General features: G+C 42.2%; 2 protein-coding genes across 3 annotated transcripts; both read right to left on the bottom strand.

Annotated features, from left to right (window-relative positions):
- Window positions 1-22,555: 22,555 nt before the first annotated feature.
- On the bottom strand, window positions 22,556-230,210 carry ATRN (attractin). Its single transcript, XM_089526395.1, has 29 exons — window positions 229,607-230,210; window positions 177,457-177,540; window positions 174,707-174,820; window positions 166,560-166,688; window positions 164,465-164,670; window positions 163,275-163,443; window positions 160,566-160,656; window positions 151,807-152,050; window positions 150,786-150,969; window positions 147,946-148,100; window positions 140,407-140,491; window positions 136,730-136,947; window positions 131,768-131,889; window positions 129,674-129,812; window positions 125,641-125,822; window positions 122,039-122,255; window positions 120,104-120,289; window positions 118,577-118,822; window positions 116,662-116,799; window positions 115,578-115,671; window positions 112,324-112,376; window positions 109,808-109,902; window positions 108,964-109,042; window positions 106,736-106,893; window positions 81,094-81,155; window positions 76,572-76,650; window positions 43,478-43,585; window positions 31,059-31,173; window positions 22,556-27,719 (listed from the first exon to the last, which is right to left on the bottom strand). The coding sequence occupies exons 1-29, from the start codon at window positions 229,873-229,875 to the stop codon at window positions 27,595-27,597; spliced, it is 4,146 nt and encodes a 1,381-aa protein (XP_089382521.1). The 5' UTR covers window positions 229,876-230,210; the 3' UTR covers window positions 22,556-27,594.
- Window positions 154,463-159,801, bottom strand: LOC149313275 (uncharacterized). 2 transcript variants are annotated; one of them, XM_089526396.1, is made up of 2 exons: window positions 158,655-159,801; window positions 154,463-158,000 (listed from the first exon to the last, which is right to left on the bottom strand). In XM_089526396.1, exon 2 carries the CDS (start codon window positions 157,955-157,957, stop codon window positions 156,902-156,904), a length of 1,056 nt encoding a protein of 351 aa, XP_089382522.1. In that variant the 5' UTR covers window positions 157,958-158,000; window positions 158,655-159,801; the 3' UTR covers window positions 154,463-156,901. The 2 variants fall into 2 exon arrangements, with proteins under 2 accessions (XP_089382522.1, XP_089382523.1); XM_089526397.1 differs by having other exon boundaries at window positions 158,688-159,801.
- Window positions 230,211-254,338: the final 24,128 nt, after the last annotated feature.

Raw genomic sequence — 254,338 nt, 5'->3', positions numbered from 1 at the left:
TGCAGCTCTTCTCAAAATGGTTACAGGAAGTGATACAACATCACTTCTTGTTGCCATCTTGACCGCCCTCTGATGTTTGGCCACATGCAGCATGGCTTTCATCTGTGAAATTCTGGAAGGTCTTGAGCTGGATTGGCTCTCATTCCAACACTGAGACATGCCTCCATTCCAAAGTTCTCTAGGGCTCTAATGCAAATATGGAGCCCTGTAGCAGCAGGTCTTTCCTCCTACTCTTCAATGATTAGATGTTACATGAGCACCAGGCATCCTGAGATACATCAGTACATACTCTAGGAACAACTAGAAAAAGCTGATGGGACTGCACAAAGATAAAGTTATAGGGCATTTGTTCCAATGGAACATTCAACGCCACACTATCATGCTATAAATAGGAAAAATTTGCTCAGATTGGTTAGTAGCAGGGCCTAATTCCCAATGACATCCTGTTGGTGACTTGAAATGGCCTAAGTTAGACTTATGTTATCACAACCTACATCTTTAGTCACTGTGCAGGTTGGCTTCTCTATTAAACCCTCAGAAACCCACCTGTGCTCAGCTACAGCCCCCCAAGTCTGGCCATTTCCTCATTGATGGCGAATGGGAGGATCAGCAGACATGCATCCAACTATTCCCCTCTACCTGGATCCAAAACAATGGTATCATCTTCAGCAATAGCAATTTCATTTACAGTTGGACCTCCTTATTCGTGGGGGATCCATTCCAGACACACACATCCCCGTGGAAATGAAAATCCACACATGCTCAAGTCTTATTCATTTTAATGGTGCCATAGCACATGCACACCTGCTAGCACAATTGTGTGGATGCGCTGCCATTAACAAAAACGGGCTTGTTAAAGCCGTGGATAGCAAGTCTGCTAAGTCCACAGTTGGCAAGTCCGCTGATAAGGAAGGCAGACTGTACATTTCTATAACACTTAATTGTCAACTAAGTGGTCCACTCTCTAAGTGGTTTACAATCTGTAGGCCAATTGCTGGGTACTCATTTTACTGACCTACAAAAGGGTGGAAGGCTGAGTCAACCTGGAGCCCTCTGGGATCGAACTTACAATGTTATGGCCGTTGTACTGGCATTTAACCATTGCACCACAAGGGCTCCCAGGGAACTCCAGACAACATACAGCCATCCTTGTGGATGCTCACTGCTGTGTGTCCAGCTCTAGCATCCCACAATCTGAGCTGCATATATGCATGACATTGCAGGGAATCTTCGAGAGATGAATCCTACCAACCTTGGGAATCCTTGAAAAGCAATGTTGGGGGTTACTGCTCTTTGGACATAAATAATAAAATAATAAATGGTTTATTTATATACCGCCCTTCCAAAGATCAGGGCGGTTCACAAGAGATAAAAATTACATAAAAGTTTCAAATATACAATGTTAAAATACAATCAACGCAAATAAAAAACAATAACAAATAACAAATGCCCCTAGGTTAGGTACCCATTGTCTGTGCGGTCATATGGCGGGGGGGGCTTATAAGGGCTAGTCGGGGAATGCGATGCCAAACAGGTGGGTCTTCAACTCCCGCTTGAATTGGGCCAGGGAGGTGACTGAGCGGAGCTCTAAGGGCAGCGTGTTCCAAAGGGCCGGGGCGGCGATGGAGAAAGACCTCCTAGAAGTGGAGGATAGCCTCGCCCCGGGAACCCTAAGGAGTTGCTGCCCAGATGTTCTGAGGGTGCGAGGCGGAATGTATGGGGAGAGGCGGTCCTTCAGGTAGCCTGGGCCCAAGCCATTTAGGACTTTATAGGTCATTACCAGCACCTTGTATTGCGCCCGGAAGCAAATGGGCAGCCAATGGAGGTTTTTTAGAACCGGTGTTATATGGCTGGCCCTGGACGTGCCAGTGACCAGCCTTGCAGCCATGTTCTGGACCAGTTGAAGCTTCCGGGTTAGGTACAAGGGCTGTCCCATGTAGAGTCCATTGCAGAAATCCAATCTCGAGGTTACCAGGGCATGTACCACAGTTTCAAGGTCCCTCTGGGTCAGGTATGGGCGCAGCTGGCGAAGCAGCCGAAGCTGATGACAGGTGCTCTTGACCGTCGCATTCACCTGAGCAGTCAGGTGAAGGGACGAGTCAAGAAGCACCCCCAGACTGCGCACAGAGTCCTTCACAGGGAGCGTGACCCCGTTCAGGACAGGTGGAACCACCGCCATTCCTGGACCAGGGGAACCTATCACGAGTACCTCCGTTTTCTCTGGATTCAGCTTTAGTCGGTTTTCCCTCATCCAGCCCATTACTGACTCCAAACAGGCCACGAGAGGAGAGACGCCATCCTCGGTCACTGCATCAGTCGGAGACATAGAGAAAATAATCTGGGTGTCATCAGCATACTGATAACCCCGCGCCCCATGTCTCCGGATGATCTCTCCCAGCGGTTTCATGTAAATGTTAAATAGCATGGGAGACAGAATGGCCCCTTGAGGGACCCCAGTTTTAAGGGGCCTCTCATCGGAGCACACGTCTCCCAGCTGCACCATCTGGGACCTCCCAGAGAGGTAGGACCGGAACCACTGGAGCGCAGTGCCCCCGATCCCCACCTCTGCCAGGCGTCCCAGAAGGATACCATGGTCTATGGTATCGAAAGCCGCTGAGATGTCCAAGAGCACCAACAGGGACACGCTTCCCCTGTCGATGCCCAGACGGAGATCATCGACCAAGGCGACCATGGCCGTCTCAACCCCATGACCTGCCCGAAAGCCAGTTTGAAATGGGTCCAGATAATCCGTTTCATCCAAGACCCCCTGAAGCTGGATTGCAACCGCCCTCTCGATCACCTTCCCTAAAAATGGCAGCAGTGAAACAGGCCGATAATTATTATACACCAGGGGGTCGAGGGAGGGCTTTTTTAACAAAGGTTTTACCACAGCCAATTTGAGGACAGATGGAAATTGCCCTTCCCTCAAAGATGTATTAATTATCCGGTGCAACAATGAGGTTACAACCGGTCCCCCCTGGGCTGCTAACCACGAGGGACAGGGATCGAGAGAGCAGGTTGTCTTCCGAACGCTTCCGAGGATCTTGTCCACATCCTCGGTATTAACCGACTCGAACTGATCCAGCTTAACTAAGTCCACGGAGGCCCTGGACGCCTCTACGTTAGGTTCTGCCTGAATGTCGGCGTTAAGACCTTCGCTTATACGAGAAGTTTTATCCACGAAGAAGTCATTAAATAAGTCACAGCAGGCCTTAGAAGGTTCCAGGATCTGGTTCGGGGCAGGAGGGAGCTGAGTTAGCTCCCTGACTACCCTGAACAACTCTGCTGGACGCGACTCCGCGGACGCGATACGAGCACCATAGAACGAATTCTTTGCTGCTCGTATCGCCTCTCCGTAGTCCTCTAACCGTTGGGCTAGGAGAGTCTTGTCGTGTGAGCGAAGGTGTTTCCGCCAACGGTGCTCTAGCCGTCGCAGCTCCCGCTTCCTTGCCCGGAGATCTTCCGTATACCAGGGCTTGCGTTTGGAAGCGGGTCTGAGAGGGCGCTTGGGAGCGATACTGTGTATAGCCCTCGAGAGACCGGTATTCCAGATACCAGTCAGGGCATCAACAGAATCGCCGTCGCTTCCAACCATGTACCCCTCTAGGGCTTCCTGGAACCGGGCAGGTTCCATTAGCCTTCGAGGGTGGACCATCCTAGTAGGTCCACCACCCCCGGGAGGGATCTGGGTAGAGACCTTGATTATCACCTCAACCAGGAAATGATCCGTCCATGGCAAGGGGGAAATATCAAATATTTCCACCCACGGATTTTCCACATCAGAACAGAAGACTAAATCGAGGGTATTACCCGCGCAATGCGTGGGACCCTGGATTAGCTGGGACAGGCCCATGGCAGCCATGGTGTCCATGAATTCACGAGCCGCACCGGGTGGAACATAGCTGGCCGTGAGTGAGATGTTGAAGTCACCCAGGACAAGTAGCCTGGGCGTCTCCAACATCAGCTCAGCGACCAGCTGTGTCAGCTCGTTAAGGGAGTCCGTTAGCGCACGGGGTGGCCGATACACCAACAGAATCCCTAGACTGTCCCTAGCTTTGAGGGTCAGGTAAATACACTCAATATAGGATGTCTGTCTAATGTGGTTCCTAGTGAGGGACACGGTGTTCCTATGTATCAAGGCCACACACCCCCCCCGCCCACCTAACCTGGGCTGGTCCTTCACCGAGAACCCGGCAGGCAGGGCCTGAGCCCACACTGCATCCCCTTCAGGCCCCAACCAGGTCTCGGTAATGCAAGCCAGATCACAACTACGGTCCTCCAACAGGTCGTGGAGGATGTGGGTCTTGTTGTTGATTGATCTGGCGTTGCACAGGAGCAACGACAGGGTTTGTGGCACGGTTGCTCTGTTTGCATATGGAGTCATTTACAGCCCCAGAAGTCAACTGTAGGCTTAAATCCTATTGTTAGTCCCAGTTTGAGCAGAGTCATTGAATCAATCTGATGTTCATTTTGTGACTACCCATTCAACAACTGATTCCCTAGTTGGGGATTACCAACAGGATTCCAGCCATGGTTGACTCGAGGGATTCTTCAGGTTGGGGAAACTAGTTAATTTTGGTGGATTTGCCTTAAGTTGCAGAGCTGGGATGGTGAAGGAATGCTTTTCATATCAGAAGAGAACACGCTTGCTGACTTGGAGCTGGCGTTTTTAATCAATCTATTTCAATGTGTCAGGTGTTTGAGTGATGTGTCAGACATTTCCCCACCTGAGAGTCATAGGAAACCAAAGATGGCATCTTGGTCTTTTTAACCACTTGATCAGAAAAGTAGTGTGCCAGTGCAAATAGGAACTGAAGCGGGGGGGGGGGGGGGGATCAAGAAGGCATTAATACTATTGAGATCCTCATAGATGGATTCTATTTTCCCGTTCTGTTGTTGGAATTCATCTTGCAACTAGAATTTTCAAACGCTATGTTTTTTGGGGAAGGAAATCATTTTCTTTATTGGATGGTATTATCAGTGGCATCAGGAAGTGTCTTTCGAATGAAAAAGTGAGGGAGGAAAAGAAAGATGTGCCTGTATGTTTTAAATCAATCATAGGGCTGCTTCCAAAATGAGCAAATTTATTTGCATGTCATAGATTGGATTTGCAAGTTATTCTTCGGGAATCCAATGGGAACCAAGCTACATCTTATCTAATGACATTCCCTCCCTAGTTTCCATTATAAACACACATACCCAAACAAACACAAAATAAATCTTTGAAATAATGAAACAGACCTACTGGGGTTTGCCAGAGAGACAAAGTTACTGGAGCCCAGCTTCTTTAACCTTTTCTTGTCCTTGAGCATCTCGGACAGATTTGCTAACCTGTTCCCAAATTTGCCTTTCTCATCAAACCTCAAACAAAGTTAAATCAGACTAACAGAGTCCTGTAGACCTTTAGAGAAGGAGATGAACCATGATCCAACTAATCCATTTTACCTTCTGTGTTATAATTTATAAATGCTAAAGAATGGAATCCTGTTGGTGACATGCACACATGTAACTTAGGGTTGTGCACACATGTTTTGTCATGGGATGGTGGCACAAGGGGTTATTCTCGCTCCTAGTGCAACGTCCAACCTCCTCTTCTCCCAAGGCAGTTTTCAAACCCTAGTGGCACTGTGAATTCAAAGGCTTTCATGGCCGGCATCCATAGTTTTTGTGGTTTTTTGGGCTATGTGGCCATGTTCTAGACGAGTTTATTCCTGACATTTTGCCTGCATCTGTGGCTGACATTGTCAGAGAATGCTGCCATGGAAGTGAGTGGGGTATATATATATATACTATGAACAATACACAGATTAACATGTAAATCACTCCTTCCAGGCTAGAGTCACACTGTGTGTGTGTGTGTGTGCCATTCTTCTCCATGGCAGTGACCATTTGAAAGGAACCGTTTTGGGACGCAGGTACTAATGCAGGATCTTGAGTTAAAGAATTTAAAGTTGGCCCTCTGTATCCATGGATTCTTTATCCACAGAGTCAACCACCTATGGACCTTATCACACAGGGAAATCAGGCAAAATCGGGGGTTTAAACAGCGATTATCCAGCACAAAACACGATATCTCAAGCATGATTTGCACACAATGTTGCTATTAAACAGGCAATAAGCAGGCAATAAGCAGCAACACATCATTTTCGGGGAAATCCCAGAAATGATTTGTTGTTGTGTATTACCCATTTAATAGCGATGTGTGTGAAAAATCTTAGTTGCGATATAGCATTTTGCACTGTTTAAACCCCCAATTTTCTCTCTGTGTTAAGGTCCTATGGCTTGAAAATATTCAAAAACATATATGAATTCAAAAAAGCAAACCTTGATTTTGCCATTTTATGCAAAAGGTACCATTTTACTATGCCATTGCATATAATGGGCCTTGAGCATCTCTGGATTTTGGTATCTACAACAGAGTCTGGAACCAAACCCCAGCGGATACCAAGGGCCCACAGTAAAAAATTTAACATTAAAAAAAGATGTGAATGATTTAGGAGTACCAAAGGAATCAAGCCCCAAGCCCCTTTTTTATGACGGTGATAGGGAGACATTTTAAAGTCTCATGAAGTAAGGGAAAATACATTGCTATTTCCTTCTTTACTGGCAGTGCTTTGCCTTTGGTTGCTTCCAAGTAATGGCATCTCAGTCTTGGGGCACGATGAAACCGTAACTGGTTTTTTATTTCAAGTGCTTTCATGGAACAGAGTTCACTTGATCAGATAATATAACAACAGCAGCAGCACTAAATTGTTACCTGTTGTCGTTGTTGGTTTTCCTGAGGTCTCAAAGCATTGGAAATCTCTGTATATCCATCTGTTCTTCATCTGCCCCTTTGTACAGCAAAGTCAATGAGTGGGGAAGAAAGGATGGACATTTTTATTCCCTTTCTCCTTTGGGGGTTGCTCTTTTTTTCCACCGGCTCCACCTCAGCCATCTTCTTTGCTAACAAAAAAAGAAAGAGAAAAGAATTGCAGGCAGTCGCTGGAGGTTGCTTCTGACATTTGCTGGTTCGCCTCCCGCCGTTCTGTTCTCAGCAGGTCCTTTCTTCCTGTTTATTTCATGTGCCGCTTTGTCAGGATGCGCTTTCGATGGCACTTCCAGCAGGAAAGCAGCAGCATGCCAGCACATTGCAAGCACCATGATCAAAGACACCTTTGCAAGAGCTGGGCTGGCATGGCCATGCCCTGGACCCCAGGTGGGTCCAAGCAGAGAGGGACCATGCGTTTGTGGGGAGATTCAAATCCAGGGCAGCTAGGATGGATGGATGGATGGATGGATGGATGGATGGATGGATGGAGCCTTTCTGTCCTTGGGGTTATCTGGGGGGATGGAAGGGAAGGGCTGAGAAACTGTCCTGGCTCAAGGCAATGGTATCCTGGGATTTGTCGTTTGCTGTGGTGCCAGAGTACTCTGACAGAGAAGACAAAATATCTCACAAAACTACAGATCCCAGAATTCCGTAGCATTGAGCCATGGCAGTTAAAAATGTCAAACTGCATTATTTCTGCAGTGCGGATGCAGTCTGTGAAATCCCAAGAAATAGCCCACAGAATTGCATCTCAACAATAGTGCAGCCCTACTGCAAATCTCTGCTGGCCATTAATGCATATGGAGCTCATCCTCTCTTGTTCTCAGCTCCGCCGGCTCCTTGTAGGTCTTGCAATTATTCTCATGAATGACTGCTGCTCTTTTATTTATAAAGCCCTTGGAGCTTTGCAAAGTGCACTTCTGCCTTCAGTATATTTCATCCTCATCCTGAGGCATAAGTGACTTCGCGTCAAATCCATCACACCATCCTGAATTTGTCTTGTCTGATTTTGGGAATTAAAACAGAGCAGAGCCTGGTTAGTCCTTAGGAAGAAGACCACGAGGAAACCATAGCAGGGATCTTCAAGCTCCGGAAAAACAACCCTGCCTGAAACCTGGGAGAACAATTGCTGAAACTCAGAGTAAACAATATTGGGCGAGCATTACAGACTGAACGTTAATTCGATTTATATTTTGCAAAATGCAAGCCCCTAAAGCCTGATGATTATGGAAATAAGTGTGTCTATTTAGAGCATAAAACAGGATGTTTGTGTGTCAGACAAGAAAATATGAAGAAATACCCATTTTCCAGCTGGTTCTGGGCATGGAGCCATCTAACTTAAAACAAAGAGATAAAGAGGAAAATGCCTGGCACAGAAATATTAAACAATGTAAATTTAAATATTAGTTCTGCAAGTGGCCTCCTTTAAATTTCACTTCCGTTTGGAAGGGAATGATTAATATTCATAGGGACTAGTTAGATCTCTCTTTGACTGGACAGAGAAAAGTTGGTGAGAGCACAAAATCCAGGTCTCAAGGCACAGGAATCAAACTGGTACACAGCCTCCAGTGCGGACATGGTTGTTTCCAGCAGCAAACCTATCAATCTGATGGTGCTTCATTGGCTGGGAAATATCCATTTCCCTAGAAATCTTTTATCCATTCCATCTGTTTCACTAGGCCTGTGATTCCCAAACTCTGGTCCTCCGAGTATTTTGGACTTCACCTCCCAGAAGCCTCAGCCATCTTGACCAATACTCTGGGATTCTGGGAGTCGAAGTCCAAAACAAATGGAATGCCAGAATTTGGAATCACTGCACTTTATAGTTTGATTCCAAATTTAGTCAGCTTCCTATATTCTTAACCCTGTTCTACCAAAGTCTCATAGCAACTCACAGAAGTGGTGAGCATTGTGCCAACACTGACACCAACGCCAACACAACATATATCTAGGACTTGGTTTTGCAAAACTTCCTAATTTCTGGGGGATGCATCTTTGCAGCGGACAGTTGAAGATATTGGCACAATCCTATTATCTGTGTCTAAACTGTCCATGCGCTCGGGATTTGGGTGAGGGCCCCTCCATGTTTACACAAAGAGTATGGACTCTGGTCCCATCCAGGAGAGAGGATATTCTCATCTCTGCAATAAGAAAACACAACACAACAACCTTGTCAATGGGGAGGGAGATGCTCAACGATTGTACATTCAGGGGTTTATAAGGGGGTTGGTTATACTTTTGGGATCTAATCTGTACTTTCTGTATGTATCAGTATTCCAAAAACAAAAATGTACCTGAAATAAAGCAAATGTGCATTTTTTCCTGACTATCTTGCCTTTGTTTGCGCTGATCGTGCAACTGCTTCTACAAAATGAAGAATATGAGAAGAATACTCATATTGGATTGAGCCCAAATAAGGGTTGTTGTTGCTGCTGTTTTGTGTGACTTCAAAATGTTTCCAACTTGGGGCAGCCATAAGGCAAACCCTTCATGGGATTTTCTTTTTCTTTTCTATTCTGTTCTTTGATAACCTTATTCTCAATAAAATCCAAATACAAGCAGTCAACATCCATGCAAAGACACTCTCTCATGCGCACATCCAAGAAATAATGCTATAGAAGGCAAGAGCAGACAGCAAATTAATTAGGGTAACACCACTTTAACTATCAGGGTTCAGTGCTGTGGAATTGTAGTGTTTTGTGGCACCAGAGCTCTCTGACAGAGAAGGGCTTAATGTTTCACAAAACTATAATTCCCAGAATTCGATAGCACTGAGCCATGGCAGTCAAAGTGGTGTCAAACTGGATTGTGCAGGTGGAGCCTTGGTCTACATCCTCAGATGGGTGGAGTGAACTGGCGCCTAGGAAGGCCCTTTATAATCAGACTGTATGAATAGCCATATGATGATGAGGTGACAAGTTTGGTTTGAACTATGGCTGTTGAGTGACAAAGCCAGGAGGAAAGATGTTGCCTAAGGCCAGGATGGGTGGAAGACCACATGAATGGTGGAGAGAGCTTTGAAACACGGAGAGCCAGCATGGCATAGTGGTTTGGGCATTGGACTACAACTCCGGGGATCGGGGTTCAATTCTCTGCTCAGGCATAAAAACCCACTGAATTTGGGGCAAACTGGGTGATTGTGTCCCACCCCATTGGGTTACCTTGGGCAAGTCACACTCTCTCAGCCTCAGAGGATGGCAATGGCAAACCCTCTCTGAAGAAATTTGCCAAGAAAACCCCATGATAGCAATACCAAAAGCAAGTACACTTATCAGTGCACTTAAGCACTCCTTAAGCGGTTTACAATGAGCAATCTAATTGCTGCCAACAAGCTGGGTACTTATTTTAGCAACCTATGGAAGGATGCCAGGTGGAGTCGACCCTGGAGCCCTGCCTGGGATCGAACTCACAACCTTGTGGCTCTGAATGTCTGCAGTACCAGTGTTTAAGCACTGCGCCACCAGGGTTCCTCTTAGGGTTGTCATAAATCACATATGACTTGGAGGCACACAACAACAACGATTATGAAGTTGTCTGGGAACCAGAAAAGGAGATGGTGATGAACTGGCTAAGAACATCCTTGGGAGGCCAGGGTGTTAAGCACTTTATATGTGTAGTGTACCAAGAAACCGTTCTCTCCATTCAACCCGCCGTTGATGGATTGGAGTTTGTGGATATATTCCAGCTCAGCTGTTTCTCGTTCCGATTATCTGTCATTCTGTCATTGGAAAAGATGATCATGCTCAGTCAAGCAGGAGGCAGTAGACCAGACTTCAGGTGGATTGCTTCAATCGAGGACGTCACAGCTGCTCCGAATTTGCAAGATCTGAGTAGGCTTGTTGAAGACTGGGACTCTTGGAGGCTCCTCGTTTAAGGAGCCCCTATAAGTAGAAGCTGACTTGATGACAATTAACAACAACATAAATGGCAAAGTAAAGGTGGCCAAGAGAACATGCTGTTAAAACAGGAGTGGGAAAAGGCCAGGCGACATGTGTGTCCAAGGCTGTTTTTGATCCCTCAGAGCCTCTACCATCTCTTCCAAATGGGCAGAAGTTCACCTTATTATTATTATTATTATTATTATTATTATTATTATTATTATCTCATTTCTCCAAACAATCGAAGCAGCTTACGTTAAAATAAACCAATAAAATACAACAATATAACAACATTATAACCCTACCCCTCCCTTCAATAATAATAAAAATACAATTCAATTATCAATTATTAAAAACAACCATTAATAATTAAATAATTAATTGTTAAATAATGAACAATTGTTAACAATAACCAGAGCAGAGGCAAGTAGGGCGATTGTCTACAGTCAGTCCCAGATTGCTAACGTATTGATCTTAATAAACAAAGACCTGCCGGAAGAGATGTTTTCTTGACGGCCTTTTTGAAGCAATGCTGGGCCATGTTTGGTGGGAAAGAGGAGGCTTTAAAAAACCAGAAAGTGAACTGGAAATTGACTTAAAAGAAAGCCTCTCCAAGGACAGAGGTCAGAGCATCCACATTTCTATGAATGTTTAAAAGAGAGCCAGTGTAGTTTAGTGGTTTGATTGCTAGCCTATGACTTTGGAGACCAGGGTTCGAATCCCTACTCAGCCAAGAAAACCCACTGGGTGACCTTGGGCAAATCACTCTCTCTCTCAGCCTTAAGAGGAAGGCAAAGGCAAACACGCTCTGAATAAATCTTACCAAGAAACCCCCGTGAAATGTCCGTCATCCTAAGTCGACATTGACTGGAAGGAACACGATAATAACATCATCAATGAACCTGTCAGAGGAATTTCTTGGCAAGATTTGTTCAGAGGTTTGCCTTTGCCTCCCTTTGAGGCTGAGAGAATGTGACATGCCCAAGGTCACCCAGTGGGTTTCTGTGGCCAAGCGGGGATTCGAACCCTCATCTTGTTGTTCAGTGATCAAACCACTAGATCACACTGGCAGCACTGATGGATAATTACACACTATGCAAGAATGCACGACTGCATGTATAACAGTCACAATGGTGCAACTCTGCTTACACAAGAGCAAATAGCATATGAATGTTATGCCATGGCTAAAAAATGTACAATCGCATGTACAGAGGAACCTATGTGTCTGTCAAAATCCCAACAAGATGCCAGCTTTTACTCTTTGGATTTATTTTTTTAAACCATTACACTTAGTTTAGAAATCAGTTTTTAGAAGAACAGCAGGCTTAATGGAAGGAGACCAAGAAGGCACAAAAGAGAATGTGATGCCAAAGTGCTGGCCCTTTGCTGCGTCCTAGATATAGCAGGAGCAGCATTGGCAGATGGGAGAGGGCAGCCCCATCTCCACTGGACACTTGGAGGTCAATTATTACAGGCAGTCTTACATGGGAGCGGAAACCGCAAGCGATCTTGTGGGTGTGAACAGCACACATGTGTGTTGCTTTTTTGGCTGGTGATTTATGAGCAAGAGCTGAAGGACTCTCTCCGTGGCCCCACTCTTGACCCACTTTCTCTTCTGAACAGCATGGCACCAATTTGTAACATCTTGAGTAGCAGCCAACAAATGGCACTGAGGCTCCTGCGTCTCTTGCCCACTCAATGTCTCTGCAAGGGCTTGACCCAGAAAGCCACAGAGCTTCCAACAGGAATTGCTGGGGACATCCATATCCATGGGATGGTGAATCTGCCCCAGGTTTTGACAATTTTAAATGAACTATCCAAAGCGTTGAACTTATGGGGAGGATAAGATTTGGTATCTTGAACACCTCCTTTAAAGTCTGGATTATAACTTGAGTGTTGAGTCTGGTGGAAAGGTGGAGGGAAGAAGAAGGAGAGGAGAATTTCTCCCTAAACAGACAGACTTTATTAGTGAGGTCATGGGTATGGATTTACAGGACCTAAGCAGAGCAGTGGAGGACAGGGGGTCTTGGAGATGTCTCATCCACAGGGCCACCATGAGTTAGGGTTGACTCGAAGGCAGTTAGCAACAACAACAAGTTGATTCATGTCTCTGTGTGAATTCTGGGCACAAGGTGCTTCCAAGCTTGTTTTTAAAATCTGGGGGAGTCCTCCAGAGGCCAGCAATGTAGGAGTCAGGGGACAGGCTTTCTCCACCCGTGGTCTTCTGTGTCAAGGCCTGGATCCTGTTCACACAGTGGCCTGTCAGTGCCCACAAGATGTTGCCTCTGAAAATCTCTGTAGAGGAGACAAAGTCAGTCTCCTACAACAGCTATTGGCCATCAGCCTTGGCATGTAGCAAAGCCAAGAGGATGGATGCATAGCTCAGCACACAGTGCCCAAAGGTCCTGGGAATCGGTCCCAAGCACCTATCGGTGAAAAGGTTCTCAAAGAGAAGAGCATGGGGAAACATGTACCTGTTGCAAGTGGTCTGCCATGGAAGAAAGCCCCTTGGTAGATTCATGGTGATCTACAGGGATGTTGGGAAGATAGCTCAGTGGTGATTTCATGCCTTACCTGGAGGAGGCCTTCTTGGATGAAGAAGTAGATGAGGAGTACCAGGATGATGATCCCCAATTGGAACCAGATGACATTAGCAGCCCTGTTATGACAGAAGCAGAGTCTGGTCCTTCCCAGGTGGCACCTGCAGATTTGGAGGAGGATACACAGACCAGTCTGCAGTCTGTCATCGGTCCATAGCTCCAACTCAAAGACCAGAGACACACCAGAAACACTCTCCTCCACTAGAGGTAAACTGGGCCAATGAATGAGGCCAGCTGGGATAATTTACTGCTGGCGACAAATAGCCCCACCAAAGCTATCCTGATGCTGCAAACAACAGATCCAACACTTACTGGTAATCATTTTTACATCCTTTCCTTCACAGAGTTAGCCCTCTGTATCCACGGATTCTCCATCCATGGATTTAACCATCCATAGCTTGAATTTTTTAAAAAAAAATTCCAAAAAATAAACCTTGATTTTGTTATTTTATGAAAAGGACACCACTTTACTATCCCATTGTATCTAATGGGACTTGAGTATCCACCGATTTTGGTGTCCTGGACCCAAAGACCAGCAGATATCAAGGGCCCACTGTATCTCTTTATCTCTGGCTTGAATTTGGACGAATCTGCCTGGCCATTTCCTTCTCTGGTTTGGACTCAGCCAAGGACTGTTTGCTTCATTTGAATCTGGACTGTCTGGATTCTGCTTCTGCTTCTATAGACACTGCTCTCACCTTGGGACTGGACTGGCTTTTCCCTGGTCAGTCTCTGTGGGTGGGAGCTGTATGTTTCCTGGTGTTTGTCTCCCTTACAAACAGGGCAGGCAGAACCTTTGCTTTGCATGCAGATGCTACAAGCTTTCGTCTTCAGCATCACTGGTTCTTGCTCTTGTAAACATCTAAGCAAATCCTACCCTCAAGGCTGTTGTTGCAAAAAGAAAAATTCCAAGAGGATTCAGGAGGGGTGGGAAGAACGTATTTCTTCCAAAGTAAGAACTGTCTTTACTAACACTTGTGTTGCCTGCCAGCTTTCTAGTTGTAAAGAAGAGCCAGGTAAGAGGCCCAGAAATTAAGGGTGCTTCATTATTCTGCCTCCAGTACATTTATCATCCACAACTTGCTCCAAATGCTTCGCACTGCAAAAAGAAGTGGCTGGAAGAGATCACTTCCTCAGCCAAGATAATGAGAGACGGCCTGAACCATCGCATTCCTAGGCAGACCCAAGATATGACTGAGACTGGTCCAAGGAGAGCTGGGAAAGGATCCTTTGGGGGACTAAACGAAAATTGAAAGAAGTAGAAACTGGGAAGCATCCAAGGAAATCGGCAGAAGAAACTGGAGCTGCAGCTCAAGGTGCTCAAAAGATGGTTGTTTTATTAGTTATTTTTTAAAAAGTGTTTCAGCTTGTTCATACAGTGGGCCCTTGGTATCCGTTGGGGTTTGGTTCCAGGACCCCGCGTGGAGACCAAAATCCATGGATGTGCAAATCCCATTAAATACAGTGGCATAGTAAAATAGTGTCCCTTATGGGAAATGGCAAAATCAAAGTTCACTTTTGGAATTTATATTATTTTTGAATATTTGCAAGCCATGGATGGTTGAATCCATGGATGAACAGCCCTTGAGATGTTTAGAATCAAACTTAAGAATCAAAGCCCTAAGATGTTTAGAATCAAAGCTCAAAAATTTCTGGGCCAGGAACTCTGAAACCATAGAACCATAGAATCACAGAATTGGAAGAGACCATAAAGGCCATCCAGTCCAACCCCATTCTACATAAGCAAAGTATGCAGATGGCCACCCAGCCTCTGTTTAAAAACCTCCAAAGAAGGAGAGTCCACAGCCTTCTGAGGCAGCAGCGTCTTCTGCTGTCAAACAGCTTTGACCATCAGGACGTTCTTCCTAATGTTTAGGTGGAATCTCTTTTCCTTTGAATGTGTCTTCCTGCATGGCAGGGGATTGGACAGGGTGGCCCTAGTGGTCTCTCAGAATCATCCAGTCGGAAGAGAACACAAGAACCACTCAGTTCAACTCCTTGCCATGCAGGGCAACAATCTCAATGATTCTATGATTTACTCAGACAAAGTTTGCCATTGCAAACTTTGCCAAAGACTTGCCCAAAACCATCCAGTGGGTTTCCATGGCCAAGTGAAGATCCAAACTCTTGGTCTTTTGGAATCCTGAGCGTAGCACTCAGACATTAGTCTGGCTCCTCATTGTCTGTTCCCTCTGAATAGACACATTTGCTGCCTCTGGAGGCTCAAGCCCTTGGAAAGGATGGGTTTGTTCTGCATCCGAATCCCTCGCCTTCCCCCAGTGTCAGGCCTGGGGCCTGGAGATTAAGCCGCTCTATCCATCTATCGTCAGCCGGCACAGACAGGGCAGGGGGCGAAATGTCTTCCCAAATCCATCACAGCAAAGCCTAACCTGGGGCTTTGTGACTGGGCTCCACGTTGTGTATGACAAGCGGCGGCAGCGCCTTCAAACAAGTGGCCACGTCTCCTGTTTATGGTTATTAAAATGTTGTCCTTGCCACCTTCACACCAAGACAGATGACGCTCGCCCCGAGGCAGAGGGAAAAAAAGCACAGAATTAGCTGTGGCATAAAGACAGTTCAAAGCAATTCTTGGCACCGAATGAAGGAAATCCAGTACAGCTCATTAAAACAAGAGCAAATTCAGGGAGGGGAAAGGAGAGAACTCACGTGGAAAGATTGCTTCCTCCAGTTATTTCTTTCTGGGGTGGGTGGTGTGTTTGAAACCTGTCAGGGCTTCAGTGCCAGCTGAAATCTCATCCTGGCTTAACAAGGCCAGGCCTGACAGAGAAAGAAGACCTCATTACAGCCAATAATTGTGACGGCTTCATTTCGGGAGGCCACAACAGGGCTACCTCCTGCTCCTTTGGAGGGAGAAACGCCTCCGGCAAGAAGGCTCACTTACAACTGGAGAAGTATTCATATACCCTCCAAGGAGTCATTAGTCTGGCCTGGGGGCAGAGGAGACTACACACCAGAGTTGTGAAGAGTTACTTCTGTGAGCAGGAGAGAAGAGGAAAGCATTGAGCACTGTAGGACTTTTCTCCCCATTCTAAAAAGAGTGGTCGCCTTGCCTAAGATTTCATTCACTACCTGGAAGAGCTTTAAGGTAGTGGCATCACTAGACCCATAGAATCATAGAGTTGGAAGAGAGCCCAAGGGCCACCCAGTCCAACTCCCTGCCATGCAGGAACTCTCAATCAAAGCAACGCGGACTGATGGCCATCCAGCCTCTGTTTACAGATCTCCAAAGAAGGAGACTCCACCAATCTCCAACGAAGTGTGTTCCACTGTCAAACAGCTCTTACCATCAGGATGCTCTTTTAATGTTTAGGTGGCATCTCTTTTCCTGCAGTTTGACTCCATTGCTCTGTGTCTCATTCTCTGGAGCAGCAAAAAACAAGCTTGCTCCATCCTCAATATGGCGTCCCTTCATATATCTAAATAGTGCTGTCATATCATCTCTTAACCATCTCTTCTCCAGACTAAACGTACCCAGCTCCCTAAGTCTCCCTTCATAAGGCATGGTTTTTGACCCTTCACCATATTGGTGGCCCTCCTCAGGACACATTCATTTCTCAACATCCTTTTTGAATTGAGGTGCCCAGAACTAGTCTCTCCTCATAAGGCATGGTTTCCAGACTCTGGAACAAATGCTGTCACCCCCCATTGACCTCCCACCTATTATTGTCTTTTTAAGTGTTCAGAAAGAGACCCGGGGACCATACCTTCCTTGCAGCCCCATCCACATCACTGGTAAGAAAGAGACGGTGCTGGCTTAACTAGCTATGCTAGCTCTAAACTGACTTTATTGTTGGTGTTAAACCGCCTTCGAATTGATCCCAACTCATGGTGACCCTGTGGATAAGACATCTCCAAGACTCCTGCTTAGGTCCTGTAAATTCATGCCCATGACCTCCTTAAAAGAGTCAATCCATCTAGCATGCAGCCTTCCTCTCTTTCTGCTTCCCTCCACCTTTCCTAACATTACTGTTTTTCCCCAATGATTCATGCCTTCTCATGATGTGGTCAAAGTAAGACAGACTCAGATTAGTCATCTTGACTTCCAGGGAGGTTTCCAGCTGGATCTGTTCTAGGACCCATTTGTTTGTCTTTTTTTGGCCATCCATGATATCCTCAGAACTCTTCTCCAGCAACACATCTTCAATGCATTGATTTTCTTTTTATCTGCTTTCTTCACTATCCAGCTCTCGCATCTGTACATGGTGATGGAAAATGCCATGGCTTGGATGATCCTCACTTTAGTGCTCAGTTGTATGTACATTTCAACTTTAAGATCTTGTCTAGTTCTTTCATGGCTGCCCTTCCCGTTCCTATCCTTCTTATTTCTTGACTGCAGTCTCCATTCTGTCCGATGTTTGAACCCATACCCCACCATAAAGAATCCTTAGTAGTGTTTTGTGTACTAATGTTACTCATAAATTGTAATTCCCGTGTATCACTGAATGCAATAGCAATAGTTGTGATATAAACAACTAGCAAAATTAAAAATTATACCTTTAAATTACAATATCATACACACAGCCTAAATGTATTTACATGTACATCATTTCATGTGGTTTCCACCTACACCAATGCCAGCCCTAGTGTTGCCACTGGAGGAGAGGAGGGAGCAGAAATCTGTCTTTCTTGGTGTTGTTGATTTGTGTGTTCAAGTCATTTCCAACTTAAGGATAAATATCTCACCAAACTACAAATCCCAAAATTCCACAGCATTGAGCCATGACATTTAAAGTGGTGTCAAACTGCATTAATTCTGCAGTGCAGATTAGACCATTGGCATTGATTTCAGAAGAGATTTTCGATGTTGCCCCCAAGGCAGGGTACTGGCAAAAAGGAAAGGATACCAAATTCTGAAAGTATTACATTTAGAATTAATTTAGATTCTTCATATAGCAAATCTATCACAGGATTTTCTGGGGCTGAGAGTGCGGTAACTTGGCCAAGGTCACCCAGTAGGTTTCAATGGCCAGACAGGGATTTGAACCCTGGTCTCCAGAGTCGTAGGCCAACACTTGGAGGGCATGGCAACTGGGCAGAGACATGAGACAGGATATGAGAAAAGCAGACAGACAGGTGGGAGTAGGGTCCCAAGAGGCTGTTGCAGGTAATGATGGAAATCTACCATGCAGGTGATCCACAATGCCCTGAAGAGAATGGAGGAATAAAGATAGCTTGGGCTAAAGCAATGTTTGAGACAATGGGCCATTATCTCTATTCCCCAACCGCTCATCATTTTCCTCTCTCCTCATTAAGAGGATAACTGGAATACTCATAAGTATCTAAAAGGGGGGGGGGGGGGGAGAGAGAAGGTCTCTTTTACTGCCAAAGCAATGGAGTGTGACCCCTCAAGAAAGAGCAGCCCAAGTTGGACGAGAAATAAATCCAGACTTCAGCTCTCCAAGTCAAAGGCAGCCATTTGTTAATAGGAGCCCAGATCAGTTCCACCAAAGGAGTTAATGCATGCCTGAATGCCATAAGGGGGAAAGATTAATGGCGAGAGACTAATCTCTCTGCCGCATTTGGTAAATTATCCACTGAAATCAGGCGAGGAACTCGAGACAGAGTCAAAAGACGGAGTTAAAAGGGCAATCGTTCTATAGCTCCCCAGCCCCCCCCCCCCCAAATAATAAGACTATGCTCAGCTCCCAACCTGGTTTCTACCTGTCTCCTCTTTCATTTTCCATCAGTAAGAGCCAGTTAGTTAGTCCGATGGTGGCAGATAGCTGAGGCTACATCCACGAAACAGCATGGAACAGTGGTTCGAGCATTGGACTAAGACTGAAGACCAGGGTTCGATTCCTGGCCTGGCCATGAAAACCCACTGAGTGACCTGGGGCAAGTCTGCCTCTCTCAGAGGAAGGGAATGGCAAATCCCTTCTGAAGAAACCTGCCAAGGAAACCCCATGATAACCCCACACCGTAAACTGGAAATGACTTGAAGGCACACAACAACAACAACAACCACAATGGCTGCAGCTGCTCAGCAGGAATAATGCAGTTTGACACCACTTTTAACTGCCATGGCTCAATGCTGGGAATGCTGGGATTTAGAGTTTTGCGAAATATTTACAGTTGCCTTCCTTCTTGGAAGCTCTGGAGTCCCACCAAACTGCAAACCCCAGGATTCCATAGCATTGAGCCATGGCAGTTAAAGTGGTGTCAAGTGCCAAGCAAGTGGTGTTCCTCTCATCTTGGGGCCACAAAGAGCCAATATGATGGCCACAGGTCCTCCTTGGAAATGAGACAGTCCTCCATTTCAGTGTTGCTGGACCTTCACCCCCATGATGGCTTGATGGGACATGCGGCTCACCAACACCAGTGAGGAGGAGCATGCGAGTGAAGGCTTTGTCTGCTGTGGCACCATGGTTATGGGATGACTGGGGAGAGCCAAATGAACCATGTGGGCCACATGTGGCCCTCAAGGATGTTCTGAGGTTTCGACAGGGCCCCCCAGGGATTAAGAGAAAAATGGGGGTTGCAAAAACTGTTTTGCTTCCCATGCCTCAAAATGCCCTCTGGGGTCATGATGGCATTTTTGCCACATTTTTTGTTTGGAATATTAGACTATGGTCTTATCCGCACTGCAGAATTAACACAGTTTGGCACTGCTTTGATTGTCATGGCGCCATCCTATGGAAGCCTGGGATTCGCAGTTTGCTGTGGCACCAGAACTCTTTGACAGAGAAGGCTCGGTATCACACAAAGCTACTAATCCCAGAATTCCATAGTATTGAGCCATGGTAGTTGAAGCTGTGTGAAACTGCATTAATTCTGCAGTGTGGATGCACCCAACACTCGCACGCTTTCAATCCCAGCCCTGTGTTTTAAATGCCAAACATGAACACAAAGGGGACCATCCCGTTTTAAACCAGATCCTTCTACTTTTTATTCCAGAAGGAGAGGGAGGGGGAGGTTCTTTGTTATTTATGTACTTTTATTTATATACAGAGAGTTCACATTGGTTGTTTTAAATGCATGTCTTCATCGCTTTGTTCTGGCTTTTTAAATTAGCGGTTATTATTTTTTATTTCATTTTCTTTTTTACAATACAAAAAAATACCAAAAACCAGCAGCCCTAAAATGTGTATTTTTATACCACCCCCAGCAATGAAATACTTTACAATACTTACTCGTTATTTACATATGAATGCAATAAAAGCTAAATTATACATATGAACAAAACTAAGCTCAGGTCCAAAATACAGAAGAATGCTTTAAAAAAAGAGAGAGAACAGTGAGGTGAAGAAATCTCCCCCAAAAAAAGATTTCAAAGGAGAAAATTAATGCAAGAGTTCTGGAGAAAAAAGAATGCTTTGTGCACAAATTTCAGAATAATTTGGGTCCCTCCTCCCTTCCCTCCCAATTTAATGGACCCACATTATTTAACACACCAGGACACATTTCACTTAAGCTTCCCCCAACCTGGTTTGAGTAGCGGAGCCGATTTCCAATGCGAAGGAACCAAAATCAAGTGTCAAAGCATTCCCAATCTGGAAGACGCCAAAAAAGCCAGGGAGGAACTGCTCATTCTATGAATGCAAATTTCTTTTTAGGTAAGTTTTCCAGGGAACAAAAAAGGAAGGAAGGAAGGAAGGAAGGAAGGAAGGAAGGAAGGAAGGAAGGAGAGGGAAGGCAAAGAAACCAAGAAAAAGAAAACCATTTCTTCCTCTTAAATTTATTTCCAAATGACAAGGCAACCAGTGCTACCCGAATCCATACAACCGCCTTTCCCAACCCAATGGCACCCTTATTCCATCCTCTGCCATAGCTACTGGCCAATACATTTGAAGCTTGACCAAGGAAGAGTAAGATGAGAACCAACACAATTTTAGCCTCCTGTTTCCAGATGGCAGGGCTGCTATGCTGACTATTGAGAGAAAGAGTTAGAGAATTGGGCTGTACTCAAAGGAGACAATCCACAAAGAAAATGAATGGCAGCCACTGAAAGCATGGAATGAGAAGTTTTGTAATGATGATCAACTCAAATCCAGCTTCTTTCAACAGGATTGGGAAGTGGGGAAAGAGCAGGCTCAGAAGCAGTAGTAGATATGGCCATGTCCACCACCAGGGTTGGTGGCTTCCAATGGACCTTGTGCACTGAGTCCCTATGTTGGGAGAAAGGCGGGATATAAGAAAATTAAAATAATATAATAATAATAATTCAGGTCCCCCATCTCTTAATATTGCTGTGGGGATGGAGATATTGAGGAATGCTGTTGCCTCTGCACCTGGTTTTTGAGGAGACTACTCCCAGCACTAGACAGACCCTGTTTGATCCAGCAGGCAAATCTTTTGCCCACTGTGATGACCCATGAAGCTTCCCATGAAAAGGAGGTGTTTCAATAAACATTCAGCGTTGGCCTGTTGTTTAAGACCTCAATTACAGAATTATGGTTTTCTTTGGATATACACAGACATGCTTCTGGACTCTCGTCACTGCTGCCTTGACATATAAAAGATATTCCTCCCTGTCTTTGAGAAACAGGACTCAAGATACTCCGTTTCCACAGGGTCGCCTATTGGTTCCAACCCACCCACAGATCTGGGCAGGCAGTTCCACAACCAGGAACATCATGTTGCAGCATGAACACCCGGTTGCCATTCCAACCAAGGGACCAGAAAGCTGCTGCCGTCGCTAAGGCAGGATCACAGCAGGGTTCGGATTACAGTTTCACCCAACGGCTCTGTTTATGTTTATTTACAAGAATGAGGCAAGAGTCGAGAAAGCTGTTTTCTGTGAGGACTGGGGAGGAGGAATGCCAAAAGCACTTGGACCTCTTTCTTACTTTCAACAGCAGCCTCATGACGGCGGTGGCGAGGCAAACTCCCTTTTGAAAATATGTACATGGGAAACTACCTTACACTGAGTCAGACCCTCAATATTTGTACTAGCTGCAATGATTCCTCTAGGTTATGGGCATACCTTTAGCCCTTCCGTTTGGGACTATGGGATTCCTCAACGGTCTCCCATCCAAGTACTAACCAGACCTGACCCTGCATAGTTTCATAAATTCTATGAGCTTGGGCGCATTCAGGGTAATATAAAGCACTTTCAAATGCTTTGTAACATGCCACACACAATCTCAGAAAAATTTGCAATGACCCTGTAAGGCAGGGGTAGGCAACCTTTTTGAGCCGGGGGCCGGGCTGCTGTCCCTCAGACAACTGGGGGGCCGAAGCCAAAAAATAAATAATTAAATAATTTTTTTTAAAAAAAAAATTAAATAAATAAACCGGGATAAATGTACGATAAAATTTTCAAATGGAGGGTACTTTTTAAATAAAAAATGGAGGACACGCGAAAAAAATTGCTGATTTTTTTAAAAATGTTAAGATAAATGCATGTTTCTGAGGCTTCTATAGACAATTGCCCCACCATGCCCCTCGCGTGAGACGCCAAAGGCCCCGGCGGCAATCGGCGGCAGGACCGGGCTGGGGCCGGTCCCAAGGCCTTGCCGGGCCGCATCCGGCCCGCGGGCCGCAGGTTGCCTACCCCTGCTGTAAGGTAAGTCAGAACAATTCCCAAATTATAGAGGGGGGTTGGTCCTGAGGGAATGGTTTTTGATGCGGACTTGCCTAAAACCACATATTGATGAGTTCCTAGTAACAGCGAAATTAGATTCCTGATCTGCTAGCCCAGGCCCTTTGCCACAACACTAGCAGCCAAGGTCTTTCCTGAGCATGGCTTTTGTCGAAGCCCGACAGCAATTTTAAAAGTATACTAGAAACCAACTGAATATATTCTCACACATCAACAGTCTCTGTGGGGGAATTTTTTTTAATACAGTGTGCATGGTAACTAGAAGGAAACAGGTACCTGTCAAAAGGTGTTTTCACAGCCTGTCATTCTTTTGAACATTTGCAATTCGCCACCGTTGGGTACATTATTCATAGAGAAGATTCAGGAAGAAGGGGGGAAATCTGAGACATCAGCCAGAGAGCATAGACACTCAGGCCTTCACAACATAATACATTTTTGCCTTAAGGATCTGAGGGGCACGCTGGAGGCATCACCAGAGATACACCTCCCCTGGTTTAAAAATTTAAAAAAGCACTGGCTAGTAATTGTAGTAATCCAGAGCAAACTCATCCAAACAAATGTGTAACTGAAGGGAGAAATTTGGGGGAACTAAAACAATTGGACCCTTGTTATACGCTGGGGTTTGGTTCCAAGATCCCCCGTGAATAACAAAATCCATGGATGCTCAGGTGCCATTAAATATAATGACATAGCAAAATGGTGTCCCTTATAAAAAATGGAAAATCAAGGTTTGATATTTGAAATTTATACTTTTTTGAGCATTTTCAAACCATGGATGCTTGTATAAAAAATCTGTCTACAAAAAGGGCTGACTGTATCCACTCATCTCCAACTTAGTGGGATCCAAAACCTTACACACATACCCCAAAATTCAGATTCCCAAATCTCTCCTCTGTAAATGTAGCATCCCATCCTTCATGGGGAAAGAGTTGCTGCAAAACAAACAGGCTGGTGCATTTCATCCAACACAAAGATCTTTGGAGGGACATGTCTATTTCAATGTTTTCTCCTTCTCCCCCCAACACACAGGCAAATGTCACTGACTAAGGTGGCTTACTTGTGCAAGAGAGAGATCTCCGACACGCAGACACTATGAAGTCAAGCATGCAGTTCCTGTGGGGTGGGCCCTCCGTCTCCGCATCACAGCCTATCAGGTGTTTAAAGAGGTTGACAGCTTAAAAGCTCTGCAGCATCCACGCTCGGCATTTGCACAAGTTGTTAAAGACAATGCTCTGGCGCGTCTTAAAAATGCGCCCAAAAATACATTATATTCCCTTCCCCTCCCTCTGCTTTATAGATACAATAAACCTCCTGACATTCTGCACGCTGTTAAGACTTACGTACAAAGGTACTGTTATCTTTTTTCTTCTTTTATTGGCATATAATTCTGTTAAAGATAAGGGATAAGGTTTTTTTAAAAAACCTTTTTACTTCTCTGAGAAACTTATCAAAATACCATCCATTGATTATGTCAGCATGCTGGCTCAGCAGCATCCATTTGTTGGTTTGGCCAAGCTTCGGTCCCAACTGCCAGGGCTGACAAAGTGACCTTTGAAGATGGGGATGAAATTATTTGGCTGGGAGGTACGAGGAGAGCCTCCTCTTTCATCAACTGGGAGGCAGTTTCTGGGCTCGGGAGAGTAAACAGACACTCGAGGCCCTCTGAACTGAAGCCCTTCCAGAAACACACATCCCTTTCATGGTTTCAGCTTTTTATGGGTTCAATGGGTTTAATTTTGTCTTTTTGATTCTGTCTAAGGTGAGAGGGAAGCGGGTGGGGGGGGGGAGAGACATCTTAAACCCTTTCCCAGTCCCCCATCTTCCTCTGTCCCCAAAGGAAAATGGTATTGGTGGAGATGGAAGGGTTTCAGAGAAGAGTTACCAGATGGGGACCCCACACTCCCTCCCCCAATCTGGGCTCCTGGACCAGCTGCCAGCCCAGAAAAGGGCGCAGTGGACAGCTGGTGGCTGGCCTCATTCCCTACTTTGGCAGCACCCTTGCCTGAACCAGTCCTTCTAGCACAAGGATTGGGATTTTGAGCACCAGGGTTAGCACTGAATACCAGGGAAAAGGTGGCCAACTCTTTACAGACTAACTGAATTAAATCAGTGCCTTCCATAAGACAAATACCCTGCCCACCATGTCTCCCCTCAGCTTTCCGAGGACAATTTGATTTATGTGCAGCTTCAAAGAAACAAATCAGGGTGTTGAGGGTGGAAAAAATCCAATGAGATGCTACTTTAATTCATACATTTGCTCCAGTTCTGTGGGGTTCAACAGGTAGAAGGTTCATTCACAATTCTAATCAGGAAATCCAAAATGAGAGACCTTTGGTCACTCACAATTCATTTGTAATGAGATGAAACCGACGTGGTAATTCCAGTGGCACAACACCTTCCCTCCCCCCCAAACACACCCCAAGGACTTTAACTCCTTGGTTTTCCCCATTCTTCCCTTCCCACATGAAAGACAAATATTATACATTACTGCATTCAAAAATTAAAACTGGATGGAGAAGGCTTGGCTTCAAGAAGTATACATGATACTCAATAATTTCAAGACACCCCCCCCCAAAAGAAAACCCTGCATCTCTGTGGCAAGTTGTCCCTACCCATCAGATGAGGAGCACTTACTCCAAGCACTTGTGCATATTCTGTCAATGCTCCAGCACATAGGGGAAAAACTCCCAGGGCATGGAGTTGGTGGAAGAGAATGTAATGCCAACATGGCACTTGGGATGGCAAAGGCATACAATACTCAGTGCAATGGGCAGTTTTGTTCTCTAAGACTACTGCTGCCCTGATCTGCAGAGGACTACTCATGATCTCCTGTAGTTTGTGTAGCATCGGATCCTAGTTAGTGGGGTGGAAGCAAGACCACCATGAGAGGGGGATGCCTTTGCAGGAAACTGTAGTGCTTGCTATTGATCAGATCAAGCAAGTGCAACTGCAGGATGATTCTGACTTGAACTAACCAGCAAGCGAGACCTGGGTGGTGGAATGGGGTGGCATATACTGCCAGACAGTCATCAGCCATTCATTTGTGAAGTGTGGCATTTCCTGCCCCCTTTTGGAAACTGTCTTGCTTTCTTCCAAGCACAGATATGGACGTTTTGCAGAGGGAACTTAACAGGTGTTAAGAGGACGTGAAACCTGACTTAACAGCAACTTCAAACACGTATCAGTTCTGCAACCCTTGCTCTCTTTGGAGCAACAATAAATGCCAAGCTGACATTTCTTGCTATCCTCGAGGTTCCTGTTGCTGCCTGCTAATAAAAGCCAGTCTTTTTTGCTCATCTCAGTATACCATGCACAGTGCTGCAGTTTCTAGGATTTACCAAAGAAAATGGTGGTGGTCCTAGGTTCCCATTGGCATCCAAGGCTGGATCACCAAAGGGTCACCAAAGGCTAAAGAGGAAGGCTGCTTTGTAGCTCAGGAGCAGTTAATATTCTATTCAGGACACAAGCAAAAAGTAAAGCACCACATCTGCATCTGTTAGTCTCTTTTGGAGGAAATTAACACCCTGACATTGCAGAGAACTGATCTACAAGATCCTAATGAATGGAATTATTGATTGGCATTTGAAAACAAACTAACCAGTCAACAAGACTCTGAGCCACTACCAGGAGTACATCACCCTGTATAATGCAGAAAGTATCCTTCTCCCAGTGGCTGGGACTCCTTAAGTGGAGGAGCAAAAGAAAATGGTAGTGGGGAGGGTGGGATTCCAAAATGGGAAGCATCAATGCAACAGTGGCCCTGAATGGAAGCAGACACACAGTGTCAACTGACAATAAGACAGCCCTGCTACCAGATTCCATGCCTCTCCTGATCTCAACTCTGCTCCATCAACCTAAAATAGGCCAGCATCTTTTACGTTCTTCTCTGGCTGATGGACATAGCAAAAATGAAGGCCATGCACTGCCCAAGGTAAAAAAGGAATGAAGTTATGTAAGGACCGAACTCTGCCATCAATCTCACTTCCTAGATATATTGAAAATCTTGGGATACCTGTGCCTATATGCCTTCCACAAAAAAAGGACAAGGATTTTTAGGTGAAGCCAGATATATGGTATCCAAATAATTCATCTCGGAAGGTAATGTAGTCAGATGCAATGATAACAGAGCTGAAATCATAACCCCAGCCCAATGCATGCTTCATGTTTGGAAGAGAGCTCTAAATAAGACAGAAATAAATACAATGTTTATAACGTCAGGTTCCTGTGGAAAATTGAGTTAGCTTCTCCTTCAGTCCTGGGGTTTAAATTGCTGAGGGCAGAACATTATATTTATGTGCTGCATCTTTTCTTATACAACTTGGGGGAGTGAGAAATCTCAAGTACCCCAAAGCATTTTCCGCGTCTAAAAGCCGAGAACTTTTCATCTTCTCAGGGCTTGTTCCTACTAATGCCAACCTTCAGTGGTAGAGACGGATGCTTGACAGACTTGCAATGAATGGCCTTTAACTGGAAAAAGGGAGAGCAATCTTAAAAAACAAATGGAGTCATATGGGACAATGGGAGTGACAAGTCTGCGATGCAGCAGATGTCAAAAAAGCCAACAAAGATGGTTCCACTGCCAAGAGGAAGGGCAAGATGCTCCCGGTGCTTCAAGGTCTCCTTTGCGGCATGAACCTTGCAAGGGTTTTTTGTTGTTGTTGTTTTGTTTTTTGTCCTCCTCTTACTCCTCCCAGGTAATCCCTTGTTTTAAAACCCTAAAGAGGCAGTTCTGATGTCCATGCATCAAATACAGGTCCCAGGCTGGGCTGGAGGTTGCTGTTTGCGATTTCGTACCGCTCCCGATTTCTCTTTGTAGGCAATAGGCATTTGTTGTGAAATGTCCACCAAAGCACTGGCTACCGCAAGACCTGGAGCAAGAGAAAAAGTAGGGGGTCACAAAAGGAAGAAAGGGCAAGAAATCACACCTGAATGACACTCTGCTCCCAAACATCCTGCAAAATCAGACTGGTTAGAAAGAGATTTGCCATGTCCCAGTTTACATACCTTGGTCTTTTTGCTTGCAACTCTCTTAGATGAACATGGTGTCTCCCAGCAACTGAAGCTGGACCAAACATTGTCACTGACTGAGGAGGGACAGAACATTTCTAGAAACACAGCACTGTCCCCATGTGCAGAACAGCTCTAGTGTTTGCTTCCAATAGGAAGAACTAAAGTTGAGTACCTTCAATATGGGGTAACCCCACCTATGGAAATGCAACCTTGACAAAAACTACCCATTTACTTTTTTCCAGAGACAAAGCTCAGTGCTGAGGAAGAACTGACCTTCCCCCCGACCTGTCCTTGATCAGGTGAAAATATGACACTAGAATGAGATGCTCAGCGTGGCCTTTATAGTTCTTGGGGACAGTATCCTTCAGCTGATAGGTTGACAGTCCTGGCCTGGCCTTATCCAAAAAATGACCACATTCCAGGGATGGGGAAGGTAAGACCCTAAAACTTATTCTGTGTCCCTTCAATCTCACCTACAATATTTAGGGGGCAGATTTACTGCTCCCACAGTACCAAAACTGTACACAGCTGTGGCAGTTTGCCTTCCTTCACAAATCCTATCCCTCCAGCCCTAAGCCTACTGAAAATGGTGCCTGGGAGTGATGTGGTGTAACTTCTGGTGCATCACAATGGTACAACATGTGTGTGGAGGGGAGGCACAAAATGCCCCCCCGGCACAGTTGCCCACCCCCACCCAGCTAATGATGTTGTTTGCAAGTAACATGTTCATCCCTAGAATTGTTGCAATTACTTCTTTCCCCTCAAGAAACATAACTACTGCAGAACACAGGAAAATATCTCCATAACCTGAAAGGTATTTTAACATCACCAATGATATGGGAAGAGACACTACATGTACAGTTGCTTATGGAGTACATTCGTCCCTCCACATTTGCAGCTTTGACTTTTGCGGATTTGATTATTCATGGATTTTATTAATATGTTCTCTCTAGGAATATCTAGGTCCTCCAGCACAACTCTGTGGTCAACTTTAACCAAAAGTCACATTGAAGGCACTAGGGATTCCTAGCAAGAACAATCCACTAGGCATCTGTAGCTCCTCCAGTACATTTCTATGGTCAATGTCTGGCAGATGTTTTTTTAAATACCGCTTTTCCATATTGTTCAAAGAGGTGAACAGGACAAGAGAATACAACAATACAACAATACAATATATACATAACGATAAAACTGTGTAGAAAAATTACAAATACAATTTAAAAATTATTAAACCAAATCAAGCCAACTGAGCTGATGATCCAAATAGAAAATACATATGGGGGAACCACATGATATCATAACACATGGGGGAAAGCTTGATGGAAAAAAAGGTCTTAAGTTTCTTTTTTAAAAGATCCAGGGAGGTGATGAAGCGGAGCTCATCGGGAAGGGTGTTCCAAATTTTGGGGGCCGAGATAGAGAAGGCCCTTTGCGAGGTCAACGCATATTTTGCAGTCGGAACCCTGAGCAGGTTCTTCCCGGCTGACCTGAGTGTGCAAGGAGGATTATATGGGGAGAGGCGGTCCTCCAAGTAACCTGGGCCCAAGCCATTTAGGGCTTTATAGGTAATTCCCAACACCTTGTATTGCGCCCGGAAGCGAATGGGCAGCCAATGGAGATCTTGTAAGATGGGTGTTATGTGGTCAGCCCTGGAACAGCCAGTGACCAATCTCGCAGCCATATTCTGCACTAATTGAAGCTTCTGGGTTTGGTACAAGGGTTGCCCCATGTAGAGCGCATTACAGAAATCCAATCGAAAGGTTACCAGAGCATGTACCACAGTTTTGAGGTCCCCCCGGCCCAGGTAGGGTCGCAGCTGCCGTATCAGCCGAAGCTGATAACAGGTACTTCTGACCGTCGCATCCACCTGAGATGTCAATTGGAGCGACAAGTCCAGAAGCACCCCCAAGCTGCGAATAGAGTCCTTCATGGGGAGCGTGATCCCATTTAGGACAGGTGGAAAAATTTCACTACCAGGGCCCGGGCAGCCTATCACTAGTACTTCTGTTTTCTCTGGATTCAGACTGAGTTTGTTTTCCCTCATCCAGCCCATTACCGACTCCAAGCAGGCATTTAGAGGAGAGATGCCATCCCTAGTCACTGCATCAGTCGGAGACACAGAGGAGCATATCTGGGTGTCATCAGCGTATTGATAACACTGCGCCCCGTGTTGACCACAGAGTTGCCCTGCAGGACCTAGAGATTCCTAAAGAGATGTTCTCTCAGGCAAAAACATAGTGGGTTTTCCATACTCATGGGGGTCTTGTGTCCCAAACCCCAGCAAATGAGGAGGGACAAGTGTAAGTGTGTAGAAGTACACATTCCAAAAGAAGCTCCTCTGTACCAAGAAGAAATGTCCGAGTTTATAGTATACATCAGCTGTATGACTCCAGCACAGGGGTGGGCAAACTGTGGCACCAAGTGCCTCCAAGTGCAGCTTTTTTCAGGTTTGAGATTTGTTCCTTACAAAATGTGCATATGGCATTTTGTAAAGAAAATAATATTTTCTGTGCAGAAAATAATATAGCAGGACAGAAATATGTTTTGTGCAAACAAAATAACTTTTCTGTCCAGAAAACAATGTAATTAGACAGAAATATATTGTTTGAAAAAATGCTGTTTCCTGTACAGAAATGCTGGGGAGATGGTACACACACAAGTGAGTATTTTGCACACAAGTCCCCAACCAGAGAATTTTCTGCTCATAAAGCAGCATTTTCTGTGCAGGAATATTATTTTTTGTCCAGAAAGTGCTGCTTTCTGCACAGAAAAATACTGCTCCTCCCCAGAGAAGAATTAGCATGCGAAATTTGGGTAGAATAAGTTTTGAACTGCACATAGTACAGTTTTTGAAGACTTTCTCAGGGTGGAAAGAAATTTGCTAACATTACTTGTTTCCTTTAGGAATGAAATTAGCAAAGAATTAGCCAAGGGATCCATAGAGGGGGTCAAGAGAAAAAAGGTAATGTGATCTCTTACGCACTTGAGGACTGTGAAAGGATAGTAATAGTACTTACATTTCTATACCACTGATTAGTGAACTAGCACTCCCTACGCAGCTTACAATGTGTAAGTCAATTGCCCCCAGTGTACTCATTTCACTGACCTACAAAAGGATGGAAGGCTGAGTCAACCTTGGAGCCCCTGGGATCGAACTCACAACATTGTGGCTGCAGAAAGGATAAGTGGTTGCTTACCTGATTGCCCCGGTGGAGGGATTCCTCCCAGGCCTCTTGGCAACCTCACAAATACTGACAGAACTGCTGCTTTGTTGCCAAAACATGGCTCCAACGCAATGGGTTTGGGGACCGTCTGCCGTAGACAAAAAGAAGAAATTCAAGTGAGAAGAGTTACATGGACAGCTACTATTTTAACTCAAAATAAGGAATCTCAAGGCCCCATGTTTTAAAGCACATCAAAGTTTCAGATTATGTCTGTCTTTCAGCTCACATCACAGTTCTTTGGTCCTCCACTATATGTCATTCTGGCTTTCTCGTAGAAATTTCTAACTCGTGTCAAGTAGGACTAACCCACCATTGAAAAGGTAAGAAAATAAAGCACTAGGTCTTCTCAACGATATTTCATTTTGATAGATCAGCAGCTCATTTTAATGGGCCATGTAATTAAATCGAAAAAGTATGATGGCTCTGTACTTCAACATCCATTAAAAGTAGCAGCATGCTTTCTGCAGAAAGTTGCCAAGAGCAACCCTTGTGACTTAAACTTGGAGCTTTGTGAAAGCAAACTAGGTATCCTTAGTGGCTGGTAGCTTTCTGCTTATTATTAAGGTTCAGCTTCAGCTTTTTATGCTCTCTCAAACGAAGCAAGGATTGCTTATTTCATTAGACATGACACCGTAATACGTTACTTTCAGTCCAGACAAATGATCAAACTAGTTAGGAGGAAAATGTTAGATCAAAGTGGGAAACGATACTGTTTTTGTGTGCCTTGAAGTCATTTTCGACTTATGATGACCTAAGGCAAGTCTACTACAGGTTTTCTTGGCAAGATTTGTTCAGAAGAGGTTTGCCTTTGCTATATCCTCTGAGGGGGAGAGACAGTGATTTGTCCAAGTTCACCCAGTGAATTTCCATGGCTGAATGGAGATTTGAACCCATAGTCATAGTCCAACGATCAAACCACTGCACCACGCTGGCTCTCAAAGGAAAGTTACCATTAAGTTAACTAATGTCTAACAAACAAAATGGTGACAAAGAGCAAAACTGAAATTAGTACTTTTTATACATCTCTAGTATTAAATGGGTAACAAAGGCGCTGATGGATTAGTCTTCAGTGAAGTTATTTTATTGTCTACTATAAGAAGGCTGGTATTTTACAACCACCTTTGTCCTGGAGCTGCCACTTCCCATAGAGTTGCTAAGGTTCAAAATAATTCTTTTCTTACAAAAAAAATCAGCGGAGAACAAACTTGCACCATATATTCTGCTGGAACTCAATTACTAGAACTAATGGACTCAGTGCCAGGCAACTCCAAGTAATACATTGCCCGTGGTGGCTTCCAGCTTGCCAGCAAAATGAAACCATGAGAGTGTGTGTGTGTGTGTGTTCTTTTAAGAGTTGATTCAATACAAGGTATATTCCACTTTAAGGAAACGGGGTGTTTGCAATTTAATGAACCCAATCATCCACTGGTGTTGAGTTTCCCCAACATACAAATTGCATTTCCAGCTGTTTGCAAAAATAACATATAGGAATGGCACAAAAGGGCCAAAGGACAAACAAAAAAGAAAGGAGTGGAGAGAAAGCAAGACAATCAAATAGCAACTTACAACAAATTTAAGTTTAATATGTTATTTCTCTTATATATATTTTACTGGCATTTCACCCATCAATTAAAAATATTGCTAGTCAAAGAAGCTTCTGGACTGACAGGAGCTAAACCTCTCCTGCAAAAAAGTGGACAGAAACTATTTCCAGTGGTCAACCCAGCTATATATGTTCATTGGTACTTAGGCTGTAAGCATTACTCTTCCATTCTTGTTCTTGGAGTAAGTTAGGAATGCACTTTGCTCTCTCCCATTGGAGATACCAAAGACGCATCTAAACTGTAACTCTGGTTGTCTTGCACATACTCCAGCTGCTGTGTGTTTTTAACCCAGGAGTGGGAATCGCATGTGCCTCTTGACACTGCTGAACTACAATTTCCAGCATTCTTCAGCATTGGCTAGACTGGCTAAGGTTGCTGGTAGTGGCAGTTCAACACTATCCAGAGAGCCACACACCTCTGTCTTAATACAAGAGCTGTTACTGTGCAGTTATGGCAGCCCCCACTCAAGTTGCCCACTCAAAGGGCCAACAGATTGAAGGATATAGCCAAGTTGGAAGAAGTTCAGAGAAGGCTAACAAGAATAAGAGGCGTGGAGAACAAAACTGACAAGGAAAAGCTGAGAGAGCTGGGCATGTTCAGCCTGGTGAAGAGAAGACTGAGGGAGTACATGATTGTCCTCCTTAAATATCTAAAGGGCTGTCACAGAGAGGAGGAGACAGGTTTGTTCCCTGCTGTCTCAGACCAAAAAACCAGGTCTAGTGATTTGAAGTTACAGGATAAAGGATTTCAGTTGTACACTAGCAGAATCTTCTTGATAGTAAGGCAGTAGACAGCTAGCTGTTCATCAATGGACCTCATCACCTGGAGAGGTGACGGCGTCTCTTTCTCTGGAAATCTTCTGGGGATTCTTTAGCTGGATTTTTTGCATTGTCAAGGGTGTTGGACTCTGAATATGGTGCCCTTTCCAACTCTATGAGTCTATCTCTCTTTCCTTTCCTTTCTCCCTAAGAACAGAGAGCTCAGCTCCAATGCTACCAAACAAGCTCTTCTGGAGCAATGCCCGGCCAGCTTTTCTGTTACGTCAGATGGTGTGTCTGGCACCTCTCTTCCTTTTTGGCTGCTATTTTACAGTTCAACATACGTGCCGAGATACTCAAGGCAAAACTCTGGTTCCCCCCTCCATGACTTCTGTTCACAAAAATTCACCACATGATAAAGCCTAAAGATTAATAAACACATTATTCATCCAAATAGAAAGAAACTGCAGGCTCCAGCAAGGACATCTATAATTAGTTTAAGAACTATAATCAGGACTACTTAGGTTTCATAAATCACTGTATTTAAAAGTCAAGTGGCAGGCAGGCCTACACTCTGTTTAGAAAGACCAAACAGAACACTGGGTCTGGTATCCCCAGAAATCCTCATCCGCACTCATCTTCCACAACCACCTTCAATAATTCCATCCTACAATCCTGGGGAAAGGTCCATTTGCATTTTGGTCTCATCAAAGGTCTCTGGAGAACAACAGTCTTCACTTGCTGTTGTTGCTAGTAACTGGTACTTAGTTGCAACATTGAAGAGCAGACCTTGGAGGCACATCAGGTTAAACAGCTTAGGTTAGACAGTAAAAGTCAAATTCATGGAGGTGATTTCTTGATGGTTGTTCACCATGAGAATGCAGTGATGCCTCTCAGAGGCACTGGCCATTCAGCCTGCTAGCTTCTTTTGCCATTCTCTCTCTGACCAGTGATGGGAGATAACAGCATTTGAAAGACAATGGGTGGGTCTGCACTGACCAGAATACTCTGGGCTGCCCCCAAAGTATTTTGGCTCTGAAGCTGCCCTGACTTCCCCAGTTGCTTGTGCAGTCTACAGCAATGGTGGGCGGCAGTCAATATAGCCTGCCTCTGTGCTGTCCGCCTCCACTGCAAGTCATTACCTCTGAAGCCATAAATGAGGTGACAAGAGTTGATCAAGTAGCAGCTGCATTGAGCTGCTTATCTATAAATTCCTAGCCCTGGCCTCCAGGAGTTGTCAGAGATGATCTGACCTACCTGTTGCAGTCAGACTGTGGTCTGAGATGTTTTGTAGATTGTGTGTGTTGTATGCCTTCAAGTCGTTTCCGACTTACGATGACCCTAAGGTGAACCTATCATGGGGATTTTTTTGGCAAGAGTTGTTCAAAGGAGGTTTACCATGGCCTTCCCTTGAGGCTGAGAATATGTGACTTTCCCAAGGTTACCCAGTGAGTTTCATGGCCAAGCAGGTAATTAAGCCCTGGTCTCCAGAGTCACAGTCCAACACTCGAACCACTACACCAGGCTGGGTCTCATCATGAGCTACTTAGTAAAATATTAGAATAAGTTATGGGATTCCTTCAGCAACATATTCCCAGTCTTTTCTATAAGATTTAACCAGGCTCTTTCTTAGTCTCATCACACTTCTGAACACAAAAAATTCTTTAACTGAAGGCATGGGCTGAAATCATAGTGGGAGGGACATCAAGAGATCAGGCCAGGAACTCTTTGGTTCCACCTGCCACACAAGGTATTTTTTTTCAACCAAGAAAGCAAGCATCCACTAACTCCATGGATTCCTCCCCCAGCCTAGCAAGAAATGATTCATTAAAGAAAAAAAACAGGTTTATTTCTTCCTGTTGTTCCTGCAACCAAGCAGCCTTTTAGAAGAAAGTGAAATTTTAGCGGAGCTAATCCGTTTTGCATACCTCTTCTGCCTGCCTAATCTCTAGCCATCCCCCTGCCAGGTGTTCAAAGGGCAACACGTCTGCTTCCTATGGATTCAAAAGCAAGGGGATGCTGAGAGAAGTCGCAAAGGGAAAGAGAGAGATGCCAAAAGCAGGTTGCTTGGTTTTGCACCCAGGTTCCTGTGTAGGAGAATCTAGGAGCAGACAGCTTAACCTCTGCCCATGGGCAATGCTTGTGCCTAGTGAACTGCCACCCACAGCTGTTGCAGATAGAATCAAAAACAATACTACAGAGGGAGGGGTATTTTGTTCTTGTTAAGGAGAGATCCATCATTTCCAATTCCCCCAGTCTGAAATGCCATATGTTTCAGTCAAGGTCAGCCCAGGAGTGTTTGAACTTGAGCTTGGGTTCATACTGTCTTGGAGTGAGATCTCACCCATCATCACTAATGCTGCCTGCCACTGAGAGATCCTGTCCCTCATCTCTGAATCCACAGGGCTGGAGCAAGAAAGCTTCAAACACAGCCTAGAGAGTGAAGTCGAAGGCTTTCATGGCCAGCGTCCATAGTTTTTGGTGATTTTTTTCAGGCTATGTGGGCATGTTCTATTAGAGTTTATTCCTGATGTTTCGCCAGCATCTGTGGCTGGCATCTTCAGAGAATGCTGGCATAGAAAAGAGTTGGGTGTATACACACACACACACACACACACACACACACACACACACACACACACTGTGTGACCCTGTGTCATAATCTGTGTATTGTTCTGTTGTTGATGGTCCAGGCCTCAGTGTGGGAGGATATGCAAAGAGGATTAGTGCCTAGAGATGTTACCATTTGGACGACAACTACCAGACCTATTTGCCTCAAAAAACCCAGCATGGTCAACAGTGGTTCTCATCACAAGCCCTCCCCACATTCACTTCTGGACTCCAGTACCCTGGAGAACTAGCTATCCCAGGAAAGCAAGGTGACCAGATGTCTGCCTTTACCAGAACATGTCCTCCATTTCAACCTTCTGTCCAGAAGGAATTTCAAAATGTCCCCCATTTTATGCATAAATAAGGCCCGTTACAAACGGGTCCGTATTAGGGTTAGAAAGGGGCGTCCCTTCCGGACGCCCCTAACCCTAATACGGACCGAGTCCGTACAAAATGGCGGCGCCTCTTCCACACGGGGGCCGCCATCTTTACGTAGCGGATGCGCTGCGTCCATACATCGCACAGCGCATATGACGCTGTGAGTGCGCCATTGGCGCCTCGCGGCGTCATATCCGCGCCGCAAAAAGAAGTGCCATTTTGGGGCTTCTTTTTGCTCCGCGAGGGAGCCACGTAGTTTGGCTGGTGCGGCTCCCTCGCGGAGCAACCGGCAGCGGCGCGAGACTGCCCATTCTGGGCGGTCTGTAACGCGCCCATGACACCCACTGAGTAACACTATGTTTTCTATTCCCCTTCCAATAAATTGGTCTACAGCCTGTCCCTGCTGCAAATAAGGGCAGAGGATGGATCCTTCTAAAGTTCTTTTTTCCTAGGAGCAGCAGCACAAAGGATTTGCCCCCAGAGCTGCAGGCATTTGTTTCTGGGAGGAGAAAGGGATAGCAAACATGTTAGAAATGGGCTGCTTGAGGACACAATGCAAATTTTGAAATATTTCCCCCTTAATTTCAACACAATGAAATAATAAAAAGAATATAGTCATCCCTCCAGATCCATGGATTTTTTATTCCACAGATTCAAACATCCACTTTCTAAAATGAAAACCTTGATTTTGCCATTTTATATAAGGGACACCATTTTACTACCCATTGCATTTAATGTGACTTGAATATTCACGGATTTTGGTATCCACGAGAGGTCTGGAACCAAATCCCAGCGGACACCAAGGGTCCACTGTAATTTAAATGTAGATTCAGTCAATAATTCGTTGTAATGTAGAAAAGTAGAATTTTAAGCCTTTGTCTTGCTCAAAGTTCTATAAGTATATTGGTACCCAACAAGACATTTTAGTGAAGATGAACTTCAGAAAAATATGGTTGAGTACATATAAACATGGTTGAGCCAGCATGGAGTAGTGGTTTGAGCATTAGACAATGACTCTGGAGATCAAGGTTCAATTCCCAGCTCGATCATGAAACCCAATTGGTGGCCTTAGGCAAGTCACACTTTCTCAGCCTCAAAGGAAGGCAATGACAAACCTCTGAGCAAATCTTCCCAAGTAAACCCTATGATAAGTTCGCCTTAGGGTTGCCAAGTCGGAAATTACTTGGAAGCACACAAGACCTGTAAATAAACCATTTACAGCTGTAAATAAACCAAAATTTATATGTATATTAGTGTTTTAGCCTTTGTTTTACAATGTCCAACATGTTCCTGAATGTCTTACATTTTGTGATGCCTTGTACTCCTTTCTGGTTATCTGGTCACCCTGCTTGAGAGGGACACCACTGTGGCAGTAAACGTAGGTGTTTGGAAAGAGGTACCGTAGACAAAAAATGCATCCAGAAAGAAGAAATATAGGAATAAGGATGGGGAGTGGGGAGAGGCTTGACTTCCATCCTTGGCTCTCATCTTATCATTAATAAAGGAAAGGTGAAAGAATCTAGGTGACCACAGGCGATGGGGGAGACTGTAAATGCTATACTACTTTCAACTCTATAACTCCATGACAAATGCTACTGGAAATGTATTTTTATTTCTTCTTTCTTTTCAAAGATTTCTACCTATGGGTGAGGGCGGGGGAGCCGAGAGAAGAAACCAACACACTACGCAGAGTACCTTAAACCCTCCACTAATCTCAGATCAAAACCTGTTCATTCAAAGCAGACAAAGATAAAAGCACTTTCAAACGCAGACCAACATTTCTTCTCAGAGCAAGTGGATGAAGGAAGCTGAGCTCTAAATCTGATTCCAAGTACTACTGCCGAAGAAGCGGCATTTCACAGGTAACTAATGACAAAACAAGCTGATAAGATTTAAAGTTCATTTGCTACATGTGCCCGTGTGAAGCAAAAGGCTGGCAGAGGCGTCCGCTGTGAACCAAAAATGGCTGCCCACGGGACGGCTGAAAAGCAAGGGAGCCAGGGCACCATCTTTGAAAGCTCAGAGTCCCCTGTTGGCTCAGCAATACGTCATCCCAACTGGGTAAACAGCTCACTCTCTCCTCCTCCTTACACACCACAGGAAATGTATTAATTGGGAATGTGGTTTTAAAATGAGTCCAGCTGCAAGACATCAGCCTAGGTTGGAATTAGTTTAATCTGGCCTGCCAGTTGGCCATGCTCAAAAGGAAGCAAAAAACCCTCACTGATATCAAACCATCTATTTTCTCCTGTTTGGTAGGCCACCAATAAGTCATGTCAAGCGGTGGTGAGTAGCGGGCACAATCTCTGCAAAGCAAACAGCTGGATCCAGTGGTTCTAGTGGATGTGAAGGGTAACAGAGATCAGCAGACAAGCTGGACAGTAGACAGACAAATCTGGGAAGCACAGATAAGACACTTTTCCTATGTCATCTGTTAATGAATAAGGCATAGCAGTCTGAAGGCTGAACTATGACTCTGGAGACCAGGGTTCAATTCCCAGCTTGGCCATGAAACCCACTGGGTGACCTAGGATGAGTCCCATGCTCTCACCCTCATGGGAAGGCAATGGCAAACCTCTTCTGAACAAATCATGTCCAGAAAACCCCTGGATAGGTTTGTCGTAGAGTTGCCATAAGTCTGGAACAACTTGAGAGTGCACAATAACCTGACTTTCAGAGTTCCATCCACTGGTCTGAGGGACAGCGTGGCAAAACATTAATATTGATGGACTGCAATAGCCAATTGTCATCAGATTAGAGCTAGCACAGTCTCCTCCTTACCAGTGACCCTGATGGGGCTGCAAGCAAGAAACTGGCCCCAGTTCTCTGTTTGAGAACTGGGGTGCCCAAGAGACAAGAAACACCATTGTGACAAAACTGGAGTGGGGGTGATGAGAAGGCTTATTTTGGCTGTTGTTACTCCTTGCAATTTCCAAGCTTACATAACAGCGGTGGTGCAATCAAGCTACCTAATTTTCACATGACAGTGCCTGTCTGTTCCTTTGATTGTCCTTTACACAAAGTTCTTTTCAAATGAAAAATAGGATGTGAGAAGCAACCTGTGGGGAGGGACCAGAGAAACAGGATATCCAAATTGTGTCCTCCTCTCACTATGTAGTGTGCAATAAACACATCAAATTAAACCACGTTGCCTCTTTGCACCTACTGTGTGATACTGCACTTTGGGTAGACTACTCTGGGTTATATGCTGAAGTAGGTGCCCTCCCCTGCTTCCTCCAGCTTATCAAATAAGCAAAAGGAAAGCAGTGGACAAGGGAGGCAGAGGCTTGGGAAGAGATGAGTTTGGTCCTTTTGTTTCCCTGAGATGAACGATGACTGGCACATCATCTCCTCACCCCCTGCAGTCAAAGTCACTTCAGTTTAAATCACTGATTCTGCCCAAAGGGGGGGATCCAACTTGAGAAGAGAATTTTAATAGCTTGTACATTCCTGAACTCCCTAACCCTGTTTCGTATTCAGAACAAGGGGCTGTCTGTTTCCATATTAATGACGAACATATGCCCAGTTTTCACAGCTTCCTGGTTCAGGAAGAAAAGGGCGCAGAGAAAAAAGTGGCAGCTTGTCAAATGATTCCCCAGAAGGAAGAAGAGAACGGAGGCAATGGCAGCAAGAGGGAATGCATAAAGCAAAGAGGGAGGGAAGGAGCACCACTGAAACATGCCTTGGTAAGGTGAATCTCTAGGTGAGAGTGGTAATGCCCCCAGAGAGCAAGCCATGTTTAACTGAGCAAGGCTCAAAGGATTGAGCACCCTGGCCCTAGAGGACAGGCTCTCTGTAAACCAGGGACATTGTATGGAAGAAATCAATTTGCATTTCAGGGAGTGGTGCAGTTCCAACCTCTTATCCCCTTGTCCAGAACTGGTGCTAGTCCTCTTGCCTCTCTCAGAGCCAAAGGAATGGCAACAGAGGAACAACAACAGAAAAGGATATAGAACAGGATTTGCCAAAGTTTGGTGCTTCAGATATTTTGGACTTCAGCTCCTAGCATTCCTGACTATTGATCAAGCTGGCTGGGCTTTCTGGACGCTAATGTCCAAAACATCGAGAGGATCAAAGTTTGGGACACACTGTAATAAGACCTAACTCACAAAAAATAGTAGAAAACACAACAGAGAGAGTTAGGATATAAAGATAAGATATAAATATAAAGTATAAAAATAAATATATAAATGTGCAGCAAGACATTAAAAGATATAATAAATCAATCAAATAATACTTTCCCCCATTTTTTTTTTAAAAAATACAAAGTCCAGTCATATAAACAGCAATAATTGTGAAGGTCCGTAAGTCAGAAATCAATAACTGAAGGAGAGTAGATGGCCAACGTTCTTGGCAAGATTTCATTCAAGCAGAGGCCAGACATGTTTCAACCTGTGGTTTTCCTCAGTGGCCAGTTAACTTCTTATATTTTTTAGTTCTTTCCACCAGAACAAGGCTAACACATTGGTGTAAATTCTCACAGAATATTATGCCTCTTCTCTTTGACTACTCACAGCCATGGAGACCACCAGCTCTCCTGGCCCTGAAAATTGCTTCTGTGTTGGTACTTTCCTCCCTCTTCTGCCCCATGCCATTTCTTGCAACCTGTTGGCAGCTGTTCATCCTCAGACAACTAGAAAAATGGTAAATGCCTTTCCCCAGCAGCCTGAATTGGTTGCAGTGGAGTTGTTGGGGGAGAGCTGTCTAAAGTCAGCACTCTGCAGCTAAGTGTGAGCACCCTTTCCCTGTAGATCGGAGAACTCTAGCAGGTGATGGAATGAAGGCAACTTACTGTCTCACTAAATGAGTGGTAACTGGGGCAAAATACATTCCCTCATATCTTTTAACCCCTTTCTTGCATTTGTATCTCTGTCTTCCAGCAGGAAGCCTAGAGCAATGCCTCTAAATCAACTGACAATCTGAGGCAACTTGCACTGACACCAACCTATGCAAAGTTACTTTTATGAGTACGTAAGGAACTACAATTTCTTTATTTGGTGAGGGCTTGGAGCTCAGTGGCAGAGCACATGATTTGTATACAGAAGAACCAGGTCCTGGGTAAGATTCTAGGGAAATCAAAAGGATGATTGCTTAGCACACATTATTTTCTTCTTTTGTTGGTGGTTCCTTGGCAAATACCCAGCTTACTCACCCAAAGCCCTCTCCAGAAACATAAAAGCACCATGGTTGTTGAGAACAGTCTGCCTATTGGTGTCAGCTATGGGCAAGGACATCCCTCTGTGTCTCCTTAAAAACCACAGAATTATAGAGCTGGAATGGACTGCAATGGCCATTGAAACCAACCCTGACAGGAAATCTACAGCTAAAGAACCTCTGAGATGAGGCCTAAAAACTTTCAGTGAAGGAGAGTCCATTTCTTTCTTATGGAGCCAGTTTCACTGTTCAACAGCTCTAATAGTTGGGAAATTCTTCCTAATGTTTAGGTGGAATCTCTTTTCCCATTATTTGAATACTCTAGTTCTTGTCCTAGTCTCTGGAGCAGCAGAAAACAAGTTTACTCCATCTTGCAGGGTCCATTTTACCTCCTGCCACTCCAGCACTGCATGAAAGCACAGCACAGGCTGATTTCTTCCAAGGATTTTGGAAGCAAAGCAGGGTAAGCCCTGGTTAGTACTTCGATGGGAGACCACCAATGAATAACAGGTGCTGGAGGCAGGGTTGCCATATCCCGCCTGGGGGTGGGACTTTCCTGGTTTGGGGTGTGGCCACACAGTCCCGCCCCAGTTTGGCCCCGCCCCCCGGGACCCCCCACCCCCCACCGACGCCAGGCAGGGAAAAGAGCCTCGCCTCAGCAAGGCTTGTTCCCTGCTTGGCCTCCTCCGCCGGCCAGGGAGGCGGCCTGGGAGGGCCAGGGGAAAGGGTCTCGCCTCGGCAAGGCCCTTTTCCCCTCCCTTGCCGCTTTCCCCGCCGGCCACAGAGGCTTCAAGGCAGGGACGAAGGGTCTCGCCTCGGGGAGACCCTTTTCTCCCTGCCTTGAAGCTTCCTCCTCCGGCCAGGGAGGCTTCAAGGCAGGGGAAAGAGCCTTTCTTCTTCTTTCTCCTCCTCCTCTTCTTCTGTCTCCTCTCCTCCTCCTCTTCTTCTCCACCTCATCCTTCCCCTCTTCCTCCCCTTTTTCTTCCTCTACTTCCTCTTCTTCCTCCTCCTCCTTTACCCCCCCTTCTCCTCCTCTTCTTCCTCCTTTTCTTCTTCTCCGCTTCCTCCTCCTCTGCTTCTTCCACTCTTCCTCCTCTTCTGGTTTTTGGCCAGAAAGGGAAGCACATTTCTGCCATCTGTCTAGGAATAATGCCAAATGTCCTCCATTTTTATCATGCCTAAGAAACATGCATTTATATGAATTTTTTTTTAAAAAACCACCAATTTTTTGCGTCTCCTCCATTTTAAAAAATGTGTCCTCCATTTGAATATTTTGTCCTACATTTGTCCCAGTTTGGAGGTCCTGACTTATGGCAACCCTAGCTGGAGGCTATATTTCAGAGGAAGGAACTGGCAAAACCACTTCTCAGTATTCCCTGCCAAAGAAAGCCCTATGAAATCCATGGGCTCACCAGAAGTTGACAAAGGACTTGAAGGCGCATGCACGCACACATCAAGGCAACACCTTTTTTGTCGTGAATCCAAGACTTGCCGAATGCTTCACCAATTAGTCTTCTCCCCTCCACACTTGAAAGACTTAGCAAAGACGGTTTTATTAGCAGCACCTACAGCTATTTCCAGCCAACTGTTCTGCTGTATTAAACTGTATCCTCCTTGATTACAAGGCATAAAAAATCTTTTTAAAAAGAACTGCAACTTTTATTTAAACCAACATAACCTGAAAGATGCAACCAAGCAGCCTGGAGAAAGAAAATTAGATCAAAAACAAGGCCCTGCTGGGTTTTTCAAATGTTTACGACTTCTTTGCAGCTAGGCATCTCCTACTATTTGGCTCCCTCCTCCCCACCCCATCCCTCGGTCATGTGAAGCAACGCAGCACCCATGAATATTAATTACAAAAATGGCCCCCCTACGGAAGACCCCTCACCTTAACGCTCCCTCCAATGAGATCTGGCGGTTCTTCGTCCGTTTCTAAGGCAACGTTGATGGAGGCAAAGGGACGACTGGCCATCTGCTGCATCTCCCGGAGTAGTTGCTGGTGAATAAATGCAGGGATGTTAATACAGTGCCCCGGACATATTCAAGGGTCATCGACATTCATGAGGTTTTTATACAAATAAGAGGAAAACATGAGTAGTAACCAGCCTCTGTGCCCACAAAGAAAACAGTTCAGGACCAATGAAGGCACCTGATCCTGTCTCATCCTGGACGCTAAGAAGGTTTGAGCCAGGTTAGGACCTGGATGGAAGGCCACCAAAGAATACCAGATGCTGTAGGCCGTATTTCAGAAGAAGACAATAGCAAGCCACCTCTGAGTATTCCTTGCCTAAGAAAACTCTACAAAATTCATGAGACAGCCACAAATTGATGGGCAACTTGAAGGCACATTCACATTCATTCATTTATTAATTTACACACACATACATCAACCAAAACCTTTGCAGCCACAACTCTCAAACTTGGAAGATTGAGAGATCTCTCTGGAGGGTCCACTACCCAACGGCAAATTTATTCAGTGTTTTTTTTAAGCAATTTATATACTGAATTCCTCAATAACAATAAAAACAAAAGGGCTGTCGGCATGTGAAACACCTTTTTTTCTAAGGCATGGCCATTTGGGGATTTATAAAAAATTGATGACTGCCTTCAGACTGCTCTGAGTGTGTAGGCCTGTCTATCCATTGAACTGTTTTGAAATGTTTGAGCTCAGTGGTTTTATCCTGTTAAATTTGGAAATTTTTGTAAACAAGAGTGCATGGGTGGATGAACGGCCGTGAACGCCTTTTTAAAAATGTAGTAACTACAACAAGGAAAGGAATTACAAGTAAGAACTGGACATCACAGCCCAATCAAGTTTATCATCACCACCATCTGAATATCAGAAAGGCTGCTGATGCTGTGCATAGCAGCAGTTTTAGGGCTTTTGGAAACAAACATGTTTTAAACTGCTTCTCTGAATGCCAATAAGGCTAAACATCTTCAAAATCTGCTGCTCAGATCCCCCCTCTTTACAGCTTCCAACAGCTCTGGGCATGGAGGGGGGAAAGCAGCCAGGCACACCTCCATCCTGCTGAGAGTAAGCTGCTGGTGAATTTAAATTCCTCCTCCTCCCCATCCCTTTGGCCATGTGTATGTCATGCCTTATTTTGGCTGTCCGCCTGAGGGAAGGGCCTGTTAAATTAACTACTTGTAAGCTGCTCTGGGAGCCCTTTTGACTGAGTATAGACAGAGACAGAGTATAAGAAAAACTGAGTATAAATGCTTCAGATCAATAAATCAAAGTGGATGTTCCAGGGGCCTGGGGCGATGATGGGAACGCTTCTACAATTCTGTTGGTCACATCCATTTGAGAGCGAGAACACGATTTTATAAAAGCATGATTTTTTATAAAACATGCACAAATGTCCCCTACCTTCCACCACCTACTCATCCCAGTGTGCCCCAACCCTAACCCCAGTAATCTCCAGAGGTCACTGTCTGCACACTGTTAGTTGCAAAGGATGAACAGTAAATTCAGAAGCAGAAAAAACAGCTTGGCTTGGCAGGGTCCCATCCGCTTCAGAACCCAGAGATCAGCAAAGAGCTGCATCTAGCCCCAGGCTACAGAGCTGCATCTAACCCCACAGGTTACAGCATCTTGTGACTACATCATTTTGCAGCAACTTTTGTTTAAACCCTCCATTGATGCTACTGTCCACATTTATTCTTCTTGTAAAGAAAGGCTAAGATATGGAGAGTTACCCTGGGTGTTTTGCGCTATGTATGATGCTCAGAGAGCTAGGCCTTAGGAAGAATGAACTTTGATCCAGTATGAGAGACCAAAGGCTGGGAAAGTGCTGATTTCTTGCTGTTGTGGTCTCCCTGATTAATGCTTTCTATTTACTGCTAAATGCAAATGTGGGATATATAGTATACAATGTACACTAAGACAGCAGCATCATTGCCATATCACAGACATCTTGTTCCTTAAGTGGGCAGAGCCTTGTTTTGAGGACCTTGGTTCTGGTAACCACAGTTAGTAAAATAAACCTTCATGCAACTATCTTAAGGTCTCTGTATATTTTCCACAACAACCACATTTAACCATATCTTGTGAAAGCTTCATAAGGCGGCCCCTTGCTTAGGGCATTCCAATAGTCAAACCAGAACCTTATACAGGTTGAGTATCCCTTATCTGAAATGCCTGGAACCAGAAATGTTTTGGATTTCAGATATATATTTTTTGGATGTTGGAATACCTGTACCTGTAAAATATGTACAATGAGAACCAGTGTGGTGTAGTGGTTTGAGTGGACTAAGACTCTGGAGAGCAGGGTTCAAATCCCCTGCTCAACCATGGAAACCCACTGGGTGACCTTGGGCAAGTCACACTCTCTCGGCCTTAGATGATGGCAATGGCAAACCCTCTCTGGGGAAAATTGATAGGTTTATCTTAAGTCCACCGTAAGTCGAAAATGAATTGAAGGCATACAACAGCAACAACAATGAAGTATCTTGAAGATGAGACCTCAGTCTAAACGCAACATTTGTTTATGTTCCATATATTGATTATATACTTAGCCTGAAGGTCATTCTATACATTATTTTAAATACTTTTTGTGCATGAAACAAAGATTGTGTACACTGAACCATCAGAAAGCAAAGGTGCCACTATTTTAGGCACCCATGAAAAAAGGTTTGGTTTTTAAGAGTATTTTGGATTTTGGAATTCCAGATAAGAGAAACTCAAGCTGTAGAAGCATAGATTTTTACTGTCAAATGTCATGATTTCAGATGCATCTACAACTGCATGATGAAGACAGCAATGTTAAAATACCTTTTGGTTAACGGTTGCAACCTATGCACGCCAGAAGCAGCACCAGATCCAATAACATCCCTAAACTCCACTTCTTCAGATAATTTCTATTTATCTAAATTGCCGTGATCAGCAACTTCCAAAGAATCACTTCCCAGAACATCAGACCAAAGAATCCAACCACAATGGTTCTCAGACTGTGGTCTTCAAGGGGTTTTGGATTTCAACTCTCAGAAGCCTGAGACAGTTTGGCTGATGGCTACGAATTCCAAGAGCTGAAGTACAAATCATCCAAAGGAGCAAAGATTAAAAATCATTCTCCCATCGGACAACTAACTGAGTTGAAGGCAAGATATACCCAGCTCCAACCAACATCTGCAAAAGGGCAGTATTTAAATTATAATATAGGTGGAAAGGGGAACTGATTGCCAACTCGCTCCTTTTTTGCCATTTTTCACCTAGCAGGACTTCGTTTATTAGTTTCATAGCCTGCTCTTCTCCTGGCATGCTACCCAGGGTGGCTTACAAAGGCTAAAAACCAGAGTAGCTAAAAACCTAATAATAAAAATGATAGAACACAATGAAAAAAAATCAGTACGTTTTTAAAAAGTATCATTTTAAAAGCCTAAAAATACAGTTAAAAATACAGCGCACAAAGTGTCATTAAAGTATCCTTGTATTAATCATTAAAAGCCTTTGGATTTAAATACCTGCCAGTGACAAGCGATCCAGGTGGGTTAGCCTAGCCTCCTGTGGAAGGGAGTTTCAGAGGATGTGAACAGTGATCAAAAAGGCACCATCCCTTATCCTTGTCAGAGAGGCCTGTGATAGTGGCAGGATCAAGAGTAAGCCTTCCCCAAGGAACTTAGGACTCTGCAGGTTCATACAGGATGATACGATATTTCCGACTATTTGGATTTAAGTTGTAATGGACTTTATAGATCGTAACATGTTTTTGTGTACTTTCAAGTCATTTCCGAATTATGGTGACCCTAAAGCGAACCTATCATGGGGTTTTCTTGGTAAATTTCTTCAAGAGGGAGTTTGTCATTGGCATCCTCTGAAGTGGAGAGTGTGTGACTTGCCCAAAAGACATCCAGCAGGTTTCATGGCTGAGCGGGGATTCGAACCCTGTTCTTCAGAGTTATAGCCTAACACTCAAACCCCCACACCATCCTGGCTACTTTGAAATGTCCAAGAAACAAACAGTAGTAGTAGTAGTTCTAGCAATAATAGTAGTAGTAGTACTCAGCCATGAAACCCACTGGGTGACCTTGGCCAAGTCACACTCTCTTAGCTGCAGGGAAAGGCAATGACAAACCTCCTCTGAATAAATCTTGCCAAGAAAACCTTATGATTGTCATAAGTCAGAAATACTTTAAGGCACACAACAACAACAAGAACAACAACGAGCATCAAGGCTGTCATTTGTACTCTGTGGAACTTATAGTATTACTGAGAGAAAGAGAGAGACCCACACTGCAGAAAGAGATGGGGAGGGTTTCATTGAGTCACCCCTGGACTCTTCAAAACAAAGAGACAGGCATTATCTCTAGGCAATCCTCAGATAAACTATACACCTCGGCCATAACTGCCCAAACAAGCGTCTGTTCTGAATTTAACAAGCATCCTGCATTTGTGCAACATAAACCAATATTAGAGCTCTTAGGTTTTACAAAAAATGATGGTGGTCGTAATTTTGGTGGTTAAGGAATGGCAAGGAGGAGACAGCAGTCCTGTTTCTGAAGGTGCTTTAGTGATCCGTTTCCTACCACAATGTCCATGTAAGAATGACTGCCCTACATTAAAAAAAACAACCCAAAAAGCAGATAAAACTGGAGAGGAGAGGAAAAGATGCAGGCAGGCAGTGCTATTGTTTGACTGCTTTTGCCCTTTGTTCATTTTGCCCTCCATTTCGGCATTCTTTCAACCTGTTCTCTTTGACTCTAGCCTATCCTTGCCTTTATGCTTTCCTTGTTTCTACTTCTTTTGTGGTTTTATTTTAATTTTATGATTTTTTTAAAATTAGCACATTTTGTAAATTTGTCAACTACTTCAAGAATAAAAACAGAATACAAAAATAAGATATAAATGCACCCCTCTTAAAAAAAGCTTCCATTTCACCGCAGTGATTGGAAGGTTAATGAATCTCCTCTCGCCCACCAGCTTCAAGTCTGATGCACCACACCGACAAGTTATAATAAAACAGCAGCAGGACAGAGCAAAACACACGGCATTCGCCATCTAAGGTCAGCAGCCTTCCCAAATCCATCAGAGTCAGGCACACCAAAAGTACTGAGAGCTATATGTTTTGAGATTAAGGGCAGCCATAAATAACCAAGGAGACTACCAAGCCTGCTTCAAGGTCCAGAAAAAGAACCCAAATGATTCAGGCGTATCTGCTGCCATCATCAGGAGACAAACTATGGGCCCCACATAAGAATGACCATATATACTCATGTATAAGTTGACCTCATGTAGAAGGAAGGGGCAGGCTTAGGGCCCAAAGTCATGGATTTTGATGACATGTGGATAAGTTGAGGGTAAATCCTAGAAGCAATGTCACTGTGGAGAGAGCAGAAGGAGTTGGTGCTTCTTTTAGGTTATCCTGGGATAGACTAAGCTCTCATTTTCTGCCACTCTACTCAGAGAAGGGGATGGGTCCTTTTTTGATAAGAGTTAAGGTATAGTACATACACTGACCCATAGATAAGTTGACCCAGGTTTTTTGGGATACTTTTTGACTAAAATTTCTAGACTTATACATGAGTACTTATACATCGAGTCTCCCTTATCTGAAATGCTTAGGACGAGAGGGGATTTGGATTTTTTGTTTTCAGATTTTGGAATATCTGCATATACATACAGTAGTAAGATATCTCGGAAATGGGACCCAAGTCTAAACGTGAAATTCATTTATGTTTCATCCTATATACATAGCCTGATAGTATTATGCACAATATTTTTTTTATTAATTTCATGCATGAACCAAAGTTGGTGTACCTTGAAAGCAAAGGTGTCACTATCTCAGCCACTCATGTGGACAGTTTTGGATTTCAGAATTCCAATGAAGGGATGTTCACACTGACGAGGCTGGTAGTGTTCAAAATATCCATCAACACCTACCCAAAACTATACATTTATGAGGTGGGCCTTTGGACCAAAAGAAGATGTCCAAAGTGCTTTGCAAAGCCTGACGCTATGGTATGACCCCAGTGTCTAATCTCCAAACTCAGATATATTTAAGCTTGAAAGAGACTGAGGATTTCCTAGTGAAACCTCTAAGAGTAGTGTTTGCATAGAATTTAGGGCCTAAGCAGATGGATAGGATACCACAAGCCAAGCCTGTGATATACTATCCATGGTTCCAACCCAAGTCAGTCCCTGTGTCAGCATGGCGATGGACAGGTGTTTATAACTCACATGCTACTGTACCACAGGCCTACTACCACTGCACACCTTTACCCACCATCACCATCATGACCTCCCTAAACATGCCTGCCGCAGCCTGTAATGGCACAAATGGGGTTCCTGGGTACACTCACATAGCCAGGTGCCCTCTTCTAACATTGGGGGCTGTGACGGGACTTCAGGGTGGATGTGACAGCAGTGGCAGTATGGGGTGTGCAGGGATGTTCACTATGGAATTTCCTGGCAACTCCGCAGCAAAGCACCAGTCTTTCTGGACCAGATTAAGGCCCCTTAGGGCCAGAATTAGTCATAGAATTATAGAATCGTAGAATCGTAGAGTTGGAAGAGACCCCAAGGGCCATCCAGTCCAACCCCCTGCCATGCAGGAAATCTAAATCAAAGTATCCCCGACAGATGGCCATCCAGCCTCTGTTTAAAGACCTCCAAGGAGGGGGACTCCACTACACTCTGAGAGAGTTTGTTCCACTGTCGGACAGCCCTTACTATCAGGAAGTTCCTCCTAATGTTGAGGTGGAATCTCTTTTCCTGCAGCTTGCATCCATTGTTCCAGGTCCTGTTCTCTGGAGCAGCAGAAAACAAGCTTGCTCTCTCCCCAATATGACATCCCTTCAAGTATTTAAACAGGGCTATCATATCACCGCTTAACCTTCTCTTCTCCATGCTAAACATTCCCAGCTTCCTAAGTTGCTCCTGATAGGGCATGGTTTCCAGACCGTCACCATTTTAGTCGCCCTCCTTTGGCCATGCTCCAGTTTCTAAACATCCTTTTTGAATTGGGGTGCCCAGAACTGGACACAGTATTCCAGGTGGGGCCTGACCAGAGCAGAACAGAGTGGGGCCTCCAGATCAGCGTCTGGACCAGCCAATGCTGACCCAGGGCTAATGGCCTGCATTGTCCAGCCAGGACAATGTGAGACCAGAAGGAACACATGCCTTTGGGCTCATCCATGCAGACCCTTAGCCTTTTTTGAAAAATATAAGATGATATTTTTTTCCCTTTATTATAAAAAAAAATTCCACTCCAAATTTGGCTTTTGAAGGAGGAGGGTCTTTATCTGGAAAAGAAAGTTTTGTTTTGGCTTCAGAATGACTAGGAAGTCTCTTGCCCTAGTAGAATTCATGGAAGGCAATATTCAAGGCAAAAACCAAATGGATATGCCTGTTATCTCCACATTTTTCCTTGGCCTCTTGCTCCCTTCTCCCATAACATCTTTCAAGTTGTAAATTGTATGTCAGATGTAAGTCATGAAGGTAATAATCACTGTCTTCATTTTTAACTTCTGCACTCAGCCAAGAGGGGGAAAAATATTACCAGTCCCACTGGTCCATTTACAAAGATTGTAGCAGCCTCATCTTAGATGCCATGATCTAATGACTAAAACCAGACTCAGCATAACAGCGGGAACTGTTGTCCCAGTTGCTAAACCACTTTTAATCTGAACAGAAGCCTCATTTCCACACACATCACAAATCTTGTGAACTTCTGGTCTCTTACTTTCTGTTGCAAGGGGCACCCAATTACTTCCATCAAATCACGCTCCATAGGCAAAGGATGGGTACTCTAGCTCTCCTATTTCAGAAACTACCTCCCTGCAAGCCAATCAGCTCAACAGTTCGCCTTCCCCTTTCTCCTTCTTTGCTAACAAACATTCTCATGCTGTCACTCTCTTTGGTCTTTGCTCCCTCCACCTATCACTCTCCTTCCTTCCAAAGCTATTACCCATATCTAAGAAAGCCACTTCCTTAACTCCACATCATTTCCTTACTTCCAACATATTTTTTTGACTGCCAGGTACCTTAAATCCTGCTTAAATGTCCCCCAGAATCCTCTCCAACTCCCTATATATAAAGCTTCCTTCTCTTTTTGATCACTACAGCCATGTCATTTAATCTCCTTATCCCAAATTCAATGACTTCTACATTCAACCCATCCCACTAAAAAGTCTTGTGTCATTTATATACTGAGATTGCCCTAATGTACCAGGTCTCCACCAATGCCTGCCTAATCCTTAGCACCCTTCCCAATATTTCCTCCATCTACAGTCATTTGGTCAACTTCTTGGTTCTACATGTCTAACGTGACAGCAGCTAGTCACCACTTCACTGGATTAATCTAGCTCCCATTTTGTATCAAAACCATATCTTCTCAAAGATTTTACAATAGAGTTTGTAACTTTTAATCTATATCTTGGGTTTTTCCATACAGCCAACATGTCCTGATTTAAGTCCAAAGTCTAGTACTTTGCCTCTAGGTTCAGGTTCTGTGTTTACATGCCAGTTACACATGTGCACTTAATTGTCATGTGTGGTTAAACATACAGAAACAACATGCCTAGTAAGTTTGGAGCTGCTCTAGATCTGCAGAACCTCAAGGAAACATATTCTGGCCCCTGTTATCAGTCAGGGGAACAAGGGTCTCTGACTGGCTAGACTCCCTGCTTTCCAGGAAAATCAACATGGTAAAGGGGACAGTAATTCAGTAATTCCAAAACACACTGCTGGACAGCAATAGCAGTAGTGATAGCATGCACATTACTATACCACTTAGTGAACTCAGCACTCTCTAAGCAGCTTACAATATGTTAGCCAATTGCCCCCAACAAGCTGGGTACTCATTTTACCAATCTATGAAAGGATGGAAGGCAGAGTCAACTTTGGAGCCCTCAGACTCACAACCTTGTGGCTGCAGTACTGTACCAGCATTTAACTACTGCACCACTAGGGTTCCCAGACAATTCTCCTGTGATTGCAGTCGCAATTACAACTCGAGACTTCTCTGTTCATAGAACTGGATGAAGCTTCTCATGGTAACAACCAGACACTAACATTAAGAATCCATGAACAATTCATACTAAGGCCGAACCAGGAAGGAAGGAAAGATCCAAACGGAAGGGGGAAAATGATAGTTTTCATCCAAAGCCAGATCTAGTCCCTATTACAAATTTAACTTTTTGGGCTATTACAGAATTTGGAAAAGTTCCTTTTTTGAGTACACATTCCAATATCCCTCAAATGGTACAGGCATGATGATTGGGGATTCTTGGGCTTGTAGTTCAAAAAGGTCACTTTTCTAAGCTCTGGTTTCCAGGCACCTTCCACAGGAACAAACCTATGTAACTGGAACTAGCCTAGGTCCCTGCCCTATCAGGCCTGGTAGAAATGACTTAAGGAAAGGAGGACCAGTCTCCAGGTAGTGGGTTCCTACTTAATTTTACAGATTAGTGCTGGTGAGAAAAAAAACCCTACACGGAAATGTTTTAAAAGCTTTTCTTCTATAGGCACAAAAAGAAAAGTATGGAAAACAAATACAGTGCAGGAAAGATGCAAGACGTGTTTATATGAATGAAACAACTATTTAAATCGCCTTCTATTAAGTTGTAAATGAACACTCTTGAGTGGCCAGACTGATACCACTGCATAGCAAAGACATGAAATAACATCAATGGAAAATTTAAGTTTAATAAGTGATATTTCAATTGCTTTCCCACTATCTAGTTTTTCTTGTTATTTGCTTCCGAGTTGTCTCTACTTACAGCAACCCTATGAAGAAGAGACTCCCTTAGAGGCCAAACTGGCATCAACACTTACATCATTTAGGTACCAAGTTAAAACTTGGTCTCATCAATGCAACCTAAATTAATTTATTCATTTTATTGGAAGGATTTATATCTTGCCTTTCTCTTACAATGGGATTCAAGGCAATTCATTTCTACTGACAACTCAAAGACTTTTACTGATAGTTTTACTGACAGCTTCCTTGACTGAATCAATGCACCTGTATTGCAGTCTCCTCTTTTTCTACTGCCTTCCACTTTACCAAGCACAGTTGGCTCGCCGAATCCACAGATTCTGCAACCACAGATACAACCATCCATGGCTTGAAAATATTCAAACATTCAATAAATTCCCAAAAGCAAACCTTGATTTTGCCATTTTACATAAGGTACATCATTTTAGTATCCCACTATAGATAATGGGACTTGAGCAACCATGGATTTTGGTATCTACGGGGGCTCCAGAAACCAAACCCCAGCAGATACCAAGGACCCACTGTATTAGCTTGGCAGCCTACTAACTAGCTTATATTTCCTTAACTTAATCAGACCATCTTAATCTGCATATAATACAGTATTGTACTGCATTACAGTCTCTTGTAAATCCCCCTTGAGGATGGTTCAAATGAAAGGCAGGCTCTTCTAACTCAGTGAAATAGGAAGGTGGGACCAGTCAACTGATGAAACAAGCAGGCCTACTAGAGTGGCTTTTGCCCAGCGGAATTGTTGATCTCTTTTCTACTGACAACCTGCCATTCAAAAAGTGGCATGGGAACCCAAACGCATGTGCCAGACCCCCTGCTTTAGATGATTTTAAAAGATGCTCAGCAGATTGCAAACTAAAGAAAGCGCAAAACAGATTGTTGGGTTGCTGCTGCAGTAATTGTGCCCTTCAGCTACCATAAACTGCTTTGTCTAATGGCTGTTTAAAAAAATAAAACCCAGAGCAAGCTGTTCAGATAAATATGCCCCAAATAAGAATCAAGCAGAACTCATTAACTTGGCAAAGACTTGAATATTCACACAATCATTGTGGCCACCCATGAGGTTATTTGGGTATATCTACATGAATCTTGCTCTTACAATGACTTTCAAGGCTTTCAAACTGTGAAGCAATATTAGTCAGGCCATTGTGGTGTTGTTGTTGTTGTTGTTTTTAAAAAATCTTGCGAGACTCATGCTGGCCCCTAACTAGAATGGACTGTGAGGAGGCCATTCATGGGTCCTGGACATTATGTGGGCATCTGCTGCAAAAGGGGTCAGCTCTGGTATGTCCCAAAGCTACAGATTGGGGAGACCCCTTTTTGCTGAAGCTCTGTTGTTCCCTAGTTCCTGGAGTGGTCACTGTTTTCCTAATGCTAATATATGTAAGGAAACAACAAGCACAGTGAAGATTTCTGGGGTATATGAGAGACTTTCACTTGCACACAGATTGCTGTGTTCAAGACTGTTGTGCATCAGCCACTTGCTGCCCCAATTAACATTCGATGTGGCTATGGCCGCCAGAAAGGCTGTGCACTTATATGCTACAAAATAATTCCAACTGTATATACTCATGTATAAGTCTAGAAATTTTAGCCAAAAAATTGACCCTAGAAACCTAGGTCGACTTATCCACAGAACAATGTAAATACTATCCTTTAACTCTTATTTAAAAGGGAACCATTCCCTGGTGAAAGGCAAGAATGCAATTTGTCCTGGAAGCACTGACCTCCCTCTATTCTCTTTTCTGTTCAGCCTTTAGTGTGAACCAAAACAGTTATGCCTGCCATAATTTTGTAGATTCTTTGGCATTGCTTTCCTTTCCTTCATCATTTAGATCTTTTCCTGCATGTTCCTAGGTTTTACCGTCAACTTATCCAAGTTTCATAGCAAAATCCCTAATTTTGCCCCCCAAACCTGCCCTCGACTTATACATGAGGTCAAGTATATACAATAATTATCACTTTATGAAAGTGCAACTTGTGGCCACATACAGCCACTGAAGCCCACCAGCAATCCCCAAAGCACCCTGAACCCACTCATAAAATCACATGCTAGACTCATCCAATATGTGCAAAACATTCAAAATTTCCCCTCCTCTCACCTACCTTCTCTTTCCTCCCGTCACCATTCTGACAGAGGGAAAATTATATACATAGCTTGGATTAGGTAAGGTCTGGTCCTCAGGGGTGGAGTGGAAAACTGTTCCCCTACCCCACTATGACGAAATCAGCATAAGTTGAGTTCAAAATCCAGCTTCCCACTACAATCAATGAGGATTTGTTTTGTTGGATACATTTCTTCCAATGACTCCTCTACTCAACAACAGCTTTAGGAAAATCACAACTAAACCATAACATACATGTAGAGTCTCAAACAAACAGATGAAACAGAAACAAAGAGTCTGAAATCAAAAGGAGGCATTAAAAATAAAAACTAAGTTTGGCAAATGAGAAGAAATGTTACTATCCAATATTGAGGGCATCTACCTAAAACCCTTTGGAAAAGAATAGCATAACAAAAGGTGCTGCTGCACAGAAGTGTCTTAAGTTCCCACTAAACTCATCCTTCTAGGAAGTGCAACATGTAACTGGGTCTTGGATGATGCTTCAGGCAGCATTATACAGGAAACTATGGTCTATGAGATACCTTGGCTCCAAGCTTTTCAATGTTTTAGAAGAAAGAAATAGCCCCCAGAATTTGAAAATAATAATAAGCCAATGGATTGATCTTATGTAATCTACGAAAACACCAGCATAGTGGTTTGAGTGTTGAACTGTGACTCTGGAGACCAGGGTTCAATTCCTAGCTCAACCATGAAACTCAGTGGGTGACCTTGGGCAAGTCACACACTCTCAGCCTCAAGGAAAGGCCATGGCAAACCTCCTCTGAACAACTCTTGCCAAGAAAACCCCATGACCTTAGGGTCACCATAAGTCAGAAACGACTAGAAGACACACAACACACACACACACACACACACACACACACAATCGACAAAATTTATCAGACCACAGTCTGACCGCAACATTTTGCATTAGCTTTAATTGTCAAACATTCCTCAAGAGCAGCTCCGTAACATATCATATGAACAGGAACATTGGACCAAATCAAAGGCCAACCTTGCTTGGCATTATATTGCCACAAAAGTCAACAAGATGATAATGGAAAGCTCATAAACAACAGTAACCTCCTCCTCATAGTCCCTAGCAACTGGAGGTAACATACAGTCTCCATTACTACTAGCCATTGATAGAGTTATCTTCCTTAAACTCTCGTGACCTCCTTTTGAAGTCATCTATGTTGGTGGCCATCACGACATCATGCAGTAGTAGAGTCCAGTTTAACTGCATCCTGTGTGTAAAACAATATGTTTTAGGAAAAGACGCCATGACTGACGGTATCAAATGCTGCTGAAAGTCCAAGAGACCTTTGTCTACCTTCCAGTGTGGCAATAATAATGCTTTGTCCAAATGAAAAGTTAATCCAAAGGGTTTGATAAACTTCTCTTTCAGACAATAAGGACCCCATACCAACACAGTAAGAGAGAGGAAGAAAAAACTAAAAGTAAAAATGAATTTGTTCCCTGTGGAATAAGGCAGGATATACACCAGAATTTGCTAATGTGAGACAGATTAAACAATATACAGTGGGTCCTTGGTTTGATTCCAGGACCTCCATGAATACCAAAATTTGTGGGTGCTTAAGTCCCATTAAATACAATGGGAGAGTAAAATGAGGTCTCCCTCATACAAAATGGCAAAATCAAAGATTTGCTTTTTGGCTTTTATATGTTTTTTGAATATTTTTCAAGCCATGGATGGCTGAATCATTGGATGTGGATACAGAAGGCTGACTGTACCAGGATTTGGTACTATCTCAATTTATTCATTTATTTTTAAAATTAGGTGATGTCAATTACACAAAGTTGCTTGGGAACAAGGATCTTTAATTTTTTTTTTTGCTTATGAAACTCTGGTGCCATAACATGCAATCTCTGTAACCGGACAGTGTGAAGACAAAAGTTATACACTGCACCGGGGGGGGGGGGGGGGGGCAGAGCAAACTGGTTAACTCAAAATCATCTTCTCTTCTATTAACTGCTGGCAATGGAGGTCTCTTGATTCCTTCGCTGCTTCCACTGAGTAGGCCTTTGACCTCTACTTATTGACCAGGCTCAGTGTGTAAGGTGAACAACATGGTCTGAGATGAACTTAAATCAAAACAAATTTTGATTTCACTAAAGGGGGGAGGACGGTAAAGTCATCCAAATACACAGATATTGCCCAGTTATTTTTAGAGAGAGTAGAAAGTTTAGTTTAAACAATTAAACACAACATCAAAAGAAAATAACAGGAGAAATAACCAGCTCTTTTCCTGATGAAACCACCGCATAGCAATAAAGCAATTTTCAGTCATCTTTGAGTTTCTGGAGCCTGGATCCACCGCAGCATTCTCCATCCTGGCTTCTTTTGCTTTCAAATTGTTTTTCTTCCTCTGAAAGCACTTCAACTCTAATTATTATCATTACTGCTAGCTTTACCTATGTATGCTACATACCTTCCAACTTCTTGATCAATCTGAAGTGCATTCTATGTGTTTCTATCAAAATCTGTTAAGCTTCCACCTACCTTCTCTACACTACTCCACCCAAGTGTGGGGTAGTGGTTTGAGCATTCGACTATGTCTCAGGGGACCCGGGTTTGAATCCCCACTTGGCCATGGAAACCCACTGGGTATCTCTGGGCAAGTTACATACTCTCAGCTCAAAGGAAAGCAAATGCAAACCCCTCTGAATAAATCTTGCCAGAAAACCCTATGATAGGGTCACAATATGATAGGCACAGAATACGAAGACATCATGTAAATTTCAGTTCCTTGGGCTGACCTTCTGCACTCCTCTTAACCTTTGAAACTTATGGTCAGAAGAGTGTCTAAAATAGTTAGGAAACTACTTATAAGTCATCCTCATGTATAAGTCGAGGGCAGGTTTTGGGGCCAAAATTATGGATTTTGCTATGACCTGTAGATAAGTCGAGGGTAAAACTTAGGGGCCTGAAACAAAAGATGTAAAAGATGAAGCAAAGGGGAACAATGCCAAAGGACTTACAAAATTCCAGTAGTCATAAATGTTTGCAGTCACCCTAAGGCTAGATGGATGAGAGAATAGAGGGAAGTCAGAGTTTCCAGGATAGAATATGGTCTTAGCTTTCACCAGAGGACAGTTCCTTTTTTTAATACGAGTTAAAGTACATTACTTACATTGACCTGTAGATAAATCAACTCAGGTTTTGGAGGTCAATTTTTTGACTAAAATTTCTAGACTTATACATGAGTATATACAATATTTTACAGCCACCAAATAAAACAGAAAATGACCGAAACAGTTTAAGTTCTCCACAGGTTGTGAGGCTATTATCAAAGTTGTTCATGCCCAGGTAAGGCAGGGTAGAAGTAAGGGTGCCACCACTATATAAAATGTAATGTCTAATCTCTTTCTCCCCATCCTGTCAACCCAAAGTTTAGCTTTGCACACCTGCATTATCACAATGAAGTGTTCCTGTTGAGGATTCCACCTAGAGCTTACAAATATTAGTTGAAAATTAACATATTACTCACTCTTTGTAGGAAGTTATGCATTACTTGAAACTCTAAAGTGGTCCAAAATAACATTTCTTTGCAATAATGAACCAATTCTGAAAAAATCCCAATGCTAGCATGGTTGTTAAAATGCTTACAAAAAAACTCTTGCCCACTGTAATAAGTAATGGTGTTGGTTCCAATGTGCTAATTCTGGTTCCAGACAGCCATGCCTTCTTCTATTCTCTCCAAAAGTCAGGGAACATTATGTGGCTCCTGGGAATGCTCAGCCCTTATTAAGCTGTTTGGGATGAGTCCAGTTTAGGGTACTTTTTGTACAACTGGAGATGCTGAGGTTCACAGATCCTACTTACATACCCTCCAATTGTACCAATTTGCCATTTGTCAGTCCTCCAGCATGATTCTATGGTCAACCTCTGGAAGATGTTGACCACAGAGTTGCACTGGAGGACCTGGAGATTCCTAGAGAGGTGTTCTCTTAGGTAAAAAGAACAGTGTTTTTTTATTTGCGGTTTTCCCACATTCACGGAGGTCCTTCAGCCTTAACCCCAGCGGATATGGAGGGGCTACTATAATTCTAATTTTACAAATGTTAGAGTCAACTGCATTTTCAAGCAGTTGACTCTAAGTGTGAAAAACATAAAGGCTGCTCCCAAAAGAAGGGGGAACAAATAGGGAACGTGATTTATACTCTGTATATAGGAAGTCTTTTTTTAAAAATCCCTCAAGGGGATCTGCTGGGAACTGTGTGCTTGCGGTAGATGGAGGTCACCCATTTCTACTTTCTAACGCCTCTTCTTTTCCCTCTCTTCTCTCTGCCCCCCTTTTTCTCTCCCACTGAGTCAGGTACTTGGGAAAGGTCAATTAATCTTGTCAGAGGCTGAACTGCTTGCTCATTGGGGGCCTTTGAAATTAGGCTGCAGGCGGCTGTAGGGCTACAAGTTGCCAAATCTACAGTATAAAATCAAAATTAAAGTCCAGCCAACTGCTAGGATGATTAGTTTTAAAAGTAACACAATGCTTAGGCAGATTTCAAAATGGAAATGGACCCATTAGCACAAGTACAAGAAATAGACCTACCCAGGAAATGTGCCCTTTTCGTGTTACCACCAATATCTGTTTTCCTCATAGATTCTTACTCTTGTTTAAGAAAGAATTTTAAAAGAAGATTGTTTCTGTACGTTTCAGCCTGGGATTTATTTTAAAATACTAATTCTTCCAGGAAGCAAAACCCGCAATACAAGTGTGGCTCTCAATTACTGCTACTAAACCTTGGGGTTTAAAAAGAATCAGTTGGACAATACATCATCTCTAATGAATGTGTGTGTGTGTGTGTGTGTATATATATATATATATATATATATATATATATATATATATATATGATGAAATATTATACCATCAAGAATAAATTGATTTTCATGTTTTATTTTTGCAACCCTAACAGTAGTGGCTGTCAAACCCCCCACCAAATTCTGGAGCAGGCAAAATTTGCGTTATTAATGTCACATCCTCTTGAAAACGGCACTAAACCTACCGCTGGAACTGAAAGGGATGAGATGCCGCTCAACCTCCAGGCACAAAACTGCACAACTGTGACAGAATTCTTTTGTAAATAATGACAGGAGCCTTCCATGGGGCATATGACAAGTAAAAGGCAAGAGTGATCCAACACAGACAGGACAGGGCAGTATCAATAAGCTCATACAAGGCTGGAAGATGGGGAATGTCAACATAGTTGAAAGGTTGAAGAAATGAGATTTTCCAAAAGAAGAAGAAGAAAAAAAGGAAACAGAAAACCTCACAAGTATAGCTCTTCTTCGGAGCTGCGAGAATGAATTCCAAGGTTTTAAAGTAAACTAACAGAAAAATAAAAGAACAGAGACAAACGCTGTAATTCAAACACCACACTGAAGAAGAGTTAAAGGTGCTGATGGCAACGAAGGAAAGGAATGAGGTTTGGGAAAGGGTTGGAGCCTTGGTACATAATCCTTATTTGAGCTTGTCCAGGTTTTAGGATCTTTAGGAGGGGGCTTTTTCTTGGTCCGAACTTTATCATAGAACAAGTGTCAGAGGCTTCTCAGTCCAGTGATGGTGAACCTTTTACAGACCGAGTGCCCAAACTGCAACCCAGACCCCACCAGAACCCACATCCCTCTGGCTTTCTAGTAAGAAACTCTGGCGAACTCTGTGCTAGGGCGACAGCATGTGTGCCCACAGAGAGGGCTCTGAGTGCCACCTCTGGCACACGTGCCATAGGTTCGCCATCACTGGTACTCCAAAGCTGTCGGACTCTTTCTTATGGAAGGCTAGACTGCCCTACACATACACACACACACACACACATTCCTTCAGCTGGCAGGGAAAGATCTTTTTATTAGGATGGCTTTTGGCTGGTTTTTGTGTGTGTGTGTGTATTGGTGTACTTATATTCTCACTGACGTATTTTAAATGGCTTAAATCTTTTTTACACATAGTGTTATTTTTGAATAAGATAGGTTAATTGCTTTTTAAACTTTATTATAATGATTGTTTTTAGCTGTATTATGTTTTAATCTATGCTGTGAGCAGTCTTGGGTCCCATGTTGGGAGGAAAGGTGGGACACAGATTAAACAAATAAAATTCTCAATGGGATCCAGCACTGGAGTTGCTAGCAGTCAACCTGTTTGTTCTGGGTTGAAGAAACAGGAGTGAAAAATGTTCACAAGGCTTTCAGCTTCATGTTCACACTTTGAACAGATTGACAAATCAGGCAGATGGTAGCTCGGAGTCTGCTACCTGAGGATACATGTCTAAGTGGACAAGCCTAGAGCAATTAGATAGGATTCTGGTTTCCTTATTTTATTATATATACATCCAGTAGTAGTCAGTAGCTGCCATGTTAGTGAGGCAATGCGTTCACTCCTAGTTTTATATAATTTCAAATGAGCTTTCCAATATGCTGGATCTATTTTGGGGATGAGGTTCAGCACCTTTGGTGGAGCCTGAATCAAAATCTGGTGTGGATTCACTAATCCACTTACCTGGGACCCACCAGCCACTATTGTTTATATCCCATCTCTCTTTTATGGAAGTTGGGTTGGCATGCAGAGGGTTCTTAAATCCACCTGGGCACTGGACAATTTGGTTTTGGCTTCACCAAAGGTGCTTCCCCAAGACTACATAACTGGACAATTCACAATGAATGAGCTGAGAAAATCTCACCTCTCTCTCGTCTCTATTTAAAAGATGTTATAATCAGGCAACACAAGCTGCATCCGCATTGCAGAAATAATGGAGTTTGACACCACTTTAACTGCCATGGTTCAATGCTAGGGGATTCTAGGATTTGTAGGTTTGTGCGATATTTAGTCTTCTCTGTCAGAGAGCTCTGATGCCACAACAAACTACAAATCCCAGCACTGAATCCTAGCAGTTAAAGCAGTGTTATACTGTATTATTTCTGCAGTGCTGTTGCAGTCATGGACACTTTACATACTGGAAAGGGAAATGCTGTGTCCTTTCAAAGAATAATTTGGGCAGCAGCACTCTTCTACCACAGAAAGTCATCATGTTAAGACAATGGATAAATAATTCTCTGGCAGCATTTTCATCATAGCTGAAAATTAAGTTTCCACTTCCCTGGGGCAGTGATTGCATTAATGTTAGCTAATTAGGTTTGTAACCAACTTTGCAAGCCACGTTTAGGTTGGATATTTTTTTAAAAGACGGGGGAGAAAGCAGGCAGAGGAATTACAACTCAAATGCTTCTCAACAGGCATTTTCACACTTCAAATTATAGCAAACATAGGAGGCAAAGCAACTGGGAATTGGTACCATGTGAAAAGACAAGACAAATGTATCTTAATCAGCCATGGATTAAACACATTATTTTATCAGAACCAGGCCCCAAACAAGGAAGATACAAAGGATGACCTTTAGTAAGTAGAATAAGCTGAGGGACGGGGAGAGCTAATGCTACAGCGAGGTCTGATGCAAATGTAAATTAGAAGCAGGAAAGACTATGATAACAAGGACAACCATCAGCTCAAAACCAGAGAAGTGTTCTGCATATTTATGAAAAGGTTATTATAATTCTCCAAATGGGCAAATTCCATCTCATCCATTCCCACTCATTTTCTTCAGTAAGGTACCATTCCTTGAAGGAGGAAACTTGAGAGTATATTAAATCAGCAGGAGAACAGTGTCCAGGTTGAAGGAAGCAGTAATGTCATTCTACTCTGCTTTGGTCACTTTATTCCTCACCTGGAAGCTGAACATGCGCCAAAAGTGTGATGCGGCAATGACAAAAGCCAATGCAGTTTGGGCTGCATCAATAGAAAAACAGAATGTACATCAAGGAAAGTAATAGTACAGTACCACTCTATTCTGCTTTGGTCAGACCTCGCCTGGAATACTGTGTCTTGTTCTGAGCACCACAGTTGAAGGAGGATGTGGACAAGCTGGAAAGTACCTAGAGGAGGATGACTAAGTTGATGAAAGGTCTAGAAACCAAGCCTTAGAAGAAAGAGCTTAGGGAGCTGGATATGTTTAAGCTTGGAGAAGACTAAGAAGTGACAGGAGGGTTATCTTTAAGTATCTGAAGGGATGTCATGTATTAGATGGAGCAAGCTTGTTTACTGCTGCACCAGAGACTAGAACAGTGGTCCCCAAACTGTGCCTTTCATGAGATTTGGACTTTATCCCCCAGATGCATGTTGACCAACAGTCTGGGATTCTGGGAGCTGAAGTCCAAAATCCCTTAAAGAGCACAGTTTGAGGACCACTGGACTAGAACATGAATCAAAGGATGCATATTACAAGAAAATAGATTTCACCTAAATATTAGAACTTCTTTATTGTAAGAGCTGTTTGATAGTGGAACTGCCTGCCTCAGAGGGTGGTGGATTCTTCTTCTTTGGCAGACTTTAAACAGAGGATGAGCATCTTTCAGGAGTGCTTTAGTTGTGTATTCGTACATGGCAGGGAGTTGAAGCTGATGGTCCTTGTGGCCCCTTCCAACTGTATGGTTTTTATGGGTGCATCTACACTGTAGAAATGATGTAGCATGACACCACTTTGTTATGGCTTCGTCCTACAGAATCCTGGGGTTTGAAGTCCAGTGAGGTACCAGCATTCTTTGGCAGAGCAGGCTAAAGACCTCTTAAAACTACAACCCCAGGATTCCACAGGATGGAGCTACAGCACTTAAAAGTAGTGTCATGTGGCATTATTTCTATACGGTTGGCTCTTGACATTTGCAGTTTTGACTTTTGCGGATTTAATTATTTGCGGGCTTTATTAATACTCTAGGTCCTCCAGCACAATTTTGTTTAAAGTTGACTATAGAGTTGTGCTGAAGAACCTAGTTCCAGGAGAAAACACTTCTCTAGGCATTTGTAGGTCCTCCAGCATGATTCTAGGATCAGCCTCTGGCAGATGTTGACCACAGAGTTGCACTGCAGGGCCTGGAGATGCCTAGAGAGGTCTTCTCTGAGGTAAAAAGAATAGTGTTGGTTTTTTATTTGCATTTTTTCCACATTCATGGAGATCCTTCACCCCTAATCCCAGTGAATGTAGAAGGACCACTGGAGTGTAGATGCACCCTATAATAGGTCTTATAGATTCCTCTAAGCCAGGGATGGCCAAAGAGCCACTGGTCTGAATGTGACCTATAAATCAATTTCCTCAGCTTCAGTTTCACCTTCATCTGTTGATTTAGAACAATAGAGGACAATAGTTCTGGCCCAGAAACTCAAAACTACTATGCCAGAAATCTAGTTCTATGCAAAGGACAAAGACACAGTGATGAATTACATTTGCTACCAAAAACAGAAATTCTATCTGTGGTTCTCCATGGCTACTGAAATTGAGTGTGGTGTGGTGTGTCCACCAGCAGATTTCTATGTCCTGCACTTTTATCTGCTGCAGATGCGAGCCGAGGAATTATCACCAGCACTGGGAATTTCACTAGGCATTTCATTGCAGGGAGGGAGGGTAGAGGAGAGAATTAGATGTAAGGCTCCCATTTTCAGCATCAGTCCCAAGCTTGCCATACTTAATACTATTATGGGGAAAGTCAGATTTGACACCAGGCTCCTAATGCTTCTTTGGTGGTGATCCAGGCAGGAGTAGACTCATAAATCTGAAGGGCCAGGGAGTCTGTGGGGATGCTCCCCACAGAGTAAAATACAAAGAGTGCTCTTGCTTGCTAATGCAAAAAGCAGAACATTATTATTTGTTAACAACAAAACATGCAAGCACCAAAACCAAAAATGAACTCTCTTACTTGGGATCTATTTAGACTAAGCAACAATGAACTCACTCTCTCTGGTTGTGTAAATAATTCTTTTCCCTCACACTAGTTTGCTGATATCTGCTAGCACTTTCCATAAGACTGAAATATTTAGTTTTTCTGTTGTCAGCTCTCCCTAACCCTTTACAACAGAAAATATGCAGGGGTACCTGTCTTGGCCATTTAGCAAATGCAAACAAAACTCCACCAAACAGTGATACCTTTATTAGCCAACTGAAATGCACAATATACTTGTTGCAAGCTTTCACAGCTCCACTGGCTTCTTCATCATGCAAGATGTTACAAACCAAACATGAACAAATTTGGAGATGTTACTAAGATGCCTGCATTTTCTTGTTTCTGTCCTTACTTAAGATTGTATGATGAGGAGGGCAAATTTTGCAGGCCGGCTCCTCCATTCTGGTCAAACACCTGTATTTTGGCAGAAACATTGTGGCATTTGCCTGTATCTCTTTAAAATGCTTTAAGAGATGATGGGAGTGAAGTGACTTCAGTGGAAGAAGAAAGGAAGGCCCCCAGATTTTTGAAAAATTAAAATTTCAAAATTTTTAATTTTTAAAAATGATTTTAAAAAGGAGTGTGGAGATATCAGAACGTTTTTCCTTCCTTGGTAATGCATGACAAGTAAGTGGTTGGGAGCAGAATAATTCTTTCACTGGCTTGGGTTAAAATCCAAGAGACAGAGAAAAAAATTCAAGACCCATGACATTTGCCTTGTACTGAAGGTGGTCATTACAAGCTGCTGAGTTTGAACCCAATAAATTATGGACTTGGGTGACGTCACTAAAAGAAACACATTCACCAGCAATTCCTGTGTCAAGAACGTTAATGACATTGATGGCCAAAACCGTTTCTTTTACCTCCATTTATAATTTACATTTTGTTTGGGGATTTACACAAAATCCAAAGTAGCTATGGCTGCTGTCTCCAGAGTGTAGGAGGAAAGTGTCCCTGGGTCTCCTGTAAAGTTGTGGCTTAGATGAAACAGATCCATACTGCCTCATAAGCTCCTAGGAAACATAATTCAGCAAAGTGGGAATCATGCCACAGTCCAGATGTTCCTGGACTGCAAATCTCAGCAGCCCTAGCCAACACAGTCAATGGTGTGGAATGCTGGGAACTGCATCTGGAAAGGCACATGACTCTCACCCTAGCAATACAGCTTCAAAACTAGTTTTGTATTTTATTTTAACTGTTCTTGTGGTTCAGAGAAAGGACAGCAAATCAGCATTTACTGCCTTTTATGTCTTCCAAATAGTATCTCCATATTCACCTAAAACATAGCCACTGAAGAATGGGCAGTGTCATAATTTCAGAGACAAAGACCATCCTTAATCTTTGTTGCTGCTGCTGTGTGCCTTCAAGTCACTTCTGACATGGCAACCCCAAGGCAAACCTGTCATGGGGTTTTCTGGAGCTGAGAGTGTGTGACTCGCTCGAGGTCACCTAGTGAGTTTCCATGGCCGAGCGGGGAATCAAATCCTGGTCCCCAGTGTCATACTCCAACTCTCAAACTACTGTACCACACTGGATGTCTCCTTTAACTTTTAATCCATGGGAACAAAATAAAAAAGAAGAAGAAAACAGTTTGGTAAAGATTCCCAGTTCAGTCTGTGTTTCTCACCCGTTTTTTTTTCCAAGCCATAAAAAAAATACAGTGATCCCTTGGGGCTTAGTGTTAGGACCTTCCAGGGATACCAAAACCCATGCACGTTCAAATGAAATACAATGGGATAGAGTAAACTGAGATCCCTTATATAAAATGGCAAAGATAGTTAAATACAATGAGATATTTTTAAACTATTTTCAAGCCACGGATGCTTGATTCCGTGGATAAAAAAAATTCGTGGAAATGGAGAGCTGACTGTGCTAACGTACTTACTGTGTCAAGTGGACCAAGTATCACTGGTATGAAACACTGGCACAGTATTTTAATAATAACTCCACCACAGCTTTCAGAGTATTGTGCTATTTTACCCAGACCATCAACTAGTTAAGACTGGCAGAAGATGTCTTCCACTCCCTACCTGACTCGCCCAAAGTGATTCATAGCCCTTGGTATCAGCATCAGAATGTAGTTAAGAACTTGATGACAGCAATCCCGAAGGGATATAAAGGGAAAAAGCAGCTTGAAAGGGGGCAAAAATACATATTAAGACTTGGCTGTAGACAGATGCACTCTTTATGATGCCATTGCGGTTTTATTTCAAGCATTATTCTCTACCACCTCCTTCATGCTTCCTATCACTTTCCAAAAGTCATGTAATAAAAGGAGCAATTTTATCTGTCTTTTGTATCATTCTGAGCCTCGAACAAGCATTCTTTCTTGTTTCCATTTCCTCTAGTAGGAAAATACAGTGCCTGAAAGCCATTTTGTTACGGTGCTCAGTGGAGAGAGAAAAAAGGGTACAAATTTACGAACCACTCACTCCCCTTTACTAGGTCCGAGTCACATGGGCTCCAACATAGCCTTGCCAGATCCTGCAAATGTTACTTCAGATAATATAACGGCAGGTTTAAACCCTGGCCAAAAGCTCAGCAATGTATCATGCTCTTGTTCCGATAAACATGCATGATTCCCATCCTGTAAATATCGAAAGAAGAAGGGTAAATATGTTTGATTCAGGTTAAGAGGTGGCAGGCTGGGTTAAGTAGGGGGATTTTTAAAAATCAGTGTCATCCTTTCCCACTGAAGAGCAGAGAAAATTGTGAAATAAGATTCACTTCTTATAAACCTGAAAGCAAGTGCAACTTCAACTATAAAGCTTCATATCCATATCACCATATTCTGCTAGTTGGTACATGAAGTTATTGATACTGGCACATTAATCACTATGAGAATGAATGACTACTTTGCACATATGTGTGTGTTGCTTGCTTTGAAGTCATTTCCGACTTGTGGCGATCCTAAGGCAAACCTATCGTGGGGTTTTCTCAGCAAGAGTTGTCCAGAGGAGGTTTGCCATTGCCTTCCCCTGAGGCTGAGAGTGTGCGACTTGCCCAAGGTCATCCAGTGGGTTTCATGGTTCAGCTGGTAGTAGAATCCTCGTCTCCAGAGTCATAGTCCAGCACTCAAGCACTACCCCATGCTGGCCCTATTTTGCACGTGCGCGCATACACACACACACACACACACACACACACACACACACACAGGATGTATATATATTTCTAAGAATGCATACAACACTGTATTCTAAATCACTGTTTCTCACGGCGCAGAGGCTGTATTCTGAAAACTTATTTAACCTTTTTGTCACCCAGACTCTCAACAACTTGAGTCCAAGCAAGCTCCAACCTGCCCTGCTCTGTCGCTCCAATACCCCAGCAAAATTCTCTCAGGTCTCAGCAGCCTCTGTCTCCAACCAAGAGCCTTTCGGGGAATGCCAAAAAACCCAGAAAAAGCAAGACACCTATGCAACATGTGGCACAACCAGGGACAACCTACAGACACTGACTCCTCGCCCTTTATCTAGCAACATCAAGCCAAACCATAATGTTAGATCAACAGTTTATTGAAGTTAAACAGGGCAATAGGAAGAGGAATAAATACACTGGAAAACATACACACAGAGAGAAATACACACATATCAACCAGATTCTGCTAGAATGTGTGTGCATGGCATGAGCTTTCAAGTCATTTCTAACGTATGCCGACTCTAAGGCAAATCTATCATAGGTTTTTTTTGGCAAGATTCGTTTAGAGGAGATTTGTCATGGCCTTCCCTAAGGCTGAGAGTATGTTGCCCAAAGTCACCCAGTGGGTTTCATGGCTATTCTATTCTGCTAGAATAGGGATCTGCAAAGTTAGGCTGGGGAAAAGCCCAGTTTTGGTGGGGAGGAAGGGTTGCATTAGTGTGTAAATCAAATTAAGTAGCGAAATGCAGTTCAGATGTTATGGCCACTAGCTTAAATAATAATTGTTCTTTTTAAAAGTGTTCATTTAAAGCAAGTCGTTTTGCTTGAACTTATGTTAACTGAAGGATTTGTTTCTGAGTGGCCTTTCTTGCACTATAAAATAAAGTGATTAAAAAAAGCAACTGACACTGGATTCTGGTCTAACCATGAACAACTGCCGATGAACTGTATGAAGAGAGATCGTGCAGCACCTTTGAGGCTAACTGAAAGAAAGAAGTTGGCAGTATGAGCTTTCCTAGACTTAGGTCTACTTCTTCAGATGCATTTGGGCCAAACACATCGGAGGAAGCAGACTTTAGTCTACGAAAGCTCATGCTGCTCACTTCTTTCTTCCAGTTAGTCTCAAAGATGCTACAAGATCTCTCTACATACTGATTCTACAGATTAATATGGCTATATCTTTGAATTCTGCCAATAAACTGTTAAAAGTTAAAATGTTTAAATTCAAACAGTCATTGATGTTCTATAAAAGGGCTGGGAAACAATAATAACAGCCTAACTGTTAAAAGAATGAATAATTTAGAAAAAACAGAATGTGTGTGTGTGTGTGTGTGTTTTAAAAAAGTCATTTGGTTTAAACCAAGTGTAAACCATTTTTTAAACCAACCAACCCTGGTGGAAAGTGAAATCTGTGGGTTGCAAGTGGCTCCTGGACCTGACCTTTGTTGGGATCAGGGTTTCCCCCATGGAAACCCAGAGTAACCTTGAGCAAGTCACAGGCTCTCAGCCTCAGGGGAAGGCAATGGCAAGCCTCTTCTGAACAAAGAAACCCCATGATAGTTCACCTTATGGCCACTGTAAGTCAGCCCTCACAAGTCCTTTCAAGCCTCCCCAACCCCTCCATTTTTTTTAATTCAGCAGTTTTTAGGCAACTTGTGCCTTAAAACTACAGGATGCACCCCAAATGTGTGACGACATGCAAAAATATGGCCCCACACACCCCACAAGTACTACACCCAATCACCTCCAATTTTTAAGCCAGTCTCTCTCAAAATGGTGACAAGAAATAATGTGACATTACTTCCTTTGGCCATTTTGAGAGGGATTGCAAAGGAAAATGGGAATATTTAGGCTTGCTGTGGGGGGGGGGTGTATGCAGGCTGCAGGGCTTGTCAAGGGGACTTTGGCCTCTGGTCCGTTCATGGCTGCCTTCCTCAGTGTTAAATGGCAACAAGAAGCCTCCAAGTTCATTCATCAATAGGTTTCGGAATGAGTTTTTCCGCTTGTTTTGTTCTTCCCACAGTTTAGTCCCAGAGCCTGCATAGACAAACCAAGGAGTGCCTCAAATCTGTCAAGTCCCTGCCTCACCAGCCTTTCACAGCCCTTCTTTTGATCCATTTCGTGGCAGGCGTTGAGTCGTTTTTCTGGCTTCTGGCTTAATACACTTCGCTGTTCCCAGAATTTTTAAGTTTCGACTCTGCATGTGCCTGTTGCTCTTATATGCATTTCCTTGGCAGCAGAGCATTTATCACACGCTGGTTTTTCTTAGGTGGGAAAGGAATTGGTCGATCTGTCTATCCCTTGAAATTAAAGAACAGGAACCACATATAACAAACCAAATTGAGCAAAAGCTCAGCTACCAGCTGATCCTCTCTACAACTTTCAAAAAACACATGCCCAGAGGATAACTTCACACCACTGACATTTTCCATTTAAGCCATCAGTAAATGCCTCGACTTGGCTCCGGGCAGCATGCGGTATTTCTCAGCCTATATCCAGCATAAACCCCAATTAACTTTTTTATGTTAAAGCTCCAGGAAGCCTTCCCTCCCATTTTTATACTCTTGTCAAAAAGATTGAGAATTTTCTTTTTATTAAAAAAAAATGGCCATTCATCCTCCAAATCCAGCTCCTGCTGTTGCTGCTGCAGCCCAAACACTCATCATGTTGCTTATAGCTTGTATTTATTTCTGTGGATTTTATAACCTGCCCTTTGCTGCCAGAGTTAGCTCAAGGCAAACCTCTGGACTCTAACCACCTGTTGTCTCTTCAACCGTAGGAAAAGCAAAGCAGAAGAGAGCAAGGACAGCTCAGAGGTTTTCCCTGGTTGCCTTTCTGTCCACAAAGAAACAAAAGAGTCACTGCACTGGCCTCTTAGCAGATGTCAACTTGCCCTAGCCTACCCTTACGATGGCATTATAATATAACCAATGTAAAACAATTATAGATAAACCTGGCATGACAATTTAAATTGACTAACAGCATATTAAACAGACAACCAAGTTAAAACAGTACAAAACACTAAAACAGTTAAGATCATGTACCTGCACATTTGAAAAAAAATAAATTAAGGCTAGCCTCGAAGGCTTTAATAAAAAAAAACCATGTTTTAACTTGATGAAAACAATGGCACCAAATGAGGTGCCACAGCTCTCTTGATATATATTGCTCCCACAAATGAGACATGAAGGAGAGTTGGAGGAAGGAAGTGTGATACAGGCTCCATCTGGATTGCATAAATAATCTGGTTTGGCACCACTTTAACTGGCATGGCTCCTTGCTATGGAATTCTGGGGACTGTACTTTGTTGCAGCAACAGACCTCTGCTAAGGCTAAACCAGATTTCACAAGAGATGTGAACATTAGGGTAAAGGAATATAGCAAAGGAAACTATGAAATGGCCTTTCTGTTTTTGCAAAGTCTTTGCCTGCGTGTTCCTTCCATCATCTCACAACGAGGGTATTGAATGGTCCCTCTTTCTCTTTGGCTCATCAACTGGAAACCCCAGTGAACTCTGGGGAAATCCACCTGCCCTGGTTATCCATTTTCTTTAAATACAGTCAGCCCTCCAGATCAATGGATTCTTTATCTGCAGATTCAAGCATCCCCTGCTATATATTCCAAAAAAGCAAACTTAAATTTTACCATTTTATATAAGGGACACCATTTTATATACCATTGCACAGAATGGGACTTTAGCACCCATGGAATTTGGTATCCTTGAGGGGACATGCAACCAAACCCCAGTGGATAGCAAGGGCCCACTGTAGTGCCTTTTCAGCAGAGGCACAAACCACTGATTTCCATGATCACCATCTCTCATAAGACAAAGGAAATGTGAGTTTGACCCACTGAGGCTGCATTTGCACTGCAGAAATAATCCAGTCTGACACCACATTCACTGCCATGGCTCAAAACTATGGAAATCTGAGAACTGTAGTTTTGTGAGGCATTGAGCCTTCTCTCTGAGAACTCTGAAGCCACAACACACTAGTTCCCACAATTTCTAACCACTGAACCATGGCAGTTAAAGTGGTGTCCAACTGGATTATTTCTGTAGTATGGATGCAGCCTGGGTCTGGTATTCTTTTAATATCACCCTTTTTGAGACAGGGCCATTTTGCCATCCTGCCTGGTCATATCTCCTAATCGGCAGTCCTGGAGCCCATCTAGAATGCATCTATACATGCCTGGTATGCCAGGGTTGCCAACTGTTCAGGGGCTGGTATTAATTTCCCTCTCCCAACCCTCCTTGCAAGCCTCCACAGCCAATTGTGCTCCCCAATATCTCTTAGGCCCCATACAGACAGGCCAAAATAAAACTGCTTCGGGTCACTTTGGAGGTACGCTGCTTAAATGATGCATATAAACACATGTTGGAGTACATGAAATTGTAGCCATGGCAATTCTACAGAATTCTAATTCTAAGCAATATGAATAGCTCAAGGAAAGGAATCATTCTGATTTAAATAGGCAATGTAAGCTGGCACAGTAACATTCAGACAATTTATTATACTACATTTTACCCAAATTGTTCAAATAATGGGAGGAGCCCTGCTGGGGTCCCAGAATTTTCAAATCTATGCCATACATAGTTGGAAGATAGGTATGGCGGCATGGGTGCTTTTTGAGTGAGACAAAGCAAATGCCACAAACACGCCAAGAGTATAACTTGCAGGAAGTAACATGTGAAAGAGACGCACATGAAGCATTTATGCACCCCAGTTCCAAACAACATAACACAGGAGTAAATCCCATTGTTCTATCAAACTTACTTTCCACTGTATGAGTGCAAGCTTAATTTAAAACCTATCATTTTCACATCGGCAATATGCGATGCATTGTATATGTTTAAAATAAGAGCCTAGCTCAGGCTCCCCCAGTATTTCCAGAAACAGTTCTTCAAAAATAATGTTCATGTGAGGTTTTTTTGATTGGAGAAAACTAACTGACCTCTTTTCACTCTATAAAAATAATTGCTTGACCAAATGCTTAAATACAGTCCTCACATTATTAGTAACCTCCATCTGTGGTATGACATTTGAAAACCGGTATTATTTTCTAGAGAGCTATTGTGGTGTGTAGTTTGAGCATTGGACTAAAGTTGATCTGGGTTCAAATTCTCACTTAGCCATGGAAACCTACTTGATGGTTTTGGGCAAGTCACAAAACTCTCAGCTTCAGAGAAAGGCAATGGCAAATCTCTTGACAATCTGGCAAAAAAGATATAGATAGATAGACAGGAAAGAAGGAAGGGAACAAAACAAAACAAAACCTATGACAGTGCAGCCGTAAGATGATGTTGACTTCAAAGCTGAAAAGTCACCAGCTCTCTACAGATGCCTGCTAAATCTATCTAAAGATATATCTAGTAACTCTAAGACCACTGTTTTGATCTGAGTTAAAGGTGCCAATCTGAGCACAGCTGCTTCCTTCATTGATTTCCAACATGGCAAGAAGAAAAAGAAGAAATATTGCAAATACTACAATTGATGCAAAGGTAGTAATGATGGTAGGGAAGGACCACATGAATGTAGAATGGATGATACGACACCTTGATTTCCTTACAAAGGAGCCAGCCAGCCCTGTCTCTCTCAACCACGAACATCATCACGACCTAAATTTTGAGCTAATTCATCTTGCATAGTCCTCTTTTGTCCCCAGTTTTAGACCCAAGGGATTCCTCAAATATATTAAAACACAAAAAAATCTGTGTTGCATATTTTTTGTGCTAGTTCAATGTATACATTGCACCATTACCTTACATGGGGGATCTGTTCCAGCCCCCTCTGTAAGGCAAATAGCACGTATGCTTGAGCCCCACTGAAAATAATGGGGCTCGTGCATGACATGGGTGTCTGAGGCGCAGGCACGTGCACCATTTCAACCCCATAGTGCGGCTTTTAGCATAAGCTGAAAGCCGCATAAAAAGTGCCCGTACATGATGCGGGTGCACTGTACTGTCAAGGACTTCCTGGCAAGGAAGAATAGATCAGAAGCAAAAATGGTATTTGTTACACAGTTGGCCACGGATTCAACCATCTAGAGACTGAAAATATTCAAAAAAATATAGTCAGTCCTTCGTATCCATGGATTTTTTTATCCACAGATTCAAGCATCCATGGTTTGAAAATATTGAAAAAATGTATAAATTCCAAACAGCAAATCTTGATTTTGCCATTTTATATAGGGAGCACCACTTTATATATAATTGTATTCAATGGGACTTGAGCACCCACAGATTTTGTTATCCACAGGGGGTCCTGGAACCAAACCCCAGTGTATACCAAGGGCCCACTGTATAAATTTCAAAAAGCAAACCTTGATTATGCCATTTTAGATAAAGGACACCATTTTACTACCCTACTGTATTTAATGGGACTTGAGCATCCATGGATTCTGGTATCCACAGCTGGTCCTGGAATCAAACCCCACTAGATACCAATGGCCTACTGTATTATGAAATGTGTGGATTTGGTGACAATCCCTCAACTAACCATTTAGTGACCTTTGGAGGTTTAATCGCAATGGAGAAGATGATCAATAGACCAAAACAGTTCCTTCATAGTTGCTTCAACAAACAGTTTCCCTCCAGGCAATGGGATCTAAAAGCAAAACGGCCAATTCCAAAGTAATTCAGAAATAATAATAATAATAATAATAATAATAATAATAATAATAATAAATCACAGAAAGTACCAAGAAATTCAATCTGTGCATTGAAACATCAAAATAGTGGGGTGCTAAAACTGTTAGGCTTATGTGTGGCATATGGGAATTTGTGGGTGTTCCCTAGGTATCCTAGACCATGAAACAGGCAAAACATTTAGAATCCTAGAGTTGGGAGAGACCACAAGGGGCAGCCAGTTCAACCCCCTTCTGCCATGCAGGAATACACAACCAAAGCACCCCCAAGAGATGGCCTTCCAACCTCCAAAGAGACTCCACCACATGCCAAGAGAGTGTGTCCCACCGTCGGACAGCTCTAACTGTTAGGAAGTTCCTCCTAATGTTGAAGCTGAATCTCTTTTCCTGTAGTTTGCATCCACTGCTCTGTGTCCTAGTCTCTGGAGCAGCAGAAAACAAGCCTGCTCCATCTTCAGTATGACACCCCTTCAAATATTTACACAGGGCTACCAAATCACCTCTTAACTGTCTCTTCCCCAGACTAAACATATCCCTACGTCTCTCCTCATAAGACATGATTTCCAGACCCTTCATCATTTTGGTCGCCCTCCTCTGGGCATGCTCCAGCTTCTCAACATCATTTTTAATTGTGACCAGAACTGGATGTAGTATTCCAGGTGAGGCCTGACCAAAGCAGAACTTGCTTATGTTTAGATCTTTTGTTTCAGGCAGTCACTGAAGAAGGCTTGCATTGGCTCTGAAGAAGTTCTCCGTTCCTACTATATTTAGTGTTTGTGGAATTATTCCAAGACTAAGGAAAACAGAGACCCTATGTACATAACAACTCAAATGTAGGAGGCCATTTTTCTCATATTGACTGGTGAGGTCTTTCTACAACACAAGTCAAAGCAGTGGGCCACAACTTTAAATTTCAGCACAAGAGATGCTTGCTGCTTCTGAAAAGGCCCATATGAAATGAAAGAAGATATTCCCATGGCCCTTCTTCACAAATTCTCAGGCTGGGAATGAGGGTGAGTAATGGCAGAACTTTGTTGTAACTTTTGGGGGTTCTTTTCCCAATTTCCACAGGGGTGTTGGTGAAAGTAGAAACAGTGCTGCTTCTTACTTCCTCCGAAGGCCCTGCAGGTGGGAAACCAAGGCCCACTCTTTCACCCCAACTGTCAGCACATGTGTGGAAACACAGTCAGGGAAGAGAAGGGCAAAATCTTGTTTCATTTCTAGCAGGTGTTGGCAGAAAGTAATCTGTTCCTTTTGCCATTTTATGCCTTTTGCAATATTTAAAGGAAAGGAGACAGGACAACCTGTCTCCCACTTTCTGTAAATCATGAAGACTTTACAAGATTGGCCATTGAAAGAAGACTGCAGAAGCCCTGAGTACTGTAGGTATAGCTTTCTGGAATGTCAGATTAAAAAAAAAAACACTCAATCATATTTTGATGTACTCCAAAGCACAAAAGCAATCCCATTGCTAATAGAAACCAGGTCATTTGTGTACTTGGCATCTTGTATGAGAACAGATGCAAGGAACTAACACAGGTTGTTTCAGCAAGAAGCAATTCTGTCATTTCGACCCACCTCCCTTCGTCGCGATGCCCAGCAGCTCTGCTTAATCTTCCAAACCACGGCAGCCACAAGGAGCAGTGACAAGAAACAGCTGAAAAGGAAGGAAGAGGAAGAGCAAATAAACTCCACAATCTATTTCCATTTCACTTGTGATGCTGGGAGCTGTAGCAGCTAAACCAACAACCATAACAACAATACAAAAAATGGCACGGTACTGCCTTGAACCTCTGTCAAGAGATACTAATGGCATGCAAAGTACTTGGCAATATTAACATTCATGACACTGTTTTGTAAGGTGGTGCACAGCAGGCATTTTGAAAGTTGGAGGGGGGAGCAAGTAAGATGTGCTGCTGTGAAGGGTGAACGACAAAGCTGGAGAGAGGCCACATCACCCGCCTTCACAGTCGAGAACATTGACATAATTCAATCAAGTTATCACTTGACGGTGCTGACAGAAGGCCCTGCTAATGCAGATCTCGCTGTGACCCAGCAAGGGAAATGGAACCAGGATGTGTAAAAATATGCAAAAGGGAGCCTACATAATCTATGTTTGCTCTGTTTCCTTTTTAATCACAGGTAACATTTTATTTATAAAACCAACTGAACTAGAAAATGAACCCTGCCCAGACTGATTTATTCACTCGCTCTGATTTGATAGGCCCACTCTCTCCCCAAGGCACCAAACAGGAAGGAGCCAAATGCTATCATTAATCCTCATCAAAAACCAAGCAAGAGAGGTCACTATGATCCCATTTTTCAGATGGGAACGCGAGGCTCAGAAAGTGACTTCCTAAAAGCCAACTAATTACCCCCGTGGCTGAGATGGGAGCTGAACCCAAGCTGAATCCCATGGGACTGTACTGCGCCTCTCATGTCACATTCATTCTTTGAGGACTCAATTATTTTTCTTTCATCTTTGAAAGAAAGAAAAAGGGTGGGGAGGTCTAAATAGCTTTCATATGGCACCAGTTGTATTCCATTTGTTCTGTAATTATTATTTAAGCCAATTAAACTGTAGTGCTTGCCAACTACAGCTGGCAAATAAATTTTGTCGTTGGTGCAATAACCTTCAAAAAGCAACCAGAGAGGTGACTATAACGTGTTCCATTTTTCCATCCAGGAAAAGAGGCAGAACATTAGGTGCCTAAATATTAAGTTACAATAATCAGGCTCACATGCCAAATTGCAGCCTGTCATCACATTTGCAGTAAACTACAATACCTGTAATCCCTGAGATAGCATACAAGAGGATTCTGGGAGCGACAGTCCAGAGAGTAACTCTCTCAAACTCTTCATATTTGACCAATGATTGGAGCAGTCACAGAAAAAGTTTTGGACTCTACTTCAGCCAAGCCCTGCTGAGTTTAAGGGGAACCCATTTCTACTTCATTTCACATAACCTATTCCATTGCCATCAGTTGTTTTTTTTTTTAACATGGAGAAGTATTTGTGGAATAACCTGTACCAAACTTCTCTCTTCAGCACCCTCAAGAACACTTTCTGCCTCTGCCAATGGCTTGCACATACTTTGGAGAACTGTCACAAGGAGGCAGCAGCTGTCCATGAGTTCACATGGCCGAGTTCGTTTTATGGCAGGAGTCTGGTCTGTCACTTCAAAGCAGCTGCAAGACTGTTGCAGCAGACCCTACCTACCGCTGTTACCCATTTCAAAGAGGCTGAATCTCAGTTATATGTCTTCGTTAAAGAGAACCATTCCAAACTGGGACACATGAGCACCAATCCTTGGGTAACACCACATTTTAGGGAGACCAACTATTAGAGTGCGGCTATGCCAGCAGAGATGTATGGTTAACTGTCTCAGTTCTTGACCCAGTTGTATAGGGTCAAGCACTTGCGATTAGTTCCAACCTGAGCGCTCTGAAATGCACCCTTATTCCACATGGTTTAAAAATATTGTAGTCTTTCAAGACTCTCTTAACTTGTCATTGAATTGAATTTTTTTTATCCTCTGCTACTACTTTTTGCTTTTCTCAAGATCAAGGGATCCAACTCAATAGTTTAGGCAAAGAGTGGTAAGCATACCCTGGGAAATAACATCACTGCATTCACTGGTCCATGGAATGCCCTCTCCTAATGAAAGCAGGGCAAGTAGGAGGAAACAAGAATGCAGAAGTGGAAGGATTCTTAATGAGCTTTCTATTTTATTTTTATTTATTTATGGAATTTATATCCTGCCTTTCTTCCAGAATGGGATTCAAGGTGGCTTATCATAACTTTAAAAAGGTAAAACTAAAACATTAATTACAAAAGTTAAAAATGATTAAATCATACTGTATATTAAACCATATTAAACCATGCTGTGTATACTCGTGTATAAGTCTGGAAATTTTAGTCCAAAAATTGACCCAAAAAACCAAGTCCATGGATGAATCCATGGATGAATGCAAGTGCTGTACTTTAACTCTCATTTTTTTAAAAAAGGAACCATTCTCTGGTGAAAGGCAAGAATGTAATCTGTCCTGGAAGCACCGAACCCCTCTACTCTCTCATCCATCCAGCCTTTAGTGTGAACACAAACAGTTATGACTGCTGGAATTTTATAAGTTCTTTGGCACTGCTTCCCTTTGGAACTTTTGTTACATGCCCTAAATTTTACCCTTGACTCATCCATATCAAAAACCTTAATTGTGTCTCCAAAACTTGCCCTTGACTTATACATGAGGTCGACTTATAGTCAAGTATATACAGTAAGTTAAAAACAACATAGTTTCAACTATGAACAGCAGAAGTCTTGTGACTGAGTTGAACCGCATCCTTGAGAAAGAAAAGAAATCTACACTGATGTTCCTAAATCCCTTCCAAAAATGTATAATGATTTCTTTTTAGGCTCTATTCCTAAGACAACATATGCAAATACTAGCAGCCTGGTGTCAATATTGGCACAGCGTGAGTACAGCAAAGCCTCGTTTTGGTCTTTTAGAGGATGGTGGACCTGGTTGTGTTTATTTCACTATCAGTACAAGAACACCTGCAACTTCTTTGGGTGTGAATTTTATTTGGCATTGGCTTGTAATACTTAATATTAATGAAAAAAGCAAAATATAGAAAAAACATCTTTCATGTTCAAATATTTATGTAAACACACATAAAAATGTAGGATACTGGCTGGAGGAATGGAACACATCGGCAACTTTTAACCTCTTTTAAGACTGCAGGAGCCTGCCTGCTCACTCTCTTTCAACTGCTTGTGATGGTAAGGGAAAAGGGAAACCTTCAGCTTAGAGAGGATTCTATAAAGCTGCCGGGCAAAACACTGGAAGTCTTAAAAATCTAAATGTGGCTAAAATAGCTGACAACCCATAACTTTTAAAGTGCTCAGATGTGAGTACCTCCTCTTCTTGGAGGCTAGCATTAATTGTTAGCACTCACGTTTCTCACCAGACAAGACAAACAAACTGTGTTTGCACAAAACAATAAGTCAGAATGGCCAAAGAGCAGCATTTCATCTTACAATAGGAATGGCTTGCAACATGCTGCGTGGTCACTCCTACTTGGCTTTTCCCACCAGCAAGTATGGTTCTAATAAGCACAGACTCAACAGGAAGAACCAGCTTAGTAAAGGTCTACTGATGCTAACACTTCTAATTTCTCACTCCCAAACAAGCCAGGGAATGGAAGCCAATTTCAGATCATGGTTTCAGATGCTAGCTTCTTTGGGCGAATGAGAAACCAGGAGCCTCAGTTCAGATGCATTGCTAAGATTATTCTTATAGCTGAGTTTCTAGCTACTGGAGCTGCTCCCACCAGGACATAGATCTGTCTGTCCATTCATCCATCTATCTGGTACTTTGCCTTTCTCCCACCTCTATCTATCTATCTATCTATCTATCTATCTATCTATCTATCTATCTATCTATCGCCCACCACAGTATCCAAAGTGGCTTACAATTATTTAAGACATGAGACTAAGACAGAAGACACTGGACAGTAAACACAGCATGCTCTCATGAATGATGAGTCTGGATTGTCTGGAATCTTGGTTTGTAGGTTTGCACAAACATAGCCACTGTATGCTGACAACTTGACAACTGCAGCAACTAAGGTAAGTGAAAGGGTACAAATACAATGTGAAGTCAAATACATCAAATGCAGTCTATGTGTAGGCCTAGGAACGTGTGCAACTGAGAAGAAACTGTCTGGCCCTAGGGAGACAAGCAACCATTGGTGAGATGAGGCAGAGAAAGTTGTGGTCAGCTAAATTTGATTTACAACAACCACCCAAACCTTTTGGGCCAAATCCAGTTGCTTGTCTCACCAAGAGCGGACCTGCTGAATCCACTGATAAATGTTAAGTGAACCTTTATGTAGATTCCAATGGTTCAACTGGTCTACTCTAGTTAAGACCACAAGCTGTGTTTAGGTTTTTACAGGTTTTTCAAAGGAGTAGTATGTATCATTTTTTAGAGAATGATTTAATACACTCGCTGCTTTTCAGTACACAACTTCTTACAAGTTTAATACTGCTAGGCACTACTATTCATAAAGAAACGAGTATAACAGTAGCTTAGAGTACCTGAAAAAGGTGACAAAGAACTGTACCAGGTCCATAAAGTTACTGTGCTGAGAAAATGCAATCTGTAAAGAGAAAAGACAAACAAAATCATTTACTGTTGCAATTCAGAAACTTGGGTTGGCAATTGGCTATACACTACTGTCACAACAAAATCCTGCCTCAACAGAGAATATTGACAGAGTACTCCTTAGAAAGCAGTGTTTTATGTACAGACTTAATACTTTGCCCCTTTACCATGTACCAAAAGAGGTTCATAACACACACAACCATTACACCATATTTAAACAAGAGAATAGCATTAAACATCCTTTGAGCCCTATGAATGCAAATCACTAGACCACTGCTTCTCTCACACACATGCATACACTCTGCAAAACTGAGCATTATTTTCTTGGTTTTGTTTTAGAGCTGATACTTAAAGACATTTCACTTTTGATATTGTACAGAAGAGAGTTAAGTTGGTCTGCTACCTGGAAAGTCACTGAAGTTCAATAGGAGAGCACCATGTTCAAAACGTAAACACATATCTAGAAGGAATGTAACATGACATCCCTCTGAATCCTCAAACAAAAACACAATGTGAGAGGAGACGTCTACTTGTTCTAACCCAGGAGCAGCCAGTGAGACAATTGCCTCTTTCCTGGAAGAAGGCCAAGATCAACTTGAAGGGGCTTTCCTTCTGCTTCCTCCTGCTTCCAATCATCTTTCCTTGCCCATGTCCTCAGATCATCCATAAATCATCTCTCCATCTGCTACCATGCCAACTGGTGGCAAGAGACCTAACACGGTCTCATCAGAACATACATCTGAACTTCACAAGCAGTAGAGTTAAAACTGTAGATTTTGCTACCATTTGCTGCCAACTTGGATGTCTTTAAAAAGGCACTGAGCAAATACACAAGGACGGAGGGAAGGAATGGTTACTAGTCAGGATGGCTAGACATTCACCTCCACTAGGAAGAGCGTATAGCATCAGTCATTTGGAGGAAAGAAGAATTGCTGTTCTACCCCTGCCCCACTTGCTGGGAACTTATTTGGCCGCTAAGTGAAAAACCACCATAACTAGATAGGCCTTTGGTCTCATCCAGCAACAAAGTTCTTATGTTTGCTTATGAAACAGCTCTCTTTTAATTGAGAACCATTCCTACTTCAAGCAGAGAGGCCTAAAATCTCTCCCCAGCTGTACAGTAGGCCCTCCACATTTGCCACTTTGATTTTTGCGGATTTGATTATTCATGGATTTGATTACAGTGGACCCTTGTTATACGCTGGGGTATGGTTCCAAGATCCACCGTGTATAACAAAATCCGTGTATGCTCAAGTCCCATTAAATATAATGGCATAGCAAAAATAAATAATGGAAAATCAAGGTTTGATATTTGAAATTTATACTTTTTTTGAACATTTTCAAACCATGTATGCTTGAATCCGCGTATAAAAAATCCGTGTATAAGAAGGGCCGACTGTAATGTGTTCTCTCTAGGACACATCTAGTTCCTCTAATATGACTCTATGGTCACTATCAGCCAGAAGTCGTCCTGAAGGACCTAGAGATGGCCTAGAGAGAGCACTTCTCTAGGCATTTGTAGATGCTCCAGGGCATTTCTACGGTCATTGTCTGGCAGATGTTGACCACAGAGTTGTGCTGGAGGATCTAGAAATTTCTAGGGAGGTGTTCTCTTGGGTTAAAAAATAGTGTTTTCATTATTTGTATTTTTTCCACTTTCACTGGGGTCCTGCAGTCCAAACCCCAGCAAATGTGGAGGCCCCACTGTATACTGCCAAGATCTTTGCTCTTTAATCAAAGTCCTCCCAGGTTGTCCCAGCCACCCTTCCAACACCCAGTGTGTTGTCCCAGATCCTGATGCCACGCTATCACAGCCTGGTTCTCACCAACTTTGCAAGCAGTCCTTAGCCAGGACTGCAGATTTCTCACAGCATCCCTCCGTTGCCACTGAACAGTGGCTCCTCTGTACCTTCCAGCACAGACATCAGAAGTTCCCTTACTCTTCGGTCATTCTTACTGGCCAAAGTGGCTGCATCCCCACAACTGTAGGATAGAAACTACTCTGAATTTTGTGCCCCTATAAAAGCCAACTAGCCAATCCTTGTTTTCGGTCTAAAGTCCTTCTACAGTCAGTCCCTGAGGACAGTAGCTGGCAACGTGATGGAGAGCTAGCCTGCTCATGATCCTTACATTTTATTTGAGAATGTGACAGGAAAGGCTGAAAGCAATTTAAGAGACGTATTGTGTGAATTTATTATTTCAAACTCTGAGATTACATTTTTCACAGTTCAGATCATGGAAAGTTCTTCTGCCGTAAATCAGGTTTATATCCATTTCTGTACTGCAAATGATGGATCTTTAATATCATACTTTATCATTCCAAAAAATAACATGCTGCACTTTTAACAAATTTCTTTTGTCTCCCTTCTGTTTCACAGCCTTCGCCAACTCCACTATCCATCCCAAATCCTAAACCCTATGCGTGGAAGATAGTCTCCCCCTCCCATTGAGAACTTGCTGTCACCACAGCAGTTGTTAAGAGACACAGTAACTTTTCAAGATGTTCCTTTGTATCTGTCATCTTTAAACAACAAAGCATAACCAACAAAAGGGTCAACTATGACTACTTATCCTTCCATTTCTTTTAAATCAAAGTTGGTATTCAATGCAATGCTCTCTCAGAATATCTTCGGTAAATGTGAAAGAACTTCTCTCCAAGGTTACTTCATCTCCTACAGATTCACTCATTGTATAAATTCTATTCATCTCAGATGGAAGTTAGATGCCACCTATTCTCAGCTTTAGATCAAACAGGGATCTTCTGATAAAAAAATATTCGCAAGAACTCACACTGGCCTGAACGTGGGTTCCTGGCAGTAGCGTCACACGTCAGAAGCAGATGCAAGTTGACATTTTACCAAGTAAGAGAGGAGAAAAGCTACACATTAAACAGTGAAGAGGAGTTCTGCACTCATTCCTTCTGCAACAGATTTGCTCAAGTATGCTCAATGTCGATTTACAGCTAACAGAAGTAGTAGCCTCTCCCACCTATGGCAAGGAAACTACATTTGCAAGTTGTTAGGCTAGTACGCACTGTATATTTCATTTCAGCAAATTAAGAGAGCCATCCAGTTATTCCGAATCTGGCACAGCAAAAAGAGCTTCCAGGATTTTCTGGTTCATATTTCAGAAGAAAAAAAAATGGAATGCCAAAACAAATTAGCACACCACACAAAAGTGCGCAGAGACTCACAAAGTTGAAAGCACACAGACTTTGCAGACAGATGAAACAAACAGAAAAATACCCTCTGCATGCCTTTACGAAATCCTTCTGTTTTCCTCCCTGCCACTTCCATCTCCTGAGTTTGAACATTCAGAAGTATGAAGTCAAACAGACCTCAGAGAGTAATATGAAGCTGTTGTGGCCACAATTCTAAGTGCTCGCCTTTCTATCGAAAAACACATTTTTAAGTATCTTCCAAGTCATGCCAAAAATCATCAAGATCATTCAGTCTGGCTTCTGACAGTGCTTTGTAGAGGGAAGAAAGTTGTAACATTACCCTTGACCTCAAGATGGTACAATAGCAGCTGGAGGCTTAGAACATATCCATTTTTGGAGAAAGAAACAAGACCTTCTTAGTTAAGGTTTTCAAACTGAAAAAGGCAAGTTTTCTACAATGGGTTACTAATCAAGTATTATTCTTTGTTCCTTTGGAGAAGGCAGACCAGTCCTTAAGGGGGAAAAACATATTTAACAACTACAGAAATTTGGGGAGGGGACATGCCCCAGAAAAACCCTCCACACTGTTCTTCTACATGGGACCAACTCTGAAGCTCAACTGGGATGGGGGAATTTCCAGTACAGTCCTTCCTGCCTCTGTTGAGAGCTTTCTAGCTTTATCATTTCTTGATTCTGGGCAAAAGGATAGCCCCTGCCATCTCCGAAATCACTGGCCTACATAGACCTGTACTAAGCCGCATATGGACAGGTCCCTTCAACACAGGTGAGGGCTCCCGCCATAAGATCAATAGTTATTTCCTGTAAGACCACTGAGACTGAGCTATCCCAGTCAACTGACCTTGGCTTCAGATTTGACAGACCAGAGTGTCCTATGGACTGCAAGGCTTAGAGACTTTCCAGAGAGGAGACATGCCTGCTGGTTGTGGGCAGGCAGTTGGCAAGCGCCAGACCCCCCTCCTGTGCCCCCATTGTATTCACCACAGAGCAACAGACCCTCCCTTCTTTCCAATACCTTCATCACTTGTCTTAGAATCCTAGAATTGGAAGTGACCACAAGGACCATCCACTCCAACCCCATTCTGCCATGCAGGAAGAGACAATCAAAGCCATTGCCAGAGATGGCCATCCAGCCTGTGTTTAAAAACCTCCAAAGAAGGAGACTCCACCATACTCTGAGGCAGTGCATTTCACTGTCGAACAGCTCTTACCATCAAGAAGTTCTTCCTAACATTGAGGTGGAATCTCTTATCCTGTAGTTTGTATTCATTAATCCATTTCCTAACCTCTGGTGCTGTAGGAAACAAACTTGCCCCATCTTCAGTATGATATCCTTCCAATTATTTAAACAGGGCTGTCATATCACCTCTTCACCTTCTCTTCTCCAGGTTGAACATACCAGCTCCCTAAGTTGCTCCTTACAGGGCATGGTTTCCAGCTCTCACCATTTTGTTGAAGACATACTTCAGCAAAGACTTGAAGGCATACTTCAATTACTTCAAGACTAAAAATTAGTGCTATCAGTGTAACACTCCTGGTTCCACATCCCACGATATGCACACCCCACAGAGATCTTGAAAAAGCATCACTCCACTTTGCACAGGGAAAGCCTCATTTCAATGTACCTTCATATACAGAACTATCTGCATGAAATGATTTTTGCAGGATAGGAACACACAATGGTAATCAGAGCATAGATCAACTACCTGAGAATATCTACATCCATATTTCTTTTTTAAAAAGTAAGTTGTAACTCTTACAATTACAAAGCCTTCACTGAAAGTAAGTTCAGTAAAACCAACATGGTGCAATGGTTTGAGTGTTGGACTACCTTCTGGAGACCTGGGTTCAAATCCCCATTGGAGTATAAAAACCCACTGAGTGTGACCTTGGGCAAATTAGTCTCACAAGATGGCAATGGCAAACCTCCTCTGAAGAAACTTGCCAAGGAAATCCTATGATAGGGTTGCCATAAGACAAAAAGGACTGGAAGGCACATAACAACAACAACAATGTGCATAATGCCTGGTGAAATTTGAGACACAGGAGGCAGCTATACATGGTGCATGTGAGAAGGAAACTGGGAGACTGAATAAGGTTTTCAGCGCTCAAAAGGCAATTCAATGCTACCCACATTCTTCTTGCTGGAAAGCCAAAATTAAGCAAGCAAACTAACAAAACTAGAGATTATTTATTTATTAATTCACATAATCTGTGCAGGTTTCCAAACAGATTGCACAAGTACCAAATTTTAAGATTCACTTTCTACAGTTTAGGAATGGGGAAAGGTGTGGGTGAGCTGGGCAAAAGACTTGGAATGAATAATGGCCGTGCACACATGCATTAAGATATGCCAGCCTTATTTGTCCAAGACTTGTCTCACCTCCCACAAAATCTGGAAGATTACTCAGTAGGGTGATAAACTGGAATTTTCCTATATCTCTTTATAAAGGCCTCTTTGACTGTGCTTTTCTCTGTGCAATGAAAGGAACTGGCCAAGAAAAAAGAGGGTGAACTGTTTGCCAGAGACAGAATCTTGGTCTCCTGAATCCCCTTCAGCTGTTTGCAGAGGAATCCTGAGAAAGGATCCATGTGCCCCTACTCTGTTGACCGTACTACAAGTCTGCTGTTCCTGGTGTACAAGTGGGTAGGCTCAGAAGAGGAATATTGCAGCCCCACTGCCCTTACCCCTTTGATTCCTCTTTTAGCCAAAACAGTACAGCATCTTTGAATAACTATTAGCAAAAACACCTCCTAACTTATGCAGTCAGACTGACTACAGAAGGTAAAGTTCACATGTATTGAAGCGGGGCGGGGGGGGGGGGGGGCAGCTTTCTCATATTCATATATGAGAGCAAGAGAGACTCATATTTTCCACAGCTGAATTTAAGGAGTTCAAGCAAGGAGACTTCCTGACAAACCTTTTAAAACAACAGCCCTCTTTTCGGATCTCATGGGTGTTTGTTCAACAAAGCTGGTTTGAATTATCTGCCACTTGGCAGCAGAGATGTTAGAATCAGGCTTGGATACTTGCCTGCGTGGTTTCTGTTACCAAACATTTTGCAAGAGTAATACGCTCATTTATTTCATTTAACATGTCTCCATGGGGGTGGGGGAAATATTTTTGCTAACACACCCTCAAAATCCAGTTCACAGTATTGAATCCCAATATATTTGCACAGGGATACAAATTCATGCGTATGAAAACTCTATTAAGGGTTCTGTTATGATCCTGGTTAAACACAAAAGTGTGGTAAATAACACTATTGCAACTGGGAATAAGCAAGGTTCCTTACAGAAGGAAGTCAACAGGACTAGGGGCCGCCACCAAAAAGCCCTGTTCTTCATGCCCTCACACAACTCTTTGGTGAGGGAACATGGATCAAGGCCTTTCCTGAAAGGGGTTAAAACCATAGAGAACCCTTGTCCAACTTGGAAATCTTGAATACCAAATCTCATAATTACTCCATCTGAAGGGAGCCAGGTTGAGAAATGGCCATGTGGCAATGACCAATTCCTGAGGCAGGCTGGAGGCAGCACCATGCATTAGGTCCACAAGTTAACTGGCAAGCAAACATCCACTTTTCAAACCACTGCATGCTATTTCCCTTTGTAGGTAAAGAGAACTGAAGCCCATGCCACATAAACAGGAACAGAGCTTGGAAATGTTACTCTTTAAAGTTCCCAAAGTTCCCCAGCCAGAATGATCAATGGCTCCTCCTTCTAGGAATTCCAGTTTGACTTGCCACTTCATTTCCATACACAAAATGACATGCTCACACATTAATGGCATGTATAGGTCTATCCCTGGCTTTCCACTCCACCAAATGCATCTGAGGAAGTACACTGAAGTCTACAAAAGCTCATGCTGCCAACTTCTTTCTTTCAGTTAGTCTCAAAGGTACTTCAAGATCTTTCTACATACTGATTCTACAGAATAACATGTCTATATCTTTGAATTCTACTTTTTTTACTTTATGATGTATGTGTATGTGTATGGATGGATGTGTGTATGTAATTGATTTATATCCTGCCTTTGGGATTTTTATTTCCATTAACTGAAACCCTGGTTGCAGGATAAATAAACCCAAAGCCCCAAACTCTTCAGACCATATCAAATCCAAGGTGGGCTTCCACTAAAAGTTGACTACCTAGCATTTTGCTTGCATCAAAAGCAGGGGTTTGACATTAACCTTCTTCAGGAAAGTCCAACAGCAACCCATAGTAGTGACCTTGTTTTGCTCTGGCAAGTGAGGAGAAATGACCATGGACAGCTCTGGAGTAGGGTCCAAATTAATTCCCCATTCATTTGGGATGCCACTGTACATAGTCAGGTAACACACAACCATCCTTGTCACCATCTTATGAGAAGACAGCCCATAGCTTTCATCACATTTTCAAAGGGGACCATGACCCAATATAGATTTAAGAACCACTGCCTTAGCCATCGATTGCTGCTTCATTCTAGTTTGTATCAGATAACAGGGGCATAAGATGCATTTTCTCCTAACTGCTATAAAAATATGAACAAAAACAGGAATAGCTCACTTCCCAGCTGTTTTATGGGCATGCTCCCAGGGGATGGTAGGCATTCTAGTCTCAGAATGTCTGGAGGGACACCAGATTGAGGAAGAGTGGTTTGCAAGATCACATCCATGGGGACTGGTTTGCTTTACCAGTTCTCTGAGTGGATTGCTCCTCTGAACATCCAGAGAATAGAGGGTGCTTTTCCCATGGGAAAAGACCATCGACTCCCCAATTATTCTCTCACCTGCTTCTTGTTTTTGTTCTATTGGCAAGTGTTTGTGACCAAGCTGTGCGCTTGACATCTGAATTCCTTTTCAGTATACTGCAGCCTTTTACTGATACTTATTTTAAGTATTCTGCTGTGAGCGCATTCCCTGATGTGTCAATTGTTTCCTGCACAAAAAAGACAGCTCTTTTCTTGAGTTGTCACCCAAGCACATATTACTGGATCAACTCTGACTGTTGCTTCAAATATCAAGGTTCAGATTTCTCTTCCCTGCCTCTCTTTTCCTTCCTTTTCTATATTGTTCAGTTTCACCTTGTGCACCACATCCAGCAATTTGCTGGCAATGACAATGCCTAAGAGAAGATTCCTGCCCAATTGCCATGATAGAATCACACCAAAGTGGTTGTTCTGAATCCAGGTTTGTTGCTTGGATAAACTCATCCATTTCTCATCAGTTGATGCTGTGCAGGAATACGCTCAGGAAGGTCTATCATTCAGTGGTAGAGCTTTGCATATATAGGCAAGCATCCTGTGAGTGACATACATAGGCATATACCAGAGTATATAATAATAATAATAATAATTTGTTTTATTTATATACCGCTATTTTCAAAATATTGAAAATACTTTTTTGGAACTTGTGGAAGTGTACCCTTGGGCTGTGCACAGCCCTCTGTCCAGTGCTACCTTTGCATCTGTTATTGTTGTTGTTGCTGCTGCTGTTGTTATTTTTGTTGTGTGCCTTCAAGTCATTTCTGACTTATGGTGATCCTAAAGTGACCTTATCATGGGGTTTTCTTGACAAGATTTGTTCAGAGGTTTGCCTTCCCCTGAGGCTGAGAGTGCAGCTTGCCCAAGTGGTTTTCATGGCCAAGCTGGGAATTGAATCCTGGTCTCCAGAGTTGTAGACCAAGGCTCAAACCATCTGCCATGAATTTAGGGGCAAGATGAGGAATGGTGATGAACCATGCAGTGAAGCAATTACTGTAGAGAATGGTTATTGCACAAGTGGTGTGATAACAAAATAGAGGTGGCAGACACAAGCCGAAACACTCAAGGCCATTCGGTTGGGGGGAAAACTGGATGAAAGAACAAGGTGGGGGTGATATGGGAAAGGAGAGAACCCAAGTTGTTTTGAGTATGCAATGAATGAATAACTGCCCAACCAATATTTTGAAAATATCTTTAGGCATTGGTAATGCTTGTTGTTTAATTCTGACAATGAAATGTCTCTAGTATGGACCTATAGTTACTGAATAAAGGTTTGCTGAGTTTTAACTACTGAAGTCTGAATTTGTGAATGCAGGGCCTGAACAGACAGGCCAAAATAAAGCTGCTTCGGGTCACTCTGGAGGTATGCTGTTTAAATGACACATGCATCTTAAGAGACCAGAAGCTGCGCCAAAGCTGCGCTCCAGTCGTTAGGACTGGAGCATGGCTTTGGCGCAGCTTCCAGCCTCTTAGGACGCATGCATCATTTAAACAGCATAACTCCTTAGTTAACTGCTAGACTTGACACCCCAAGGCTCTTTTTGTGACATAACATTAAAAACAACAACAACAGAGGCTGGATGGCCATCTGTCAAGTGTGCTTTGATTGTATATTCCTGCATGGCAGAATGGGGTTGGAGTAGATGACCCTTGAAGTCTCTTCCAGCACTATGATTCTATGAACAACAACATCATTTTTTTATAAAACCCTTTCCACCAAACGGCGCATCAAACATATATAATAAAAAATGAACAATAAAACACAAGATTGTAAACTGCAAAAACACAAAAATGATATCCTAATACACTAAGACAAACTCCTTATCAGTCACCCTCCTCCCAGTCCTTCCCATTGCCCCTCCATTGACCCCAAAGTGATTTTGCTTCCAGGTGAACTCCCCTTTAAAATAGCTTGCACTGTTTACCATGCCAAAAAAAAAAGGACACTTTTCCAAACCAACTTTATGTCTAGTTTTGGGATTTGGCATTTTTGGCAGTCCAAGTGGTTCGCAGACTCATCAAAGTTGCCAACTTCTGCAGTACTATACAGGTAGGATTTTCCCATATGATTGCCACCCAGCCAATAGACAAGCTCCATTTTATACAGACATATTGCATAAGCCTAATGGCAATCCTTTGGGATCCCTAATTTAAACGGCACAATGGATCATGAAGTATTTATAAAACTTGCCTCCCAAATGCTGAGTCTCAACTGCCATATGATTGAAAATTTACAATCCCCTGAGCTGTCTTCAGCGTTTCATCTGTTTTATTTCAAATTTATTATCATTCCTAGTAGCAAACTCAGGCAGTAAGCACTGCCATTTTCCCATCCCCTTTTAAAAAGAGAGAGATAGAGAGAGAAGCATGCCTTTGTAACAGGTCAATCTATATACTAATACAACAAAGGGGAATATATGCATCACTTCACATACTGCCTCAAATAGGAAAAGGCAAATGCCTTGATATGTCATCTAAACATTGTTGGCTGTCTTTCATCTGTTCATACAGGAGGAAAAATAAAGTTCTGATCGCTCTTTAGATGGCATCCTTACACTCAAGTTCACACCAAAATGCCTGCCAGGCTCCTGGAAGCAGAAAAATGTCACAGAATTCATTGGTTTCCCTATACTCCCATCCAGAAATCCTCTGCATTTAAGCAGAGGGGAGGGGAAAAGAGAATGAACTGAAGACCACAACAGAGAGGTAATGAGCCTTGGCACAGGGCCACAACTGTTAGAAAAATCACCAACCCACTTGCCCAGGCACACAGATGTTGATCATTTGTAATACATGGAAGCATTATAATACCTGGACACTCTAGAAAAAGATCCATCTATGCCCATTTCATTAAAGCATCCATATTCAGTTGGATGGAAACTCGGAGCACGCAGAACAGCCACTCTTGCCAGGCTTGCACACCAAGAACAAGTACATGGCTGTCTCCAGTATTCCCTCACCATCACCCCTTAAAAGCAAGCATGTTTTATTTGCAATTAAATGTCAAGCGCAGAAGTTCTTCTTGTCTGCGCAGGTCACTATATTTAAACAACACAGTCATAAAGCCAGGACACTCATTTGATTAGAAGAATGACAAGGTAATAAAGCTTCAGAAGAGATAAATCCGAATGCTTATGCTAATGTCTCCTCTCCTCCATCGTCATAATTACAGCACCCCACTCTGCTTCTGCCCAGGTGCACAGTATCCAAATGCTCATGCGAGAATAATCTCTCCTCCATTGTCACAGTATCAGCTTCTGCAAAGGTTCCCTGCAGCTTCTAGTACCAATTTCACAGAATGAGCCAACTGGAAGGCTCTCTTGAGAGTCGACCAGGCAACACTTCTATCCAAACACAGGATGCTTTATATCTGATACCACCCCAAATAAATGCCTGCACTGAATTTTCTGCCAGAACAGAAAATTCCCAAACCATCCTAATACATGTATTCATGTGAGGAAGTAGACTGAAGTCTACATAAGCTCATGCTGCCAATTTCTTTCTTTCAGTGAGTCTCAAAGGTGCTACAAGATCTCTCTATGTACTGATTCTACAGACTAACACGGCTATATCTTTGCATTCTTATTCTGCTCCTGAGAGAGACCAAGAAATTCTTCACAATATCTAAACTAAACAGATAGCTTTTATTTCTGACATTAATGCCACCACCATGTCTGTCTTAGTCTCAAGATTCAAGAGAAGCTGCTACTACCCTTCAAGTGAAGCTGCTGTGTGTATGTGCTTTCAAGCTGCCCGTTAACTTATGGCAACCCCATCAATTTCATACGGTTTTCTTAGGCATAGAATACTCTGAAGTGGTTTTTGCCAGACCCTTCCTCTGAAATACAGCCTACAGAACCATGTATTCATTGGAGGTCCCCCATAACCAGAGCTGACCCTGTTTAGCTTCCAAGAGCAGGCAGGATCTGATTTAGGCCCTGGGCGTAGCTGCTACCATTGTCCTAAATCCACTCCCTTTATTCTTGCTTCCATGGCCTCTCAGTCTTTCTTGGATTTCATCTCCCTATTTCTAATTTTTACAAATATGAGTTTCACTTCCTGTTAACACATCCCATCTTTCCACAATCTGTCTTCTACTGCTATGGAAGAGGAACAGGTGGGAATGAGGCTCTCCAAATCTCACTGGAATGCAAGTCCAGCACGCTTGCAGTTACAGTCGACCCTCTTATCCACAGATTTTTTATGCATGAATTCAAGCATCCATGGCTTGAAAATATTCCAAAAAAGTTTAAATTCCAAAAAAGCAAACCTTGATTTTGCCATTTGATATAAAGAACACCATTTTGCTATGCCATTATATTTAACGGGACTTGAGCATCCACGGATTTTGTTATTCACAGAGGATCCTGGAACCAAACCCCAGCAGATAACAAGGGCCCATAAGAAGAGTTCAACATGATTTAACAATAGGTTTATTCAAAACTAACAATATGCAAGTGTCAAATAAAACAAGCACGTCAGGTAAGCTGTAAATAAATAAAAACATTTTGAACCTTCTAGAGACCACTTGAAAGCTTCTTCCAAAATGCATCCAGGGATGACTTTTTATTTCAGCATCCTTCCTTCTTCTTGATTTCCATTTCTGTGGTCAAACTTAGAGATCTAGGTTGTTGTTGTTTTTAACATGTTGGAGGGTAACTGATGAGGCACGCTTATCTGAATCCCCCATTTCTCTTTATTTTGATGTTTACATATGTTCAGTAAGAAGGCAGCTGCTGTTTACCTTGCTTGTTGTAGTCAGGCGCACACAGCTACAGTTGAAGTGACTAGGGCCCCATACAGACAGGTCAAAATAAAGCTGCTTTGGGTCACTTTGGAGGTATGCTGTTTAAATGATGCATATGTCCTAAGAGTCCGGAAGCATACCTCCAAAGTGACCCAAAGCAGCTTTATTTTGGTCTGTCTGAATGGGTCGACAGATAGAATGCTTAGCCAGCTCAAGTTTTCTTGCTCTGTTCACTGTAAACATGCTGTTGCAACCCAAGATTGGATGTCTGTGACTCTCCAGCCTGCTTTTACCATTCTACCAATGCGAATGCTGCTAAAAAGAAGTTCCTGATACACAGAAGTAAAGTGGGAGGCTGGGTGGGTGTAAAAAACTTTTACACCCACTTCATTGTCAGAGGCTTTTAAAACTGAGGTATGCCTCTACATTCCAACATTCCAAACATGCAAATACAGAAAAATAAATGTGTTCCAGTTTGTAGATGGATTAGGTAAGATCTCATCAAAACGAAAGCTGAACAAAGTTGGATCCCATCTCTAAACCTGTGCAATGATGAGGTGTCAAATTTAGCTTTGATTCTGTTTAGAGGCGAGATTTATGGAGCTGGCAGAATGGATATTTTCTCTGCTGGCACTGAAACTCTGGAATTCCCAACTGAGATGCCTGCTGATCTGGGTCACTTTCCAGCTTTCAGAAATAAGTGAAGAAATTTATATTCCAACAGGCTCTTTGATTGATCTCCATTGTCTTTTTGATTGATGGTTCTTCACAGCTTGCTTGGATTGGGAGTTTGTTACTGGTCTATTGTTACATTATCTCACTATTGTAATATGTGGTTGCTGCTGCTGCTATGATTTTTATGCCCAACTCTGAAGCTTTTAATCATTTTATAGCATGATGCTTCCTATATCACTGAGAAAAGGGGTTGCATGCCATGCTAGATATTTTTTGGGAGCAGCAGCAGGTTTCTTAGAAGCTTTAGGCAAGCAAAGGCTAAATACAATTGTTAATCTCAACCAGAGCAGACCAACTGAAACAAAGGGACTAACATGACTTAACAAGTGCCATTCATTCAGTGGGTCTAATTTAACTGGGTTTAGTAAGGAGATTTAACCCAAATAGGTAAGCAGTCTCAGCCCAGGAACAGCATCCATCTCACTGGACTCAGACTTAGAAGCTAAAGTGTGGGTCATGGGAGAAAGAAGGCAATTACATCTGTCTCAGTGTGGCCCAAGTCAAGGCAATCCTAGTACAAGAGCATGGCTTCCCTCGTATCCTGGCTCAGGATCCTCTCTGGATCTGAAGAGAGGGAAACAAGGATGCTCAACATCACAGCAGCAAAATTACTGTGAAAGAAAAGCAAGAGCAGACCACTGTGCAATCAAGGCAACATCAGGCCAAGAAGCCATTTAGTCCTGCAAGTAAATATTTCAAACAGCTGCCAGCTGTTTCTTGAAACAAACATAATTATGTATATCCTGCTCATAGGCAGTGCTCTGAGGAAACTCCATCCAAACTGCTGACCAGCTACACCAATACTTAACTTACAGCCCATAGGGTGTTCTCAAGGTGGACTCTCTCATCAATCATATGTTCCTGGGAAGCCAATAAGTAGGGAATTAGGCTAACAGTCCTCCCCACATTGTTCCCCAGCAACTGCTACTCAAGAGGCACAGTGCTTATTTCCCTATATATCTCTAGAGTTCGAAAAATTTACTTTTTTGAAGTACCGTTCTTAAATGATGATGATAATAATAATAATAGCAGTAATAATAATAATAATAATAATAATAATAGATTTTATTTATCCAAAAAGGATCTAGGTGGGTTACAATAAAATACACCGATACAATACGTAACACATACATAACTTGCATTATCCCCTTATTCCTCTAATCTAAAACTAAATAACACTATAAAAATGACAACATTATAAAATACAATTAAAATTAATTAAAATAAACTTAACTAAGGTGAGACATTTTGGGACAGTCAAGGGCAATCCATATCAATATAGCAGGAAGGTCAGTCAAGGAAGGGCTGCTGGAAGAGATCCATCTTGACCATCTTTTAAAGGCGTCAAGGGTGGTGATATGTCAGATTTCCTCCAGCAGGCTATTCCATAATTTAGGAATGGCAGATAAGAAGGCCCTCTGGGTAACCGCAGCCAATCTGATCTTCTTTGGCTGCAGTAGATTCTTCCCAGATGTGGATTGTATGGAAGAAGGCATTCCTGCAAGTATGCTGGACCCAAGCCATGAAGGGCTTTAAAGATTATTACCAACACCTTGTACTGTGCCCAGAAACTAATTAAGAGATTTTAGAATAGGTGTTGTGTGGTCACTTCCAGATTTTCCGGCAACCAATCTGGCTGCCATGTTTTGAACCAACTGAAGTTTCCAAACTAGGCACAAGGGTAGCTCCATATAGAGCACATTGCAGAGGTCGAGCTGTGAGGTTACCAGTGCGTGAACCACCATTTCTAGGTCCCCTGGCTCCAGGAAGGGCCGCAGCTAGCGTATCAGCAGCCAAAGCTGATGACAAGCACTCCTGGACGTCGCATCCTCTGGGCTGACAACTGAAGGGACAGATCCAGGTCTTTTAGGGGAAGTGTGGCCCCATCCAGGGCCAGCTGACATATGTCCATACACGGACTAGGGGGCCCTATAGCGAGTACCTCCGTCTTATCTGGATTCAGATTTAGTTTGTTTTTGCTCATCCAGTCCATTACTGACTTAAGACATTCATTCAGAGAAGAGGTGACATCCTTAATCACTGCGGCAGTCCGAGACATAGAGGGTATATCTGGGTGTCACCAGTATACTGATAGCACCCCGCCCTATGCCTCTAAATGATCTCCTCCAGCAGCTTCGTGTAGATATTAAACAGCATTGGAGACAGAATGGCACCCTGAAGGACGCCAGATTTGAGCTCCCTCTTAGAGGGGCAACTGTCTCCAAGCATCACCATTTGGAATCTGCCCAAGAGATAGGAACAGAACCACTGCAATGCAGTACCCCCGATTCCACACTACTCCTATTGCTGCTCCATTACTGAGATCATCTACCTCCTCCAGTCTGCTATCAGAAGTATCCCCTTCCCTACTATTTCCATCTCTCTCCATCGGTCTCGCCTCTATTTACTAAAAGTTGGTGGCACCAGATAACAAACATTACCATCCTAAGCCCCCACCAACTATCTCAGTTCCCGTCTCCCATTCCTTTATCAATCTATTAAACTACAATAAAACCATAATATAATTAACACTAATTGCACTAAGTGACATTAACATTATACTGAAGAATGGGGACAGTTTTATAGCCACCACTCCCTGGCAGTTATTGTCTTTGTTGCGCTGCTGCTACCACCATGCTGCCTGATGATGATATGGTGAAGAGAGGACACTACTCTCCCTGTACGTTCCGCTGCCACTTCAGCTGCCATTGTGCTGCCCATTGGTCGTCTCTGCCCACATTCTCTCCGGTGCGCTGGAGAAGCTAGTAGTAAGAGTGCAGTTTTTAAAGGGCATCTCCGCCCACATTCCTTCCAGTGCACTGGAGGAGCAGGTAGTGAGGGCACCGTTATTAAAAGGTGTCTGCCTGCGTTCTCTCCGCTGCATTGGAGGAGCTGGTAGTGAGGGCGCAGAGTCCATGCTGTCTATGATTCATAGAATCATAGAGTTGGAAAAGACCACAAGAGCCATTTAGTTCAACCCCTGTCGTGCAGTAAGACACAATCAAAGTACTGTCTTACCCACAGGAAGTTCTTCCTAATGTTTAGGAGGAATCTCTTCTCCTATAGTTTGAATCCATTGCTCCGGATCCTAACAAGCGTCTTCCATCCTCAATATGACACCAAATATTTAAACAGGGCTATCATATCATCCCTTAACCTTCTCTTCTCCCAAGTTAACATACCCAGCTCCCTAAGTTGCTCCTTGTAGGGCTTGGTTTCCAGACCATTCACCATCTTGAGTTCTAATCCCAAAAAGTAACGTTTCCAGGCATACCTCAGTTATTAAAGCCTCTAACAAAGAAGCTTCTTTTTACTACGCCTTTTTGTACCTGTTCCTCCTTTTCCACTGTCTAGCTGGAAGTTATTTTAGCAGCACTGGCACTGGAGAGTGGTGCAGGAAGGCTACAGAAACACAGACTTGCAGTGTTGAGATCCAGAAGTGTGCCTGGAGTAAACAATTCACTAAAGCTTAAACTGGATGAGAATGGGATTCAACTCTAGCTAGTCCTCCTTTAGTTTTGTATGCTTCCCTATAGCAGGCAAGGGAAAAAGCAGCTACCTCCAGAATTCTTTCCTGAAGCCTTTAGTATGAACACGAACAGTTATACCTGCTGGAATTTTCTCTGGCACTGTTTTCCTTTGCATCCTTTGTTACATACCCCTAAGTTTAACTCTCAACTTATCCATGAGTCATATCTAAATCCATAATTTTGGCCCCAAAACCTGCTCTCGGCTTATACTTGAGGTCAACTAATAGTTGAGTATATACAGTACTTATGACTGTATCCCACATGCAGAAAAAAATCCAGTTTGAGATCACATTAATTGCTATGGCTCAGTGCTATGGAATTCTGGCACCTGTAGTTTGTGGAGGCACCAGAGCTCTCTGACAGGAAAGCTAAATGTCTCATAGTACTACATTCCCCAGAATTTCTTAGCATTGAGCCATGGCAGTAAAGTGGTTACAAACTGGCTTATTTTTGTAGTGTGGATGCCGCCTATGTCACGCTTAGCTGACCTGGTTGCTTTCTTGTGTGGATTGTTATTTCTGAATGAAAGATTTGCTCAAATATGTTGAACTGCTCTCTTTTTTTGTGACACAGCAACCTAACTCATCTGCTTTGTTAAAAGAGATATCTCTACATAGCATCTGCAGAATTCAAAGTTAAATTTATGGAGCTTCAGATGACTGCCTATACCAACAGTGATCAGACTGAGATCTGCTAAGTTTCAACAGTTCTGTGGAATCTTGGCCTGTCATATCAGGCCTGAGATTTGTCCAATCGTGGCTAATGACTACCAAGAAAAAACTGAAGATCAGAGCTCTTTCGCCACTTCTTGTGGTAGCCAACTGTAGTTGTTCATTGTGTATGACATCAGAAGCATTTTTTAAAATGAAAAAGTGTGCATTACTCCCCCTTCCCTCCAATTGTAACGCACAGATCAATTTTTAAAAATGCTCAAAACCAAAAATTCAGAGAAACAAAACAAAACAAATACCCAATTAACAGTCATTATTTACCAGATAAATGAAATCAGTCAGGGAAGTATGTATAAGTGCTTAAATTGATCAATTTTATAATTTTTTTGTGAATAGGCCAATTATTTGTTTCAATATTTCCTTCAATAAAGAGATACTTGTATTTTCCAATACAAAGATTCAAAAGACAGCTATATCCTTCCCTTTAAACCAAAGAAAGTAAACTGACACTGTTGTTCAATGACTTCTGATAAACTGAACTTGAGTTCTGCTTCCTGTGTACCACTGAACAATCCTTTTCCAGCAAACCACAATCCTGTCTGAAGTATAACACAAGTCTTTTAGGATATTGTACCATCAAAGTTCATGATGCCATATATTCTAGATTTAAGAAATGCTAATGTTTCTCCTGTTATGCCCAGTCCACACTACTGGTTTCTCAATATATTTATATGAAGGTGGGAAACACCTTGTCCTCTGGATCTTTTGAACTACAAGTCTCCCAGTTCCTCGTCTCTACCCATATTGCCAGGCACTGAGGCCAGTTGTAAGGTCAATGCATTTGAAGGACCAAAGTTTCCCTATCCCTGGTTAGCGAATGCTGCACTGTGCAGTGCAGGCCATCCATTTGTGGGAATCAGAGAGACCACAAAGAAGAAATGGGTATATCATGCAGACTTCTCAGCTCACCCTCTGAGCAAGTGTGGCTATTGTGTGCCCTCCAGATGTACTACTACATCCAGCATTCTTCACTATTGGCCATGGTGGCTAGGGCTACTAAGGGCTGCAGCTTTACAACAACTGAGTCCCAGTTTGGGGACAGGGGAGGCGGGATGGAAATCAAGTTTAAAAAAAAAAACATCAGGAGGGCTGCATGAATCCGACCCCCTGTAAAAAGAAACATTTGTGGTTTTGGGTCCCTCAAACATGTTTCTCAAGTGCTGGGAAACCCTGACAAGGAAAAACCATGCCTGATTAAAATCTTCTGTGGAAAATTTGCACATGGGTTTTGTCTTTCTTTCTTTCTTGTGGACAACAGTACATTCTGTACAGAAAATAATATTTATGGGGAGAAATATCATTTTCTAAGCAGGAAACAGCATTTCCTGTGCAGAAACATTATATTCTTCAAAGAGCATGCTGTTTTCTGTTCAAAAATACCATATGTAAATTTTGGACAGAATCTGTCCCAAACTGTGTGTAGCCTTTGAAGCGGCATAGTTTTCAAATACTTTTTTGCAGCAAGAAGACCATTGCTAGAATTCCTCATTGCTGTTTTCAAGAAGAACAGTAGTAAAGAATTACGGACCTACCTCAAATGAGTTTAACATTTTGGATAGGTTAACAGTGGCACTCCAAAGCTGATGGCTAGAAGCAGTGGGACTCACCTTGCACAATGTACTTTGTAAAGAATAAGCGAAACTACAAACACTACCATTCTACAGCACATGCTGGTGATGTACATTTAACACTGACAATCACTGGTTCTCACCAGGGCTGAGGCCTTTCCATTCAGTCAATAGTTGACACAGCTTTCAAATCAGCTCTATTTGCAGTTGGCTGTTTGTGTTTTAAAATTCCCAACTCACAAGGGAGTGGCGGAGGGGGAAGAATGACACAGTTTAACACTAGTCTATAAGACTGATGACAGATACAAGGCAGACCTGAGGTGCTCCCCATTAGTAACTTGTCAGACACAGCACTTCAGTTTGGGGACTGCAAGATGAGCCAGGATAAAGAAGAGGGGAGGAAGAGACTTTGAACTGAAATCCAGCTGTAAAATTCCACTACAAGTATCTACAAGTGAACAATTTTCTTTACTCGGTTAAGATAGATCTAAAACCGTTGGGTTTATCCCCTCTGAGAGCGCTACCCTGTAATCACTCTCACCATCATCCAACCTGACAGCAAGTCTCTGAAGGAGCTAAACATCACATATTTGAGAATATTACTTTGGTGGTGATCAACATCTACATCTGTTTCAGAGCTTACAGGGAATGCATTTGCCAGTTTTGTTTCTAGAAAAATTCATACCATACAGTGCATTCCAAACTGAAGAAATTAAAAGTGAACCTGTAAATATGACAGGACAGATTATAGGATCAATTAAATTTGAAAACTGGACATGAATTCTAACAACAATAATTTGCAGAACCACCAGACTGTAAACTGTACAAGAACTTACCTATCTTCCTGAGAGGAAGCTGACTAACTTCAGCAGACTTCATAACTTAACTGTCAGAAATCAGAGTTATATTTAAACAAAACCAACCCAGTCAATTCAGTTTTAAAGAAATAATAATCCAGATTTTTCCAACTGTGTGTTTTAGAAAGCTTTTTAGAAAAATTGTTTAAATGAAGGAAGCGGAGACACATCCTACACAAATATACTTCTGAATCCAACTGATGTGGTTTTGAAGAGGGGTGGAGCAACATTTTAAAGGGTGGGAGAGAGAAGAACGCAGCACTGGCAAAAGCACAACTATCAGTTACACAAAAGAGCATTTATACACAGGGAGCCTTCTAAGTAAGCTCAGAAAATGAGCAGAGACTCAGGAGCAGAAGGTGTACTTGACTGAAAAATTTCAAGATGAACAATAGTGAGGGCTTCATGTATTACCATACACAATAGATTCCTGCAAAAGACTACTTTTTCTAAGATATTAGAAGTTTAGATAAGACTCACAAGAAGACCAAGTTGAAGGCAGACCAGCAGTGCAAAGAAAATGCTGCAGCACATCAATTAGGCTGCTCAGACCAATTATCAGTCTGAGCCTGAAATAAAAGAAATGGGAAATAACTTGCCATCTGGAAGAGGAAAGCTTGCTTACCTGTCCTTGCCATTCTTTGAGTGGTCATGGGTGCATTACACTTCAGGGCGATGCATCTGAGCAGTCGCAACTGGAAATCTTCCAAACTGAGCAATTTGGCAGGAACTCTGCCCGGTTTCACTGCACATGCCTGAGTACTGTACTGATTCTTCTCAGTTCCACAGGACTGATGCACAACTCTTAAAACCAAGGACTGAGGGCTGCAGAGCATGTTGTGTGAACACACAGATGACAACCCAAAGGACCACAACTACAGGTAAACAAATTGTCTTCTTCATCATTCCCCTTCTATTACGCATAAGGGTGACTAAAAGCTAATTTAACAGTGGAGGATGGAGGAGTGGAAGAGAAGAAGATACCTTATGGAAGTACTGAGAATAAAACCATTCTGGAGAGTGAAGCATTGAATGAGGCTCAGAGACACAACTTGTAAGGCTTCACAAAGATTAAAGGCTGGGAGCACAGTGTCACAAAGAAGCATGACTCTGAGCACAGCTGCTGAAGCAAATACCATTCTGGTAGAATGAGGACAAACTAAATCTGGAACAAGCAACTTTGTGAGCTGGTATCTCAACTAAATAGTAAGGCCAATCCATTTGGAAAAGCACTGAAGTGTCATTGGAAAATCCAAAGTTGTATCTTGTTAACAAATGTTGTGTTGACTTGCAGAATTACTCCATTCAACTTTTTACCGAGTCTTCTGATGGCCAGAAGATTAAAATGGTCCCGAGATAGGAATTATATCTAGTGGTGTCAGGAAACCAGAAGCAGCTGAGCAGGCTGAAGGGAAGCCATATGCTCTCTTTTTGGAGGTCACAGTATCATCACTCAGAGCTCACAGAAGAGGATTATAAGTCAAATAGGGGGGTGCCTATGACCCTCAAATAGTGGCCTCTATCCTGAGTCATGTGGATGATCCCAAAGGAAAGGGTCCACCCATAACCCTGGCAAAATGTGGTGTAATACAGCTTTCATCCCTCTCCTCCCTTCCATTATAGCTGAATCCTGACCCACATGAACTGGAAGAAACACACTGAGAGATGGCTGAAGAAGAACCTCAATGCTGAGAGTCATAATCTCAGCCAAGGGATGTGTTGTGATACTGATGAATGACAGAAGAAGCCAAAGACTCTGGGACAATCTAACAGAAAACTAAAAAAAACCTCCCTCTAAGGATTTGTCTTGATTATTCCAAGAGTCAGCTAGGTAATAGACAGTTTAAAAGGCTCTGGCAACTTTTCTAAACAGAAATAAGAAAAGTAAGGAGGATTGGGGTTTGTTTGTTTTTTTTTTTTGGGGGGGGGGGGCAGGAGGACATTTTGTGTTGGAGCCAGAGTTGACTTCAAGCTCCAGAAAATATATTGATAGGTTGAGACAAATCAGGTTGAGACAGGGCAACAGCCAGAACATCCAGCCTCTTCCTCAGTCCTGACTTATCTTGATATTTTGTTCAACATTTATGCTGTCTTGATATAGAAATGGACAAGTCAGGAACTAGTGAGGGCTTCTCAATACCCTGCTGGTACCATAGTTAGAACGAATCTTCCATCGCAATTGGTTCCAAGATCTGAGCAATGGCAGGAATCTATTGTACTAGATGGACTGGACGATGTGGAAAGCCCTGGAGCTTTCCATGTGCACTGAATGGAAAAAGAAACCATCATGACCTGGTGCGGAGGCAGTTTTTTGAGGAAACAGATCTAAGCCTTTTCCAAATGGATTCAGCAGCCTGAAGATTTATCATTCAAATGCAGTCTTTTAAGAAGGAGGGGCGATTCTTCCTTGCCTGACTACTAAATGGCTGGCAAAAAACACAATTTAAACTCTCTCTCTCTCTCTTTCTGAGGTAGAGGAAATGTCTGTTGGAGGGCAAATGCATAGTGCTGCAGGCAGTGTGTTTGGGGAGCAGAGCTTTAATGTCCGTATGTCCCAGACAAAAACAAGAAAAAGAGAAAACCCTGTAGAATACTAAAGTACTTTTTTAAAAAAGAATTCTTAGGAGAACAAGCTACTGAAAAGAAGAACACATTCCCCGCTAGATGCTCAGGCAACAGTCAAAAAAGCACTAACAAGATGCATGCCCATATGTGAAATGCACAGAGATCATGAAATAGAACATCAGGGGTTGGTTTTGTTTTGTTTTGTTTAAGAAATAGCATGGGGACAGAATATAATCTGGGCTACAGACATGTATGTGGATACTAAAATTTTGAAATCCTATCTCCCATCAGGGATAGATAGATAAAAATGGGGAAAAAACCAAAAAAACCAAAATCATCAGTGCCAGAAACCAGTGGGAGAATATTTTGATTCGAACTTCAAGATGTTTGATTCTGTCTACTTGGACTTAAATAAAGGCATCACAACTGCTGTGAATGTTCACAATGCATACATTTTGCATACATTTAATCTTTAATCAAACTGTCACATACTATACATTGCACGATGAACCAGTTCCCTTAGACATTGCCCCCTCCTTATCTTCAGATATGAATATGTGCACCATCTGCCAAATGAGGTAACACTACTTCACGCACCTGATGAAGTGGGTTCTAGTCCATGAAAGCACCTGTATAATAAACTTCTTTATTATTTAAAGTGCCACAACACTGCTACTTTTAACAAAGAATTAGGGTAATCATGAGGCAAAAGAATTCCTGGATGCAAAACTTCTGTGTGTCACCTATTTTAGTCCTTTGTCAAACAAGAATCCCAGCTCATCAAATCCTACCCTTATGCTTTTCTAACCCTCCTAATTTCTAATGCAGCTTCATATACGGAAGAAAGAAATGTCTGGGAAGAACAGGCCTTCTAAGGTTGGTTAAACAGTTCCTCCAGTCTCAGTTGACTTTGCTCCACCACTCTCTTGGCCCCAAGGGATGAAGATACTGATTTGCCCTGTATTTCACCATACAGATCAGCCAAATTGATAAGGAAGAGGCAACAATATTAGGATAACTCAAATCATGCTATAAAAAAGATTTACAGGTCTTAGCAATGACCAGGCACTGCATCTACACTGGAAAAACAAAATGCATAAATAAATGATGGATGACAACTGGGATTGATAACAGTACATAGTAGAAGATCTAGGGGCCTCCAAAGACCACTAGCAAAACATGACATAACAGGACAATGTAGTGGCCAAAAAGCCAATACAATTCTAGGCTGCGTCAACAGAAATATGGTGTGGAATATGGTGCCCCAACTGATGAAAGTAATTGTGTTTCTTCCACTCTATTCTGCTTTGATCAGACATCACTTAGAATACTCTGTCCAGTTTTAGACACCACAATTCAAGATGGATATTGACAAGCTGGAATGTGTCCAGAGGAGGACCACCAACTTGCTAAAAGGTCTGGAAACAAAGCTTTATATGAATCAGCTGAAAGAATCTTGTATGCCTATTTTGGAAGAGAGAAGTCTGAGAAGTCATATGATAACCACCTTTAAATATCTAAAAGGTCACTATATAGAAAATGAAGCGAGCTTTTTTCTGCTTCTCCAGAAACTAGATGATGAAATGGATATAAATTACAAGAAGGGAGATTTTACTTAAACATTAGAAAGAATTTCCTGATGGTAAGATATAGACTACTTCACAAGGTAGAGGACTCTCCTTCTTTGGAGCTTTTAAGATGAGGTTGGGGGGTTATCTCTCAGGAGTGTTTTAGTTATGGATTCCTGCACAACAAGGTGTTGGATTAGATGTCCCTTGCAGTCATTTTGACTCTGTAGGTCTGTGAAGTAATTCTGTTCCTGCTTTGCCTCTTCCTAGCCTCAAAATAATAAGGCCACGGCCAGGAGAAAAACACATTTTTTTTAATAACATGGCTTGATTATGTCAATCCTGTATGTACCTTTCAATTTTCATCAATTTTCAGTTTTTTATATAGTATAGAGAGCTACAGAGATAGTACCACCAATGTGCATGGAGCTCTACAGACGACCCCACCCCAAAGAGAAGCAATCTAAAGTTTGACACAAATGAAGGAAAAAGAGATGGAAGGGGAAGGGCTCTTACGTCACAGTAGGGCTTTCATGGACAGATTTCCCCCCCCCCCTTTGATTTCATTTATATGCCACTTTTCTCCAAGAATGGGACTAAAGGTGGGTTCCAGAAATTAAAATCATTTTTAAAACAACCAAAAATGTAATATGTAAAAACAACACCCCCAACAAAAAGCCACCCTTTTTATACATTAAAACTCCTATTCAAACAAAAACATCTTTGCCTGTTGGCGAAAGAAAAACCTGTGGTTAAATCTGAGATCATTTGGGTGATGGGGGTAAGAGGGGGCCAGCCTAGTCTCCTGCAGAAGGGAGTTCCAGAGAGTGGGAGCAGCCACTGAGAAGGCTCTCTCTCATGTCCCCATCAAGCAAGTCTATGATGGTGGCGGGAGCGAGAGAAAGCCTTCCTCTGATGATCTTAGATCTTCTTGTTTTAAAAGATGGAGACATTCCACCCCATCACCCAAATGACCTCAAATTTAACCAAAAGTTGACAGATGTTCTACAGTCCCTTAAAATCTTCTAATCCTATGTGCCCATGAACTTCCATGCACTACAACATCCTCTATCAGATCCACAAAGTGAACTAAGGCTGAGGAACATGAGAATTCCCATTGATATTAGGCGGTCTCTTGTAACTATGATTAAGTCTACAGGGTACAACTTTTGCATCTGTGGAAGTATTCGATATTAGCTCTAAACAGTTACGGACAGAAGACGCAGCATGCTTGTGGGTAGAATGCCCAGAAAAACAATTGAAAATCTGTCATCTTAGATATCTCTACGCACTCGTTCATTCCATTTAGGCTCAGTCGTTCTGTAGCGCATTAAGATGTAAGAGTCTCTTACCTGTATTTTTATGGGCCAGGTAAAGTTGCTGACGTACACAAAGAAAGTGATGTTGGGATTGTTGCGGAAATCAAATTTCTCATTGGAGAAGCTGTCTTTGTACTCCTTGATCTGGCTCTTTGAAATTACCGGAATCTCCTCCCCTGCCTGGGTGCCAGCTGGGAGCATATTAAAGGGAGCGGGGAGGAAATTAGTATAGTTTAGGATAGACTTAAAGAGATGCAGGCTCAAACCATCACTCAGTCAGCACACTAACAGGATAACCTCGGCCACTCACATCCTTTCAAACTAACCTAGGCCAGGTTGTTGAGATGACAAAACTGAGGAAGAGAAAACCATTTATATCACTCAGTGCAACTTGGGGGAAAGTCAAGATGTAAATGTAATAAAACAAACCGTCTGCCTTTAGTGAAATCTTCAGTCATATTCCAAAGGGTACTCTCATTCCTTTAATTATACAGCAAGAACCCTTGGTAATAAAATTAAATGGTGCCATTTAAACAAGAGATGCTGAGTTCGGTTTCATTGCTGCTATCACTGAACAGAGAAGATACCGTTGTATAAAAAGTTAATGTTGCAGCAACCAACACATGCATTCATGATGTGGAAGTCAAATAAATGTTTTCTTTTTCAGATCCTCTTTGTACAATTGTATTTAAAGTGTGCTTCAATATACACTTTCACACAGCACAAAAAACTACTTAGCCATTTAGCCATCTTTAGTTTATGAATAGGAAGAGGAACTATAACTGGCTGCCTTTAACCTGTGAGCCTCCTCTTGCCACTGGACAGTCAGAGAAAATGAGGAATTCAAGAAATAAGTGAACTGGTGATTGGGAATCATGAGCTACTACTCAGATGGTGCACAACCCTATGTAAAAATGTAGATGGATGCAAATCTAGTATTAGAAATGGCAGCATCCTCCAAGACACTCCACAGATAACCTGGAAGTCGCTTTTATTCAAAGCTAAACTTTAACAGAAGACCCCAGAGGCGAATAGCTGGCTTAGAACCTTCAAAGAAGTTTGAGTCTATCTACATGGACCAGAATAAAGACATTGGTTTCCTACCCCAGCATGGCTTTTAACTTTGCAATGCAATGAAGTGAGAAAGGCTGCCTTTCTTCCTCCAGGCATTTACTGAGTGTCAGGATCTGAGCCCTCAGAGTTCCTGCCATGTTTGCTAATAGGTTAAGCTGTATCTGCTGTGCTTTGTGTTACTGGATAATGGAATGTCGAAGTCGGACTACAACTCTGTAGACCAGGGTCTGAATCCCTGCTTGGCCATGAAACCCACTGGGTGACATGCTCTCAGCCTCAGAGGAAGGCAATGGCAAACCTCCTCTGAACAAATCTTGCCAAAAATACCTCCATGATAGGTTCATGTTAGGGTCGCCAAGTTGGAAACAGCTTGAAGGCACACAACAACACTTTTGAGGTTACCAGTGATTGGGCGGCCTATAAATAAATCCTATTATTATTATTAATTATTATTATTATTACCAGATGGAAAGGAGTTTTTATTTTGCTGGAACTGAGTAAAGGCCTGATGTGAAGGGAAGGCAGGAGGCAGCAGGAGCTGTCAAGGTCCATTCTGTGGGAATGCCTGGTATGAAATGAAACAATGGGGAAGTCCTGGGAGAGTGATGTTTTGGTTGGGGAGCAAATGGGGTTTAAGTGTGTGGAAGAGTTTAAATTGCTTTTTGCTTTTAATATGCTGTGTAATTGAAAATGCCTTAGTTCTAACAATAGAACTAAGAACTGCCATTCTGGTTTCTGATTAAAGTTTTTTGTTTTCACACTGAAGCTTGGATTTCTGAACTAAAGACAGCCAGTATGTGACAATGAACTGCCATATGGCTACAGAAATGGGATGGCTATGTAAGAAAAATAGTCTACGCAAAGAGCTAGGGCACTGAGGGAGTGAAAATCAAGGTGGTAAAGATGTAAGGAAACAACAATATGATAAAGAGCAAAAACCTGAAGGTGGGAAAGAGGGAAGGGGGGATAGAGCAGGGATCAGAGGGAAGGATAAACTGAGGTCTAGGGACAAAAAGCTGAGGGAAAGAGCTGAGTGGCAGACATTAGGAAGTCAATGTCAGGTTGCAAGGAGGATGGCTGACTTTCAACTCAGTAGAACTGGCCAAATGTTTATCTGTAGGTCTTTGATCAGCTAAATCATCTAGTTCAGGCTCTAGATATCTGGGAGCAGAGAAGATTTTTCTCACCTGCAAAACTTGTTGACCAAGTGATATTGAGGTTGAAGTTTTTAGATGCATTGATAAACATGTCCAGGTCTCTGTTTTGCTAATTCCAGGACAAAAAAAACAAAGAAAGGAAAGAAGAAAAGGAACGTGGATGAGTAGTTTAAACACAAAGCAATCTCCATCAATACTAAATCAGCACTGCTTGACCAAGAACAACAGTATGGCAATATCTGCCCAGTCCTCTCTTTCTCTTTTGGCTTGATGGTTTGGGAACTGTTCAGCCACTGTGCAAAAGCTGAGCCCAAGGCTATGATGCCTACTGCACACCTGAGAGAGAATTTTCACCATTAAATATTGAGCAACTGTCGAACTACACTACCATCAGAAGTGCACAGGATCATGGACATAGCCATGGGAAAACAAAATATTCTGAAGATGCTTGCAGACATGCATTATTTATCCTTAAATAAGTCTGGCTGGTGATGAGTACATACAAATTATTGGTTTTTTAGTAATTAACAGTAAAATGCTCCTGTAAAAAGCTTTTTACTGTGTAAACCATAGCTTTCACAATGCAATATGGATTCTTCAAGTGAATTACCAATCATATGAAGCCACTTCAGACTTATTCCTCTCTAGATGCCATGGCATCATCAACACTTCTCAGCTTGAATTCCCCATCTGTAAAATCAGGATAGTTGCACCTATCTCACAGGGCAAAGGGAAAACAAGCTAGTGGGAGAAGGTGCATGCATGCAGCATACTAAGGGAAAGAAATTCATCACGACACATAATATACAAACTGCACTGGGCACCAAGGCATTTTAATAAATAACTTGAAGTGCAGTTGAGAGAATTTACTAACCTCTTCAGGCGTTGCTACGAAATTGATTGCTGTATAATAGCGATCATCTTCTTGCGAAAGACTGAAGGTGAATTGATAGTCAATAAGAAGAGTGTCTGTATGGGAGTATACAAAACAGAGTGAGGAACTATCTTGGTCCAAAGCCAGAGTTATTGGAAAGCTGGCTGCTTGCATTAGAGAAAATATGAGGGTGCAGCATCATTGTCCTCTACATGAATTAGGAAGTGATGAAGAAACACAAGCAGGTACAGGATAGCAGCTAGGAACTTGGGCCAGAAAGACCATTGTCAGTTTTGCCCCTGCCATAACCTGCTATCTTGACCTTATCATGAATAATGGGGGAGACAATTTTTACCTACAGCAAAGCTTATTCTGAAGATTTGTTGTTTGTAGTTCACAGCAGTGAGCCAGATCTCCAACTTTCAATTAAGACCCATACAATTACAGTGTGGAATAAAAAGCAGCCATAACTTTTATTGATTACAGTTGAAAAAGACTGGCTTAGCACTGGATATGGATCCATTAATCAGGCAACCCATCTGTTGGTCAATAAACCACCTCAGTACTGTGCTGGAGGGAACCTGGGCTGACAGAACCAGGATTCCAGAAGGGCCAAAGCCACTATGTGGTTCCCCTGACACTACATGGTTCTCCTAAAGGCATTACATGGTTCCTGTCACCAGGAACTGAAGCCAGACGCACAACCAAGTTGTGTGTGTTCCTTCAGTGCCTTGACCCAAGGTCTCTTAAAGAACCTCTTAGCACCATGGATGATGAAGCGGCAGGGCCATCGCCCTTTTATCTGATCCCATGCCCAACTCAGCAAAAGTTGAGACAGACCAGAGCTTAATGCAAATAGCAAAGTCAAGTGTTAGAATTCAAAGACATGGCCATGTTAGTCAGAAAAATCAGTATGCAAAGGCATCTTGTAGCACCTTTGAAACTAACTGAATGAAAGAAACTGGTAGAAAACTAAAAGGAAGAACCCTCCACTTCACCTCATGCATCTGAAGAAGTAGACCCAAGCCCATGCAAGCTCGTGATACCAGCTTCTTTCTTTCAGTTAGTCTCAAAGATGCTACAAGATCCCTTTGCAATGTCAAGTGTTATTCTACTAGGAGGAAGAGTGAGGAAGCCACTACCAGATGGAATATAGAAATTCTTCTGGGCAGACGGTTTTATGTCCCCTGGCAGACACGACAGAAGCCTTCAACAGTCATGCCAGCCTAGAAAACTCCAGACCTAGCAGCTAGCCAATCTGACCCCTGATTGACTGGTTCTTCCCTAGAGCATGCAAATTTGTAGAGGCTTCTGGGAAGGTACAATTTCCTGCCTCATCTGCTCTCATACCATTGCTCAGCTGGAAATGAAGTAAATCTGGGTTCCTTTGCTTTCTTTCTCTTTTGGGTACAATTTTAAAGCAGCCAGCACACCTGAGACAGTTTTCACCATTAACTATTCCCTCGCTTGCAGAGAGGCATGCAGGGCAGTGACTTGGTTTTTCCTTTTCACTCCAAGCCTCAAAGGTTTGATGTTTTTATGGCCAGCCTTCAGCAACATACACAAGTCTTCCAATTTCAGAAGGATCGTGCTTCTTGCTGGGTGGGGCAGAAAGTGCCACACCAAAGCGGATCATCAAAGTAACAGCTGTAAAACTGACTACTAAAACAAAAAACAGCTGCAGTGATATATTCCTCCAAATATTTTTCTCCCTTTTTTTATTTCCAATGTATTTCAGGATGAAAGACATTTTTAAAAGAGCTCTTTCTCAAGAGAACACTTTAAGAACAATGCAAAGTATTCTAATGCTTTCAAAAGGCTCCTCAAGCCTACTCTGCTTCTTGTTCAGCAAGCGACCTCCAGATTGTTGTTCAGGTGTTCTCTTAAGAGCTTTTCATCTCAAAACCCACTGGGAATAAAAAAAGGAAATATTTGGGGAATACACTGGTGTAGCAAAGAACATCCTAGTTCCTAGACCACAAAGGAAGAGAAAGAGAAATGATCAGCCACCATCTCAAAAGCTGAAATATAGCTCACCTAGGAACTCTTGCTCTGAAAGCATCTACCTGACTAAATCGACAGAGGAATAGATCCCTGCTCCAAAACAGCCCAATTCAAGGGTTAAACAAGCAGTAGTAATTACTTTTATAGCACCATTTATGTGCAAGGTATTTTACATTGTGATCTGAACATAAGAAAAAAAACCCAGATCAAGGAAAAGATGCAATAGAAATTGAGATGGGAGGAGAGGAGGAAGAGAAGAAAAAAGGAAAGATGGTCACGTAGGTAATTTTAAGGGAGACAATGAAGAGACCAAGAAAGATTTTAAAGAAGTAACTAGCCGACTACACAATACTGTTCCAGAATAGAATACCTGCTACTCCATAGCAGTAGCAGGGAGACAGAAATGACTGATTCTCCTGGGAGTTATATATTCCACAGTCTATCTATTGAAAGTTGTCTGATTTGCCAATAACAATTTTACACTGGAAAAAAGAAACACAGTTTGCACTCACAATAGCATGTCCCTTTGAGAGGATTGCCTTGGTACCGGTTTTCAACTTCACACCTAGAAGAAAAAGCCCATAACAATGCTGACCTTTAGATTTAATTCTCCCTCAAACCCAAAATTGTAAAGTATTTGTTTTCTTTCAAGTCACATTCAACATTAAATAGGAAGGCTGCATCTCATTTTAAAAAAAAGACTTGAGTATCCAATGAATTGCTTTTGAAATGAAGCAAAAATGAAGCATAAAAATGAAAATAAAAAACAGAAGACCAGAACACAGAAAAACAATAATAAAACTAAAATCTGGAACACATGGGTGAGAACCTTGGCACTAATTTAAACAACTGCCTTTAAAAAGACTAGCAGCTACCTAAGAATAAGCTACAATTACAATTTATGTCATATGAGATGCAGGAGCTAGAAACTTTCACTTCATTAGATGTTCTGTAACACATGGAAAGAACTTGAGTAATTTCAATATGTATTTGGATCAAATCCTCTTGCAGTGTTACACTGGTTGCATAGCATTTAGATACTTGCAGAAGGAGGTGTCAAGCACCTCTTTATACAAGCCATTTCTTCATTCACGCACAGTGCAATGGCATGCAGGTCTAGCTCGGTTCCTCTACCCTATGACCAGAATGCCTGCAGGAACGTCACTGGAATGAGCTCAGGAATGACTGGGAAGCTACCAACAATGCTGCTCTGCCCCATGCCCCTGCCACCTCAATCCATGTAAGTATGTTGGCAGGGCTTTACATACTCTAACAGTAACGAAGAGGATCTTGGCCATTGTTCCCAGACCTTCTAAACCAGCAGTTGCTTTGCACAACTGACAGACCAGCCTCCTGAGATACTCAGCTACCATTCAGCTTTGTTGGCAACATCTCAGGTGGGCTCATCAATCCCCTCCACTCAGATAATTTAAAACTGGTTCCTGCACTAAAAAGTTCTTGGTTTTTAAGAATATTTAATTCTGGAAAAGGTACAAATCATCGGGCAAATAATCATCTACATTTGGTTTGTTTCAAAGATATAGCCATGTTAGTCTGTAGAATCAGTACGTAGAGAGATCTTGTAGAACCTTTGAGATTAACTGAAAGAAATTGGCAGCATGAATTTTCATAGACTTCTGTCTACTGCCTCAGATGCATTTGGTGGAGCGGAAGCCAGGGACAGACATATACAGTGCACCCATGTCATAAGTGGGGGATCCGTTCCGGACTCCCCTGCATAAGCCAAATACCGCGTATGCTCAAGCCCCATTCAATTGAATGGGGCTTGTGCATGCGGCAGTGCGGTGGCGGCATGCATGCACGCCCCATTCATTCGAATGGGATGCGCCGCCCCTTGCGCAGCTCTACATGGGTTTAAGCATATGCTCAAACCTGCGTATGACACAGGCACACTGTATATGCCATTGGTATGTGAGGATGCCAATACAAATTACAAATCCTTTGTGTAAGGAAATGAAGTTGCAGGTCCAATTTTAACTATGGTCACTGTAAATCTATAGTGTTATATAAATAAAGAATAACAATAATAATGGCATAGGAAACTGGTCTTTGTGCATGGAGATGAAGTGTCAGATCCAGTTTTGCAATGGGACTTGTCTGTGGCGAGGGGAAGAGATGAATGTAGGGCACCCCCATGAGGATGGGGTCAGATAGTGTTGAAGTGCGTGTATTGTGTCAGGAAACCACTCTTTGTTCAATCCATTGCTGAGGAACTGTAGTTTGTGGATGAATTCCAGTTCTGCTGTTTCTCTTTCCAATCTACCTTTGTAGTTCTTTTGTTCAATGACCTCTGTTCTGACCATGGAATGCCCAGGGAAACTGAAATGTTCTGTTTTTGTGTATTTCCATTCCTAATATCTGATTTGTCTCCATTTATCCTCTGGCACAGGGACTGGCCTCTTTGCCCAATGTAAAGTGCTGAAGAGCATTGCTGACACAGTATAGCACAAACCACATTGGTATTTGGTTTGTTTGTTTGTTTGTTTGTTTGTTTGTTTATAGTATTGGGGTATTGTCTCTCAAGAGTCTAAATACCTTAGATACCATCTGATCTGGGAAGCTAAGCAGGGTCATCCCTGGTTAGTATTTAGATGAGAGACTACCAATGAATATCAGGTGCTGTTTTCAGAGGGAGGAACTTTCAAAACCACCTCTGAGGATTCCTTGCCCAAGAAAACCCTATGAAAATTCATGGGGTCACTGTAAGTTGACAGGTGACTTGAATATGTGATACACACACATTATGTTTCAACCCACCATAGCCCCCAAGGTGATGCACAATGAATTAAAACATCAAAAACATCAAATACATTCATTAATCTTCAAAATAGATCAAATCACCCCTTAATATTATTTTTAAGACCACAGACTAATAAAACTGTCAGAGCAGCCCCCTACTCCAAAGGCTGAGTGAAATGAGGCCATCTTGGCTCCCCACTGGAAACTCTAAACAGACAAAGCTAGCCTGGAAAAGGAGTTCCACTGTCAGGGTGCTGCTATAGAGGAAACCCTGTTGCATGTACCCACCAAGTTAGATTTGCAGTATAGTGGGAGAAGCAACAGAGCCTCTGCCTTTGAGCAGGCTATTAAAGCTTTGTGGGTCAAAACCAGCACCTTGACTTGAGCTCAGAGCCAAATGGAGGCCAGCACAAATCTTGTAAGTGCAATGTTCTATGATCTCTCAAATGCAAATCTGAGAACAGTCTAGACAATGCAATTTGCATTGGATGTAGGTTCAAAACTTTTCTCAGGGGCAGCCCCATTTTTAAAAAAAAAATAGAAAAATATCCATCACTGTACTAAGCACTCACCACTTTCAGATTCTGGGGTCAACATATTTGGAACAGCATAAAAACTCCTGGCACTTTTCCCATATACTTTCTATTTTTGATAATACAGTTCCTGCACATACACTTCAAATGTGAAAGCCGAATGTTTTTTATAGAATCTGTTTTCTGACATTGTTTCCCACTGGGATACCTGATATAACAGAGCACTTTGGCTAGTGAGTGGATTAAATATGGGCTAAAGAAATAAATGACCAAATAAAGAAAATGACATTGGGCTCCGGTCAAACTGAAACAGACTCACTTTGCAGAATGGCAAAGATTTCGGTGGTGTTAATCAGTCCCTAAACATTTGTGTCAACACACATACATGCACGCATCCACGTATATACACACCAGCACCATTTCATCTTTCATTTAAACCATGGTACCCCAACATGTCCCAGACCACCACTTACAATTGGCATTCCTCGCCTTTGATTCCTTTTGTGGTGCAGTAACACTTCCCTGAGTTTGTACTGCATACAGAAGCGTGGCCGTTACACTTGCAAGCTGGAAGAAGAAAGCCAGTTTCAGTAAAAGAGACACTGAAATCACTTTAACGAGCAATTAAACAGTTTAATCTGCATTGTGGGTGGCTTCTCCATTCAGTCTGTAAAATGTAGCATCGTTTATGACTTTACACAACATGCTGCTTTTTTCATGCCTTTATCAGACCAGACTTGTGGGATATGATTTAAAAAGTCCATTTGGAACAATTCCTCAGCCTCTACAAATGGGCAAACGACCAGAGGACAGGAGCTAAATTTAGAACAGTTTGGTACCTATCATCCTACCAAGCAGATTATAAGATTTTACCATTCATTTTAGGTACAGAGTGGCACAGGCTGTGCTAAAAGGCAAAGGTTGTGAAATGGAATATGCGGACACTCTTAAATGCTTGAATTTCAGATGATCACAGTAAATAGTAATTAATCTTGTGATCCTCCTTTGAATTATTATTTCGGATGGGTGCACAATGGTTTCCAAGCCATTCATTTTAAAACATCTGAAACTAACAGTGCTGATGCTACAGTTATTATATCCATGCTGCATCCCTGCTACAGATCTTCAGGAGCAGAGAAAACATATGGGACACATACCAAATTCAGCTCCCTGCCAATCTTGGCTCTCACTTTTGTATAATATCTAGGCACTGAGGTGAGGTAGAAATGTTTGAAAGTGTCTGGAAAATGTGGACTGAAATTCAGGAGTAGGGAGGCTATGACTTTCCCAAGTAGTAAAAGTCAGAATAAATTACACAAATGAGCATAAATACAGAAAAGAAATCATGTAAGTCTGCACAGGTGAAATAACCTACAAAAATGGCAGAAATCAGCTTTCATCAGCTTAGAATTGGAAAGACGTTTAGCATGGAACAAACAGTTCCTTTGATTACTGCTCTCTGTCTACCAATCGTGAGACTGGACAGGCAACAGGAAAATATTATGCAGCCAGTCTGGGCTGGTCAGGAAAGATGGAGAGGAGAAGGACACAACTTACGCTGACAGGTCCCTCCGTTGGTGGGGTCTCCATAGTAACCAGAGATGCAAGCCTCGCAGTTCTTGCCGGTTGTCAGGTTCTCACACCTCTCACAGATGCTCTCGTTAACACACTTACTGTGCCCGTTGCACTGGCAGGCTGGAGACAAAAACACAGATCTCACTTTGCCACCTACTTCATTATTTATCAGTACTTCATTTTTCCTGGAGCTGCCTTGAGCTCAGTTTCCCAGGACATAAAACAGCAAGTTCCTAAAAGACTGACTGGCAGCTGGATTGAAGCTTAGCCATCAGAGACTCTGATCCCTAGAAATCCAGCAAATTATGAACAAGAGCTTCTCAAGGGAGCTCTTGTGCTGAGGGTATAGCCATCCTACTCATTTTCTCCCAGGGCTGCTGATTTGGCAACTGTTTTTAATTCCCCTTTTTTCCCATTCCTCCTATTGGTCCCAAAGAATTAAGGATCACACACTGAATTCTAAAGAGATGAGAGGGAAAGGAAGGGTAATTCAAATCAACTTCCAAATGTCTATGCCCTGCCCACCACCACACACTTCTAATCCTCATGCTGATTTTCATGTTTCTGCACCTGTATTTGGCCTATAAAACCCTATGTGGCTTGGTTCCAGACTACCTGAATGATCCTAACCCCACCCCATCCGCAAATGAGCCTTCTTGGTCTTAAGATCTTCAGAGGATGGCCTTATCTCTGTTCCATCCCCCTCACAGGCAGGACTGGTGAAGATATAAAGGAAAACCTTATTGGTTCCTGCTCCAAGGATGTGGAACTCTCTCCCAAAGGAGTCTAACTAGGCTCCCTCTCTGCTCTCTCCTTGCTCAGAGACAAAGTCCTTTTTCACTCCAATAAGCTCTATGGAGTGTGTTGTAATGCATTTATGTTTTACTATGTTCTGAGTATGTTTTTAATTGTTTCATTGGTTTAAAGTTTAATGGACATTTTAAAAATCCATATATTGTTTTAATGACATTTTAACTTATAATAAAAGCTGCTTTGCCACAGGCAAGAAGAAGAAAGGGGAGGGCTACTAACTAACAACTTAAGTAATTAATTCGTTGCCTGCTTCCATTTGGCTAGAAGTAAGGAAGAGATGGGCTCTGCTGAGAGATCGGCTTCACTGGGTTGCTGCAACTGCTTAAGTCAAGTTTTCCCAACCTTTTTACCCTTGAGGAAACCTTGAAATAATGTTCAGGTCTCAGGGAAGCCCTCCATTAAAAAATTCATGTCCTCAGCTCAAAAAGGAAGTTTAATATTTTTTTAAAAGCCACACAATATATTTCAGAACCCTAGGGTTATAGAGAACCCTGGATGAGAAATCCAGGTGTAAGTATTCAAGCTGGCAGTTATAAGAAACATACAGCTAAGAACTGGTGTGTCAAGTCAGAAGCCAGAATCCTACTGGGATAGTGTGCCAACAGTTTGCCTTTTCCCAGGACAGCACAGTGGTGGCAAGGGAAGGTAGAACCTTCCTCTAACATCTTACTTTTTTATGGTTGTCATGTCTGTGGCCTTCTTCCTACTGTCACCATTGCCTAAGGGCAGTGTAATGCGCTAGATGGATTCTGACTTTGCTTCATTCCTGCTGCCTTTTTTCTCCCCACACCTCTTTCCCTTAGTGTTGTGTCTTTTAGAGTGAAAACAGGAGACCAAGGCCTGATCAATCCCATTACCATGTGCATAAAAGTCTTCAAGAAGACAGTCGTATTAGTCTGTTTCACCATAGGAGGAAAGTGGCAGGAGGGATCCAGCATTGCCACAAAAGCTAACTGATACGTTTTAGAAACATGCAGCTGTTGCCCTCATTCCCCAACTAGTCTTACTGAGTGAGGAAAGGAAAGGATTTTAGCTTTCAGATGGGTGGTAAGTGATCTCAAATGTGCATTCATAGCTAAGTTACCTGGGCAATGTATAAAGGACCAATTATATTTGTTCTCAGCCTGGCACATGCTGACATCAAGTACAGGTTCTTGGTATAACTTCACAGTTGGTAGTGTAGGTGGTGTTGGCTTTGGCATCTTTACTGGACCTTTGGAAGAGCCTTCGATGCATTTCCCTTTGCCTGTATTACTGGGATCTGTGCACCAGCCACAGCCAGGTTGATCCAGACAGTGAGCACAAGTGAGGTAGCCAGAGCAGTTTTCAGCTGTGGGGAGAACATGTGAAAGACGTGTCACAGATTAGAGAACAAGGCAACAGGAATTTAAAAATATCACACTCTAGGCTCAGTCACATGCAATGAACAAACCATAGCTTAGCTGTCCTGCAACTGGTGCATTTTTTCCTCTTCACTCCCATTCTGGCTCTTCCCCCCCCCCCTGCCCGCCCGCCCCAACTACTTGGTTTGAAAGCACCAGAGTTTGTCAAATCTGCTAACAGCTGTTAGAAATTGCCTCCAAACCAGAACTGGAAGATATAACCTGAAGTGAAGTTCTACTTCTTTTCTTAGAGTAAAGCCTCCCCAAATATTTCAGCAATTCAATAACACAGAATGATACATACAGCCTTTATCACAGTGGCCTTGACTACATGAGTCCACCTCCTACAAAATATCATAGGTCCTGGGATGATTTACAAGCATTTCATGAGAGGAAGCTCAGCCACCTTTTTAGCAGTGGCTTCTCAGTAGAAGGAATGTAAAAAAATATTTGCAAGTTTTCTCATTCTTAATGAAAAAGAGTATCTCAACACATCAAGACACCATGTTGAAAAAACAGTCAATGGCCATGAGATTTTTCATGCTTTTGGCCTTTTTGCAAAAAATTGGTTTACAAAAAAATCTTGTCTCTACAAACCACACTTGTTTTCTGCACCAAGTAGGTGTAACAGCCAAGATTTATGCACAAAAATAAATGTTTTCTACTAGAGTACTTGTGGAAAAAACTCAGAAGTATGACTAGTCATGGAAACTGAGGGAGGAAATCTTATTTCATCCATGAGAATAGACTAGCTGGAGGTTTATATGACAAAACATGAGAAAACAGACAGAAAATAAGAAGCCTCAAAAATCTAACTCAACATGGGGATTTCTGCATAACTTTCTGAACCCAAGCCACCAAAGGTTTTCCATCATCACCCTGTTATTTGAGGGTCAGCCTGGGATCAAACTAGGAAACCAGAAAAGTTATTCAGCATAAGGAACTCAGAGTAGCTCTTTGACTCCAGGCCACAGCTAGTTTCCCACCTTTTACCTGAGGGTTCAGCCTGGGAACTCCACTACCACAAGCCCAAACCAATTCATCATCTTTGGGGATGCTCTGTCCCACAGTGAGCTTTTACACAGAAGTGGATCTGCCTACCAATGACAAGAGCTGAGCAGGTAAGGTGCTGTGGTCAGAGGACAAGCCAGCTAAGGCCACAGCCTCCTTGGAGAACACCTTGCCCTATGACAATTGTTTTTCACCCCTTCCATCAAGAGATTGCTTACGTGGACAGTTGCTCACGGTGTGCCATTCCATGCATTGTCCATAAGGGAAGGAGGCCACATAAGCATTTGAGTCCACACATTGCTTCTTGTTGCTGCACCACATACATTCCGAGTTGCTGCTGGTACATTCGCTGCATGCCATTCTCAAGCCACAAGGAGTACGGCACTGCTTGGCACTGTGGTTGGCTGTGCATTTATAAACATAGGATTAGTACAAGTAGTTTTTATCACAGACAGCCTTTACAAACTTTATTTTCCTCCACCTTCAACGAAAAGTCAAAAAGGAAAATAACATGACCAAGTGTAAAGAAACCAACTTTCTCCTCCCATATCCAAGAGACTACAAATTTCTGATACAACTTCCGTGTCAGTTTCATTTATGGTTAACAGTCCTTCACCATCACCTACTCTACCTCAATCTACTTACTGTCATTACCTTTTCCCCTTCTTCGAGGTTTTATGCCTGAGGTCACTGTGAAAAGATCAAGCTTCCCAGTTCTTCATACTTTCTAAATTTCTCTATCCTCGAGGGATGGAGCTGAACTATATATTATGAGCTTCAAGGAGATTGTTTCAAAACTTTCCCAGTGTAACTTATCACTGTCATGGCCTTATGGTCTAGCAGCACTAACTAAATAGATTCAAGGCATGACACTTTAAACATCCACATACTATCTTTCTCAGCATTTCCACACAACCCTCATACACAATCCAGCTTCTATCTTGGCTCCCATTACAATCTACTGGGTATGCAACCTTGACCAAAGGTACTTAGATTAATTATTTAGATTTATTTGGGGAGAGTTTATAGCTCAGTATCAAGCAGAGATTTTGCAAGCAGACAGTCCAATGACCAACAGCCAATGTGGCATGGTGGTTTTGGTGTTGGACTACAACTCTGGAGACCACGGTTTGATTGTCAGCTCAGCCATGATACCCACTGGGTGACCTTGGGCAAGTCACATGCTCTCAGCCTCAGGGGAAGGCAGTGGCAAGAAAGCCCGGTGATTAGTTTGCCCTAGGGTTGCCATAAGTCAGAAACAACTTGAAGGCACACAACAACAACAGAAGTCCCATTTACAATTCCTTATATCACCCAGAAAGCTCAGAAAAATGCTGCCTGAAATCCTGCAGAGTCACTGATAATCGGTGCCAATAGAACTCAAGCCAGTGGACCAAAGTGTATAGTATTTTGCTGTGGCCCAGGGATTCCAGATGACTGGGAACTTTGCTTTCTTTCACTCACTCTCCTCCTGATATGTTATAGCTGCACAGACCCATTTCTTCATCATGGCCTTCTAGAATAACTCTAACCCTCACCTTGGAACACTATTCCATAGTGCAGTTGCACTGCTTCCCAATCCTTCCTTTTTCATTCATTACTCTCCAATGCAGGGATGCGCAAAGAGTGGTCTGCAGGACACGTAAGGTCCATGAACCCCATTTTTATGGCTTCTGAAACCTCTTTACTGACCCACTGAAGTCTCCCAAGTCTTAAAAAATATTCATGTTGATATTCAAGTGATTTTCTTTTTGCCCCAAACCAGTGAGGTCAACTAAAAGCTTGCCACAAGAGTAGCAGTTTACTTCTCTCACATCCCTGAAAATACCAAAATATTAGCCAAACATTGACCAAAACAGTGGACAGAATGGAACTTCTGGTGAGCTGAAACATGATGGAGTAGTCTTTTGAGGTGATGCAGGGGCAAAAATAGGCTCCCATCTACTCTGCAATTGCCCACCCTTGCTCTTATGTAACTAAGAGAGTGGCAGCTTAGCAAGGCAATTTTAGTATTAAAGAAGAGAGTCGGAGATGAGCCAAGCACCTGGCTCTAGACCTCCTGAGAAAGTTTCCCAGGCATATCCCTTCATCACCCATCCTCAAAATAAGAAATATAAATTACCTAGCAAGAACAACAATGAGAAATACTTTACCAGGCCTTTCACAGACACTGCCATTGACTAGGTTGATACAAGTTGCGGCCTTCAGCCCTCCTTTGATGGGTTCCGCTAAGTAACTGCAGAACCCAATGTCAGTCGGCTCCCCCGGCAACCACTGGAGCAAGGTGTTCGTAAAAGGAGACATGTCCTCCCAGCACCAGTACGATATGTTGATCTTCCGTAGTCCAACCCATGGGGTCAAGGCTTTGGACTAAAGGTGGAGAAAACAAATTTTCAACTGAAGATACAAATGCATAATTTCAGAAGGGGCACTGAACTATGGTGCAACCCCAGAGCATCTTGGTAAGCAAAAATGTCTTTTCAGTTAATATAGACATCTTATTTATCACCTAATGAGATGTCACATCTCACCATGGTGACAGCTCCGCACAGCTGGTCCAAAGAGCCGCAGAGAGCTTTCTAAATAGAGCTGGATACAGGGAGCACACAACTCCTTTGTTGCACCAGCTACCCTGACTGCCAGTCCATTTCCAGGCACAATTCAAAGTACTAGTGTTGACCTATAAAGTCCTACATGGCTCAGGTCCAGGTTATTTGAAGGACTATATTCTCCCATATGACTCTCCCCATGTTTTGAGATCTTCTGATAAGGCTCTTCTCTCTGCCCCACTACCCTCACAAGTACATCAGTTGGAAACATGGGAGAGGGCCTTCTCAGTTGCTGCTTCAAGGATCCTGAACTCCCTTTTCAGAGAGTTTAGACTGGCACCTTCCTTACTATATTTCCTCAGGCAGGTGAAGACCTTTCTGCTTCAACAGGCCTTTGAGAACTGATCGTACAAAGCCATCCCATGAAAACTATGTGCTGGACTTTCTATTTGTTATTTTTGTTGTGCTGGGTGTCTGTTTTTAAACAGTTTATGTTTTTAACTAGTTTAAATATTTTAAAATAGTTTAATCGCTTTTTAACATTTGTATTTTGTGATTTTTTAACTATGTTTGTGTTTTGTTTTGTTTTTAATCTCTTGTGTCCCGAACTATGGAAAAGACGGGACGATGATGATGATGATGATGATGATGATGATGATGATGACTGTCTTTGGAATGCTGAGAACAGAATCAGGGAAAGAGCAAGGCAGGTGACCAAAAACCTAGCAAAGAAGCTCATGGATCTCTGCATCTCCCTTAGTCATCTGTCATGCTACTACTATCTTCTTTTCTGGTTTACTCCATCCTTTATGCACAGGCTATTAGGGGCAAAGCTACATGGCTATAGGTTCTGTGTAGTGCAAGATTAAGTCTGGCCAAAACAGGGCTCTAATAACGATTTGTTTTAGCCAAAGTCACCAATGGACAGAGACATACCAACTAGCCCAGATGTAAGATAGCAGGTACAAAGAGAGCACAGGCTTCCTCAACCTGCAACTATTGCAAAGAACTATCACAGCCACAGTTCTGAGATGCTTAACAGTAACTTGCCCCTTATTGCTGGCTGTGGACTCACTCTAACAGACACAAGAAGAAAAAAAAGACATAGGCGGGATACAAACGGGCAGGGGAAGACGTCTTGGAGGTGTATTCTGCTGAATACGGAGCCTCCAGACCGCCCGCCCCGGGGGCGTAGCTCAGGAGATGGGGCTTCCACATGGGGGGCAGTGAAGACGCCTCACCTGGGGCCGTTTCTGACCCACAGTTTCCAAACCGCTGCCTCGGAGGACGCTGCAAAGAGAGAGGCAGCTTCCTTACGGGCGGCCAAAAATGGGGCTTTTTTTTTTCCTTTGCCGGCTGGCGGATGCGCAGCTGCGCAGCTGCAGCGCTAAGCAGCGGCGGCAGAAAGCCTATGGGCACATTTAAAGTGCCCAAGCCCCTTTAAAACTTTTTTCCCCGCTCTGCCCAAGAACAATGGTGGTCTCCTGCCAGCTGGTGATCAGCTGGTGTTGGCATCCTTGTCCACTTGCACTTTGCCAGTGTCACCAGCATCATAGATGCCTCCTCTCCTTTGGTCCCCGCACTCCTGCTGAATCTGCAATGCACAGCCACAGCTGTCTCCGCTGCCACCGCTGTCCCCCTGCCATCCCCCATCACCTCCCTTGTATATATGTAAATATTTACAGTTTTAGCGTTTTTTATTGTTAGGTGAAAATGGCACAGGAATGTGTGTAGGGGCTCACTTTAAAGTCCAAACTTTCCAAGCAGTGCATGCGTACATGTTGCTCTAGGGTTAGGGTTAGGGTTACGAGTCTTAAAATGCGCTGCAGCTGTGCTGCAGCTTCCACACCTGCATGGCAGCTGACGCTGCAATTAAAGCCTGACTGCAAACTGCGCATGTTCCAGGACCCCGACTCATTATGCGACGCAGCAGACACGGAGCTTTTAAATGGGCAACTTAAATTAGTGGCGTAGCAATTCTGGCGTACCGGTGCAGCAGCTTACAGACGGAGCTGCGCAGCTGCGCATCAAACGGAAAAGAAGCGGAGAAAAGCAGCACCTTTTTAATGCCGCTTCTTCCCGCTTGGGGCGTGCGGGGGGCGTGTTCATGGGGGCATTCAGGTAAGGCCCATCTGAAGGCTCTACCTTCATGACGTCATGAATACACCCCTTTTTGCCCGTCTGTATCCCGCCATAGTCTTTGCATGGGCACGGCAATCAAACCAGAAATTGCTTTTAGGTGACGTATTCAAAAACAAGGAATTACAAACTCACTCCAGGTAAATGCTTTTTCCAAAATCCTCTTGGAAAGAGTAGCTTGCGTGCCCATCGATATAAAGTCATCCCTGGGCACTCTTCCAGTATCTTCAATGGTATTACTATCTGAATTTCTCTCACCTTACATACCTACTCGTTCCCTCCGTTCTGGTAGTCAAGGTCTCCTGTGCCACCCTAGGATTTCCGCTGCCCTGTCCCAGATTCGTCCTTTCTCACTTGCTGCCCCTCACTCCTGGAACCTCCTTCCCCCATGAGTGCGACTCATCACTTCTCTAACCAATTTTAAAACTGAGTTAAAGACTACAGTCATCCCTCCATATTTGCGGCTTTGATATTTGCAGATCTGATTATTCACGGATTTCATTAATATGTTCTCTCTAGGAATCTCTAGGTCGTCCAGTGCAACTCTGTGGTCAATTTTAACTAAAAGTTGCACTGAAAGACCATTTGTAGCTACTCCAGTGCCATTCTATGGTCAGTGTATGTTGGACACTGACCACAGAGTTGCACTGGAGGACCTAGAGATTCCTAGAAAGGTTTCCTCTCAGGTAAAAACAGTGTTTTTGTTATTTGCAGTTTTTCCATATTCACGGGGGTCTTGTTCCCCTAACCCTAGCGAATATGGAGGGACAACTGTATATTGTTCAGGGAAGCATTTCCAGGTAGTGTATGACTGTTTTTGTTTGACATCTGATATTTGACCTGATGCCTGTTATTTGATGTTTTTAACCTGCTGTTTGCTTATTTTATTACCTTATATTACTATCTACTGTTATATGAATTTGTTATTTTTAGATTGTACGCCACTGGCAGGTTTTATTATTCTTATCGATTTTATCCATTCTATGTACAACGCTGTGCAAATTTACAGTACTTTATAAATAAAATGTAGTAGTAGTAGTAGTAGTAATAATAATAATATCACTCACCGAGGACTGGATCTTCTGGAGCTCTTTGAGAATGAATTCCACCTTCTTCTGACTAGTGAGTGATGCCAGAGCAGCATTGTGGTTCCTGCAGGTCAGCTTAGCATTGTCATAACTGTCTTTTGTATTTGTTATTTTCAAACATGAATTTCCAACCAAGTGCCATGTGGCCCCACAGATGTTTTCTGCAATAAATAAAAGAATCACCACCCTGAATACAATTAGCTTGCTAACAACAACAATAAAATGGAGTTAAATGTTTGACAGAGCTTTTGTTTTGGGGTTGTTGTTTTTTTGGGAAGTACAGTGGCCTTTCCATATTCGCAGCCTTGAGACTCAAGGTTTTGATTATTTACGAAGTCAAGGCCGCTAATGTGGGCATCCCTTCTCCCTTTCCCTCCTCAATCATTCCCTGAGCAGCCCAGGGAGAGATCGGGAGGCAAACGGTCTTTTGGGGGTGAAGTCACCTCCCGCCTTTTCTTCCGCAAGAAGGAAAGGATAAAGGAGCTTGAGCCCCTGCTCCTCTTCCCTCACCCATCCCTCTCTTTAACTGGCTTCTGAGTGAGCGGGGAGTTATGCACGGTTTTTCCATATTCACGGGGTCTTGATCCCCTAACCCCCACAAATATGGAGGGAGGACTGTATTCACTATTAGTGCATCCTAGGACTAACTGATAAGCACAGAGGTAAGCAACCTGTGGCCCTCCAAGAGTTATAGGACTGCAACTCCCAGCATCTCTTAGCATTGACTGTTCTGGCTAAGACAGATAGGAGCTGCAACCCAACAACATGTAAAGGGGTTCTGGATGACCAGCCCTGGCATAGACACACTCACCAGGCTATCTGTGCAAAGAACTGTGTCAAGCTGACCAGGCAAAGGGGTTTTAGAAAAAGTAGCTTGCTTTGGATATCAGGATTAACTAAACATAGGCAGCCAGGTTTTACAGATTTTGTGGACTAGTATTCTTAAAGATTTGTGTGGAGAACTGTACTACACAGAAACAGAGAAACCTAATCAAGAAACAAAACTGTGAAAAGATTGAAAATCTGCCTTGCATTAGCACCTGAGTTCCAGGAAAGGATAAGAACCCAACATTGGATTTGTCATGGGTGAATGGACTGTCACTGTCCTGTATCATTCAATGAGATTTAAAAAGAAGAGAATTCAGAAACAGCTGGTGCTTTCTTCTTCTGTTTCCCTGTATGTAGTTTTAAGAGGTGGCTGGCACAAGATAATCCTGTACATTGGAATGCGGTCCGCTGCTACAGGCAATGAGCTCTGTCCTTCTGCCTGCAAAATAGATAGTGAGACGCTTCCAGGAAGGATGGGATAATTATCTGTAAAATTCCTTGTGTGACGAAGAGAAATTGCCAGGCTCTGCAAGGTTCCATTGTGAGAACGAGGCAAGGAGAGCCTTCCTTTCTTTACTGAGGTTTCTATAATTTGCTCAAAAGCATCTCTGCACACATGCACAGACAGCAAGCCCAGAAGGACTGGCTCCTTGGCCAAAGTGCAAACACCCCACCTGATGTTTCTGGATTTGAAAAGCTCAGACCACAAGACAGTTTAGCTATACTTTTTGCACATTTGGGCATTCACAAATGCAAAATTCTCAAGGACAGATCATCTTTTTCTTGTCTTGCAGGTGAGGAGGGAGGAAATAGCAGTTTCTCATTCTCGCAAGCAAGAATGAGACTAGCAAGGATTCATTACTCTAGCATTCAAAATGTGTAAAAGCAAACTGGCGTTGGGAGGATTTTGTAAACTGCAGTGGAAATAACAGCTAGGATCACAAGTGAAAGCACTCTCAGTTTCTTCCCTCACTAGTCGCATGAAAACAGCATCACACAGTTGTGTCTCAAGTAGGCAGACTAGCATCCACCCTTGGTCACTGTAGCAAGAAACAGGGTCCAACCTGTCACAACTAAGGCTGAAGCTTGGTCTGTGTAGACGATGGAAAAGCTTGTGTTGCTGCAGTGAGGCCAAACTAGATAGATTATGCCACTTACTGTGGAAAGAAGGAGCACAAAGTCTTCAGGAACCTCACCTGTTAACATTGGCAAACCAGGAACATGAGGATTTGTGAAGGTCTTTACATGCTGTTTTTAAATAATGCAGAGTCTGGCCACACCAGCACATCACACTTTTCCTACACCACATGAAAACTGGAAACATGTCAACCAAGACCACCAGCTGTTAAGAAAGCTGAAGTCCTTCTTGAGACAGGCAGAGAAAGTTAGAAAGGAAGCAGACAGCACTAGATACTTTTCTTCTCCTGTCAGTCTCTCTCTCTTTTTTCACTAGTGCAGGGATGGCAATTTTCTAGGGCTGAGGGGCACAATGCTCCATGGAGATACTGGCACTGCTGCCGCCATCCAATTTATGTAGTGATTCACCACGACATAAATACCAGCAATTCTTCTGGGAAACAAAGGATGGAGAGGGGGAGTGTACCCAATTCGTCTCCACAGAACCAAACTCCCAAAAGATCTTTCAGAGCACAATTCTAAAGGGTGCATTCAGTGCACACTATTGTTGTCGTTGTGTGCCTCCAGGTCACTTCTGACTCATGGCAACCTTAAGGCAAAACCAATCAAGGGGTTTTCTTCACAAGATTTAAGATTTAAGTCTTTAAATAAAGTTTTAAATTCAAGATCAAAAATGTTATCAGGAAAATTCAAATAAACAAATCTAAATAAAAATTGTTTTGTAAAGGTAAACTACAATGGCAATATGTGAGGTCTGACTAGGTATACAGTGCGCCCGCACTATAGGCAGGCACCCCATACACGGCTTCCAGCTTACACAGAAGCCGTGTGATGGGAGCGTGAATGGTGTGTCCACCCCGGCACACACACACTCCCATGACGCAAGCACAAGCCCCATTCGATCGAATGGGACTCAAGCTTACGCATTTTTGGCTTGCGGGGGGGGGGGGGCGGGCAGAACGGATCCCTGGCATAAGCCAAGGGTCCACTGTATTTATTTTTCTCTGGTATTACCAGATGGTCTTGATCAAAATTGGTACTTTCCAATCCCTTATAGATTCAGTGAAGGAAGTAATAATATTAGGTCTTTGTCTTGTCTATGTATTAGTGAAATTGCTAGATGGAAGGTAATGAATGGTAAGCTCATACTGCAAGCAATTTGTTAAGTGTAAGGTGTGGGTCCTTTATGTTATGTTGCATACTGTATTGTGAATGTATGTATTTTAAACAAAATGTATGTTGTAACACTAATAAAAATTAAATAGAGGAAAAAAATTCAGAGGGGGTTTGGCATTGCCTTCCTCTGAGGCTGAGAGTGTGTGACTTGTCCAAGGTCACCTACTGGATTTCATGGCTGAGCGGGGATTCGAGCCCTGGTCTCCCAGTCCTAGTCCAACACTGAAACAACTACAACACATTGCCTCTCCCACACACCATACTCTACAAGAAAATGTTAATTTTGATGGTGGCCGTAGTAACTCAGGATGGACAGGCACCACTAATAGCCAGCTATATTGTCTCCTTTTCCTCCTCTTGGCAACTAAGGGCAATTAGCTGCTAAAAAAGAGATAAATCTATTTGTAGTAAACCAACAGAGCCAGTGGTTTGAGTGTTGGACTACAACTCTGGAGACCAAGTCTCAAATCCCCAGTTGGCCATGGAAACCTACTGGGTGACTTTGGCAAAGTCACATACTCTCAGCCTCAGAAAGTCACACAGCAGGTTTACTTTAAGTTGGAAACAACTTGAAGACACACAACAAGTAAACCGACAGATGCAAGAAGGGAGCCAGAGGCTCCTGATGTCTCATGCAGTTGCCTGCAATCTCCACTAGCTTCTGTTGCTTGTCTCTGGGGGAATTTTTTATGCAAAGCTGACATGACGAATTCAAAGCACAAGCTGAGTTTTGAAAGGTAATGTACACAGCCTGAATGAATACATCAGTCAATTCACTGGATCCAGGGGACAACCAGGCTTCTCTTTCATTGGGGATGGTAAGGTGAGGGGGATACACATAGGTGGATGTTATGCCCTAAGAAAGACATACCAGGCAAAGCAATGCATTCTTGATTCCGGCCTTCCCACTGACAGTTCTGATCCAGGCTGCAGCTCTTGCAACTCGTCTTTTTGTTACAGAAAAAGGCTGGATTATCCTTGGGGCAGTTTTCAAAAGTGGTAATAGGAGTCTGAAAGAGACAACAACGGGTGAGTCCTTTTCTGCATGACACACACAAAGAGAATCCACTATATTACAAAGGAGGCAACTGGTTAAATGCATTTTTTAAAAAAATGAACCACTGAATTAATGTATTGCCCAGCGTCATCCTAAAGACAGCACAAATATCCAGCCTCAAATACCTTCCTCATCTATCAATGCAGTACAATACTAATACAGAAACCTTGTTTTATCCACCCATCTTGCAGGTCTGAGTCATCTGCTCGATCCTAAATCATGGTTATTTACAATACATTATGAAGTAGACCTAGGCTCCTCAAACATACACGCACACAAGGTTTTGGCTCATCTCACATCGGAATTCCATTAAACTCAGATCAGTTTTCCCATTGAATTTTTAGGCGAGGTACCCAAGAGCACCAAGCCTCCTGGTGGTGCTGGGTAAACACTCACTGCCCTAATGTTTCAAAAGCCTTTCAAAGCTGGGGTGGGATGAAGAGAGAGGCATGTAAGGGAAGCCTAACACAACAGTATGCATTTCAAAGCCATTTGGAGGCTCCCTGCTTTCATATAGTGAAACAACATGCTCTACAACTGTTAGAGCCCAAAGGGAGAAAGCAAAGGATCCTGAAGGTTGATTTTTTATCAAGAATGGGAGCTAGTAGTAGTGCTAGGGGCAGATTTTCTACTCTTGGGACATTCCAGAGGCCGCAAGGAGTGCCAAATATCCCAAAATATAAACACAAAAGAAAAACAGAATACCAAAAAGACTGGAGGTCCACTGCCAGTTTTGAAAAAGACATTTTTTGGTTAAACCCTGCAGTTTCCCTCATATCCACAGCCTGCTATTTAAAATAAATCACTGATCCTAGGGATTTCCATTCACCCTTTGAGTGGGGTGGAGAAAAAGGACTGTCCATGGAGTTGAAAGGGCTTTTAAAATATAAAAACTTAGGGGCCACATGTGGCACCAGGGCTGCCCTTTGCTCAGCCCAGGTTATATGGAGACAACCTGCTTGGAAGACAAGTGACCAGGAAACTGCTATCCAGAATAGCTTTGTAACTTTGTTCCCACTGCTGAGGTATATGTCTTTCACAATTCCATGATGATAAGCACAGTATTGCAGTCTCCCTTATCCTTTATTCCAAAATACTCCAAAATCCAAAACTGTCCACATGGGTGGCTGAGATAGTGACACCTTTGCTTCCTGATGATTCAGGGTACATAAACCTTGTTTCAGGCACACACAAAAATATTATGCAGAGAATTACCTTCAGACTACATTAAATGAATGGCACACGCAGTCATGAGCACAAGCCCCATTCTACTGAATGGGACTCAAGCATATACAAGATTTGCCTTACGCAGGGGGGAGGGGGTCTGGAACGGATCCCCCGTGTAAGGCAAAGCTCCACTGTAAAATATACAAATGTCATGTTTAGACTTGAGTCTCATCTCCAAGTAATCTCATTATGTACATGCAACTATTCCAAGAGTTCAAAAGAAATTCAAACCCCCCAAAACCCTTGGTCCCAAGCATTTTGGATAAGGGAGATGCAACCTGTAGTAAAACTCAGTCTACCAAGAATTTCTAGTTTCATTTTCAAGCAAAACACACTTGGGAGAAAAAACTGAGGCTGCACATAGGCCTGAAAACACATAAGCAAGTGAGCCACAAAGAATTATGAGTGGCTGCTGTGTAAGCGCCAGGACAATGACTACCTCAGGCCCTTCCTACGTGACTCTATAGGAAGGAGGGAAACCTTGCAGAGTCCATACAGCCCTCCTCCCTCCCTCTTACTGCAGGTACTGAAATACTGGAAGCACTCAACACAATAGAGGCAGGCCACCCAGCACTAACAAATTGTAATGGCTTTACAAATGCAGCTGCTGACAAGCAGCTTTTTTGCAATAAAAGTGAGGGAGGTTAGGATTATCTGACGTAAGAAGGAATAAAAAGTTACCTGGTCTTCCGAGCAGTTGCTGTTTCTCGACAAGCACTGGTCGGTGCACCAATGGCATCGGTTTGTGTTGGCTGTACAGCTGAAGCAGTCCGTAATCTGATCACATTTTTCATGGTCTGTGGCTAATAAAGGAAAGGAAGCCAAATCTGTGTGACCAAATACAGCCATTTGGAGACAGAGCCTGTCAAGCTTTTTGCATGTCACACACAAGCTAGAGATGCACAACTTAGGTCCAATAACACTGACATACAATCTGGTCTTCTTCACATCAGACCACATGGGGGTATTCTTACAGGATACAAGGCTCCTCCATTCTCCCCCTTCTTCATCCAAAGCTATTAACATGCAGTGTGGTTTACACAGTTCAAAGTGACACATCCCTGTGTCCAAAATGTCTCAAAATTTAACAAACAGAAAATCCCTTGGAAAAATGGAGGTGGGGTGAACAGAGAGAAAATGTGCAGACTTCAGTTACACATACTGGGCTTGATTACAACTAGACACGGGCATTCAACCACTTTGGACGAGTGGGGACATTTGGAATTCCAATCAACTGTCATGTGCACTATCACAAAATGGCTTCCATGTTGGGCATGACCAGACATATGATATCCATTTCACGAGGAAGGCAAACTTGCAAAGCTAAAAGAACTTGTCATGCATCTTTCTTCCCCTAACACAGTGATTCCCAAATTCTGGTTCTCCAGGTGTTTTGGACTTCAGCTTCCAGAAGCCTTAGCCATCTTGGCCAATGGTCTGGGTTTCTGGGAGGTGAAGTCCAAAATACCTGGAAGGCCAGAGTTTGGGAATCACTGCCCTAACACATATACACAGAATCATCTGCCCAAATTCATCCTCTTCCTTCCCTCCTTCCTCACATGCACTCACCCATTCCATCAGGTTGTCCCTGTTGCTCTCCTCCATAGCCCAATCTTACCCAGCAGTCATTTTTATTCTTCCTACCCCCCCACAACAATTCCTTTCAGTTTGAGTGAACTAGCTGGTATGAAATCAAGAAATCTGGTCTCCAATGGTCAGGTGTAACCAGAAGCACCCTGGGTGAAGGAAGAGTGGAAGGCCAGATAGTTAGAGGGTGGATCTTTGCTGTCTAACTGCCCAGGCACAGTGGAGGGGAGGAATAAACATTGTTTTTAATAAAGTCAGGAGGTCCAGGGTTTTCTTGAATCCAAATGCAGTCCTTGGGCTGTCCTGATAGGAGTTAAGGGTCCTACACATCTGGAAGGCCAAACACCCTTCATTCCTTTACCACTGACCAAGCAGGTTGGGATGGATGGAAACTACTCTGATAATATCTGTAAGGCTTCAGGTTCTCCACCTTATCTTGGAGGGTGCATAAATCCATCCATCCATCTTTATTGTGGGGGATGGCAGCAAACCTCCTGAAGAGACTCCAGGACCCCTGGATTCTTCCTTTTGCATTCTTGAAGTTCCTGGCCCTCCTGATTTTATAAAAACAAATGTTATCCTCCCCCCACTCCAGCAAGAAATCACCCTCTAGCTGGATGGAAACTGAACTCTGACATCTGGAAGGGCACAGGTTGCTACCCCTGAAGAAAGGATATGAACCAATGACATAGCTGGCACTTTGGGAGCTTTTTCAAGTTACAGAAGCAACCTCAGAAGGGTGGTATTCTTTGCAGCGGGGAGAGCTCCAGGTAAAAATCGCAGCTAGGGAGAAAGAGGCAGAATCGTTTGAGGAAGCAGGAGCACCTTGAACAGCTAAACTGAAATAGCAATAACATAATAATGCTAATAACAACAACGATGATGATGATGGAGCCCAAAGAAGTGGTGGTGGTGGTAGCTTGTAAGAGACAACAACCCTTTTTACTGGAATGCTAATAAGAGAATGTCATGCAAAATTCTCCATCTGCATGGATCCTCTTGTACAGGAAAGCATTCAGCCATGTGAGAATATCCACACGCAGCCTGAGCTGATACCACCGAGGCACAGCTTTGACTATCTCCTTAAAACCAGGCTTCCAACTTCACAGAAAGGCCAAGCATTGGGATATAAAAGGTTTTGTGATGCTTGCTCACAATTTGTGCCCCATGCTTCATGTATGTTTTTAAGTACTCACAAATATAGATGGTAGGCATCACCTTAGAAAAGGTGTCTCCTAAGATGATGCGTCCCAATAATTTTTGACAGGACAGCTTGTTGCATTTTCTGTGTGCCTTCCCCAGAAACAAATCCCTCTCACTTCTGAACAGCTATCTGTCTACAAAGACACACTTGTGCAAATTTGTTCCTACTAAATGATCTACCTTCCTTCAAAGATGAGATGCCTCAATTGCTTCTTTCCAGCCCCTCGCAAATATTTTCAAATGCCTTTTTCTCTAACTTTTCCAGAGGAACATTCTTCTTGAGATGAGGAAACCAGACCTGTACACAGTGTTCCAAATGCCTCTGCACCATGAATTCATAAAGAAACATTTAATATTTGGCTGATTGACTTTCAGCATCTCTTTTCACAAACTGCCTGCACTTTTTTCATAGCTTGCAACACTCTACGGTTATGCTGTCACTGAATTTTCTATTCCATGCAAGATTCTTCTCAGTTCTTATGTCTGTATTTCTTGTTTCTTATGCTTACTTTTGAATTCAAATACAAAACTGGGAAAATGTGTTCCTCGAGGCAGTTGATCCTTTAGACTAAATATTATCTGCCATTTCTGCATCCAGCCATTCAATTTGAAGAGGTACTTTTAGAATTTTAGAGATTTGGGTTCTTGATTTCCTCAGACTATTTGAGTGGGCATGCAGTTCAATTATTTTACTATAAAGTTCAACAACTTTCTCACAGTACATTCCACAAAGAAGCAAATCTCTGTCATTCTGTCCCCATCACTGAGAAAAACGGTCCCTCTGCTTTGATAGTCAGCTTTCTCATTTTATAACCAGTTACTAATCATTAGGGGACATGTCCCCTTTATCCTAAGGCTATCAAATTTATTAAGGAACCTTGAGTGAAGGACTCTGTAAATTCCTTTCGGAAAGTCCAAACACAAAATATCTGGCAGAACACCTCATCAATAAGACTTCTGATGATTTTTTATTTAAAAAATATGCATTACATATTTAAAAATATGTACAGTCGCCTTTTCGGATCAAAGTCTCCTGAGGATCATTCTAACATGTAAAGCAGAGATTCCACATTGTGCTTGTGTGATGTCAACCTACACTCGCATAGTTACGCCGTGGTTGTGCTGAATCACTCTTCTGCTAAATATCTAAATTTTGCAGCCAACTCATATCTGTGAATGTGTTTGCTGTTTCCATAAATCCTAGTGAATCAAGTAGTACACTGAAGGCACTGATAAGTAGATGATGATGATGAGTTAATAATATCCCGCTTTTTTCCAAAATTGGGACTCAAAGCAACTTACAATTTAAAAGAACAATACAATTAAAAACATACATAAAGTGCACCTTAAAACAGAATAAAACTTTTTACAATACAGTGAGCCCGCACCATACCTGGGCTCATTATAGGCGGCTTCCAGCTTACATGGAAGCCGCCGGGAATCAGGAGAATGTGGCGCACACACACAGCCACATGGCGTGCACAAGTCCCATTATATCTAATGGGGTTCGAGCATATGCAGGTTTTTTTGCCTTACGTGGGAGGGGAGTCTGGAACAGATCCCACATAAGGCAAGGGCGGACTGTATTAAAACAACTCATATTCTAGTTAAAAAAATTAAGACAGGTGCATTAGACAGGTCTGCCGCTGCCCTTGTTTGCTGCGTGAAGGAGCCGTAGCGGACCAACCACGCTGCTCCTCCACACAGCAAAAAGAACCCGCAAAAAGCGGGTTCTTCTTGTGGCGCAGTTAAGATGCCGCAAGGCACTAATGGTGCCCTTGCAGCGTCACAAATGTGTAGCGATGTGCAGACGCTAGGCGTCCATCACGTCAAAATGGTGGCGCCCATCTGTATAGGGAGCGCCATTTTGACGCCCTCATCACGTGCGAGGGGCGAAGGATGTCTAAAAGTGCCACCCCTCACACATGACGACGGCGTCTCTATGGGCCCATCTGTAACGCGCCACAATTAAAAAGTGAAAAAGCCTATTAAGAAGCATTCAATTAAAATCATACTGCACCTGTAGCCCATTCTTTAACAACTTTGTTTTTTTTGAGCTCCATTCACAAATGTAGAATTGCATGTGTGGCTGTTACATCTGTGGAATTCTACTTACACAAGTGTGAACTAAGTATGTAGGTTAATGCCAAAAAAAAAAAAAAAAAAGCAACCACATGCATAAGGGAACATATGTTGGCATAAAACACCAACAAGATATCAGCCATAAATGTACATTATAATAGCGCAGTACAGACCTCCCCAAAAGGGAGGCCTGCCAGCACCTGTTTTTCCTCCACAGGGAAGCTGCAACCGCCAAACCACATGGCTTCCCTGCGGAGGAAAAAGAATCTGCAAAAATAACCCCAATGGCACATTCGTGACATCACATACTAGGGTGGCCAGTCGGTCCCTTAACCCTAGTACAGTGTCAGCACGGCGCTTTAACTTTACCACGCCATTATCAATAAAAAGGTTAAAGCCAAAAGCACTTTAAAAGTACAATTAAAACAGGATTCGAATCTCAACAGAGGTCAGTCATAAGGAAACAGTATAAGACTAACAATGGGAATTTGTAATTATGTAAGATCTCAAGGCAGCCTATTTCTGAATACCTGCTGCTGAGGAAGAAGCTGCTATTGCCCCTTATATCTCCATTCTTGTATCTTCCAGAGCCAAATGATCAGGAAAACAATAGTCCAAGAGTTGACAGATGCTATATATCTACAATAAATTTATCCACTGTACCATCAAATTACTCCATCAGAGAGTTATGGAATAGCTAACACAACATCATTTACCCGATAACAATGCCAAATACACCACAGCAAAAATAATTAGAGGACCAATACCTACCTTGTGAGGAAGGACATTCCTCAATGATTTTTTGTTCTTGTTGCGCAGTGGCCATTTCCCATGGAAGACACTGGGAAAGGGAGGCATTCCACACACATCGAAGTCCAGGGCCTGTCCTTAAGCAGGTGTCATTGTTGTAAGCTTCACAGCTTTCTGGGGTGTACTTCACGATGTCGCTTAGAAGAAGGCTATTAAAGCCTCCAAATATGTACATAACGCTACACAAAGGAAGACAGAGGAATAGTTTCTGCTTTATTTAAAAACATACAAATATAATGCTACTTGTACTGAATTGACCTATGGCCTCCAAACAACAAGAGAGCCTTGAAAATTTCCTTTTTTGGACTAAAACCAAGGAGCCTCATATGGAATCAGCCAGTCCTCCAAACTTTCCCCATTCTCAATTTTTTTAAAACTGAATTTTGATGATTTTTGTCTGAACCAGCTTCACCCACCGCACCATATCCCACCTCCAAACCTCCCAATACTTTTGTTTTCCTTTGAGTCCATCTTGATATAAAGACAGACAGCAATGCAATGTCACTTCTGTTTGCAATTTTAAGAGCAACTCTAAAGTAAATCAGAGGTATTTTTGGCCTGCTGGGAGCAGGCCATGGCTCATAAGGAGGATGGTGGGAAGGTTGGGCTCCTGGCTCCCATTCAGTTGTCCACCATTTTGGAAAATGTCATTTTGTGAATTCACTGCCTTCCTATGGCAACCAAAGAGTCTTTTATAATGCAAACATCTAATATTTTGCCATAGGATTGAAGAAAAGGGCAGGAGACTAACAGGAACTACATGACTTGTATCCTGTGTAGTTATGAAACTGAATGTGTCAGTCTATGACCTGGTATGTGGCTTGGCATGGGACATGAAGAGACTCTCAGGGACTTGTTTTAAAAGCATACTTCTAGATCTCAGGTTACCGAGAAGTGTAAAGACATGACAGGCCCATGAAACTGTACAAATGAGAAAGCAGGTTCAAGTGATGAGCAAGGCTTTAGCCCTTGGAACAACTCTGTCTTCCTCTTCTCCATTCACTTCAAATTAATATTATCTAATGACCCTTATCTATTGATCACCCATTAGCCAGTGCATAGGTATTTCCAATTTCATCAGCCTTGGATACAACCTAATACTTCAAAAACCTGGCTCTTAGATTTCCCAAGCGGCTTTAATTTAAAACTATACCTATATAGTTGTCCCTCCACATTCACTGGGGCTAGGGGTGAAGGACCCCTGTGAAAGTAGAAAAGCCTCAAATAAAAACACTATTCTTTTTACCTGGGAGAACTTCTCTCTAGAAATCTCCAGGTCCTGCAGTGCAACTCTGTGGTCAACATCTGCCAAAGGTTGATCACAGAATCATTATTATTATTATTATTATTATTAGCTTTATTTATAAAGCGCTGTAAATGTACACGGCGCTGTATAAAAACCAAATAAAATCAAGAATATATAAAAAGCCTGCCTATGGCGTACAATATAAAAGTTAAAACAACAAGTTAGAAACATCATAAGAAAACAAGTTAAAACAGCAAATATCCAATATTGAGTCAAGCATCAAAACAACCAGGTCACAGTCATAGACTCCCTGGGAACGCTTCCCTAGACAATATGGTCTTTAACTCAGTTTTAAAACTGGTTAGAGAAGTGTTGAGTCATGCTGGAGGACCTACAAATGCCTAGAGAAGTGTTTTCTCTAGGAACTTCTAGGTTCTTCAGCACAACTCTATGGTCAGCTTCTGGAAGAATTGCACTGGAGCACCTAGAGATTCCTATAGAGAACATATCAGTCAAAACCGTAAATAACAAATCCACAAAAGTCAAAGCTGAAATTGTGGAGGGCCAACTGTATTTATATCTATACCTTCCTCCCCATCTATGTATAGATATATTCAGAAATATGAGTTATGATTACAGAATTTTCCTTTTTAAAAAATATAGAAATGTTAAGGAGTGCGCAGGACACCCAGAGCCCCAAATAACCTAGCTGAGCTTCACACGCACAGAAGGGAGGTCACAACTTCAAAAAACAGCCTTTTCAACTGAGGCTGTGAAGTGTGAAAATGGCTTCTTTAGGTATTTTAAGGCCAAAACAATTGTGGCTGTTCAGATTAAGTAACGGATGGCTGAAGTCAAAAGCAACACAGTAGATACAAGAAAGAGTTCAGAACAGGGCCACCAGAAACACAAAGATGCGAATGGCTTCTGCCCAAGAGGAGAAGATTTAAGACGGGGCTCTCAAAAAGGCGATAAAACCATGTTGTTATGATAGGAGGTACATTAGCTAGTGAATGGAGTGGAAAAGCTGAGTTGGAAACTTGTTCAAAGCAAGGATGGAGGCAAAACTCAATGAGCTAAACAGTTATCTTTCAAAACCAGTAAAAGTATGTTTTCTCAATTAACCCATGAAGCTCATTATCACAGGAGGATAATGCTAAGGGAATAAGCACAATGGACAATTAAGAAGAGAGATGGGGCAGTTAAGGCAGTTCAACAGGTAATGTATTATCTACATAGATATAATGCTTCTGTATAAGAAAGAAAAACATCTAAACTGCATGAAGTGTGTATATCTACTGGGAAAATGTGGATAAGGGCAAAAGAGCCAATATACAAATGGTCATCTATGTAATTTGGAAGTCTGGTCTCCACATTGTTTTTGTTGTTAATTGCCATCAGATCAGCTTCAACTTATAGCAAACCTATAAAAGAGAGACTTGCAAGAATCCTGTTCACTAGGAACCCTCCTCAAGTCTTGCAAACTCAAGGCATTCTTGATGGAGTCAGTCCATCTGTAATATGGCCTTCGTCTTTTCCTACTGCCTTAAACTTTACCTAGCATCATCATTCCCCAGGCTGAATGGCTATTAGTACAGAAAGTTAGAGTTTTTTAAAGCAGCCATCATTAAATGGTAGCACTTTCAGTGTTAGTTCTACGAACATCATCATGCCTCCAATGTATTAGGGCTAAATATGGTACTCATGGCTATCACGCTTCCTTAACTGTTTTTCTTTCCTATCCACTGCTGGAGTGGGCAATGTGTGGCCTTCCAGGTATCACTGGGCTATAATCTCTATGGTTAACTATGCTGACCACAGATGATGAGATTGGAAGTGCATTCCAATATATCTGGAGACCAACAAGTTGCCTAACCCTGATCCTTTGCATCTGATAGTGGGATTGATAAAAAGGAGGTGTGTAGGAGCCTGGCATTCCAGCTATTTCCAGTCCTGAAGAGCTACTACTCACGTTAGTGCCTCAATCCCAAATGTGCACTACCTTAAAGATGCTGTGATGGCCACAAGCAGAGTTGGTAGCTTTTTGTGGGTTTTTCGGGCTATGTGGCCATGTTCTAGAAGAGTTTATTACTGACGTTTTGCCAGCATCTGTGGTTGGCAAAACATCAGGAATAAACTCTTCTAGAACATGGCTACATAACCCAAAAAACCCACAAAAAACTATGAATGAAAGCCTCAACTTCACAGAGTTGGTGGCTGCTGTCCCAAACAGCAGGGACAAAATTGGGGCTTATGGTGGTGCACAAGAGAGTCCTACAGCCTTCTATGTCCTCTGTGGCCAGTTGTTCATGAACAGGAGTGTGGGGGTCCTTCTCCCCACACCTTCCTTCCACACTCACATACAGACCCACAAGGTACTTTGGCCTCTTACCTATTGCTCTGCACTGCCGAATGTCCAAATCTGTTGATATCGTTGGGAAGATCAGGTGGAGGAAGCACAGACCAACGATCACATGCTAGAATAAAAGAAGCATGTTTCCAGTATGTTAATTGATGCTTTCAGTGCAACAATTTCTCACATTATTCTAATCATATAATAATAGTAATATAATAAGTTCTATTTCTTTCCCAGCCCTCTTCAAGGCTCAAGGTGGGGTACAGGATGTTAAAACACAAAACACAATCAAGAACACATAAAACCAACTGTAAAAATACAATACTATAAAGCAGTTGAAATGCATTAATAACAGCACTTCCTTCAGAATATACAAATTAAGAAGTCATAATTTAAAACTGACTGAGTAGGCCTGCCAGAAGAGATATGTCTTTAATGCTGTTTTAAATGCAGTGAGTGTTTTCAGTTGTCATATCTCTTCTGGTGGGTCATTCCACAGTCTGGGGGCAGCAGATGAAAAAGTCATCTGGGAAACCTTTGCTAGTCTAGTCCTGGCCAGTTGGAGTAAATGTTTCCCTTGAGTGTACAGGGCAGATTGTACAAGAGGAGACAATCCTGTAGGTAACCTGGACCCAAACTATGTAGGGCTTTAAAGGCAAGTTAATGACAACAGAGGGCCTGCCTGCGTTATTCCAGGGAGTACAATACTTTAAAGTGTTTTAGAAGATGTAGCCAATACAATTGGCTCGCCCCATACAAGGGCTTTCCATACACAGACTTGAGGTCACACGGACGGGAAGCCCCATTTAAATGAATGGTGTGTGCACCATGCCATGCCATGCATGGCAGCACGCTCCATTCACCTAAATGAGGCTTCAGCATGTGCAGAATATGCTTTATGGGGGGGGGGGGGGGAGGGGGGGCTGTGTTCCTGGAACGGATCCCCATGTAAAGCAAGGGTCCACTGTACTTACACAAATGGTTCACATTTGCTCTCCTGGATTCCCAGATCTTCTACTACCAAAACATACATAGCCATCCAACTCTTAATAGTAAGCTAAAACAAAGCCACCCAAAACCCTGTGTGTGTGTGTGTGTGTGTGTGTGTGTGTGTGTGTGTGTGTGTCTTCAAGTAGTTTCTTGTGGGGTTTTCAGGCTATGAGGCCATGTTCTAGGAGAGTTTCTTCCTGACGTTTCGCCAACATCTGTGATCACAGATCTTTTTCTGAAGATGCCAGCCATAGATGCTGGCGAAACATCAGGAAGAAACTCTTCTAGAACATGATCACATAGCCCAAAAACCCCACAAAAAACTATGGATGCTGACCATGAAAGCCTTCAATTCCACATGTCTTCAAGTAGCCTGTCAACTTATGGTAACCCCATGAATTTAATAAGGTTTTCTTAGAAAAAGAATACAGTGTGCCTGCGGCAACTGTCATCCGCAGTTTGAGCTTCTGAGGACAGCAAGCCCCAGCTTTTTCAAAGGACACATGTGCATACGGTAGTGCGAGTGGGATTGCTCACCCATTGAAAAGAATGGGACATAGGGGCCTACGTTTTTTTGCTATCCACGGGGAGGGGGGTCCAGAAGGGATCCCCCACAGATAGCAAGGGCACACTGTATTCAGAGGTGGTTTTGTCCGTTCTTTCCTCTGAAGTATAGCCTACGGCACGTGGTAATTGCTGGTGGTCTCCCATCCAAGTACTCACAGGAGGTGACCCAGCTTAGCTTCCAAAATCAGATGGGATCGGGCACTTTTATGGGTTTTCGGCTATTAGCCTTGCATCTTTGTATAAAGCATTTCTACTTAAACCATCTCAGAGCTGCAATCTTAGACATCCTTACGAGGAAGTAAAACTCACTGGGACCTCCTTCTGGGAAAACCTATCCAGCATCAAGCTACAGTTCTAATAGTCTAGCGCATCTCATTCCACTTTTAAGTGTAACTCCTAATTATTTATCTCCACTTACTGGAACACATATATACAGAGTGTAAATAAAAAGGGTGAAAACAAAGATAGGCTTGTTGATAAATGTACAAGGTAAACAAATGGCACCATGCACCAAGGAATAAAAGCAATTGTACCAGAAACCACAAAAGAGAGTAAATCAATAACTCTTCAGGTTTAGCAAATGGCGTATCGCTGGGCTATGCTTGGAAGGGGGCTTTCTGCCTAGAAAGTCAGGCTTTGCCTTCTAATTGTTCAGAACTTTTCAGTCTATGACGACAGTATACAAGTTGCCAACCACTTAATTTAAATCCTCTATTTAGATAAAAAGTTAAGTGAGGAAATGAAAAATGAAAGAAAAGCTTCAGTCTGTTCGGAGAATACCAGGTAATAGTGCTGTGGAGCCTCTAGAAAACCCATCCAAAGCCTCCAACCCATACACAAAGACAGAATTCAGAATCATAGTAAAGCATAATTTGGGCTAATAGTAAGTGAAAACCCACTGATGGGAATTCAGGAAAGCAAATATGCAGACAAATCCTGCATTGCAGCTCTTTCGCCCTCTATGTTGGTTTCTCTCCGTTTCACAAGTTGACTCCTATATCCAAGGTGCAGCAACCTCTGGAGGCAAAACGATAGCTGCATCGCTAGTCCATCAATTCCAACATCATGCCAAACCATACTGAACACAAGGTAGCTTACAAATACATTTTGGGATGATGGCTTTATCAGGTTAAAAGGTTGCCTGAGTTGAGGAAATGTTGGCGGGGGAATAGGTAAAGCTCGGGAAATGATACTCAAGTATCATTCTCCTGTAACTTTTAGTACCTGGGCTGTGAAGTAACAGCCACAAACACGAGAAATGAAGTCAAGGAGAGCACCTTGAGAAGACCTGAACTTGTGGCCTGCTGTTAAACTCCATCTGCTCAGTTGAACTTCAAGGCAAGTGGGTCAAGTGGGACCAGGGGAGACATACACAAATACCTGGCCTATGAACACTTTTATTCATTTCTGCTGGTTGCTCATTTGCTCTAACCATCTCCCCAAGACAGATACACACAGGCAATAAAGAGAGCAAAACAGGGCCTTTCCAATAGAGGATTCGCTATGTATATTGCAATGTATCTTAAAGGCTGGGTTTTAAGGGAGTCCTACCAGAGTCCTATGAAGAGAGATGAAATATTTCCAGAAATCATGGAAAGGATTGGGGGGGGGGGGGTTTAAGCCAATCCCCACCTTTCTTTTCCTCAAACAGGTTGTCCACATGGACAAAAAAAAACCCCAGTTTCGAGCCTCAGCAGTTTACACAACACACAAAGCCAAAACAGGGCGAAACAGGGACAAAGCTACACTCTGAAAAACCAAAAGAAAATCATGCCCTTTTGCTCCATTCTAATGTGGAAAGTATGCATCATCACACCAGCGTATAAATAGCACAACATGAATGTGAGAATGCAGAAGGCCCAGGTGGCTTATGGAAGCAGTCTGGAGTATGTGTCCTGGACTGGTGAGATGCAGCCGCTGGGGCCATCGCTAACTATACAGTGTTTTTCTTTTGTTGAGCACACAGTCACACGAATGGCCAGATGCACCATTGACCTGTCGCACCAGTGAGCCATCACACACCCCATGAAGCAAAATTATGACAAACACAGCAGGTCACCAATAATGTAATGGATATAATAAAAACATACATAAAGTGGGCAGTCCAACAAGAGGCCATGGGATGAAAGGGGGGAAGGGGGCAAGCATGGGACACCTCCATGATTGTGCCTTGCCAATGTGTCACTGGGCCCACGAATGCACTGAATGAGCAGTGTATCGCTTGTGCGACTGTGTGGTCAGTCACACTGGGCATCCAATGGGATGGCAGCTGGGTGGGAAGAGGGAGGTAACTGGCAGTCACAAATAGTGTGTTTGTGCAATGGTGCGCATGCATGGGGGAGGCCCAAAAAAATTGAGCAGAAAGCTTGATGTGACTTAGTACAAACTGTCTGTGAGTTGCAGCCGAATTGGGAAAACCCAGGAACAGCACAAAAGAGAAATAAAAATTTAAGAATGTGGGTGAACAAAATATACAGAACATTTATAAGAAATAGTCTTGACTATTTTAACTGGTCTTCAATCTTTAACTTGTTGTTTGATTTGTTTTTTAAAATCATTTTAATTGTTTTTACTGTTCACATCGTTTTAAATTAATCAGGGGAGGGATTATTCATTGCCCTGACAGCTTTCGATAAAGGGCTGGATTCCAATATTTTATCAAAATAAATTATAAATAAAAAAATTTAAAACCCTCCTTCCAAACAAAACACGTGAAGCTTGCATTAGTCAATGTATTTTTGAAGGTTACAGAAGAATTTAGTGTATTTATTTAAATATTTTAAAGCCACTGTTTAGGGCAGCCCCTCTTTTAAGTAAATCCCCTGGCTTTGCACAAAAGAACTTTATGCATTTTTACTTAGAGGCAAGATACTCTTTGTGACGCTTTGTTCTTAGCACACAGGTAAGGATTATAGTATTTTTTTAAACTAATTCCTTACTGTATAATCCTCTGCATATTTACTGAGAAATAAACTTTGCTCAACTTCAATGGGGCTTACTCCTAGATGAGTATCTGCACTCAGCAACCCTCCCTAACCTTCAGATGTGATGGACTCAACACATGGGAGTTTTAGTCTATCATATCGGCCGGGAAGTTCAATTACATAGTTGCCACCTAGTTTTGTAGAAGCAAAAATTATGAACACTCCCAGTGATAGCAAGAAGGAAAATACTGCAACATATACTAAGACCAAATAAAGTGGGCCTTTGGTATCCATAAGGGTTTGGTTCCAGGGGACACACACATGGATATCAAAATCCATGGATGCTCAAGTCCCATTATATACAGTGGCACAGTGACATTGTGTCACTTCTATAAAATGACAAAATCAAGGTTTGCTTATTGGAATTTATTTCATTTTTCTAATACTTTCATGCTGTGGATGCTTGAACCCATGAGAAATCCATGAATACTGAGCACAGACTGTAACTCATTCTTTTGCCTTCAGAAGAGCAAAGGGAAAAATCCACATTTCTTTTAGTAAACATCCATTGTTCCAGGTCCTATTCAGCGGAAAACAAGCTTGCTCCAACCTCACTATGACATCTCTTCAAATATTTAAACAGGGCTGGCTATTATACTACTTCTTAACCTTCTCTTTTCTGAGGTTGCGCTGTTTTAAACTTTGTGTCGAAGTAAGATTTTAAATGGTTTTAATTCTGTTACTGTTAAACAGTATTTTAATCTGTTTTGTATGTTTTAACAGCCTGTGCTTTTACTGTAATTTTCTGTCCTTTGTGAAACACCTTGAAATCCTAGTCTGAGACAAATGTGGAATATAAAGTGATGGATGGCTAGAAGGATGAATAGGCTAAGATAACTAATTCAGATTTTGGATAACTTTTGGCTGGATCAGACAGCAGGTCTCTAGTATTAAAGTCACAGTCCCACAGTATCACAGTTTCAGCTATAGCCTCCCCCCTTGCCCCCCCCCCATGTAGGCTGTTTCAATGCCACTGATTTTTGCAAGATTTTTTTAAAAGCTCATTGCAACAGCATTTAATATTATGCTGAACTACTGAATGGCTAAATGTGTTGTTCTCATTTTTACAAGGCAGATCTAAGTGTAGAGAGCCAAAGCTCTCAATGGTCTCCCCCCCCCCTTTTTTTTTTATTTAGCAAGCCAAGATGAAAGCTTAGAGCTGAGAGGCCAAGGAACATATTTTTGTAGATTAAGAGGAGTATTTGGAATGTGTTGACTCTGTGCTCTCTTCTCCCTCTTTTGCTGGAAATCAAGTACAGGAGGGAAAAGCTAATGGCTTTGAAATTACCGAGAATTATTTCCTTCCTGACCTTTGAATCAAGCCAACTTGAGATTTACAGCTCCGAAACCTACAAGAATTTATAACTGTGTGCATATTGTGAAAAGCGATTTCTGCTCTTAAAATGTGCTCCTCTTCTCGGAGAAAGGCTTGCCAGCATTTCAAGAAACGCTAACACAAGAGGGCTACACAATCAGCAACTACATTATTGTGAAGGGCCTTTGATGGCTTTAAGAAGTTGCTTAAAAATACATCCAAAGCCGGGAAGACAGACACCAAAATCTTCCACAGAAGAGGATTTTTTAAAAAAAACATGATTGCAATGTTACAATATGTGGGAAAAATCAAATCATTTAAGAAGTCCAGGAATTATGGCGAGGCTTTCATAAAAATCTGGGGAGGGTATTAAGAGATGATCTGGATTTTATTCGTCTGTGTATAAAATGATCTTCATCCTGTGTTAAGAAAACAGCACTCATGCTATGGATTTGTTGAATGCTGCCCTCTTCTGGCTATCCAAAAGTTAGCTGATTTATCAACTGAGGTCTCTATTTGCACGGCACTTTCTCCCAACTTTCATGCTAAATGAAAAGCAGGACCAATGTTAGTCCTAATGATTACTTCTGCTCCCACATGTGGCACACAAAAAAAGCAGGGCAACTTCGCTGGAAGATAGCGCATGTGCTGAAATGAGAGCCAGAGGGCTGTAGTGGTTTGAGCATTGGGCTATGACTCTGGAGACCAGGGTTCGATTCCTGCTCAGCCATGAAACCCACTGGGTGACCTTGGGCAAGTCACATGTTCTCAGCCTCAGGGGAAGGCAACGGCAAATCTCCTCTAAACAAACCTTGCCAAGACAGGTTTGCCTTAGGGTCACTATAAGTCATGGTGAAGACACACAGCATAAACTAGGATTTGCATTCCCTGCAGTTTGAGTACATCATTGGCAAGACAAGACAAGATTCACACAATTGGGCATCCAGTGGTCAGATAGGTTTTCCTAGATTCAAGAAGACAGTGTGTACATTCTGGACCCTAACCACAGATTTAGCCTTGCCATGGGTTGAAAGACACACATATGCCAGAAAAACAAGCACATAAACATGGTTTCTCACAATAACTTTTTACTAGAGTTTTGCTGCAGCGCTTTTATTATCTTCTGTTACTTCTCTCGGTTGTCTTATTTGCAACCTTCTGTAAAACAAAGATCTGGACCAAGCAGCTATGGCAAAGATCCAGAGATAAACCTGAGCAACAGACACAGCTGATCTGCCTCCTGCTGCTATGGTTAATATCCGACAAAGCAAACCAGGAGTGACTGGTGTGATTCGAGGCAGTTGTTTCCCTTTCCTCCTTCAGAGCAGTAGGCCTTTCAAGGTGGACAGGACAGGGCTATCTCCAGGATCTGACATGGCAACAACACCACAAGCTCTGGCAGATACATCTCTGAGAATACATTTCAAGCACAGGGCATAAATGTCCCCAACAAACAGGTTTAATGTTACAGATCTTCCAAGTCAAAGTACTAACAGCAAGCACTGTAGCTCCACTGACACAAAAGTAGAGAGGAAAAACAAAGCAACAATTCTTTAGTTTTCACTGCAATTTTTCCAAAAAAAAAAGGAATCTAGGGCTTAGCTTGACTCCCATTATAGCTACCTGGCCACTATGGACAAGTGGAAAAAGCACTATGCTGCATGTTTACAGACCAGCTTTCAAGGACAGCAGGGTTTTGAGTGGGTAAATGCAACCTACCCAGATCATAGGCCATAAAGTCTGAAGAGAAGCACTTGGCACCATGGCTCATGGATGTATCATTGTGGGTGTTTCCTCCAAAGACCAGCATGGTTCCGCTGATGATCACAGCAGAGTGCAAGTATCGGGAAAACTTGCTGTCTTTAAGAATTGTCCTGTAGAAATAAAGAGAGACAGGATTTCAGAGACCACTTCTGCCTAATCTGCTCAAGATACTTTCTAAATCAAGAGAAAGAACTCTGCTCCAAGAATTCAAGCTTTTAGGTGAGGCAAGTCAAAGGATCACTATACAACAGTTCCTGAAGGATAAACACAGACCAGTCAGTGGAGTCACTAAGACTGGCGTCACCCAGCGCAATAAGTTATGCTGTCACCCATACACACACACACATTGACCTCCTCTTATACCACATCATACAGAATCCTTAGTAATGCTTTTTGTACTAATGTTACTCATAAATTGTAATTCCCATCTATCATTTAATGCAATGGCAATAGTTGTAACATAAACAACTAGCAAAATTAAAATTAAAACCTTTAAATTACAGTATCATATGCACAGCCTTAATGCATTTACATGTACATTCTTTCATGTGGTTAATGTGAAAATTCAGTAAGATGTGATGATTTTAAAGAAATCTTTAAAATAATGTTTCAAAAATTAAATTAAAAAATTAAAATTCATTTTTAAAAAAAACCCTGAGGTCTCACCTTTTTCCCACTCATGCCATCTCTTCCACTGAGTTCCAGTGTTTTAAAGGAGCAATGTATGTAGAGAGATTTTCTATCACCTTTGAGACTAACTGAAAGAAAGAAGTTGGCAGCACTAGCTTTCGTAGACCAGTTTACTTCCTCAGATGCTTTTGGAAGCAGATAGACTGAAGTCTAGGAAAGCTCATGCTGCCAACTTCTTTCTTTCAGTTAGTCTCAAAGGTGCTACAAGATCTTTCTACATACTGATTCTACAGACTAACATGGCTACATCTTTGAATTCTGCCACTTAAAGAGACACAGGAAAACGCCATAGCCTATTTCTGCCAAAAGGTAGATGTCTGAGGAGTAGTGAGTTCCTTCGGGTGTCACCTAGTGCAGTCTGCAGTCATTCCCTAGTGATACCCCTGAGATCAGTGTTATGGGGATTCTGGGGCAAATACATTTCACAAATCAACACCATCACCATATCCACTATTCCTTCAGCTGCTTTCCTACAGAATGTGCCAAAAGCATATTTCTGGAAGGAAAAAGGGAAAACTGCTGAGTTCATCAGCTGGACACAATGCTTCCTTCTAAGCAATTCTCCCACTGCCCAGGAAAGGTAATGCACTGATCGGAGTTTCCTGGGATGAGCATTCAGCTATCAACAAGCTGCAGAAAGCCTGTGAAAGAGCTGGGCCAAAGGCCTATGGAACAGAACAAGTAGCCAGCTAGTTGCTGAGACATTTCAATGTACAGTTTTTGCATGCAGTGCTCATCACAAATAAGCTTCAGAGGCAAAGAAGACATCATGGTTGCACTCATTTTTCAGAAGCCGGTTAACCTCTATAAAATGTATTTAAAGCACACAGAGAGAAGTGGGGAAGCTGAATCCTTGCTCCACTTGTGATTCTCACCTCAAAATTCTCATATTTCCACCCAGTTATTTCACTCCCAAATGAAGCATAAAAACAGCAAGTTAACTTCCTCCATGAAAAAAATCCATTAGGTTCAGCACCTCCCATCCAATGAGCTGAATTCCTTTCAGAGGAATCCATGCCAAGTTGGGCCCTAACTATACCCTTTTATATATAGGAAAAGAGATCAGCGTCACCACAGAATAAACACGCAAACATGTTACAGACGGGCGCAAGAGGTGCCGTCATCGCGCCGCGATTACGGGCGAGGGGCGGCGCTTCCGGACGCGCCTTTCCCCTTGTGCGTAATCGATATGTCAAAATGGCGGTGCTCTGCGTCCGCACGTCCCAACCCAGAAGAGACGTCGCAAGCGCGCGCTTTGGCACTTGCGATGTCTCTTCCGGGTTGGCGGAAGGAGCGTGATTTCCGCGCTCCTTTTTTGCAGCGCTGAGGAGTCACACGGTTTGGCTGCTGCGGCTCCACCGCGCTGCATCCAGCAGCGGCCCAAGACCGCCCCTTTTGGGTGGTCTGTAACGGGCCACAGTTACTTAAATTTGATGTTACAGGTTTGAATACACTACCCCTAAGAATTTGAAAGGAAATACTTCTACCCTAGTGTTTGATAAATTGTACTGGTTAAGTGAAGAATATCTGCTATAAAATATGCATCTCTTGTCTTCTCCTCATTTCAAATCAAGTACAGGTTGAAATTCCAAATCTGAAATACTTCAAAAACCAAAGAAAAATTTCATGGGTGGCTGAGATAGCGACACCTTTGCTTTTTGATGGTTTCATGCAGAATTTGATTTAAAATCCTGTATAAAATTACTTTCAGGCTGTGTATATGTAAAGTGTATATAAAACATAAATGAATTTTGTGTTTAGACTTGGGTCCCATCCCCAAGATATCTCATTATGTACACTTATGCAAATACAGGTATTCCAAAATCCTGCCCCTTTCCTCATCCCACAAAAACATATCTGAAATCCAAAACACTTGTGGTCTCGAGCATTTGGGATAAGGGGCACTCAACTTGTTTAGCTCAATGGTTCTCCAAACTTTTTTCTAAGGGTTAATGTATTTAATGGTTTTGGATTGATACACTACATTAGGAACGGACAAGTAAAAAAAATACAATAATTTCATTTAGTTTGGGAATGTTCACCAATACCAGCTAGTGAACTAAACTTCAGCTAGCCACATGCAAAGGGAATACAGATATACCTACCAGACACGCCTATTAACTTCGTATTTGTATAAATCATCTGTTAGCCTGTATTTGTTGGCACTGAATGCCTTGTAACCCCCATGGGTATATATGGACTTGGTGTTTGGATCATACACACTGCTATGGCCATAACCTCCTTGCACCAAGGCTCCGTTTGTTTGCAAAATACTCCATATGTTTGATGCTAAAAAAGAATGAAACAGAGTCATTACAAGCAGCACAAATCTTCTTCCTCACAGACGTCTTTCCTGTTATTGAATAAGGTGAACCTTCTTTCTCACTGTCACTTCCCATAGCAACTCAACAGCAGCAGAACCCATCAAAGCTCAGTTATGGATAACTGCCATAATTTTTTTTAAATTGTCATTTAAGTAGACCCGCACAATGATTAGAGAAAACATAATACATGGTTTTCATTTGTATGTTCCCATGATTGCTGGTATGTATATGTATTTAAAAGGGTACCTACCCAAGACAATAAACATAACAGCAGCAGACTACTGCCTTATTAGTAATCATTTACACAAAAGGCAAGCAGTACTTAGGAGTCTTTATAACATGAGATCAACAAGATGACAATAGAGCAAGAAACTGGAAAAGACAAGTGAATACTAGACATAGTAATGAATACTATGGAGCTGATAAAACCAAGGCACTTGACAACAGAAAGGCAGGAAGGGTGAGGCAGTAACAACAGCAGACGCCAGGTTATCAGAGCAAGGGCATCAAAGTAAAGTATGCAAAAGTGATAGTCTTATGGGGGAGGAGGAGGCTGAGAAAGAGGATAATCAAGAAACATTGTGTGATGGAAGCCCAAGGTAAAAATGGAACCTAATGTTATGATATATAAACAGCATTTTCGAAAGGTGACAGAATAGTCAGGAAAGAGTTTGAGTTGAAAAATGGACAGGCTTGAGGAGAGAAAGGAATTTAGAAAGATCAGCTCTGGGATGTGTAAGAAATCCCTTGTGAACTCTTTTACAAGTAACAGATTAAGAGTTTATGTCAAAGCAATACCCACTCAGATTGTATTCTTGCACACTGCTGATGTACCCATAAAGAGGGCAGTGCCCAAAGATGACCAGCATCACAGCCGAACCATCATCCAGTGTGACTATGTGTGACGAATGGCCAACCACAGCATACTGTTCCTTGGCTTTGGGGAAGGCTTGGACCCATGATTGGTTTGTTATATGAAACACCCAGAGCTCATTGGTTACATTCCCAGATTCGTCTATCTTGCCTCCATACATGTAGATTTTATTCTGAAAAAGAAATAAACAAAAGGATTGTTTTTACATGAAAATGTACTGAGTTAAATCATAAGCAAATACGAAAACAGTAATAAGCACTGAAGTGCACAAGCCAACGCAGTGAATAATCATGAACACTCTTCCAGAAGAATGTGATTCCCCCCCCCCCCCCCCAATATCTCCTTGTCTGGACAGAAATCACATTATCATTAGTATCTCTGGTCTGGTTGCTCCCTAACAGCTATATCCCTTCTCCTAAGAGCCTCCTTTATTGTCCTGCCTTTACAGTTAGACAAAATCCAGAAGAATACACAACATACTCCACCCCAGGAGGAGACATTCTCCTCCACATTATTTTTTTTTTATTACTTTTATTAAATATTAAAAACATACAACAAAGATTTAAAAAATCCATATCTCAAATATAATCTAAAATAAAAATATAATTATTACAGTGTTCTTCTCCCTCCTTCCCAACTTCCTTGATTACTGACTAATTTTTAACATTATCTACTATTTTCCCTACTGAACTCTAACTAGTCCTATTACTACTGTTGATTCTTTCAAGTTTTCTTAAATAAAATAATCTTCATAGCCTTCCGTATTAACGATTATTCATTATCCCTGTTTTTACTTAACCTAATAAGCTCTAAGTGTTTCTTCTTATGTAATTCTTATACACCCACAGTTAATATAACAACTCTATTTTTAATTCTCCTTTCAAAATTATCAACAATATTTGTTATTGTTATTATTATTTCACAGAGAAGTAACTAACTTTACAGCAACTTTACCCTCACATATCTGTCTATCACCTTAAAGAAAAAGAAAAAGAGAGGAAAGGAAAAAAAAAAAAAAAACCATTCCTATTCTTACTCTATATTCTATACATCCTCAATAATAGCATACATCTTATCTTCCTTTAGGTTACCCAGATATGTTTTCCAAACCTTCCACTCTTCATAGAAATCTTCCAAAGGTCTATTTTTCACCAGGTGTGTCAATTTCTCCATCTCGTAAATATCCAGCATTTTCCATCTCCAATCCTCGATTGTTGGGCAGAATTCTTTTTTCCAATTCTGAGCGAGAGTCTTCCTGGCTGCAACTAGCGCCAGTAATATAATTTTTTCAAATTTTTTTTCATATTCTATGTCCTCCATCATATTTAAGAGATAGAACTTAACAGTCGGTCCTCCCTTCAATCCGAAGATTTTTCTCATCTCTATATGTATCTCTTTCCAAAATTTCCTTACAATGGGACAATTCCACCACATATGTAGGTAGTTTCCTACCTCTTTGCTACATTTCCAACAAAGATTCCTATTATTTTTAAACATTTTAGATAATCTATGTGGAGTAAGGTACCATCTAAACATGGACTTGTATATATTTTCTTTTAGATCCACACAAATAATTTGTTTGATTTTTCCCTTCCAAAGTTTCTCCCAATGGTCTAATTGTATTGGTTCATTTATATCTTTGGCCCATTTTATCATAAATTCTTTCACTATTTCTGATTCCAATTCATACTCTAATATTAATCTATATAAATTTGAAATTTGTTTCTGTGGATTTTTAATTATCCTTTCAAATTTTAAATCTCCTTCCCCAATTCCACCTTCCCTCAGATCAAATATAAAGCGCTCTCGAATTTGTCTATAAGAGAACCAATTACTGTGTATACCCTCCAAATACAAATCCTCTTGCGATTTCATTGCCCTTTTACCTTCAGTCTGTTTTGTAATCTCATTGTATGTCACCCAGCCCTCCCTTTTATATTGTTCCCTACCAAAAATAGCTTCATTTGATGATGTCCACAGTGGAATTCTAGGGCACCATTTTTTTTTATATTTTAACCAGACCTTAAACAACGATTTTCTGATAAGGTGATCATTAAAATTACTATCTACCTTTTGTTTATCATATACTAAATATCCATGCAGGCCAAATTTTAAATCTATTTTTTCCAAATTCAAATTTTTTCTATTTTCCAATCTTATCCAATCTAACATCCAATCGAGAGCACAAGCTTGGTAATACCATTTAAGATTGGGTAGTGCCAATCCCCCTTTATCCACCGAATCATATAATATTTTCATTTTTATTCTGGGCTTTTTTCCATTCCATATAAATTTAGATATATCTCTTTCCCACTGTCTAAATGGCGTTTCACTAACTATTATAGGGAGACTTTGGAAGAGGAAAATCATTTTTGGAAGAATTACCATCTTTATAATAGCTATCTTTCCCATCCATGAAATTTTTAAGTTTTTCCAATTTGTCAAATCTTTTTTAATATTTTTCCAACTTCTGACATAATTGTTTTCAAAAAGATCTTTATTTTTTGTCGTAATATTGATACCCAAATATTTCACCATTTTTTTATCTTGAAAACCCGTATTCTCAATTACATTATTCCTCTCTTCTTTTGTCATATTGATCATCAATATTGCTGTTTTTTCTTTATTTATTTTGTATCCGGCAACCCTACCAAACTTTTCAAATGTTTCCAATATTAATTCCTTACTTTCTACTGGGTTTGCAATCGTTAGCACTAAATCATCAGCATAAGCTCTTACCTTATACTCCTGTTTTTTTAATTTAAAGCCTTGTATCAATTGATTTTCTCTAATATTATTAAGTAACACTTCCAATACTACAATAAAGAGGAGCGGAGAGAGTGGACATCCTTGTCTCACTCCTCTGTTTACTGTACAACTATTTGTTCTTTCACCATTTACCCAAATTCTAGCTTCTTGTCTTTCATAAATTGCTTCAATCCAATTTTGAAATACCAAACCCACATCCATTTTTTTCAGTAATTCAATCAGAAATTGCCAATATACATTGTCAAATGCTTTTTCCGCATCAATAAATATAAGAGCCAATTTCTTATCTATATTTTTTTCATGAATCTCAATTAAATTAATTAAATTTCTTATGTTATTTTTAATCATTCTGTTTGGTAGGAAACCGGATTGATCTTTTTGAATCCAATTAGTCAGAACACTTTTTAATCTTTCTGCCAAAATTGTTACAAATAGTTTGTAATCTGTATTCAATAATGCAATCGGCCTATAATTTTTAATCAGTGTTCCATCTTTTCCTTCTTTTGGGATCAAGCTTATATCTGTTTGAGTCCATGTTTGAGGTATCCCACCCCTCACTATTTCATTTAATATATGTACTAACGGTTCTTTGAGATACTCATAACATTTTTTATAATATTCATTCGTAAAACCGTCTGGACCTGGGGTTTTCCCCGACTTACTTTTTTTTATTGCATCAACCAATTCGTTTAAAGTAATCGGGTTATTTAAAATTTCTTTCTGTTTTTCTGTAAACTTTACAATTCTTTGCGAGTCCAAATAATTTTTAATCTTTGACAGGTCTACTTTTGGGTATTTGAAAAGTTCCGCAAAATACTCTAATACTTTTTTCTTTAATTTATTTTGACTTGTAATTATCTTATCTCCCTCTTTAATCATTGAGATGGTTCTTTTAGCTTTTTCTTTTTTTAATTGATATGCCAATAATTTGCCCGGTTTATTTGCTGTTTCAAAATATTTTTGTTTTAGAAATTTCAATTTCTTTTCCATCTCTTCCACCAGAACCACTGATATTTGTTTCTGCAAACATCTAACTTCTTTCTTGGTATTTACATCATTTGGATATTTTTTCAATTCGTTTTCTTTGTTTAGTAGTTGCAAATTTAAATATTTCAATTTTTCTTCTTTTTTCTTTTTTACCTCAAAGGCTTTTTTTATTAACCAGCCCCTTATAACTGCCTTGTGGGCATCCCAGACTATAAGAGGGGCAGTCTCCTTATCTAAATTTTCTTCAAAGTATCTTTTAATTTCAGCATTTAATTGTTTAGTAATCTCCTTATCTTCTAACAGTTTTGAATTTAATTTCCAACTATATTCCTTATTTCTCAACATTTTTAAATTTAATTGCACTGGGCTATGATCCGATAATACTCTAGGAAGTATCTTAACATTTTGAATCTTTGGATTTAAGTGGACAGATAACCATATCATGTCTATTCTGGACCACGTCTTATGTGGGTTAGAATAAAACGTATAATCTTTAGCATTCCCATATTTTGTTCTCCATACATCCTGCACCTCCAAAAATTGTGTTAATTCGAAAAATTCATTTGGGAGCTTACCTTGATTCTTCCTTATGGTTTTTTCTGAAAATCTGTCTAATTTGGGGTCTATCACACCGTTCCAATCTCCAAGTAGGATTACTGAATCATTTTCCAGCTGAACTAATTTTTGTTTTAGTTTGCTATAAAATTTATTTTTATTTTCTAAAGGACCATATACTCCTACTATTATCAATTTCTTCTCAGTCTCTTCTCTGTACCTCAACTCAACTATTTCATAATTTCCCTCCTTATCACTATAAATTTCTTTTGCATCATATTTTACATCTACATATATTGCCACTCCTTTTTTCTTATATTTAGAATGTGCTGAGTACAGTTGTCCTAATCTATTGCATCTTAAATGTTTTTTATCTTTTTCTTTTATTCTTGTCTCTTGTAGACAGATTATATCTAATTTTAGTTTTTGCAAATAATGGAAGATCTTTTTCCTTTTTTGCGGTGTATTCAAACCCTGAACGTTCCACGATAAGAATTTTAAATTGTTCGCCATGATTTTCAAATTCTATCTCTCAAATATGATAACAATAGGAAAGAAAACCAGCTCGTCAGTATTTATTAAATTTTAATATAATTTTATTGAAATGAGGTAAAATTTAAAATTTTATAAGTTTTCCCGTGTTGAATTTCAAAATCAGGATAAGAAAAATTATATTTAGTACAAGTTAGTAATTTTAGGTATTTTATTTAATTTAATACTTTTCTTCCCTTTCTTTCTCTTCTCTCCTGATTCTAATTTCCTCCTGTAGCAACTCTTGCTCGTCGTATTCTAGGTCCGGAATTAGGGGGTCTTGCAAATTCAACAACTCTCCTTCTTCTTCCTCTTCATCCAGTTGGTTTCTTTGTTCAGAATCTCTATCTTCGCCTTGTTTTGTCGGGTATTGTGTTTTGACTTGTTTCAGAAATTTTTTTGCCTGCTCCGGTGTCAAAATTCTAACTCTCTTCTTTTTCCACCAGAAGGTTAGCCCCTCCGGGAGTTCCCACCTGTATGTAATCTTCACATCTCTCAAAAAGGTAGTAAGGGTAGAGTACTCCCTCCGTTTTCTCAATATTCTTCCCGGGATCTCTTTTAAAATTCTCAGTTCTTGGTTTCCAAAACAAAAAGGAGTGTCATTATGAACATTTAAAAATGCGTCCCTAACTGATTTTCTAACAAAAAAGACCAGTACGTCACGGGGTAATCCTTTTTGTTTGGCTATTAAAGAGTTCACACGGTACAATTTATCTATTTCAAATTCAAAAGAGGCAGGGTCCCTTTTCAAAAAAAGTGCTATTTCTTCTGTTAATTTCCCATAGAGGTCTAAGTCTTTATCTTCTGGAATACCCCTAATTCTAACTGATTTTTCTTTAGCTTTTAATTCCGCAATTGCTTTTTCATCAAGTTCTCGCTCTTCTTTTGCCAGGATTTTTATTAATTCATTCTCAACTTTCTCATTCTTAATTTCCAGAATATCCACCTTTTGTTTAACTCTTTGCGTCTCTTGTGTTAACTTCTCCACTGTTTGGGTTATTTCTTTCAAATCTTCCCTAATTTCTTGCTTAATTTCTCTCTTAAAACTGTTCAGTTCCTTATTCAAGTCTTTAGACAAATTGGTCATATTTATAGAAAGGTTTTCAATCTTCTCCAATAGCAATTCATTCATATTTATATTCTTACTCTTATCCGATGATAGTCTTCTTTGTTCCGTATTTTGTATATTCTGCAAATTTTGTGTATTTGCTTTCTTAGTTTGGGTCCTTGTATTCATTATCTTCACCCCAATTATTTAAAGTTTTCGTACTTTTAGATATCTAATAATTTCAATAGAGATTAACAGATGATGTAGAACCACTATACAAATAGTCTTATTGTATACCAATTAAATTTCCTTTCAGTTCCTCTAGTTGTTTATCTATATTTATAGATATTTATATACCCAGCTGTTTTCCTATTTTGCCCCCTAAACTAAAATTGTAAAGATGGCACAGTCGAAAAATGTTAATATTTCAATTTTCTTTCTCTATACAACTCTTAACCTCATTATCCAAAAGAAACAGCAATATCATATAGAATTATTACACTATAGAACAAGAGGTAATTAAGATAACTCAAATCTCCTTAAATTAGAAAAGAAGAGTTTCTTTCTTTCCCCTTTAAGTAAGTATATCTATCTCTCCTCCCTTCCTTTCTCTTTCCCTCTTTTTTCCACTATTTTGCTATTAATATATGTATAGCACAATATCAATATGTAAATAACATCAAAAACCTTAACACTATCTCTAATCTCAATATAGGTGTCCACTCTTGTTGTAAACCCCCAAATTAAATTAATCAATTCTTTTTATCTAGTCTCAGGTCCCCCCTTTTATTCTGTCCACCCCCAACTTTATTTATCTTCCCCAGTCTTTATCTTTATTTATCTTACTCAGTCCTTAACTCTGCCATCCCTTCTGCCAGCGACCAACCTGCTATTATTAATATTGCTATTTCTCCCCCACCTCCTGGACCTTCTTATCTCCACCACAATCTTCCCTCTCCGTCCTTTCTCTTGGCTTGTCTATCTGGTCTTCTCTCCGTCGCAGTCATACAACACAGTCCTCCAAATCTGCCCTTCCTGGTCTACTCCACCGGAAGTTGCCTCTTCTGGGTCTGTCTCTCCCACACTTCCTGGTTCTTCTTGTCTCCTCCTGTAGTTTTTCTTCTGTAGTCCTTCGTCACAGTCCTCCAAGTCCGCCCTTCCTGGTCTCCTCCACCGGAAGTTGCCTCTTCTGGGTCTGTCTCTCCCTCACTTCCTGGTTCTTCTTGTCTCCTCCTGTAGTTTTCTTCTGTAGTCCTTCGTCACAGTCCTCCCGAACAAAGAAAAAAGGGGAAGAAAAACCTCGCTTCTCCCTCTCAAGTCAAAACAAACAGGCTTCCAAGGACACTTCAATCAGCACAGCTGTGAGTAATTTCTTCAGAGGTTTGGATTTTTCTAAACCAGTTCTTTAAGTCACGTCCTTTTTGTATATTTAGTCAAATCAAAAAATACAATTAATTACGTTTTAAATTTGATTTATTTTCCCAAAAGGGAAGGAAAAAACAAATAGAAAAACTCAGTGTGTCCATAGAATTTCTGGTAAAGTTTTACCACATCCAGTATTTGTATCCATATAATCTTAACAGAGAAAAACAAAGTTCCACTCCATTATCCGTTAATAAGGGTTGCATGAATTATGTCCATCCAGAATCACTCCAAACGAAATTAGCAGTTGTTTAGTCAGTACCTTAGACCAGATCCAAGTCCTATAATTCTTTTCTTCTTTTCTTTATAAAAGTGGTGGTCGCCTCTGTGTGGAGAGCCTAAGGCTTTCCACTAAAGATCAGCCGGGCGTGGATTGCTCTGCAGGCTCTGCACTCCTCGCTTTTCCTCCAGGGCTCCCTCCGGAACCCTGAACTACTCTGTTTCCAGCGCTTGGATGTGCAAACAAGCCCTCCGTCGAGCCCCCTCAGACCCCTCTATCTTAGAGAGGATTTCTAGGGCTTCCCAATTGATTATTGGGGCTCTAGATTCCCACTGCTGAACAGAACGTCTTCAGCACTATCTGAAGTCCGTTCAACGAGGCGCCATGTCACCACCGGAAGTTCATTCTCCTCCACATTATTACTATGCAGCCATTCAGCTGGAATGCAGTGAGGGAATTACTCTTTGCACGCTGGAAGAATGAGCATTTAGAGTAAGTCACCAACACACCATTTAGACTGGGCAAAGGCAGGAGAGAAGACCTTGTCAAAAGAGTGGGGTGGAGTCACTAAAAAGCTCTTGAAATCTCAAAAGATCACACAAGACTCCTGTCTAGGCTGACTGATACAAGGGAACCCCCATATTTTTTATTGTTTCTCTGCATCTGAGATAGATACATGGCCCACATGGCCATGGAAACCAAATATCTGCCCTTTGTCAAGTCACACTCTCTTAGCTTCAGAGGAAGGAAGGCAAACCTCCTCTGAACAAATTTTGCTAAGAAACCCCATGATGGGTTTTCCTCAGGGTTGCCCTAAATCTAAAATGAATCATATAGCAACAAGGGCTTGAGATAGAATTACCCATCACATAGCTTGAGTTTATAGTTACCAGTAAGACTTGAGATCAATCAACACATATAAAGTGTACCGTTGACAGCCTTACACAACCCATTTCTAACCATCATTGAGCATTCAAATAGCTCCTTGTAGCAAGGGAATGACAGAACTGGTGAGAATAGGAGCCGATGCCTTGATTGATGTGAAATATGTAATTCTTTTCCTTCCAGGTTTTGGCTAGGAAACCTCTCTCTTTACAGCAAGCTCAGTAGTCAAAAAAGAGTGGAAGCCCCAAGAACTGAAGAAAAACCACTTACTTCATGTACGGCTAGAGAATGACCATATCTGATCACGACTGCATTCACGCTGGAGTTGAGAGGCAGCCACTCATTGGAAACAAGGTCATACCTGCAGAATGAAAAGGATAAAAATACATTGGTGTATCCTTTTGCACTCGGGTACAAAACTGCCATTTATACTTCTCACAATACCCGAGAGAGAAGAACGGAACAAGTCAAAAGAAGAAGAAACGATGAAAGGCATATTTATGGATAAAGATAGCCCACAAATAAAACCAGTACTGATTTGGACTTAACCATTCTGCTGATAATATTAACTTCCACACCTTTTTTTAATGTGGAAAAAAGTATCCTAAGAGGAACTTCAAATAAATTCAAACAGCTGGTGGAAGATACAATGAAAAAGAGGAAGATTATACTATTTTCATTTAGCTCTATCTTCAAATATTCTCCTTGGACATCATTCAATCCGAGAGATGAATAAGAATCTTCTTCTTTAATGTATTTTTATCCTTTAGTTCTGTTGCAGCAAGGCATACTATGTGAATTGCCACTTCTAGTTAGCTTTTACTGAAGTCAGCAGCATCAGGTTAATAAAGTCCTACCCATCCAATAAGCAGGAACAAGTGAAGGACTCCGATTAATTAAAAAGCCCCCACTTTTGTTCCTCAAATATATGCCCCTGGAAAGAGGATATAACATATTTTCAAAGAAGTATGAGAACATCTTTTGAGCATAAAATTAGGCAATATAAAGAAAACACTATTATGAATTAAAGCAAAATTGCAAAATGAGACCTATACTTCTTGAAGACATTTTTACCATGTTTTAGAGCCTCTCTGGGCCATTTTAGGGCTAGAAAAGTCCCTTTTTTATAACCCAGAAATAAGCCAAAGTGACTTCCAGTCACCTCCTGTTTTGAAAATAAAAAGGTCTCTCCTTGACCGAAAATCATCCAAGGAGGCCTAAAATGCTGGAAATGTCCCCACTGCCCCTAGAGGGTACTGGAAAGCACTGGGGGAAGCAAAAATAGTGGGGTTTGTAGTGAGGATGCACCACCCAAGGGGCCTAATGCCCAAGGGGCTAGCCTTCCACATTTGCCCACCACAGATTTAGAAGGACAAACAGGTTCTCACGTAAGGGGATGGTTCTCTAAGTAGCCAAGTTTCAAACCATTTAGGGCTTCCAAGGAAATAGGGACATTGGCTCTTACCTGTGATATGTCCATTTCCAGTAGATAAGAGCCCCACATCCTGTAGTTTGGGTTATGCTCCACCCACTCACTCCAATAGGCAGGAAGTAAAGAGCCCCGGTGGGTGGAGCTAACCCTAGCAAGCCAGTCGTACAACAGCCGAATGCTCCAGAAAAAAACAAACCATTTCTCTGGATAGCAAACTATAGAGAATTGGACAGCGACAGAGACAGGCAGTGAGCAATCTAGCTTGCTCCCCATAGGGAAGCACTATTTGGATATGAACCATCCTTATGCCAGCACCTCTGAGGGTGGGCCAGAATGTGGGGCTCTTATCTACTGGAAATGGACATATCACAGGTAAGATCCAATGTCCCTTTTCCCAGTAGATAAGACCCCCACATCCTGTAGTTTGGGATTTACCAAAGCCGATCTAAACAGGGTGGGCAGTGCTGGCCCTTCCGAGACATAGGTTTGAGCAACTGCTGCAAGACCCTGCTGTCAACAGCAGCCTCAGCCAAGCCAAGTTTTGAGTCTTCTACTTTAATCCTGCAGCTCAAATTATTGAAGGCTGTGTTTGCTTCTGGTTACTCTTTGTGAGCAGTTGCCGGTGCCACAAAAGTCTTCATCTAAGGCACCACCCTACCATGGGAACTTGGGGTATGATGGAAGCACCATTCAGGCTACTTCTTTATTTAACTTTGTGCTCTCCTCACCTACATTGTTCTTTAAGACACTTAGGAGGGCTAAGAGAGGCCTCTTGTTCACCTAGCAATAGGAGGACTTGGTCTTCTAAACTTTTGACAATTGTCCACCATGGGACATTCACAAAAGCAAAGAAGGTCATGGCTGTCATAAAGCTTGCTGCCATACATCAAGTACTTTTTAAAGAGAGCCCCTTACTCTACAGGTGCTCAGCTTGGCATATAAAATAGCATATGAGAACAGTGATGAGATGAAATGAAAAATACATGGGTGAAGATTGAGGCTGGAGAGAAGAGAGAATAAATGAGATGGAGCTCTGTGTTCTGCTGAAGAAAGAGTAAAATAGTTTGCAAATCTGCAGAAGCAGTAAAAAAAACTGAGTGAGAAGACAGAATCCACATTCTTTGGGCAGACATCCTAAGGGTTGGGTCAGGCTTCCTACCAGACCTCTCAGCATCCAACTCTGCAAGGTTTCAAACTCTACTGAGCACAGAATTCATACACTGGATTACAAAGAAACTACAGAGAATCATCCATTTACAGGAGAGAAAAGCAAAAAGCGACAATCCAAAAATGATTACTGGGACATTTAAGTTATCTGCAGGCTGTGTTTTAGAAATCTGTCACCGAAGTAGCTTCCAAAAGGCCAAAGGGAAGGAAGGAAAGCATTTTACAGGAGTTTATGTAAAACAGTGTTGTTATTCTCTCAAATTTAAAATGGGATCTAGATTTAACACAGAAGCAAAGTTGCATGAAACTAGCTCACAGAACCTCTTCCCATCCCCAGATGTACTACTATTTTGTAAACATGTCAGTTTCATTTTACTCACGCCAAAACCATTTGGGAATCCGTGTGATTGAACATGTAGCCCCCAACCACCCACAAGACATCATCCTGGACTACAGCTTTATGGGATGCTCTAGGAAGTTTTGGCATGTAGAATTCTTCACGCGTCCAGAATGAGTGGTTTGCTGGGACAGGAATTGAGCAGTCTGTACCTAGGTGGAGCAAAACATATTAACAGTTAACAGCTCTGATCAGATGTATTTGTACAAGAATACTGTGTGAACTGGCTAGCTCACAAAATGTTACAAATGCTGGGCTCATCTACACTGGCCAGTAAACTGGGCCACTCCTGGAATATTCTGGCCCCAAAACTGCCTCAGATTTTCCCCGCCCCTTTTATGTTCACACTCCAGAGAGACACAAAGCAGGTGTATAAACACATGTGCCGCTGAACTGTCTGGTGCTGCTCCTGCTGGTACAAGTTGCTCCCTCTGAGATCAGCAACAAGGTGCCCAGCATTCATCACATGGCCGGGTGGCACAGCTGGATGTGTGTGTAAACAGCCACCCAGTGTCAGTCTGGAGTGCTGTGGAATTTCCTGCAAAACCCAGAAGAAAAGATGAGTTTTTAAAATCTGATTTAGGCAAGAATGGTCCAGATTCGGTGTGGAACTGGCCTTCCCTCATAAAGACTGGAGTTTTGGCCCTGCATCATTTAGACCAGTTGTGGTGAAGACAGGGAAAAACCTGTGTAATTGGCCCATGTAGACATGCCCACTGATAGATCCTAAATACCCTAAGAACTGGGACATAGTCATAACCAGTGAAGTGAATGGGTCAAAAAAGCCTTAAAACAATTACAATTAGGTTGCTTCAGATTTGCCAGAAAAAAAGAACTCGGGAAGAGTCATGCTGGAAGAGGCCACTGACTTGGTGATCAGGCTTCTACTGTCTATTCTTAAAGGACAGAGAAAGTAAAGAAACAGAAGAGATAAGAGGGAAATCCTCATCCAAAGCCCACAAGAAGTATGTGGTGGATGCTAAAGGACTTGGAAAAGAAGGGCTAATTTTGTATGGATATAAAAATCAAAAAAGGTAGTTTAAATTTTGGTAGCAGAATCTGCATGGTTAGGAGTTTTTATTTGTCAAAACATTCAAGAGGAAACAAACAAACCAAAAAGGAACCAAATCTGCTAGCCAGTGCAAACTTTCAGGGATGCAGCATCTCACCTACCTTGCCACTCAGCGTTGCACACACATCCCTGAGAGACATTTCTACTGCACTGGCCTCTCTCCGGAAAACCACAGTCATCTGGACAATATGGAATGTCACAGGCTTCTCCTTTCCAATGTTCTGAACACTCACATTCAACTATTTTGCTGCTGTTGGTGGGCCTGCATTCCCCTTGGCCAGAGCAATTGCGGGGACACATGTTGAAGCTGCAGGCAAAGAAACAGAAAGGCCATGTCAAATGTTTGTTATCACAGCATTGGGAAATGGACATGATCAAAGTTTCTGTCAAGCATGACCGATCTGCTGGCCATTCTACTTTGAAGCATGAAAATAAGATTGTGTCACAGCCTAATTCCTTTTAACCACATGATTATATACAGAGTGAGGATGTAAGAAAAAGCAGTGGTGGCTGCTGGCTTCCATAGTGCTTAGTCTATTGGTGGGAATATAGCTCAGCACCATGGATAGCTCCTTTAAAGTCTGGACAAAACCCCAGAGTAGTTCACTGTTCCAGACATTTAGTCGCACCTTGAAGCAGCCCAAGACAGCTAAAGCAACAGTGAGGAATTCTGAAGAGTTAAAGTTCAACAACATCTGGAGGAGCTAATGATTCAAATCCCTGATCTAGATGGAAGAACTATCTGACCTGTTTGTTCTACATCAGCTTCCTCTATTTCCAAATGGTTTGAACTGTGCCAGTGAAATACTCACTGCTACCACAAGATGGTACTACAGCGTCTAGAATCTCCGTTTCTGGAAGTGTTTATAGCTCCATCTGTAAAGCAAGAGCTAGCCATCAACGGTTGAAATTTGTCTTTCTTAAGAGTCTAAAATTCTGAGTGTTGTAGTCCAACAACAACACATGAAGGGCTGCACTTTGACCCCCCCAGAACAGAGAAAAACTTTGGAAGAGCAGGTGCAAGTAAAGAAATGTAAAGTCAAGTAGCAAATGTCTGCCTGCCCTACTTCAGCAGCAAGTAGCCAGTGAAACTCCAGGAAGCCGCCTGCAGATAATGCAAGCACACACATGACAACATACTCCACAAAGTCTTGTGTGTCCACTTGCATACTCATAGCCAGCTGGTAATCACTTGGTTGCCTCATTGCCATCATCCATTCTAAGGCAGGTCTGTATATTCACACAAAGGCAGGGGAAACAGGTGCACTATGGCAGGGCAAAAACAGGGGCAGGCATGCCCCACGGCCAAAGGCCAATATAACAAAAGAGAGAGGCTGAGTCTCAGGATATATGGGGAAAGGCTTTACACCTAGTGCATTTTGGCAAAGAAATACTTGCACAATACAACCATCATCAGGTACTGCTTTTTAAAAAGGAGGAGAGGCAGTCCATATGCATGAATAATTATAGAGAAGTCGCAAACATAAGAATCACAGTAACAGCAACAAAAATCACTGCCTTAGGTCACATACTGGGAGAAAGGTAGGATATTAATTAATTAATATGTGCATGAATGTATTATACTTTGGGCTCCTTCTCTAGAGAGGTTAAGACAGCTTCCTCCTTGTTCTTCTTGCATTAGCAAGTGAAAACGTTCCTCTTACCTCAGACTTTCAGTAATTAATTGTGATGAGATTTTAATGGTGCACTGTTTTGATTTGTTAAACATTCTGTCTTTTAATAAAACGTAAATGTTTTTAATCATTTAGATTGTGCAACTGTTTTTAAAATAACTTAAATATATCCGAACATTACAAATGTTTTTATATGTTTTCACCCTGTACTGGCTTTAAAAATGTGTATGCTGCCTTGACTATCATTACAGGGAAAAGGAGGGACATAAATTTGTTGTTGTTGCAAGACTCACACCTTCTGCTATTACTTGGATGAGGAGGAGACAGCCAAAATCAAAACACTAGTCACAATACAGTCAGGTACTCACTCCATCATCCCAGGTTCAAAATGATCACCTGCTAAACTATCAGAAACCAAGTTATCTCAACATTTTCCTCCAATTTAGAGAGGCGATGTGATATATATTTTAACACCACCTGGAAATGTTGTCAAGGAATAACTAAAAACAGTGTTATCATACAGTATTTAAATATTTTCGTTTGGCAACGAACTTTTACTTACTTGTAGCTGATGTTAAACCCTGTCAAGTTATAAGCCGCATCGCTGAAGAAATGCAGAAGAGCATAGCCAGAGGTGGCTACAACCTCTGGGACTGTCTCATTGTTTTCCCTTTCTGGAACAATAAGGCCACTGGAAGAAAGAGAATGCAATAGTAATAAGAGAGATTTCAACAACCGCAGATAAATCAAAGACACACCGGTTCCCACCATATACAAAAGACTAAGAAATGAAGGTGCAACTTTATGGTGGCTTTGACAAATGGGATGGAGGCCTTCATGATAACTTACTGGCAGATACCATTTACCACCACATCACACAGATAAAACTCTCATCAACTGACTCAATATATGTTCCACAGAACATACAGCTGTGTTTAATTGTGAAGGCAAAAAAACCCAATAAAAAGATCCCCTTGCAATCTGAGATAACAAGTACATAACACTTCTAAACTGTGAATAAACTTAACCATAAATCAAAAATATGGCACCAAGATCAGAGGTGCTTCTACAAGAGCAGCTGAAAGAAGCCACCATCTAGTCTATTTAAATTCCACATCTCTCCTTAAAACCAAGAGGTCTGAGACAGCTCAGGGTAATTAAAATCCTAAAACTGCCATAACATGTACCTGCCTAGCCTACTTTCAAGAACAATAAAGCTCCTGATTAAGAGGAAACACTGCAGGCTTTTGAAGAAAACAAAGAAACAAAACACATCCCTCAGAAGGAGAAAATACTACTACAAAAAACTCATTCAAGTCACTGAAAACAACCTTGCTGTCTGAAAGGGTTAAGCAAAACTTCGCACATGATTCAACAGTATGTTTGCAAAGCAATCTCTGCATTCAAGTAATATAGAATTGTTAACTCTGAAGACTTGTTTGCTTTGGCTGTAAACCTGCAGCTTATCAAAGATCAGTTCTACAATTATCAGAATATGAAAGATGTCTGGAATTCAAGGGCATGTTATATACTGGCAAAATGACAACAACACTCACTACCTGAAATCAGTGTGACAGTTAACCTTCGCTGTTTTCCCTATGCACATATTTACATTTTTCAGCAAAGTGAGGGAATTAAGATTCCTTGAAAGTGTTAAGGAAGCTGTAGTTTGTCTGCTCAGAGTATTTCAAAGGCACCACTGCTGTGTTGAGGAAGCATGCCTAATGTGTTGCATGTAACGTATGTATATGTACATGTGTGCACCTGAAAAGTCGCAGCTCCACATATGGCAAACTCATGAATTCCTTTGGGTTTTCCTAGGCAAGGAATCCTCAGAGGTAGTTTTGCCAGTACTGTACCTTCCTCTGAAATATAGCCTGCAGCACCTGGTATTTGTTGGCAGTCTTCCATCCAAGTACTAACCAGGGCTGATCCTGCTTAGCTTCCAAGATCAGACATAAGATCTGGTGCCTTTAGCGTATTTAAGGCCCCTTGAATCAGGAATGTGAGTCTGAAACAAGGCTGGGATCAACTTCAAATCCAGCATGGAAACTCCTTAAGCAGATTTGTTCAGAAAGAAAACAGAATTTTTGTCTGCCTGTCTAGAAGGCTGGGAAATTATTCTCTGGGGGGCAAAAATGGGCAAAGGTGAAAAGAGGTGAGATGAAAGTGAGATTAGGTGGCACTGAAGATATTCATGCACAAGGGGACGAAACTGTGGTTAGCAAGGACAGAAACAATATTAATTATAAAGTACTACCCCTGAAAGCTCAATATCTTCCCCATCTATCATTTCAGTTCTCCCTATAAAAAAGAATAATTATTATTACAGTTTGTGGTCAGGGAGAGACAGTGGCTTTCCTAAACCTGCCAACAAGTTCAAAGTCAGGGTGAAACTGAATGAAAGGCTCTTGGCTCTCTGCTCCTTCCTCTCAGGCTTTAGTCTATGATGGTTTCAAATACTTAGCAGACCTCAAGTCTACCAAATGCAGAGAGCTTCAAACTATGGTCCTTCTCTAGGTCTGCAAATACTTGCAGAAAACTATGCAAAGCTTGGAAAAGATGGGTTTTTAGACAACAGCTTTCCCCCAAAACCCCTGCCAGCTTATGCAGAGGAATTCTAAAAGTGGCACTGCAACCAAGAAAGCAACTTCTACCCAGTTTTTTGTGGGTTTTTCAGGCTATGTGGCCGTGTTCTGGAAGAATTTATTCCAGATGTTTCACCTCCATCTGTGGCTGGCATCTTCAGAGAATTTCTCTGAAGATGCCAGCCACAGATGTAGGCAAAACGTAAGGAATAAATCCTTCCAGAATACGGCCACATAGCTCAAAAAAACAACAAAAAACTATGGATGCCAACTGTGAAAGCCTTCGACTTCACAGCTTCTTCACACTTTGAAACTGTCTAATGTTAGATGACATGGGACTAATCTGTATCAACAGAAGAGGCACTCGCACAATTCAAGGGATACAAGGGGAAAAACCACTTCCAACATTATATTTGACTTTCTTTTGCCAATGAAATAAACTACTCCTGCTTTCTGCCATTAGATGCCTTAAAGGCATGACTCACAGAAGGAGGCGCTGCAAACTGTCTCATAAACCAACAACTCTCTCTGCTGCTAAATACATCTGAAAACTGATGCTGTCCTGCACTGCATGTGCATTCATCCTTTATTTTACTATATGTATACATACATAAGCCAGTGTGGCGTAGAGGTTTGAGTGTTGGCCTATGACTCTGGAGACCAGGATTCAAATCCAAGGTCAAGTCACACTCTCTCAACCTCAGTGGGAGACAAAGGCAACCCCACTCTGAACAAATTTTGCCAAGAAAACCCTGTGTTACAGTGGTTCTCAACCTATGGGTTGTGACCCCTTTGGGGGTCGAATGACCCTTTCACAGGGGTCGCCTAAGACCACAAGAATACACATATTCCCAATGGTCTTAGAGACCGAGAAACTGTTCCTCTATGGTTGGGGGTCACCACAACATGAGGAACTGTATTAAAGGGTCGTGGCACTAGGAAGGTTGAGAACCACTGCTGTGTTAGGTCCATCCTAGGATCACCATAAGTCAGAAATGACTTGAAGGCACACAACATACATGCACACATGCATGCATAAAAACATTATCTCTCTTCTTAGCTCTAGGTCCATAAACATCCTGTTAACAATACAGTTAGACTGAGTGTGAATCCTTCCATGACAATAAGGATTCTCTCCAAAAACACACAGAGACAAAGAATTAAAGAACCTGTTTCTACTATCAACTGACAAATTCATACTCAGTGCTACAGATGAAGTCCTATATATCCACTGCATTTCTGGAATGGATCATACAGTGAAACACAATCAATGCTTAACATACACAAGTTTCTTTATTTCTTTGTTTGTGTTTCTATTCCTAAGCAAAGAAACAAAAATGTATAACTCTCCTCAAATGTAAGTAGCCAGCCATGCATACCACAAGGAGGACAAATTTAGCATTGCCCAGCCAGGTACTCTACAGTGTTTCTCTCATCTTGCCTACTATTCTAATGTAATCTAATTCATTCTGGTTCTCATTTAAGAATCCCGATGTGCAGAAACCTTCAATGCACCAGAACCTCTGTCTCAATAGCAAAGTTTATCCATGTGTTATATGTATTGAAGGCAAACAAAAGAAATAGCTTGATGCTAACCAGGTCCTGATAGGGCTCCGGCTCCTGAAGACTAATGTGGCATTTGCCATGCTCCACATCAGTCACTCTAAAGGCAATGTTTCACCACAGATTAGTGAAAAGGGAGCCCAACTGTTCAACCAAGGAAACACTAAGAACAAGCACTTTGTTTGCACATCATAGGAGAGACCTACTATAGCACCTCCAGTATGTTCAAGCACTTGCTCACAGACAAGCCCATTGTGCTAACAAAGTTTAACCTGCAAAATGCCAGGCCTATTTTTTCGGGTATCAGCAAGTTTCCTAGAGAAGTGTTCTCTAAGTTTAAGACCAGCAAAAGGGCCCAAGCTCGACTCAGGCTTGCATCCTTCTGAGGTCGCTAAAATGAGTACCCAGACTGTTGGGGGCAAATTAGCTTACTTGCTAATTAGCTTACTTGCTGTTCACCGCTATGACCTTTGGAATAGCAGTATATAAATAAAACAAATTATTATTATTATTATTATTATTATTATTTATTATTATCATGTCCTGCTAGGAACAAAAACACCCCTGTGCAAATCCAAGCTTTCATCTTTCAATCAAGCCACAAAAATGTGGAAACACCAACCATCAAATCCAATGTTCTGCTGGTATTCACTGTGAATTTTTTTCTTCTCACATTCAGCCCTCTAAAGTGCCCAAGTACTGCCCCAGAGAGTTTCCCAGCTCTCCAATTGTTTCAAGGGGAGACAGGAGGGTTACAGTGGCGATAGGGAGTCACCTGTTACCCCGATCCACTGATTTCTGCCACTGAAAATAACCTCACAGTACATTCCATGTTTCCCACCCTTTCTACAAAGAGGAAGATGTGCAACTGACACCTATGCTCTTTGTTTCAAAAGAAACAAAGGTGACAACTCAGGTGACAACACAGGTAACGTGCTTTGAGCTCAGCCTCTTCAAGAATAATGGAGGTCTGTGGAACTCGACTTTTCTTCCAATTTCCAGTCTTGAGAAGGATTACTGACACCCGAACCAGATACACTGTTTCTCTTGTATTCATTATTGGCATCTCCAGTACAATTCAAAAACTTTAATCATATGAAAAGACCCCCTGAGAACAACAGGAAGAAGCATTCCATTGTCCCAAGGATGAGAATCTACTTCCACAGAATGAAGCAGCAAATTAGACAGGTTTATCAGTGATGGAGAAGTGTCAGTCTCCTGAGGCACCCAAATACCAAGGCATTTGGGATTATCAATACCTTTGTATTCCTGAGATGACAAGCTTATGAATATATCAGTCAAGAGTCTGAGGATAAAATGACAAATATGCAAAATCTACTTAACCCCCTGCCTTAAATTAGGCTTCCTTCAGGCGGTTCTGTGTTGTCAGAAAGGTAAGTGACAAAATGAATCAATTACAATGACCACCAGCTTTCAGGTAAAACAAAACACAGAAGACTATTTTTATACATTGAAATGTGTTTATCCTCCAGCACTCATTTCCAAAGGTTTTATATAAATTTCAAAACACACAGCTCTTTAGATGCATGAACTACTTAGGAGGCCAATTAAAAACCCATTAATTTGAGAAGAATAAAATAAAAACAGTCAACTCACATCATGCTCACTCCACCTCTTACAGATTAAAAGCCAATTTAAAACATCTGCAAAATTAAAAAGCAACAGCTAGATTATTTGCCCAGATGGACCATTTCTTTGTTGCACTCCTTCTAGGCAAAATATCCTCCCTACAAGTTATTTCTATTCTCTTCCTGACACACAGACAAATTATTATAGAGTTGTCCCTCCACATGTGTGGACTTGGAGTCCGTGGTCTTGCTCTTCGCAGGAGGGATGAGCTGCTACCTTTAAAAGGGACGTGTGCGGCCCCATATGTGCTCCACGGGCGCATGTGCCATTATTCTCTATGGGACTCGCATATTTCATGGAGGGTCTAGAGTGGATCCCTCGCGAGTTGGGAGGGGCTGTATAGGAATGTCTGACTGCCAGGTAACAAAGAAAAAGGGGTCAAAGTACTCACATTATAGCCCCCAGCCTGTGGTAGGTTAACCACATGCACCTACTCATAATGAAAAGCCCACCAGCAATTTGGAATAATAATAATAATAATAAATTTTATTTCTACCCCGCCCTTCCATAGAAATGATCAGGGCGGCTTACAAGATTATAAAAACATTACAATACAAGTTAAAATTCAATAAGCAATTAAAACCATTACTACAAAAACAGGAACAGGAAACAATAAAATAGAGAATACATATATCAGGGGCAGAAGAAAAATGCAAAACGTTCCATCGATCCAGGGTCAGAAGGGAAAAAAAGGGGGCAGGAAAGATAAACAAACAAATTAAGGTGGGAAGGCCAGCCGGAATAGATATGTTTTCAGCTGTTTTTTAAAAACAGCTAATGAGGCGGCGGAGCGAAGCTCTGCAGGGAGCTTATTCCAAAGTAAAGGGGCAGCAGTAGTAAAAGCCCTCTGTGAGGTCCGAGTAAGATTAGACCTAGGGACCTCCAACAATTTAGTCCCAGATGTTCTGAGTGTGCGGGGTGGATTATATGGGGAGAGGCGGTCCTCCAAGTACCCTGGGCCCAAGCCATTTAGGGCTTTATAGGTCAAAACCAACACCTTGTATTGAGCTCGGAAGCGAATAGGCAGCCAGTGAAGGTCTTTTAAGATAGGTGTTATATGGTCCGACCTGGAGCTACCAGCGACCAATCTGGCTGCCATATTCTGCACCAATTGCAGCTTCCGAGTTTGGTACAAGGGTTGCCCCATGTAGAGCGCGTTGCAGAAATCCAATCGAGAGGTTATCAAAGCATGTACAACAGATTCTAGGTCCTTTCGGTCCAGGTAGGGACGCAGCTGGCGTATCAGCCGAAGCTGATAACAGGCACTCCTGACCGTCGCATGCACCAGAGAAGTCAGCTGGAGCGACGAATCGAGGAGTACTCCCAAGCTGCGCACCGAGTCCTTCAGGGGGAGCGTGACCCCGTTCAGGGCCGGGTGACAGATCTCACCACCAGAAACCGGGGAGCCTATCACCAGTACTTCCGTTTTCCCTGGATTCACACTGAGTTTGTTCTCCCTCATCCAGCCCATTACTGACGCCAAGCAGGCATCTAGAGGAGAGATGCCATCCTTAGTTACTGCATCAGTCGGAGACATAGAGAAAATTATCTGGGTGTCATCAGCGTACTGATAACACCGCGCCCCATGTCTCCGGATGATCTCTCCCAGCGGCTTCATGTAAATGTTGAATAGCATAGGGGACAAAGCACCAAAGCTTCCAACTTGACCTGACAGTTGACTGGCACCACAAGGCAAAAGGTCTCCACAAGGATCATATGCCTCAGTTGTCAAAGGGACAGCATCCTATGTACCAAGTGGTCTACTAGAAGATACACCATGCCACAGAATACATTCCTCTCTTGCCCTATGACTTCTATCCATAGTGTTTCTTCTCTTCCACTTCAGTGGAAGCCAAAAAAAGTTTTTACTGCAACAGTAGCTGGAAGAGCACTAATTGTGGTAGCCTATGAAACATTTCAAATAAATTAATTTATAAAAATAATTCTATGTTTATATGGTCTGTAGCATAAGGGGGACTGTGACCATAAAGAAACTCATCCTTCCATACTCTGATGTTTATCACAGATGTGACATACTGGAGTCTATTGTACAATTAGTAAGTGAGCAAAGTGGTGAAGGATCTGGAAACCATGCACTGTGAGGAGATAGGGAGCTGGATAAGTTTAGCCTGGAGAAGAGATGGTTAAGGGGTGACTTGATAACCATGTTGAAATATTTGAAAGGGTGTCATATTGAGGTCGGAGTAAGCTTGTCTTCTGCTGCTCCAGGGAACAGGACATCAAGCAATGGATTCAAAGTTCAGGAAAATACATTCTGCCTAAACATTAGGAGGAACTTCCTGATAGTAAGAGCTGTTCAACAGTGGAACACACTGTGGAGTCTCCTTCCCTGGAGGTCTTTAAACAGAGGCTTGATGGCCATCTGTCGAAAATGCTTTGAGAGTTCCTGCATGGCAAAATGTGGTTGGACTGGATGGCCCTTGGGGTCTCTTCCAACTCTATGATTCTAATAAGCAATTGTAATCTATTACCCATGAGATCTGTGTCTATATAAGTACCTGCTGGACTTTATCCCCCTCCCCCACTGCCATTCTCTTTTCCTTGTCTTATTTAGATTGTAATCCTGAGGGCAGGGAAACTGTCAAATTAATCATTTGTAAGCCATTCTGAGAGCCTCTGTGACTAAAGAAGAGGGTATAAATACCCTAAATAAATAAATATTTCTGGCACAACATTTCTGTTGCAATGTAATCTTACAACTACTGGATGGAGATGGCTGCAAGTCATTGCCTCGCTACATATTGCCCAATGCTAACCCAAATGAAACCCCATGGGTACCAGAACTGCTGATCCCAGCATTCTCATCATTTAAAAAATCCAAACCTCAAGAGAAAACACAAAGAAATATGACATAGTAATTAGCTTCACATTGTATTCTGTGGCTTACCTAAAAGCAGCCAATAATGGAGCATAAATCGAATCACCATCATATACATATAAGTGGTCCCAGCTGCATTCTGTTGCAAAATGATTAAAGCGGAGCCTAAGGATTGAATTTGGCCTGAAAAAAAGGAAAGAGAGGGAGAGTGATCACCACACACTGTACTGACATATTGCTCTTTTTCTAAAGCACTCTAATATGCAAGAACAATGATAACCTCTGACACCTGTTATCATTATACTTTCTGGTTTAAAAACTTGAAATTTCACTAACGTGTCATAACAATGGGACCACTGTCACTATTTGGATATGATGAGCATTTGCTTCTGGGACCGTTTTCCATGCAATGCAATTCATGCACAAAATTGGACAAAGCTAAAACTCCAAAGGACATAGTCTCAGCACAGAACAGATTGCTCTAAAACACACAGGAATGTGATATCCTCCTGCCATCATATGGATCCTAGTTTCTTGCTGTGTGATCATCTGGAAATCAACCTCAGAGAGGAAAGAAACGTTGTCAGAGCAGCCATGCAGTGGTGCTTTTGCTGCGACTGAACCATTCCAGGGAGGAGGTCAGGAGCCCTGCAATCTAAATTCTACGCAACGTCTGCAGGTGCCGTGTCCTGCCTGCCATCCAAAACAATTACTCTGCTGGGTACAGATGAAGCTGCCTTTTGCTGAGTCTGGTCACGGCTCCCTTTAGGCCAATACTATCAACTCTGACTAATGAAACTGCAGCTCTTCAGAGTTTGAGGCAAGGCTCTTTCTTAGGCCTACCAAGGATTTCCGGTGGTCTCCCATCCAAGCACTGAACAGGCCTGACCTAGCTTACATTTCACAACATTGTAAGACTGTGTGGACTCACAGCGGTACACTGAAAAAAATTATAATAAATGGACATCCACACTCTCCATTAGAAATTCCCTATTACTTTTGTACTCATGGTCCAGCCATCTCCAGGAATGAAAAATGAAAAGGTTACATAGGCACTAGGTGACCTTTTGTCATTCACATCCCTGTTTTTGTCTTTCAGTTTAACCTATAGATGAAAGAGGAACTTCCTCCTCCATTTAGAAGTGTTAATCAAGATTTCTTGCTTAAGTGACAGACTTTTTGCTGTAAAAATCCAAAGTTCCTGTTGACTGAATTTCACAGACTATTTAGTTTAATAAACACATTAGAACAAACATAACCATCTTTGGTACAGCCCAAAGGTACTGATGAATGGTAGATAGAGGGGGTTGGACTGGATGGCCCTTGCAGTCTCTTCCAATTCTATGATTCTAACACACATGAAACTGCTTGGCTACTTAGGAAGGCAAGGTACCAAGACTGAGCCTCTTGCCATCATTTACACCCAATTCCTTCATGTCAAGAACTGCAATGAACAGAGCTTGAAAAGGTTGCTTTGTTAATTCCAACTGCCAGGATCCCCAAGCCATCATGGTCACTCATCACTACTACCTGGGGGATTTTGTGAGTTAGAACCCAAAAACATAATTTTTCTAAGCACTGGCAATGAGATACTTTTAAAACATGATGCATCCTATACACACCAAAACAGTTAACAATACAAGAGATGTCTCTTCAGTAGAGATCGCTGTTCTTCAGAAAGAGCTCCATTACAAAAAATGCAACTGCTTAAACTATATGCTGTCTCAGTCAACCCAACCCTCTTATGCCTAGTGTAACATACATTCACAGACACAAGTGCATTATTCTGTGTCTTTAACATACAGGTTGTGTTTGCCATAATTCAACCTAAAAAACTCCTACAAAGCATCATGACTAAATATAGCCATAAGCACCAGGCAGGAGATTGGACAATAAGACTGTCATTCTTTTAAAAGAAATCCCTTAGCAGAAGTCACTTGGGGAGATTAAACATCAATGAAGCTAACAAAAGCTCCTCTTCACAGCTTGAACAACCCTTCCTAAAAGGTCAACAGTTCTTTTGAAGGCTTGTCTGAGTAACTGTGAATCTGGGACAGCATCAGAAGAACCTAAGGTTTCTTTGGGGAAACTGATTTTCCATGCACCGAAGGAAAGTATGTGGAGTCCAGCCTCTCTTGCCTTTGGCAAGCTGTGAAGCAGAGGTTTAAGGCTGGAAGAGAATGGGTCATTGAGCTTTCTACTCCTCTCTCCTCAACTGAGGAAGAGAACCAGCTGGGAGTACTCCTGGAGAACACCAGCAACCTGTCCCAAGAGTAGGAAGCAGAACCACCACAACCTCAGTTTAATTTTTTTAAAAAGCCACCCAGATTGTCACTATTGTTGTAGTTCCTCACTGGATGGTCCTACTATTTAGGTATCTCCTGGCCTTGCTAGTGCTGAACCTGGGGAAGGAATTGTTGGCGGGACTTAGCCGTTAGGATTTAAATTTCTTAGTTCCATTTCTTGTGGCCAATGTATTAGTGGTATTTTTTTAAAGCCCAATTCCAAGGATTAGCCCAATTCCTATAAATAAAAGAAACTATACAAAGTCTTTGTATGGACCAATAGATGTTCTATTAGGCAAGCTTTCATGCACCATCAAACAGAATTATAAGTATCTTCATTAGAATGATAAATATGTAGTTACTCTTCAAGAGTAAAATATTTCCAGTTTAGAAACTGTGCTCTTTCCCACCTTATACACATTTAAATTTGGAATGGGGAAATAAATCCTACAAAAGGGTCTAATATCATTGAAGGTTTTAACTGTACAAAAGCAGAATAACTGTCCAGTCAAAATTAAGATGTTTGTTACTTACCTTCCCTCAATAAGCCAGGTACATTTTGTCTTGTATTTATAGTTTCCAGGTCCATCAGTCACAAAGCCTGAAGGCCCAGTAAGCCTGTGAAAAGAAACTAAACATGTAGCATCTGGTCATGATTTAGTAATTGGTTTTCCAAGGTCTTCCCAAAGACAATTCAAAACAAAATGGCCAATACCACGCTGCCTTTTTCCAAACATTATACCAGGCAAGGCCTTCCCTCAAGATCACAGTGACCTACCAGCTCCACATTGGCCCTTTTTATTATAGAGCAAGACAATCTTTCAAGCAGCCCGTTCCTAAACTGTTGAAGGCTTTCTATGACAATAATACCTTGACTCTGGCTCCACCAGTGTCTGAGCCCTTGAATACAATACCTATGTATGCACACATATGCCCTATGGAGCAAGAATTAAGCTTGTTACAAAGGGGAAACTGCCTTCATTTTCATTAACATATGGAATAAATCACAGAGTGAACTGTGTACTTGCAGGTTAAATCACTTTAAGATTTTAAACTCTAAAAAGAGTACCCTGGTCCCTCCTGATTCGTGGGGGATCTGTTCCAAACCTCCCCCCCCCCCAGTGAATCAGAAATATCACAGATATTCAAGCCCCATTGGTTATAACGGCGTTGTGCTCCCATGCATGCCATTTTGTCCCTCTTCACTTGCTATCCACGAAGGACCAAAGCCGCGGACTCCAAGTCCGCAAACGGGGAGGGACGAGTGTAAACTTCATTAACTTTGCACAACTGTTTTAACCCCTTTGTATCAATTTTACTTGAACACAACCCTGAGATTATTGTGATATCAGGTAGGATGGAAATATTTCATTTTAATAACATAAATAAATAACATAAACATACATGGCATTCCCACTGGTATTGGTCCACAGCATATACAGAATCAGCATATGTTTGCACACTACAGAGTTAGCTTCTAACACACTCCATGAGTAAAATAAAACTAAATAGGTGTGGACAAGGCCCATGATTTATCCAAATGCAGAGACATTTTGCGGAAAGGTGTGTAGCTCTGTGTCCCTTCCCTCTTTAGAGGTCTTTGAACAGAGGTTGGATGAGGATCTTTCAGGAGTGCTCTAGCTGTATATTCCTGCATGGTGGGGGTTGAACTACATGGCCCTTGTGATCCCTTACAAGTCTAGGATTCTCCAACTTGGTGCCCATCCCAGTGGACATCCTGGCTGAAAAAAAGGTAGGAATTTTAGGACAACATATTGGGATTTATAAAGAAGGAACTAACTCATGTATTGTAAGGGCTAATATATGCACTCGTTTTTGTAATCAAAACTGAAAACTATGATTCCAGATATTTTGTGGGCTCATATTTGGTTTTCCACCTGATACAAATCCTGTTCTTCATCCTTGAGGGAATTAACTTAAAAACCATCCACAGATGGTATCTTACACCTGTTTTTCTGTGTAAAATAGTTAAAACACTTTCTCCAAATTGCTGGAGGGAATATGAATCTAGAGGCTCTTATATGCACATGTGGACTGAATGCCCTAAAGTGAGAGGATTCTGGGATGCAGTCCTGTATCCAATTTTATATATCACCGACTAAACCATAAATTTCTGTCCCAATTTTGATTTTGCTCTCTATATTTGTTAAAGAAAATTCTAATCTGAAACATAGGAAACTGGTCATTTTTTCATCACTGCTGCCAGATGAGAAGTAGTCACCATTGATAACTGGTGGGTTAGAATTTGGAATATGTAGTTGATGGAGAAACGATCTGATATGATGAAATTTTGCAATGGTCAAAATAGAACTGACACATTTCAGGAAGACTAGATTATTTTAATGACTGCGTAAATGAACATTCCCATCAACTTCAGCCTCCTACTTCGCAGCTAGTATTTTCGGCTTCTCAGCATTTTGCACAAGCCACTACAGAATAACAAGAAATATCTTCATTTCATTATTATTCATTACAGGCCACTCCTCAAATTCTCTGGCCCCTGAACGTTTGATAATTATTATTACAGTGCGCCCGCGCCATACGCGGGCGCGCCATACGCGGACTTGAGCGTATGCGCTCAAGCCGCGGCGTGCGCGCGGGGCGAAAGGGGCGGCGCGTCCCATTCAAATGAATGGGCGCGCGCGCCCGTTGCGCCCCACGCGCACCCGCGCACCCACGCCACCACGCACGAGCCCCATTGTTTCCAATGGGGCTCGAGCATAGGCAGAATTCGCCTTACGCGGAGGGATCCGGAATGGATCCCCCGCATAAGGCGAGGACGCACTGTATTATTATTATTATTATTATTATTATTATTATTATTATTATTACTTGTATCCCGCCTCTCCCTGTATTGGATCAAGGCGGGTAACAACAAACAAAAACAATACAATCAAACATGACTATCAATAGATAAAAGAATAACAGGACATATTAGATCCTAGTTCCCCAATCTCCCTCCCACCCTCAAATACCATTAAAAACAATTCCCAATAAAATGGTTAATAAAATAAACTGAGATCAAGGTCCGGTGGGTACAGCTAAACAAAAAGTGAGTGAAATTTCTGAGGAGATCAATTTGGGAATGCTTGCTGGAAGAGATCCGTTTCTATTGCCTTCTTAAAGGCCTCCAAGGATGTTAGATGGAGGATCTCATCCGGCAGGTCATTCCAGGTTTTTGGAGCAGCAACAGAGAACGTCCTCTGGGAAGTCGTCTTCAGTCTCCTTCTCTCTAACTGCAGTAGGTTCTTCCCAGAGGACCTGAGAGTGCAGCGGGAAGGATTGTATGGGAGGAGGTGTTCCTTCAGGTAAGCTGGGCCCAAGCCATGCAGGCCTTTAGAACTTTTAGCCACAACGGAAGAGGGTGAACATTCAAGAGATAGATTACAATTCAGAATACAAATGCCCATTATTCGCTACAGATTTAGGGACCTAATTTGGTCTTGTTTCTCTAAGCGCTGACCTTTCAAGAAGCGTGTACGTCTTGGAATCTAAATGTGCAAAAAGCAGCTGTGTATCAATTCTGCTGACACTCTGCTGGTAATTGATAGCAAACAAACAGCTGTTGGCAGCGCAAACAAACCTTATCTGAGCAGGATGCAATCTTGTACAATCTTTCCCTTCTCTCAAACAACTTTACAGTTGAAATAGTTACAAGTGACACACTCCATAAGCAATTACTGCTGGTTTCACAGCACAAATAGTACTGCAGGATAGTTCCAGCATTGAAACCATGAAACCAGGGTGCCCAGACGTCGTCCTTTCCCAGGACATGTCCTACATTTCAACCTTCTCTCCAGGAGGAATTCTAAAATGTCCTCCATTCTGAGCATGACGAAAAAGCCCACTGAGTAACACCATTTGCAGGCCCCCTTTGAGAAATGCCTCTACTTGGCAGCCTGTCTTCCCTGCAAATAGGGGGATAGGATGGATCCTTCTAAAGTTCCTTTTTTCCCTTGAGAAGCAGCAGACAAGGCTTATCCTTAGAGCTCTGGATGCATTTGTTTCTCAGACAGAAGAAAGCCAGCAAAGGTGCTATTAGGCAATTAGGCTGCTTTAGGTCACATAGCAAAGGCAGAAAGGTTTTGGTTTTGTTTCTTTAATTTCAGCAAAATGGACAAATGAAATGAATAATTTAAATGTACATTCAGTAAAGGGTTTGTTCCTAGTAAAGTACAACTTTATGCCTTTGTCTTGTCCAGAGTTCCCTAAGAATATTGCAAGCTAATGATAAGTTCATCAGAAAAATACAGTAAGGGCTGGGAATGTTGTCCTAATGAAATTTTAAGGTTTGTATTTTTAACATATTCTATTTTAACTCATAACTGGTTTAAACTTTTTAAATGGTTTAATTGTTTTTTTAATTTTATATTTATACATTTTAATGTTGTATTGTTTTTAAACTGCATTATTTTACATCTGCTGTTCACCACCTTGAGTCTCATATTGGGAGAATGGAATAAAATAACATAACTATACATAATAAAATACAATGCAAAGGGAAAGCCATGTTAATCTGGAAAATCAGTATGCAATTGGATCTTGTAGCACCTTTGAGACTAACTGAAAGAAATAAGTTGGAAGCAGGAGTTTTCGTAGACTTCAGCCTACTTCCTGATGCATCTGAGGAAGTAGGATGAAGTATAAAAAAGCTCATGCTACCAACTTCTTTCTTTCAGTTAGTCTCAAAGGTGCTACAAGATCCTTTTGCATAATAATAAAATACAGTATATGTAATATGTTAGTAAATAAACTAGATTTTATTGTGTAACATCCTGCATTCTTCTTGAATGCCCTGCATCTTGCAGGTATGACATCTGGTCACCCTGAATGTAACCCAGGGGGAAGAGTCAAGTGTTCTCTACCCTTCAACACACTCCAGTTCCTCCATCTAAAGGGGACCCCTCATCCGTATTTAAACAAAGGAGAAATTCAACAGCAGGCAATCAATAATTTATTCACCATGGTAATCTTCAGCATGCATTTCACTGAGCCAACTTGCTACACACACACACACACACACACACACACACACACACACACAATTAAGAGCATGGTGACGTTGAACTTTATCGCAGTAAAATTAATCACAGAACCATGGCAGCTTTTCTGCTACAATATGGAACCCAAAGACCTGAACTAACCCCTTAAATCATACAAGTCTTGAGAAGTACCTACTGCAACTTCGCACAGGGGTTACTGCACATCATGTCCCTTTAGCCCAAGGTTGATTTAGGATACAGCAGCATACATCAAAATTGCCTCTAAGATTTTAGTTTGGCTTCTATGGTGTCTGGACTGGGAACCCAAGCCAAATGTTTGCTGTGCAGCCCCCCAAATTCTACAACTGTGGTTATAGTTTGTAGACCATAACAATAATCCTGCCATTTATGTTCAGACTATTTGGCCAGTTAGTCAATTTCTACGCAGTGGATTATCCATTCAAGCTCAGACACTCACAGCCCCACAATGTTCAAATGGAATAGACTCCCAACTATAGGAACAAACAGTCAGGCTGCAGCAGACACAATACTGAACACAGCTCCCAGAATCATCCTGCAAAAATCTCTCTACTAGAAGGACTGTAAAGCAGTACATAAACAGACAATAAATAAATAATATGAGCTGAAGAAAACTGCCACAGAAGCAAATCAGGCAAATAATGATGATCACATTCCACCCGATGTGGCAGCTAATATCTATGCGTAGTCACTGATAAATAATGAAGCAGAAAGAACATTATATTCCAGATTGTTTTAAGCCAAACATTATTCTCGTGACTGACACAGAACTGACATATTTTCACATGATATTGGATGTTAATTTCTTTATAGCGCAGAGATTAAATGTCCACAATGAAGAATAAATTACAGGCATTGTCAACAAGAAGTATTACACAACTTGTATAATGACTTTTAAATCTTAGAGGCAGTCCTCTGTGAACATATGTTATGAGACAACTTTCCTCTCCATTTCCATTCCCGCCGCAGTCGATGTCAGCCACAGATACATCAAGTACAGATACAAGTACATAAAATCAAAATAAATTAAGCTGCACCAATGGCATACGGCCTGAATTATTGACCCATGATCCATCTGCAGTTCTTTACCATTGGTTACCTCACCAGAGATAAATACAATCAGCCCTTCTACACAACCACCAGTACAGCAGGGTTATCATATGCATATCATACAAGTGTGATCCAGAAACATATTTCAGCAGGATACCAATTCATTTCAACAATGCCCTTTAAACATTTCTCAGCAATAATTCTAGGGCCGAAAAGAACCTCCCCTGTAAGTTCACAAGCATGGAAATCTGGTATATCCGTCTACTCTGCCACCAACCTCTGCACTATTCCAGTTAAGAGAGCAGATTCAAGTTGCCTGTTGACATATGAATTTCATAAAGTTTTCTTAGGCAAGGAAAACTCAGATATGGTTTTGCTAGTTCCTTCCCTGAAATATAGCCTACAGCACTTGGTATTAGTTGGCAGTCTCCTATCCAAGTACCAACCAGGGCTCACCCTGCTTAGCTTCCAAGATCAGAAGATATCTGGTGCCTGCAACAACTACCTGAAATGGACACAGTTCTATGGCAGGGCTGCAATGCTTCAATCAATTAATCACATGGATACCTCTCTAAATCTATTTGAACTACAGATGTACCCCACTTTACCTGGGCAATAGGTTTTTTGTATATGCAAGTACAGATACATGTAATATATACATATATAAACTCTCTCTGACACGAGAACTTCAGGTGGCAAACACCACTCTCACACAAAAGGGAATGCCTCCTCTACGATGTCTACTGCAATATGTGCACAACATGTACACAAATTGTACAGCCAGCCCTCCACATTTGTAGCTTTGACTTTTGTGGATTTGATTACTGACGGATTTGGTTAGTATGTTCTCCCTAGGAATCTCTAAATCCCCCAATGCTATGGACACTTTTTGCCAGACACTGCTCTGCAGGACCTAGAGAGTCCTAGAGAGAACGCTTTCTGAAGCATCTGTACATCCTCCAGCACAATTCTATGGTTAACTTTCAGGAGATGTTGAACACAGGGTTGTACTGGAAGACCGGGAACTTCCTAGAGAGGTGTTATCTCAGGTTAAAAACTATATATCATTTGCAGTTTTTCCACTTTCACAGGAGTCCTGTGTCCCTAAACCCAGTGAATGCTGGGGACCACTGTACTTGCTTGAAAAACGACTGTTTGACTCATATGCAAATGTTATGACTAAGTGAAACTCATACATTCAATCAGACTTCTTTAAGTGAATGACAACCTTTGTTTAAAACCTAACATGGCCTTTTGGAATGCTACAATACCGTATGTGCTACACAAAGTAGCTTGCTGGTAGATCAATACCTACTCAAAGATACTGAGGCATATGCCTTCCTAAGTAACATTTGCTCTATACCTGTAATTGTCTTCCTAGGTGTGCCTAACATAACTGTCCAGTTAAAAACTTGCAAACAAATGATCAACCTCTCTTAAGGGGCAAAATTTCTAAAACACCATTGGTTTTAGTGGTGGAGATGCCTGGATTAATTGACTTGGCTAACTGGTGGGTTTTTGTTTGTTTGTTTGTTTGTTTGTTTATTGTTTACATTCCAAACATTCAAAGCTTGCAACATGTATATTGTGCATTTTGGTTGGCCAATAAAGGCATCACTGATGGAGTTTTGTTTCTATTTGTTAAACGGCCAACACAGCTACCCTTGCATATATTCAAAGACTCAAATTCTTTCCTCATGGTAAGCATTTCAACGTCAGAGCCAGGAATTTTGTTGTTGTTCTGTGCTTTCAAGCCACGTCCGTCTCATGGTGACCCTAAGGCAAACCTATGAGAAGGTTTTCTTGGCAGGTTTCTTCAGAGGGAGTTTGCCACTGCCATCCTCTGAGGCTGAGAGAGTGTGCTTTTGAATCAGGAAACAAAAAAACAATACAACTGAGATGAACCAGTGATACCCAGCCTAACATTTCCACAGGTTACACGCCAGAATGTCGGCTTTCAATCACAAATACATATAAATTAATGGACCCATGGATCACAGAAACAAGTCTGATGAAAAATTTCCACAAGCTCTCAGAACACACTGTAATTACTCTACAACTAATGAAGTACAATTAAATACAATCAAATTACTATATTTAACAGTGACCACCTTAACATACTTTAAGCACATAACATGCCAGGAGAATTCAGTGCCACCCCCTGAAGAAAAGCCTCTTGCTAAGCTGTCAGTCAGTTCCAAACACTGGCCTAAATAAAAAAAGTATTTTGCTTGCTGGCAGAAAGACAACAGGGAAAGGGCCATCTCAGCTTCCCTTAGAAGGCCATTCAATAGCCTGAAACAAGAGCTATCTGCACCAAATGCTCCTGTGAGAGGGATTAGACCAAAATAACAAAGAACCTCTCTAACAAGGAACTTGGGATCCTGCAAACACTCCTTCCTTCATGAACAAAGGGAAGGAGAAACGTTCATTATTTGTTTACAGCAAAACACCTCCCCATCTTTGTAAACCATAGTTTCTTTGATATACTGGTTTGGAATCAAACTATGGTTTGGGCAAATTTCATTTTCCAAATTTAAACAATATGAAAACTTTTGAATTCCTTTCCATTTGCCCAGGCACTTTTGTTCAAGTGTCCGAGGCTCACCAAAGCTTCTCTATGCAAACGAGATTTTGTCATTACCAAGCCAAAGTTATGAACTCATTCCAATTTTGCACCGTCCGGCTGCGATGATTCACTAAGGACATCCACTTCAGACAGCCATAATCTATGATAACATGGGTCTCACTTGTGGATACCCTTAATTTTTTTGTTTTATAAAGAAAGACTTCACATATGCAGTGAAAACAGAAGAAAAGGATGCTATTGTCTTTCGTAATACTTCAACAGGCGTAGAGATAAGCCCAAGTTGGGGGGGGGGGGAATGAATTGACTGAGTTCATTTGGCACAGAAAATGACTGCATCTTCTCCTCATCCTCTATCCTGAAGGCATGTTAAAATTAGTACAAAGCAATCCCTTCTCTAGTCTGGGGGTAAAAAGAGAGTGAAGGAAATGAAGTCAAGTCAGCCTGACCTAAGCCAGTTAGTCTCAGAATCAGAATGACAGGCTTAATTATAGTCTTGCTGGACTGGGCGCAATTGGCATGTCAATAGGGAATGCTCCAGCTCCTGACCAATTTTATTGCAGAGAATCATCAAAATATTGCAAGACATCCAAAAGGTCCTCCTCCAATTTCCTCAGCCATCATGGAACTTTAGAATTAAATTCAACGCCACCCCAGCCCCAATTCATTGAAATAACCAGCACTTTATAAGAATAGACAAAAAGAGAAGAGTCCCTGCCCAGAGGAGTTAAGTATCAAAATATCATGCATGGAGAATAGAATACAGAGAAGGGAGAGGCAAAATTAACTAATAGCACTACTTGGAATTGAACAGATTGCTAACAATCATGTCTTTCCCTTTATCTAATCTTCTTTCCATTTCAGAAGTTCACTTCAATCCCCAAAGCATTTACAAGCAGAAAGTGTGGATTGCCTACTGACACAACAGCAATCTCCCAGAATTAGAAACATGCAATGTGCTAGAAATGGAATTAGCCAGAAATACCCGCAAGCGAGTGTCTAATCTACATTATTTTGCACCTGTGTGCCCTTCAAATATTGGCTGAAATCCAAAGCACAGTCCAAAATTCTCCATGCAGAGTGGCTTTTCAGCTGAACTCTTTTTGTTATGAAAGCCACCTATGTCAAATTCCTCATGTAGTTAGAAAACCCACCAAAATGCACCCCATAAGGTAGAAGAACAGAACAGAATACGGAGAAACCAAATGGCTCCCAATCAGCAAAGGAGTCAAGCAAGGATGCATTTGTTGTTGTTAACAGCCTTTGAGTTGGTATCAACTCATGGCAACCCTGTAGATGAGACTTTTCCAAGACTCCACTGCTCTGCTCAGGTCCTGCAAATCCATACCCATAGCCTCCTTTATTAAGGAGTCCATACATCTAGCATGTGGTCTTCCTCTCATTCTATAGCCCTCATCCTTTCCTAGCATTATTATCTTTCCCATACTATCACCCTATTTATTCAATCTGCAGCCAGAAAATATCATACACAGAAGCTGGAGGAGTGAAGATCAGAGGAAGGAATATCTGAGATATGCAGACAATACCATACTACTAGCCTAAATTATAATTTCTCAAGTCCTTTATCTCCTTTTGTGGATATTGTTCATCCCTCTAGGGAACCTATTTTAAATCCCATCATTATTTTTTTCATTTGTTTATTTATTTACAGTGTTATTTCACCCTCAGTAGAAGTAGGTTTCTGAATCTGTCCAAGTTCCTCTTCAGTTTTAGAATCTCCCTCATCTTCTGAGTAATTTATGTCTGACCCTCTCTTTTCATTTATGTTTGGGCTTTCTGCCCATGAACCTTCGGATGTTCTGTTTTCCCTTTGTATTCTTTTTTCTTCTTTTTTGTTTCTGTTTATTTCTGGATTATCTTTTTTTCTCTTCTTTATTTTTCTCAGTCTTTTGCTCTTTTGATTTCTTTTTTCTTGCATTAAGTCGTTTAAGAAAGTCCTTAGCTTTACCTATTGTGTTTATTTTATATTAAACATTAAGAAAACAAAAATAATGACCATGGAGGATTTGCATTAATTCAAATTAGACTATGAGGAACAGTTAAACATTTCCCATACCTCAGATCAATTACTGATCAGAACGGAAACTGCAGTCAAGAAATCAGAAGACTAGGACTGGGGAGGGCAGCTATGAAAGATCTGGACAAGATCCTAAAGTGCAAAGATATAACTCTGGACACTAAAGTGAGGACTGTCCAAGCCCCATCACCATATACAAATATGGGAGCTGAACAGTGAAGAAAGCAGACAGAAAGCAAATCAACTCATTTGAGATGTGGTGCTAGAGAAGAGTGCTGAGAATACTGTGAATGGCCAAAAGGACAAACAAATGGGTTCTTTAACGGATCAAGCCTGAACTCTTCCAGGAAGCCAGGATGACGAAATTGAGACTGTCATACTTTGGCTAAATCACGAGAAGGCATGAATCCTTAGAAAAGACAATGATGCTAGGAAAGGTAGAAGGCAATAGAAGGAGAGGAGGACTACTCTATATGCCAGACAGTTAGACTCTATCAGGGAAGCCTAAGCAGAGCAGTTGAGGACAGGGGCCCTTGGAAATGTCTCTTCCATAGGGTCACCAGGAGTCGAGGGTGATTCAAGGGCAGTTAACTACAACAACAAAGGTAGAAGAAACATCTGTTCTACTGGAAAGGGAAAGCCAGGAACGACCACAGCAAAGTCTTTGTAAGCACCCATTTTTCTTTCTCCTTTTAGCCTTGCATGGATTCCCCCACTGTGTCTTGTCTGGGGGTGGAAAGCCTTGGACATGTTAGGATTAGCCTCTTCATCCCGTGAGGAATGGGCCATAGTAGCTAGAAAGACCTCTCCAAATAAGAGGGGGGTCTCACTGAAGAATAAGAGGAAAATGGAGAGATTTCTTGCTGATGCTGTCGTTGCCCATGATGATGTAAGAAAGATCTTGTACAGTAAGGGAGGGCAAGAGAAAAACACAACATGGAGGGCATGAAGCCAAAAGGCACCTCTTGAAAGGTCTGTACCATTCCTACCTATTGGGGTGAGGAGGAGCAAGCCATCTCAGCCTTTCACTGCTGAGAAAGCTACACTTTTGCTTTATAATTTTATTTTATTGTTATCTTGGCTTACTCCTAATATGAGATCCAAAGTGACTTGAATTAAAGGTACAACAAAAATAATTTATAGTACATTTTAAAAAAACTCATTAGATAAGCAGTTCTACTGAACACACTGATTTAAAGCTGCCTTAAAGCATTTGAAACATAAAAAGCACACCATGCCCATTAAAAGACCTTTCTGCTACAGACAATTGCAGCCAAAAGTCAGACTTGTGGCAGAAAAAGAGTGATGGGGAGCAACCTAGCTTCCTATGGAACACCACAGCCTGAGGGCAGCCACCAAAAAAGTCCCCTTCTCTGTTCTCACCAAATCTGCCTGCCATAGCAATGGGACTGACTAGAAAGCCCTTCCCTCAGGACCATAAAACTTGGAGAAGTTTCTACAGAGAAATACAATCTTCCAAACAATCTGGATCCAACCTATGTATAGCTGTATAGATGATAACCACCACTCTGGATTGGGCCTGGAAACCGATCTATTTAACCAATTATTACACAGAGCAAAGGAGACATTGCACTCAGATGTTCCTTCGATTGCCAAACATAAATGGACTGGGGGTATTGCAACCCACCAGCTAACCCTAACCACTTATATTGAGCAGTCCAGGCTGCTTGGCTATGTCTGTCAGAAATGGGCTCTAACTAGAACTCATTCAACAGGTATATCAAGCCATCTGACTGGGTCAGTTTTTGTAGACCACAGCCAAAGTTCCAAAATATCAAGTATAATGAAAAGTCAGCTTACAGAGATGAATAGAAACACCCAAGCTATACTGCACCAAGAAGGCAACACAACACCAAACTGTTTAAGAGAAGCAAGTGATGAAAGCCGAAAATACAGATGTACAGCAAACAACAGCTCTATTGGAAAATGTCACTCAGATACTTTGCTCGTTTTATATTTATTCCCATCACAATAAAGTGATTCTGCAATCCTGAAAATGGTAATTAACTGTAAAGGGAAAGCCTAGAGCTGACAGGGCAGCAATTATCACTATCATTATCGTTTTTAAAAAGAACTCATGCAAACAAAGGAAAAACCATCACTTTGATTCAGGGCATTTTCTACAAACAGTGTAACCAGATAAGTACTATGGTACTGTGGAATTTGGACAGTAAGGACATGCTCCCTACATGCTCCCAAGGCATCTGATCCCAGTCAGAAACATGTAACAGAGTTACATCTCCATAGGTGGATTTATGTCAGTGAGTATTTGGCAGATTAGTAATCTCCATATCTCTCCATATAGAGAGCTGCTGTTATGTTACTACATAGCAGAGATGACAAAGTGCCCAATGCACATCGGACACTCATGCTGGTGTCCTGAAACTTCTCTTCAATGCAATAGCATTTACATTTCTATACCACTTCATAGTGAACTCAGCATTCTCTAAGTGGTTTACAATCTGTAAGTCAATTGTCCCCAACAAGCTGGGTACTCATTTTACCAGTTTACAAAAGGATGGAAGGCTGTGTTGACCTTGGAGCCCCTCCAGGATCGAACTCACAACCTTGTGGCTGCAGGACTGGCATTTATCCACTGTGCCACTAGGTCTCCTTCGCAATTCACTAACAGGGTTTCTTAACCCCTCTGCTACTTCACTAAGTACATGTTTAAAAGGTAAAGGTAAAGGTAGTCCCTTGACATGAATGTCTAGTCGTAACTGACTGTAGAGGGCAGTGCTCATTTCTGTTACTAAGCCAAAAAGCCAGCATTGCCCAAGGACGACTCGGGTGGTCATGTGGCCAACATGACTTCACCGAACGCTGTTACCTTCCCACTGAGAAGTGGTACCTATCTACCTACTTGCATTTGCATGCTTTCGAACTGCTAGATTGGCAGAAGCTGGGACTAGTGACAGGAGTTCATGCAGCACTCAGGCCTCAAACTGCCAACCTTCTGATCTTCCAGTCATCACAACTGGCGTCTTAACCATTAAGCCACTGCATGTAAAGTTATGCTAAATAAATGGTGATACAGGAGTCTGTTGCCTCATCTTGGAAGCTAAGCAGGACCAGGGCTGGTCAGTACAGCAGGTCTCTGTATTACACAAGTTTTTATTACATGGTTACATTACATGCAACTGAAAAGGTATGTTCTCTCTAGGCATTTTCTACATCCTCCTATACAATTCTATAGTATGCTTCTGCCAGAAATTGACCATAGAGTTGTGCTGGAGGACTTAGGGATTCCTGGAGAGAACACTAGCCATTTCTAGGTCCTCCAGCCCAATTCTATGGTCAACTTCTGGTGGAAGAAAACCACAGACTAGCATTAGAGGACAGAAATGCTTAGAAAGAACATGTCATTGTTCATTTGGCTGTTTAAAATAGGTTCCAGATTATAGGTGAAATCCATATGCGAAGGGACCTGGAAGAGATATCTCGCATAAAACATGGGCCTACTGTATCTGGATGGGAAAATCCATGGATATCGGGTAATGTAGGCTGTATTACAGGGAAAAGCAATGGCAACCCACTTCTCAGCATTCCTCACCTAAGGCAACCCTGTGAAACTGATGGGGTCACTACAAGTCAACAGAAGATCTGAAGGCATGCAGACACATTGATTTGTCAAGAGCACCTGTGCCAGAATTTCCCAATTCAGAGATCACTAAAAATATGGTTTAAAACAATGATAGGGAAAAGTGCAACCCGTGAGTCACATGCAAACCCTTGACTCTACGTTTGCTTCCCTGGTGCCCCCAAGCCCACCCCTCATTTAAAAAAAAGCTTTTGGCACAAATCTTAGGTGAATGAATTAAAACCTATTCCCCAACCTCCACCCCCCTCAAATAAATTTCTTCCCCCATTCTCCCACCAAAATGGTGACAGAAAAGATACAGGGTCATTCCGGGTTGCCATTTTGAAGAAAAAACAGAATTTAAAAACGTATTTTGATGAGCTCTGGGTGGATAGAAGCCTAGTACCTTATACAAGAACAATTTGCTAGGACAGCTGGCCCTTTGTATCCACAGATTCTGCATCCACAGATTCCAACATACATTGCTTGAAAATATTCCCCAAAAAAGAAATTCCAAAAGCAAACTTGAATTTTGCCATTTTATGCAAAGGATGCCATATTACCATGTCATTGTGAATAATGAGACTTGAGCATCCATGGATTTTGGTATCCACAGAGGGTCTTGGAACGAAGCCCAATGGATACCAAGGACCCACTGTACTGTAGGATGGATTAATACAAGGCTCAACCATGGCTGTAGTGAAACCCAAAAATGACCAAGAATATAGACCCAAATCAAATGGACTGCATGTCAAGCTCCATGAGGTTCTAGTTCTTGGACAGCAGGCCTGTTTAATAACATGTTCATTAACAGGCTTTCATAAAGCAAAAAGCTGTGGGGGGGGGAGGCAAGAACCAATCTAAAAGCCTGAATATAGTAATTCATTCACTGGGCAAACAGCTGGCTTGCCAAAAAAAATTCTTTAAAAAGACCATGAAATCTAGGTCTTACCTTTAGGCAGTCACTGGCTGCATAAAGACTGCTTACATCTTTAACATCAAGCAGGCTTTCCCCCCCACTAAGTATGTGCATGTTGAAAGGGATGTCAAAAATGTATGCCATGCTGTTGACACAAAAGAGATCCTCAGGCTTTGTTCTAATGGGCCTCTCACTACATCCGGCTTTGCCAAGCATACGTATGACTGAACAAACAAGGTACTGGCAGTTCTTGCCCATGCCCTCAGCTCCATCACAGAAGAAAGATCAATAGGGAGAAAGGGAACAAATAGGAATGTTTTCTGTCTAGGTGCCAAAGGAGAAAAACAACAACACAGAATCCAAAACCATGATGAAAAATTAAGCTAACTGAATCATCTCCCCAATTCTGCCATTTGGCGAAAGGTCTGCGCCACAGATCACACTGAGTTGACCCAGACACCCAGCTGTGTAGCACCCGTCAGAATCAGAAACGCTTCATTTCATTCTCACAACCATCCTAAACAAATTGTATTAGACTTAGAGAGTTGCATGAAAGGGGATTTGAAATTGGATCTCAAGTACCCAAGTCCAAAGCATTTGACCTGTATCTGTGATCAATTCTCTCAGAGTCACAGCTGTATACTAATTAACTTCCGATTTGTCTGTACACTGAGTACTGGCAAAAACAAGAGGTTGAAGTTCACTGACATTCACAAGTTCAGAAGCCCAATCACTACCCCATGCTGGCTCTTTTACAGAGCACCTAAAATTGCAAGGAAGATTGAACCAGAGAATCTGTTTTTCTTGCTAGTTTTGATCATCATCCATCGTTAATTTTTTCCTTCATTTTTTTCCATCTTGCTCTTTTCCCCAGAAAGATTCCCAGAAGAGACTGCAGTTCAACAACAAAGAAGCTCTCAAGCATGCTGCCAAAATGATACAATACATAAGGAAGTAGTGAGGAGGGAAGAGGAAAACCAGCAGACTTAAGGCACTTGATCTTAAAATGACATAATTGCTCAGAATGGAAACAAAATGGGGAAAGAGACAAAATAAGTACAGTTGGTCCTTCACATATGCGGACTTGACTTATGCGGATCTGATTATTCACAGATTTTAATATGTTCTCTCTAGGAATCTCTAGGTCCTCCAGCAGACTCTGCCTGAGTTGACCATAAAATCACACTGAAGGACCTAGAGATTGCAATAGAAAACAGTTCTCTGGGCATCTGTTGGTCCTCCAGTGCAATTCTATGGTGAACGTCTGCCAGATGTTAGCCACAGAGTTGCACTGGAGAACCTAGAGAGGTGTTCTCTTGGGGTAATAAAAAGTAGCTTTTTATTTGTGGGTTTTTCACTTTCAGGGGGTCCTGTGTCCCTTACTCCATCAAATATGGAGGGAACACTGTAACCAATCTCTGCATTTTATCACTCTCTCTGGTACTGTCTAACAAAGTGGCTGATGTGAAGTTGAGGGCTTTCATGGCCAGCATCCATAGTTTTTTGTGGGTTTTCGGGCTGTGTGGCCATGTTCTAGAAGATTTTCTTCCTGACATTTTGCCAGCATCTGTGGCTGGCATCTTCAGAGAATGCTTGCCTGGAAAAAAGTGTGTGTGTGTGTGTGTGTATGTATGTATGTATGTATATATATATATACACACACACACACACACACACACACACATATACACATACATACACACACACACACACACACACACTGTGTGAGCCTGGGAATGCAGGAGTGATTTGCATGTGTCTTGTTCTGTGTTGATGGCCGGCCTCAGGCTGGGAGGCTAATGCAAAAGAGGATTAATATCTGCTAATTGGTGATCATTATCTGCTGGGAAAGCCCCTGACTCTGAATGGTTTCCCATTTGCATTTGCTGAGTCCTTATTTTGCTATTCCTCAGGACTGGTAGCCAAATTTTGTTCACTTTAAGGGTTTCTTCTTTCTGGTTGAAATTATCCAGATGTTTGTGGATTTCAATGGCTTCCCTGTGCATCCTGACATGGCCTTCTGGTTGCTGTCGTGCAGTACAGCTGTGTATTACACAAGTTGGCATTAAGTGGTTTCAGTTATACATGACCAAAAATAATTGTTCTCTCTGGACATTTTCAAGGTCCTCCAATGCGATTCTGTGGTATGCTTCTTTTGGAAGTCTCTGAATTCTGTCTGAAGAGATGTCATGTGAAAGATGGAATGAGCTTGTTTTCTTCTGTTCCAGAGAAGGAGAACACAAACTAGGGGATTCAGATTACAATAAACAAGATTCAACCTACACACTAGGAAGACTGTAAGAACTGTACAAGAATGGAATAGATTTCCTCAAAGGGTGGTGGACTCTCTTCTTTTGGATGTTTTTAAACAGAGGGTTGTTGGGTATTTCTCAGGAATGCTTTGTGTCACAGGGTGCTGGATTATAACTTCCAACTCTATGATTCTACAGATCTAGGATTCTTTAAGATAAACCAAAGCCAGCAAAGTTGGTTGTTATGACATGCTAATTTGACCCCTTGAATAACTTGGTTGGCCATGTGCTCCAATGACTTGGATTGAGTGCAAGGTTTTGTAACAGAACTTGCTGGACGAATGTTTTCCCTTCACTGGATTCCACAAATATCGTAATAATGTTAAAGTGCTCATTATAGACACAGTAAAACCATCTTATATTTTCTTTGAGAGAGGCTTGTTTGTCTTGTGTATGTATCTGCATGACACTTCTGAAGTTTTAAGAAGCATGGCAGCTTCCAAAATACTTATTTGGAGAGATTTACATGCTACTCACTGAATTTGTTTTTCAAACACAGTGCCCTACATTTGAAACACTTGAACCCACCCTCCTGCTCCAATTATTTGGTGATCTTGTGACTTAAAAAGAAAAGCTTTGAAGGCTTACCATGAATTTTGTTCTTTGAGTCTAATTTGGACATCTCTCAAGTGCCAGTTATGAACACAGATAAGTCACTTGATAAGCCTCGTGACTCATGCCAAATTGTAGAGCATTTGTTGGGATCAGGGTCTCTGGAGAAGCACTTTGCACGCTCCAGATAGGTATCAGTCTAATGATTTTAATACCCTTGTATCCTTCATGAGTCACAAGTAGCAGGAAATGGAACACTCTTAATGGTAGCACTGGTAGTACTGGTCTATGGCTTTTTCGGAGTGCAGAGTAATGAAATGTAATTTGTGTTTGACACGTAAGTGGTAATACTGTTTGAGGCTGCTGCTGTGCTCCCTTCAGAATTCATTCCGAAGGTAGATTGCTTCTCATACAGAACTGAGATCTGTTGGTGTAGAAGCTGGCAGGTTTTGAAATTGCACTGACCTCTTCATTTAGAAAAAACAGAAAGGTAGCTGATGCTCGACTAAACAGAGAGCAGAATTGATTTGAAGTACAAATGTTTGCGGTGCCCCAAGCAACATCTTAAATCCTTCAGTCTCCTGTCTCTGAATGCACTGTGCACATTATTCACACTACCTTATAGAGCAGCTCTAGTCCCTCATATGCCATTGATTTTATTTTATTTTTCTAGGATGATATGAACTCAGCCCACTAAGAAAACAACCTATGTGATCTGAGAATGAAGGAAACATGAGTGTGTATGGCTTCTGACCTAGCATGTTGTAATGGTTTCGGCTTTAGACTACAACTCTAGAGACGTTTTGAGAGGTTCAAGCCCCCACTCAGCCATGGAGGCCCACTGGGGAACCTGGGCCAAGTCACACACTCTCAGCCCCAGATGAAGGCAAAAGCAACTCCACTTTGAAAAAATAATGCCAGGGAAACCCTATGATAGGTTCACCTTAGGATTGCAATAAGTCAGAAATGACCTGAAGGCACACAACAGCAACAAAAGCCAGACACTGTACACATAAAGATTTTTTTGTTCAGATTACAATGATAACCAAAGAATGCAAGTTCACAGAGCCTGGTTTATAAGCTGACTGAATTAGAGATGCATTATTCTAACATACAGCCAATGATCAGAAAATATGGGAATTGCAATCCAAAATATACAGAAAGCACCAGGTCATTTATAAGTGACTTCCTGAAAAGCAATCTGTTTAGTCTAAATTCTCCAGGAGTTATATTTCAACTTTCACGTTTTATGATTTCCAGAAAAAATCCAGCTTGTCTGTTTTCCCAGCAGTGTGGGGGAAAGACGGAAAATATCCAAATTTTTTTACTGCATAGAAAAGAGGATTTAAAAGAGAAGGTCTGGCCATTATCACTGGCTGCAGACAGCAGCCCTCCTATTTACCTGATCTATCAGCCCAAGAAATAAAAGCAGACATCAGATCAAGAAAATAAAACCCATTATTTCCTTGGAAAGGAACTGCTTACGTGACTCTTTTTACAAAAACCAATCAATGGAAAAGGTGAAATATCTGCAAGGGCCGTGTACGGCTAATCTTAAAGAAAAACAGGCTGCATGTCAACTCTCCCCCCCCCCCCCCTTGCTAGCCACATAAAAGTCTGAGCATTTTACAGCACTCACACACAGTAGCTTAAAAGTCTGCAGTTTATAGGAATTACTCTGTCTTCTGAGCAACTGCATGTCAAATGATGTGTTGTCTGTACAAATGCTGTCCAACAGCAGTCTATGCTCAAAGACCAGAACTATTATTTCCACAGCTAATCTATTACTGCAGTTTTTCGAGCTTTGGGGTCAACACTGAAAGTAGACAGCCCTAACAGGACACCCTCGGTGATTACTGTGGCCACAAGACCTCCAAGAGTACATCCCATTCCTATTTATCTTCTGTGTTTCCAGGAAGAGAGACAGCTCTAAACTAAATCCAATGGAAGTGTTGATCACAGGGTTCAGAACATTAAGAGCAGTCTACTAGCTGCACCAGGCTGATGTCCAACATCCTGCTCTGCAGAACTAGCAAACAGGTGCCACAAAAGACCACAAAATGACACTCAGAGGGGATACTTTTTTAAAAAAAGCTGCCATGCATGAATTGACATTGAAGAGGTGCAAAAGTCAGTGGCGCTGCCCGTTTCATGTGCAACTTCTCAAAACAAGGAACAGGAAGGAGCTTTGTTCTTTAAAAAATTCAATTCATTCCATATTTGTTGTACATTTTTCAGAAAAAGAATCCAATATATGTGTACCTGCAAGTAACTCTCATTGCAGAGAAGGCTTTTATATTTGGGGGGGGGGGGAGGGGGGAATAAGGCTTTATGCCAGCTTCTTATCAAACTGAAAGTTATTCCAAATTCTTAGGCAAAAGCACCTAACGTCTATACGAACCAGCGCTTTGCCTCAGAATGAGAAACTTGTGAGAAGATAGTATGTTTGAGTGTTGGCCTAGAAATCTGTAAGAGCAGTGTTCAACCATGGAAACCCAGCAGGTGGCCTTGGACAAGTCATACTGTCTCAGCCTTACAGGAAGGCAATGGCAAACCTCCTCAGATATCTTGCCAAGAAAATCGTAGAATAGGGCTACCCTATGTCAAAGCCATTTTGAAGGCACATAACAATAAAATGTAGTATTGAGGATGGAGAAAGCTTGTTTTCTGCTGCTTCGGAGACTAGGATACAGGGGAAAGGATGCAAGCTACAAGAAAAGAGATTCCACCAAAAATTTTAAAAAACCTTCCTGATGGTAAGAGCTGCTTGACAGTAGAATGCGCTGTTTTGGACAGTAGTGGAGTATCCTGCGGAAGTTTTTAAACAGAGGCTGGATGGCTATCTGTCACAGGGAGTGCTTGGACTGTGCATTCTTGGATGGTATGGGGTTGGATTAGATGGCCCTTGGTCTCTTCCAATTCTGTGATTCTATACTTGCATGGCTAACAAACAAGGCAAGCTTATTTCAAAAAATCAGATGATGGGAGGGCAAATTCTTCACATCTTATGCACCATCTAAATGTGTGTATTTTGTCTATTAAGCCAGGCTGATGACCAGTAACTTGACTGACTATATGTTCATTTGCAAGGACTCAAAAGGCGAGTTATGTCTTTTTATAAAGCCCTGTATCAGTTCTACTTGAAGTGGGGGTCCCTGGACTGAAGCCTGTGGGAGTTCCCTTGCCATTGTCTGCTGGTCCCACCTGCAGTAAGTTTTTAGGAAATGTAAAGGTACCAGAACAGGAGAAACAAACAAACGAGGTCTTTAATCCAAGATGGCCTTTATTTTGCATGCAAATGGGCACAGGAGAATATTTTCTACCAAACTGTGCCGCAGGACAAAGCGAAAAGCAGCCTTTTATACAGAAGACAGTGCTTAAGTTTCTCTTCTTTAAGTGGGCACCCTCCTTCTGAACTTTCAATAACCCAAGTTAAAAAAAGTGTGTTCTTAACATTTAATGAGGACGAAACTCTATGTCTTATCATTTGGCACCGAAAACTGATTTATCTCCCTCCCTGTCTGGGTCAGCTTGGCCTTGACTCTACAGGTGCACAGTCATCGTGCCAAAACTCAGAAAGGGGAAGGTGGGCAGAGAAAGTAAGGAGGAGGAGAAGGGGGGGCTGACCCAGCCAAAGGAAGAGCTGTGAGAGAGAGGGGGGTTATCAAACCCTCACAGAAAGAAACAACTGTAGCCAATGATTTCAATGGTGCCAGTCCCCAACATCAGATAGCTTGGTCCCCGGTCACATATGGAAGTGCTTCTCAAGATATTTGGAAACCTATTCTCCTTTAAGAGCTTGCCTATGTCCTGAGATATTTGGAGAGAACCCTATTTTTCATCCTGTCACCTTTGAGGAGACATTTGATGGGGACACAAGTGAGGGACTGTGTCAATGGCTGCTCTAAAGGTTTGCAATTTCATTGCAAGGAAGACTAAACAACTAGGTTGCCTTTTCACCGACAGGCACAAACCTTTTTATTCAAACAGGCTACTCACTTCTATGCTGCTCAGTTGATGACATGGGCTTTGACTGACTGGGAGACGTTGTCTTCCTTTATTCATGTGTTTTTAATTGTGCTTTTGATCTGTATTTATATTCTAATTCTATTGGCTTTTATCTAGTGCTATCAATGTTAGCCACCTTGAATGTCTGGCAGGAGACACAAAGGTGGGAGATGAACTAAACATAAATAAATATTTCTTTGCACAGGAAGAATGTACCAGGCTCTGTTTCATAACAGATGAAGCAGGAACATCAGGAGCAGTTTGATTCAGGCCGTATTTTTTAAGAGGCTCGTCTTTCTAGATCATAAGGGGGCCCTGTTGTTTCATGCAAGGGATCCACACAATGTGCCACAGTTCTAGACGGCATTACTCCACTGAGCATGCATCTGGCCTTAATTGCCTCCATTGCAGAAAAAAGATGATGCCACCCTGCTCTTGCGCGAAACTTCTTAGTACTCATTCCCAACTGTAACCTAGGGGTGTTACCTGCTTTATTTACTGGCCTTTTTACATGCAAGATGTCAAGAGTCATTCCTTGTAACCTCTCAGTAAAAATAAGTCCTAGTTTTTTTATCAGCAGCATGCACAATACAAGAAATCAGGACCTAGCTGGTGCCTGGCAGTCCAGGTTCTGAGTTAGTTCAGTGGTTTCACAAATCACATGCTTCCACAGAGTCTTACTTGTTAAAACCTTTGTGGCCCTGCTTCTTTGTCCGTTTCCTTCTGATGGGCTTACAAGTGAGGAAGCACAGAAAAACATCCAGACACCTAAAAACCTAAATGAAGACACCTACCACTTTAGAACAGCTGCTTCACCCTTCTAGAGTATGATACCAGTTTACTCACTATGGCCAATGGCCACTGCAAATGATACATAAACATATAAATAGACAAGCAATATATACAGCAGGCCCTTAGTATCTGCTGCAGTTTGGTTCCAGGACCTCCTGGAGATACCAAAATCTGTGAATACTTGTCCTGTTATATACAGTGGCCTAGTAAAATGGTGTCCCTTATGTAAAATGGCAAAATCAAGGTTTACTTTTTGGAATATACATACATACATACATACATACATCCACACACACGCACGCACACACAAAATATTTTCAAGCCGTGGGTGGCTGAATCCATCAATAAACAATCCATGTATATGGAGGGCCGACTGTACAGTACATGGATCCCATTTTGGGAGAAAGGTGGGATATAAATGTAATAAATTAATAAATATAGAATATGTGTTGCATTTTAAACTGTTTTAATCTGTTGCTGTTCCCTGTCTCAACCCATGAGGAGAGGCAGCTAAGAAATAAATACTGTATTTTCAAATGTAGCATTTATCCTACAGCTTCTGAGCAATAATAAGATCCCAGTCCTAGTCTTTAAAAGATAAATACTGGGGCAGAGGAGTGGTGAAGGAGGAACATCAAATGCATACAGGTTCACTAGATGAATTAACTTCTTCCTCCTCTTCCTTCCATTTCAGACACATTTGAGAGGAAGGCAAAAGAGCATTATGCCCAAGTGACTGGACCACAAAAAGTCATTATCCTTAATCTGAGTTAATTAGAAGTAATGCTCATTACAGTCAGTATTTAGTATTAACTTGCTTTCCAGCACACAGAACAGCAGGGAAAACCAGAAGCAGTGATAGGAATGAAAGCAGCCAAAATACATAATAGGAATCAGATCCTGTGTGGTTTTTAAAGCTAAGCGAGATCAGTTCTGGTGAATACTTGGATGAGAGATCATCAAGAAACATCAGGTATGGTAGACTGTATTTCAGAGGAAAGAACTGGCAATACTACCTCTGAGTATTCCTTGCCTAAGGCCCACATATACTCACACAATAATGAATAGCTTCCAACAAGCAAACTCTACTTTCTATACTATGTTAACATAACAACTGAAGATCCAGGTATGATAGGTCATTCAACGGCCCAGACAACTCTACATTTTTGGAAAAGAGGGGATCATCTAAAGAAGGCTAAGAATAGCAAGGAAAAGTGCAAAATGTAGTAGTAGTATAAATCAGAAGATTCAGAATCCAGAGATGACAGGGCTTCAGATTTACAGTCCCTAAATCCAAATTATTGACAAGCTTGGTGAGGGTCCAAACCCTGAAAGAAAAGAGGAGGTTGTGGGAAACACTAAGCACAAGATTTGGAGCGGACAGGTTGCCTTCAAGCTATTTTTTACTTATGGCGACCATAAGGTGAACCTATCATGGGGTTTCTTGGCAAGAATGTCCAGCGGAGATTTGTCATTGCCTTCCTAGAGCTGAGAGCATGTGACTTGCTCAAAGTCACCCAATGGGTTTCATGGCTGAGCGGGGAATCAAGCCATGGTCTCCAGAGTCATAGTCTAATGGTCAAACCACTACACTATGCTGACTCTACTACTACATAATGGCTCAAACCACTAGGCCAAAGGACTAGGTACTGGTACAGAATCCATTACCTTGAGAATCCCAGCAATGATTAGGTATTAAGCCTTTCAGACCTCTACTATATGATAGAGGGCTATATTACAAAGATCGAGACACAGATGCACAACATTTCAAGAGGCCAAGGAAAGAGGAGGAACAGTCTACGATTTTGCTCCTTCATATTAATAGCAGAACCTTACTTTAAAAAGAAATGTCCATCATTTGTAAAAAGGGTCACACATTTTCTTGGCTCAAATTTGACCTGTTTTCTCCAAGTATTTTAATTTTTTTCCTGTTTGGTATTTAGTGGAAGAGGTCACTGTTTATACATATGATGATAAATAAAGGTGCTTTAGGAACATCCATTCTAACTTTATAGTGAAGCCCTGAGACCCACCCAAAGATCTCAAACCTAAAAACTGAAAACCAGCCAAACTAAAATCAGCCACAAAGGTCCCACACTCCTTCAGCCCCCCAAAATAAAATCAAACCTGACTTTTTTGCCTGGAAATCATCCAAAAGGGACACTGGAAGTGATAGAACTGCACTTCCAGCATGCCCAAACACAATGGCATTGCCCACTGGGGAAAGGAATGGCTCTTGCCCCTTATACACTTGCCCACTCCTGCATTAAATATATCTTGAAGCAAAATGCATTTGACCCAAAATATCTACTCTGTCTGGCATTGTTACAGATATTCAGGAGCAGACATTTTCCAACTAATGCCTGCCTATTTTAGACAGCCTACAGCACACAATGCGCCTGCCTCCACAATCACTTGAATCTGAGAACAATCTAGTTTTTTAAAATTCATTTTGCAAAGTCTAGGAGTATCCCCTGACTGTCTGCCACCACCATTTTTGGTGAATAAATCTTTCCAGTTGCAGAAGTTATTAAGCCAGGAATTTAAAAAGTATTACCCAATAAAATAGCATATATACAAATGATTTCTTTCCCGCCCCTTCCTTTCTTTTCTTAAAAACCAATGGGATCCCTCATCTGTATGACAAGGGAGCAGGGTACCTTCCGAAATAAACCCCTTCCATATGGTGCCTCCTGACAGAGGACATAGATGGCCAGCAAGGAACGGATGTTCCCTCTCTGCACTCAGTTCAGGGAATTCCCTCTGGAAGGAGCTCCATCTGGTCCACCACACCTTCCTTTCAGGAGAAAGATTGAGCTTATTTGGTTTAGGAGACCCTTTGAGAGGGAGAAGGCTGTTTGTTTCATGTTCCACTAACTCCCACATTGCTCCTAAAATCTGCTTTTTCACAATGGTTCATTCGAGAGTTTCTATTTTAAAGGTTTTATGGGATGTATTATTTTTAAGCCTTTTATTCATACCTGACTGCATACAATTTTATGCCATTAGCTATCTCAGATGCCTCATTGAACTAGAACTACAAGGCATTAATGTGAATAAACATTTCATAAAACCCACCTTTTTAATGGCCATATTCAACATCTAATACATCTCTGCAGTGATGATGAGAAGTCTGACACTAAGGGATGGCTGTTCACCCTGAAGCAGCAAAGGGAACACCTGAAGGCAGCAAAGCAGCCAGTTTGCAAAGCTGTGTTCACAAAGGATGTGTGTCGTACCCAACCATCCTGATTCAAAGTTTTTACCTATTACAAGCCACTAACTAAAATCTTCTGCTGAGCCTTTAATCCAAAAATAATCTGCTGTATGTCTTTCTTCAGCAGCTGAGCTCAAGAACAACTGCTTCTTCAGAGCATCCTGTTTTTCATACTCTCTCTTCACACACACACACACACACTTTATTATTTCAGCAAGCTTTTTGTGCCTTATACCTTCAACTATGCATTTTTTTATTTTTAAAAACCTGAAGATATCACATATATTCTAATAAAACACGGAATGTATTTGGAGAACTGGAGGCTTCCAAGTTAATGGAAAGGATTGTAAGAACAAATGGAAAAGCATTTAGTGACTAAAAAGTCATTTAGTCAAACCGCCCCCGACATGGAGGTAAAAATACCCAATCCTCATAGATCTATGGAAATCAGAGTATCATGTACCAAAAGAACAAAGAAGGTATATATACTGTGATGTTTTTATTTAATTACTATATATCTACCTACCTTTCCACTAAAAAAGTAGCACCCAAGGTGAGGAACAACTTCACAAATATAAATGTGTTGATGTTAATGTCTGAATTTTAATCTTAGAACAGTTTAATTCCTTTTGGGGGGGGTGTTGTATATATTTGTATTATTATTATCTCTGTACATCTGTATTATTTTAATTGTTGGGAGCCACTTTGATTGTTTCTTACAAATAAGCGGGATATAAATAAAAAGTTTTATTTTTTATTATTACTAACAAACTAATTGTTACAACTATCTCTATAATATATTTCTCGGCATCCCATAATGAACTTTAGTGTCAGACGCTCAAATTAGTCATGTTTATCTGTTGCCACCACAACCAATTTACAGCAACTTCAAGACTAACAAACCTGTTGTCTTTCCCTCTTCTTGGTGGGTTTATGCTTAAATTGGTCACCTGAGGCTGTACCTCCCATATGAAATATTCCTTCATTACCAGTTACAGAACAATCTATACTCCAATTTATTCTTAATTCAAAGTAGTCCTAACATTTCTGCAGCAGGCAGCACAGAACACTTGAGAAACCTGTGCACAAAATGTGTGTGTGTGTGTGTGTGTGTGTGTGTGCCTTCACGCTGCCTGTCAACTTATGGCAACTCCATGAATTTCATAGGGTTTTCAAGGAATACTCAGAGGTGGTTTTAACAGTTCCTTCCTCTGAAATATAGCCGACAGCACCAATTATTTCTTGGTGATCTCCCATCCAAATACTAACCAGGGCTGACTCTACTTAGCTTCCAAGATGGAATCTGGTGCCTTCAGGGACAAAATGAGGAACAGATGGTTAACTGAAAAGTTTATTTTAAAAAAAAAGCCTGGTAAACAAACTGGGGGAAAACTCACAAAGGGGTTATTTTGTTTAACAATTTCCAAATAAAATGAAAGGATTACCAGTAATCCTTAAAACTACTCCTTCATCAATATTTTAAAGCACTACTTGTTCATTCCAAGCAACTAAAGCTTATTCACTTCTAAGTACATTTTAAAAAAATGAAAACAGGCTTAAAACTGTGGTTTTTCAAGCTCTGGTCCACCAAATGCTTTGGACTTCAGTTCTGAAAACCTAAATGAGCATGGTCAGGGTTTCCAAGAGTTCCAGTCTAAAACACCTGGAGGGCCAAAGGCTGAGACTACTGGCTAAAATGGTAACTCATAATAATATTGTTATTACAGTCTGTCTTCCGTATCCACAGATTCTTTATCCATGGATTCAAACATCCACGCCTTGGAAATAATAAATAAATAAAATAAAATTTTTATTTATATACCGCCCTTCCAACAGATCAGGGCGGTTTACAACAGATTAAAAACAATACAATAAAACAATAAATCCATACAATAATTCCATAAAAACAAAGACAGAAAAGCCCCGGATTAGCCGATCCCTTTGCCAGTGCGGAGGAAGGAGGCCTAGAGGACTTTAATCAGGGAATGCAATCCCAAACAGGAAGGTCTTTAAATCCCGTCTAAATTGGGCCAGGGAGGTGGCTGAGCGGAGCTCTATGGGCAGCGTGTTCCAAAGGGCCGGGGCGGCGATGGAAAATGTCCTCCTAGTAGTGGAGACAAACCTCGCCCCGGGAACCCTAAGTAATTGCTGCCCAGATGTTCTGAGGGTGCGGGGCGGAATGTATGGGGAGAGGCGGTCCTTCAGGTATCCTGGGCCCAAGCCATTTAGGGCTTTATAGGTCATCACCAACACCTTATATTGTGCCCGGAAGCGAATGGGCAGCCAATGGAGATCTTTTAGCACCGGAGTTATATGGCTGGCCCTGGAAGTACCAGGAAATCTTCAAAGATATACAGTTGGTGCGGACTTCATATCCGTGACCCTTGCTTACTCGCGAGGAGCAAACAGAGGGGATTAAAATGAGGCACACATCCCCATTCAAGCCTATGGGGCTTGAATATATATGAAATTTCATTTTCGCAAGGGGGGGTCTGGAACGGATCCCCCACGAAAACGGAGGGCTGACTGGATACAAGTTCCAAAAAGGAAACCTTGGTTTTGCCATTTTATATAAGGGGACACCATTTACTCTGCCATTGTTATTTAATGGGGCTTGAACATCCATGGATTTTGTTATCCAGGGGGGTTCCTGGAACCAAACCCCAGTGGATACGAAGGGCCCACTGTATCTCCGTACTAAAATTATATTTAGCACAAAGTAAGGCTGAAGAAGCAGAAGAATAAATTGAGCACTTTATGGTCACAGCAGAGCCTTAGTGGCTATGGCACACTGGCTCTCAATAGAGCGCATATCAGCTGAAGAGATGGGCATGTGAAGTCCTCCTGAGCCAAGCCTCCCGCTAATAATCCAGTCAGGTCTGCAGTGCCAGTTCCTGAGCGATGATCACTACTCTTGCTTCAGAGGACATCTCAATAGTAACAGCACACAAAATACAAAATCAGCCTGCAGCAGTAGAAACCGTTCTTTTTGGCTGGATCTTAGCAGGAGCAGAACCAAAGCCACTGTGAAGTGTTGCAAGCGCAAAACATGGCATTAGCAGTCAACAGGAGGAAGCGTTGGCAGGAATTCTAATTAGCCACCTCGAAAGGCATGATGATTAATCATGGGCCTCACACAGCCAGCGTCTGTTCCCAAAAGGAAAGTGAGAAGAAGGCCATAAATTAAACAAACCAGCTCCCTCTCTGCCGCTTAACAAGAATACATGTACAGTATGTTTACATACTAGAAAACTGCAATAGCATCTCTTTTTCAGCATCCTGAAGGGCACGATTCAAAATGTGACATACAGTCAGCCCTCTGTATCCATGGATTCCTTATCCATGGCTTGAAAATATAAATAGATAGATAGATTCCAAAAAGCAAACTTTGATTATGCCATTTGATATAAAGGATATCAGTATACTATGCCACTGTATTTAATGGGACTTGAGCATCCACAGATTCTGGTATCCACAGAGAATCCTGGAATGAAACACCAGCGGATAGCAAGGACCTTCTGAAAAACATTCGAATGTTACTTTAGATCAGTGGTCTCCAAACTGTGCCCTTTAAGAGTTTGGACTTCATCTCCCAAATGCCTCAGCCATGTTGGCCAATCGTCTGGGATTCTGGGAGCTGAAGTCCAAAATCCCTGAAAGAGCACAATTTTGGGGACTTCTGCTGTAAATGGTACTTCTTTAAAAATCTCTTACATTATACAAATATAAAATTCAAAAAGAAAGCAAGTTTCCCACAGTCTACATATCAGGAAGCAAAAAAGGACACCAGAGTGACTCACACACCCTCTTATCCATATTGACTTGTGCAAAGGGAAAACACACACACAAACACTGTCTACTTGGACCAGGATTTAGGAAGCATGCGTCTCACAGATGGGCATGAGTCCACCTTTCACGCAACACCCCAAAACCTGCACAGAGAATGCCTGAATCATGCATGTGTCTACTACCACCATTTGTTGCTTGTTTTGGTGGTGAGCCCTCGTGTCATTTCTAACCTATGACGATGCTAAGGTGAGCCTTTCATGGAGTTTTCTTGGCAAGTTTCTTCAGAGTGGGTTTGCCATTGTCATTCTCCGAGGCTGAAAAACTGTGACTCATGAAGAATCACCCAGTGAGTTTCCACTGCTGAGCCACTGCTGAGCCACAATTTGTCCTCCACCCAAACCACTACACCATGCTCTCTAAGTCACAGTTAGGGAAAACTCACAGAAGCTTCACAGCAAAGGGCAACCTGTCACTACAAACCACCACCTCCTCCACCTGCAGTTCCTTTTCTTTCAAATCTGGCTCATGGCAGAGGAAGGTGGCATAGATCTGCACTGCAGACAAGAAGAAACTCCCCTACAAGTCCCACATGTGCACTTGCCACTCATCCCACTAAATAATGATCATTGTTGTTCTGTGCCCTTAAGTTGTTTCCAACGTATGGTGACCCTAAAGCAATCCTTTCACAGGGTTTCCTTGGCAAGATTTGTTCAGAGGGGGTGCATTTGGCTGGGTAGTTGCTGCTGGAGACAGACAAATTATTGGCCAGGAATCTAAGCCAGTCAGACAAGTCTTACATTCTTATATTGGAAAAGAAAAAAGAAGAAAAAACAGCAACACAAAGATAAGCAGACTATGGCACATAGGCCCTGGCAAGTACCTCCAACATTCCCATCTAGCATATGACAGTTTATAAAATAGTAAAAAAAAAAGTGTTATGGAAAATATATGCTAGAAATTTTAGAGAAAATTAGTAGAGGAAGCAATGAGAATTAAAACCAACATGCCCTGATACTCCCTTCAGTGCCTTCTAAGGGACACCCTTTTCGCTGTGTTATTGTAATAAGGGGTGAACAAAAGCCATTTAGGAAAGCTGTTTCTTAGGCATTTCAGTACAGTGATAGGGACACTTACTAACAATTGCAACGAAAGTAGAAAAATACAAAAATCCTAAGCAACTGGCTGGAACCAAGTGGGCTTATTCTCCAGACACAGAGTATCAGATAATACTTATCCATATTTATTAACATTCCCGCATTGGGGTGAAAGATAAAGATCAAGCAAGCATGGGCTCAAAAAATGCAATCAAGTGAGAAGCAAGAAAATGCTGGTTTGAAAGGCAGATTTTATCAGAAGGAGATTACAAACCCACTTGGTAGATACTGCAGCGCTAAACTCACTTGTGGTGTTTGGATGCAGAAGAGGAAAAATAAACAAGCAAGCCTAAAAGAGGGCATTTAATTAAAGGAAAAGAGTGTCTGCCTTAAATGGGATTGGAAAGTAATCTCATGTGCAATAAGAAGCTGAGGAAGAAGTCAGGGGGAAAAGAAAATGAAATAAATAAGATCTGAAACTTATGGCTGCCCTTTAATTGCAAGAGCTCACAGGCGACAGCCTATTTCTATTATAAGTCTTGCATTACATCTGCGTTCCCATACAGCTTCCACAGCACCAACAAAGGTACCCTGAAGATAACTTTCAGAGCAAATATTAAAATATACTGTCACAGGATCCTTTTGTGGTTTGGTTTCTGCCAGATCTGAACACTGGTCATGGTTGGTGAATGTCAGATACGTACAAGTGCTGACACTTTTTTATTATTGGAGAAATCACAATCTCCTAAAATAAAGTGTCTGTCTGAGGCATGACATGGCCCACTGCAGCCTCCAAATGCTGTTGGGACTCTAACATCCATCAGCCCCCCACCAGAGTAGCCAATAGTGAGGAGATTTCTGGGTGCTGCAGTCCAACAGCATCTGGATGGTCATTTTGTTGTTCCTGCCCTGAAGTAAGAGTGAACATCCATCACTAGCGGTGCACATTATAAACTCCACATCTGTTCCAATAGTCTGGGGCAATACATTTATCACTCCTGATTCGTGGGGGATCTGTTCCGGGGGGGGGGGGGGGTGTCAAATTGGAAATATTGCAGATATTCAAGCCCCATTGTTATAATGGGGGTGAGCTGCTACACCTGCACCCTCACCCTATTTTGTTCCTCCCTGCTTGCCATCTGCAAAGGACCAAAACTGCAGATCCTAAGTCCATGAATGGGGAAGGATGAGTATACAGTCATCCCTCCATATTTGCGGCTTTGATTATTCATGGATTTCATTAATATGTTTTCTCTAGGACTGTCTAGGTCTTCCAGTGCAACTCTGGTCAACTTTAACTAAAAGTTGCACTGAAAGACCATTTGTAGCTACTCCAGTGCCATTCTATGGTCAGTGTATGTTGGACATTGACCACAGAGTTGCACTGGAGGACCTAGAGATTATTCCTAGAGAGCTGTCCTCTTTACCAGTGTTTTTGTTATTTGTGGTTTTTCCATATTCACGGGGGTCTTGTTCCCCTAACCCTAGCGAATATGGAGGGACAACTGTATTCCAATTCTCCAAGAGATGGGATACTTGGGGTTGTAATGACCATCACACTATTACACTATTAAACTCAGAGAAGACATTAAAATTGGGAGAAGAAACACCAACAGCGTAGGATATGCAGACGACTTGAAGAAAAAGAGCAGTCTTGGAACAACAACAGAGGAAAGCTACTGTAAGGGGAAAGTACAAATGCAGGATTACAGCTGAATACTATGAAGACAAAATAATAACCATCGATTATTTACATAACTTTAAATAGGGTTGTGAAGACATTTAAATAGTTAAAGATTTCCTATGCCTTGACTCAGTCATTAACCAAAATGGAGACAGACCATCGTTAAGGAATCAGAAGATGACTAGGACTAGGAAAGGCAGCAATGAAGAAATGAGATAAAGTCCTCAAGTGTGAAGTTTGTTATTGCATGCCTTCAAGTCATTTCGGACTTCTGGCACCCCTAAGGCAAACCTATCACAGAATTTTCCTGCCCAGATTTGTTCAGAGGAGGTTTGCCATTGCCTTCCCCAGAGGCTGAGAGCATGCGACATTCCCCAGGTCACCTAGTGGGTTGCATGGCTGAGCCAGGAATGCAAAATAGGTGGTTTTAATTTCACATACTGTATAAGACATATGAAATAGCTTTGCACTACCCAAGTGTAGTCAGTCAGCATGGTGTAGTGGTTTGAGTGTTGGACTGTGACATTGGAGACCAGGGTTCAAATCCCCACTCAGCCATGGAAGCCCTCTAGATGACCTTGGCAAGTCGCACTCACTCCGAAAAAGGGAAAGGCAACCCCAAATCACGCCAGGAAAATCCCCATGATAGGCTCACCTCAGGGTCACCAAAAGACAGAAATGACTGGAAGGCACACAACAACCACATAACCCAATAGTAAGTGAACAAAAATATTTGAATTTGTTATCATTTGCCATCAAATCAATTTTGGCTTACAGCTATCCTATATAAGAGAGAATCAAACCCCGGTCTCCTGAGTTGTAATCCAACATTCAAACCACTACACCATACTGCCTCTCCCCTCAACATCTGAGCAGAAAGATGATTAAAATCTAACACAAATTCTCCCTCTTCCCCAACCTGCCTTAAGAGACCAGTATGCCCTGATTCAGAGAGTGGCACCTTAAAGCAATACAGCATTAGTTACTGCAGAAAAAGAACTCAACTGAGCCTAAAAATGGCAAATGGGAAAAAACAGCCTTCTATCCCAAAGTGTCACACAACTGGTCCAGCAATGCTCTCTAGACAGATTTTAGTACTTTTTCAAAGCAACCTGCGACACTAAGCAACAGCTGGGAGAGAAATGACAGATCTTCCCCAATCTGGGGGCTTTCAGAGAAACTGGACTACAACTCCCTTCATCCCCAGCAGTACAGCCACTGTCCATGATCTCTGAGGATCAGGCGGGTTGTGTTTCAACACTTCTCAAGATACTAGCCGGAGGAAGGGTGCTCCCATGGCATAGATGTTAGATATGAGTCTGGTACTACGCACTATACTGGTAGAATTCAAAGATATAGCTGTGTTAGTCTATAGAATCAGTATGTGGAGAGATCTTGTAGCACTTTTGAGACTAACTGAAAGAAGTTGGCAGCATGAGCTTTCATAGACTTCAGTCTACTTTCTCGGATGCATCTGAGGAAGTAGACTTCGTCTATGAATGTTCATGCTGCCAACTTCTTTCTTCAGTTCATTTCAAAGGTGCTACAAGATCTCTCTACATACATACTACAGTACATATCCTCCATGTCCTGAACTGCCTGTAAATATTTACATGATGGGGCTTGTGTTTCAACATAACCAAGCGTCTCCAAATTGAGGGAGGAGGCTCTGATGGCACAGATTTTTGCTGTTGTTGTATTCTTTTCATTCAGAGAAAGTATTTAAAAAACAGTATCTGTCCAAAACGTGCACAGGATTTTTAGTAAGCAAACCTGGATGCTGGGCTCAGGATTCTACAAATAACATCCTTTGATAAATTAACCTGCAAACATAGCTCTGCAGAAGTGCTTTAACTTATTCGGGGCATGCATTTTAGCTGCCAAAACTGGTATAAAACTAGGTCAAGGTGGAAAGAGTAGCAGGCAGGTTGAAAAATTAAAAAGTGGGGCCTACAGGTTATCACAAAGCTTATTTTAAGGAGAAGAGCCTCAAAAGCAATAAAAGGATAGGGATTCATAAGCATCACTAAGCTGAGACTCTCAGAAGCAAAAAAATACCGAATTCGTGAGCTTCCACAGTGCTACAAAATTGCAGGTGCATACAGAATGACTTTGAATGGAAGAACTATATGTCAAGTAGGCCTCCAGATGTTTTTGGGCCAAATGCCCATCAGCCTTAACTAGCTTGAGCAATGGGGAATCATTTCTTATGGGTGTTAGTCTCAAAACATGTAGGGCATCACAGTTATCCAAGGCTGCTCCATAACATATAGTGGACCCTTAGTATCCTCTAGGGCAGTGTTTCCCAAACTCTGGTCCTTCAGATGTTTGGGACTTCAACTCCCACAGATCCCAACTAGTTTATTCAACAGTTAGGAATTCTAGGAGCTCAAGTCCAAGACATCTGGAGGACCAAACTTTGGGAAGCACAGCTCTAGGGTTTTGTTCCAGGACCATCACCACCATGACACCCTATAGACACCAAAATCCATACATGTTCAAGTCCCAATAAATACAGTCGCATAGTAAAATTGTGTCTCTTATATAAAATGACAAAATAAAAGTTTGCTTTTTGGGGGGGTGAGTGTGTGTGTGTGTGTTTCATATGTATCTTCAAGCCATGAATGGTTGAATCTGTGGATAAGAATATAAAGATATGTTGGGCCAACTGTGCCTTGATATTGTACTCCTCTACCAAAGACAATTAAAGGCACTGCTTCATACATCAAGACACACTGAAGGGACCCAAGCAACCTAGTCATATCCATCACCATTTAATAAACCTGGACATGCTCAGAAAAGGATACCTATAAATTCATTACAAAAGAGATTGTCTACATTCAGAAACTGGAGCAGCAGGAGAACTGAAATTAAGCAGCCATGGGCATCTCCTGAAGGAATGGTGATATTAACAAAACCTGGAAGTATCTACAGCCACCAAACAGTAGAATTTCCAAAGGTCCCTTGCCTTCTCTGAGAGAAATGCAAAAGCTGCTTGCCCTATGAAGGGCCTGTGGAGCAGCTGAACAGCTGTCAAAGGCCCACTGTCTACTGTTTATGGAAGAACACATGAGTCTTGTCTATGTACTGTATTTATAAAGTAGAGGAATAAATAAATAAGGAACATCCAGGGGTTTTTGTGGGTTTTTCGGGCTATGTAGCCATGTTCTAGAAGAGTTTATTCCTGATGTTTCGCCTGCATCTGTGGCTTTTCTGAAGATGCCAGCAACAGATGCAGGTGAAACATCAGAAATAAACTTTTCTACCAAACAACTCACAAAAAACTATGGATGTCGGCCATGAAAGCCTTCGACTTAACATCCAGTGTGTCTGAACACCCTACTTCCTAACCTACATAGATCCACAGAATTTTGAACAGATTTGCTCAAACAAGTGTGTCTTTCTCAGGATCCCAGATCTCCCTACTCATGGAATCATGGAGTTAGAAGAGTCACCCAGTCCAACCCTCTGCCAGGCAGGAACAGGCAATCAAAGCACCCATAGACATCTAACAAGAAAAATGTGACCTTTAGCTGCAAGAGTTTCAAGGACAAAGCAAAATTCCTACTAGAAATTTTGAGGGGCCTATAAATACAAAGTTCACACAACAAGTTGACTTTTGTGAGCCTGAACATCACCATTCAAATCACCATCAAACAGACAGATAAGCACTACTTTGTACTGGAAACCTACATAAAGCTATATATATATTTCTTGCTTCCTGCTTCCCAAAATCAAATCACTTGCCGGGAAAGCTCTACTACCTTCTGCATAGAACAAAACAGGCCAGCCGGCAAGCAAAATAACAGAGAGAGAGAGAGAGAGAATCAATAGAAATGTCAATTCAATATCATGCAGGGGCATTTCAGTCTGCCAGGACACGCTGCCTCCGACTTCAAGATGGCCATGCTTTAAAGAAGAAACTTCCAGGTCACGCTCTACAGGGAAACATCAAAAAGGCTTTGCATCTCACTGCATATGTTAAATCAGCTCATGCATGCCTGCCTGCCATTATTACCACACAACATTTGCTTGTTTTATGACGACTGCTTAAGCCATTTTCTTTGCCTCCAATTTTTGAATTGTTATTGTTATCCCCAATTCGGGAGAGTTCGTATAGAGGTTAAACTCTACTTGGACTGGACAAAGACCTCTCATCACCATATATGTGTTAATCAGCTTATCTAAGCCAGAATGCCCTAATTACCTCTCCATGACTGTTAAATGGCCACTGTTAGGATCTCTTGCTGGTATCCTTTACATTTCAATCCCACATCTCCCACTGCCCCAGTCCAGTCTCACACACAAGCATGTGTTCATATACAATCTGCCAAATCAGGGCACACTCCATACATCTGATGAAACATGGCGAGATAAAAGATGGAACATGTTTAGAAAATATTGACATTAAAAGAAAAAACATTCCAAGATCATGGAGGTATGGAAATCTGGTGTTTTTTTTTTGGGGGGGGGGGTTGTTTAAGTATATATTTTGCATAGAAACATACTAAGGTCTTAAGGCCTACATTAGCAGCATGTTTGAATGTAAAATTTAACTCAAAGGTGCTAACACTGAACTCTTCAACAATGTATAATCACAAATAGGCCTTATATATGTTCCTCTCATAAAGATGGCAAAGTATCTTGGATCTATATGTTGTTTACAGTGTGCACAGGAATAATTCTCTAGTTCGACAGAATGCCTTATGTGCAGACCTCCATATTAGCCAGGGCCTTGCATTCTGAGTAACTAAAGCCTTATAATAAAATACTTTTAACTCATTCCAAAAGAGGAAATATTTCAGCAGGTTTTTTTCCTTATATTCCCTAGGTTTCCATTGGCAAAAATTAAAAACTGCCTAGGGATACATATAAGTGGAATATTTCCAGATTTTATGAGCCGTAATATCTCTACCCTAGAATCAAGGAAGATTCATGCTGAATTAAACTTGTTTGCCTTTGAGGTGCCACAAGAGTCTTTGGGGTCTTGTGCAAGGAGTGCTCAAAAGCAGACAGGATCTGTTCAGGTCTACAAAAGCTCTGCCTTGAATCACAAAATTTGACAACCACGAGCTACAACTATTGCTGTTCTCCTAGTAGCAAACCGCTAAATACAAAAGGGGAGCTGTGCTGAATCAAACAAAAGGCTTCTACTCCAGACTGACTCTTGTCCCCCAGTGACCTTAGCAAGTTGTACTAAGAGGCATGTGTGTGTTGTGTGTCTTCAAGTAGTTTCCAACGTATGAAGACCCTAAGGCAAAACTATCATGGGGTTTTCATGACAAGATTTGTTCAAAGGGAGGGTTGCCACTGCCTTCCCCTGAGGCTGAGAGAGTGTGACTTGCCCAAGGTCACCCAATGGATTTCATGGCCAAGTAGGAATCAAAGCCTGTACTTCAGAGTCACAGCCCAACACTGAAAGCATTACGCCACGCTGGCTCTCAAAAAGGGGCATACTCCAATTATGAAAATAAATTTATAGCCATTATGATTAGTCAGAGGCTTTCATGAAGATGCCAGCCACAGATGCTGGTGAAAGGTTAGGAATAAACTCTTCTAGAACATGGCCACATGGCCCAAAAAACCCACAAAAAACATTATGATTAGCCTTGCACATGTATGTGCCTTCAAGTCAGCTCTTGACATATGGCGAGCCCATGAATTTCATAGGGTTTTCTTAGGCAAGGAATATTCAGAGGTGGCTCTGTCACTTCCTTCCTCTGAAATAGAGCCTACAGGACCTAGTATTCATTGGCGGTGCCCCCTCCTAGTACTAACCAGAGCTGACCCTGCTTAGCTTCCAAAATCAGACAGGTTTTGGTGCCTTTGAATATTCAGGCCCAATCCTTTATCAATAAAGGCTAATTTTGTTACCGAACAAGGAAAGAAAGGGAAAGCATTTCATCTTTAAGGCTAACAACCACATTCCTTTAAGCAGAATCTGGTATAGAAAAAACCATTTTAAGATCGAATTCTACCCTTCTTCATACAGCGAAGTTCACTCAGAAGTCACAGAACAACTCAAGAATCTAACTGAAGTTATATCTGATAAACAGACATGCACAGAAGTAGTAGAAGAGTAAAAAATGCCCCACATACCAAAGATATAAAAGGAAGAACAAAGAATGTAGACAACAGTATTTACTCTGTATACTTTTTAAAAAGTAGCATCTGAATTGCACCAGAAACGTAAACAATAGCTAGGAATAACGGCATTTGTTTTTGTGGAATATGTTACAGTTTGTTCTTTTGGCTATAATCTGCTTCAGTGAGAAGCCACTAAATACACAGACAAATTCCTTGTGCAGACTTTAGTAAACAATGAATGAATGCATTTGGAAAATGTAACAATATGCTGCAACAGAAGCTAATATTGCTGTTATTATATATTACAAACTATTTAATAAAAATAATGCAGTTTTTAAAAAAAGAGCATTTCAAGAATCTGCAGCTCTAATCCTGAATGTTAACCATGCTTTTCTCTGACTTTGTGCCGCAATATTTCTTAAGTCCAGTGAGCACTGACGTGCGCATAAAAGACTTTGCTTTTCAACAGAATATTTGCACAGCCAACTGAAGAGTCCAGACTTCTCACAGTGGAGTTCACAATTCATTATGAACAGTTGTTGGAGAAGCAGCTTCTATGTTGGGTACCTCACCTTTGCACTAACACCCTAATACATGTGTTGCTTGCCAGCCTAGCTGGATCAGGCTCATGTCTTCCTGACATTATGTGAAAAGCACAGCATATTGTGAAAAGCTGTTTTCGAGCCGGAATTATTATTGCTCCGGAACTGTTCACATGCGGCATTTGTGGGAGAAATGCACATGCCTGTTGGTGGTTATCGGAAGGGTTTGCTATAGCTTTCACGTCCCTTATATAGCAGATGCACGATAATAGTACAGTGACCAAAGCTTGGATGAAAAACAACAAGCTGTTCCTCACTCCTAGGGACAGCTTCAAAACCAAGCAGGGCATCCTCTTTGTGTCACATCCAGCTGTGGAAAAGACCTTATCATGCTTTACACAAGGCAAGTAACTGTATGGAGATCAGTGGCCAATTCTCCCACAATAGTCTACAGGACAACCCCTTCCCCACCACCGCTGCCGCCTCATCAAAATGCTTTTTTCACCTCTGTTTCCCATTCAAAATGGAAAACCAGAGTGACAAGGCTTCATTTCTTGTCATCATTTAAAGGAAAAATGGAGAAGGGAATTTATTTGAGGAGTATGGGAGCTTTGAGGCTTGGGTTTTTAGAGTTTGGGGGGCTTCAGGGGCCCTAGAAGTGAAGTCCGGGTTCTTCATATGGTCCATGGGCTGCACCATCCCCATATTGGCTTTAAACCGTATCTGCAATCTCTCTTAAAGCAGGAAATTCTGGCATGGAGCTCTCTACAAATCAGTACATGTGTGTTTGTACCTTCAAATCACATGTCAACTTACCATGACTCCATGGGTTGCCTTAAGCAAGGAATCCTCAGAAGTGGTTTGCCATTGCTTTCCTCTGAAATACAGCCTACAGCACCAGACATTCTTTGGCAGCCCCCCATCTAAGAACTAACCTGGCCAAACCCTACTTCGCTTCCAAGATCAGACCGGGTCTGATGGCTTCTGGGTATTTAGCTTCATAAATCAGGCTAGCCAGCGTGACATAGTGGTTTGAGTGTTGGACTACAACTCTAGAGACCAAGGTTCAGTTCCCCACTCAGCCATGAAACCCACTGTGTGACCTTGGTCAAGTCACATGCTCTCAGCCTCAGGAGAAGGAAATGGCAGGCCTCCTCTGAACAAATCTTGCCAAGAAAAACCCATGAGAAATTCTTCTCGGGGTTGCCGTAAGTCTGAAACAACTTGAAGGCACACAACAACAATCAACATGAAGTATATAATATAAATGACAGGCCCACACAGATTTTTAAAGGGTTTAAAAAGCTGCATCCTCTTACAGGATATTATTGGACACAACAAGATGCAGAAAAATATGAGTTGTGTACAATAAAGAGCGGGAGGGAAATCCTCTCTCAGAACAACAGGCAGCAAATTGTCCTCAAAAGTTCACAAGCATAGGCTTTAAGTAAATAAAACCATTACACATACACACATTACTAACCTACAGAATTCATTGTCACAGGAGGCTGCGATGGTTCCTATGGTATAAGTGCAACTTTCCTGTTCACAGCTATTGTAACCTGGTCACGATCTCTCCTTGCTTGCTGGATTCCCTGTTGCCTGAACACATGATAGACCATCGGTATAATCCAACAAACCCTGCAGGCTTGCACACAGTTTATAGGCTTGCACTGTGAAGAAACCATGGATGTCCGCAGCACGGTTATACTACAGATCACGCAGCCATATTTACATTATAATACCACAGTATTTAACTACCAACCGCAAGATAATATATGACTAGGTCCACACTGTGCTTCTGTGTGCTTTTGAAGCACGTCGGGTGAGAGCAATCATGGTTTCAGTGTTTTCTTATGGATGAAGTGGGAATGAAAGCAGATGGGATCAAAATTAGTTACAGGCACACGAGATATGAAGTCACATGCAGCTGGCAGCAGCTGGCGACAAGGGAAGCTTGTTACGAGGCCACAAACTATAAAACATTTGATTTAAGGCCATCAGCACAACAGTCTCAAGCAGGGTGGTATTTTCTACAAAGTTTATCAGACCACTATTTCACCTGCCTTGTGAGAACTTCACAACGCTGATAAACCAATTGCGAGATAAGAATCAAAAGTACAGTTGGCCCTCAATATTCACAGATGTTTTAATCCAGGGTTTGAAAATAATTTTAAAATATATAAATTCCAAAAAGCAAAGTTTGATTTTGCCATTTAATATAAGGGACATCATTGTACTCCACCATTCTAGTTAATGGGACTTGAGCATCCACGGATTTTGGTATCCACAAGGGGATCCTGGAACCAAACCCCAGCAGATACCAAGGGTCTACTGCACTGTATCAGTACCAGACTAATGCAGTGAGGGACAATTGTCACCACCTATAGTGGACTGCATCAGAACATTTAAAAGCTAAAAATCAACCCCAAAATGCAACCTGGAAATGACTGAAAGTCTACTTCCAGTTTGACTTCTGCAATTTTCAACCTTTCTCTGTGATGGGAGGACTGGGGATTCTCAAGAGTGATCCACTACACCAGCAGTGATATTAACAATTTGAGAGCTCTTTTGCCCCTCTCCCCATTTAAAAAAATTGTTTGGGGTTCAGTGTTGATGGGCATGGAAGATGCAAAAAAGGAACTAGGACTACATTTGACCCATTAGTCACACTTTTCAGACCTCTTCAATACAGACACACGAACTATGTAATGCAGGGTTTCTCAACCAGGGTTCCCTGAAACTCTCAGGTTCTGCAAGAAGTCATTAGAGGTTCCACGAAAGAGCATGACTGGAAAAAATAAATGTTTTTGTGATGTGGATATAATAATTTTTATGTAGGGGTTCCCTGAGAGCTGTAGTTACTGTATTATGCAGGGTTCCCTAAAACTTGGAGATTATTTCAAGAGTTCACCCAGAGTAAAATGGTTGAGACAAGCTGTTCTAGTGTGAGCCAAAGGGAAAGACTCACTCATTTTTTAATGACTCAAGTAAAGATAGTGCTTCTCAGAAAGCAAGTAGTAGCTGGGATGACTGAAAGCAAGCCAGTCATAAGCACATGACCACGTTGAAACAACAAGAACTTTCACACTGAAATTGGCTGGGATAAACCATATGTGAATTGACATACTTCTTGCGGAGGGGGAGACAAAGGATATTTAAGGAGATGTGAGTAAATGAGACAGGAAAAAGCAAAGAGAGACTTAAAGCCTTGCCTGGGCTTGATTTGTATGAAAAGTTGCCCTCCTTCACAATGCCTATTAGAGATGAGTGAACGCACTCATCTCCATCAAAATCTGCCAAGGAATCCAAAAATGCAATGGCAAATTTGCACTGCCTCCTCAGATTAGCATTGCTGCTCCACTAGTGTCCCCCCCCCTTGCCCAACTCTTTAAGCAAATAAATCCGGGGGTGAGAAAAGCATGGCCCTCAAAATATTGGGCTACAACTCCCATTAGCCTTAGTCAGGGCAGCCTGTGCTGAGGAATTATTAGAGATGCAACCCAACAACGACTGGATAGCCACAATTGCCCATTCCTACAGTAAATGTTAGCATAAAGGTACCTGACCTGAGGGTAGGCAATATGGACTGGATGAAAATTAGAATGTCTAGGCTAATTTTGACAGCTCTGCTCAGATACAGGACACTGAGAAAGTCAACAGAACCAAAGCTTGAACAAGAATATTCTGCAGGCTCAGTCATTTGTGCTTCATCAAGTGTGACTTCAGATTCATTCTGGAGGCAAACCTGAGGAGTATAAATAACACACGTTATGGAGTTCACAGTTTTCCGCCTCAAAGAACACAGTGAATTTCCAAAGGTCAGAATTATACTGGACAATTTGTTACCTACAACAATTAGAAGCAGCCAAGATAACTTTCGTGTTACCGCTTCTATTTTGTTTTTAACACATTGCAAGCACCCGCTATTACTATATTTTTGTATTTCTAATTTGCATCTATAATCAGGCATACAACAAACTAAAAAATGATGATTCATATGAGGATAGGACTCTGCAGTGAAAACACAATTGATGTATATGCTCCAATTTGTAAAGCAGGGATGGGGAAAGCAAACCCAGCAAGTCCCATTCTGCATGCCCCAAAAGCTCACAGATACCCCAAATAATTTGGGGGAGGGTTTACCATAAATAAGCAGAAAAAAACCAAAACTCTGGCCAAATACACAGATTTGTATTTCACAGATGCCCACCCCCTGGTATAAAGATAACTGGTATTATATGGTGGCCTCCTAAGTAAGCACTGACCAGGTCTGACTCTGCTTGGCTTTAAAAAGCTGATTAGATGGACATTCAGGGGTTGCATGGTTGGGGTCTCCTCTTTTCTGAAATAGAAGCCCTGTGTGATTGTAATTACTGAGCTATTTTATTGTTTTGTACTGTGACATGTGTCACATGCTTACTATGTTGTGAACCGCTTTGATCTACAGGAAAGGCGGTATATAAATAAAGTTTTTATTTTATTATTTTATTTATCATGCAACTACTCCAGACCTCAGCTGACCCTAGCATCAATGTCCCCAATCAAAACTCCAACTCCTGCTGGCAGGGAACTGGGCAGGGGAAACTGACGCAGCATTTGTGTCTCCCCCAAATATTCAAATGTACTGCTGGAGAGTAGGGATTTATGGGGTTTCTCACACACGCACGTGCACACACACACACACACACACAGAGAGAGAGAGAATGGAACTACATCTGATAGAAAATGTAGGCCTATAACTCTACATCACAATTCTTCTCCTGTGTGATATATTAACATCTTTTGTCTGATGAAGAAGCCAATAGAGCTTTGAAAGCTTGCATGATATATTTTGTGCATTTTGGTTGGCCAATAAAAATATCACTTTTGTGGATTTTGGTGTTTTATGCATGCATAAGTCATACAATGTATACAGGGGAAATTATTCGCCACAGCTCAACAGATTCATTTTGCTGCTAGTGGCACAAGTGGAGTTGCATATACATCAATATTGTGCTTACACACTGTGGTTGAAACCTGAACATGGCACAATAGCACCCAGTCGGTGAAATGTGTTATGCAGTGATACTATTCGACATGGGGGTTGTGTAGGGCCAGGGCAGCACATTTCCACATGTAGACATTTACACTACACTAAGAGGACGTTGGACTGCAGCCTTAATATGGCCCTTTATTTGAACATCTTAGCTATGTTTCTCGACTTAAAGTAAAACCTTTTAAATATGTTTACATTTAATGCCATAAAGTTTATAGTGCATTATGTCTTCCTTGTTTGGGTTACAAGAGGTTTCAATTTATTGCAGCAGATATTAGAATTAATTTATCTCATTAATGGCATGCTACTATGTTTTGAAACCAAAACTGGATTTATTTATTTATTTTCAGTATATGGCTCAGCATTTCTTTTGGCCATAGAAGCTGTGTAATATTAATCTGTAACTGCTTCCATTAACATAATGAAAGGCATTTCATCTTCTTTCAGCAACTGAGCAATTTTCTGCTGTTCTCTCCATGTCTTGCTGCATCCCACTTACAGGTTTTCTACATATTCAAAGAAGCATTTACACATGTAAAGCCAACGATTGCATTTTGAGTTGGAGTTTGATCCGATGCATATTCACTCAGAAATGACCCTGCCTGGATTCAGCGGGATATATCCATAAATGAAAGCATTCAGGTGCCGTTTCAGGCATGTAAAGGCATACAAAAAGCATGTATTTTGTAAGCATATATCAAAGGCCACTATTCAGCACCAACATGCAACTTGCATTCCACTTCTTTCAAGTTACTACAGGACAGGCAAACCTTGCACAATGCTTTGCAATGCACAATGAAGAGGTATACTGTGTAGTGAGGAAATTGTTTTTACTGAAATAACCTAGCTCCATAAAAACCATAGATTTGGAGGAGATCCCCAGGGATCCAGCCCAACCCCCTGCCAGTGCCATAATCCACTGCTTAAAGTACCCCTAAGAGGTAGACATCCAACCTCTGTTGAAAACTTTCAACAATGGAGTGTTCCAGTTTCCAAAGGAGGTGAACTGTTGGAATAGCCCTCACTTTCAGAATGCTCTTCCTAATGTTTTATTGGAATCTCCTTTCTTGTAATTTGAATCCACTGGTTTGGGTCCTACTCTCTGCAGCATCAGAAAAGAATCTCACTCCATCTTCCACACGAGAGACTTTCAGATTATCTGAAGATCACTACCATATCTTTTCTCAAACCTTCAGCTACTCCTCTTCTATGCCCTCAACAATCTGGGACAGACTTTGTCACACCTTTGAGAGTAACTGAGAGAAAGAAAGAAGTTGACAGCATAAGCTTTTGTAGACTTAAGCAAATGTACTGATCCAACCTAACAGAGTTATGTCTTTGAAATATCTCTCACAAGAGTTTGTCTTCCTGCTATTTTGCCATCTTGGACCTTCTCCTTTCGACATGCTTCAGTTTGTCAATATCCTTCATAATTTGTTGTGTCCAGAAGCAGACACAGGATTCCAGGTAAAGTCTAACCAAAGCAGAATGCATCTGAGGAAGCCTACGAAAGATCATGCTACCAGTTTCTTCCTTTCAGCTAGTCTCAAAAATGCTACAAGATCCCTTTGCATACTGATTTTCCAGACTAACAGAGCTATAACTTAGAACCAAAACAGAAGTGATAATATTATGTCTTTTTTGCCTGGATGTTATAGTTTTGTCAATAAAGCTTCAGACTGTACGGAAGGGGGGTTTGTGCCACTTCATACTGCAGATTCATGGTAAACCTGTGGTCTACCAAAAGCCCTAGGTCCTTTTCATATGTACTATTGTCAAGCCATCTGTTACTCATTCCATATTTGTGCATGTAATTTTTCCCACACAAATGTAGTACCTTACATTTATCCCTGGTGAAATTCATTTTATTAGTTATGGCCCACCTCTTCAGTCTATTAAAATCATCTTGAATCTTTCTGAAGTATTGGCTACCACTCCCACTCTGGTGTGACCTGCAAATCTGATCAGCATGCCTTCTATTCCATCACTCATGTTGTTTATAGATACGTTGAACAAAGAGAGGCCCACATGAAAGTATTTGTGTTGGAAGAGGGACACTCATTTCCCAACAGGAACAACCACCTGGACCTATTTATGGATGCTCTTTTTTCTCCTTTTTTGTTTTTCAGCTATCTAATCTCTTTAATATTTTCAGCCCTCAAATTTATAAATGTAGGACTACGAAATTGAATGGACATTTATTTTCAATCTTATGAAGTAATATTCCTTTCCCATTCACTATTTTTGATACTGAAAAGCTCTTGAGACTTGCTGCAGAACTATCTTTTACACGTGAAGTACAGTTAATCACAAGTTAGCCCCCCTTGGTCCAAAAGGGCTTCTTTTCCAATTAGTGTTAACAGTACTGCAAGCTTTTTATTCCATTCCACTGGTATCCCTGCACAGAAACAAGGAACGCGACTTCCCCATTAACATAAGAGACAGCCAAACAAAAAATTGTCTATTGTCTGTATGCAGTCATAATTTTATATAAAATGGTTTAATGCTGAAGGTTTTGGGTTATGTTCCTTGGCTGTATTTGGATGCAGAGCAGTATGCCCATGGCACACATACAGCAGCACACACAGGAACGCACCCCCATTATAACCAATGGGGCTTGAATATCTGCGATATTTCCGATTCACATGGGGGTTCAGAACAGATCCCCACAAATCAAGAGGGATGAGTGTATTTCAAAAAAGGAAAGTTAACTGCTGGGATCAGTTGAACACTTCATTTCAGCAGACATGTCTTCTACATTTGTACTCCTGATCCTTGCAGAAAGGGCTTTCAGTATGAAGCAAAAATTCCAGTGATGCACTAGAAACAACTCCCTAGTGTGTGTACTGCATGCATGTAAACGCACATCTCTCCTTCACACCCACAGTGAACAACAAAAACACATTGCATGCCTGCCTCCGCAATGTGTGAATCAGCCCCAAGCTCTAAATAGCCCCAAGACACTTTATTTTGCCATCTTTTCATAAACAGTAGTTTAACACATTTTCCAGAAGTACCCACAAAGTAAACCTTCAGCACCAAGACTATCAAGCACAGGAACATTAAAATAACCCAGTTCACTATAACAAGAAGCAAACAGGTTTTGGCAGAAGAACTGCATCCTAAAGCGGAACACAAGCTGGTAAGATCAAAAACACCCCACATAGATGCTTTTGTTGCTCAACCAAATTAGTCATAGACTAAAATACCACCTCCAAAGCCATTAAAACTTGTTTTTGTAAGGTTATCTAATTAGGACATTACTTCCAGGATCCAATTTAACCATGCAACAAAGAACTTGGTCTGCTATTGGGATGCAATACTAGCTGCATATAGCTGGGTCCTACCTCACAACATTGTACTTGAACTGTAGCCGAGGCACAAGCATATTTTTGTGTGCATGGTTACAGAAATGGTATCTATTTTGAGTACCGCTCTGAACAGAGTTTACCATCCTTTCACACAGAAATCTACTTCTCGGAATCAGACATGTTCATCCATCTAGGACAAATGACCTTGATATTTACCAGGAGATATGGATATGTCCCTCTCTGCTCTACAAGAGTCCTTTGCCACCTTTAGGATTAACATTTATTGTGACATTAGTTTTTGTAGAATTCAGAGACACAGCGTTAATCTGGAATATCAGTATGCAAAAGGATCTTGTAGCACTGTTGATGCTAACTGAGTGAAAGAAGTTGAAACATAAGATATCCTAGACTTGGTCTACTTCCTCAGAAGCATGCTGGATGTAGACTAAGGGGCTGTACAGACCGCCCCTAAGAGGCGACCTGCAGCCACCCTTGTTAGCACCAGATTGGGGCCACAGCAAGGCTTTTGGCTCTCTCTCTCATCTCCATCAACCTGTATCATACCAGCAAACACATAAACTGGGTCGTTGTGACTAATCCTAGGGCCCAGGTAGGTGGATATGGGAGTAGGCAGTCCTTTAAAAAGCCTGATTCCAAGTCATTTAGGGCTTTAAAAGTAATCACCATCTCTTTAGATCAGCCCTGGAAATGCACTGGCAGCCAGCTCAAACTGATAACTATAACAATATTGGATGTTATGACTTCACAGTCTGCATAATCTGCCTGTTAATATTCTCTACCAACTGAATCCTCAAAGCCATGGCTGGGCAAAGAGCAGTCTTCCAGATATTGCTGAATGGCAATGTCCAACATACCTCATCAACAGGTAAGGCTGATGGGTGTGGCAGTCCAATGTCACTTTGCCCATCCCAATTCTCTGAATTCTTTAAAGACAGCTCCATACTGCATCAACCCAGTCTGGAAGTGTCCAGGTCATAAATCACTACAGCCTGTTCTCTTCCAATAGGGAACCAGCCAAAGCTCATAAAAGGCCAATCCTGGTAACCAGAAACACTTGTGCCTCCGCAAATAGTTACAAATCCCAGAGAGCCCCCAAACTAAGCCCTTGGTCCTTCAAAGGAAGTGCAACCTCCTCCCACATCAGTCTCACACCTCTACCAAAATTAAAAGGTTTTCTATACCAAGACAGTACAGTTGCCCCTCCATTTTCACAGGGGATCCGTTATGGACCAGCTCCCCAAGCGAAAACGAAAACTGTCAATATTCAAGTCCCATTGGCTTGAACGGTGACGCTCCATTTTGCCCCCCTCCATTTGCCACTTGCGCATAAGCAAGGAACACGGATCTCAAGTCCGCAAAAATGGAGGGGGGACTGTACTTCCATCTTGTCTGACCTAACACTCAGCTTCTTTGCTTTAATCTATCACAACACTGCGTAGAGACAAATGTTCAGGATTCCCACTGTCATCTTTATTTTGTAGGGAAAAAAATCAGAGCCTGAGGGGAAAGCAATGGCCATAAAAACAAATCTTTACCACTTTTTAAAAAGGGGACATAATACCTCTCAATATTCTCTTCACCATCTCTTTAAATGCAGCATTGCCTCCACACTGACGGTACATTCTCTAAAGCCCACATCCTTTACTGTGTCACAATTATAGTAGTCAAGCCACTTTGCTAAGCCATATGCCTGCCTATCCTCCCTTTCTTTACCACAGCACTCCAATGCCTCTCAACATCTGCAGCAAAAATCCATAAACCCCACTTGTTGCACATTACTAATCAGAAACGTAGAACATCTCATTCTGCTTCCTTGGATCATAAACTAGTTTCTCTCTCTCAAATGAACCAGACACCACTCTGCTGTTGATCCAACCAGTAAGGCCTGATAGTCCATTCTTTCCAAATTTTTACCCTAACTCACTGCCCCCCCAAAAGCAATCTAGGCCTCCAACTGCACACAGTATTGGAAGACATCAGGCATCTTGCCTACAACTTAGATCCTTCGCTCATCACGTTAGCTCAGTATTTGCGTACACATACCACAGCCCAAGACTTTCACTAAGTTTCCCATGCCCAAGTTCAGAAAAGCTCCCAGCCCTCAGAAAAGGCAGCCTCAGCCACTCTTTGGAAATCAGGTAAAGAGTTCTCCCACATCTGCTCTAGAGGTTTTCAGGGAAAGGAGACAGCAAACTTCACTTATCAGTTCACCATCTCTGGAAAGTCAGAAGCACCACCAGGAAGCTTTAAACATTGAGAAGAAACAAAGGCCCAATAAACATGTCACAGAAATGCTAACCATGTATTTTCACAGGCAGATAAACCATTCTGACAGATTAAAAATTTATGGCCTAAAATTTGCTGAAAGCAGAAGAACAACAAAAAAAAAAATATCTCAAGCCTTTTACCAAAAGCCAACCTCCAGTCTTTCTGAAAACCCATTCAATTAGACATTTATGCAAGTGGTCTAATATTATCGGTCCCAATTGTTCATCTTCCCACATCTGAGGATACATATAAATGCATGCTTTCATCATCAGCTGTATCTGGTAAAATAAAACAAAAGCTTATGCGGCAATCAATGAGACTCTTGGGTCCTTTGCATTAAGAAAAAGCACAATTAGCACTTTGGAAAATGGTCACTGCAGAGCAGTCTGGTTCTTTAATCCATACAGCCAGCTGTCCTCACGAGAGATCCTAAATAATATGGCATAGATGCTGCCTCCAGAACATATCATAGAGATTAACTACTGTAGAGATTAACTACTACATGCCTCCACTGCTGATACCTAGGAAATGACAGCTCTTACTCAGGTAACATTCGGAAAGGCCTCCCTTTGCCCAGGCCCCTGAGTCTCCTAACCTTAATTGTATCTTTGCCTTCTCTGCACATTTCTTTGCAGGATCTTATCTAAGCAACTACCCAGATCGGCAGCAACAGTTGTTCCTCAGACAATGAAGCTCTTCAGGGAAACCCTGAAAACAGTTGTCTTATTACATTAACAGATGAGTTCAGTGGAGGCTGTTCACCAGCAAGTGGGTATAGGATTACAACCTTCACCCTACACCTCAGTTTCAGAACTGAATGTTGTGCTGCACTTACTTGCTTTCACACTCAGGCCAAAGTCTGAAAAGTGTATTTTCTTTTTCTTACTGCCACATCCACAAAAGCTATCTCCTTCCTAAAATACCTGGGAAGCCCCAGTCCAAGCTTCATCCTCTTCAGGAAAGGCAGGCTACACTTTGCAAGATACTCAGGGAAAAGTTCCCATTGCCACCAAGAAGGCAGGAACATGTCACTGAGCAACTAGCAATGCATTTTTGTGAGCAAATGAGCATTTTCTGACAAATACATAATGTTTAGAGTTAATTTTCAGAGGTAATGCAGGAAGCCGCATTTTCTCTCCGACCTCAGTCTGCCACCTAAAAGATATGTACAATATTGATTGGTCTCGATAACAGAATTGCTGTAAAAATTACTGAATAGCACAAGCAATGAACTTTGAACCACTTTGAGGCTTTCCCTTGTTTCAATGAATCCGACTGACATTGCCATTTGCTGCTCCCATGCCCCTCCAGAAAGCCCTCACCCAGGGTTCCTTCCTCCACGAACCTGAGCATTTCTATAAGCTCTTTCTAGCAACCACTCTCATCACAACCTTCCTCCAGAGGTTTCATGGTCCTCCTCTGCACAAAAACCCTATGCGTAGTCCAGTCTGGGCAGTAGTTAAATGCCTGTACTGCAGCCACTCACTCAAAAAACCATAAGGTTGCGAGTTCAATCCCAGGCAAGGGCTCAAGTTCAACTCAGGCTTGCATCCTTCTGAGGTGGCTAAAATGAGTACCCAGATTGTTGGGAGCAATTAGCTTACAGTTGTAAGCCACTTAGACACTGCTGTTCAGTATGAAGCGGTATATAAATGAAGCTGCTATTGAAGCACACCCCGCATCTGGACAACATCTTCACCCACCAGTTTTCAGCTCCCATGCCTTTCCAGAAGCTCCTCAGACAGGTTGCCTGTCCCCTTCTTGTTCACATCCTGAACCTTCCCAAGGAGGGTCTTTTCCTAGGGACCACCCTCCTCCCTCTTTTCTTCCTCCTCCCAACAACAACAACAGCTACCACCTTGTGAGATAGTCCAGTCTGGACAGAAAGGTGAAGCCCATCCACTTCTCCAGAAGACATCTTCACACGCCGGCTCTCAGACCGCATGCCCTTCCAGAAGCCCCTTGCTCCGTATTTCTTCCTTTTCTCCTCCATCAACTCCCTCAGAGCTTCTATAAGTTCTTTCCAGTGACTGTCTTCATCCCACAATTGGTCCTCAATGGGTTTGAATAACCCACTCCCCACCACCATCCCCTCTCTTCTCTCACATCCACCAGAGTCGGCTCCTGCAGGGCTGGCACTGTGTCCTCGGGGCCGGTGGTTCCTCTCCTCCCAATACCCAGCCTGCGAGGGAGGCCAGCCAAAGACACTCCCTACCCCCTAATCTCTCGCCCACTGAACTTGGCTCCCGTAGTGCTGCCTCTCCCAACACCAGCCCTGTGAGGTAGTCCAGTCTGAATAGCTCTTCTCCCTTCTTCTCCCCTCCTCCCCATCCCTCAGCATTTCCACGAACTCTGTATGGCAACCTCCTTCCTCCCTCCCTCCTCCCAACACTCACCCTGCGAGGGAGGCCACTCTGAAGAGCCCCTGCCGCCGCCTCCTCCTCTCTCTCACCGGAGCCTTCCCCACAGCGCTGTCCCTGTGGCCACGATCACTCCTCCTCCCTTCAACACCCGCCCTGCGAGGGAGGCCAGGCTCTCCATCACCAGAATCAGCCCCCGCCCCAGGCTGGCTCTATGCTCTCAGGGCCTGTGGCTCCCCTCCTTCCCTCAGGCTTCCTCCCTCCTCCCCACCCCTCAGCGTTTCCACGGGCTCTGCCTCCCTCTTCCCAACACCAACCCCGCGAGGGAGGCCCCTGGGGACGGCCCCTTCCCCTCTGCCCTCCTTCTCTCACCGGAACCGCCCTCCGCAGTGCTGGCAGTGCTCTCCGACCCATCCGGGGGCGCAGAGGCATTGCCCGGTGCGGGGCTGGCAGCGTCCTCCGTTGGCGCAGGGCTTGTGGCACTCCTTGGCCTCCTCCTCCTCCTTGGCCGACTCCCTGGGTCCCGCTGACGCCGCCGCTGCTGCCGCCACTCCCGACGAGGAGGAGACCGGGCCCAGCGCCGGGAGCAGCAGCCCCAGCGCCACACAGGCAGAGAGGCTCCAGCGCCAGCGCTCCTCCATCGGGGCCCAGAGAGAAAGACAGAGACCGGGAAAGGAAGGAGGGGAGTACGGTGGCCGGCGAGGGCTCCGGGGAAGAAGGACTACGGCGGCCGGCGAGGCTCCGTCTTCTCTCCCTGACGGAGGCTTCGCTTTCTGGTTCCTCCTTTCTCTTTCTCCTTCAGTCGGAAAAGAGTCCCAGGGAAGAGGCGGCAAGAGGGAGCCGCGCCGCCATAGTGCGCGCGCCCGCGTCCCCTCCCGATGACGTCAGCGGCCGGAGCGGAGGCCCCGCACTGACGCACTGGCCGTCGAGGGGGCGGGGCCAAGGCCTACCATAGACACCGAAGGTTCGACGCTAGAGCGTCGCCTCGGAATCTCGGCCTCGGGGCTTCTCTCTACGCCAAAATGCCATAGAGAGGGGAACGGGAAGGGAGGGGGAGCGGAGTTGGTATCCAGGCAACCGCCTAAGCGAAGGGGGCGTGGCTCCAGTCTGCCAGAGCCTCTCTGACAGGAATCTGTACTGTAGAAATAACGCGGTTTGACGCCGCTTTAGCTGCCTAGGGCTCCATTCGACAAAATCCTGGGATTTGTAGTTTGATGAGGAGCCAGCCCGCCTTGGCAGGGAAGAAGGCCCTTGTCAAACTACAAGCCCCAGTTATATATGCATGGATAATATACATATAATTAATAATTAATAATAGTAATATAAATATAATATAACTTATAAATGTCTTCCTAGTGACACAGTTTTGTAAAGACAGACAAAATGCGCAACGGGATTCATGACAAGTCTGATGCGGAAGATATACACTGAGAAAAGCCACTTAATAAAATGAACACATGAATAAAACCGCAGCCATTGACTCCTGGTTCTCTGCCTCCATGAGCCCCCTGTGACCCGAGTGCGAATTCCTCTCTCTTGGCCAACGGTCCTCACAGATCATTGGTTTTTCCAAAGCGCAGCTGCTCCCTTTCTGTCCCTTTTGGGCAGAAAGGGTGAAAGCGGAACAAGTGTCGCAGCCTTGGGACAATTCCAGCACAACCGTTTCTCTCACACAAAGGAGTGGCTATGGACTTCTCTGGGCAAAGGCCGCCATCTTGGGCACCTTCCTCCTACTTCCCAGAGCAATTTGGATGCAAAAGAGCTGCAGACTGCAGGCAGAACAACTGAGTTGAACCTTGTTTTCTGTGGGGGTTTTGGGCCACATGGCCATGTTCTAGAAGAGCCCAAAAACCCCATGGAAAACTAGGGATGCCGGCCATGAAAGCCTTCGACGCCACAATAACAAGCCGTTTTAATGTCTCCAGTGTCCCTTGGGCTCCTTTGTTTCTGGGATGTGCGCTAGCCATGAGTATCTATATATATAAAATAACTTCTTTTTTCTTTCCTTATATTTATTTATAAACACATATTATCAACATATTATCAACGCATATTATTAACACACAACTCACTTAATTATAACACAGCTCTAACAAACATAAATTGTGTTAGCTTACATTCACTACAGCGATCTTAAAGACAAAAAACAAACAAGCATACAATCAAACAAGCCAACATGAAACATACATTTGTTAGAAAAGAAGGTTTAAAAGAAAAGGTCTTAGTTTACCGGACATTTACACATAGAGTATATAAAATAATAAGAGATATAGAAAGGTCGAAATCAAGATATAGAATATACAGAACTGAATAAGGAGAAAGGAAGCAATCACTTTGTAAATATGTAATAATAATAGTAATAATATATTTTTTATTTTTATCCCATCTCTCCCTCGACTGAATTGTTGCTAGGTAGCTGTGTAAGCTTACTCTTCCAGAATCAGGAATGATGTAGCTTTGATTGGACCAAAGTCTAAGGTTAGCAATAAGGCAATCCAAATTCATTTATTCCATTTGAGGCGTGTGAAAGAAACTAGCATTCCCGTGACTCTGGGGGAAAGGTTTTATTCATTGTATGAATAAAAACCTGGCTTTTACTGCATTATTTAGAGGAGCTTTGCAAAGTGCTGAATCCTATCCCCAGTTTAGGTTCCCCCGAACATGGCAGCCACCATTGGTGCTACTGATGGAGGAGCGGGAAAGCATGCTGAATCTTCTCCCGAACTGCTTGAGATGCTCTCTGGAGCTGCCTGGATTCCAGCATTTGTCTCCAAGATTATGAATGGCCTCCAACATTTCACAGATGAGAGCCAGACTATCCACGCACCCAGTGAGGTGGCAGTGAATTGGGATCCTGTCCTCTGAGCCAGTGCAGCTGTTTCAACAATGGAGTGACACGATCCCTGTAGCCAGCCCCACTCAACAGCCTGGCCACTGCATTTTGAACCCGCTACGGTTTCCGAACAGTTTCCAAGGGCAGCCCCATGTAAAGGGCATGGAACACACTCCTTCCTCAGAGTGTAATGGAGTCTCCTTCCTTAGAGGTCTTTAAGCAGAGGCTGCATGGCCATCTGTCAGGGATGCTTTAACTGAGAGTTCCTGCATGGCAGAATAAGGTTGGACTGGATGGCCCTGCGGTCTCTTCCAACTCTAGATTCTATGATTCTAGTCCAAAAGAGATGTAACCTAGGCATGTGTCACTGAAGCCAGATCCAACTTCTCCAGGAATGGGTGCAACTGGCCCACTAGTTTTAACTGTGCAAATGCACTCCCAACCACTGTTGAAACATGAGCATCCAGGCTCAGATCTGAGTCCAGGAGCACACCCCAGCTGTGAACCTGCATCTTCAGGGGGAGTGCAACCCCATCCAGCGCAGGCTGAATCCCTCTTCCCTGATCTGTCTTCTGACTGACCAGGAGCACCTCTCTCTTACCTAGATTAAGTTTTATGGATCATTAAAGCCATATATATAAAACACAATGATACCAATACCATATAGAAATGCCACTACAGGGAATTTACCCTTGTGTTCCATCCTAAACATATCTGGAAATCCCACTTCTTTCTTCAAGCTCTGACAATTGGAGCTCCTCTCCTCTCCAGCTCTCCCTCTTTTTTTGAATTCAGCTAGTAAGCCCCTTCTTTTGGGATTTTTCCATCATTACTCCAAACCAAAAACACAGGCTTGTGAATCTGAGGCGTAGAAAAACTATATATATATATATATATATATATATATATATATATGCTGGTTTTATAGGAACTGAGTTTTCTAAATCCAAAAAGGACCTCAGATTTTCTCCATTACATATAGGTTTTGGGGTGTTTTTTTACAACTTGCTTTGACTTTTCTGTGCTGTAATATGTGACGGAATGAAATTATCCTGCAAAGAGTAAAAAGGGGGGATTAAAGTCTTTCAGTAGACTTTCAAAACACCAGGTTGTTGGTATGAAATGCAAAAACCCATTCAAAAGCAGTAAAGGAAATTGCGCTGGAACGCCAGCATCCGAGTGTAATAAAAACTGAGTAGCAACTAAACTGATGGGAGAAAAATATATCAAGTTTGTGGAAGAACGGTGTGAGGTACTACATTTTTATTGTGTTTTTCAAAAAAGCATTAAAACAGCTACAGTACTGAAAAAAGCTTTATCACCACAGACCTATGTAAGTCACAAAGGTTGCCTTTTTATTTAAGCAGGCCTCTGATCTTTAAAGGGTCTCAGTGCTGTAAAGGCACCAGATTCTGCCTGATTTTGGAAGCTAAGCAGGGTCAGCCCTGGTTAGTACTTGGATGAAAGACTGGCAACAAATACCTGGCGAGTAGGTTGTATTTCAGAGGAAGGAACTGGCAAAGCCACCTCTGAGGATTTTTCTTTCTCCCATAATTTACTGCATTTCCTTTTGTATTGCTGGGTTGTCTTTCCATTGATGTACATAGACTGTCCATTATTGCTAAATCATTTACTTCCACTTTCCATTCTTCAATCATAGGTATTATACTATTTTCCCAATATCTTGCATATACCATTTGGGCCACTGTAATTATGTATGAGATTATACTAATGTCATCTTGATTTATATTGAGCAAGAATAGTTCTGGCTTTCGTGGAAGGTTGTTTTGTGATATTTCTCTCATAATTTTATCTATGTCTTTCCAGAAATCCATGGACTCCAGATTGATGGCCTTCAGATGGTTCATGAACAGGGCACAAACGCTGGTTAACAGGTACACATTCAGTTAGCAAAATAAATGTGTTCTTCGTCATTATTTCTGTTTGGAGGCAGAAATAACATGGAAAGAATGGGGCCCTACATCAAAAAGATAGAGAGAGAGAGTAGATAAAAATGTTTCAGTACTTTATTCAAAGCTAACAGCATGCATGTGAAATTGAACAACTAGGTTAGGTAAGGCTTCAAGTAGTAAATAAAAACATTCTCGACATTCAAGAGACCATTTGCTGTTGTTGTTGCTGTTGTTGTGTGCCTCCAAGTCGTTTCCAACTTATGGCAACCCTAGATGAAGCTATCATGGGGTTTTATTGGAAAGATTTGTTCGGAGGTTTACCACTGCCTTCCTCTGAGGCTGAGAGAGTGTGACTTGCCCAAGATAATTCAGTGGGTTTCCATGGCCAAGCCAGGATCCAAACCCTGCTCTCCAGAGCCACAGCCAGCACTCAAAGGACTACAACACACCTGACCACTTAAGCACCTAAATACCTTGAAGGTACCAGATTCAGATCAATCCCAGAAGTGAAGCATGCTCAGCCCTGGTTAGTACTTGGAGGAGAGACCACCAATGAATTCCAGGTGCTGGAGGCTATATTTCAGAGGAAGGAACTGGAAAAACTGCCTCTGAGGATCCTTTGCCTAAGAAAACCCTATGAAATAAATGGAGTCACCATGAGTACACAGGCAACTTGAAAACATGTATACACGCGCATTAAGTGGAGCTGGTTACAAGAGGCATGCAACTTTAATTTGTAGTCCACTCTGAGTACCAATGTTAGGGAAAAGGCAGGAATAGAAATAAAGTTACTATTACTGTTAAATAATAATAATAATAATAATAATAATAATAATAATAATAATAATAATACATAAACTTCTCCAAGCTCTGATCTTTGCTATTTAAATACTTATGAAGGCTCCTCTCCATATCAGCTGTATTTGTTGCATAAACTCTGATCTGAGGTCAGTGAGGGTGCTTGCTCTCCTAGTTAATGATCTACTGGAAAAATATAGTTGCCCTTTAATAGATGCTGTCTAGAGTTCAAAATGAAGCACACCAGCCATTGTTGTGAAATGTGGGACTGCACATTACCTGGTACCTTGGCACCCATGTGTTCACATTGGACATGTTTGAATGTCTATCATCTATCCGATTCATGAGCCAAAATAGGAACCAGCCTTTCAGTTGTCCGCACTGTTGCTTTACGTCTTCCTCTATGGAAACTGAAAATGAACTATCCAGTCATTTATTAGCCATTGCATCTAGTCTGACCCAAGAAACTATGGTTACCACATACCCCACTACTGTCATGATTAATCTTCTGCTGTCCCATTTTTTCAGCTGCTTTTAAAATGTCCCAGTTTCTCTCCTCCTCCTCCCATTTTCCACCTTCATCTTCATCATACTTCAGTTAGTGCAAACTGAGTTCAGAGAGCAAAAGTAGTTTGCACTTAGTTAACTCAACACAGTCTTTCCCTTCCCCATAAATTTGCAGATGACAGCAAATTAGGAGAAGCAGCTAATACCCCAGAGGAGAGGATCAAAATTCAAAATGACCTGAATAGATTAGAAAGCTGGGCCAAAGCTAACAAAATGAATTTCAGCAGGAAGAAATGTAAGGTATTGCACATGGGCAGAAAAAATGAAATGCATAGATTTAGAATGAGGTACACCTGGCTTAACAAGACTCCATGTGAAACAGATCTATGAGTCCAAGTAGACAACAAGTTGAGCATGAGTCAACAGCGTGATGTGGCAGTTAAGAAGGCCAATGCGATTTCAGGCTGCATCAATAGAATTATAGTGTCTAGATCGAGGGAAGTAATATCACCACTCTATTCTGCTTTGGTCAGGCTTCACTTGGAATACATGTCCAGCTCTGGGCACCATCATCCAAGAATATATTGACAAGCTGCAGCATGTCCTTACTTATTTTATGTAAGCTGAGGACAAAGTGGGAAAGTGGCAGATGGAGAGAGGCACTGGGACATTTTAAAAGCAGCTGAGAAAGAGGAAGACAAAGGATTAATAAAGATTTTCCTTTCCAAAACGGAACAGGGGGCATGTCATGGTTGCCATTTCAATGACTGGAAGTCATGGATGCCTTTGGGGGCACAGGGAGGTTCTTTCATGGTAGAGAACTCATGCAACAGCATATTTACATTTTTAAAGCATTGTTGGCTGAAAAATCCAGTTCCTTAGGCCAAAAATAAAACAGATTGGGGACTGCTGAGAGTTTGAGAACTGCAGTAGGGATCAAAATGTGGACATGTTATTATCCCATATCAGGCCATAGGGGACAGCTGTACTAAAATAAAACCCTTTCCCCCAAAATTCTGAGGGCTTCAGGAAGGACCTCAGATCCTGGGGGCCACATATCATCTGCAGGTTGTAATTTCCCCCATTTTGGTTCTAGAATCAAGGGAGCTCCAAGCATCAGAGGCAGGAGGGTTATCATAATAGATAGCAGCCCCATTCATATATTCAGATGTTTTGCTTCCCAGACATGATGCTGGGGACTCCCTGTCAGTCTGGAGTGAGTCTCTTATGAGTGTTCTTCATGCAGGCCATGACATTTTGAAGACCGATTCAGAAAATCCAATCATCTCCTCCAACAGCATTTGCTGCAGCGGTGTTTCTTACAAGCGACTGATTCTGCCATACAAGACCTTCTCAGTCACCTTTCAAAATAATCAAACACATAATCCAACAGCCACGCAGGCGGTACAGTTTTTCTATATGTGACACCTCTTGCAAACAAAAGATTAAAACAGGATCAAGGCAGGAAGGAGAAAAGGTGTGTTTTTGATAGAAATCGCTTCTCGGTGGCTGATGAAAAGCTGTTGCATCCCTTCCCCTCCCAGACATCCCCAATTAATTCTGAAGCCTGACCTTGATGGAGATTAAGCTGCAAACAATGTGACATTGCACAGATTTAGGGGACGGGTTTGGCATATCCTTCTGTTTTCTGCAGCATATCTTATGTACTCACCTGCAAGGAAAAAAGAAAAACAGAAAAGGAGTTAATTAAATATTGGTAGTTTCTAATGCTTTTTTTCCTGATGTGCAATAATGCTGGGTGGAAGTTAGAGTCTGACATTTACTAACATCTCCAGATGTACTGGACTATAACTCCCAGCATCCCCAACCACCATAGCCAAAAAGCCTTCCCAGCCCCTTAGCCAAGCAGCATGGGAGTTGCCAGATCTTTGAGCTCTGCCCTGAGTGTCCAGGTTTTGTGGGTCATTTCCAGGCAAGGGATGAGGGTGCAAATTCTCCGCGTTTGAGGGGGGGATCCGCTCAGGGCAGTGCAAATCTCCAGCTCAGCTTGTAGAGCACCAGTTTACCACAATATTTGTTGGTGCAACTTACAAAGATTCTCCAGAAGGTCTGTGCATTCACTTAGTTTTCTCCTTCCTTTCCAGTTGCTGTAGCTCCAGAACTCACCCTCCGCTCTGCTTTTCATTCACCTTCTCGCTAGATTAAATATTCCTTATCCCATCTCCTTAAATAGGTGACAGGAATCATCCTCTCATTTCACCTTGATCTGGCAACAAACCTTTTCAGCTAAGATTCCTGTCTTCATTTCTGAACAGCAAAATAGGTTCTCTGCATCCCTGTGTGTGTGGTTGACTGACAAGTGATGAGCAACTGTGGGTGGTACTGAATGCCATGCCTAGGGGCCATCCCTAGGACTCAGGCTTTGGGTCATAAACCTCAGTTCCTGGGGTGATCCTGAACTGGCAAGCCTACTAGGGCTTTTGTTCTTAGCTTTTATTTTTATTTTTTGCAGCTGGATGCAGTGAAAGTGGACCTCCAAGGGGCCCGTGCCCCCTGTGTCCCACCCCTGGTGTAGGCGTTGGGCCAGGAGGGAATGGCTATGAGCACAGTAGCTGTGAAGGGAGGAAGGCATTTGAGAAATTGTCTTTGGAGTCTCCTTCTTTGGAGGTCTTTAAGCAGAGGCTGGATGGCCATCTGTCAGGGATGCTTTGACTGTGAGTTCCTGCATGGCAAAATGGGGTTGGACTGGATGGCCCTTGCGGTCTCTTCCAGCTCTATGATTCTATGAACATTTTTCTTCTGCCTTCCTTCACCAGAATTGTACTGCAGTTTCCTCTCTAGGCTAGATATTGCACTTGGAAAAGGTGCAATGACTAGCCAAATGTACCATAAGGATGCTGATCAACTAATCTTTGCCCTCCTCTACGATAGCTACCATGTTTCCCACAAGTCGAAACAGGCCAGGTTCCTTAAACCTTGTTTCATAGGAGGTGGTATCCATGTCCCTTGGGCATGGTTCCTGTTCTTGTCTGACTCTGTTTTTGTTAACTGCCCCCAAGTCAATCATGGATACCCTGTGAATGAGATCTCTCCAAGCCCTCCTATTCTCCATTGCTTTGCTTAGGACTTGCAAATTCAATGCCAAGATCTCCTTATGGAGCCATCTGGCATGTGGTCTTCCTCTCTTTCTGCTGTCTTCTACCTTGCCTAGCATTAATGCCTTTTATAACGACTCCTGCCTTCTCATGATGTGGCCAAAGTACAACATCCTCAGTTTAGTCATCCTGGCTTCCATGGAGATTTCTGGCTTGATATGTACTAGAACCTATTGGTTGGTCATTTTGATCGCTCACAGTATCCTCAACACTCTTCTCCAGTACCACATCTCAAGTGAGTTGGTTTTATTCCGGTCTGCTTTCTGCAATGTCCAACTCTTCCATACATGCTGTTAGGATTAATTCTTAAAACATAGTGCCCAGAAATGAGTGTAGACTTTCCTGTGAAACACCCCGACATGTCACTTCCCTTTGACCCTCAGTCAAAAAGCATGTCAAAAGATCATGGGCATTAGGCTACTTCTTCATATTTTCTGTTTCCATGTATCTGGAAGACTTTGCCTCAGCTTGTATGCCCAACTGAGGGTTGCTAGAGTGAAAACTGGAGAGAGTTTCTCTACTTCTAATGACTGTGTAGAAGGAATTTCAGTAGGTGTTGCTTGTCACACAACCAGATAACAATATGGAAATGGGTTCTTGTAGCACCTTTGAGACTAACTGTGTGAAAGAAGTTGTAGCATGAGCTGTCACAGATGGATGCACTCCATGTATATGAGGAAGTAGACTCAAGTCTATAGAAGCTGTGTGAAGTCGAAGGCTTTCATGGCTGGCATCCATAGTTTTTGTGGGTTTTTTGGGCTATGTAGCCATGTTCTAGAAGAATTTCACCAGCATCTGTGGCTGGCATCTTCAGAACATCTCTGGTGAAACATTAGAAACAAAGTCTTCTAGAACAGGGCCACATAACCCAAAAAAACCACAACAAATCCATAGAAGCTCATGCTACAATCCCTTAAACACAGTCTCAAAGGTAGTACAAGATCTCTATGCATATTAGTTTCTATAGGATAGCATCAACTTAATCAAATCACATCATGCCAAAAGCTAGTACTATATACACCCATATAAATGGAAATATACATTGTTTCATTACCCTAGATTAAACTTTTCTGAAAGTGCAGACCAGATGTGCATGCAAGAAATCTATTCACTCACATCTCTGCCTTGCACTGCAGACTCACCTGAAGCTTATGCTACAATGTATTTCACTCACTTAGTATAAAGGTGCTCCAAGACCCCTTGGCATACTGATATTCTGGACTAACACGGCTATGATGCTGAAATCTACCAACAGGTAACAAGCCACACCTGCTGAAATCCCTCTTCTACACAGCCATTAAAGGTACAAGTGCCCTCTCCAGTTTTCAAGCTGACAATATTTTATTTTGCAGTGACCAAGAACCCAGCACAGAGAGCTCAAGCAGCCAGAGTTAATTAATTCTTATCGTTTTCCCATCTATAAGAAAATCTATGTCTGTAAGTAATCCAAGTCCATGGTGTCTGACACAGTGAGTCCTTATGAATTTTACATTACAGCTTATCTCCATGCTTGTAGGTCATGCTTTTAAAACAGGCTTTATCAGTTCAACAAAAGGGCAGAGATGTGTGTCAACTTCAACAGCCTCTGACAGCAATTGGAGAAAGCCAAATCCATACAAGACAATTATACCAGCAGCTTTAGGAGAGGAAAAAGAGAGCGCATGGCCCTTTGGCTGAACACGCATTAGCCTGAGCACCAGCTTCCACTCCCAGTATTTCCAGATAAAAGCTTTTCTTTTTTTCTCCCCCAATAGCAGCACATACAAAAAAAGAGACCCTTCCTTGGCCAAATCGCTCAGAAAAGATAACCCTGTGTTCAATGGAGCCATCCTCTGAATACTGTAAATTCAGCCCATGTTCCGTTTCTTCTTTCCTCGGTGGGTATGGTTCTTTGATTCTAGAAGTTGTTCTTGCCTGTGTCGAAACAATTTCCTCTTTGGGTGTATTTCCTTGGGCTGCCAGATTGAAAACTGGAGAGAGCTCCTATGCCTTTAAGGGTTCTACAGAGATGAAAATTGCAGCAAGTGCTGCTTGACATGCAACCTAGTAACAAGCAACATGTTCTGAAGTTCCCATTTCTATACAACTGTTAGAAGTTCAGGAGCCATCTCCATTTTCATTCTGGCAACTCTATGTCAGAGCCACACAGTGGGTCTCATGGCTCAGTGTGGTAGGGTTGCTAGTATGAAAACTGGAGAGGATTGTGAAGGAAGGGAAATATCAGCAGGTGATGCTTGGCATGCAAGCAGGTCACAAGCAAGCCCTGCTGAAATGCCCTCTTCTAAACAGCCATTAAAGATACAGGGTCCCTCTCCACTTTTCAAGATAGCATCCCTAGCTATACTTTGGTACCACTATGACTGCCATGGCTCCATCCTAGGGAATTGTCCATGAGGCACCCTAGCATTTTCTGCTAAAGTACCAGTACTCCCCTCCACACTACAAATGCCAAGTAACCTGATTTATTCCTCTGCCCTTTCTTCAGAGTATCTTGGGAATGATAGTTCAGGCAAGTGAGCTAGAGGGGGAAACCTCTTTCAGTCTGAGAAATTGATTAAATTACATAGAAATCTTTTGAACCTGGGGCTAAAGACAGCAAGCACCAAAAGATGCTCCTACAGGCATGTCAAGGCAATGCAAGACATACACAGGTAGTCAAAGGGGTTTATCAAGGTCGAAGGGAGATGCAGTCCCAAGGTCTTGGCCATTCCAGAATCCATCAGTCATGATAAGGGATGCCACAGAGGAAAGTCTATTGTAAGCCATTCCAGAGGTCAAGAAACTAAATAAATCCATTAGTAAGAAACTCACAAAACCTAGGGAGAACAAAAAGTTGTGAACAACAAAAACATCAGCTGCATCTGCTGTGGAATTTATAGCTGCCTTGACTTTGCGATGCCAGGTGCTTGACTGCTCAGTGTTTCTTATTTAAGAGGCGTTGGCTCCTCTGCCGCTGTTCCTGGTCATGATGATGTTCCACAAACAATGGAGGAGCCTAGGCAATGTTTCGCAGCTCTGGCTGGGGCAGGGGCCTACTCCACTAAGGGTCCTCAATAGTTGTATTGTCCAGCAGTGGGTCAGATTTGGAAACCAGAGGTGTTTCTTTATCTGACTCCCCTATAGCAGATACCTTGGATTCCATGGATTGACTCATGACAGCTTAATGTATCTGGGAGCAATCCAGTAGTAAGCAATGCAATGGTCAGCAGACAGGAATTAAGGAAGTGCACTGTGACTAACTACCGTATATACTCAACTATAAGTCGACCTCATACATAAGTCAAGGGTAGGTTTGGGGGCCAATTATCATTTATATTTCCCGCCTCTCCCTGTGGATCGAGATAGAATTACATCCAATAAAATAAATATAAAATACAAATACAAAGATACAATCAATAAAATACTGACATTAATAAAATTGCATGACAATCATAGCAAACATGGCAGTCATTATGAAAGGAGTGGAACATTTTATTTTATAAGGATCCTTTACAAGGTCGGGTGGGTAAGCCCACCGGAAGAGATCCATCTTAAGTGCCTTCTTAAAAGCATCTAAGGTGGTAATAAGACAGATCTCTTCCAGTAGGCCGTTCCACAGTTTGGGAGCAGCGGCAGTAAAAGCTCTATGGGAAGTCTTTATTAATGTAGTCATTTTGGTATTCTAATAGATTCTTCCCAGATAATAATAACAATAATAATAATAATAATAATAATATAGTTTATTTATACCTCCCGCCACTCCCACTGAATTTATTAAGAATTCCTATTAGTTCTCTAAAAATTACAATTCGTCCATTAGCCAACAATCAGAGTCAAGGAAGAGCAGTCGTCATAACCTTTTTATGAGAGTGTGGGGCGGATTATGTAGGGCGAGGCGTTCCTGCAAGTAACTCAGGCCCAAGCCATATAGGGCTTTAAATGTGATAACCAACACCTTATACTGTGCCTGGAAACTAATTGACAGCCAGTAAAGAGATTATGGCTTTTGATATGACCTGTGGATAAGTCAAGGGTACAACTTAGGGGTATGTACCAAAGGAGGATGAAGCAAAGGAAAACAATGCCAAAGATTACAAAATTCCAGCAGGCATAACTAGTTGTGCTTATACTAAAGGCTAGATGGATGAGAGAGTAGAAGGGGATCAAGTACTTCCAGGGTAGATTAAACTATTCCCTTTCACAAGGGAATGGTGTGTATGTGTGTGAGAGAGTTAAAGTACGGTACTTATATTTACCCATTGATAAGTCAACTCAGGTTTTTGGGGTCAATTTTTTAACCTAAATTTCTAGACTTATACATGAGTACAGTGCGCCCTTGGCTTACGTGGGGGAGCCATTCCAGATCCCCCCACGTAAGCCAAAAATGTGTATACTCAAGCCCCACTCACTTGAATGAGGCTTGTGCACGTGGTGGTGCAGCAATGGTGCGTGCGAGCCATGGGTGTGTGCCCCATTTATTTGAATGGGACTTGACACCCCTTGCACCCCATGTGCTCCCACACAGCTCTACGCAGGTTTCAGCATATGCTCAAATCCATGGATGACGCAGTCGCACTGTACATACAATATTTACACCCCAGGAGTAAGGATTGTGAGCTACCACGGCATAATGGTTTGAGCATTGGACTACGACTCTGGAGACCAGGGTTCGATTCTCTGCTCAGCCATGGAAGCCCGAGGGTGACTTCGGGCAAGTCACACACTCTCAGCCGCAGAAAACCCCATGATAGGTTTACCTTAGGGTCTCTATAAGTCAGAAATGTCTTTAAGGCACACACCACCACAACAAGAAGTGACGATTTTGAGCTACTGGGGCCACAGGACTCAGCTGCTGACTATCTGGAGTTGTCTACTTCTGACAAAGTCCCTCTTTATAAGAAGTCTTCCTTGCAGCACCTGGGCACCTCTACCTGAGCTCATGCTTTCAGGCATCTGGAGCTGAATTACAGCTTCAGGTTCCCTCCTGGATCTGCAGAGGCAACCAGGACTTTGCCAGTTTCTGCTTCTGGAGGCTCAGTCTCCTGTTCAGTGGAGGAGTCATCTGTCTGGCCATGGCAATCTGTCTGAGTCATTGCTTGCAGGTCCCAGCCAAGTTCCCAGGAAAGGAAGAAATAATTGTACCCCACGGGCACAAATTTAATGCCAGATCCTGGCACACAGGAAAGTAATAAGTGCCAGTCCCCTACATCAGAGAGCAAGAGAAGCACTGATCTATAACATGGCTGGATTTAGCTACTGGGTTTGAAAGGAGGAAAAGGAAGGGCATGGAGAACTTTGGAAAGACGTTTCTCACTGGGAACTAACAAGTTGCTCAAGCAAAGTGAAGCAGCCATGCAGAGAGGGAAAGGGATATAGAGACTGCAAAATCTTGCAAGTTTCAACTAAAACGATTATTTCTTAAACTTTACTAAAATGAAGATTGGGGTCCTTGGGAGCCTTCTGTAGCAGAGAGTGCGGTTTGCTTTAAAAACCACAACTATGTATTTTAGTGAGGAAAATAATTTCTTTTGGAAGACTGAGAGATTGAGTGGGGGATGTAGGGGAGTTATTGAAAGGGGCTTGGGAGCCACGTTGCAATATGTGGGACACATGGTTTCCCACCGCTATTCCATACATACTGCCAATCTTATAGTCCTGGCCTGTAGGGCTGTGAGTCAGGGTATCATGTCCCATCTGGAAGAGGCCTCCTCAAACGAAGAAGAGGAGTGCCAAGATATCGGGCCCCAGTTGGTGATGAGCAGATTGGGAAAAGGAGGCAGAGGCCCTTCGCTCCATCAAGTGCTGTAAACTAAAGTGCCAAGAGCAAAAGGTCAGGCAATGCCATGCTCCACTTTAAATGCAGGCTGCTGAGCTCATGAGACCAGCCGAGAGGATGAACTGTTGGCTATACATTAGCTCAGCCCAGGATACCCTGCTGCAACAGAAGCAGTGTCAACATTTCTGTGCAATCCTGTTTAACTTCTCTGGCTTCCCGGATCTCTGACATTCAACATGTACCTTTGGACTATTCTTTCTGGCAACAGCTTTAGACTGTCTGTTCACCCTTGCTTTTTTCCTTTGGCTCCTGGACTGCATGCACCATGCTTCTGCTTGTAATGGTGTTTAAGTCTTGGGATTGGCCTTGTTTTCCCCTGCCAGATTTTGTTGACAGTAGATGTACTCACCTGGGTGCTTGCCAGTCTTAAACAGCATACCTTCAAAGTTTGAACTAAAACCCCAAACAAATTAATTGCATCTCTTACATGGAAGTCACCTGGTGCGGTAATTCATGGTGTTACTCACACCCCATAGACCCCTTCCCATAGCACACCATACAGAATCCTTAGTGGTGTTTTTTGAACCACTGTTACTCACAAATTGTAATTCCTATATATTACTGAACATAATGGCAATAGTAAAACAACTAGCAAAATTAAAGTTATACCTTAAAATTAGCATAGCATACGCATAGCCTAAATGTATGTACATATACATAATTTTCTGTGGTCTAAGTGTAAATTTGGGAAAAGATGATGTTTTTAAAGAAAATGTTTTAAAAAATTAAAAATTGATTTTAAATTTAATTAAAAAAAACAGACTTCTCCTTTCTCGTCCTACTCCACTCGGAATGTCTCTTCAATGTTTTAAAAAGACACAAGCAAATGCCACAGCCTATTTCTGCCAAAAGGCAGATATTTGAGGAACACTGGTGTTACCCCCTTAGGATTCGTACCCAAAACACCCCTAATGACACCTCTGGGGCACTCATCTAAGATGTCATATTGCTTTGGTTTCCTAGATAAATTGCATCTGTCATACAAGCTGAGTCAGGCTAGCCTCCCACCAGTTTTGCTGCCTGCCTTCGTTCTGTTCGATGTTAATTGTTTCTCTATGGAATCTTCATTTTTTAATTCAGGCTCCCGTTCTACTTTTCCTTCTTTCCATTCCCTTTCCATTCTTCTATTACCTTTCTGATTTTCTACCCCTCCACCCTCTGCATCTCTTGGGAGTCATTCCCACTGGCCTATAACGCAGGTCTGGATGCGAATCATGGGTGCATCGTTTCCATTTGAGTGTGAATCCGACCTGCATTGCTCCGAAATCGTTCCCATTGAGATTCGAATCTGATTCGATTTATCTAGGCAAACCCAAATTATAGGTTGATAAATCGGTTTTAAAGCGAGTTTTCCTGTGCCTCCTGAGTCTGATTCGGGGCAAATGAATGGGAATGAAAGGGTGTCTGATTCGGGAACCTGGAGATGGGAGAAGCAGCACTCAAGGGGCTGGCCTGGGGGTGTCACCCTCTTTCTTCTCTTTCTGCATCGCCGGTGCCATTTTCTTCCGTTCGCATAGCCTTTCTCCCAGTGGATTGGGAAGCAGAGTAAGGCAATCGTGCTACATTGAGCTCCAAATGCAGTAAACACATTACTCCCCCTGCAACCTCCTCCCTGCTCCACAATCATAGACCGATGTGTGAGGAGAGCCATTGGACACCGCTTTTAACTATTATTATTATTATTATTATTATTTCTTTTTTCACCTGTGCCTGAGCAGCAGATGGGCTTTGCAGTACATGCCTGCATGATCGCCCCCCAGACAGCCCAGGGAGCAATGGGGGAGGCAAAGGGACTTGGGGGGAATAGAGGCTCCTTCTCTCTTTCCCAGAGGAACTATGGGAAGACACAGAAGAGCCTGGGACCCAAAGGGATTTGGGGTGAATAGAGGCTGCCTTTTCCCTTTCCCGGAGGGGAAACGGGCCTAAGCAGCTGATTGGCTGTGACGTCAAGCGCTTAAGCACTTGATTGACAGCTGATTTAAAAAAAAAAGAGGTCCTGGAAGGGCAATGGGAACAGGGAGCAAAATAACCCGCTTCAAATTACCACAGGGAAAATACTAATGGGAATGAAAACAGGGGTAAAAAAAACCAGGTCTGTTTGCACCCGTTTTTAATGGGAACGATGGGTCAGATTCGAGTCAGAATCTGAGTCAGAATCGCAGTGAAATAAGCCACTTTTTTTGCCTAGTGGCACCTGTGTCTCCTTCCTTTCCAGGCTTTGGGTTTTATAGCCATGGTTTGAGTGATGGACTATGACTCTGGAGACCAGGGTTCAAACCCCAGCTTGACCAGGTGAACCCACTGGGTGACCTTGGGCAAGTCGCACTCTTTCAGCAAACCACCTCTGAAGAAATTTGCCAAGGAAAAAACCCTGTCATAGGGTCACCATCAGTTGGGAACAACTTGGAAGCACACAACAAAGATGCCTTTTGCTCCTTCCTTTCCCTTGACCCTTTTGCTTGCCTTGTATCCTTTTTTTTAGCCTGCAAAGCACCACAAAAGGTAGTTGGGGAATCTGCAGTCTATCCAGAGCTCCTCTGATGTAGCAGTAGCTCACCCTGACATAGAGAGTCGTTTTCTTTCTTTCTCTTTGCTGTTCAAGTCTTGACTGAACACACCTCCCTTGCAAATAGCCAAGTGAGGCACCAAATAGGCAATGACTGGATTATTTCTGCTTCTGACTCACTGCCTCCTGAATTTAGGTTTTTCTGCCACTGTTAGATGACTCAGGCTGGCTTTGTTATAGAGCCAACCTGAACCACAGCAAGCAACGGTCCTGCCCTGGCCAGCAAACAAAACCAAAGCCTCACCGAAGAAAGAAAAATGGTGGCAAGAGGACAGAAAGGGCAAGGGAGGATTGTAGCAGGGAGACAGCTGATAGCATGGTTGCATGTACTTCAGTGAAGCTCAGGTAAGGGAAATAGGAGCCAGTTCTCTAAAAGAAAAAAAATCTGTTGCCATAGTAATAGATAGCATGCTTTGAGCAGGGATGCTCCACCAATCCATCCCAGAGTGACTATTTGTGGTTAACCCATTGACGTCAACGAAGCTCCGTGAGAATGAGTGGCTTTGAAAGATGTAACCTCAAAGGCTTTCAGGAGTTTGACCTTAAAAGCCATGAAGCGAAGTAGGCCAGGAGCATTTTAACAGCTCCTTCTCCTTAACAAGCCCTTCAAGGCACATATTGAATAGTTAACCCACTCCATCCTTCTGTTGTTTCCTTCTCCATCTGTCAAGGTTTAGACTATAAACACCCAGAAGGCAGAGATATTCTCTTTCTCTCTGTCTGTCTCTCACTTTGTGCAAATTTTACTCTGTAGAACATCTATCTGCACAGATAAGGCAATAGCCTAAATATTCAGCAGAGCTTGGAAGAGTTTCTCTTTTGGATTCCCAACAGCAGCTGGCGACACTGGCTGGGGGATTCTGGAATCTGCAGTACAAAACAACAACTTTTCCTAATGTTTTGTGGGGGTTTTCGGGCTGTGTGGCCATGTTCTAGAAGAGTTTATTCCTGACGTTTCGTCAGCATCTTCAGAGAAGATGCCAGCCACAGATGCTGGCGAAACGTCAGGAAAACTAGGGATGCCGCCCATGAAAGCTTTCAACTTTTCCTAGGCTGAAGGGAAGACCTGATAGCCCTTTAGATTCCTGAACTTCTCTATCAAAAATTTGAAGTACCAGGGGTGTCACTAGGGGAATACAGCGATGCGCACCATACTGGGTGACACTTTGGGCGGTTGCTCCGATCCATCCCCCAAGATATATGCCCCAACTGCCGCACTTCTGCCAGCAAGAGCACCATGCTGCCCATCAGCTGTGGCTATCCATGGGCTTGGGGTGCTCCTGCCACCCAACTTCCCTTTCTGGGATTGGTGCACCTGCTGGGCAAGCAAGAAAGGGCATCACCTTCCTTTCTCATTCACCCAGAAGTTATGTCAAACACGGAGCAGGCTGCCATGTGACAGCAGCCACTGTGGCAAAGGTGGCTTGGCAAGCATAGGAGGGTGGCTGGGGTGTGTGCCAGCCAGGCAGCCGCAGGGGGCTTAAGGGCATGAGTTACCACACTGGTGTAACACCAACATTAGTGACAGCACTGTGAAGAAACTCCTGGTGTTAGCAGCCATTCAGAAGTCTGCTTTGAAGTTATCAGGAGTTGGCATATGCTTTTGTTTGAGCGTTGGACTACGACTTTGGAGACTGGGGTTTGACATGAAACCAACCGGTTGGACCTTGACTTATGGGTTTCTGACCTATCATAGGTTTATCTTGGCAGGATTTTTTCAGAGGAGGTTTGCCATTGCCTTCCCCAGTGGGTTTCATGGACAAGTTGGGAATCAAACCCTGGACTCCAGTGTCACTGTCCCAAAACTCAAACCAGTAGGCCACCACACCAGATCACTTAGGTACCAGATTTGGACCAAACCCAGAAGCAAAGCATGGTCAGCCCAGGTTAGTAATTGGATGGGAAACAGCCAGGGCATACCAGGTGCTGTATGTGATAATTCAGAGGAAGGAACTGGCAAAACCACCTCTGAGGATTCCTTGTCTAAGAAAACCCTATGAAATTCATGGGGGTCACCATAAGTCCACAGGCAACTTGAAAACATGGATACACATGCATTAAGTGGAGCTGGTTACAAGAATCATACAACATCAATTTCTAACCCTGGTCTCCTAGGGAGTAGTCCAACACTCAAACTACGACTACTAATGTAATACAGGCTGCATCTGCACTGCAGAATTAGTGCAATTAGACACTACTGGCTGAATGCTAAGGTATTCTTAAGATTTGTAGTTTCGTGAGCTGGTTAGCCTTTTCTATCAGAGGGCTCTGGTGACACAACAAACTACAAATCTCAGGATTCCATAGGATGAAGCCATGACAGTTCAAGGGGGTCAAACTGCATTATTTCTGCAGCACAGATGCAGCCATGGATATTCAGTATGACATGAAAGGCTCATCTCGAAGGGGATCCTTGATCCTGTGGCAGTGATGAAACACTCTCCAGTCATCCTTGAAGACATATCAGGAAAGTGAAGGAGAACAAATCCCTTTCTACATCTGCTGGCACTAAATTATTGACGTCTTTATGAATACACGCCACACTGGTACCAATTCCTTTGGCCTCAGGCAGTTCCTGCTCTTTTCTGCATTTTCAAAGCAATTAATCTCTGCCCGTTTTTGCTTTACACCGGTTGGAAGCAGGAGAAATGACAACAACACTCTCCTCCAATATGTAGCTGGTTTGTTAGTGGGAGGACAAGATGTGGAAGACTGTGAGAGGAGATCCTTATTAAACTTTTTGGGAGCAACTGATACAAGATTGATAAAGCCAAGGTACAGCGGGCTCAAGAAGATGTCAAATAGTTGGGATTTAATATCTCACAGGGAGAGAGGAGACTGAGAAATGAGTGGAAAGAAGCAATCTGTCAAGTCGCTATGCCCAAAACACTGAAACAGCAAAGGGCTTTTTTTTCGTGAATGGCAGAATTCTGTATTGTCTGGATTCCGGATCCTGCAGAAAAGGCCATTGTATGAAGCAACACAACGAAAGGAAGGGTTTTAGTATGGGTGGCAGACTGTAGAAAGGGATTCAGCGACATCCAGAAAAAGGGCTCTAATGTCTGTTCCTGCATTAGGAATACCAGATCCAGAAAAGTCATTTCATGTAGCAGAACACAGAGGAATAGCTGCTGGGGTATTTCCACAGAAAAATGGTATCGGAAGACAACCTGTAGTGTAGCAGACTTGTTAAAACAATTGGATCCAGAGGTCAAAAGCCCCTGTATTGGGAGGAAGGTGGAATAATAACAGATTGTCAGTGTGGTAGTTGCAACAGTCATGTTAGTAAAAGAAACAAGGAAGTTCACATCAGGAGGAAGTATAGAATTGTTTGTTGCATATGATACCATCTAAGAGCCCAAAACGGATGTCACCAAGGAGGATAGCTCAGTGTATCACAATATTAGAACAGGATGATATTCACAATAGTGTATTAGGATGCTCAACATCAATTCTGTTGCACTAGGGTTGGTGTCACCCAGTAACTCCATGCTGTCACTCCAAAGTCCTGGTGAGCGGAAGCTGTGAACTTGGTTGTCTCCCTCCAGTCCTGGTTGCCTCCTCTGCCTATGGAGCAAAGACAGGGGCAGGAGTGGGTCCAGGGTGACCAGATGTTCTCCTTGTCACAGAAATGCTCTAGATTTCAACCTTTTGTCCAGGAGGAATTCCAAACTGTCCTCCATTTTGAGCAAAACTAAGAAGCTCATTGAGTAACACCACATTTGCTGCTCTTCTTCAAGAAATTTGTCTACCTGGCACCTTGTCCTCACTGCAAATAGGAAGGTAGGATGGATCCTTCTAAAGTTCATTTTTCCTACAAGGAGCAGCAGAGAAGGCTCAAATCAGAGCTCATTGGTTTCTCAGAGGGTAAAGGCAGTAAACATGTTCGGCAATGGGCTGCTTGAGGACACAGTGCAAATGCTGAAAGGGTTTTTTTCCTCCTGAATTTCAGCCCAACGGACTAATGAAAGTAATCATTTAAATGTAGATTCAGACAAGGGTTGGTTGGTAGTAAAGCACAATATTAAGCATTTATCCTCCTCAGAGTTCTATAAGTGCATAGCAAGCCAGCAAGACATATTAACAAAGGTGAGTTTATCAGGAAAATACAGTTAAGTACATAGTAAAACACAGTATATGTAATACAGCTGTAAATAAACCATATGAAATGAATATATAGTGGGCCCTTGCTATCCACTGGGGTTTGGTTTCAAATCCTGGGACATTCAAATCCTATTAAATACAATGGATAGTAAAATGTTGACTCGCATAAACTGGCAAAATCAAGGTTTGCTTTTTTGGAATTTATATATATTTTTTGAATTATCTTCAAGGTTTGGATGCTTGAATCCGTGGATAAAAAATATGTGGATATGGAGGGCCAACTGTATATTAATATGAGTGTTCTTAGCTTTTATTATGTAATGTCCTCCATTTTTTGATGTCCTACGTTTTATGGTGCCTTGCCCTCCTTTGTGGTTAGGACATCTGGCCACCTTGCCCAGATCAGGGCCCATAGGGACAGTGCATCATTGGGGGGGGGGGGGGGTGCAAGGTGGCTTCTCAAACATCTGGTTTTTGGAAGAAACCAGCTGTGGCATTCACCTGTATCTCTTTAAAATGCTGAAGAGATGGGGTGAGTGGGTTAAAGCTCAGTGGGATGAAGAAAGGAGAGACCCCAGGTTGTTTTTTAAAGGTCAATTGGAGAGGGAGTGACACCATGATTTTCCACACTGGGTGACACCAGCCCAAGTGACACAATTGGGTGCAAGAGATGAGGACTGCATTGGGTGACCCAGGTGTACTGGGGGATGTCACCCGGTACAGCAATGGGAAGCGGTACCTTTCGCATCTTCTCCTTTTGCCGCCCGGCCAGCAGCTCTATCAGACTTGGAATAGGCTGTTGAAGAGAAGAGGGAGGGTTAAAAAATGATCCATACTGGCTGTCAAATATGCTACGTACGCTGCCGTTATGCTCCCTGAACTGTGAATTGGGATTTTCGCCTGAATTGTGTGGTCTTGTATGCTTTAGTGAAGGATGTTGTAGTTAACAATCCATTGAGGCTATAAAATTGCAGAATTGTGAGAACTCTTTTCAGCGCTGGCTGCCTTTGAGGCACCCAAGTGACTTGCCTTCTCACTTTAATTAGAAAGCGCTCCCCTAAGTCAAAGACAGATTGCCCAATTAAAAGTACGTTAGATCACCAGGGCCAATGCTGCGCTCCATCACTGCTTCAAGGCTCGAGAAAATGTCCAGGAGAAGAATGGTCTGAACAGCATTTTGAAAGGCTAACTTATATTTCATTAAGGGTCCCCTTCATCCTTCTCAGCTCACATCCCATCATTCAAGCACTTTCCTGAACACTTACACTTCCAGGACTGAGAAGCAAATTCAGCTTACAAGAACTTTATCTTAAAATTTTCTTGGCAAGATTTATCCTTTATTATTCAGAGGAGATTTGCCATTACCTTACTCTGAGGCTGAGAGAGTGTGACTTGCCCAAGGTTAACCAGTGAGTTTCCATGGCTAAGCAGCGATTTGATCCACAACCTCCCAGAGTCCTAGTCTAACACTCAAATCACTATATCACTGGCTGAAATACATAATATTTATATACGTATATTTTTAAAAAGTCAAAGCGGAGTGCTTTAACAAACTGTAAAACCCACACATTATACCAACACACAAGACACAGATACTTTTTGAGCCCCAGGCAGGGGGACCAAATGTCCTCTTTTTCCTGGACATGTTTTACATTTCAGCCTTCTATTCAGGAGGAATTCCAAGATGTCCTCCATTATGAGCATGACTAAGAAGCATGGATTTATATTTACATTAATGTTTTTAGCTTTTATTTTGTGATGTCCTTATTTTGTTGTATCTTGTCCTTCTTTGCGGCTACGACATCTGGTCATCCTGGCCCCAAGAAATAGGCTAAGCTAGTGAAGGTTTGGTCAGATAATACTTTTAAGATGTGTCAGAAATGAAGGACATTTGGAACATGTTGAAGTTTTGATAGAAAACCGCAGAGTAAGATACAGCAAGCCCTTGGTATCCACTGGGGTCTGGTTCCAGGACTCCCTGTGGATACCAAAATCTGAGGATGCTCAGGTCCCATTAACTACAATTGCATAATAAAAAGGTGTCCTTCATATAAAATGACAACATAGAGAATTGTTTTTGATGTGTGTGTGTGTGTGTGTGTTGTTAGGGTGTATTGCAAAGCATTACAGCAAAATCATGGAGTTAAATAGAGCTTGACTCAGCAAAGTGTAAGGCAAAAATAAGGAAAGCAAAAAATAATAGATGTGGCTAAGTACAAATATATACAACGCAAAAATAAATCAGCATAGAATAACTGCTTGCATACTAGCAGTACTACAACTCCCTAGCAAGGAGAAAAAACTTACTTCTCAGCAACATGCAGAACAACAGGCTCCTGGCCAACATGGAGAGCAATATACTCTCAAAAGACCAAGCAGATTCCCAGAGCAGTTATACTCTGCTAAGTGGCTTTCATAAGCACCTGGCCCAATTGCCTGATTGCATCACTAATTACCAGTGCAGGCTTACCATCATGGACTTCACCTGCCATTTTACTACTTTCATCCAGTCACAACATAAGCCGGTTACACACCGGCACTTTAGTGCGTGACAAGCACGCACTAGGGTTACAAAAGGGCGGTGCTTCCGCACCGCCCTAACCCTAGTGCATGCTCGTCATGCACTAAACGGCGGCGGCCCTTCCATACGGCCGCCGGCGTGAGGACGTCCTCAATCCGCAGCAGGGCGCCTAGGGCACCCTTTCCGCGGACCAGGAAGGAGCTCCGTTTCGGAGCTCCTTCCTGGTCCGCGGCGCCGCTTTGCTTCGCTGGGCGCAGCCTTCAGACGGCTGCGCCCAGCGAAGCAAGGGAGAAAGGGGCCAAGCGGCCCCTTTCTCCCCCTCCCCGCTGCGGGGTGTCCTTGGGGCTTGAAGCCCCAAGGACACCCCTTTTCAGGCTGCGGGGAAGCAGCGTTTTGCTGCTTCCCCGCAGCCTGAAAAGCGGCGGATCGGGGCCTCAGCGGCTGCCAGTGTAGCCGCTGAAGCCCCGATACTCTGGGGAAAGGGGCGGGTCCAGACCGCCCCAAATGGGCGGTCTATAACCCGCCCCCGTCACAACTGGCATACCATGATATATATATATATATATATATATATATATAAATATATATATATATATATTCAATCTGTAGATGCAGAATCTGTGGATATGGAGGGCCAATTGTACCACATTCGGTCCAAGTGTGCAATGGTAGAGTTGTGTATATCGTGCCCTTGAGGATGGATGTGCATTGGGCATATATGTTGCATTGGGCATGGATGTACATGCACATTTAGTTGCAGATTTGATGTCTTTCTTTTGTCATAACTCACCTTCTGGAATCTGAAGAATCAGAAACAGGAGAGTCAGGTTGCCAGGACCTTACAGCTCTAGATAACAGTGGCCTCTATGGACCCAAGGAGCTGGGGACTGAAAACAGTTGAGGGGTGCTCTCCTCAACAGGACATGCCAAA

Source organism: Sceloporus occidentalis, unplaced genomic scaffold, assembly GCF_023333645.1.
Source record: "Sceloporus occidentalis isolate IW3139 unplaced genomic scaffold, rSceOcc1.0.p SCAF_5, whole genome shotgun sequence".
NCBI classification, from domain to species: Eukaryota; Metazoa; Chordata; class Lepidosauria; order Squamata; family Phrynosomatidae; genus Sceloporus; species Sceloporus occidentalis.
Note: the sequence above shows the minus strand (reverse complement) of the source record. Positions and strands in the feature narration are given on the sequence as shown.

What these genes read in the sequence shown, in the direction of transcription:
- LOC149313275 (XM_089526396.1), bottom strand. Translation starts at nt 157,957, where the DNA reads ATGAATACAAGGACCCAAACTAAGAAAGCAAATACACAAAATTTGCAG.
- ATRN (XM_089526395.1), bottom strand. Translation starts at nt 229,875, where the DNA reads ATGGAGGAGCGCTGGCGCTGGAGCCTCTCTGCCTGTGTGGCGCTGGGG. An exon ending in TCTCAAAGGGACATGCTATT is followed by an intron (nt 109,903 to 112,323) that starts GTGAGTGCAAAC and finishes ACTCCCATACAG; the next exon opens with ACACTCTTCTTATTGACTAT. An exon ending in CCTGGCCCATAAAAATACAG is followed by an intron (nt 81,156 to 106,735) that starts GTAAGAGACTCT and finishes TTCTCTTTACAG; the next exon opens with ATTGCATTTTCTCAGCACAG.